Here is a 288358-nt window from a genome sequence, read left to right on the forward strand (position 1 = left end):
TTATCTCCACGCACCTAGTGTGCTCCGGGGAACAAAACAAATGCACCCACTTGCACGTGACCACGCCACTCCCATGCGTCCCCTATATTACGCCGGAAGTGGTCACGCCTCACCCTTCCCCGTTCGATTTCCATAAGCGGAACATCCAAGGGACCTCAGGGCGCTAAGAGCGAGACGCTCAGCCAGTATCATATAACTAGGGTTATAGGATAACCTTACGTTATATATCAACTAGCTATCGCGTCTCGCTCTGCCAACTGAGATAAGGGCAGAGTGGACGAGTGGCCCCGACAAATGCACCCCCTGAGGGCCCGTAAGCCCCAGCCAGGGAGGAGGGGAATCCCTCCTCCCTGTCTGTCGATATACGACGCTGACGTCGTGTTGTCCGTCCTGATCAAAACATGCTTGCCCACCACAAGGTGGCAGAGCCGTTTGAGGACCAGAATGACTGCCTTCAATTCCAACACATTGAAATGTAGTGCAGACCGGGCAGCATGGTCCTGCCAGCTGCCCCCTACTGCGTTGGCCCGACACGTCCCCCCTCATCCCGTGAGGGAGGCGTCGGTGAAGACCGTGATGTATGACAGCCTGCTGCCCATGGGGACCCCGCTGGTGAGGGCCCCAGCCCCTCCCCAGAGGGCGAGGTCCCCCAGTACTGACATGGGAACCTTCAGCCGCTTCCACTTGTCTCTCACCGGGTCTATTTCCATACTGGAAAACCACCTCTATATCCTCCTCATGAAGAGGAGGCCAAGAGGGACCACATAGTGAGCAGATGCCATCATACCGAGCAGGCGCATCACGGACAGCGCCATAACCATCCTAGGACGGAACCTCCCGAGTGCGCCGAAAGCCGTTCTGAGAGGGATGTCCATACCTCGAGCTTAAAAATAAGCCCAAGTACTCCACCCGTTGACTGGGAAGAGGAGTACTCTTGTTCCAGTCTACAGCAAAACCCAGGCTGGTGAGGTATGTCATAGGAGGGCAGATCGGGATGCGAATACGCATCCTTCAGGTCTATGGAGGTGAACCAGTCCCCCACCTGACAGCGCTTAACAGGTGGGTGACGGTCAACATTCTGAACTTTCCATGGGACAGGTCCAGTATGGGTCTGACACCCCCCCCCCCCCCCCCCCCCCCCCCCGCCCCCGATTTCTCGGGCACCAGAGAATATCGGGAGGAAACGCCGCTCATCGCGTCCTCCCATGGGACCACGACGACGGCCTGTTTCGCCGCCAGAGAACAAATCTCCTCGGCCAGGGCTGTCACTGCCGCGGACTCTGATAATAGAGTCTGTACCAAACCCAAAAACGGAGGGCGGGGGTATGTAAACTGTAACACAAGCGCTGCCCTCAGCGTTCTCTCCATCCACACCGACATATGGCTACCACTGCAGCCATACATGGTAAAAATTCCAAAGCCAACTGCCGCTGGTCCGCTAGGAATCGTAGATAGGTGACGTCGGCTGGCCCTAAGGCCCCACCACCCGACACAATTTTTTACCGAAAAGCAGCCAATTGAGCAATGTTGTCAGTTGCTGCTAAATTCTGTACTACGGCGGTATAAGCCAGCCACCAGCCACCTGCCGGGCCGACTCGCTTCATGGCGTCGGCCGGGCGGGACACCGTTTCACCATGTCAGGGCAAAGGACTGATGCCACCTGCTTCACTAAGCACGGAACACCAGTGGTGGCTGCTGACCAAAGTCTACTACTAGTGAAGCACTGCTCCACTAGTAGTCATGTAACAACCTCCACTGCGGTGTGCACCCGTGAAGGGATAAATGAATGAATGAACAAAAACTCTATTAACATATTGCAGAATGGGCTAGCCCAATACACACAATTGTTAAGGGGATGCAGACTAGAGAAAACGTTAGTCCTGTCTACATCAGGGTCCCCCATTTTCAATTCATATTCACAAAAAGCACACCTGCCCTGAGCCCTGTCGTCAGCCCATCCACCCATGTAAAGGGTAAATAAGCCTCCGCTAAACCCCCAACATTACACACCGATTGACCGTCAGCATGCATGGTTAAGAGGAGGGAAGACAGTAAAGACAGCCCTCGGCGGGGTACATGGGAAACGGCACCCCAACACTGTAGCATTAGCATTAGCTGCGCGCTAGGATACTTGGAAAAACATCCAAAAGAGAGTCATGACGACCATGTTTTCTCAAATATCCCGCCCCCTGCGCCAATACATCACTCGGTCGTCTCACGAGACAACAAGCAGTATCACACATGCCATTACCAATGCCTGCTAGCGCAGGCCCTACCTGTGCACGACTTAGCTCGACTGCTAACCGTCGCGCGACGTCCCTCGGTCCGCTGTCACGAGATGAGGAAAACACAGGACAGGACCGCCGCGCTGTTAGGACGTGCCGAGAAGGTTCCGGGGGCCGGAGAACTTCTGGCGAATTCCCAACATTGTGTAATTTCTCCTTACGCTTCATAACAATCTCCAGTTCAAAAGTGCACATGAGCTGCTTTCGCTTTGGAAACGAATGAGGAAGGGTGAGGCGTGACCACTTCCGGCGTAATATAGGGGACGCATGGGAGTGGCGTGGTCACGTGCAAGTGGGTGCATTTGTTTTGTTCCCCGGAGCAAACTAGGTGCGTGGAGATAAGGGGTTATCTCAGTTGGCAGAGCGAGACGCGATAGCCAGTTGATATATAACAAAGAAACATAGAACCACAGGGAAACGGAGAACAATAAGAATACACAGGAACATAAAACCATGAGTAACGGATAACAGATACGGGAGTGAGCAGGGGAGACAGTCGGGAAGAGAGTAAGGGAAAACCAAGGGGGGTGGGGGGGCAGGAGAGGAGAGAACGTAGGGCAGGGGAAAATGGTGGTGGGTTGGAGGAGGGTGGTTATGGGTAAGGAAGGTTGAATGCTCTTTTATGTCTGTATATATGTCATGACAAGATATAAAAATACATTATGGTGTTTATAATCATTTGTAGCTCACAGATGTTTTCTTTTTCTTGTCTTTCTTAAAGTCTAAAGCCCTCCTTCGATAATTAATCAAATTACCTGAAACTAATATGGTAAACGAATAGCCTAATCATTCTTTGGTGTCAGAATTCACCATGCTGTATCTGCTTGACCATGTTTTCAGGGGTCACACAGGTTGTCTATAGAGACATACGATTAATAACCACAGAACAGTAGCTGATGCACCTGTTGCCCACCTGATGGCATCTGTTGGAATGTGGCAGTGACAGAGATAGTCACGGTAGTCAAGTCCTCATATTTACACCATGGTAGAAGTCCCCTATCCTGCATTAGCACTGTTTACACCATGGTGAATGAATGAATGAATGAATTAATGAATGAATGAATGAATGAATGAATGAATGAATGAATGAATGAATGAATGAATGAATGAATGAATGAATGAATGAATGAAAACTTTATTTAACAGATTGCAGAATGGGTACAATACAGTACGGCTCAATACACACAATTGTTAAGGGGATGCAGACCAGAGAAAGACGTTTGTTTTGTTTACATCAGGGTCCCCCATTTTCAATTCATTGTGAAGTAGAAGTCCCCCATCCTGCATTAGCACTGTTTACACCGTGGTAGAAGTCCCCCATCCTGCATTAGCACTGTTTACACCGTGGTAAGTGTTGAACCAGGAGTGTTCAATTGCCATTGGTATCTAAAAGGTACTGGAGCACACAGATCATCTTTATAAACACATTTAATAGAGTGCAAAGAATCACTAACGTTTCAACACAAGTGTCTTCTTCAGACACTTCTTCACTCTTAGTGATTTCTTGGACCCTATTAAATACGTTTCTTATGAAATACGTTTGAACCAACCTATCTCGATGTGATTTATCTAGAGATATCTACTGCACGAATTTTAGGTGTTAATGAAGCCAGCATATCAGTCTGGGTAGCTGTGGTGGAGAAGATAAAGGGTAGCATATAAACTTGTAATTTTCTGATGTTAAATGAAATAGTGGATGTATAGTCCAAGTGGGGGTCCTGGGGGGGGGGGTGGAGGGGGAGGGAAGGGGAAGGAAAGAGCGAGGAAGAGCGAGCAAGAGCACATGTATTGTATTTATTATTTTTATGTCTTTTAATCTACATTTATTTTGATTTAATTACTGGACTGTCATTATTGTTATTATTATTTCTGTCATTGTCCTGTGATTTATCATTGATTATTACTGTTACTGTATTGTTTGTCTAGTTTCATGTTAAAAAAGGGAAAATAAAAAACATTTGTTAAAAAAAAAGAAATAGGTTTGAACCATTGGCATCCGTTTATCTTTAAGGCCATTGATGGGAAATTGCCACCATATCTCACAATGACGCTAGATGATTGGAATCATTCTGTATCTGACCCGTTCAAAGGACGGCTTACACTTAATTAAGGTCCCGCAAGTTCAGTCTGAACTTGGTATGTCTGCCTTTTGGTTTGATGCACCAGTTTCCTGGAATGGTCTTCAGCTCACACTACAAATCGATCCCCCGATATCCTATGGACAGTTTAAAAACACAATCACAAACCTTCCTACCACATTATGTAACCGTTTTTAATTTAATCTGTTTTTTTCCCTTTCTATAAACAGTTTGCTCCAATGTTTTATATGACTAAGAATATAACTGAAGTGGATTTGAAGACCCCTGGTGTGTGTGCTGGATTACTCTGATCTTGAACATTGTATTGGCCCTGCTCTGGCTGCACCCTGGATGAGTAGCATGGCTGTGCACACGTGGCGGCATGGCCCCAGCCCCACACAACTCTTTATTGTATTATCTGTCTGTTAATGTCTGTCCGCTAATGTCGCACCGATAACGTCCAAAGCAAATTCCTCGTATGTGAAAACTAATTGGCAATAAAGACCTTTCTGATTCCGATTCACAGGGCACCCGTAGATTCTCGAATCAGAAAGCACCTTTACCTATTTTCACCATTAAAAAAAGGAAATACTTTTATAAAAGATTTTTTTTTAAATGATCACTCTACATAAAAGGGTTGTCTATTCTATAGCACATTTAATGTAGTTGATCAAATGAAAAATAATAAGCCAGAGGTTATATTACAAAACAGATTTTTATTATAATGTTCAAAGACATGTAAAGAGAAACATACAGAATAGCTACAATCATCCCAACGTATGTACATTCCATTCTCAGGACTATATCAGATATCAGTGCTTGTTTTGTTTTTTTAAACACTATAAAACATCAAAATCTCATCGCCGGTCAACTTCAATACAAAAAAAGAAACCAAGCAGTTCCAATACCATGTCGATTCCATTAATCAACGATAAAAACATAAATACACAGAAAAATATATAACAAAAATGCCTCACTGACAAAACAGGTCATTACATTTTTTTTTAATCATATTTCTTACTGCAACGAGAGATTACTTAACAGTACAGTCCTGACATGAAGGTATCCCAAGGTATTTTCTGATTCACGACTTTTAAGGACAAGACGAGACCTAGGGATGAACCGATACCAATATCGTTTTGGGATATCAAGCTGATAGCAAGCCGATATGAGGCTAAAACAAACCGAATCGATACAAACATTAGCATTTTGATGCCAAGTGTGTTTCAGAAATCCAAGCAGTCACACAATTTTCAACCTTTTTTCCACGCAGAAGCGCGTTAGATGATCTCTCCCAATAGAATAACAATGATTGTACATCGTTATATCGTTATAATCTTAATCATCGTCAAATTACCCCAGAGTAATCATCTGGGTCTATATTGTTCAGTAAAAGTCCTGCCTCAGATCGGATGATGATAGTAGTCTGATTTAGTAGTCTGAATCGGTATCGACAATGAAAGCGTGGTATCAGGGCAGATCCCTGGTGAGACCTGTTCCATCAGGTAGGGGTGGAGGGTAGACTGGGATTGATCAGCAATGGCTACATCAATGTCAAAGTGGGAGTTTTAGATATTATTTCCTATACAACATAAAAAGCAAAATAATTCAAAAAATTAAAAAGGAGCATGATTACCCTTGTTACAAGGGAGGCACTAAGAACCTTTACAAGTTATCTAAAAATGAACCTTTACAAGTTATCTAAAATGGCCAAATGTCCTGCAATGGCTAAAGCAGTAGAGCGGTCGCCTGACCGCTTTGATCAAGCATTATGGAGGGAAAACAAGCAGCTTATTATTATTATTACTAGACTATATTATGGCTAGCTGACTGTGCAACTTTAAGACTTTTCTACTCCCGAAAGGTTTGTGACGGAAGGGTCTCGTCATTTCACCTGACGGGCATGACAACCATGAAGGGGAAAATAACACCAGACACCTGAAAAAAAACACGGGTCAATCTCTGCCTGTGGTTCTTAACGGCTAGGGACGTGTCGGAGGAATCAAACAATTATTCAAAACCGACTTACAAATTTGGAGGTTGATTTGGCATTTTATTTTATTATAATATTTTTTACTTTATATCTTCAAACTTTGCTGCTAACAAATAACATACATTTTCCGCGTTCCAAAATTGGGACTCGCTTATGAACCAAAATAAATCGTATTTAAAATTGTAGCTTTTGCCTAATTAGGCCTGTAACACCTGATTACTAGAATCATTCTATTCAATAATAAGTTATTCAATTGTACCAAGTACAATAATTTGAGTCAAGCACAACTAGAATGCGGAACGCCCATCGTTTGATGGTCAAACAAAGCCAAACTGGTAAAGTGAGCAAAATGTGTGATGGAACTTAAAAGCTCCCCAAGTGCTTCCTGCCCTTTTAACCACCACAACCCAGCGGGAATGAGCAACAAGCAGATAAAGAGCCGAGCAAGTCTCCGCCCATAGGACGTCACGTTACCATGTTCTAGTGCTGGGGCGGCGCTCATTTACGGCAATAATTTATACTTCCAAGTAATCGATTTTGAGATTGCGTCTCATCGGTGCCGTGAAGAAATTTGAAGGTTTTCAACACTACCTTTTTAGTGAGAATCCAGTGTCTGGGCAGAATGTGAAGAAAAATAGAATCACAATACTGCACTCGGCAGTATCTTCTGTGAAGGCCTAACCGTTTATTACAGTAGGTAGCGATGCCTCGACGTGGTCCACGACTTCATCCCTGGAACAGGCTCATCACGACAAAGTGCTCAGAGAACCAGTAGTACGTCAGAACATGACGAGTCAGGGTAGAGCCTGATCGCTCATTATTGTTCCCTTCGTCCCAGTGGACCTATAGCACCGATGAGAATAACAGCTCCACCCTGCTAATCTAGTATAACCCGTGTCCATTGGTTCCCATACATAAGATTAATTTGTGGCAACCCACATCAGACATGCCCACCACAAACAGATTTCCCAAAGTGATACAATAACATATTAAGAGTGCACGCACAGACTCCGGTCTACCGTGTGACTCTGTACGTCGTCCTATCCCAGCGTGCCACAGACAGAAACAACCCAAGGACATGTAGAAAACACCAGCTTCCTCGCTTCCCTCCTACATCTCGTCCGAGCGATGCTGTTGTTGTAATATAACGGACGTGGGTTTGGGATCGATCCAGTTGTCGTTGGCGCCCGGGACGTCGTAGGCCGTGGCGGCGGACCCTGCTGCCGTGTCCATGGACGCCTCCGGCAACGATCCCCCGCCGGCCGCGCCCATGTTGAGCTCGGCGCCGCCCTGGGCCAGGTTGGGGAAATCCGCAGAGGAGTTGCCGCTGATGGCCGTCTCCGAGTCGGGCTGCTCCACCCGCTGGTAGTCGGGCGTGTGGTTCTTTTGACCGCCGGCGAAGATGGCTTTGACGTTCTCCACCTCGGCCGGGGGCACCAGGAGGAGCTCCTCCTCCTCTGAGTCCACGTAGGTGACAGCGTCCGGGCTCTCTGGCGGCACGGAGCGCAGGGTCCTGGACATGACTGGGGCGGGAGAAGAGGCACGTGTTAGCATGCGGGTTGACTTCATGTGGCGTCTGAAGCCTTGAACCTACATCCTAGGACAGGGCTATTCAACTGGCGGCCCGCGGGCCAGATCCGGCCCGCGGGATGATTCTGACCGGCCCGCCAAAGATTACATGATAATAAAAAAAAATAAAAAAAAATAAAAAAAAATAAATTTTTTTAATATTTTTTTTTTTTTGTACTTTTTTCTTTTCATGTCAACGTTAACACGCACAATTGAGCCAAAAGTCACTCAATTAATGACAGATTTCATTGATAAATTGAGGGAAAACTTTGCAAGTCGATTTGATGAATTTGACATATCCAGAGAATTGATGCATTTTGTGAGCAACCCATTTGCCAATGTAGCTGCTATTTCCACAAAAGGACAAGAGTTCCTTGCATCACTTCACATTGATGAAGGTCTCATGCAACTTGAAATAATTGACATGCAAGCATCATCTGCTCTGAAGCAGGCACTTGAGAATGAATCCACCACAACATTTTGGATAAAGCGTATTCATGTCAAGACATTCCCCAAAATAAAAACGCTGGCAATATCTGTGCTAACAATGTTTGGCTCAACATACACCTGTGAATCCAGTTTCTCTCACATGAATGCCATTAAAACAAGCAACGTGCCTCCTTGACAAATTAGCATTTGCATCACTGTTTGCGGGTAGCCCTCACTTCCTATGAACCCTCTTTCTCTGCCATTGCCCAGTCAAAGAAGTGCAATCGCTCTCATTAGATGTGTGTATGTAGGCTAGGCCTGTCTGCCCCCCACCCCCCTGATGTTTGAGAGTTAAGAGTGGACAATAAGTGCTAATAAGATGCTGTGATTTGCTGTTGTTGCACAGACATGAAGCACTTTTTCATAAGCTCAGCTGCACTATAAATGTGTTTTTTTGTTCAAGTGTTGATGTTAGAATGTTCAGATGCACATCATGCACTTGTTTGTTTTTTATTTTATTTTTATATTGAAATGTTGAAGAGGAGATGTTGCAGTTGTTGCACAGTCATAAATGAAGCACTTTCTGCAGGAGATGTTGCAGATGTGGCACATAAATGAAGCACTTTTTTTGAAAAGTATACTACTTTTGCAATGTAGTTAAATAAAAGTTGTGAAAATGTGGTTGCGTGTTGTGTCAAGTGTACATATATTCATAGCACGGGGAGGCGCCGTGGCAGTCCGGCCCCTGGCCCCTTGGGTTTCTGACAATGTGGCCCCCTGAACAATTTAGTTGAATAGCCCTGTCCTAGGATGTGATCCAGACCAAGCAGCAAAGGGCAAGAGAACAGGAATGTTCATTCAAAATAAGTGTGAGTTGTGTATCCACAAATAAACAAGGTGTAGTACTTCGTAGAAGACTACTAGAGTGTAGTACTTACTAGAGGAGGGAGTGTAGTACTTACTAGAGGACTACTAGAGTGTAGTACTTACTAGAGGAGGGAGTGTAGTACTTACTAGAGGAGGGAGTGTAGTACTTACTAGAGGAGGGAGTGTAGTACTTCCTAGAGAACTACTAGAGTGTAGTACTTACTAGAGGGAGTGTAGTACTTCCTAGAGGACTACTAGAGTGTAGTACTTACTAGAGGAGGGAGTGTAGTATTTACTAGAGGACTACTAGAGTGTAGTACTTACTAGAGGAGGGAGTGTAGTACTTACTAGAGGAGGGAGTGTAGTACTTACTAGAGGAGGGAGTGTAGTACTTACTAGAGGACTACTAGAGTGTAGTACTTACTAGAGGAGGGAGTGTAGTACTTACTAGAGGACTACTAGAATAGAATAGAATAGAATATAGAATAGAATAGATCTTTGTCATTGTTACAGTTGTTACAACGAAATTAGTAAGCGTAGTACTTACTAGAGGAGGGAGTGTACAGCCCCTTCTGGCTGCTGTTGTTGCTGCTGCCGAACGGATTGACTGAAGGGAAGATGATCAGGCAGAAAGACAGCAGGAACACCTGAGAGACACACACACACAGAGAAAAAAAACTGTGTCATGAAGGAATGCTTCCACAAGTATTTCTATTGACATTTTATTGCAAAGTACCTTATAGACTGGCAATGGTCTGACTGTTAGCCACTCTGCCCCCTAGTGGAACTCTGTGTAAGACAAGTTCAGCATCTATACAGCTAACGATCTATGTCCTCGTTTATCTTTTACGATTTTACGAGAGATGGAGTAAAACTGCATTTGTAAAACGGTGAGTATTTTTGACAGATGGGGAAGATTACTCGATGGGTCCTTCTATTCTGATATAGTGTGTGTGCGTGTGTGTTTGGTGTGAGAGGCTCCGTTTGTATCTTTGTAGTGGCGTTTTCACAGAGGAATTACATTGATGTGGTTTTATCAAACATAAGCCGTGGAGCACAACAAAGAAGAACCCGACGTGTCTTCCGCTTCAGAGAGAAGGCAGCATTTATTTCCAGAACCGTCGTCACGTCGGAAGGGAAACGAGGCCGCGCAGGAATCTAATTTGATGACCCTCCGGGAGTTCAGTAGTGGTCAACATTTCGTGAGCAATAAACTAGTGGACTTTCCTAGGTCTTTTGGCTGTATTGAAAAGGAATGGACTCCTGGTGGCTAGTTGACCGGGTGTCTTCGGCCTTACCATGACACAGGTGCTGGTGGTGCTGGTCTTCATGGTGGACATCTTCATCATGGACTGCAGCTTCCTCAGCTGTTCTATCAGAGACCTGTGGGACGGACATAATGAGATTCATCTTCCTACATCAAGCTGCCAGATAGACCACTAGCATTAGGGATCTGTCCAAATAGTCAATTGGCAAACGAGGCAAAAGTGTGAAAAAGTAAGCCATGCTCAGGAAGCTGGTGTAGACCAGTCTGGTCCTGGTCTGAGATTCTGCCAGTGTCTTACATGTTCTGTTTCTGTAGCATCTGGACCTTCTTCTGAAGCTCCTGGTTGTGCGCCGTGCAGATTGCCACCCTGGAGAGGAGACACAATGTGTTAGAGCCCTGGTCCCGTTTTATTCATCCATTCAAACAGTTCATCCAAATCTCCATAGATCAGTGAGTGAATTAAATTACTTTAAAATAAAAACTATAAAATTGAAAAGAAAATGTAAGAAGAGGGGGGTTGCTGTAGCTCAGGCTACAGCAAAATGTGCCGTCGTCATCTCACCTGTTCTCCAGTCCGTCCACGTACACCTTCTTCTTCTTGCGGCTCTCCTGGGCCGACTGCTTGTTACGGATCTTCCTCCTCACCCTCTTCAGGGTACGCTCCTCTGCCTAACACAAGAGAGACGGGAACGCTTGTCAAAACTCTGATACGACCGAAGCGCATATTACATGACCCCAGAGCGACCCGAGGCTGTACACACGGCGATTCATGTTCAAACTGACACACGTAGCTTTACCCAGAGCGACCCGAGGCTGTACACACGGCGATTCATGTTCAAACTGACACACGTAGCTTTACCCAGAGCGACCCGAGGCTGTACACACGGCGATTCATGTTCAAACTGACACACGTGGCTCTTAAAATATCAGCATACGCATGTGATCCCAACAAATAAACATTTACAATGACAAAAGTATATTGTATTTAAATGTATCTTTCAAAATACTCTTAACAAATAAACAAAAATAACGATTTTACTAAGAAATAGAAATGCATAATGGGTAGACAGAATGGCACAGATCAAAGTGAAATGCATACATTTTAAGCAGCTCTAAAAGGGGTTGAGGATTGAGGGATTTTGTGAAGGACTTTAAAAAAAAAAGGGCATTTCAAGGCCGATTTATTTTGCACATAATCTCACACACATTCACACTGCACACATTAATTTAGTTTTATAGCTATTGAGAGTAAATTAGTTTGAATATGGCCACCAGTGATGTCATCGAGGCCATTGAATCATTGTGTTGTGTTTAGGGATGGGAATTGATAAGATTTTATCGATACGATTCCATTATCGATTCTGCTTATCGTCCGATTCTTTATCGATTCCCTTATCGATACCTGCTACATTTATAATTTTTATAAATAAATTGGAAATGCAACAGAACTAAGCTGGTTAGAATAACAACATGCAACTTGACATTTCTGATTGTCATTTATTGTTGAGCCCCCCATGTCAGAAAAATACAAAAACTGTAAAAAAAAGAAAATAATTAACTATAGCCTACACACACATATATCCCCGGTCCCCGCTCGCCCCTGTAAGGTATTGGCTCGTGTTGCTACACAGACATGTTTGTATGTTGCACGGTACTTCCTGACTTACCTACTATGACCAAAACCCAGGCAATTTCGAGCCCTTAACACTTTAAGGACCAGCCACGAGTTTATACGGGTTTCGGTGCCATGCGTTGTGGACCAGAGGCACGTATATAGCCGTGGCATTTGTTATTGCTGTTATTCCATTTTAATAACAAGGTCCCCGACCGGCTCTGCAGATCTACCCTCGTCTGTGAAATCGAGAACATGCAATACCGGCCAGCTCCTCTTAGGGGCGCCATCGCTCCACTGCAGTATGCCTTGTGGGCGAATGGAAAACCTTTTTTTCCCCATTCAGTTTCAGTTTCATTGTAGCCGGATCCTGAACCAACACAATGCACCGTGGATTACGTTTCGAATCGCAGATTTCACCATGGAATAATGGGATTTATCATCAGCCAATGGACATATTGATCTACCAGATGCCGATCGATAACGGGGAAATGCTGGGGGGTATCCCACGGGCTCACGGTAAGACCTTTTTCACCTAAATTACAGCCGGATCGGAGCTTGCTGTGAAACGCAAGCAGCCGATCAGTGAATGTGGCTAGTTACACGGACACTGTTATTGGTAATCAATAATACTAAATAGGGATGCACCGATATGAAAATTGGCCACCGATACCGATTGTTCAACTAACACAATCGGCCGATACCGATACTTGTGGCTAAAAATAAGTATTTGTAATTTATTCTTAATTTTTTATTATTATTATTTTTTTAATGAAACTACAGTATATTTGTATGTGTATGTTTGTATTTGTAGGCCTCTTTACTTACTTAAAAAAAGGAAACATCAAGAAATATGTTTATGGTATTAATTCCACCATGCCATGTAGCACTATCCCTCTCCCAGTATCGTCTGGCGGCCTGCAGATGGATATTATTCTCTCAACCAGAGCTCTCAGCTAGAGCTGCCGCGGTATTGATGTTTTCCTTACCGCACAAATTTGCGAAATATTTCCTACCGCCGCGGTTATTACCGCACGCACAAAAAAAAAAAAAAAAAAAAAGTTTGAATGCATTTTTTTTAGTAGTCTACTCTTTATAGCATATAGCCTGCCTCTAGTCTAAATGTCTATCTTTAGAGGATGACTTTGCAGCATGAATATTGTTTGGGATTCGGCAAGCACGCATTAGTTATTGAAAGTGAAACACGGATTCGAAGTTTCCCCTCTGGTCGTGCGCCGTTCACTCTGTGTCGCGGGCAGGGGTGGTTACCCCCCCGACCCTTTCTTATTATTATTATTATAAAGTTACTTACTTTATAATAAAGGCATTCGTTTTGTGGCATTAACGTTATATAGTTACACGTTCAATAACATCAGCGTATTTACCGGACCATAGCAAGGGCAAGCAATACTCAATTCATATCTCAGTTCCTTTCTTTGCTCAGAGCGTGCTGAGTTGTCCCATTCTGTTAATAAAGTTTTCAATCAGACAAGTGTATAGAACGAAGGGCTTTTATTATAACATTCGTTGCAGACAGTAAAATCATTATGTCTCGTTTAGTACTCCTGAGGAGCGATGGTAGTCCACTCCGGCGGGGAGCTAAAGCTAACGTTATTAGCCGTGTTGTGATGAGCTCTGATCAATTGGTGACATTCAGGACGTAAAAACGTGTGACGCGTCTCTCTTCTGACCAATCAGTGGTCTGCAATGTTTCACGTGACTTTTCTGGTACCCAATAGGGTCGCTTGGAACCTCGATAGAGGAGTAGGGTATATCTGCAGAGCCGCAAGCCCAACGAGAGGAGGGTACTTTATTATTATTATTATAAAAAAACAGCTGTGATGCGGTATTCAGCCTACTCTTGCGGTGGGCGTGATGTAACCGCGATACCGCGGTAATGCGGTAATCGCGGCAGCTCTACTCTCAGCCAATGCAATAGAACCATTTTGATTGACAGTCGATTCGGCCAATTACGCCACACCGCTAGCAGCCACCTCCTGCTGTTCTTACCACCAATCGGCAAGCGTTTATTCATTTTCTACTTTCGGTCATGCCGCCATTGATCTGCTTGCGACTCGAGAGCACAACAAACTTAACGTAGCTAATACGTTAGCTGCCCGGCCCGCCGACCAGCGCTCCACAGCATGACCAAATGAGACATAATGATTTTACTGCAACAAATGTTATAATAAAACAAAGCCTTTCTATACATTTGTCTGGTTGAAAACTTTATTAACAGATTGCAGAATGGGTAGTTGGGTACGGAATGAGCAACGGAATGGAACTGAGCTATGAACGGAGTAATGCCTTGCTTACTTGCTGTGTTCGGGTAAATAATATGCTGATGTTATATTGAACGTGTAACACTAACTATATAACGTTATTAACTAACTAGCTACCGTCCCGGGAGCTCACGTTGATGCCTGGATGGTGCTAACTAACTAGCTACCGTCCCGGGAGCTCACGTTGATGCCTGGATGGTGCTAGCTAAATAGCTACCGTCCCGGGAGCTCACGTTGATGCCTGGATGGTGCTAGCTAACTAGCTACCGTCCCGGGAGCTCACGTTGATGCCTGGATGGTGCTAGCTAACTAGCTACCGTCCCGGGAGCTCACGTTGATGCCTGGATGGTGCTAACTAACTAGCTACCGTCCCGGGAGCTCACGTTGATGCCTGGATGGTGCTAGCTAAATAGCTACCGTCCCGGGAGCTCACGTTGATGCCTGGATGGTGCTAGCTAACTAGCTACCGTCCCGGGAGCTCACGTTGATGCCTGGATGGTGCTAGCTAACTAGCTACCGTCCCGGGAGCTCACGTTGATGCCTGGATGGTGCTAGCTAACTAGCTACCGTCCCGGGAGCTCACGTTGATGCCTGGATGGTGCTAGCTAACTAGCTACCGTCCCGGGAGCTCACGTTGATGCCTGGATGGTGCTAGCTAACTAGCTACCGTCCCGGGAGCTCACGTTGATGCCTGGATGGTGCTAGCTAACTAGCTACCGTCCCGGGAGCTCACGTTGATGCCTGGATGGTGCTAACTAACTAGCTACCGTCCCGGGAGCTCACGTTGATGCCTGGATGGTGCTAGCTAACTAGCTACCGTCCCGGGAGCTCACGTTGATGCCTGGATGGTGCTAGCTAACTAGCTACCGTCCTGGGAGCTCACGTTGATGCCTGGATGGTGCTAGCTAACTAGCTACCGTCCCGGGAGCTCACGTTGATACCTACTAACTGGCTACCGTTCTGTGATTTGTTTACTTCGAGGTTGAAGAAAGTGCACTTTTAGGTTGAAAGAACGGGGGCCGGGGGCGGCGTTGTGCAGGTCGCGACGCGTTTTGCCTTTTGACGCGACACAAATTGATGGATATTTATCGGCTACTGCCATCGGCACATTCGAGCTTATCGGCCGATAGGCCGATTGCAGTCAACAAGGCACTTATCGGCCGATACCGATACCCGACCGATACATCCCTAATACTAAACGACGTCCCCCGCCACCCCCCTTTCATGCATACATGCTCTGGGACAGCCCGGATCATATGCAGTTTGAGTTATTTCTTTAGCATATATAAAACGGAAATGCCGTTGAATATAACGTTAGCAGTTATTAGCTCCATAACTAGCTTTCCAGAAAATATATGAGACAAAATCCGCGATAAATGCATCTTTTCTTTTCTTTAAGCCATTTTGAAGGGACGGTTTATGAACTCAATTGACAATGAGAATGGACAGATAGCAATAATATAAAGTATAGATATAGCTGTACAAAAAGACACCGTCTGTTGACAAACCCTGGTCCTCAACCACTATATTAGACGGGTCCCATCGGTCGCCAAAGTGTTAAGGAATCAAATAGTCTGCTCTATGGCTACATGCGTGGCGCTAACATTATTGTTTTGAAATGCGCAACAGTCAGAAAAACATGGCAGCGATAAGAGGAATCGATAGTCACGGAGGCATGCGATTCCAGGAATCGGACAATTAGGAACTGGCTCCCAACGGGAACCGGTTTTCGATTCACATCCCTAGTTGTGTTAATTACAGGTCAATAAAATGATCAGGCAGCAGTCCTGAAAGACGCCGTTCATCTACATCATTTTATGGTGCTGTAATTAACACAACACAAGGACTCAATGTCCCCGATGACATCACTGGTGGCCATATTCAAACTAATTTACTCTAAATAACTGTCACTGGGGTGACAGTGGCTCGGGAGGTAGAGCAGTCGTCTGGCAATCCGGAGGTTCCCGGTTCGATTCCCGCTCCTCCCGGGCAGCGTGTCGATGTGTCCTTGAGCAAGATACTAAACCCCTAATTGCTCCCGATGAGCAGGTTGGCACCTTCCATGGTTGCCTCTGCCGTCGGTGTGTGAATGGGTAAAATGTGAATAACAAATTAAGCGCTTTGGATAAAAGTGCTATATAAAAAAGCAGCCATTTACCATTCAAACTGAATGTGTGCACAACTGTTTATAGTTTTTATATGTGTGTGAGATTATAGTTTTTATATGTGTGTGAGATTATATGCTAAATAAATCAGCATTGTTTTTTGGTGAAATGCCCCTTTAATAATTACACTGAATTCCAGTCATAATCATCAGTACCTTGGTGAGGGGCATGTGAGCAGGAATGCTGGCTCCCTCCTTGGCTAGAAGCCTCTTCTCTTCCTCTGTGAGAACAATGTCCTTGAACATGAACTGAATGGATAGAGAATTAAAGTCAACCATTAGGGACACATACGGCATAGCGCTGCTAGATGGCGCCACACTCACAGCTATTGTGTACTTTTTTTCTTTTGTTTCAGTTTAAAAAGGTGCTATATAGATAACCTTCAGCCACTAGATCATTGGACTGGATCATTTATCCAATCGGGCACATTCAACGTGGGGGAATGGGAAGTAGGCAGGGGATACTTGCCTGTAACATGTAAACAACATTATTAATTTTGGACCGGCAAATAATTTTTTAACCGATATTCATTAATGAATACTTTTTTTGGGGGGGGGGAAGCAATACTTTTATTCCACACCTTTCTAAAAGCTCTGTGGACGTATTGTAAAAAAAATATATATATATACATAATACTGTTATCTATAGCAACTTAACAGAGCGGAATATAGGGGGGAAAACGCTCAGGGTCTAAACAAAGACTTATTAGGGTACTTTTCAGGTTAAGAATCTCAAGAAACATAGAAAGCACAAAAACAATCAAATGTGTTCCACCTGGAAGGCTTCTTTAATTGAAAGAAACAACCAATCACTGGCCTTGTATCTTGGAAGAAACATGCTTATTGGTCCGACACTGATGAGATTCTCGAATTCAATATAAAAATTACAGCGTTCTTGTGATACTCGATGGTACTGAATAGGTCAGTATAAATACTGAATAAAATGTATTGAACTTCCAATACCTTCCTCACTCTCAGCCTCAGTTCTCGAACCCTAACCTGGTCATGTGACCCCTGGATGTTTAAATAACTCACCTGTTCCGTTTGGCTCTCCTGTGCCGACTCCCCTGCAGTGGTCTCTTCTATGGATAGAGTACAGGGCAGCTCATTGGTCAGGTCCATCTCCATGTCCTCGCTGTCCAGGTCATCTGGAAGGAAACGGGAGGACAAGAGGAATAGAAAGTTCAAGTTACTTTAATGACACAACCCTAGGGGGCGACAGTGGCTCAAGAGGTAGAGCAGTCATCTGGCAATCCGGAGGTTCCCGGTTCGATTCCCGCTCCTCCCGGGCAGCATGTCGATGTGTCCTTGAGCAAGACACTTAACCCCTAATTGCTCCCGATGAGCAGGTTGACACCTTGCATGGTTGCCTCCGCCGTCGGTGTGTGAATGTGTGAGATCAATGGATTCTACTTTTTTTTAGTACAGCATGGTAGACAAGCTCAGTTCAGTTAACGTCATTGGCATGAGACAAACTCCATCGTCACAAATATCCTCATCAAAAGTAGCCGATATTGAGAGCTTGATCATTGAATATTTATCTTTTCTATACTTTCCATCTCTTCAAAATGTTCCACAGGCTTTAAAATATCAGTAGAATATTTACGAAATCTGTACTCTGCGTTTAACGATTCATTCAATCTTTATTTAATCCAGAAGGATCATTGAGAGAAAGCTCTCATTTACAATGGCATAGACAAATACAACACATAATAAATACAGCAGCTGTAAGGCCAGAGCCTAGTGAGCAGCCACAGCCCACAGCGCCTGGGGACCCACAGCTGCTGTAAGGCCAGAGCCTCGGTCAAGGCCAAATAGCAGGAGTCTGTTGGTGTGGGAGGAACCCACGCAAACACAGGGGGAACATGCACACTCCGCCCAGAAAGGCCCCCTGCTGGGGTTTGAACCTAGGACCTTCTCACTGTGAGGCAACAGTGCAAACCACTGCACCGCCCACAGTGAAACAAGGAAATTAATATTATTCTGGGGGGGTACTACATGTCACAATAAAGCTCACAATGTCCTCATGCCTGCAAATTCATCAAAAACGTGACTGAAAGCCTCTTGGAGGGGGAATTACAACTACCGGTAAATTAAAACATAAAATACATACTCAGTAATAGGCAGAGTAGTGTTTTCTGGAACTTCTGACATTTGTGTGTTTGTTTGTGGTATTTTGGTGAAGGTAACTACATCTACCAGCAGACAAGCTTCACATTAAAGACTTGAAGAAAGAAATCTAACGGATTATGAACAAATGTTTGTGACATTCCCTTTACTTTTAGCATTTCATTTTCTGTGACTTTTCCCATGTTTATAGGTTCCCATAATATAGGTTTCCGTAGCACTTTGCACAGTACTATAAAGAAATGCCCTAAAAATAAGTGACCAAAAATCATAGAATCACCGACATCCTTGCCTGGCTGTGACGACTGAGCCTCCCCCTTTTCTTTTATTTATTTATTTGTCCAGTTATTATTTCAATTATTATCGTTGTTTTCCTGTCACATCTGCATTTATGTTAAACTATTTTTATTTATGTGTATTCTGTACGGTTGCATAATGTATGTTTGTTGTCGCTCTCCTTGGGTGGGATGGGGTGGGGTTAGGGGATAGAAATGGGGAATAGAAAAATGGAAGATCTCTCTCAATTGCACTATGATACTTTTGTACCTGCACAACTCTTGCAATAAAGAAAGTTATAAAAACATTTAAATAATAAGTGACCAAACAGAAGAATTCTGTCCCCCAGCGTTACACACGTACCCAGATCAATAAAGACGTCCATGTCGGGCTTCTCCGCCCTGACGCTCTGCAGCACGTCCAGGTCGCTGCCTCCGCCCTGCAGCAGGGAGTAGCTGTGATCCGTCTGCACCGCCAGCGCCTCCGGGCTCTCCGCCTGGGCCTCCCCCGCGCCCGGGGCGGGGTCCGAGTACACCGGACTCGGCTGGGAGTAGTAGGGGCTGGGCGCTGGGTCGGTGTCGCTCCCCTGCGGGCTGGGGCAGGAGGGGAGGTTGCCGGTTCCGATCCCACCGCCGGTGCTGCTGTCGTCGGAGATGCCGCTGTCGCTGCCCGGGGGGGAGTGGGAGGGGCACGGGGCGGCCATGTTGTTGTCCTCGCCCTCCAAAAGGCTGCACAGGAAGTCGTCCGTCAACATCTGGGGGAGTGGAGACAACGTCGGGGTCAGGGATGTGTACAACTGGGAGATACTTACAGTCTGCTATTCTATAGTCGCTATGAACAAATAATCCATTATTTGTTTTCCGTTTGGGGGTTTTGTTGACGTGAAAAAAGGTTATTGATTTGGGGGCAGTGAGATGTCTGGCTAGCAAGCCAGCCAGCCTTTTTGTCAAACATATTGTCAGATCATATTCACTGTTTGTTTACCATAGGCAAAATTATTGACAGAAAGGCTCACTAGCATAAAGTTAGCTTTCTGGGTCATTATCAATGACACACAGGAGAAGTGTAAGAAAGCCAAACAAACACATTCATTTTGAACTGTGATTACGCTCTAGCCATGCAGTATATGGAAAAATAATCAACAGCCCTCCAGACAATCAGAATCAAGTATTCACCCAGGCCATGGTATAAAAGTAGTACAAGTCCATGCTCATTACCGTTGTTTATTGATTGAATATGGTAAACTAAGTAGGAAAGTCTGATCAGTGACACTGTGTGTATTTATGATTTATTTATTGATGATTTATTTATTTATGATCGCATAATATGGGAATAGCTTGTCTTTCTTTCCGGCAAAAGACTGTTTAACAGTCCAGTGGAAAGGTTTTGGATCTGGAAGTCTGAAAAGGACCAATCAATCAACTTCCAAGTCAATTATGAAGCTCAAGATCAAATAACAAATCCATTACTGAGACACATCTACCAGCGGGCATCCGGGGGCCGTACCTCCTGCTCAGAGAGCCAGTCTTCTATCAGACCTTTTCCGTCCGAGAAGAAGGAGTCAGCGGTTACACTCTCTCCGTCCTGGAACAAGAGTCCCAACAGGTCTGCTCCGTCCAGCTCCTCCATCACCGACATCTGAGGGACAGAGAGAGGGACACACAGTCAGTCAGCTAGCTCCAATGTCACAGAGATCTGGGAGACACACAGTCAGACAGAGATCTGGGAGACACACAGTCAGACAGAGATCTGGGAGACACACAGTCAGACAGAGATCTGGGAGACACACAGTCAGACAGAGATCTGGGAGACACACAGTCAGACAGAGATCTGGGAGACACACAGTCAGACAGAGATCTGGGAGACACACAGTCAGACAGAGATCTGGGAGACACACAGTCAGACAGAGATCTGGGAGACACACAGTCAGACAGAGATCTGGGAGACACACAGGCAGCTAGCTCCAACTTCTTGGTTGGGAATTAAATTGAAGAGAATGAGGATAACACAGATATAAATTTTTATCGACTACAACCCATGCTTTTCATTTAACTGGGAAATGGCCATCACAACATTGTTGCGTTTCTTACTAATATGAGGGCCGACGGTCCACTCTACTGGTTAAAGTTGCTTAGTCGTGAGTAGGGCCTAACAAAAATAATGGTTGGTTTCAGGTTGCCGACCGACCCTGCCGATTTAGGTGCGACCCAATATATTTTATGAGTTTAAAAAAAAAATTATATATTAAAAAAAAAAAAAAAATCATTTTTTTTTTTTTTTTTTTTTTTTTAGAATAAAGTTTCATAGAAATCTTAGTCAAACATTTAGTATTATGGATATTAAACATGCTGGCAGAGTACATGCATCCATGTTGTTGTGAACATTTTAACCCTTTCACTGCCACACGACAGCCGGTTAACCCTTTCACTGTGACAATACAGAAGGTTAGCCCTTTATCCGCGGAGCTAATGATGCTAATGATGGAGCATCGCCGTCGGTTGTGTGATAGTAAAGGGCTAACCTTCTGTCGTGTGGCAGTGAAAGGGTTAATTAAATAAAGAGATTCCCTATCCATAGTCGCCGTGGGAAAGAATATTAAAAAAAAAAAAAAAAAAAAAAAAAAAAATTCCCTACCAAACTCCCATGGCCAAACTGACAACCAACCTGAAACCAACTATTATTTTTGTTAGGCCTTAGTCGTGAGTAGTACATTCATTGATAAAGAAAAATAATGTTCACAGCCGCTCGGGTGTAAAACAAAGATATTGAAATGGTTTATTTCTCTTCCACAGCGAAGTCTTTCTTTACAGAAGTGATCGGCAAATGTCCGACTCACATCAAGGAACCCGGATCATCAACAAATCAATCTTAACTATATTCACAGGACATACTTGACTCCTATAAGACTGTGCCGAATGGGGCTCAAACAAGATTCCAAATGCACCCAATGTACAAATGGGGACGAAGGGACATTTATGCACATGTATTGGGACTGCCCACCAGTTAAGGCATTCTGGAAAGATGTGACCCAACAAATATCAAAACTCGTATCTTGGAATATACCTGTACACCCCTCGGTATTGCTGTTGAATGATGTTTTTGAGTTTGCAGTGAATCCACAGCTAAAGAGATTGGTTTTATCGGGTATCACAGTAGCCAAAAAGCTGATCGCATCACGCTGGTTTCAACCGGAAAAAATGTGCCGTAAAGTTTGGTTTCTTACATATCTCGATGTAATTTACCATGAAATATCTACAGCAAGAATTCTGGGTCTCAATGAATCCAAAATGTCAATGTGGTTAGAAGTGGTGGAGAGAATAAAAGCTAGCTTATAATGGTAGTGTCTGGTTAGGTGCGAGGGATAGTGGAGGTACTTCCCAAGGTGGGGTCCGGGAGGGGGGGGTTCGAGCTGAGCATATGTGTGTAGGTTTTTTTTTTTAGATAACAGGTATTATGGGTATATCTTATATAAGACAACTAACTAAAAGGTGATCTCATTGGATGTGCCCTGACAATTAATGCTTGTATATCTTATCGTGTGTTGTCATGTTTGTTTATATGTTTGTTTAAAAAATAATAAAAAAATAAAAAAACAAAAAGAAGTGATCCTAAATTTTCCGAACCTACGAAATATTCACGTCACTACTACAAGGTAAGAAAACTGTATTTTCCCAGTCTCCAAAATCACCGCCGACTCGACACATGACAAAATTCCTCCACACCTGAAAGCCGTAAAACTCAACTTGCCGGCTCTTTCCACAGCAAAACGAGGCAAGGCACCCTGGTCTAGAAATGCATGCTTCAATCTATGTCGTTTAGTCTATCTGTTCAGTACTGCTCAGCACTGTTTCAAGATGCACAATGAGCTCTTCTTCTTCTTCTTTATATTTTCCGGCAGTGTAAACGCAACATGGCGTATTACTGCCCTCCTCAGTTCTTATACTATGCCCACAATTCTGCCTCTGATCCTCTTCTTCTTCTCCTTCTCGTGAATTTCCGGCAGTCTAGACACCTTTCTGCGTATTGCTGCCTAACTACAATCTAGTTTACTCTTCTTCTTCTTCTCATCTTCAAAACACATTACTATCGCCCGTCTCCTTCTTCTCTGCTCCGCTTGTCATACAATCACAATCCAAACATCATCTCATCTCTCGAAGTGCCCCCCCAAGGGGGGGAACCCCAATTCTTCTCTCAAACAATGAGATCATGAGAGAATTGTTGAATATATATCCACAATGAGCTCTTCTTCTTCTTCTTATTTGAATTTCCGGCAGAGTAGACGCATCGTGGCGTATTACTGCCCTCCGCAATTCTTTTTATGGGCTCTTCTTCTTCTCCTTCTTCTCCTTCGTTTTCTTCTTCTACTGGACCCCGTCATCAACTACATTGTCCATATATATACACAAATGTTCTAGAATGTTTGATTATGACATCATACTGTGACGTCACAAATGTTCTAGAATGTTTGATTATGACATTATACTGTGACATCACAAATGTTCTAGAATGTTCTATTATGACATCATACTGTGACAACACAAATGTTCTAGAATGTACTATTATGACAAATAAGACTGTTCAATGACTTTATCTAAATCCAATCAATATTCCTAATGCGGTTTCAATGTAAGGTTATAAAAATAAACAAACATTCATATAATACAATAAATATACAGCTATGCCCCATTGTATTCTGAAATGTAGACTTTAACAGTGTAGGCAACTAAGCCAATAGAAATAAGGTATAACTCATGAGTGCTTTGGCTCCTATAGTTAGTCTATATTAATCAACACGCCCACTCACTCGCCGTGTGAATACTGCAAACAATGATCTGCTTGCGTTCGGACATGGGGGCAGGTTGTAATTACACGGATTTGGGACTAGAGAGCTGGAAGGGTAAACTATAATTTGCATGTTTGTGTTCGGACTTCGGACATATAGCCCCTTTGATTAATCTGCGGCTTAGACCAGGGCCCTCATGCATCAACGTGTTCTACGCACAGATCTGTGCTTACCCTGTGCGTACGATCATTTCTAAGCAAAGAGTGGGATTCATCAATTTCAACTTGAACTTGACTTCGTGCGTACATCTACGCACAGTTCAGACCTGGCGTACCTAGCGCCCAGTGGTAGAATATATTATTACAACAAGGAAATGAGCTTCTGTGCATAATAACACTGGCACGTTCTGTACGAACCGTAGTTCATTATAGTTCATTGTAAAATAGCAACAGTAGTGTAATTATGGTCAAAACCCTATAAATAGCATTTGGAATAATAGATCTTTCTCTCAGAATGAATGCAGCATGGTTTATATAGCGTTATCGGAATATACGGGGTGTAGGCTACTGACTGACTGCGCTCCGCGTAGCTTGATTGATTGATTGATTGAAAAGTTTATTAACAGATTGCAGAATGGGTACAGTACAGTACAGCTCAGTACATACAATTGTTAATTGGGGATGCAGACCAACTTTCGTCTTGTTTACATCAGGGTCCCCCATTTTCAATTCATCATAAATCATAAAGCTCAACTCGTTATTATTCTGCGCAGACCGCAGAAACACGGGAACGTTTTGATTATATTTAAAAGGCTTTACGTTAAACGAAACAAGTGGAACTTCGAAGCTGTAAGCAGAATACAAATCATATGAATATAGTGTTCTTCCCCCTTTTTACTGTATAAGAAAGAATAGAAAACGCATTGCAATGACACTATAGTGGACAGACTATGTATATGATGGGATTCAAGTTCATGTATTGAAAGGCAGGCTATCTATCATACATGCAGTGAGATTCATTGTTCTTGTATATGCTCTCGTATTATATTGTTTATATAGGCTACCGAATACTGACATCAAAATAGATTGTAGTATGCCTCTAGAAATCATATGCAGCAGGTAGAAAATTGACGGGAGATCCATCGCGATTTGGAATAAAATTGAGGAGAACTTTAATCCCTGGGGTATTAATCAAACAACACGGGAAAAGGCAGTCATATTCCAGCGCGGTCTTTATTAGCCGACAACAAAATAGATGCATCTAAAAATCATATAGCCAATCGAACACAACTAATAAAGGCATTCATATTACAGCACGGTTATAATGACACACAACCAACGCCAAACAGTGGTCAACGAACGGTCTTTATTAGTATTTTGAGCTGTCCAGGCAGAATTGCAGCAATGGTCTTAGGGAGCCGTTGATATCTGACATCACCGTTTACGAGTCCGCCTTTTATTTATCCCACAATACGCGATAGTGTCTTCTTGGTTCGACAGCAGTGAATTCTCCGTGGAGTTTCTCAGGGTTCCGCTCGGGTCCGTCCATTATTTCACATCCCATGGGGGGTGTTTCCTCATTTTCATGACCATATATGGATAATCATGCACGAGCATTGACGGTAGAACAAAGTGGTATTCATCAACACAGAGGACCATAGAGCCTGCGTACGCACGTGTGATGAATGCCGACTTCCCTGTGCGTACGCTAGTTCTACATTCCGTGCTTACGTGTGGAAGTAGGTCAAGTTCTACGTCCACGTTGATGAATGAGGGCCCAGGAGTCCTGTGCAGGGTACAAAATAGTTACACGCCCAGCGCCATTGGCTTGTAGATTTATTATTTGGCGATTAGAATTTAAGGTCTGCCCGCCACCTGGCGGCTAACAAAATACACTGCATCTACCGCGGCCGGCAGGTAATGGGTCGTCTGTGCTCGGTGTCAATATGATGCGGCGGTGGTGAGTTGAAACTGTGTGTGTGTGTGTGTGTGTGTGTGTGTGTGTCACGTGTCCGTTCTAATGTTTACAAACAATGAACCTTTAAATGTAAATGAGATGCGCTCTGCTCACGAGGTCAAGTTTGTAACATGAGACGCACATGAGGTACATCACCCGTTCTTTAGCCTACAAGAAAACCCTGCAATCGCGTTTTTGATTGTGCTCTGATATTTTACTATTTCGCATTTGATTTGACCAAATATGTGGAGGCATATTCCCTGCAACATGTTCAAAGACAACTTCACATTTATTGGCAATTCGTTTCCTTATATCGCTTCCTCCAGGGTTCCAACTTGTGTTGACAAAATGCAACCCTGCTCAGCTACGGGGAATCAGCGCTCTCTCTCTAGACTAGAAAGGTGCACTCAGTAGAGCACAGATGTCCGCCAGGGCGACAGCCACACATAATAATAATAATAGATTGGATTTGTAATGCACTTTTTGTTCACTGGGATCCCAAAGTGCTACACTACATGGTTAAAACAGTTAAAAAAATTTAAATAAAAGTTATTAGTAAAACAAATAAAATACAGAATAAAAATAAGATAAAAATAGAACATAGTTAATTAAAAACATAGTATAAACAGACTATTTAAAAACAAAAGCGCAATAAAATTTAAATAAAAAGCTAACAGTCAAAGGCCTTTTTGAACAGGTAGGTTTTCAGGCCTGCCTTCTATTAGAGCCATATGAAATCCGCGTTCACGGAATCGCGGACGGAATCGCGGAATTAACCAATAAAAATGGAATAAACTGCAAAACGTGGAATATTGCAGAATTTGGCCTAATCTGGACTGAAATTTCGTTTTTGGGTGGAACGTTTGGTGCACACGCGACCGGGGAGGCGGGGACTCTACAGCGTGTTACACACAACACAGCCGCGGTGCTCAAGCGTCTGGCTGCTTCAGCGTTAACATCGTCAAGAAGCTAAACAATTCCACAATAAGCCCTCAATTCAGAGCAGAACAGTATCCTAATGACTTTTATGCCTCCGGTGATAAGGTGTTTTGCTAATTCTGTCAACGTTCCGTGGACTGGAACCGCAAAAACACTTGCGACACTATTGTGATTAAATAGCTATAACGTTAGGACGTTTAGCTTCTAGCTAAATCTAGTGCACCCATCCATTTGTTTAATGCAAACGATTGTCATTATACACTGCCCTTTATAAACTAAATACACTTAAATAGCTATGTAACGTTATAAGACTATCTATGGAAATGATAGCTTCTAGAAGTTCTAGCTAAATCTGGTGCACCCATCCATTTGTTTAATGCAAACGGTCATTATACACTGCCCTTTATAATCTAAATAAACTTAAATAGCTATGAAACGTTACAGTACATAGGACTATAGATGGAAATGATAGCTTCTAGAAGTTCTAGCTAAATCTAGTGCACCCATCCATTTGTTTAATGCAAACGATTGCCATTATACACTGTCCTTTATAAACGAAATAAACTAAACTAAAGGTGCCTAAATTATGCATTACTATATTTCATCACAATATAATAGATATAGCTAGGTTACTGACATTGTCATTGTGATAATGTCAGTAGTAGCTAGCTGTATCTATTGTTTACACTTGAAATATGTATTTTTATTTTGTCACAATATTAATTGAAAAATATTGTGTAAAATTGAAATGTATTTCTGAGTTGCAGCACTTAAAAACATTAAATGGACTGTTATATCTTATTCAATTGTGGACATTTATTCATTCCCACTTATTAGACACTATTTCTGATGGTAAAATGAGCATAAAAGGCAAAATACAGAATTCTGAAATATTAAAACGGAAAAAATGGAATTTGGGAAAAAATAAAATGGAATTTGGAAAATAATAAAACGGATTTCATATGGCTCTACCTTCTATCTATCTATCTATCTATCTATCTACCTATCTACCTCTCTCTCTCTCTGTTCAATGATTTAAAGTGGCCAAACGTTACAATATAAATACTCATTGGATTTTTGGCTGGTAAAAAATCTGCCCGGCTGGTAGTTTTTAAAATCTACCAGCCAAATGGCTGGTAAGTTAAAAAGTTAAGTTTGTTCCCTGGTCCTGTGCATGAGAGACACACAGTGAGCACTGCAGCTAGCATGTAGCTAGGCTGTATGTAGCATCAGTTAGCCAGTGTTTGAGAGACACACAGTGAGCACTGCAGCTAGCATGGAGCTAGGCTGTATGTAGCATCAGTTAGCCAGTGTTTGAGAGACACACAGTGAGCACTGCAGCAAGCATGTAGGTAGGCTGTAGCATCAGTTAGCCAGTGTTTGCGACCACAATATCTGACAGGCCCACCATAAACCATGGAGATTCCTCAAACTAGGTAGTATCTTTTCAAAAGTCCATAACACAGTGGTATACAGTCAGATCTAGCCATACAAAGGACTAGACTCAGACAGGACAGTGGTATACCATAGCCTACACCAGTTAGGCCCATTCGTCATAGAATAATACTTTCTCAAATACAATGTATTTCAATGACATTGCTGTAGGCTAAATATTTCATAGCAGTTTGAGTATCCTAAATGTTAAAGCATCCCATCATGTCTTAATATTCATTAGGTCTAAATATGGACCTATACTGAGTGAGTAGTAGTATTTTACTGAACAACGCAGACAAAAACAGTGTGATTGCATTGCAGGTAGGGCTGGGCGATATGGCCTAAATATGATATCACGATATTTTCTGACCTCACAATGTTTTTCTTTTTTCCCCCAAACAATTCATTATGAGGCTTACCAAGACAGTATTTGAGTTTGCAAGCTAACATTAAAGACAAAATAAAATACCCATGCATTTAGCATTTTTATATTATATATTAGATTTAGATTATTGGATTATTAGATTATATATTGCATATATTTAGCAATGAGATATTATATGATTTAGATATGAAATATGATTAATTGAAAATGGGGGACCCTTTCTCTGGTCTGCATCCCCTTAACAATTGTATGTATTGAGCTGTACTGTACCCATTCTGCAATGTTAATAAAGTTTTAAATCAATCAATCAATAGCATTTTAGCATTTTAATGAAACGACTGTATTTAGGGATGCCCCGATCACGTTTTTTGCCACCGATACCGATCGTCGTGAGCCATATCGGCCGATACCGATCCGATCGTTTTTGATTAAAAGAAATTTAAAAAAAGTATATAAAATATATATATTATATAATTAGACTTGTACTTGTATTATCTGCGAGACATCGCCACCACGCAACAAGCTCCACTGTCTGTGTGTACTCTAGTAGCCTCGAGCTACGGCCAGGATTCTCCGGTGCTGCACCTGGACCCTATTGGTATAACGTTACTTAACTGTGCTCAGCAAGCCCTCAGCTCGAATACGCATCGAATCAGTGTTATAAGACATTGATATCAGGAGCCATCTGTAGCTACTGCTAGCCGGATATATAACGTTAATACAGCGCCTCGGTGAATTATTTAGTTCAATGGGATGGGACATTTAGTTTTGAACAGTGAACTAACTTGCGCTAACGTGAGCTAACAGCTAACAGCTAACAGGTATCATACACATCTCTACTATACTTGCTGGAGCGTTTGTTGATATCAGGAGCTATCGGTAGCTGGCCGGCTAGATACCGTTCGGTTAGACAATGCCTCATCATGTATTAAACTAAAAGTGAATAGTTGACTGGGTCATTTTGTAACAGTAGCTAAGCTAACGTTAGCTCAGGGAGACGCCGTCCTCCCGTGTCCCGTCCCACTAGACTAGAGTAGACCCGTGTTTACATGCGTGCGGGAGGAGCTGGAGGGATGAGCAGACGCCGCACAGCTCCCGGTGTCTGAGACAGAACTCAGCGACAGCGAGTGAGATCGGGTTTGACGATCGGCGAAAATAAAGCATTATCACCGATCGCATATTTATACTGATTATCGGCCGATAACGATCGGTGGCCGATCGATCGGGGCATCCCTAACTGTATATTTGTATGTCTCTAAATGTTTTGATGAATTGCAAATGGAGGACCCTTATGTAAAAAAGCCGAAAGTCTTTTTCTGGTCTCCATCCTCCAGTCCACTGTTGTTGTATTGAGCTGTACTGTATTGTACCCATTCTGCAATCGTTAATAACGTTTTCATTCATTCAATCATTCAGCCGGCAACAGAATAATTTTGATTGAGTCGAGTCTGCCAATTACGTCACACCGCTTGCACCCGCCCTACTGTTCTTAGCACCAATCGGCAAGCGCTATGCGTTTTTTACTTTCCTGAAAGTCCTCCATTGATTTTGACAAGAGCTCAGCTCAACGACAACAACAACAGCTCCCCGCGGCCGACGAGTGATTACCAGCGCACCGCAGCATGACTAAACGAGGCATAATGATTTTACTGCAACGAATGTTATAATAAAAGCCTTTCCATACATCTGTCTGATTGAAAACTTTATTAACAGACCGCAGAATGGGCACGCACAACTCAGCACGGGCTGAGATATGAACAGTAATGCTTGCTATCTATTAGGCTTTGGCGGTATAATTTTTTTCACACCGTCATACATTGATGACATAATACCCCGGTATACGGTATATCAGTGGCGGCTCGCCACTAGGGGCGCAAGGGCGCCGACCCACCTGCTGGCCAGCTGCTGTTAAATCAGAGAAGAAGACAATAAAACTTTTTCGTTTTTGTGTTTTATAGCCCTATAAATAATATAAACATGTTTAAAATGAATAATATTTACTCATTTTAAGTATGTTTGTATTTCCAATGCACAATATAACGTTATTATCTAAATAAAAAAAACATCGTTTTCATGAGCAGGAAGTGACGTTTTTTTTTATTTTTTCGTATTTCTCGCCCGGGCTAGAAGCGATAGCGCTCTGAGTGCGCGTCACAGTTTGATCGCTGTCTCCGTCACAGCCAATCAGTGCATACGGCGTTGTGCGTTGAAATATGACTATTATGTTGGAATCCGAGCGCGATTTGAAGCGGTCTAGGCAGCAGCGTGAACTTCCGTGAAGAATTTCCATAGCCGCATTTCGCGGAGACGCTCTCTGATTGGCCGACGCCAGTATTTTTTTCCATGGCAGAATTTCACAGAGACGATCTCTGATTGGCCGAATCCAATTTCTAATGTTCCAATTCTAGCTTCTAGCTTGGTTCCTAGGTTGGGCTAGGTTGTTTGTCTTAGCGTGCCGTGACTGCAAGTTCTTTAGACTGTTAAGCTTAGGCACTCTTTCAAAGTTGGTTAAGGTTAGAGTTTGTCTTAGAGCATGGCGATAGAACGCCAGGTAGTTTGCAGTCTGTTCGAGCGGAAATGGACAAAGGAATGTACTTGTTGAGTGTTGTGCTAACGAGCTCAGCTAACACTTGGCTAACAAGCTATATGGCGGATTATACACGTTTATCAAGCTCTCCTGCCCTGGACGTTTCAACTAAACAGTGAGTCTCTCTCTCTCTCTCTCTCTCTCTCTCTGCTTAACGTTAACGTTTGTAAATAGTTTTTTTTAGGAGCAGTACTACTGCTGGCCATTCATGAAGCGAGACATTGCTGATTGTTTATTTATTTTATAACACAAGACTATGACTACCAACTGCCTAGCCAGCCGTGTATCAATCTTGGATGCAATAATAACGTTACTTACCACACTGACTATGTCGATGGCTCATTGATTTAACTACTGCAGCTCTCTCGGATTGAAAATACGTGGATTATGGCTTGTTCAATATCGTCTATGTTTGAATGAATGAATGAATGAGAACTTTATTAACAGATTGCAGAATGGGTACAATACAGTACGGCTCAATACACACAATTGTTAAGGGGATGCAGACCAGAGAAAGACGTTTGTCTTGTTTACATCAGGGTCCCAGATTTTCGATTCATATCGATAGTTTAATAGCTAGCCTTGGCTCGTTTAACAATATGCAAAATATGTGTACAGCCCTGTACTCATACTGAAGTTATTCTTGGTATATAATAGGTCTGATTGTGTAACGAATCGATTCCACGTCGCGCTGTGTGTGAGAGAGAGAAGGAGAGAGGGAGAGATCTGCCTGTGTTTGGAGACGGGCGAGTTTTGTTTCTAACTTTTCTATTTATATTGTGTTTCAAGTTGTGAATTAGAGTCTAGACTATACTTTATTTGACTGGTTGTGTGTTGTTGTAGTAACAGCTGAGCGACTCGTTCATAAGAGCCGATTCATTGCCGTGAGCGTGAGTCGAATCGCTCACGTCTTGCCATGAGTCTTGCGTGGTACAGTACTGTACTGTACATGTTTGCAACATATTTGGTATAGCGCCCCTAGTGGCGAAGTACCCACCGGCCGCCACTGCAATATATGACGGTATGACTTTCATTTTCATCAGCGGGGGGGGGGGGGGGGGGGGGGGAGCGGAGCTATGTTAAGTTAACAATATACTCGTTATCACCATACATAACGCTTATATTGAAACACGTTGACATTAGGGCCGTTCTTTCAACCTAAAAATGCACTCTCTTCAACCTCGAGCCTAAATTCCATAGCGACCCGTGTTACCAAGTGTAAACAAACGCGCTGTAAACAAACCAGCGCGCACATTCGATACACGCAGATATGAAACGAGTCATACGGAGCGTATAACGGAGGCTGACATTAGAGCAATATGACTCACAAACTCACGACAGTAGTACACAACTACACAGACGCACAAAATGTATTCTGCATTAATAATAATCAAAACCCAGCTTAAGCCATTAAACCAATGTAGTGAATCACGAAGCCAATACGCACACACAGTCGAACTGGAACGCTTTACCAAACATACACTACCACCAGCATTCATATCTCATACGTTCATCTTCCAATCGCTTAACCATAACATAACTTACTTACCGGTAGCGAAACAACGTGTCCCTGAGTCCACATTCATGCACGAATCAATTTCAAAACGTTAGAAAAACACTCCCGTTTCCCGATTCCTCAATCATCCATTGTCTGGAACAGCGTTTCCGTTAGCCGGTAATTACCGGTATTTGACCGGCAAAATCTGTTGAAGTCCGACATATTTAATCTCTCCGGTCTTAATGTCCGGTGAAAATAATTCCCTGAGTCTAAGCACAATTTGATTATTTGAATTGTATTAAAATAGGCTAAAATTAAATAGCCTATGCGATGAACGAAACAATCATTACATTTGTTTCATCGTTGCTTCTAATAATGACAACGACGTTGTCAGCGAGAGCTTAGTGCTGGGTGTGCGAGTGCATGTGAAGCTGCAGAGCCGGAGCAGCAGCGGCACAGTGCAGTACTCCAATTCAGCCATTGGCAATTCAGCTGTTGGGTGGGGGGCGCTGCTGTGCGGTCCCCAGATAGAGCCAGAAAAGAGCCAGAAAACAGCTGAATCTGCTGCTCTGCATCGACATACTCTCGCAAATAAGTCGTTGGGAGGTGGAGAGAGAGAGAGTCGTCACGCAAACCCACGATAATGTTGCCGTCTCTCTCTGCCAAATTTCTCAGTTCTTCGCTTGATATAATTAATACAAATGTCCAATATAACGGAATTCGTTAGCTCATAAAAATGCGATTATAACAGACTGCTGTTTATTAATGTCGGGCGACTGCCCACAGACAGGGAGCGAAATTAACTTTTTGACTCACCGGCCAGTGGCGGGTAGATGGGAAGAGTCTACCCGCCAAGCATATTTCTTACCTGCCAAATTTTTTTTGATTAAAAAAATATATATATATATTTTATATAAAACATTTTTTTTTAATAAAATATATATTATATACTCATACTTGTAGTTGTATTATCTGCGAGACATCGCCACCACGCAATAAGTCAAAATGCTTGCTATCTGCAAACAGCTCCACTGTCTGTGTGTATACTTGAGTAGCCTCCAGCTCCAGCAAGGATTCTCCGGCCCTGCAGCTAGACCCTATATTCAGCTAGACCCTACATTCAGCATGCAAGGATTCTCCGGCGATGCAGCTGGACCTATTTATAACGTTACCGTTCTTTTGTCAAATCACATTCAACATGCCCTCAGCTAGAATACGCATTCAATCAATGTTATAAGACATTGATATCAGGAGCTATCTGTAGCTACTGCTAGCCCGGTAGATAACGTTAAGACAATTTAGTTTACTGGGACAGATGGATCAACGTGAGCTAGCTAAGCTAGCTAACGAGGGACCGGAGGTATTATGCACTCGAGTAGACTATTGCTGGAGCATTTGTTGATATCAGCAGCTATCAGTAGATACCAGCTAGACAATGCCTCGTCATGTATTAAACTAAAAGTGAATAGTTGACTGGGTCATTGTTTAAACAGTAACGTTAGCTCTTGGAGGTCCGATATAGACTAGAGCAGATGGAAGTAAACAAGCCAAATGATAGCTTCCGATTGGTCATTTGCTTTTTTTCTCATGAAACCAGTCACGTCACTCTACTGTGATTGGACCTAGTGCGATGTGGGACTTGTAGTTTTTTAACGATCTCCCGGCGGAGAAAAAAAAGACGAGCGGCTATAATCTGTACTCGCACAAGAGTATCGTTATGAAGTTATGAACTACACGCCACACGGCGGGCAGCCCTCTAAGTGTCATGCGCCAAAGGTAAAAACAGCCCGCCCCTGGCGGGCGGCGGGCTTTAGTTTTCGGTCCCTGCCCACAGACACCTATTTGATTTAAAGTCGGCAGCAGCACGGAGTCTCGGGACTTATTTTATTTGGAATATAATGACTTTATACGCAAAAGTAGCCTAGTTTTAAGTAAAAATATTATAAATCTACATGCCTTGATGATGTCATTCTTTTGTTTTGTTGTCATTCTTTTGCCTATCAATTGTTTTTAAGCTCAATAAACTCTAACCGGAATTTCTCTCATTTGACCGGTAGATTGAAATCTACCGGACACTGAGGCCGGCAACAATTTTTTCTAACGGAAACCCTGGTCTGGAAGTGGGCCCATGGTTAATAAACGGTCCATAACTGCATTCTATAGAAGAATAAGTATTTATTTATCGTGCAGATTAACACATGCAAGATGAAAGACCCAACGGAACATGCGCGTTGCGTCACCTGCTCAGCTGTGCTCTGCTCTGACTGAGAGAGGGAAAGACAGACTGCCCTGCCCTCTGCTGGCGCGTGCTGTGCACTACAGAGTCGGCGCACAGTCTGTGACGTCACGGTATTGAAAATCATACCGTCGGTATTTCGAAATACCCTGGTATACCGTAATACCGTCATACCGCCCAAGCCTACTATCTATGTCGTCATCGGACGTTGCTATGTTTGGGTAAATATATGGTGATGTTATTGAACGTGTAACTATATAACGTTAATGCCCAAAAACGAATGCCTTTGTTAATAATAAGTAGTAACTTTGATGCAGTAGTGTGCGTGTGGGGGCGGCGTTGTTCAAAAGTTTGAACGGGTGTGGACCAGATTGACGCGACACAATCCTCTTGGGCAAAACATCACGATATCCACGATACGTTAAAAAAGTGTATCGTTAATGAACTGTACCCGATATTTATATAATATCGTCATATCGCCCAGCCCTAATTGCAGGTGTATAAGGATCTGCCATGAGAGCCACTCACTCACTACCAGTGTGGTGTTTTGTGTGGGACTAGGGGTTCACTGCTGTGGGTCATTTAATTTGCAAGAGGACGGTGATAAGATATTCCTTTATGATCCCCTTGGGGAAATTCGGGAAATGTGTTCAGATGATCCAGTCAAATGTACACAAATGCGTCCTTTTAAACACTGAAATGCTCAGTCTTGCAGTAATGGAATAGATTATATTCATTAGATACAGCTTATTTTGTAATTATATATATATAAATAAAACTAAAATAAATTATTGATTCTGTTCTGCATTGCTTTCATACCTTATTGACTGTTCTGCATTGTTTTCACACCTTATTCATTCTGTTCTGCATTGTTTTCATACCATATTGATTCTGTTCTGCATTGTTTTCATACCTTATTCTTATTCATTCTGTTCTGCATTGTTTTCACTTGCCATCTATCTCTGCATTATCCTCTCACATGTGTGTTATTGACAGTTAACCTTATGGAAGCCTGAGCAATGCTTGAAACCTGCAGAGGGTGTTCCTAAGTATTGGGGCTATGGTGGTCACTGAAACTCTCAAAACCTGGAATTGATCTCAGACCATCGTGTTTGCTTGAAGAGTTTGACTGACGGCTTCCTCAACCCATCATAACTCATAAACAACCCTTACAGCCCACAACTAAATTGTATAAGTAGAGCTGGGGCATATGACCTGACATTAATATCATGGTATATTATCACATTTACCCCAGTAATGATACATTTAATTAAATTGCTTCTTTAAAAAATAAAAACACCAGCGTACAAATACCACATTCTCCATGGTGTTGTTGGCCCTCTGCCAACATGTTTGTCTGTCAACGTGTGATTGGTTGTTGTACACTCAGATAAATGAAGGGGCAAAGATCAAACAGCTTCTTATGCAATATAGAGGAATGCATTCTCTTAACATACTGTACCGATATAGGTTTATTGCCCAGCCCCTATATCAAAGGCTCAGACAATACATTTCAGAATGACAAGTCCTCGGTCTAATAAATGACAGATGTCAACAAATAATGATTACAGTCACCACACACTGCCGTGAAAGCACTGATTGTGCCTTTAACATCAGGCACAGCCTCAGAACAGGTGTGGAACCCTATTGGAACCCATTCAAAAGCACTGAGAAATCAGAGAGAGAGAGAGAGAGACAGTGTGTGTGTGTGTATGTGGGGGGGGGGGGGCTGCCTTTGGGGAAACCCGTCTGCTGGGTAACATTCCTAAGTAAGATTGAAGAGTCTGAAATCATCAAAGGGAGCAAGTGAGAGTGAGTTTAATAACGACCAGCGCTGACTGCTGCTTTCATGAGAGCCAGCTGACACACGTTAGGAAGAAACTTACTACAGTATGTAAACAGCTGGATGTCACATTAGTCAAGACTCATATCCAGCGTGATGTCATCCGTCTCTAGCCCCCCCCCCCCTCTCTCAATCAATATTGTATTGTTATTGCATTGCTATTTTTATGCTCATTGTGTCTAATTTACTGATGTGAAGCACTTTGGGCTGCAAATCGTGTATGAAAGGTGCTATACAAATAAAGATGATTATTATCATTAATAAGAGGATTGAGAAGTGTTCCAGCCAATATAATTATTTAACAGTCAGCGTAGGTTTGAATGAATGAATGAATGAAAACTTTATTTAACAGATTGCAGAATGGGTACAATACAGTACAGCTCAATAAATACACACAATTGTTAAGGGGATGCAGACCAGAGAAAGACTTTAGTCTTGTTTACATCAGGGTCCCCCATTTCAGAGAAAGTATTTATACTTTTGCATCAGGAAATATTTACTCTTAAGCGACTGAGTGTAATGACCACCAGGGCTAACAAGACTATAATATAAGATTATAATGTTATGTTGCATCATCGCCAGACCCACTTGTTATGATCTCATCTCGTATTAGGACCCGCCCACACGTCACACGTGATTTGACTGAAAGCAAAACACAACACTATCAAATGTCACAACAAATAATAATTTACACATACCAGGTGGGGCAATGGTGTTTTTATTTATTGTCTATAATGAAAATGTGAAAAGCACGGCCCACGTTGTCTTCTTGCACAGAGACCTCCACTGTCATTACTGAGGCACATGACCTGCTTTCATAACATAACGTCAAAACGCATGCAATTATATCACTACGAAATTGACTAAATATCTGCATTACTCTCACCTACCTACACCATAATTATGTTGTGTGACGAGCCAAGACATACGGCAGGGAAGCAAATCAACTAAAATGTCACAAGGCTTTTGTTGCTGGGGGAGGGCGTGGTCGTCAATGAAGGAAAACACACACAAAAGCAAAACAGAGACAAATGTCTACATGGTTATTCGTACCTGAGTATGTGTAACTGTCAGATGAGGTAGGATACCATGCGGGTGAGTAGATCTGGCAGGGTTTGTATGTCTCTGCTGTTGAGTCCTGTCACGCGGCCCTTCTTCTGTGAAACCCTCGAGGAAATCACCTTCCAACAAGACAAAAAGTGCGTCATCACGTAGAAATGCGTGGGCATGCGCGTAGCGTAGATCCGACGGATGTCCCGGGAAGTGTAGTCTTCTTCGGTTGTTAGTTTTCAGTTCTATGGTTTTCTAATTCTATGGTTAGCGCCGAATCAGATTATATCATATTATATTGAAATAATATAAACCGAATCAGAAGAACTAATTTAGTTCTTAGTCCCGTCCTCGTGGCGGGTCCGTGTACGTTTTGATAGTTCGTTTTTCGTTTCAAACGGAAATACGAAAAAACGAGGAAAAAAATACCGGAAATACGAGGTGTTTTCCTATTTCCGTTTGAAACCAAAATCGAAAAAACGGGGGGAACTGAAATACGGAGCTGTTTTTCGTATTTTGGTGTCAGAATCAAATGAAAAAAGGAGTAAATAATGGGGCGATTTTGGTCCGTGTACGTTTTGATAGTTCCGTTTTTCGTTTTTGATGTGAAGAATGGAGAACGGAACCACGTGACAAGTAATTTTTTCAATGTAAAAGCCATGCACGATCTAACGTAAACGAATATGTATAATGTTATGAATAAATACATAAATACATCCATACAGATCTATACCAGGGTAACGTTATGATACATACATGTTTTGTGCATTTCATTTAGACATGCTATTTTATGTGAAGTAATAGCCTAATAATATGGAAATAGCATGTGTGGTCTGTCCCAAATAGTGTTGTCTAAACGCACGTTATACATACGTGGTCGGCAATAGGCCAAGTGGTGGCAGTGGTAAACCTAAACCCGCGTTTACTCAAGGCTGATGATAATTTCCCACACTGACATGCTGGAATTCCTAAAGACCACTCAAACCACCTGCATCAAGAAAGAACGGTTTAATAATAATGTACTACTTTGCACCTGAGTGATTGGTCCTGACTTTACCATCTAACTAGCGCAACCCGAACGCTATCACCTCGTATTTGCCATGCCTAACATTTTGGTCGCATGATTCATTTCCTACTTGACCGAACGCACCATCAGCAATGGGAAGCTTGACACCTCGCGAGATTAGCAACGATATGCAAGCGACTGATATCGTGCTGCAGAGTAAAAAAGCCAAAGAAGTGAGAAAAAAATACATGATTGAAAAGTGTAAAGAAAATGTATGTATGTAGTTGTCATGTCAATGACGTAATGGTCGTTTGCATTGGATAAACTGTATTTTCCATAACTGATCATAGCCGTGAGGTAAACATTGTAGACGCTCACTGGTTACCATGGTAACGGTTACAGCCATCAACACGTTCAGAGTTGTAGTGATGACAGTTTAGACGTCAGTTAGCACAAGTTAGCTTGATAACTTTTAAAGTAATATTTTGTTGAATGACAAAAATCGATACAAGGTAAGTAAATTATAAAGCAAGCTGTTATGGCCACAATATATAGCTGGATGCGGTTTAATATTAGACAGATACTGTGTGTGGAAGTCGTGCAGTTTGGCTAACGATTTGTTAGTTTGTTTCACATTAGCAACGAGATCCACTGCCCTGAAAGGCCCAGTAGGAACGTTATATCTGTAGTTATCACTCTTTGTATGTATACCACACTATATTTGTACATCTTGTGTGTAATGTATTTATTATATCAGTCTATATCAGTGTTACTACCCTAAAAAGGCAACTTAAGTTATTGTTGGTTCAAGGCTATATGTACTGCTACACTTTGCTTGTTTCATATCACAGCCGGGCAAATTAACATAGACTGAAATTAACTTTAGATCTCCTGGGTGTATGTCATGTAATTTTATTTTACTTTCACAGAAGTATTTTATATTACCTAAAGATAAAATCCGGGCCACTTATCTGTCAAACAGTTATCCTGAAGTTGTCGAAATGGTCCACCTTCTTAAAAGTTCAGTGGAGAGTGTCTGTTTACTGGGCGCCGCCATGATGAATCGAATGCGACTTGGAATGAACATTTTTACAAATGTTGCATTCTAATCAAGATGTCTCCAAGACGCCTCCAGTAACCAGACAGACTCTCCATTGAAATGTTGAGAAGTTGAACCATTTCAACAATTTTGGGGTAAGTGTTTGACAAATAAGTGGATTTTGGATAATATAAAATGCTTCTGAGTAAAGTCAAATTAAATTACATGACATACCGTCGCCTGGGACATCAAAAGTTAATTTCAGTCTATGTTAATTCTCCTGGCTGTGATATGAAGCCAGCAAAGCATAGTGGTACATGCCTACAGCCAGGAACCAGCAACCTACGTTTGCCTAAACCTATTTGTAGGGATGCTCGATATTGGCTTTTTTACCGATACCGATATTCCGATATTGTCCAACTCTTAATTTCGATACCGATACCGATACCGATATCAACCGATACCGATATATGCAGGGTTTCCCCCCAAAAAAACTGAATAATTTCAGGTAATTAATCATTTCACTGGATGCATTCAAAAGGCTTTCTAAATGTAAGCATTATCTGTGCAAAATATGATAATTAAAAAAGTAAAAATTAACATTACATATCTCTTGTTGTTGAATTAAACCAACATGCATACTTTTGACAATAAATAAAATAAGAATTGGTTCTTACTTGCTTGCCTGGGTAAATAAAGGTTAAATAAATGTAAAAAAAAAAAAAAAAAAAAAATTTTTTACCGATACCGATATTTTCCGATATCACATTTTACTGCCGATATCGGCCGATAATATCGGTCGGCCGATAATATCGGACATCCCTACCTATTTGCCTTTGTAGGACAGAGTTAGCCTGGCAGCGTCTATGCTTTTACCAATGCGTTTGTGTTTCCGGGTTCCCGTTTTTTGCGCTCTGATTGGCCAGGTCATGTGACATGTGCGCCAATCGTTATATCGGGACGGCAAGTTCTGCGCCTATTTCCGGGTCGAACAGCCTGCAAACTACCTAACGCCTAGTTTATCACTGGTTAAGCTTAGGCGACTCTTTCGCAGTTGGTTAGGCCTAACAAAAATAATGGTTGGTTTCAGGTTGCCGACCGACCCTGCCGATTTAGGTGCGACCCAATATATTTTATGAGTTTAAAAAAAAAATTATATATTAAAAAAAAAAAAATCATTTTTTTTTTTTTTTTTTTTTTTTTTTTTAGAATAAAGTTTCATAGAAATCTTAGTCAAACATTTAGTATTATGGATATTAAACATGCTGGCAGAGTACATGCATCCGTGTTGTTGTGAACATTTTAACCCTTTCACTGCCACACGACAGCCGGTTAACCCTTTCACTGTGACAATACAGAAGGTTAGCCCTTTACTATCACACAACCGACGGCGATGCTCCATCATTAGCATCATTAGCTCCGCATCCGCGGAGCTAATGATGCTAATGATGGAGCATCGCCGTCGGTTGTGTGATAGTAAAGGGCTAACCTTCTGTCGTGTGGCAGTGAAAGGGTTAATTAAATAAAGAAATTCCCTATCCATAGTCGCCGTGGGAAAGAATAAATAAAAAATAAAATAAATTCCCTACCTACCCATGGCCAAACTGACAACCAACCTGAAACCAACTATTATTTTTGTTAGGCCTTAAGGTTAGGGTATGGAATCAGGGCAGGCGTTCTATCGCCCGCTGCTCTAAGACAAACTCTAACCTTAACCAACTTCGAAAGAGTCGCCTAAGCTTAACCAGTGTAGAAACTTGCGGTCCCACGATTGGGGGCGTACATGTCACATGACCTGGCCAATCAGACACACGGAAAAAACACGAACGCGTTGGTAAAAGCAATCAGGCAGCCTGGCAAGCAAGATAATTGTTTTGTATTGAATTATTATTATTAGGGATGTCCGATATTGGCTTTTTTACCGATACCGATATTCCGATATTGTCCAACTCTTAATTTCCGATACCGATACCGATACCGATATCAACCGATACCGATATATGCAGGGTTTCCCCCCAAAAAAACTGAATAATTTCAGGTAATTAATAATTTCACTGGATGCATTCAAAAGGGCTTTCTAAATGTAAGCATTATCTGTGCAAAATATGATAATTAAAAAAGTAAAAATTAACATTACATATCTCTTGTTGTTGAATTAAACCAACATGCATACTTTTGACAATAAATAAAATAAGAATTGGTTCTTACTTGCTTGCCTGGGTAAATAAAGGTTAAATAAATGTAAATTTTTTTTTTTTTATTTTTTTTTTTTGATACCGATATTTTCCGATATCACATTTTACTGCCGATATCGGCCGATAATATCGGACATCCCTAATTATTATATAATTTTTAGTGCCTCTTTCACTTTGTGTCCATAATGTACCCTCAGACTGTAAACCCTGTGCCCTCAGACTGTAAACCCTGTGCCCTCAGACTGTAAACCCTGTGCCCTCAGACTGTAAACCCTGTACCCTCAGACTGTAAACCCTGTGCCCTCAGACTGTAAACCCTGTGCCCTCAGACTGTAAACCCTGTACCCTCAGACTGTAAACCCTGTACCCTCAGACTGTAAACCCTGTACCCTCAGACTGTAAACCCTGTACCCTCAGACTGTAAACCCTGTGCCCTCAGACTGTAAACCTGTGCCCTCAGACTGTAAACCCTGTGCCCTCAGACTGTAAACCCTGTGCCCTCAGACTGTAAACCCTGTGCCCTCAGAATGAGCACTTATGTTGACAACCTGGTAGACGATGAAGCTGAGAGAGAGATGCTTCTGGCCAAACCAGTCTGCTTCATCGTTGTTGGGAAGCCGGTGATGTTAACTCTCTCTCTCTCTCTCTCTCTCTCTCTCTCTCTCTCTCTCTCTCTCTCTCTCTCTCTCTCTCTCTCTCTCTCTCTCTCTCTCTCTCTCTCTCTTCTCTCTCTCTCTCACTCACTCACTCACTCTCTCTCTCTCTCTCTCTCTCTCTCTCTCTCTCTCTCTCTCTCTCTCTCTCTTCTCTCTCTGCCTCTCTCTCTCACCCTCACTCTCTCTCTCTCTCTCTCTCTCTCTCTCTCTCTCTCTCTCTCTCTCTCTCCTCTCTCTCTCTCTCTCTTTCTCTCTCTCTCTCTCTCTCTCTCTCTCTCTCTCTCTCTCTCTCTCTCTCCTCTCTCTCTCCTCTCTCACACTCACACTCACACTCACACTCACACTCACACTCACACTCACACTCACACACACACTCACACACACATGTGTGTTTGTGTAGCCCTATGGTCACAACATTTACAACAAGCGGTGCAAGGGGAAGGCTAAGAGAATTATTAAGGACTCGAGCCACCCGAACAACTGCCTCTTTGAACTGCTGCGGTCAGGCAAGCGATACCGGAGTCTTAAGGCGAGCACAGAAAGACTCAGAAGAAGCTTCTATCCCCAGGCCATCAGGCTGCTAAACGAACAATAAACACTATGCAACAACCATCAAATGCACACAGCACACACACCCACACGCACACACTCACTCAAACAAACAACACACTGCAGCACCCACTCTCCACACTTTAGATCACACAAACACACTTACACTTTATATTTATTGATAAAGGATTTGCACTACAACTCGTACACCTACTGTGAATTGTACCTAAACTGCACCTCGTCCATTTATGCCTTGCACTATATAGTATTGTATATAGTATTGTATATTAGTACACTGCACAGTATTGTATATTGTATGGTAACTACGTCTACGAACATTGTACATATGTCTAAACTGAACACTGTGACCTCTTTTTTTACTTCTAATTTTTACTATGTTTTTATTTCATACTTATCTTGTCATGCACAGTCTCTGGAGCGCAACAGTAAGAAGCATTTTGTACAAAAGTATTCTGTACTTCTGTATGACAACTATTAAAGAAACTTGAAACTTGAAACTTGAACAGGTTCATTCAGATCCACATGGCTGAAGTACAGCTCATTCACTCTTGTCCCCCACTCTTGTCCCCATGTCACAGGGTGTTGGGAAGTCAACCTTGGCCCGAAAACTAGCAGAGTCCTTGAGGTGTATCCTGATTGATGGTACTGAAGTATTTTCCTATGTATTCTTATATCTTTTATTGCAGCAGACTGTCTTATCTAAAACCTTCTAGAAGTGTCTGGGACATATTTTCTGTACTATTTCAGACACAGAATTACTCAACACACGCATCAATGATCAAACAAAGCAAGGCAAAACGGTGAGTACTATTGATCCATAACTACAGTACTGGGTTGGGTGATGTACAGTCAAAACTCTTATCGTTTAGACTTTTAAAGGTAGAATCTGTAATGCTGTCAAATTGTGATCCTTAGGCTAAAGAACCTCGCTTGGTGGTGCACTTTGTTTACATTTTTTGTTTTGGTCTCATGGGGATTGGAGATAGGGGGAGGGCTTGCTATTGCTGGCCACACCTCAGGCTCTGAGTACATAGTAGTATAGAGACATATTTAGCATAGTAGGTAGTAGTATAGGCATAGTAGCATACATAGTAGATAGTAGTAAACATAGTACCATAGTAAATGGTAAATAAATGGCTGCATTTATATAGTGCTTTTATCCAAAGCGCTTTACAATTTGTTCCTCACATTTTTACCCATTCACACACCGAGGGCCAACCTGCAAGGTGCCAACCTGCTCATCAGGAGCAATTAGGGGTTAAGTGTCTTGCTCAAGGACACTTCGACACGCTGCCTGGGAGGAGCGGGAATCAAACCGGGAACCTCCGGATTACCAGACGACTGCTCTACCTCCCGAGCCACTGTTGCATAGTACATAGTAGATAATAGTATAGTTCAAGTTCAAGTTCAAGTTTCAAGTTTCAAGTTTCTTTAATAGTTGTCATACAGAAGTACAGAATACTTTTATACAAAATGCTTCTTACTGTATAAACATAGTAGCATAGTAGATAGTAGTAGACATACAGTAGGGGCAAAGTACATTAGCAAAGTGGGTTCCACCATCATGGAGCCAGTGTTGTAGTCAAGTCACAAAATCCCAGTGTTCGAGTCCAAGTCCGGGTCACCAAAGAAGAGCCAGAGTCGAGTCCGAGTCCAAGTCATCAAGGTTGAGTCCACTCTGAGCTGACATACAAATGAAAAAAGGTCTACATTAAACATAAATGACACAGCGGTCACCATTTCAAAGGGAGTTTATTTACTTCGTTTTATGTTTTATTTACATTTGCCAAACAAATGCCAAATGATTAGGGCCTATTACAAAAATAAATCAATCAATAGATAACTATCAATTAACAAGTCTTGAGTCCTCGTCTGCACCTTCCAAGTCCGAATGCAGTCAATGCTCGAGTCCAAGTTATCAGTGCTCAAGTCCAAGTCGAGTCATGAAAATCAGTCCTGGGCTCAAGTACTACAACACTGCATGGAGTGAGGTCAGAGAACCGCCTGTTACACTTTGATGACCCCCCAGGAGTCTGAGCAGGAGTGGGTCTCAGGTGGCCAGAAGATGCAGAGCTTAGGGGGGTCTTGAAGGTTCATCTCTGAGGCACCCAGTGTGGTTCATGGTAGTGTAATTGAGCTGACTGGTGTTACTATTTCAGCTCCTGGACGTCCTGACTGAGGGGGGCTGTGTTCCGGAGGAGACTGTCTTCCAGATGGTTACTGCCAGGCTGAACGCTCCAGATGTTCAACACTATGGTAAAACAACAAGCCACATGAATGTGGAAATCCAATAGCTTCTATCAGTATGACTAATCACCTAAATTAATGTGTTTCTAATGTCTATTCAATACATTTGGAAATATAATACTATGTATTAATACCTTGGAATATATTCACTTATTTCTGACTGATTCATTTATGTCTTTTAGACTTTTAAGTTAAGTTAAATTAAAGGGTCACTTCACCAAAAAACAATGCTGATTTATTTATCATCTCATACACATCCAACAACTCTAAACAGTTTGGACATTGAATCTTTGTTAATTATAGCAACATGAAAGGATGTAGGTGGGAAAAAAAGAACAATACATTGTCTTATACATATTGCTACCTTATTATTTAATTTGAGATGTCATTCAAACTAATTTACAGACTCAATAACTAAAAAAACGAAATGAATGCAAAACAATTCCATTTGGATGTGTGTGAGATTATGTGCAAAATAAATCAGCATTTAGCATTTTTTTGGTGAAGTGCCCCTTATCATCACGGGGAAATTATTTTGACCTGCATCCTAACTGCGTGAGCAGTGGGCAGCCACAGACATGCGCCCCAGGACCAACTGCAGTTGTAACACCAGCACTTTGGTCAGGGGCAGTGTAGGGCTGCACGATTTTGGGAAATAATCTAATTGCGATTATTCTGACAGATATTGCGATTGCGATTTGCGATGCGATTATAACGTATTTAAAAAAAAATTACAAGAAGAATGTTGCTGCTTTCTGTAGTCGGGTCCCAACTGCAAAATTACTGTATTACCCTGTATTATACACCTTTACTATCATGTAGACTATTCTGCTTTGTGTTTACATGTGATGTATTGTATACATGCACATTTATTATGTTCTTGTGTGATGTATCGCACATTTTATTGCTGTGTGATGTATTGCAAATGTTATTGCTGTCATCTTGGCCAGGTCTACCTTGCAAAGGAGATCTTGTATCTCAATGGGACTTCCTGGTTAAAAAAAAATAATAATAAAAAAAAAAAAAAAAAAAAAAAATTTAATTGCAGGCTTGGCGATTTGATAATTGCATCATTCCAAATCGCGATTTCGATTAAAAAACGATTAATCGTGCAGCCCTAGGGCAGTGTCAGTTGCCAAGCATACATATTATTTATACATAGGCCTACATGTAGATAGATAACAGCTATAGATAACAATTGCATGTGGAGTAATAATTTAAAGGGGACATGCATTGCGATTCCTTGTACTATTTGGGCAACTTTACACAATTCCTGTGAGTCTATGGAACACATCTGTAAGGTGTCTTTCAAAAAAATTCATTGTTTTATATTTCTAATCAAGTACTCAAAAGCATAATTTTTCTCCCTTTGGATTTCAGGCTGTTATTGGATGGGCTCCGCCCAGGCATGCATTGGTGATTTCAACTCTGGTTGCACGCGTTTTATTGACGCCACGCGCGCACGCACGCGCATAAATGTTCCCTCTCGTGTGCACAGAATGTAGCCTTCAATATATAAAGAAATTATATTGTCAACAGATATGGTGGAAAAACAAACAATGTTTTAAATGTAATTGTAGTTACATTGTTCATTTAGTTTGTATTTACTTTTCTAGATTAAGTTAATTCAATTAAATAAATTGTTTTACACACAAACACAAAAGCAAACTTAAAATAATCAGACAACTTGTGTTTACTTGAAAATGATTGGTGATAATTTGATTCATGGCGCTGAATCCCCTTTCACATTCTGCAGTGCTGCATGGAATGACTTTTGTGCATAAGTATTTTACTGTAGTGTAGTGGTTGGATAGGATAGGATGGAATAGACACAGAGCTCCCTGCCCCCTCCCTCTCAGGTTTGGTGTGAACGATGTCTGAGGCAGAGCACCATTCACACCAAACTGTGAATGTGAATACCATGAAATGGGATGCATTCCATGCGCTATTATGTTTATGCAAGGTAGCCAAGTACAGGCGCGCGCACATCCGTCCCATGAGCACCCCGTCCCATGAGCAATGCACCTCTGGCTCTGCCCATAAGCGCTTTGAGTGACAGTCACCCACACAGTCTGCGACTGACACAGAGAGAGATAGAGAGAGATTGAGGGGGATACTAATGAATTTCGCCGCGGGGAGGGGGGGGGGGGGGGCATAATCCCACGGGACAATGCATTGGTAACTTGTTTCAAATGACAATATGTGATTATTATTGCACGGATTGGAATACGGGCGTGCACGTGGGAGCATGCACAAAGATATTTTGACAGTGATAAGATAGTGCTCCCGACTGCGAGAGAGAGAGAGAGAGAGAGAGAGGGAGAGGGACACACAGAGCATTTACACACAACCTCCCGACCGCGCGCGGGGCAGGAGCTTCTCTCACACACACGCATGAGAGAGAAGCTCCTGCCCCGCGCGCTGGGTCGGGAGGTTGTGTGTAAATGCTCCGTGTGTGTGTGTGTGAGAGAAGACCCATCCCCGCGGTGCACACAAATTTTTACACACACTCCTGTGCGCGGTCCCTCTCTCTCTCTCTCTCTCTCTCTCTCTCTCTCTCTCTCTCTCTCTCTCTCTCTCTCTCTCTCTCTCTCTCTCTCTCTCGTTCTCTGCTGTCTGTCGGACTCTGCACCCTGTTTGAGGAAGTAATCCACTCGCTCTGTTGAGCGAATTGTGGGCGGTGACTACAACCACAGAGCCAATCAGTAACAATCAGCTCAATCAGCTCCTTGCTACGTCACATTGCGAGTCAAATCAGAATGGCTTAGTTGAGTGAGGGAAGATCTCGTGAACTCGAGACTAGACTGTCAAGTCAAGTCAAGAGTTTTAATTGTCACGGCATACAGGTATACAATGAAATGCGGGTGGTCTTGCCCGCAACGATGTGCAATACAGTGGTACATATAATAGAATCAAAAGAAGGAAACAACATTGTGCAGTAACAGGTAACAGGTAACATGGAGTGACATCTCGGTATCTGTACATAGTTATTTACAGAGCATGTGGGACATGCTAGTTAGCTTTGGTAGTGCAATACACTGTTCCTGTTATTCTAATTTAAAGTGTCCTTTCCTTTGGCCATAAGTGTGCGTGTGTGCGACATGAGTGTGTGCCCGCTCATGTTAAAGTGTTAAGTGGCTGCTCGTGTGTGAGCGTGCACAGTGTGCATGTCGTGTGTGTGTTCATGTGTGCTTGTGTGTGGACAGTTCAATGTTCTGAGCACTCAATGTTCATTGTTCATGGCTCTGATGGCCTGGGGGAAAAAGCTGAGCCTAAGCCGCTCTGTCCTAGTAGCTGGGGTTCGCAGGCGTCTGCCTGACCTCAGCAGCTGAAACAGGCTGTTATTGGGGTGGTGAGGGTCTTTCATTATCCTGCAGGCTCTGGATTTGCACATCTTGTTGTATAGAACCTGCAGGGGGGGTAGTGCAATACCCGTGGTACGCTCGGCTGAGCGCACCACTCTCTGTAGGGCCTTCTTGTCCTGTGCCGTGCTGTTTCCATACTGATGAGTCAATATGATAATTAACGACACAGACCACATTGATATAATCCCCCATTGCTAGGAAACAATGCTAAACACTGGAAAAGGCCATTTATAATGCATGGGACCTTTAAAACATTTGAAATAGAAAGATGTGCAGAATAAAAGTAATGCTTTTCCCCCAAAAAAGTATTGGTATATGAATTTATCATAAAAAATTTTGCGGGTCCAAAATGTATGTTGTGTTGTTTACATGTTGTGTGCATGTATCCCCTCCCTACTTCCCATTTCCCCACGTGGAATGCACCTGATTGGATAAATGACATGCTGGTGCTCTAGTGCAACATCTAGTGGCTGAATCTATAGCACCTTTAAAAATAATAAGGGGACACGTGATGCAAGGCTTCTGTCCACACTACAGCCTACCAGTGGGAGGCATAGTCTAGCAACGTTCAAGACAGGGGAGGGATGAATTGGAATTACAAAATTGGGATGGGAGAAAAATAAGGAGAAAAAGTGGATAAAAAAAAAAGAATCAGAATTATTCAATCATTAATTAAAGGAATTGTTTGACCAGCAGTAACTGAACTTAATGAGACAACATGGTGTGTTTGGTAGGCTGCTACACTAGTATAGCTGTTGCTAGTGGTGCCTGTAGGCTGCTGTATGTTGTGGTACAGGCTGTGTGCTGAGCTGTTGTCTGTGTGTGATGGTACTATGTTGTGTTGTGGTACGTACAGGCTATGTGCTGAGCTGCATGCCCTTCATCTCAGAAGTGTGTCTGAAGATACATGAGCAGATTGAGATGATCAAAAACCTCAAGCTGACGCCCGACATCATCATTCACATCAAGGTTACTCACACCCTCCTCATACTGTGCTGCATGTTGCTGCTTCTCATATCCCATCCTTCTATATAATAGAGACATTGCATTGGCTCGTTGACCAACATCAAAGGTACCTTTCCTCTTTATGCCCTCAAGTTACATTGCTCTTGACTCTTTGTTTATAATTCCCTTTTTTTTTTTAATGTTTTTTTAATTTTCAAAAAATGTTGTTATGATTGTTCTGTTTGACGGAGCTAGATAGCGTGATTTGTTTGGAGGAAGATGGAGAATACATGTTCAAAAATAAACGTTTTCATTCATTCATTCATTCAAGTTCAAAAGTTTAGGTTCTACTGTTGAATTACTAGTTTTATTAACACTTTCAGAGCCGGCCGTGTTTTCCTTTTTACCCCCTTGAATGCCCATCATCCACTTCAATGTTAGCGTTAATATCGCCTAATCTATGTTTTAAATGATGGCTATGTGTCTAATCTGCCCGTCGCTTATCAATGACTCATTTTCCAGTCAACATTGTCGAAGCGGATTGTTTTTTTATCGGTTCATTTCCGTTTTATAGCATCTTGAAAAGCCCTAGTTTTCAAGGAAAATATAAATATTCCATAATAAACGGAATATTCTAGAATACACAAAAAAGTTCTCATTTTTCGGCCTATTTATGAATAGTTTTCAAATAAACGCTAGATTATCGATAGTATATGTGTACGTATGCACGCTATATAGGCGATCTGATATCTGATCTGATATATTTCCTGATCGCTCGCACAGCCATATCACATATAGGGGAAAAGCTTATATCTCCGTGAAAACAGGTCTGATTATCCTAAAACTGGTCAAATAGATTCCTTACCTGAGATCAGATGGTATCCAAAAAGATGATTCCAATTCCTGATCGCCATTCCAAAAATCGATCCTTTTATTGATCCAATGCTACATACTGTAAACACATTATTCCACGCTGTTCTGATGCTCCACAATGAATCCGATCGGCTCGGGGTACATGCGTGAGAAGTAAAATGTGGATTCCGGATTTATTTTTTCTCATCCATTTTCATTGAGTCCATTCCAAAATGGTGCATTACCATCTGGGAGACGATAGGGGGCGCTTTTTCACATCTGAGCTCCTGATGGGGCTGGTTTCCCAACGGTAGACTCGGTTGATGAAATATGAATTCAGATCGCTAATAAAAAAATAAAACGATATTTGTCGTCGTGGGCATTCAGGGGGCGGGCTGATAACACGTGTTATGTCGTCCAAAGTGGTCGCTGTGAGTGGTATTTTTCTGTTTGTTAAAATAAGCGGTCTATAATAATCTAAAAAACAATAGGTTTGAGGCGATAAAATCTCAGACCGATTTCTCTATCCTGATTCGCTCTGAGGGGGAGGAGTTCCTGCAGACGCTCCCCACACTAAAGTGGCCCCACACTAAACTATCCCAGACAGGGAGGTCCGCGCGAGTGTATAGAATGGGGATCAAAGGAAAAATATCAAAGGATCTAAACCCAAGAAATCTCGGGTATGGCGCTCAACCGTTGGCGACGAAACCCCAAAGATTTCGGGTATGGCGCAGAAAGAGTTAAGAGTCAGTAACAGAATTTTTTTTTTCCGGCATCCTGTTCCCACTTTATCCATTCAGGAGAGAGAACTCCACTGCAAGAATGTCCCGACAAAAATAAGAAATAAAATGCAAGACGCTTTACCAGTAATCATATAACTATGGTTATAGGATAACCGTTGCTATATTTCATACTGGCTGTGCGTCTTGCTTCGCCTATCGGACTAATGGGCGGAAAGCAAGTGCGTAGCCCTGATAAATGTACCCCCTGAGGTCCCTTCAAGACCATCGAAAGCGGGCAGGGTCCTAGCCCCACACTCGTCCTTACAAGGAGCATATGGTTAGAACACAGACACTTTGCGTAACAGGGTGCAGCTCCCTAAAATGCACAAAATGTGAGTAACCCGTGCATAAAATCACAGTCTACATCACACATCCCAGCTATTACACTAACAGCGGGATGATGATAAGGTCCCAGCACTAAGGACCACATGAGAGACAGAACTCTCAGCCGTGTCCATCAGATAGAACCTGATGAAAGGCCCCAGGAAGGACCAAGATGCCGCAGCACAACTGTCCTCCACAAGACCCTCTGAGCAGGGCAGAAGAAGCCCCTCTGATAAAAAAACTGATTTAATTCAATAAGACTAATATGATTCACTGATTAAAAGAGATGGGTGCCATAAAGTGCTACGGTGCAGTGTGCAGAAGATTAAAAGAGATAGGTGTCATAAAGCAGGGCAGAAGAAGCCGCCACTCCACAAGTAGAGTGCACTCTGATCCCTGTGGGGGGGAACCTGTCCAGCCGAGGTATAGCGGGCGATGCCCTCGCACAACCAATGTGACAGGCGTTTGTATCGACAGCGCTTTACCCTTGTTAGGGCCACGTGACAAACAAAAAAATCACCGGTAGCCCTGAGGTCCTGTGTGCGCCTAAGAAAAATCTAAAAGCGCACAAATAGGACACAACAGATGAAGGCTATTCTCCACCTCACCAGCATGAGGGGGAGGGTGGAAAGCCCTGTGTACCACATCCCTGGAGTGAGCTCTTGGTTGTTTTGGGGCACAACGGGTGGATTGGGTCTCAGAGTAGCACTGCTATTATCCCCTGAATAAGACAGGCACTCTGGTTGAACCGAAAGAGCGCTTAACTCACTTACATGTTTAGCATTAGTGATAGTCATGAGAAACAAAGTCTTAAAAAAGACAGCTGATTGAATAGCTCGAGTGGTTTCAAAAGGGGCACCCAAAAGTCTGACTAAGACCAATGGGAGGTCCCAACTTGGGGACGTACTGAGAAGGCATCCACTCCAGAGGAGGGTTATCCTTCTGACTGACTGAGAGCCACAGAGGGCCTGCGGCCTCCACAAACTGATTCCAGATCAGTTTGACTGTCCGAGTCCAGTCCCCACTCGTCTGGGAGGGGACCCCCTACACATTGCACAAACACATAGTCAAGACACACTACCTGCCAGCCATTACACATAGTATAGATACACATCGCAGAAACACATAGTCAAGACACACTACCTGCCAGCCATTACACATAGTATAGATACACATCGTAGAAACACATAGTCAAGACACACTACCTGCCAGCCATTACACATAGTATAGATACACATCGCACAAACACATAGTCAAGACACACTACCTGCCAGCCATTACACATAGTATAGATACACATCGCACAAACACATAGTCAAGACACACTACCTGCCAGCCATTACACATAGTATAGATACACATCGCACAAACACATAGTCAAGACACACTACCTGCCAGCCATTACACATAGTATAGATACACATCGCACAAACACATAGTCAAGACACACTACCTGCCAGCCATTACACATAGTATAGATACACATCGCACAAACACATAGTCAAGACACACTACCTGCCAGCCATTACACATAGTATAGATACACATCGCACAAACACATAGTCAAGACACACTACCTGCCAGCCATTACACATAGTATAGATACACATCGCACAAACACATAGTCAAGACACACTACCTGCCAGCCATTACACATAGTATAGATACACATCGCACAAACACATAGTCAAGACACACTACCTGCCAGCCATTACACATAGTATAGATACACATCGTAGAAACACATAGTCAAGACACACTACCTGCCAGCCATTACAGATAGTATAGATACACATCGCACAAACACATAGTCAAGACACACTACCTGCCAGCCATTACACATAGTATAGATACACATCGCACAAACACATAGTCAAGACACACTACCTGCCAGCCATTACAGATAGTATAGATACACATCGTAGAAACACATAGTCAAGACACACTACCTGCCAGCCATTACAGATAGTATAGATACACATCGTAGAAACACATAGTCAAGACACACTACCTGCCAGCCATTACAGATAGTATAGATACACATCGCACAAACACATAGTCAAGACACACTACCTGCCAGCCATTACACATAGTATAGATACACATCGCAGAAACACATAGTCAAGACACACTACCTGCCAGCCATTACACATAGTATAGATACACATCGTAGAAACACATAGTCAAGACACACTACCTGCCAGCCATTACACATAGTATAGATACACATCGCAGAAACACATAGTCAAGACACACTACCTGCCAGCCATTACACATAGTATAGATACACATCGTAGAAACACATAGTCAAGACACACTACCTGCCAGCCATTACACATAGTATAGATACACATCGCACAAACACATAGTCAAGACACACTACCTGCCAGCCATTACATATAGTATATAGACAAACATCCCACAAACATTCCCCACATTTCCTCCTGTTTTAACTTTTGTTTATTCCCCTGCTTTGCTTTGATTAAATATGCTGTTATGCTAAAGCATTCCCTGTCTCTGGGCGCCTCACTAGTTCCACCCGGTGATTGATAACACATTGCATTTAATTGAAGATCTATAATACTACTACTAATACAATATACATTGGGAAGTTCTGCATTGTACTCTGGCATTTCACAGTTTAAAGACATGCATACTCTGGCAATATTAAATATGGTAGTTGATGGTTTTAGTATTATTCAGTTCCCTCAATGCCAGATATATGTAGTTAGGTAGTTGCTATTGTAGCATGTTATACATGTTACCACTGGATTCCTCACCCTTGTAAATGTAGGATTAGCCTCCAGAATCAAGATCCTAGGAGTCTAGAACCTGAGTTACTGGTGAAATAACAGCAGGTGGCAGTGGTTTTGGGAAATGGTTGCCATGGTTATCAGGGGACAAATCTGCGAGTGTGCCAAATGTCGTGCTATTATCGTAAACTGCATGATTTTTCACATATCTTCTGGACCAGGAGGGCTTTAGACTAAAAACAAAAAAACAAAAGAAAAACATTTTAGTTTACTGAAATAAAAATAGACTAGAAATAAAAATAAAAATAGACGATATTGTGTACTTACAAAAACGAACAAAAGAAACTACAGATGACCTACTCTGAATTTCTTAAATCCTGACTCTGACAAATACCAAATACCACTCATGGGGGGGGGGGGGGGGGGGGAAGAGCAGTCGTCTGGTAATCCAGAGTTTCGATTCCCGGTCAGCGTGTCGAAGTGTCCTTGGGCAAGACACTTGCATGGTTGCCTCCCCCATCGGTGTGTGAATGTGTGAGTGAATGGGTAAAATATGAGGAACAAATTGTAAGACGCTTTGGATAAAAGCGCTATATAATTGCAGCCATTTACCTTTACCATTTAGTTTAGTTTATTTATTTTTTACCCAGGGACAGTGCACATTAATCAACATCTTCAGTTTACACATCAATGTAAATGTGCCAGAATTAGCTAATGAGCTAGTTTTCATCTTTACTACAAAAGAAAAAAAAATACAGAAACTGAATACTATAACAAAAGATTTTAAACAATACAAACTAAACTAACTAAACTGAATAGAAAACAAAAATAAAAATGAATGAAAAATACAAAACTATAATAACTCTGATCACCAACCTTGGCTGATGGAGTTATTGACCCTCCGATCCTCCACCAGTGTCCAGACCAGGACCTGGTCCAGAGGCTGTCAGGCCTGCGGCAGGACCCAGAGACGGGCAGGGTGTACCCCAGAGAGGAGTGGGACCCTGACCTGCATGACACCAGGAGAAAGAAGGAGAACAATGACAGCGAGGAGGACGACAATGATCAGGTGGAGACTGACCAGGTACTACTCTATGGACAAAATCATTATTCCATTTCAATTCTGCACTACAACATGTCTGACTGTGTATATAAAAAAAAATATATATATATATATGCTATATAAATATATTATATAGCATTCATAACCTTTGATGTCGAACCTTCCTCGCTTAACTCTTTTTAACTCTGTTTTGTTTCGTTCGTTATGTGGTGGAGAAGGAGTTCCAGAAGCACATGGCCGGTCAGCTGGTGAAGATGCCAGAGAATTCTGCTGAGAATGTCTCTCTCAGGATCGGCGCGTACAAAGACACCGTGCTCAGAGCCTTGGAGGTCAGCTCCTCACTCACCCTCTCATTCTGCTGAGAATTAAGGCTGAGACGATATGCCATTTGGAAGAATCGATAAATTGGGACCAAATTATCGATAAATATCAGTGACAGTGATCCTTCTCATTTTATAGTCTGTGGTCTCTGGATGTGATGGAGGAGTGCGCTGCATATTGAATGCACAGTGCAGAGTTGCAATTCAACTGAATTTACATGAAATGGGGATGTTTGAACTAAAACATGCCACAAGACCTAGTATTTTAGTATAGTATAAAGTATTACAAAATATATATATATGCATTTTTACATATGCAAATATATCGATATGTGACGCCACTTATCGATATCACGCAGTTATTAGATATATCGATAAGTGGTCTCTCAGCCTTACTGAGAATGTCTCTCAGGATCGGCATGTATACAAAGACACCATGCTCAGAGCCCTGGAGGTCAGCTCCTCGGTCACCCTCTCATTCTGCTGAGAATGTCTCTCAGGATCAGCATGTATACAAAGACACCATGCTCAGATCCCTGGAGGTCAGCTCCTCAGCCACCCTCTCATTTACAACTGAAATTAAATTAAACGATATTTAGTCAATTCATTAATAGGGTTAGGGTAGTCAATAACAATTAATAGATAACACATCTGCTAAATATGAAGTCAAGTCAAGTAAATTGTTCCTTTATTATTAATCCCCCTTGGGGAAATTCAGGTGTCATAGCAGCAATTTACAATATAAATTGTAATAATAATAATAGAGTAGAGCATACTAATAATAATAATAATAATAATAATAATAATAATAATAATAATAATAATAATAATAATAATAATAATAATAATAATAATAATAATAATAATAATAATAATAATAATAATAATAATAATAATAATAATAATAATAATAATAATAAAATAATAATAATAATAATAATAATAATAATAATAATAATAATAATAATAATAATAATAATAATAATAATAATAGTGGAATGGCAGTATATTCTATTAAGTACTGATGACAGAGTGTAGTCACCATCAATCTTTCACTTCTACCCCCTGCTTCACTTCTTGTCTTCTCCTGCCAGAGTTGAAATTCCCTCAAACATTCACTAGGTGGTGACAAGGTACAACATTTCAAATAGGCTGGGTGGATGTGTAACATATCCAGGACCAGTATTCTGGGAACTCTCTTATGTAAGTGTACATCTCAAAATGTCCTTGTGTTTGATCCAAAATCACTATATAAATAATACAAACAAATAAAGGGCCAGGATTACCAGCGAGACAGTTAGCAAAAAATTATACCAAATTATCAAGTTTCAAGTTTGTTTATTAAATATCACAATAAAATACAGGTACTTTACGGTGAAATGCTTGGTTCTGTATGAGCCCCTGAGAGTGTGCTTCATACATAAAGAAAAAGTAAGTAAAAATAAAAAATAAAAAAGTAAGTAAAGAGGAATATACAAAATATGGGCCATTCTACCGAATTGGTTGAAAGTCAGGTTGGAAATATTTTGAAATTTGTTATGTTTTATTCCCAAAACTTTGTCAGAATATATTGTACCATATCCAAAGTACATATATCTAGTGAGCGTGCCGTTAATTTTTATATTGTATTTTCAGAATCTTTTGGAATGTTTTTCCTCTCCCAAAAATTGTCACTACCGAAACATAGTAATACACTCTAGTAAAAAAGTTTTTTTTAAATGTTCTTGAAGGTTTTCACAATTAAATCAATAAAAATGAAAATCTTACCAAATTTCTAAGTTCAATTGATACAATTAATCAAAATCTAAAAGCAATCTTTGTCTGTAAAATGCATAACACTGATCATATTGATTTCAGAGTTAATGATTGATGAAATTGAACGTACATTTAACCAGTAATAGTATCATAACATTTTAGTTTATAACTCAGTATACCCAGTGTTTCGGTAGTGAGTGACTGCATAATACATAAAACATAATATTTAGCATAAAACCCTTACCTTATTGAAGAGAATATGTGTTCCATTCTTAAAGTTACACACTGATTTTTTGACTTTGGAACACATTTATTTCAAAATGATGGGATTTATCTACTTATCATTCCATTTGGTCACTACCGAAATGATCACATCACAACAAAACTTTACCATATGTTTAGGTAGTGACAATTCTAGCTAACTTTGAGCATAACTAAAGAATGCTAGCAAGCACATGGCTAGCATACACATCTTTGAAGAGGTGTACACACATAAAAACTAGTGCTGTTGTAACTGAGGGGTACAATTCCCTGACTGTATTAATAAGTATGGTATCATTAAACCACTACTGTCTTATGTACATTACTACTGGCCATACAGTACACAGGTATATGAGATGAACACATCCACAATAACACGGTTTCACACAAGTACTCGTTTAGAAGAATATGTATTATCAACAATAAGATTATCTTACATTACTTTACTTAGAGTCGCGCTTGTAAGGCGAAGAATGTGCATGAATAGGTCAAGAGCGTAAGTCCATTTGAATATTACGCAGGAGATAATGAATACCACCTGTATCATAGGAATTATATTTATGGTACACTAGTAGGGCAGCGGGAGATACTAGTAGGGTCCCTCCGGTTGTAGGCCAGCAGGGGGGAGGAAAGTTTGAATGCAAACTCTGGATCAACGGGGAATCAATAAGCTCCAGCTACGGGAGGCGGTACATTACTCCCTTGATCGGCAGACGAAAGCAGCAGCTATAATCCAAGTATGCGTGCAGCATAGGTGAAAGCCAGCCAGCCTCTCCTAGAGACGGGCTCGAGTGATGTTCCTCACGGGTAAATCCCACACAGTAGTGGGTGTAGACGATTCTCCTCCGCTCCAACAGCCACAGGACCAAAGCAATAATCCAGCCGGAAAGGGCTCTGCATTCATCGGGTAGGTTATCCAGTGTACATATCCACACGGTCCTCGTCTAGGGCTCCTCGGATGACGGCACCAGGTTAAGCCGCCCAGCCTGGATAAGCACACTAGCTAGGTACGAGGAAGCGTTGGTAATGCTGGTCACTGTAGAACGGTAGCCGCACGATACACTATACATAAATAGACTATTACTGAATAATAGAATAGGTCGAACTCGACGGTACAGCGTTAAACTCTGATACTTCAGTTATCAATTCGCACGCGGTCTCAAGGCTCTATTTCGGGGCAAAACGGGCCCACTTCACAGCACGTTGTATCGTGGTGTGAGGCTTCAACTTATTGGGTAACAGTACTTCTGTATTCACCTGCGCCGTATTTATACGTTAGGTGAACAAACTAGTACCAGCCTTATTTCTGTCTCGTATTCTTGCGCAGAGCCGGTCATGTCCAGGCATGTCTTTGGCGGTGACTTTGAACTAGACCTTGGGGGTATGGCAGTGGCGCCTAGTGGATCGCTATCCAATAGGAGAACGAAATATTATGGTCTGTACTAGGTAAAAGGGATATTCCGTGTATATGTACAAAGAATACACAAGGGATATCAGACGATATACAAATACTATGCAATATATATCAAGTAATAAATATATATATTCGGTTTAATCTGATCCTTCATAACAGCTGTCAATCGATAAAAATATTTAACTCGATTAATCGCATGATTGTCCATAGTTAACTCGCAATCGCGAGTTAACTATGGACAATCATGCGATTAATCGAGTTAAATATTTTTATCGCAAATTAATCACATTTTTTCTTCTTTTTTCCTACCTTAAACGGATCTTTTTCAAGTTCCAAGTTTTAATACTCTTATCAACATGCGAGTCAACAAATGCTTGCTTTATGCAGCCATTTAACACAAAAGGATGACCCTCATGCATTGCAAATTTGCATCAAATTCAAAACAGAGTGATGCACAAAATAACTTAAAAGAAAATAATAATTTAAAACAATGAATAAAGTGTGCATGAAATAATAGGGGAAAGAAAACGTTAGGAACTTGTTACATTCACCCACACAAGGGCTGAGTAATCACACACCACCCCTCTCTCTCACACACACACACACTCTCCCAGCTCTCTTTCTCTCTTGCCCCTTCCTCATCTCTCTCACCCCCCTCTCTCTCTCTATATCTCTCACACACACACACACACACACTTCAGAAACAAACATAGAGCATAGAATGAGAGCATCAATAATGCACCTGAGTGAAGTCTAGTAGTTAACACATTCCCTGCCACGCTTCTATCCATCAATGTATGATCACTGCCACCAGTCTAAGCCTATGGAGATGTTCACCTTCTTTGCAGGGCTATAACTTTTTAAATTGTATTGCTAAATTGACATTACTATGGCCCATTCAACATCGATTATCTATCGTTCAGGATGTACGAACGTTATACTTTTTCATTCATAGATTCATACGAAAATACCATCTAGAATATAAATATGTTTTTATCGTTTTCTGCAGTAATTCCTAGAACGTGAGGTATAGGCATAAACGCATATATAGATTATCAACTGCCGTTTGTTGCCGATACACGTTATATAAAAAATGTCAACTGTACATGATCCTAAACGTTATGACTGATCATGCGCGGATGAACGGGGGGGGGGGGGGGGGGGGGGGGGGCGGGGGGCGTTTATAATTCCGTGATCGTCAGTAAATGCTTTATGTAGTATGGGTGATATTGATCAGAGCAGTTTGCATGAATAATAATAAACACTCACGCTGAAAATGACGTCAGCGTCCTCTTACCGTTCGCCAATGAGACTGGAGGAAAAATATCCCACTTATTTGACGTGATCTCCTAGATCCTTTTCCGGTTTGTATAATCATAATAAACGCCCAAATCATATAGATTATTGCGTTATGGCAGCGATCGCTTCACACGGACGTGTGTCTAGAGTCCTGCAACAATATGTGAGTGGCGGACGCATTTGCCAGATGCACAGAGATCTCCAGAGATCCATTTCCGGTTGCAACTCGCCGATCATCCACCAGGCGGCAGTATTGAAGCGTTGCAGAGTTGTGCAGGCTCCCACTGTATCAGACCAGGCTCCGTGAGGGAATAATGAATACCATGGCGAAAAAATGAAATATGATCTCAATAACGTCGTACGCCGTGGAATGGCAGAATTAGCATGACCTTGAAACACGTTGTACAACGTTTATGGCGCAGGATGTGTTAATCGTGAGTTAAAAATAATAGTGGCGTTAATAGAATCGGGCGATAACGCGTTAATACCGCGTTAACTTTGACAGCCTTAATAAAAAAGTTTACTTAATTGAAGAGAATTATGTGTTCGGTGGTGACAATTCTTAAAGTTACACACCGATTTTCAGACTTTGGAACACATTTATTTAAATAGAACAAGAAATTTAACATACATTTAACCAATCATTAGTTTATAACTCAATATACTTCATTTTTTTACAAAACACCCAGTGTTTCGGTAGTGACTGCATAATACATAAACACATAATATTTAGCATAATACCCCCAAAAGTTTACTTTATTGAAGAGAATATGTGTTCCATTCTTAAAGTTACACACTGATTTTCAGACTTTGGAACACATTTATTTCAAAATGATGGGATTTATTCCTACTTACCATTCCATTTTGTCACTACCGAAATGATCACATCACTACCGAAACTTTACCATAATGTTTCGGTAGTGACTGTTTTGGTAGTGACAATTCTGGCTAACTTTGAGCATAACTAAAGAATGCTAGCAAGCACATGACTAGTATACACATCTTTGAAGAGGTGTGCACACATAAAAACATAATATTCTGCATGAAACCCCAAAAAAGTTTACTTAATTGAAGAAAATTTGTGTTCAGTGGTGACAATTATTATGGTTACACACCGATTTTCAGACTTTGGAACACATTTATTTCAAAAGTATGGGATTTAGCTACTTACCATGCAGCCATGAGGGACAGGGAGGCAGTGTCAATGCCTGGTCAAAAATGCAGGGGTGTGGCTAAAAACCAGGCTCAGCCAATGGACTAAAACTCCTGTGTTTCGGTAGTGACATGAAAACTAGGGACATGGTTTTTTGAGTATAGTTCTTTAATTAAAAAATTAAACCCACAATAAATCTAAATCGTTCAACTTCTGTTTAAACTTAATCATGAAGATCTTTGAAATTACACCATTGAACTAAATCTAAAAAAAAATTAAGTGTTATTTACATACATTGAAATTTACATGTCAGGGTTTGGGACAGCTACTTCCCAATAGAAAGTACCCTATAAATGATGATTTTGTATATATTTAGCTCATCACAATATAATTGAATGCCTTGGGTTTAAATAGATCATAACATATTCTTAGTAAATATCTATGTCTGAATACTTAAGTTAATTGTTTTGTTAAATAGTTTTTCTTGTTGTGGGACTGCACTTTGAACTAATTCGGTAGAATGCCCCATATACATATACAGTGCAATATACAATCTAACATGCATGTCTTTGCTAAAATTCCGTTTTCTATTGGTAAACATTTGTTTATGAGGGAACATGCTACAACCTTGGGTAACAAGGTTGTTACAACATGTAACCAGTAACAACAGGGACAACGATGGAAATAAGTCCTGGACTTTTCGTTTTATCCCTGACAAGCCAAGGCAAATACAAATGTTGATCTGTCAATGTTGTTATGTTTGTTGTTGTCAATAAATAAATCCTAAATCCTAACCTTGGGTCCAGGTTTACTGCCTAATAAAGGTCATAGAGGGCTGGCTGCTAGCCCATATTCACCAAGATTCCCAGAGTAGGAGCACGTGTCCTCATGACCTCATTCAAACCAACAGACTGAAGCTGACTCTACATCATACTCTCACTTTGAGACGCTTTGTGAATACGGACGCAGGCCTCCACTCGACATGAAGGATCACTAACTGAAGTCTGCTACATGACCCTAGTATAAGTCTAAGTCCAATGTTGCAAGGTTTGACGTTTTTTCATCTTAATTACTTATATCTACACTACAGTATACACATGTAGACACATGCCTTCTCTATTTGAACAACCACATCAAACAAGAGGTGGACGTGGGCAAATACTGCGGCATGGTCATGCTGGACCTACAAAAGGCCTTTGACACTGTCAATCACTCCATTCTGATTGACAAGCTAAAAGCAATTGGTTTTGATAGTTATCAGTGAGCTGGATGCAATCCTACCAGGAGGGGAGAGAACAGATGGTGGAGGTAAATGGTACTTTACCCCCCCCCCCCCCCCCCCCCCCTCCCAGTGAGCTGTGGTGTTCCACAAGGAAGCATACTAGGACCGCTACTGTTCCTAATTTATGCAAATGACATGTCATCAGCTTGTGACTGCAACTTGTTCTTATTTGCGGATGACTCAGCCCTGCTGGTCTCTGACAAGAACAAGTTACAGGCACCTGGCTCGCTGATAACAAACTATCATTACACCTGGGTAAAACAGAGTCCATTCTCTTCTGATCAAATAACAAACTCAGCAAGACCGACGGCTTCTCAGTTACAGTGGGTGACAATATTGTCAGAAGGAAAGATGAAATTACATACCTGGGTTCCATCCTAGAGGCAAATCTTTCCTGTGACAAATTGTCATCCAATGTAATCAAAAAAGTCAACCAACGAACTAGATTTTTGTACCGGATCTCCTCTCTGGTAAACAAGAATACCCTGAAGACTCTGGCAGGAGCACTCATTCAAGGGTACTACGACTATGCTTGCACCTCATGGTACCAAAGCACCTCAAAGGCACTAAAAACAAGATTACAAACATCACAAAACAAACTGGTCAGACTACTACTTGACCTTACTCCTAGAACCCACCTCACCCCTGCCGACTTTGACTACCTAGGAGGGCTTAGAGTAGACGACAGAGTACAGCAACTTGCAATGGGCCTGGTCTACAAGATACACTATACGACTAAGGTACCCATGTACATGTCAAAATACTTCCCAAAGGTCAGTGAATACCACGACCACAACACCAGAGGAAGCTCAACAAATCATGTTAAACCCAGATTCGGCTCAAACAAGGGACTAAACACGTTTCGCAATTATGCCACATCAATGTGGAACAGCCTACCCAAAGCTGTAAAGGAATGTGAATCCCTACCCACATTCAAAACCGCTCTTAAAGAGCACCTACGGGAGGCTGCAATTCGAAACTGGCCACTGTAAATGTCCAAAACCCCCCCACCCCCTCCTAATAGACAGTCTCCTCCCCACCGTATGTCTATATTCTCTCCCCACTGTATGTATATTTCCCCCCCCACCCCTTCCTAATGTACAGTCTCCTCCCCACCATATGTATATATTCTCTCCCCACCGTGTGTATATTTTTTTGGGTAACAGTACTGTATATTTGCATATCGTATATATCACAAATGTAACAGTACTATGTCGTGATCTCATGTATGTTGTGTATGTCATAAATGTCACTATGAATTGAAAATGGGGGACCCTGATGTAAACAAGACAAACGTCTTTCTCTGGTCTGCATCCCCTTAACAATTGTGTGTATTGAGCCGTACTGTATTGTACCCATTCTGTAATCTGTTAAATAAAGTTTTCATTCATTCATTCATACAGTATATAATATACTGTAGTCATAAGTCATTATTCTATATCTATGGTTGGATTAGATTAGATCTAGTGGTTATTTTGCTCACTCGCCCGCTGTTCTCTCAGGACTACATGGCGGACCAGGACCCCCCCTTCCTGTTCAAGTTAGACGGCAACAACACGCCCGAGGATCTGCACACGGTACACTCTGCTGCTGAGGCATAAAGGCACATTCCAACAACACTGGAATCAAAGGAACACACCAACATTATGGAGAAATGCGCTTTGAGCACTCATTTCTCTTTCATGGGCTGGTGGTGGAGGAAATACTGTACATCATGTAGGGAATACAGGATCATATTGTTTCATATTGTCGTGGATGTACCTGGAGGAATAATTCGCCGGTCGATAGTTGATAGTTACAAATGTATTCAATTAAAACACAGGATATTGGCTTCAGAAGACCAGACCGGAAGTCCTGGCCTGGCCTCTGGCCTGAGACCCTGGAAGTGGTTCCCAGTTCATCATAGTACGTCGATATTTATACATGACCGAAAGTGGTGGGGTTAACCAGGTAGTAGCTGGGAATGAGACAGGAGGGCGGGGGGCTGGAGAAAGGTGAAGGATAAGACATGGGGGGTGGAAGAGAGAAATTGATTCAGAGGGGGCCTGGGGAAGGGGGATCGGATGGTTGCTTGCACCTCATGGTACCAAAGCACCTCAAAGGCGCTATAAACAAAATTACAAACATCTCAAAACAAACTGGTCAGACTACTGCTTGACCTTACTCCAAGAACCCACCTCACCCCTGCCCACTTTGACAACCTGGGATGGCTTAGAGTCGACGACGGAGTACAGCAACTTGCAATGGGCCTGGTCTACAAGATACACTACACGACCAAGGTACCCATGTACATGTCAAAATACTTCTCAAAGGTCAGTGAATGCCACGATCACAACACCAGAGGGAGCTCCACAAATCATGTTAAACCCAGATTCCGCTCAAACAAGGGACTAAACACGTTTCGCAATTATGCCACATCAATGTGGAACGCCCTACCCAAAGCTGTAAAGGAATATGAATCACTACCCACTTTCAAAAACACTCTCAAAAAACACCTACGGGAGACTGCAATTCGAAACTGGCCCCTGCAAATGTCCTAACCCAACCCCCTCAAATGTACAGTAAATTACCAAGTATGGTCTTGTCAATATTCCAATGTACAGTTTTGCTTGTACAGTTGTACAGTGTCCCCCACCCACCCCTCCTACCCAACCTCCCCCCCCCCGCTCACCCACCCAACCACCTCCAATGTACAGTCCATCCCACCCCACCCCCCCACCTACCCAACCTCCTCCAATGTACAGTTTCTACGTCAAATGTATATACTCTTTTTTCTGGACACTTTTCGTATCACAAACAGTACTGTATTTGCAAATCTGGTATGTCATAAATGTATAGATGTAGCAGTACTGTCTATCTGTATGTCATGTATGTCATATATGTTATGATGAATTGAAAATGGGGGACCCTGATGTAAACAAGACGAAAGTCTTTCTCTGGTCTGCATCCCCTTAACAATTGTATGTATTGAGCTGTACTGTACTGTACCCATTCTGCACTCTGTTAATAAAGTTTTCAATCAATCAATCATGGAGGGAGGAGGGGTGAGACACAAAGGAATGGCTATAGGGTGACTAGGAGATGGTGGGTGTTAGGTAGACACAAAAGGTACAGTGTATTGGAGGGGGAAGGCCAGACGGATGTCTACCACAATAATACATTACACTCATTGTATAATGAATCAATTGCTTTGTTTCCAGTCAGTGGTGTCGTGTCTGACGTCCATGGCGCTGAGAAGAGTCTGTGTTCCCCTTCGTCTATGCCCAGATGATGAAGAATACCCGCCTGATTCTACTGACACGGTCTGTCACCTCCACAACATATGACAACATGATCACTACCCACCTTCAAAACCACTCTAAAAGAGCACCTACGGGATACTGCAATTAGAAAACTGGCCCCTGTAAATGTCCAAACCCAACCTCCTCCAATGTACAGTTTCCCCACCCCACCTATCCAACCCCCCCACCCACCCAACCACCTCCAATGTACAGTTCCCCCCCACCCCACCAACCCAACCTCCTCCAATGTACAGTTTCTTCCCCCTCAAATGTATATACTCTCTTTTTAGAAATTTTTTGTACTCATAAACAGTACTGTATATTTTTAGATCTGGTATGTCATAAATGTCTAGAAGTAACAGTACTGTCTATTGTAATGGGAAATATTAAAGGACAAAACGATGAGCCGTTTATTAATCATTCTGAGTCATTATTAATAATAATAGAAACTTTTATTTCACCGTGGCCACAATGAAAGGACAGTTTACAGACAGATACATCATGTTCACACATAATCGTCTGGCCATAAAGTGACAAAGAGCTCTGGTCAGACGTACATTAAATACACAGTTTCAAGACGTAACATTATACATCAGATATGATGATGAAAGTAAATAAAAATGGTTCCCAGTCACGGGAAGCAACAATAACCTTGCTATGGCTGGGGAGATGTTGGTATCTTGGAGTCTCTTAAAGAGACACACACACATTACATAGCTGGTCACAGTGAACCAGTCAAGCTGTCTATAATGACATGATAATATATTCCACGACACTATCTGTATGTCATGTACAGTATGTCATATATGTTATGATGAATTGAAAATGGGGGACCCTGATGTAAACAAGACGAAAGTATTTCTCTGGTCTGCATCCCCTTAACAATTGTGTGTATTGAGCTGTACTGTATTGTACCCATTCTGCAATCTGTTAATAACATTTTCAATCAATCAAACCAATGTGCCCAAAGTGAAGTCCAACGCACTTCAGCCAAATTTGGGATAGGACAGCAGAGGACAGTACATACAGTATAAGCAGACTAGACCCTAAGCAAGACGCTGGAGCACTAATACCGTCTACACGTTTATTGCATGGGGTGACTGACATTTCCACAAGGGTTTTCCGTGCACATTGACGCTTGTCAAAACATCAGTCACCCCCTGCAATAAACATGTAGATGGTTAGAGTGCCCCAGTATCTTGCTTTGGGTAGTCTATTTTGAAGTGCCCGGGTAAAAGTTTGCTTTTAAGATCACCCACATCACACAATTTAGACCGATTAGATAGATTGATTGACGGACAGACGGACGGACGGACGGACGGACGGACGGATGGACGGACAGAGGGATGGATGGATGGATGAGATGGAAGGATGGACGGACTGACAGATAGATAGATAGATAGATAGATAGATAGATAGATAGATAGATAGATAGATAGATAGATAGATAGATAGATAGATAGATAGATAGATAGATAGATAGATAGATAGATAGATATGATAATCATGTATGTACAGTACAGAGTATACAGTTGCATACGTTCTTTGTACATGCAGTATACAAATGTGAGGCGTTTGCAGGAGAACCTGTTCCGGGCCGTGTCCTCCTCTAAGATGGTGGCTCCTGGATGGAGGTGGAGGAGGAGTCGCTGGGGCAGGAGATGTCCTGTAGCCCTGAAGGAGGGCAGGGTCATCCAGGGGAAAGCTCTCTTCTCTGTGGGGTGAGTGGTCCAGACATCTCATCTTATCTTCTCTGTGGGGTGAGTGGTGCAGACATCTCATCTTCTCTTGCTCTTCTCTGTGGGGTGAGTGGTCCAAACATCTCATCTTATCTTCTCTGTGGGGTGAGTGGTCCAGACATCTCATCTTCTCTTCTCTGTGGTGTGAGTGGTCCAGACATCTCATCTTATCTCTCTGTGGTGTGAGTGGTCCAGACATCTCATCTTATCTTCTCTGTGGTGTGAGTGGTCCAAACATCTCATCTTATCTTCTCTGTGGTGTGAGTGGTCCAAACATCTCATCTTCTCTTCTCTGTGGTGTGAGTGGTCCAGACATCTCATCTTCTCTTCTCTGTGGGTTGAGTGGTCCAGGCATCTCATCTTATCTTCTCTGTGGGTTGAGTGTTCCAGACATCTCATCTTCTCTTCTCTGTGGGGTGAGTGGTCCAGACATCTCATCTTCCAGTGATGTTCATGAACTCGTTCATATTTTGGGCGAACGTGAACTGAACATACTGTATTTCCGCTAGATGAACGTAATTGTGAACGTGTTCATTCTCTGCACTCTGTTACCTGTTACCTATCCACTTCGTGCCTAGTGGCACATAAGGCCTTCACAGAGCGTTTCCACTTCTCTCGGTCAGCTGCCATTGTTCTTGCTTTAGGCCATGAGCTCCATCGTGCCTCTTTTCTTTCTTTCTCTACTGTGCGTCTCCAGGTAGTCTTTGGTCTTCATTTTCTTCTTTTCCCTTCTGGTGCCCAAGTCATTGATATGTTGCAGTCGTCGTTGTGGTCTTGCCTCAGTATGTGTCCTATCATCTTCCATCTTCGCCACTTCACTTCCTTGCTCAGCGGCTTCATGTCGGCTCTTTCTAGTAGCTCTACGGTGCTGATGCGGTCTTGCCACTGGATTTTGAGGATTCTTCTGAGGCATCTGTTATGGAACACGTCGACTGATTTGTTGTCTCCCTTGTTCATCTTCCATGTTTCACATCCATACAGTAGGACTGGCACAACCAGTGTTTTATACAATCTCAGCTTTGTTCTTCTTGAGATGCTGTTGGAGTGCCAGATCTTTTTGAGTTTGATGAATGCACCTCTTGCTTTGGATAGTCTGTTCTTTAGGTCTTTCATACCCCCTCCCTCTTTACAGATGGTGGCTCCCAAGTATGTGAATTGGTCTACAATACATCCTCAATCTCTTCGTCGTTGATGTTGATTTTGTCATGGTTTCTTGCATTAATTCTCATGGTTTTTGTCTTTCTGGTGTTAATCTTGAGTCCCACTCGTCTGGCTTCTCTCTCCATTCTTGTTGTTTTTTCCTGGATTTGGTGTTTGGTAGAGGAGAGTAATGCTACATCATCTGCAAAATCCAGATCGTCGAGTTTTGATGTCAACTTCCATCTGATTCCATTCTCACCTTGTCCAACTGTTCTTCTCATTATCCAATCCATGATCATTAAGAATAAAAAACCTGACATGTTGCATCCTTGTTTGACACCGCTGTTGATGTTAAACCACTCGCATATTTCTCCTTGGTCTTCTACTGCACACGGGAAGTCTTCATAGAATATTTTCACTATCTGGACAATCTTCTCTGGGATTCCATATTTCTTCATAATTAGCCATAGGCTTTCATGGTGGACTGAGTCGAAAGCCTTTTCAAAATCCACAAAGTTCAGGTGGAGTGTTGCTTGCCACTCGTTTACTTGCTCAATGATGTTCCGCAGTATGAAGACTTGTTCTGTTGTTCCTCTTCCTCTTCTGTAACCGGCTTGTTCTTTTCTTAGCCGTGAGTCGATTCCAATTCTGATTCGGTCAATGATGATCCTGACAAGTATCTTGCCTACAACTGGAAGTAGGGTGATGCCTCTTGAGTTCTTGCATTCTTTGAGGTTTCCTTTCTTTGCTAGTTTGATGATAAGCCCCCTCTTCCAGTTCTTTGGGATCTTCTCCTGCCTCCATATTTTTTCCAACAATTGATGTACCTTCTTTGCTGAAAACTCAATGTCTGCTTTTAATAACTCGGCTGTGATGTTGTCGATTCCTGGTGCTTTCCCATTCTGAAGTCCTTTAGGGTGCTTTCTCACTCACCATCGGGGTCGAATCAGCTCCCTACCGTCTCGTTCCGTCTTTGGGTGCGAACTCCCCCCCCCCCCCCCCCTCTCCCCCCTCTAGTTTGTGTACACACTTCAGTCTTGGTTCGCTCCGGGTTCTGTTTACGGTTTGCGTTTTGAGCGTGTACGCTTGCCGTAGGCAATGATGTCACGCTCGAAAATGTAAACACAGGAAGTGTTAACACGGCGGTGGAGACTGGATGCTGATATAAAATAAACAAATAACCAATAAATATGAAGTTATATTTGAACCTCTGTTGTCAAGCCTTGTCAATATGACCCACCCCCTTTTCTCACGAATGGAACTGGTGTTGTAGAGTCCGCTTTTGAACGTTTTCCAGGGCTAATGTGGTTTTATCTGCCCAAAATTCAAGCAAGCATGAACGCATTACAGTAACAACGTTGTGTGTGTCACGCCCCCCGCTCCCACTAGCGCGCACCCGAGACCACCTATTTCACCGGTCCAGTCACGCTCCACCTCTTTGTTGTCTTGTATTCCTCGCCCTTCATCTTCCAGCACCTGAAACCTGTTTCTCAGGTTGATGGTAAAAGACTTCAGGATGGCTTCATCTTTCAGCTTTGTTGTGTTGTACTTGACTCTGGTGCTTGTCTTTTCCTTCTGCTTTGTCTTCAGTCTTAACTTGACCGTTGTGCACACAAGGTAGTGGTCGCTTCCAATGTCTGCAGATCTGCATACAGTGGGTGACAACATTGTCACAAGGAAAGATGAAATTACCTACCTGGGTTCCATCCTAGAGGCCAATCTTTCCTGTGACAAAATGGCATCCAGTGTAATAAAAAAAGTCAACCAACGAACTCGATTCTTGTACCGGATCTCCTCTCTGGTAAACAAGAATACCCTGAAGACTCTAGCAGGAGCACTCATTCAAGGGTACTACGACTATGCTTGCACCTCATGGTACCAAAGCACCTCAAAGGCACTAAAAAACAAATTACAAACATCTCAAAACAAGCTGGTCAGACTACTACTTGACCTTACTCCTAGAACCCACCTCACCCCTGCCCACTTTGACAACCTAGGATGGCTTAGAGTAGACGACAGAGTACAGCAACTTGCAATGGGCCTGGTCTACAAGATACACTACGCGACCATGGTACCCATGTACATGTCAAAATACTTCCCAAAGGTCAGTGAATACCACGATCACAACACCAGAGGGAGCTCCACAAATCATGTTAAACCCAGATTCCGCTCAAACAAGGGACTAAACACGTTTCGCAATTATGCCACATCAATGTGGAACGCCCTACCCAAAGCTGTAAAGGAATGTGAATCACTACCCACTTTCAAAAACACTCTCAAAAAACACCTACGGGAGACTGCAATTCGAAACTGGCCCCTACAAATGTCCTAACCTAGTTGTACAGTAAATGACCAAGTATGGCTTTGTCAGTATTCCAATGTACAGAGTACAATGTGTGTGTGTCCCCTACCCAACCCCCCCCCCCTCCCCCCACCTCCAATGTACAGCCCCCACCCACCCACCCACCCACCCAACCCCACCCAACCTCCTCCAATGTACAGTTTCTACGTCAAATGTATATACACTCTTTTTCTGGACACTTTTGTATCACAAACAGTACTGTATTTGCAAATCTGATATGTCATAAATGTATAGATGTAGCAGTACTGTCTATCTGTATGTCATGTATGTCATATATGTTATGATGAATTGAAAATGGGGGACCCTGATGTAAACAAGACGAAAGTCTTTCTCTGGTCTGCATCCCCTTAACAATTGTATGTATTGAGCTGTACTGTACCCATTCTGCAATCTGTTAATAAACTTTTCAATCAATCAATCAAAACTCTTGTGTCTTTCACTGAGTTCCTGAATCGTTTGTTAATTATCACATGGTCTATCTGGTTCTTGGTCTTCCCGTCCGGAGATACCCACGTGGCCTTGTGTATATTCTTATGTGGGAATAGTGTTCCAGTAATGACTAGCTCGTTCATGTCAGACATTTCACACAGTCTTTCTCCCACTTTGGCGTTCATATCCCCGGTGATGATCAGCATGTCGTGTATGTTCCTGCTGTCTAGGACGTCTTGCAGTCTCCTGTAGAACTAATTTTTTACTTGATCCTCTGCATCTTCTGTGGGTGCATAGATGTGGACAAGCTTGATGTGTTGGGAATGGTACCTAGCTTGAATGATCCTTTCACTGACTGGTGTCCAGTCTATCAGTGCTCTTGCTGCTTTTTTAGACATCACTATGCCCACCCCTTGTTTGTGGTTGTCATCATCTCTTCCTGAGTATATTATGGATTCTCCGGTTGCAAGCTCCACTTTTCCTTGCCCCGTCCAGTGTGTTTAGCTGATTCCTATGATGTCGATTCCTCTGGTTGTCATCTCTCTTGCTACTATGGCAATATTGCCGCTCCTGTACAGTGTTCGTACGTTCCAATTCCCAATTTTCATGGTTTCCTTCGGATGCACTAGTGGCCTATTCGGCCCAAAGGCGTCCTCGCGGCTTTGGCCCTTGGGTGTCATGGTGTCTCTCCTGTTACAAGAAGGACTGGCTATGGCGTCTCGAAGATTGTGTGAATTTGCTCTGTTTCTGGTTTCTGTAATAACGTTTTTTTCCGGGAGCGGGTTATCGGCCCTCAGCCCAACCCCCAACCTGGAGGACCAGTTGGATCACTCTTCGTCTGGTCTCTCTCCTTCGACCTGTTCGGCTTGGGTGACCCTGCTAGGAGTACAAGACTCCTGCCGACATAGCTCTAGGGGTCATTGAGACGCACAAACTGCCCCACCGCGTTAAGGTGGTGACCCGTTGGAGCAGTCTCTGCACTCTATCACAGTATAACTTCGTTCAAAAGTGTGCCCGATTTCTAAGAGCCTTCCAGGCGAAAACCCAGCTAAAACACACCGTAAACAGGCCTTAATATGATGCGGAAAACCACCCAATCTTGCAACAGCGAGCTGCCTGTCATGAATGAATGAATGAATGAATGAATGAATGAATGAAAACTTTATTTAACAGATTGCAGAATGGGTACAATACAGTACGGCTCAATACATACAATTGTTAAGGGGATGCAGACCTGAGAAAGACGTTTGTCTTGTTTCCATCAGGGTCCCCCATTTTCAATTCATATAGACATTTATGACATACACAACATACATGACATTTATGGCATAGGGACATATAGGTATTTAGTACTGATACATTTGTGACATAGGCGGTATTCAAATATACAGTACTGTTACCCCTAGATCCTGACAGAGTATATACATATGATGGGGAGGGGACTGTACATTAGGAGGGGGTGGGTGGGTGGGAGGGAAATATACATACGGCGGGGAGGGAATATATACATGCGGTGGGGAGGAGACTGTCTATTAGGAGGTGGTGGGGGTTTTGGGCATTTACGGTGGCCAGTTTCGAATTGCAGCCTCCCGTAGGTGCTCTTTAAGGGCGGTTTTGAATGTGGGCAGGGATTCACATTCCTTTACAGCTTTGGGTAGGGCGTTCCACATTGTTGTGGCATAATTGCGAAACGTGTTTAGTCCCTTGTTTGAGCCGAATCTGGGTTTAACATGATTTGTTGAGCTTCCTCTGGTGTAGTGGTTGTGGTATTCACTGACCTTTGGGACGTATTTTGACATGTACATGGGCACCCCGGTCGTATAGTGTATCTTGTAGACCAGGCCCATTGCAAGTTGCTGTACTCTGTCGTCTACTCTAAGCCATCCTAGGTTGGCAAAGTGGGCAGGGGTGAGGTGGGTTCTGGGGTTCAGGTCAAGTAGTAGTCTGACCAGTTTGTTTTGTGATGTTTGTAATTTTGTTTTAAGCGCCTTTGAGGTGCTTTGGTACCATGAGGTGCACGCATAGTCATAGTACCCTTGAATGAGTGCTTCTGCCAGAGTCTTCAGGGTATTCTTGTTTACCAGAGAGGAGATCCGGTACAAGAATCTAGTTCGTTGGTTGACTTTTTTTATTACATTGGATGCCATTTTGTCACAGGAAAGATTTGCCTCTAGGATGGAACCCAGGTAGGTAATTTCGTCTTTCCTTGTGACAATATTGTCACCCACTGTAACTGAGAAGCCGTCGGTCTTGCTGAGTTTGTTATTTGAACCGAAGAGAATGGACTCTGTTTTGCCCATGTGTAATGATAGTTTGTTATCAGCGAGCCATATGCAGATTTTGCCTAGTTCCGTGCTGAGGGTTTTTTCAACCTGCAATTTGTTCTTGTCAGAGACCAGCAGGGCTGAGTCGTCCGCAAACAGGAACAAGTTGCAGTCACAGGCTGACGACATGTCATTTGCATAAATTAGGAAGAGTAGCGGTCCTAGTATGCTTCCTTGTGGAACACCACAGCTCACTGTGAGGGGGGGGGATAGAGTACCGTTTACCTCTACCATCTGTTCTCTCCCCTCCAGGTAGGATTGCATCCAGCTCACTGATAGGCTATCAAAACCAATTGCTTTTAGCTTGTCCATTAGAATGGAGTGATTGACAGTGTCGAAGGCCTTTTGTAGGTCCAGCATGACCATGCCGCAGTATTTGCCACGTACGCGCCTGTCACCTCTGGCTGTCGCACTAACAAATACGTCATCACAACAATGTGGAGCCGGCGATTAAAGGAGCACATACACATGATGTATTGGCAAAATTATTGTCAGATGTTAACAAAGAATTTAAAATCCACAACAAGGTTAACAGACAACACTTCAAATTTTATACCAGCGGCCATCAGGCTCCACAACAGTGGGCAGGGACTGCTGCCAGACATCCAACTACAACTACTAGGAACCTAAAAAGGACAATAATACTACCTTATGCATACTGCACCTCATGTGAATACTGTATATTTCAGTTAGTTAGTTAGTTAGTTAATTATATTGATTTGTTATATTGTTTACACTGCTTGTTTTTACTACCTGTACCTCCCCTCCCCCTCCCCCATGCTGCTATGATGCCTGCATTTCCCCAAGGGGATCAATAAAGGAATATCTTATCTTATCTTATAATAGCTCGCAGCAAGGTATTGAAAAAAGAACTATAAACTAGTTCATTTATTGAACTTTAATTAAACATTTAAAATGTTGAACTATGAACTGAACTAGTTAATTTTAAAATGTGTGAACTGTGAACTGAACTAGTTCATGTAGAAAGTGAACTTTCCCAACACTGTCATCTTCTCTTCTCTGTGGAGTGAGTGGTCCAAGTTTCAAGTTAAATTACAACAAAATACAGAATACTTTATGATGAAATGTTTGTTTTTGTATGAGCCCCTGAGAGTGTGCTACATACAGTAAAAAAAGTAAGTAAGTACAAAAATTAAATTAAATTAAGAAGTAAGTCAAAAGTATGTAAAGGATGTTCAGTCAATATATATAATATACATATATACAATACAGAGTAAAATGAGTAACAGTGAGGTACAATGCAGAAATGAGATGAGGTACAAAAACTTAGGATAGGGTGCAAATCTCTTTAATAATAGTGGTAAGGTGTTTGTTTAAAGTGAGTAAAGTGTTGTGTACATGTGGATGTGTGTGCAGTGAGTGTAGATGATGGGTTGTTACATAGTGTCATTGAGCATCCTGATGGCCTGGGGATAGAAGCTCCTTCTGAGTCTCTCTGTACTGGCCATGAGACTCCGGTAGCGCTTGCCTGACCGCAGCAGTTCAAATAGGCAGTTGTTTGGGTGACTAGAGTCTTTGCTTATTCTCTTAGCCATGGCCCTGCAACGTTTGTTATAAACGTCCTGGAGAGTGGGAATCAATCATCTCATCTTCTCTTGCTCTTCTCTGTGGGGTGAGTTGTCCAATCATCTAATCTATTCCCCTGCTCTTCTCTGGGGGATGAGTGGTCCAGACATCTCATCGTCTCTCGCTCTTCTCTGTGGGGTGAGTGGTCCAGACATCTCATCATCTCTCGCTCTTCTCTGTGGGGTGAGTGGTCCAGACATCTCATATTATCCTGCTCTTCTCTGTGGGGTGAGTGGAGACATCTCATATTCTCCTGCTCTTCTCTGTGGGGTGAGTGGTCCAGACATCTCATCGTCTCTCGCTCTTCTCTGTGGGGTGAGTGGTCCAGACATCTCATCATCTCTCGCTCTTCTCTGTGGGGTGAGTGGTCCAGACATCTCATCATCTCTCGCTCTTCTCTGTGGGGTGAGTGGTCCAGACATCTCATATTCTCCTGCTCTTCTCTGTGGGGTGAGTGGAGACATCTCATATTCTCCTGCTCTTCTCTGTCGGATGAGTGGTCCAGACATCTCATATTCTCACACTCTTCTCTGTGGGATCAAATCATTCATTCATTCATTCACCACATTTCAATCAGTCAGTAAGTCAGTCAGTCATTCTGTCTGTCCATCTATCTATCTCCCTGTCTACCTTTAGATTGGACTAACTGTTGAACGATCTGTTGAAGGGTGTGGTTAAAACTGTAAATAGGCTGTTAATAATTTGGTTTCGCATTAGGAATATGATAGAAAGTTCACCAGTTGTTTCCAGGTTTGGTGTAGTTTCTTCACTAACCAGCCTCTGTTTGGTCCCTGACCAGGTTCCTGGACAAGATGTACTTCCTCTCATCCGAGGAGGCCGTTCAGAAATTCCTCGTGAACCCCCGGTGGTTCCTGCTCCCTCCCATGCCCAGGGCACCGTGCAGGGTGTCCGTCATCGGGCCCCCGTGGTCGGGGAAGAGCCTTCTCTGTGGCCTCCTGGCCCGGCACTATGGAGTCCCGGTGCTGGACGTGGAGGCGCTGACGCGGACGGTCTGGGCCGGGCTCCAGTGCAATAGCTATACACAAAGTGATTCAACTGGTATATATATATAAATTAGTAATAATGCTAATTTGATGTATGTATAGTGTTACAGTATTATTATGTACAGTGATACAGGCATAAATACACTATGGTAGTAAGTAGGGATGTCCGATATTATCGGCCGACCGATATTATCGGCCGATATCGGCAGTAAAATGTGATATCGGAAAATATCGGTATCGGTAAATTTTTTTTTTTTTTTTTTTTTTTTACATTTATTTAACCTTTATTTACCCAGGCAAGCAAGTAAGAACCAATTCTTATTTTATTTATTGTCAAAAGTATGCATGTTGGTTTAATTCAACAACAAGAGATATGTAATGTTAATTTTTACTTTTTTAATTATCATATTTTGCACAGATAATGCTTACATTTAGAAAGCCTTTTGAATGCATCCAGTGAAATTATTAATTACCTGAAATTATTCAGTTTTTTTGGGGGGAAACCCTGCATATATCGGTATCGGTTGATATCGGTATCGGTATCGGTATCGAAATTAAGAGTTGGACAATATCGGAATATCGGTATCGGTAAAAAAGCCAATATCGAGCATCCCTAGTAGTAAGTCATACTGGCCAGTGGTATAACTAGTAAGATTAGGTAAGGGATATATACACATATAGATATAGTATATACAGGTATGTAAACAGGAATATATGCAGGCATATTCAGACAAAATATATATATGGTAAATATGAATATCTATGCAGTATATACAATATTATTGGCAATCATACTGTTATATGAGTAGTCTATCTATAGCAGGGGTTCTCAAACTTTTTTATACTACGACCCCATTTTATTTAGATTTCTTTTTGGCGACCCCACACTTAATTTCAATGTGGAGATAAGGAATATCAAAATAAAAGCATGTTGTTTAGAAAATGAAATTACAGCACTATGTTATCAATTAAATTAATGAATATTATCAATAAAAGCAATGGAACTGTTTCTGTATACACATTTATAAAACGAGGCATATTTAGCCAAAATATGTTGCCAACACATGAAAAAAAAATGCGCTCACGTGCGCTTTGGCAGAGATCCGCTTCTACTCTGAAAATCCACCCTCACAGAGGTATGTTGATGCGAAGGGGACACGCTTTATCAACGCAGCATTACACAACACTTGGTACTTGTTCCGGACTGATATCCAGAACTTTGCGAGGGCCTGTCCAGTGTCCAGTGAACTTGACTTTCAGTAGCTCGTCACACGAAAGATCATTGAGCGCCTCCTGGCTGCATTCTGTTCCTACAAAAAGCCATCAAGCTGAGTAAATACCCCCAAATCTCTGCTGATTATCCTGGAGGCCTGATTGCTTTTACCAACGCGTTCGTGTTTCCGCGTCTCTGATTGGCCAGGTCATGTGACATGTACGCCCAATCGTGGGACCGCAAGTTTCTACACTGGTTAAGCTTAGGCACTCTTTTGAATTTGGTTAAGGTTAGAGTTTGTCTTAGAGCATGGCGATAGAACGCCTGCCCTGATTCCAAACTCTAACCTTAACCAACTTCGAAAGAGTCGCCTAAGCTTAACCAGTGATAAACTAGGCGTTAGGTAGTTTGCAGGCTGTTCGACCCGGAAATAGGCGCAGAACTTGCCGTCCCACGATTGGCGCACATGTCACATGACCTGGCCAATCAGAGTGCAAAACGGGAACCCGGAAACACGAACGCGTTGGTAAAAGCATAGACGCATCCTGGAGTGCCAATAACGGAGTTTCCAGCACATTATCAGCACATTTCTCTGCCAATGTGTTGTTTTTGTCTGCAAGGAAAATCCGCGCTTCTTCTCCGAGTTAACAAAGGCGAATACTCTGCATCGAGATCAGAGGCAGAGCCCATTTCATCACGGCCAACCAGCACCGCTTCTGACAACAAACCTATCAATTGCGAGTCTAGGTTACACACAAAAGACCCCCCTCCCACGATTATAAATGCGCAGGGTGTAGTGAGATGTGTATTGGAATACGTGTGTCGGCCTCCATTGATGAAGGGGCGAGAGTCGCGAGACAATACACACAGCTGCCGGGTGGAAAACTCTATCTGAGTTTTTTTTAGTTGCCAATGCGCGACCGACCCCACTGTCACCTACCCGCGACCCCACTTTGGGTCGCGACCCGTAGTTTGAGAACCGCTGGTCTATAGCCTAGTTAGAGCTACGGTAGTTATGATTACAGTGCAAGGAAGTTGTAGAGAGTGAACGCAGTAGATATATAGTAGGTATAGTAGGTATAAATGACTATTAATTCATATTAATCACTATCATGCTAAACATGTGCTGTGAATTAGTACATGACAGCACATACAAAGTACCAAAGATACATTGCAAGTGTACTCTCATAAAAGTACATATGGGTAGAAATATGCCTTTAACACACTTAATCCGTGTCTGGTTGTTCGGGTTTGTGGGACCCGTTTCACTATTTACTAAAAGAGAAATTATACAATGAATTATTATTTTAACCTGAGACTCATCTGGTAAGTATTTTTACATAAATTGTTATAATAATAATAATAATAATAATAATAATAATAATAATAATAATAATAATAATAATAATAATAATAATAATAATAATAATAATAATAATAATAATAATAATAATAATAATAACTAGACAATTCCGCGCGGGGGAAATTGTGAAAGTGTGGGTGACGCCTGTGCACCGCCGGCCAACGGGGGAGAGGGTCTCTCGCGAGTCTCTATGACAAACGGTTCAAAGGATACAAAAAGGGGGCGCGGCCTAAGGATCGGGGGAGTGGTCAACATAGACCAATCAAAGAGGATATCCCTACTGAGTGCAATGACACAACCCGCAACACTATTACACTATTACACTATTACACAATATTACACTATTACACACTATTACACACTATTACACACTATTACACACTATTACACTATTACACACTATTACACTATTACACACTATTACACACTATTACACTATTACACACTATTACACTATTACACTATTACACACTATAACACTATTACACTATTACACACTATTACACTATTACACACTATTGCACTATTACACTATTACACTATTGCACACTATTACACTATTACACTATTACACACTATTACACTATTACACTATTACACACTATTACACTATTACACACTATTACACTATTACACACTATTACACTATTACACTATTACACACTATTACACTATTACACTATTACACACTATTACACTATTACACTATTACACACTATTACACTATTACACTATTACACACTACACTATTACACACTATTACACTATTACACTATTACACACTATTACACTATTACACTATTACACACTATTACACTATTACACACTATTACACTATTACACTATTACACACTATTACACTATTACACTATTACACACTATTACACTATTACACACTATTACACTATTACACACTATTACACACTATTACACACTATTACACACTATTACACTATTACACACTATTACACACTATTACACTATTACACTATTACACACTATTACACTATTACACACTATTACACACTATTACACTATTACACACTATTACACTATTACACTATTACACACTATTACACACTATTACACTATTACATACTATTACACTATTACACTATTACACACTATTACACTATTACACTATTACACACTATCACACTATTACACTATTACACACTATTACACTATTACACACTATTACACACTATTACACACTATTACACTATTACACACTATTACACTATTACACACTATTACACACTATTACACTATTACACTATTACACACTATTACACTATTACACTATTACACACTATTACACTATTACACACTATTACACTATTACACACTATTACACTATTACACACTATTACACACTATTACACTATTACACACTATTACACACTATTACACTATTACACACTATTACACTATTACACTATTACACACTATTACACTATTACACCGAGTACAATGGCACAATCCGCAAGTCTCTACGACAAACGGTTCAAGAGATACACTGAGGGGGTGTGGCCTAAGGGGGCGTGGTCTAAGGATCGGGGGAGTGGTCAACATCGACCAATGAAAGGTGGTCAACATCGACCAATGGCACAATCCGCAAGTCTCTACGACAAAGGGTTCAAGAGATACACTGAGGGGGTGTGGCCTAAGGGGGCGTGGTCTAAGGATCGGGGGAGTGGTCAACATCGACCAATGAAAGGTGGTCAACATCGACCAATGAAAAATGAAAGAGGATATCCCTACTGAGTACAATGACACAACCCGCAAGACAGAGGGCGCTGTCCAGCAATTCAGTACTGCAACACAGTGATGGGCAATGATGGGTTAAGTGGATGATGTCATTGGCAGGTCAGCTGAGCCATGAGCCCTGAGCCTCACAGCTGTTAAGCCTGAACCAATCAGCCATGAGCACAATGACTTGCATATTCTGAATTTTCTTTACATGACTGCATTGTCACGTTGATTAAAAGAAAACTATAAGAGATGAAGCGTTGTGACTCACACAAGAGCACTACAACGAGTAGGCGAAGGGTTGTGCGCGATATTGTGGCATTCGTGCGATATTGTGGCACTCCTTCGGCGATCGGAACAGAAGGCTAAAAAAGAGTTGGAAAAAAGAGATTCCTAGAGTGGATTTGCATGGCGGTCAATGGAGAGGAGAACCTTCAAACAAATGGTCGTCAGTTGAGATAGAAATGTCCAATTCCATTTATTTTTCTTTTGTGAGCGGGCTGACAGCCGTGTCATCGTTTTGATGTGTTTGTTTTATTTCTACGTCCAAAATTGAGATCACACTCGCAATTCACCCAAGGTAGGGGAAAAAAGATTATTTCAGCTGCTACACTCTAAGTTGCAATGCATTTCCAATGGGACCGAAATTTTACCGTTTAAAGTCGATTCGTAGCCAGACGGTGCGGTGAAACTTTACGAGTTCGAATACCGGAGTTGACATAGGCAAGCCGCTCGTTTTGATACCTTTCACGTGTATGGGGCGCGAACGCTCTGGCACGAGTGGTGTTTGCAAAATCGGTGGAATAAAGAAGAAGAATAAAAAGAGTGACAAGAACTATAGTATAATAATAATAATAATAATAATAATAATAATAATAATAATAATAATAATAATAATAATAATAATAATAATAATAATAATAATAATAATAATAATAATAATAATAATAATAATAATAATAATATTATAATAATAATAATAATAATAATAATAATAATAATACACTTTATTTGTATAGCACCTTTTATACAGAAATTGCAGCTCAAAGTGCTTCACAACAGAAAAAAGACAAACATAAAATGAGCACATAAAGTGCAGACATATAAAATCACAGTTTTTCACATTAGGATCTAACATCCCAATAGGCCACCTTGTTTATTGTTTGATTCTATTGCACTTTTAAAAATAGACAATAATAAAAAGAGTAAAATAGTATAGAAAGAGTAAATGCAATAACATGTAGAATAGACAGAGTAAAATGATGCAACAGTGCAGTGCAATAAAATAGTTCTGGATTACTGTTTAACAGTTTAAAGTCATCTTTACCCTGTTTGATAGATACCCTGTTTGGTATCTATAGTGTAAAACCTGACAGTATTCCCTCCTGTTTGATACCCACTTTGACCCTTCGAGCCTCCCTCTCAGGGCACAGTTCTAGGCCTGGGTCCCCTACACAGTTTTTCTTATGGCTTCATTCACAGTCTTAAAATCTCCAAAATGTTGTGGGTCCAAACACTGGTTGAGTAACAAAAACATGGACACCACACAAGGGTTGATATACTCAAATATACTTTCATTATGGAAATACATACACATTTTTTACTTGGGTCAGTTTGTAAATAGTTTGCGTGGGTTATTGTCAACGACAGATATTGTCAACCCAGAGCCAGAGGTGAAGAGCATGGCGTCGGGACGGGTCGAGCAGAGCAGCCTGGCGCCTCCCTCTGACCTGTACGCTGAAGTCCTGGAGCAGAGGAGCAAAGAGGTGAGACAGAAACACTGTGGCGCTCTGACCTGTACGCTGAGGTCCTGGAGCAGAGGAGCAAAGAGGTGAGACAGAAACACTGTGGAGCTCTGACCTGTACGCCGAGGTCCTGGAGCAGAGGAGCAAAGGGGTGAGACAGAAACACTGTGGAGCTCTGACCTGTACGCTGAGGTCCTGGAGCAGAGGAGCAAAGAGGTGAGACAGAAACACTGTGGAGCTCTGACCTGTACGCTGAGGTCCTGGAGCAGAGGAGCAAAGAGGTGAGACAGAAACACTGTGGCGCTCTGACCTGTACGCTGAGGTCCTGGAGCAGAGGAGAAAAGAGGTGAGACAGAAACACTGTGGCGCTCTGACCTGCTCGGCTCCTCGGCTTCAGGGAGGCTTTTATCTATGCTCAGTTATTTCAGATCCCCACACCTATGTTAAAGCAACACGCCAACATTTTGGGAATTTATGTTCTCCAGAGAGAGAGACAAGAAGATAGATACCAGTTTCCTCTCTGTGCGTTCAGTAGAAAGCTATCTGGCTGCACGTTAGCCTAGCTTAGCACAATGAATGGAAGCGGACAGTTAGCCTAGACATTGTCCAACTAACACCTCTCCCGAAGGCTAACAACCGGCACTGTATGCTTCCATTCATTGTGCTAAGCTAGGCTAACGTGTCGTGCAGCCACATAACTTTCTACTGAACGCACAGAGAGGAAACTGGTATCTATCTTCTTCAGATCTATCTACTGTACATTCAGATTGTTATAGACAGTGATGTTGATGTTCAGATTGATATACACAGATATGTTGATGTTCAGATTGATACACACAGTGATGTTCACATTCAGATTGTTATAGACAGTGATGTTGATGTTCAGATTGATATAGACAGTGATGTTGATGTTCAGATTGATACACACAGTGATGTTGATGTTCAGATTGATATACACAGTGATGTTGATGTTCAGATTGATACACACAGTGATGTTGATGTTCAGATTGATATACACAGTGATGTTGATGTTCAGATTGATACACACAGTGATGTTTGATGTTCCAGATTGAAGAGGCTGATTGCGAGGCAGGGGGGAGATCATGCTGGGTACTGGACAACTTCCCCAGAACTCATTCCCAGCTGGCCGCCTTACAGTTATCTCCCACAGTAGACTCCGACATCCTGCCAGACATGGTCTTCTGCCTGCAGGACAGCCATGGAGAGGGTATGGAGAGCTGGAACACAATACAGACCATTCACACAGAATACAGACATGGTCTTCTGCCTGCAGGACAGCCATGGAGTAACCTACAGCCCGTATCTGCCATGCTCTTGTATATTGCTCTTGTATAATATCCTTTGGTGGATGGTACCAGCAGCTCTCTGTAGTTTGCAGGGCAGCCAGTCGTCTCTTGTAGGGCCATGATGTCTGTGTTTGAAATTTCTGTGGTAAAGTCCGGGGTTCTGCTCTTAATGCCAAGGGCGACCTCAGACCTTGTATATTCCAGCTTGAAATGGTGAAAGATTAGTATTCCATTAGTACAGTGTTATATTCCAGGGGTTTTGACCAGGACCATCATTGAGTAGAGCTTGCTAATCATCTGATGTGCGGCCAGCGCACAGGGTGGAGATCTGTCAGGTGTGGGGTTGGCCTGTGCATTTGTGTGGTATGGGGTTGGCGGGGCTGGGGGGTGGGCTGTGTGTATGTGTGGCATGGGGTTGGCAGGATGTGTGTGTTCGGTCTGCCGTTGAGTTTAACATCTTTCAGGGTCTTTGCAAATGTAGGGACTTCTTTGAATATGTGAACAGTGTCATACAGGCTGAGCTGGTCCAGGATGAGGTGGGATGCCAAATAAATGTTTGGCTTCATTGCAAAATCTGGAGATTTGTGCATTGATTCTTTGCGTGAAGTCGGGTTGGTAATCCCATCTGGGTAGCAGTGCAGAGATGACTACCTTTACACTGGGGAATGTAGAGGTGGCTTTTTCTATTACTCCCTTGACAGACTTGGCCACATCCTCTCCTGTCTGCGTTCTCAGGTTATTAGTGTGTATGATGATGTGGCTGGGGGACCCCAGATGGTCCTCTGTCAGCAGGTCTATAATACCGATTGGTATTCTGGCACTTTAGTTTTTGAACTCTGTGATTTGGGAAGATTTTTTCCCCTTCTACATATCTCCCATTTGAGTCCATGGGGAGTACAATTTGTGGACTTTCTTAAGATCATGTGGGTCGTGTTGGAGGTGGGGTGTCTTGGGTTTGTGGCTCTTGGCTTTGGGGTGCTGCTAATTGGTTGTCGTCTGGATCTTGTTGTGTTGTCTCCGTTCTCTCAGGCTGTTCGTTGGTGAGCATTCTTGTCTCCTCCTGTTTGCTGGTTAATGTTTTCACCTCATCTTTGAGCTTTTGTATCTCTTCCCTGATTTGAATGGTCTCCTGTTTTGACACCTCTTCGTTGTCTTTGAGTTTTTTCTTTAAGGCCTCCTCGCTTTTCTTGAGTGTTTACACCATAGCCCAGAGAGCAGACAGCCATCCCTCTTCCTCTGTGACTCTGGTTCTAGGTGGGGGGAGGATTTCTTAATTATCTCATCTTCCTGAGCCAGTAGGGTTCCGTACTGAGGTGATCTTCTGTGTTATCTAATTGTTCTCTAGCGGGGTGTTTTCACTTTTCGCTGGAGAGTATTTTCTTTTGTGCTCTCTCTGATTCTGAAGTATTTCTCAAAGGGACTTATCTTGCCCTGGAGTATTACTGTTCCTATATTGTATAAGTGTACACTAATTTGGCTCTCATCTGTGTTTATTTCCAATGTATGTGAAACCTTATTCCCCTTTTTAATAGCAGAGGGATAGTTCTCTAGTGTGGCAGCGTGCCATGCCATGGGGTCCTCAGTGTGGAAAATGAGGTTTGGTTTGCGACCGGTACTTTCAAAATCCTCAAATAGTGTATTCCGCATGTCCCTCAAGTAGTGTTGTGGAATATTTTAAATGAGCCAAACAGTGAACTGTAGAAATTCAGATAGTAGTTTATTTTCTGTGGCCACAGAAAGTATCCTCAGTTTACAATCAGAGACAAATGTAACACAAGCGTCTGACCAGAAAGTGAGAGCGAGGTCTGGTCAGACTTACATTAAATACACAAACTTGGAATGACAAATGAAAACAAAGATGACAAATGTAAAACAAATATGGGTTTAGGGGTTTTGTCGTATCTGACACAAGATTGATATGAAACAAAAGACAAGATGACATTCTGAAAATACGACATATCTAAGACAAACTGTCCCGGGCCTTGGTCGTTGTTTTAAGACTGTCACTCTCTCTCTCTCTCTCTCTCTCTCTCTCTCTCTCTCTCTAGATGGTAGTGGGTTGGGTTATCCACCAGGCCCCGAGATGAGCAGCTACAAGCTGCAGGTGAATCAGTTCATGACAGAATGGGAGAAGATGGAGCCGTTTATAACCTGCCCCTCCTCTGTACTGGAGATCAGAGACAAGACTCCTGAAGACCTGCTGGCAGAGATGCTCCAACAGATGGAGAGTGAGTGTGTGTATGTTTGTGCCAGTGTGTGTTTGTGTGCGTGTGTGTGTGTGCGGTGTGTGTGTGTGTTTGTATCTATGTGCATGTGTGTGGCTGTGTGCATGTACAGTGTGGCTGTGTGTGAGTGTGTGTGTGTCTGTGTATGTACTGTGTGTGTGTCTGTGTGTATGTACTGTGTGTGTAGTGTGTGTAGTGTACTGTGATACTGGTAAGCCAGGTAAACATATAGGAAAAAAAGAGCTGTTTCATTTAAACAATCCCACATTGATTTTTTAAATCCTGTGATCAATCTTTTAATCCCTGCCTTTTTTCCCAAGGATGTGTGAAGACTTTCGCTTAACGTTATTTCTCCTGCACGTCTCTAGTTTGCCTTGCACCAAGTTTTTTCTCAACTACTGCGGACGCTCACTTTACTAAATTACATCTTTTGACAATGATGGCAGGTGCTGCCGGCCTCACTGAATCAATATTAGATTAGGGAAATAAGTATTGAACACATCAGCATTTTGTCCGGTAAATATATTTCCAATGTGGCCATTCAAGTGACATTTTCACCAGACTTTGGTATTAACTCAGGGAATCCAGACAAAAAAATCTAAACATTAAAGTCCATACATAAATAAAGTTATGTGTAATAAAGTGGAATGACATAGGAAAAAAGTATTGAACACACTAACTGAAATTAATTCAATACTTAGTGGAGAAGCCTTTGTTTGTAATGACAGCTCCAAGGACGCTTTCTGTATGATGTAACTAATCACCCGCAGTATTCAGGTGTGATTTTGGCCCATTCCTCTACACAGATTGTCTTTAAATCTTGAAGATTGCGGAGGGGCCTCTTGTGAATCTGGATCTTCAGATGCTTCCACAAATGTTCAATTGGGTTTAAGTCAAGTGATTGACTGGGCCATTCCAACAATTTGATTTTATTTCTCTGAAATCAACTGCAAGTTTCCTTTGCTGTATGCTTTGTGTTGTGAAGGGCCAGATTAAACTGAGAATCTACCTTTATTGTTTGATATACTTTGTTGTTTGATATACCAGACAAAGACTGCGGTTTGGGACTAGATATTCACTTAAGTATAAATACAGCACAAGGTGCGCACACCAGTAGTTCATTTCAGTTCAATTCGAGAACGTTCAGTACCTTACCCACCTTCACCACAAGTCAACGTGCAGTGAAGTGAGCAACCTTGCGTCTAACAGAGCATTGAGAACCACGTGCGAATAGTTTAGTAAAGTAACGTCGAGTTCGACCTAATCTAATGTGAAGTAAATAGTCGTTCATTTATTGTATATCGTGCGGCCACAGTTCGTTCGTGTGTAGCATTACCCAGCGGTTCGTTGTGTCTTTAGCTAGTGTACTTAGCCAGGGTGTGTGGCCTAGATACGTCGCCCACACCCGAGGAGTCCTAGGCGGAGAACCGTTGGACATGTACACAGGAGAATCGGCGTCGGCGATTGCAGAACCATTACTGGTTGGATTATATTGATTTGGAACGTGGTACCCGGAGAAGAGCATCGTTGATTTCCACTGTCGTTTGGGATTCAACCTCGTGAGGATTACAACTCGGGCCGGCCTCGTGGACGGAGGCTGACTAGCTGTCATCAATGCTATCTAGCATTTGGATTACAATTATTACTTTGCTGCTGATCAAGGGAGTTTACAAGGACCGACTCCTGTACCTGGAGTCTCTTTATTCCTCATTGAATCAGACGGAGTACCCGAACATTCCTCTACCCTCCAGGCCTTACACCCCCGGAGGGAACCCATTGTCTCCAGGCGGTACCAGTGTTGCCCTATCTAGTTGCTACTATACGACAGGTGGTGTCAACTTAGACCCATCGTAGGATTCCTGCTATTCTTAGTGACTCATGCTATTGACTGACTTTACGTATATTCTTCGCCATACAAGCGCGACCCTAATTCTCATTCTGTAACCTAATGTTGCCTAATAATAATAAATTACCCTCAAATACTATTTCTTTGTCAATGCCGTGTTCTTGTGGGTGTTCACCATTTATATTTGATGTACTGTCTGGCCAGTAATTAAAGTACATAACTAGCAGTGGTTTAATCTATCACAATCTTTAATACAGTCAGGGTTTTGTAACCCCTCAGTTACAATTGGTCCTTCGAGCCGGAGGGTATCAGTGTAATATTTAATATAATATTAATATTGACACGGCCAGCGGTGAACACTCTCCAAGCGGCTCCCCTAAGCTAGAACGCCCGCAGCGCGAACGTCAGCTACCTCCATATCTGGAGGAATTCGCTTTCGTTCTACCCCCTAGCTTATCTAAACAGACGTTAAATACGGATAAATCGGATAGTTTAAGCATGTCCAATCCTATCGACTTGGCGACCCTGCCAGTAGAGACCCCAGTGGGTTCAAACAAAACTGACTTAGCTCACGGGGGGGACCAAGTGGGACATGACGTGACTATACCTCCAGACAGCGTCACCGGGATAGACCCCGGAGCGCTCCAGGATAAAGAAAGCACTCCAGGGATAGAACCCGACACACAACCAAGAGAAGAGAACCACGCCCAGGAGATAGACCTCGGAGCGCGCCAGGAGAACAGATCTCCAACAAGCCCTGTCAGCACCCGATCACCTCCGTCAGTGTCATCCCCCAGCGAGGCGGACCAGAGACTGGCGCAAGCCTTGATCACCACGCTGACAGCCTCAACCGAAAGAGACCGACTTCAGGGTGAGCGCGACCGGCTTCAAGCAAAGACGCTTAGTGAGCGCGAACACTCTGCCGCGGAACGAGAGCGCCTCCGGGCGCAACAATTAAGTGAGCGCGAACACTCTGCCGTGGAACGAGAGCGCCTCCAGGCTCAACAGATGAGCGAGCGCGAACAACGAGAGCGCCTCCAGGCGCAACAATTAAGCGAACGCGAACACTCTGCAGCGGAACGAGAGCGCCTTCACGCGCAACTCCAAGCGCAAGCCCTTAGTGAGCGCGAACACTCTGCAACTGAACGAGAGCGCCTCCAGGCGCAACAAAGGAGTGAGGACGACCGCATAAGACTGGAGGAGAGGCGCCTTCAGACGGAAGAGAACATCGAACGAGACCGCGCCAATGCACAGCGCGACGCCGCCAATGCACAGCGCGAAGCAGAGCGCGACCGGCTGCAGGCGCAGATGATAGAACAATTGATCGCCAGGGCGACACCCCCTCTCTCCGCACGGAGCTCCCGGAGATCATCACGACAAGGGTCTAGGGCACCTTCCCCTACCCGACAAAGCGACCCGGGACCCGGCCAACAGGAGGAACCTGTCTACGTCTCCGAGCCCCCTCCCCGACCGGTCCATACGAGACCCAGCCAACGGGAAGAACCGGCCTACGTCGCCGAGAGACTAACTAGAAGACTCCAGGACCTAGAAGAGGAAGAGGAGGAATATCAAGCCCACCAGCACGAACGTACTCTGGACCAGGAGGCCCAGTACAGCCCCGACTTCAGCCCCGAGTCACTGCACTACAAACCCCCGACCCAACTCACGGGTGAGTTTGACGTACAGTCAGCACCGAGGAACAGCACCTGGGGACCTGGCCTCTGGTACCCACCAAGTACTAACCCACGACCACACGTACGGGGAGACTCGCCCAGGAGGCCTCTTCCCCTACGCTCACCAATGTACCAGCCATCCATGGCATCGTACCTTGGCACACCGACGTTCCCAGACTTTACGCGCGAGGACAGAGCACAGTACACGGAATTACGCATGTGTTTGGAGACTATGATGTCCGATGTCCCCGACGAGTCGTATAAATATGCCATCCTCCTCAAGCATCTCAAGGTGCCCAGAGCGCATAACATAGCACTGGCATATTCCAACTCAAGCACCCCATACTCCGCGGCTCTGGTGGCCCTCGACCAGCGTTATGGACGCATATGGGATTACATGATCCAAGAAATACGGGATATCGACGCCTCCCCCCAGCCAAAGACAATAGAGCACTGGATGACCTCTCTATCAAGGTACAATCCCTCGTGGGGATGCTGGGGTCCCAAAAGGAGAAGGGGAGATATGAACTGTATGCAAATTCTAATGTGGAGCGAATACTGGAGAAGCTCCCTCCAGCCCGCCAAGAGCGTTTTCGGCGGCAGAGAGACCACCGTGATCCCAACGGCCCAGAGCCATCCCTCCTAGACCTGGCCGCTTTCCTCGCAAGGGAAGTTAGTAGCCTACGACTGGACACATTCGTGTGGAGTGGATCTAACCCAAGAGATGGACCTCGGAGGTCCAACGATAACCGCCGGTCAGTGACAGTTATGCACCAGGCCGAGTCAGTGCCGCAGCACAAGAACCACAGCACCCCCCAGACCAAGGGGAAGTGGAAGATTGTATGCCAGTACTGTGAAAATGAACATTGGCTGTCTCAATGTGACACCTTCAAGAAGCTGACCGCTGACGAGGTGAGTCAGTGGATCAAAGCCAACCGCCGCTGCTTCCGCTGCGCGCGCAGCCATATGGCAGCTGAGTGCCGCCTAAAGAAAAGATGCAGCAAGTGCGACGGCGCCCACTTGGAGGTCCTACACGACAGCAACAAGAAGAAACCCGTACCCCCAAGCAGCTCGAGAGTGAACGTCATGTACATAGACCCTGCGAAGAGCGGGAGCTCCTGAGTGCTCTTGAAGGTGGTCCGAGTGATCTTAAGCTACGAGGACAAGGTCATGGACACTTACGCCGTCCTAGACGATGGGTCAGAAAAGACTCTCCTCCTCGCATACGCCGCAGCCCGGCTGGGTCTGCGGGGGAGCGAAGAAACAATGACAATCCGTACCATTAGAAGAGACCTGAAGACCATAAGGGTGAAAATGTCTCCTTCACGATAGCAGCGGTCGGGCAGCCCGAGAAGCAGTATAGCATCACTAACGCCTTCACCAGCCACGACATAGGCCTGTCACAGTACACCTACCCCATCCCAAAGCTGATGGAGAAATACGTGCACCTACGTCAACTACCTATACCGCTCATCGACGACGCCACCCCGACCCTGCTCATAGGATCCGACCACGCACACCTCATCGTCCCAACGGACCGGGTCCACATCGGGCCCAGAGGCTGTCCAGCAGCGGTCGAGACCCGCCTGGGTTGGACACTACAAGGCCCCCTCTCCGGGTCTTCCAACCGACCGACAGCCACTCGCTGTCTCTACACGAGGATAAATGAAGAAGACACCACCCTCTTGCAGCACGTCGAGAGGCTATGGACATTAGACGCGATGCCCTTTAAGAATGAAAAGAAACTCGTTCGCTCAAAGGAAGACACTTATGCCATAGCCCTCCTCGAGCAGAAGACAAAGAGAGTCGAGGTCAACGGAGTGATGAGATACGCAACTCCACTCCTGAGGCGAGAGGGTATGCCCACCCTCCACGCCTCAAGAGAAGTGACAGAGCGATATCTACTGAACACCGAGCGGCGTCTAGCCAAAGACCCCACTCAAGCCACTGTGTACCGCGCTGAGATCGACAAGCTGATCACAGCGGGACACATAAAGAAAATTGACATTCAAGAGGCCGACCAGACGATTGAATCCTGGTACGTGCCACACCACAAGGTCCACCACAACGGCAAGGATCGCATTGTATTCAACTGCAGCTACCAGATCGGACTACAGAATCTGAATAAAGAACTCTTGCCCGGCCCGACACTCGGCCCCTCTCTCCTCGGCGTACTACTACGTTTCCGCCAAGACAAGGTGGCCATCAGCGGCGACATCAAAGGGATGTTCCTGCAGGTGCGACTAATGGAGGAGGACAAGCCCTTGCTGCGGTTCCTATGGAGAGAGAGGATCAAAGATGAGCAACCATCCATCTACCAATGGGAGGTCCTCCCCTTCGGAACCACATGCAGCCCATGCTGTACTACGTTCGCACTGCAAAAACATGTGACAGAAGACCCTGAAGCTGACGAGGAGGTCAGACAAAGTGTAGAGAGGAGTTTCTACGTGGACAACTGTCTGCAAAGCGTCTCGACGCCAGAAGAAGCCGAAGCTCGTCTGCTCAAGCTCCGCGCCTCACTGATCAAAGGCGGCTTTGATCTCCGGCAGTGGGCCAGCAGTGACCCTCAAGTACTTCGCAGCCTCTCCCCAGAGACAAAGGCAGCAAGCAGCGAGACCTGGATGGCGACCACCCCAGGTGAAGCACAGGAAATGACATTGGGCCTAGTCTGGCGCTTCAAAACAGACTCGCTCCATTACAAATACACACCCCTGACCACAGAGCAGGGAAGGTCGACCCCTCTACCGACCACCAGACGGAGCGTATACAGAACACTTGCAAGTCAATACGACCCGCTGGGGTGTATCCTACCTTACACCACTCGGGCGAAAATGATTGTACGAGAGCTGTGGGACAAGGAACAGGGCTGGGACGACCCCATACCCGACCACCTAGCTTCCACCTGGAGAGAGTGGGAGAGAGAACTCAGCTCGCTCCAAAATGTGAACATACGCCGAAGCTACTTCCCACCCACAGTGCGGCTGGAGACGTGCCAGATGGACCTGCACGTCTTCAGCGACGCCTCGGAAGTGGCCTACGGTTCGGTGGCTTACTTGCGGGCCCGAGAGGAGGGAGGAGAAATACACACAGCCTTCATCCTGGCTCGCTCAAGGATAGCCCCCCACAAGCAACAATCGATCCCGCGTCTAGAGCTCTGCGCAGCTCTGGTAGGCGCGCAACTCGCCACGTTAATCCAACGTGAACTCACCATCCCGGTGCAAAGAACAATCTTGTGGTCAGACTCCATGACCGTACTCACATGGATCCAGTCCGATTCTTGTAGATACAAGGTCTTCGTGGGAGTCAGAATCACAGAGATTCAAGACCTGGTAGGATCAGCATGCTGGAGGTACGTGGACACGAAACAGAACCCAGCTGATGTCATCACACGGGGGATGTCCCTAGATTACCTCACACGTCACAATATCTACAGTGACGGTCCTGAGTTCCTCAAGCTCCCGGAGGAAGAGTGGCCTACCCCCACCCCTCGGGAGGCTAGTCAAGAGGAGGCAGAGATCAAGAAATCTATGTTCTGTGGGTTGACGCACACCCCAGTCCCCACTGACCCTAACATAGACGACTGCCTCACCTTTGAGAGTGCGCAGCTAAAGACATTCCTGTGGCACCACCCTGAGGTTCCCCCCACTACCGACATTGACGCATCGAACTACGCAGAGGCAGAACTCCTTCTGCTACAGCGAGCCCAAAGAGACTCGTTCCCCGACGAGCTAGACTGCCTGCAGGGAACAAAGCCAATCCCGTCAGACAGCAGACTGCTCCACTTGGCCCCCGAGCGCGACACCCATGGCCTCATCAGGGTGAGTGGTCGTCTGAGACGGGCCCCGGACTTAACGGATGACGTCAAGTTTCCGATAGTCCTCAACAGCCGACACAAGGTCACTGAGCTCATCATAAAGAAATACGACGAGGATGTGCACCACGCTGGGGCAGAGAGAGTCTTCGCTGAGATCTGACGTCGCTATTGGATACTGAACGGAAGAGAAGCAGTACGTCGCTTCCAGCGGACTCGTCTAGACTGTCGCAAGTGGCGAGCACAGCCCAGTATACCCAGGATGGCCGACCTGCCTCACTGTTACACCCGACCCGTGGCGAGGCTGATAGAGTTGCAGAGGCTCCCTGACTCCCCTGATGACGATCATGACCCACTGACTTTGTAGATTGCCCTACTCCCCACAACAGACATTGAGCAGTTGACTGGACTATTAATCTGTCTCCTTTAACTAATTAGGTGCGGACTAATTAGGAGGCGGCTGTTGTGAAGGGCCAGATTAAACTGAGAATCTACCTTTATTGTTTGATATACTTTGTATATTATTTATATATATACACGGAATGTCCCTTTACCTGCGTTCAAACCAGAGTAATATTCGCTCTCCTATTGGACAGCGCCCCCAGGCGCCAGCGCGCAAGCCCCCAACGGCAGGTTCAAAGACAAGTTCAGGCATGTCAGAACATGCCCGGAGTCAGCGTATTGATACCAGACAAAGACTGCGGTTTGGGACTAGATATTCACTTAAGTATAAATACAGCACAAGGTGCGCACACCAGTAGTTCAGTTCAGTTCAGTTCAATTCGAGAACGTTCAGTACCTTACCCACCTTCACCACGAGTCAATGTGCAGTGAAGTGAGCAACCTTGCGTCTAACAGAGCATTGAGAACCACGTGCAAATAGTTTAGTAAAGTAACGTCGAGTTCGACCTAATCTAATGTGAAGTAAATAGTCGTTCATTTATTGTATATCGTGCGGCCACAGTTCGTTCGTGTGTAGCATTACCCAGCGGTTCGTTGTGTCTTTAGCTAGTGTACTTAGCCAGGGTGTGTGGCCTAGATACGTCGCCCACACCCGAGGAGTCCTAGGCGGAGAACCGTTGGACATGTACACAGGAGAATCGGCGTCGGCGATTGCAGAACCATTACTGGTTGGATTATATTGATTTGGAACGTGGTACCCGGAGAAGAGCATCGTTGATTTCCACTGTCGTTTGGGATTCAACCTCGTGAGGATTACAACTCGGGCTGGCCTCGTGGACGGAGGCTGGCTAGCTGTCATCAATGCTATCTAGCATTTGGATTACAATTATTACTTTGCTGCTGATCAAGGGAGTTTACAAGGACCGACTCCTGTACCTGGAGTCTCTTTATTCCTCATTGAATCAGACGGAGTACCCGAACATTCCTCTACCCTCCAGGCCTTACACCCCCGGAGGGAACCCATTGTCTCCAGGCGGTACCAGTGTTGCCCTATCTAGTTGCTACTATACAACAGGTGGTGTCAACTTAGACCCATCGTAGGATTCCTGCTATTCTTAGTGACTCATGCTATTGACTGACTTTACGTATATTCTTCGCCATACAAGCGCGACCCTAATTCTCATTCTGTAACCTAATGTTGCCTAATAATAATAAATTACCCTCAAATACTATTTCTTTGTCAATGCCGTGTTCTTGTGGGTGTTCACCATTTATATTTGATGTACTGTCTGGCCAGTAATTAAAGTACATAACTAGCAGTGGTTTAATCTATCACAATCTTTAATTCAGTCAGGGTTTTGTAACCCCTCAGTTACACTTTGGATTGTTGTCATGGTGGAAGGTCCACCCACGTGTCATCCTCAGCATCCTGGTGGATGGCAGCAGGTTCATCTCAAGAATCTCTCTGTACATGGCTCCATTCATTGTTCCTTCAATGATATGAAGTCTGCCAGTACCAGGAGAGGAGAAGCAGCCCCACACCATGATACTTCCACCTCCAAACTTCACTGTTGGTAGTGTTATTCGGGTAATGTGCACTGCCATTTCTCCTCCAAACATGGTGTGTTGTGTGACAGCCAGAAAGTAACATTTTGGTCTCATCTGACCAGAGTACATGCTCCCAGTAATTCACTGGCTTGTCCAAATGTTGTTAGGCAAACTTTAAACAAGCTTCAACATGTTTTTTTTCAGTAGTGGAGTCTTGCGGGCTGAGCGCGCACAGAGGCCATGGCGGTGGAGTGCATTGCCTATGGTCCTTTCTGTCACAGTTGTACCTGCTGCCTCCAAGTCTTTCTGGAGCTCTTTCCTAGTGGTCCATGGCTCTCTGGCTACTCTTCTAAGTATCCTTCTGACTCCCTGATCAGAAATGTTGCGAGGAGCACCTGTGCATGGCCGGTTGATGATACAGTGATGTTGCTTCCACTTATGGATAATGCCCCCAATGGTGCTTACTGGAAGATTCTGAAGTTGTGAAATACGTCTTTAGCCAATTCTATTTTCATGATTTGCTACAATCTGTTTGTGAAGGTCTTGAGAGCTCTTTGCTTTTACCCATCATTTGATGTTTCTTGTGTGGCACCTTGGTAACAAAAAAAACATTTTATAGTCCATCAATATATTCTAACCCAGTTGACATTATTAGCACAGATAGGAGGTAGAGTTGCCTCCTAATTAGTTTTGGTTCTCAGCTAGTTCCTTGCCTTTCCTTGCTGTGGTGTACTGCTTTTTCTTAGTGTGTCCAATACTTTTTTCCTGTTTCATTCCACTTTATTACACATAACTTTATTTACATATGTTAGTATGAACGACCAGCCAAGCTGGTAGCAACGCCGAGAGCTGGGCTCGAACCCAGCATCTCCTGCGTTAGTGGCGAGCGCCTTGCCCACTGCGCTCCTGCGTTAGTGGCGAGCGCCTTGCCCACTGCGCCACTTAGCCGCCCCTTTATTTACATATGGACTTTAATGTTCAGATTTCTTGTCTGGATTTCTTGAGTTAATACAAACATCTGGTGCAAATCTAGCTTGAATACGCTCATTGGAAATACATTTACTGAACAAAATGTTGATGTGTTCAATACTTATTTCCCCCATTGTATGTTACATACTGTGTCAGATTGATTTCATTTCATAGGTATATCATGTTACACCCTTATTGTGACTTATCTACGAGTGTAGAGCATAGCGTAGTGAATGCTAACAAAGTGCACCTCCTCCAGAGCCTTTCAGTCATGTGTCCTGGGAGGTATCGAGAGCAGAGCTGGAGGAGGAGGAGGCGCTGGCACAGCAGGAGGCGGAGGAGGAGGGCGATGAGGCCGACGCAGCAGCAAAGAGCCAAGTCAGTCCAAACCCCTCTGTCTAAACCCTGCCTTGGTGTCCTTCACTTTAGAGCATGCAGTATTAATCACTGTGATTAGGTATTCATTTTAGAGCATCCAGTGGTCATATTAAACACTGTGATTAGGTATTCATTTTAGAGCATGCAGTGGTCATATTAAACACTGTGATTAGGTATTCATTTTAGAGCATCCAGTGGTCATATTAAACACTGTGATTAGGTATTCATTTTAGAGCATCCAGTGGTCATATTAAACACTGTGATTAGGTATTCATTTTAGAGCATCCAGTGGTCATATTAAACACTGTGATTAGGTATTCATTTTAGAGCATCCAGTGGTCATATTAAACACTGTGATTAGGTATTATTTTAGTTGTATTTTTAAGTAATCTTGTTCACCTGTCTCGTATTCCCCTGACATCAGGAGTATCAGACAGCAAAAGCGTCACTGGGAGACAGCCAGCACTTCTGTCCTGTGTCTCTGAAGGAGCAGGACGTCCTGTGGCCCTGCTCCAACGACACTGCAGCCAAGTACCACGACAAGACATACTACCTGTCCAGCCCAGAGGCCATGGGGGAATTCCTGTTGAACCCCGATAAATATGTAGCACACACCAAGCCTCTAAAGGTATGGACAGAGAGAGAGAGAGAGAGAGAGAGAGAGAGAGAGAGAGAGAGAGAGGGAGAGAGAGAGAGAGAGAGAGAGAGAGAGAGAGAGAGAGAGAGAGAGAGAGAGAGAAACTGTCATTGCGATCTGCAGGAGGTAGAGACTATCCTCTCCAAAATATCAGACAATTAAAACTGTATTTTAATGAAATATAATTTTTTATTTAATTAAATAATCCCCACGTTTTGTGTTATCATTTGTTCTTGGATACTTTGCCTCTAGTAGCAAAGTGTGTGTTAGAATGACTAGAATAATAAGATAGGGATACAGATTAAATGACTGTGTATGAGATCGAGGCAGAGAGAGAGAGGTGACACTCTCCGTCTGTCCCTCCATCATAGGTCCCTGCCCTGAGAGTGTTCCTGCTTTGCTCCTGGGGGTCAGGGAAGATGGGCCAGTGGGTGGCTCAGCAGCTGGGCATCTTCCACATCCAGTTCAGGGAGAGGCTCCAGGAGCTGATCCTGCCCAAGACGCAGAGCCGCGTGACCCACAACGATGAGCTGGATCTGGACTACCAGGCCTCGTGGGAGGAGGAGAAGAGAGGCTTCCCCGACGGTGACCTCGAGAAGGAGGTCAGCTTCTAAAGCCCTTCAGAATAGGATGCATCATTTCAGGTCAGGTCGGGATTACATTTGAAGGGACCCTGTTCTCAGTGAGTACCAGCAGCAGCCTGGTGTGGAAGAAAATAGCCGGAGCCAAGTATGTACCTCAGTCAAAATATAGACTTAGTTAACACAGATTTATTTAACTCAAACACATACATAGTATCGAAGTATAAATAAGTCAAGAGTTATGCTGGATGACTCCATGAAGATACTGGCCTTGTATCCCCAGAGAGGAAATCATGTTTAACGTAGACCTTTATACCAGGATAAAAGGGCTGTGGCGAGGTGAGAGATAGGAGGATTGGGGTTGGGGAGGGATTGGAGGAGGGGTGAGCTAGGAGGGGGGATGGTTTAGGTGTTGGAGGTGAGTTGGGGAGGGCTGGAGAGGGGTGAAGGAGGGAGAAGGTGAGAGACAAAGGGTGGTGACTGATTGATCAGGGGAGACAAAGGGATTGACTGGAAAACAGGATATTTGGTATTGGGGATTAATCAAGGGAATCTGGGATGGTAGTATGTTTGGGGGGGACCATTTAATTCCACACTGGCCCTAACCAGAGTACAGATGTGTGCGTTCAGTAGAAGGTTAGCCTGGCTTAGCACGAATTAATGGAAACGGATACGGACCAGCTAGCCTAGCTGCCAAAAACACCTCTCCCAGAGTTTTAAACTACACTAGGGCTGTCACGATTCGTCGACGAGTAAATTTAGTCGATTTGCATATTCATGATCGACACGTCGTATTGTTAATTGTATGTGCCTTTTCCGTTGGAAATGCTCAACGTGTAATATAACTAATGCGCAGTGAATCACGTTCTAAATAGAATTAACTTCTCTTAACTATTCGTGATTCTGCCTAGAGCCAGGACTCGACAGTCACGTTTCGCAATTATGCCACATCAATGTGGAACGCCCTACCCACGGCTGTAAAGGAATGTGAATCACTACCCACTTTTAAAACCACTCTCAAGGAGCACCTACGGGAGACTGCAATTCGAAACTGGCCCCTGTAAATGTCCTAACCCAACCCCCTCCAATGTACAGTAAATGTCCTAACCCAATAATACACAAGACCCTCTTCTTGGGACCAAGTAAGGTTTTGTCAATAATCCAATGTACAGTTACCACCCCCCCTCCCACCCCATCCACCCAACCACCTCCAATGTACAGTTCCCCCACCCCACCCCACCTCCTCCAATGTACAGTTTCTTCGTCAAATGTATATACTCTCTTTTTTAGACTATTTTTGTATCACAAACAGTACTGTATTTGTAAATCTGGTATGTCATAAATGTATAGATGTAGCAGTACTGTCTATCTGTATGTCATGTATGTCATATATGTTATGATGAATTGAAAATGGGGGACCCTGATGTAAACAAGAGTCAAGAGTTTTTATTTGTCACATACAAGTATACAATGAAATGCGGGGGGTCTTGCTCGCAACGATTGTGCATAATACAATAATAATAATAATATAATAAGAATCCAATAGAACGACATTGTGCAATAATACAAGTAATCAAAGTAGGGCATATCGGTATATGTACATGCGTTTTTACAGAGCATGGTAGGACATGCTAGGTCCTGTGATAGTGCAATACACTGTTAGCTACGGATGAGGCACTGGGTCTTTATGTACACTGCTATACAATGCTATATTATACAATCTCAAGTTATACTATACTATTCTTAAAGTGACCTTTCCTTTTGTAAAGTGGCCATAAGTGTGAGTGTGTGCAGCATGAGTGTGTGTATGCTCATGTTAAAGTGGCTGCTAGTGTGTGAGCGTGTACAGTGTGTGTGTTGTGTGTGTGCTCATGTGTGCTTGTGTGTGGAGAGTTCAGTGTTCAAGGCTCTGATGGCCTGGGGGAAGAAGCTGAGCCGAAGTCTCTCTGTCCTAGTTGCTGGTGTTCACAGGCGTTTGCCTGACCGCAGCAGCTTGAACAGGCTGTCTTTGTGGTGGTGAGGGTCTTTCATTATTCTGCAGGCTCTGGATTTGCACCTCTTGTTATATAGGCCCTGCAGGGGTGGTAGTGCAATACCCGTGGTACACTCGGCTGAGCGTACCACTCTCTGTAGGGCCTTCTTGTCCTGTGCCGTGCTGTTTCCATACCAGGCAGTGATGTTTCCAGTCAAGATGCTCTCTACAGCTCCGGAGTAGAAGGACTGGAGTATCTTTCCAGATACTCTGAACTTCCTTAACTGTCTCAGGTGGTAGAGGCGTTGCTTCGCCTTTTTTACTACTGAGTCTATGTGTGTTGTCCATGTCAGATCCTCTGAGATGTGGACCCCCAGGTACTTGAAGCTGCTCACCCTGTCCACGGTAGCCCCGTTTATCCTCAGTGGTGTGTGTGTCCTCTGCTGTCTTCTCCTAAAATCCACGATCAGCTCCTTGGTTTTACCAATGTTCAGGAGCAGGCTGTTGTCCTGGCACCAGCGTTCCAGTACCTCAACCTCCTCCCGGTAGGCCTTCTTGTCGTTGTCCGAGATCAGCCCCACTACCACTGTGTCGTCCGCAAACTTCACTATGGAGTTGGAGCTGAACTTGGCCACACAGTCATGTGTGTATAGTGAGTACAGCAGGGGGCTCAGAACACAGCCCTGGGGGGACCCGATGCTCAGGGTGATGGTGTTGGAGGTCTGACCCCCCACCCTGACCGCCTGGGGCCTTTCACTCAGAAAGTCCAGGATCCAGGCTCTTAGGGCAGAGCTCAGACCCAGCTCGATCAGCTTGTCCACCAGTCTGGTGGGGACTATGGTGTTGAACGCTGAGCTGTAGTCAATGAACAACAGTCTCACATAGCCCCCCTTCTGGCGGTCTAGGTGAGAGAGGGTGCTGTGCAGTACTTGGGAGAACGCATCATCAGTGGACCTGTTTGGCCTGTATGCAAATTGCATAGGGTCCATATCACTGGGGAGGGAGGCACAAATGTGATCCTTCACCAGCCTCTCGAAACATTTCATGGCCACAGGTGAGTGCCACCGGTCTGTAGTCATTGAGACCTGTTGGGGAGGATTTCTTTGGTACCGGGATAATGGTAGACATCTTGAAGCAGGCAGGGACCACTGACTCCGCCAGGGATAGATTAAATATGGTGGTGAACACAGGGGCTAGCTGGTTAGCACAGGACTTAAGTATGCGTCCTATTATTCCATCTGGGCCAGCAGCCTTCCTGGTGTTCACCCGCATAAATGCTCTTCTCACACTGTGTTCAATGAGAGAGCGTCCCCGCCCCAATGTGGATGCCCCCCCCCTCCACAACAGCCGGCGCGCCAGTGACGTCACTAGCCGGTGAGCTAGCGTCGCCACTGTTTGCCCCAAACCGAGCGTAGAAGGAGTTGAGTTTGTCCGCGAGAGAGGCATCGTCGCTCCCCATTGAGGGGGCGCTGACTTTGTAGTCAGTTATCGGCCGGAATCCCGATCTGTGCCATTTGTGCCTCCATTTTGTCAGCATACATCCTCTTAGCAAGTTTAACAGCCTTGCACAGAGTATAGACTGTTGTCTTGTACTCTTCCATGTTTCCTGTCTCTCTGCCCAGGTTGTAAGCAGTGGTGCAAGTTTTCAGAGCTGCTCTGATAGTACTGTCCACCCACGGTTTCTGGTTCGGGAACACCCTCGCCTTTTTTGTGGGGACGATACTATCAGCTAAGGTTGCTATGAAGCTAACAACAGTATCTGCGAACTCGCTGACATCACTGGCGCTTCCTTGAAACATTCCCCAGTCTACATCCTCGAGAGCGTCCTGAAGCGTCCTGAAGCGTGGCCTCTGATTGGTCGGACCATCTCTTTACCTCACGTGACACGACGGCGTCACATGATCTCTGCCTGTAAGCAGGATAGAGAAAGATGGAGTCATGGTCCGATGTGCTTGTAGCCCCGGCTAATGGCGGAGCCGGTACTGCCTTGTAGCCGGCTCTGAACGGGGTGTAGCAATGATCCAGCGTGTTTCCTCCCCTGGTGGAGCAGGCGATGTGCTGAAAAAAGGATGGCATCACTTTCTTCAGATCCGGAGTCGCTGGTTTCAGCCAAGTCTTCGTGAAGCACATAATGTTACAGTCCCTCACCTCTCGCTGGAATCGGACCCTTGCCCGTAAATCATCCATCCTGCTCTCCAGCGAATGTGCATTTGCCAGAAAGATGGATGGGATCGCCGGACGGTAAGCAGATCTTTTTAGCCTTATTCTGATTCCGCTTCTCCTGCCCCTGTGTTTCTTCCTGCCGCCACCGCCTTTGTCCCCTCCTTTGTCTCTGTCCCGCCTGATCTCCGATGGCCAATCTTGGCATAAAGTGTCTCTAAACTCCTCTTTAAGTCCGGAGTTTAGGTCTATAAGTGACTGGCGGTCGTATGACGTCCCCGCCAGTGTGGTTTCCATAAAAAAAGTTGTAAAAATAAACATAATAGCTAAAAGTATGCACAATCTTTGCGGAGCTAAAACCGACGGCGACTGACCTGAGCTGCGCCATCATGTTAAAAAGACGAAAGTCTTTCTCTGGTCTGCATCCCCTTAACAATTCTGTGTATTGAGCTGTACTGTATTGTACCCATTCTGCAATCTGTTAATACAATTTTCAATCAATCAATATCAGGCTCAGCCCCTCCCTTCCAGCTGGAGCGAAACACAGAAGTTATGTGATTGATTGATTGATTGATTGAAAATTGTATTAACAGATTGCAGAATGGGTACAATACAGTACAGCTCAATACACACAATTGTTAAGGGGATGCAGACCAGAGAAAGACTTTCGTCTTCGTCTTTTTAACATGATGGCGCAGCTCAGGTCAGTCGCCGTCGGTTTTAGCTCCGCAAAGATTGTGCATACTTTTAGCTATTATGTTTATTTTTACAACTTTTTTTATGGAAACCACACTGGCGGGGACGTCATAAGACCGCCAGTCACTTATAGACTTTATATAAACTTATAAACTTTATTAACAGATTGCAGAATGGGTACAGTACAGTACAGCTCAATACATACAATTGTTAAGGGGATGCAGACCAGAGAAAGACTTTCGTCTTGTTTACATCAGGGTCCCCCATTTTCAATTCATCATAACATATATGACATACACGACATACAGATAGACAGTACTGCTACATCTATACATTTATGACATATCAGATTTGCAAATACAGACCCCAGGTGGTGAGAGCAGGCAACTGCACCTCCTCATCCATCACCCTCAACATAGGGGCCCCCCAGGGCTGTGTTCTAAGTCCCCTCCTCTACTCCCTGTACACACACGACTGTGTGGCTCAGCGGAGTAGCAATACAATCATCAAATTTGCTGACGACACAGTGGTGGTGGGCCTGATCTCTGCCAACGACGAGAGGGCCTACCTGGAAGAGGTCAAGGTCCTGGCGGGATGGTGCCAGGAAAACAGCCTCTCCCTGAACGTCAGCAAAACAAAGGAGATGATTGTGGACTTCAGGAGGTCGGGGGTCAAGGACTACAGCCCCCTCAGCATCGACGGGGCACCGGTTGAGAGAGTCAACAGCTTTAAGTACCTCGGAGCCTACATATCCGAGGACTTGACATGGACCACACACATTGACAGTGTTGTGAAGAAGGCACGACAACGCCTCTACTTCCTCAGGCGCCTAAGGAAGTTCCAAGTCAGTCAGAAGATCCTTAAGAACTTCTACTCATGTACAATAGAGAGCATCTTGACCGGCAACATCACCTCCTGGTTTGGGAATAGCACTGCACAAGACCGAAGCAGACTACAAAGAGTGACACGTTCAGCCGAACGCACAATTGGAGGGGGGCTCCCCACCCTCCAGAACATTTACAACAAGCGTTGCAAGGGCAAGGCTAAGAGAATCATTAAAGACTCCAGTCACCCGAACAACTGCCTCTTTGAACTGCTGCGGTCAGGCAAGCGATACCGGAGTCTCAAGGCGAGCACAGAAAGACTCAGAAGAAGCTTCTATCCCCAGGCCATCAGGCTGCTAAACGAACAATGAATGAACACTACACAACAACCACCAAACGCACATAGCACACACATCCACACGCACACACTCACTTTAAACAAACACACTGTAGCACCCACTCCACACACTTTATAGCACACACCCACTTTAAACAAACACACTGTAGCACCCACTCCCCACACTTTATATTTATTGATGAAGGATTGCACTACAACTCGTACACCTTACTGTAAAGTGTACCTAAAATTGTACCTCATCCCATTTCTGCTTTGCACTAGATAGTACTGTACATTAGTACACTGCATAGTATTGTATATTATATGGTAACTCAGAACATTGTACATATGTCTATACCGAACACTGTGACCTCATTTTTCTTCTTCTAAATTACATGCTATATTATGTTATTTGATACTATCTTGTCTAGCACAGTCTCTGGAGCGTAACAGTAAGAAGCATTTTATATGAAAGTATTCTGTACTTCTGTATGACAACTATTAAAGAACTTGAACTTGAGTACTGTTTGTGATACAAAAAGAGTCCAGAAAAGAGAGTATATACATTTGACGTAGAAACTGTACATTGGAGGGTAGGTGGGGGGGACGGGGGTGGGGGACTATACATTGGAGGTGGTTGGGTGGGTGGGGTGGGGGGGGGGGGGGACACTGTACAACTGTACAAGCAAAACTGTACATTGGAATATTGACAAAACCATACTTGGTCATTTACTGTACATTGGGTTGGGTTAGGACATTTACAGGGGCCAGTTTCAAATTGCAGTCTCCCGTAGGTGTTTTTTGAGAGTGTTTTTGAAAGTGGGTAGTGATTCACATTCCTTTACAGCTTTGGGTAGGGCGTTCCACATTGATGTGGCATAATTGCGAAACAGTTTAGAAGCAGCTTGGCAGCTCTTCAGCCCTGCATTCTACAGCCTGTGATAACTCCTCTTGGGAGTCGCGCTGTTTCTATGTAAACTCCGAGAGCAACAGGTCCAATAAATGCGTCTTTAACACATTCGGGGCCATTGGGATTAGACGGGGCCCACTCTATACGGCCAGCATTTCAAAACAACCTTTCATTGTGCGTGAGGCTGTTTGTAGAGCTAAATCTATACTTTATATTATTGCTGTCCATTATCTGTCCATTCTCATTGTCAATTGACACTATAAACCGTCCCTTCAATATGCCTTAAATAAATAATTTTTCATCAATACGTTCCCATTTTTATAGCGTCTTGAATATGAACTTTATAGCAGAATGTTCTGGGGTATTTCCTGGAATGCGAGATATAGGGTGCTAAGCTAATAACGTTAAATCGAATGGCGTTTCGGCTATAGACAAGCTAGAGCTAAAACTCAAAATGCATATTGTCGGTATCATGGTCCACCATGAATGCATGAAAGGGGGGGGGGGCGGGGACGTTGTTTCTGATTATTGATTACCAATAACGGCATTAGCCTCAGTAGCCCCATTCGCTGACCGGGTGGATGGCTATGAGAGCAAGGCCCGATCGGGCTGTAATTGACGTCAAATCGCTCTTACCTGTGGCCGGTTGGACTGCAAAGAGGATTTCCCAGTTATCGATCGCCATCTGGTAGATCCATATGTCCATTGGCTGATGATATATTCCTTTACTGCATACTGAATTCAGCGTCCCAAAAACGGCTACACGCATAGCTTTAGGCTAACAGAAAAGTCCATTCATAATAATAATAAAAAAAAGAACACCGGCCTGTAACAGGGAACACTGCATTATCGAGACAGCGCCCCTACTAGGATCTGGCCGGTAATGCACTTTTCCGAATTCCAAGAGTAGGGTAAATCTGCAGTGCCGCTCGGTGACATTGATATTACAATGGAATAAAAGCCAAAACAACCTTGCCACGTATATATACGTGGTTGGCCCTGAATGTGTTAACATGCTTAACATCCTATTCACCATCTATCTCCTTCCCCTGGGCACAATCCTCCGTCACCATGGGGTCCACTTCCACTGCTATGCAGACGACACACAGGTCTACATCTCCTCCAAACCCACCACTGCCCTTTCCCCCACCTCCCTCACCACCTGCCTTGAGGACATCAGGAGCTGGATGAGCAGAAACTTCCTGAAGTTAAATGGCAGCAAAACTGAGGCCCTGCTCATCGGCTCCAAATCCACCCTCACCAAATCACAAAACACCCCAGTTCCAAACATCACCATCGACGGCTTCCCTGTACCCTTCTCCCCCCAAGTTAAAAGCCTCTGTGTCATCCTGGACGGCTCCCTCTCCTTTGCACCACACATCAAAAACATCACCCGGTCTGCCTTTTTTCTCCTCCGTAATATCTCCAGACTCCGCCCATCCCTGTCCCAATCAAACACGGAAACCCTGGTCCACTCATTCGTCACATCCCGGATCGACTATTGTAACGCTTTCCTCACCGGCCTTCCCACCAAACTCCTCAACAGACTACAAATCATCCAAAACTCTGCTGCCAGGATCATCACCCGCACCAACTCATCTGACCACCGTCCGCATTCAATTACACTGGCTCCCTGTGCACTACCGGATCAATTTCAAAAACCTCCTACTCACCTTCAAAGCCCTCCACAATCTAGCCCCCATCTACATCACTGACCTCCAGGAATACACCCCCTCCGCTCATCATCTACTGGACTCCTCTCCATCCCCAGCTCACGCCTTAGCCCCATGGGTGCCCGAGCTTTCAGCTGCTCGGCTCCCAGACTTTGGAACTCCCTGCCCCCACATATCTGACAGTCTGACTCACTATCAACATTCAAATCTCAACTGAAAACCCATCAGTTCAAACTAGCTTATTCTCTGTAACCTCTGCCACTGTCCTATACCCCCCTGCTGTTTGTTTGTTTTGTTATTTTAACTTAACTGTTTTTATATTTGTTGTTGCTTGTTTTATTGTTAACGTTAGCTGCTAAGCTAAGCTAGCTCACAGGCACAGGAGAAATCAGTTTCATGGAGTTCTAATAGTGAGGAAAGGGGGGGGGGGGTCTCTCTCTCCCTCTCTCTTTCTCTCTGTATGTTCAATGATTATGATCAATGAAGTAGCCAAAATGTACACTATAAAAACAAACTTGATATTTGATGATAATAAATATTTCACTTCATTAGCAAAAATATAACATCATTAAGTCTGCTATAAGCTATTCTCCCTCTTGTGTATGTGTGTGTGTGTGTGTGTGTGTGTGTGTGTGTGTGTGTGTGTGTGTGTGTGTGTGTGTGTGTGTGTGTGTGTGTGTGTGTGTGTGTGTGTGTGTGTGTGTGTGTGTGTGTGTGTGTGTGTGTGTGTGTGTGCATACATTTACATGCTACTCTTTTTCACATGGATTAGGCTAATTAGTTTTAACAATCCTGATTCCTGAGCCCATTTTATTCAAAAGGAAGATATTGATTTAAATATGTATATAGCCTATAAAAAATACATTTGAATCGTATCTCCTGTGCTGGCACAAGCACTACCATAGCGTGGAGTGGAGAGAGAGACACACAATACATATAATAATTCATGGAAATATACTAAAAAGCTATTTATGGCCGGTAATAATCTCTCTGGTTGGTAGTTATTTTTGATCTAAAGCTAAAAAGGTTGAGGATACTCATTAAACATTTTGAAATATTCAATTGAAATAGATTTTCCTGGTAAATTAATGGTTAATGATTAATTGACTAATCAATAAAATAATCAACTGATTAATCAATAACAAAATAGTCGTTAGTGACAGCCCTAAACTACATTAGTGTTCCGTATACGCTTCCATTAATTTGCACTAAGCTAGGCTAGCTTGCAGCCGGGTAGCTTTCTACTGAACGCACAGAGGAGATTGGTATCTATGTTCATGTCTGACTCTGGAGAAGACGTTAACTGTATTTCCCACAATGTTGGCGTGTGTGTGTGTGCGTGTGTGTGTGTTCGTGTGTGCGTGTGTGTGTGTGGCAGGAGGCAGAGCTGACAGATGAGGAGCAGGCTATTAAAGACTACCTGTCTCATGGAGAGCCGTTGCCCCCTGAGGTCCTGGATGTTGTGCTGGCCCCCTACTGGGAACACGAACCATTCAAGTACTGACCTGAAGGATTCAATTTAATTCAAACCTTTATTTATTCTCGAAAAGACAATTTAGGTCACCCTCATTTCCAATGCCGTCGAGACATACAGATGATCAACAAATGAATAATAATAAACATATAATCAAATAATCAATTTACATGGTAAACACAAGACATAATAAAATATAAAGACATAGATAAAGTGCAGGATAATGGGTAAAAATGGATAATCTTCAGCTTAATCTTCATCATCAAGAGATCAAATAAGATCCAAACAGATACGACGAGGAGATAAGTTAAGATCCTAACATATAGGAGAATAATATAAGATTCTAACAGATACAAGTAAAAATCCTGAACGATAAGATACAACCCTAACAGATAAGAAGATAAGATACAATCATAACATATAGGGTAAGATGATAAGATACTAACAGATAAGATACAATCCTAACAGATAAGATAAAATCCTAACATATAGGGTAAGATGATAAGATACTAACAGATAAGATCAGAAGATAAGATCCTAAAAGATAAGATACAATTAGGGATGCCCCGATCACGTTTTTTTGCCACCGATACCGATCACCGATCGTCTTGAGCCATATCGTCCGATACCGATCCGATACGATCGCTTTTGGTTTTATATAATTTTTTTTTTAATATATAGGCCTACTTTTATTTAATTTAATTTTTTTATAAATATATATATATATTATATAATTATACTTGTAGTTGTATTATCTGCAAGACATCGCCACCACGCAACAAGTCAAAATGCTCGCTAGCTCCACTGTCTGTGTGTATACTCTGCTTTGTGTATACTCGAGTAGCCTCCAGCTCCAGCAAGGATTCTCCGGCGCTGCAGCTGGACCCTATACTCTGCCCTCATGCGATGGAAGCCAGGGGCTCGAATACACATCGAATCAATGTTATAAAACATTGATATCAGGAGCTATCTGTAGCTACTGCTAGCCGGCTAGATAACGTTAAGACAACGCCTCAGTGAACTATTTAGTTTAATGGGATATTTCGTTTTGAACAGTGAGCTAACATGAGCTAACGTGAGCTAACGGAGGTATCAACATGCACTACTAGACTATTGCTGGAGCATTTGTTGATATCAGGAGCTATCAGTAGCTAGCCGGCTAGATACCGTTAGACAATGCCTCATGTACTAAAAGTGAATAGTTGATTGGGTCATTCTGTTTAAACAGTAATGATATAGCTAGGTAGCTAACGTTAGCTCACGGTCCCATGCACTATAGACTAGAGCAGAGGACCCTCCTCTGTGTTTACACGGGTGCGGGAGGGGCAGGAGGAGGAGGAGCGGCAGTTTGCAGCTCCGTGTGTCTGAGAGCGAGTGAGATCTCAGCTAAGAATTGGATCATGTTTTTCGATCGGTTTTCACGATCGGCGAAAATAAAGCATTATCGGAATTCACCGATCTCATATTTATACTGAATACCGATCGCTGGCCGATTGATCGGGGTATCCCTAGATACAATCCTAACAGATAAGATCAAATTCTAACATATAGGGTAAGATGATAAGATATTAACAGATAAGATCAGAAGATAAGATCCTAAAGGATAAGATACGATCCTATCAGATACGATAAGAAGATAAGTTCAGATAAGATGATATACTTTCCTAAGCAGGTCTGAACAGTATTATTTTGACAATGTCCAGGGGCCCTCATTTATCAATAATGCGTAGAAAGTGTTCTATTTTCGTTCCTAAGCACGGAATTTAGAATGTCTTTACGCACAGAAAAATCGGTATTTATCAACCGTGCGTGCACAGGTCGTACGCACACTGTTGATAAATACCAATGTTCTTACCATCTATGCTCGTGTACGATTTTAAGTATTTGCATGTACAGAACCGCCTCTAATTAACCATATGGTAATGAAACACCCCCATGGAATGTAGAATAATGGACTAAGCGGACTTGAAACTTCGAGTCCTCCGTGATCAATCTCGCTCTCAGTGAAGTTTCAACAGATGTCATCTATTCTTCTAACCAACAAATTGAAGCTAGAGAGCATTTCGTTTTGACCAATCTTATTTGGAAACATGACACAAAATAATAGTATTTAGCTTTTTATTTTAAACAATATTTAATCCCGTTTGGAGGTGGGTGTTCTGCGTCTGTCCCTCGTGCCAAACAAGCAGGCCAACTGCGCGCTAAAGGGCTCTTGTTCGCGCGTGAGCATTGCACTCCTGTTGGGTCGTTCGTTGGGTTGGTCAGAGTCATACTATGGCTTCAGTGGATAACCCTGATCACCTGCATTTAAGCGATATTTTAATTACAGATACCCCAGTAATAACATTACAATTTAATTCAATACGATGCGTGCCTTCCTCCCGGTCACCAGCAACGACATGTATCAGCCAAATGCGTATCGCAACATTGACTGAGTGGAATCCCTTTCTATTCACATTTAGTCATTCTACAGAAACGCACACTTTTGGAATAGCAACATGTCTTAAAATGTAGTTAATTTTCCTACATTTAAACTTAAGTTACAATATTGGTTAACCCTTTGACTTTATGAATCCACATAAATGAGAGCTTAATGATTAAAAAAATATATATTTACTTTGACTTAAAGAATGCTTGTGCCATCTTTTTGTCACTGGTGTTACCTCATGCCTTTAACAATATTAAAGTCTTTTTAGAAATGTTTTTTTCACAATCTATTCTGCACTTATAGTCAGAGGCACAGTAGGATAATGATAATGCAAAACATTTGGAGATTATGTATTTATTTATTTTAATCAGGTTTGTGAAAAGTGTGATTGTGTGACGTTTGCTTATTAACACCATCATATCTTTGCTATAATAATAACAATATTTGAAGGACAGACATACAAATTTAATGATAGTATCCTTAACATCCTAACTCTTGAATGAAGCAAAGGTCAATTGATATAAAATCATTTACATGTCAACTGTGACACTTTTGATTTCATATGACCCAAAAAAACACAGTAACACCAGTGACACAATAAAACACCAGTGACACAAAGAACACTAACGATTGTTTTATTCAATATCAATTACTTATTTGAGATGGAAAATGGTGTATTTAGTACAAAACCAAAGATTATCACTGACATTAAGTCAAATAACTTTAGTTATTTATATATTTATTTTATATACCGGTATATATTATATATATATTTATTTATATAGTTTATATTTAGTTGTGATCATGAAATGGGTACTAATGAGTTATATTGTATGCATAACAACTTCTTTAAAAGCTTTTACTAAAGCTTATTTACACAAGATAGTCACTGGTGTTACTGGTCGTCACTGGTGTTAATTGAAGAGCAGTAACACCAGTGACGGTAACACCAGTGACCATTTTCATGAAATCTGTATTTTACAAAATGGCAGCTACAGTACCTTAATGATGTTGCTAATCATGCTAAACTCACTAAAATATGTAATTTAATCAATTTGTATTGATTATTGAGTATTGATATCTTCTTTAAAAATAGGCCATACCAGTGACTCTAGCTAAATGTCTCGTATGAAATTATGAGATAAATGAGAACATTTCAAACATTTGAAAAAAGACAGCAGACTGACAATGTACCTTTCTTCACAGTTCTTCAGGAAGTAGGACATAGGAAGTAGGAAGTGATGTCACAAATGATGTGGCAAATAAAAACTCTGAACAAGTCTTTGGATTTTTTCAGAATAGGGATTTTTGTTAAGCGGTAACACCAGTGACATGACACCAGGGGACAGCTATTTCCATTATATTATTTATAATATTTAGTTGTATTTAAAAAAAATTATGTTAGCCACTTCATACATGTGATAGTGGTGTATACATTCTTGCATTTAAAATTGGAGAGAAATATATTTGTAAACTCTAAATATGCCCCTAAACCTCAATACATGACATTGGGGACAAGCACTTTTCTTGTACTTGGAATTTCATATAATTGATTAAAAACAAATATTGCCCAATTCTTGCCTCAAATAGGTATAATTGTTCAAAGAACATTTTATATTATTCAAATATATAAATTAAATGTGACTACAAAGTCTGTTTAAAGTGTATGCTTTCTGCAAAGGCTGGGGACAGAAAAGTGTGCGTTTCTGTAGAATAACTCGTAACTGAATTTGTGATGGAGCTTTGACAGCTACATGGGTGGTACAGTAACAGTCTATTGCTCGATATCACGATGGACCGTGCCGGTGGCCAAAGACCCGAGGGTGGAGAGGACTTGAATGTGCATGGGGATGGCATTTGTGCGTTTTGTTCCACGCTCCAATTTGGGGCCCAAATTGCGGTACAAATTAAGGAGAATGTGTCTCAGGTAGCGGACTCTAGTTAATATTATGTTCTCTCTGCAAATATACTGCCCTATCTGAAAACGGCTCCCCGGCGGAGCGCAGTCAGCGCACCCCTTAGTATTCCGATAACGCTATTATAGATAAACCATGCTGCATTCTTTCGAAAAGAAAGACCTATTCCAAATGCTATTCATGGGTTTGACAATAATTATACTACTGTCGCTATTTTACAATTAACTATAATGAATTACGGGTCATACAGAACACGTCAATGTTGAAACTAATGCATGAAAGTCTGTCTCATGTTGCAGTCTTCATATTCTACCGCTGGGTGCCATGTACGCACGGTCTGAGCTGTGCGTAGATATATGCACAATCTCAAGCACACCTTCAAATTGATAAGTCCCACACTTTGCTTAGAGATTATCGTACGCAAGGTTTACGCACATATCTGTGCGTACGCACCATTGATAAATGAGGGCCCAGGGCAACTGTGAGTACCTTTGAAACGTCTCTGTGATTCTTGTATAACGAACGGTTCGGCCAGAACCAGTCCTTCATGGTAAATCTAGGTTGGTTTCCCATTGAGGAGCAAGTGACTGTGGATTCACTCGGTGCAAGAAAAAAGACTGTCTTTTACTGTTAGTGTCTCAGTGAAGTTTCAACGGAGCGAGGTAGTCTATTCTAACCAACAAATTGAAGTAGAAAGCATTTCGTTGTGGCCAATCTTATTTGGAAACATGACACAAAACAATAATATGTCGCTTTTTATTTGAAACAATATTTAATCGCGTTTGGAGGTCGGTGTTCTGCGTCTGCCCCCGTGCCAAACAAGCAAGCCAACCTATTGTTCGCGCATGAGCCCGTTATAATTACACTACTGTCGCTATTTCACAATGAACTATAATGAATTACGGTTCATACAGAACACACGCCAGTGTCGGGAGTAATGCACGGAAGCTCATTTCCGCGTTGAAACTAATGCATGCAACTGATGAGAGCTATGCCGTCCGTCTGCAGTCCCCATATTCTACCACAGGGCGTCAGCTACGCATGCTCTGGGCTATGCGTAGACATAAGCACAAAGTCAAGTTCACGTTCAAATTGATAAATCCCACACTTTGCTTAGAAATGGTTGTGTGCACGGGTTAAGAACATATCTGTGCGTACGCAACGTTGATGAATGAGGGCCCAGGTCTTTGAAAGACACAAATCTTTCACAAAAAAAAAGAATTCGTAAAAAGCTATTGACAAAGGTGTAAAACAAAAAGTGATACATCTGCAATATCTACACGTTGACATTTGGAGAAAGTACGGCATCTCAACACGGAGTAAACAATGTGTACAAATGCCTCAGGTCCACAGGTTTCCTCCTGGAGGGCTTCCCGCGGAGCGACGACGAGGTGAGCTACATGGTGCAGCGCCGGCTGTTCCCCGACGCCGCCGTCGTCATGACAGCGGAGGTGACGGACACCCTGAGTCGCCTCCTGCCTCTGTGCGTCCAGGCCTGGAGGGAGCGACGTGACCGCCGCAGGGCTCACCTGCAACACACCAGGGTAATGGTACAACACAGTGATTACCTGTGTAGTGTTGTTGTCACCCCTCTGCTTCATGAACCTGTTCGCTGTGTATGTCAGACTTTGTGTGTGCGTGCGCATCAAGTGGGCAAAAGGAACGTAATCCTGGTTGGAACAACGGGGCAGACTACAATATATTTGCATTTGTTAGCCATGCTAGCGATCTAAACAATTTGATTTGATTTGATTTGATTTTTATTTGTCTCGAACATAGAAACATAAAACAAGTTTAAAAAACAAAAAGGTAAATAGCCAACGACTATTTCCATACAATAAGTGTTCGAGAAGGAACAGGGGGAAGTAAAACAACTTATCAAGCCCTGCCCCTTCCGTACAATATTTTACATTATAATTTAATAAAAATAACAATAATATAACAAATAATATTTTTTTTTATAAAAGTACAGTTTTTTATATTTCCAAATATCCAAATGAGAAAAATATAGGCAATCAATCCATGCCAAAGCTAGATGTAAAAGGTGAAATACTCACACTCACAGCCATGCTGATTTGGCAAAATGACATCCAGCCGTTTTTGTTTGAAACAACTTTTAGTCAGGGGAGTGTCATGGTTTCTCTATAGTGCCCCGTCATACTTTTTTAGCGCAGCAGCTCACGCAGGTAATGGGCAACTTAGTCACGTGACTCAGTTGGTGTTGCTGATTGGCTCAAACGCTGTATGTTTGTACAATGCTTCCTGTTCCCCATTGACTTGTAACAGTAACTAATGGACTCAAGAACAATCTGACTCAGCAAATTATGACAAAAAATAGAATTGCCTACTAATATAATTTCCCCAACAACATCTTTAACCCCCCCCCTTTCCATTTAATCTTCAGATACTGTAATGTTACATCAAATGCTTGTCTCTCTTCCATTCTCTTGGGTAGAACATATTTTTCAGTGTCAGAACACCTGTGTCACCAATTCTAGAGGAGGTAGTGACATCTGACCAGATTTGATTTGTGGATGGTTGTGTCAATCATTAAATACTGTATGTAACAGCTCTGTCCCTCCTTGTGGTGCAGGAGGAGGCCATTGCCAAGAGAAGATCTGAGCTCCTTGAAGAGCAAGCCAACAATCCATCAAGAACTAAGGTAAGCATGCATCCCTTGAGCAAGGCACCTTACTCCCAACTGCTCCAGTCGAGCTGCACAGTGTCAGACTGTGGTTGTACTGGGCAGCTCCTAGTGGTCAACAGTGTCAGACTGTGGTTGTACTGGGCAGCTCCTAGTGGTCAACAGTGTCAGACTGTGGTTGTACTGGGCAGCTCCTAGTGGTCAACAGTGTCAGACTGTTGTTGTACTGGGCAGCTCCTAGTGGCCAACAGTGTTAGACTGTTGTTGTACTGGGCAGCTCCTAGTGGCCAACAGTATCAGACTGTGGTTGTACTGGGCAGCTCCTAGTGGTCAACAGTGTTAGACTGTTGTTGTACTGGGCAGCTCCTAGTGGTCAACAATGTCAGACTGTTGTTGTACTGGGCAGCTCCTAGTGGCCAACAGTATCAGACTGTGGTTGTACTGGGCAGCTCCTAGTGGTCAACAGTGTCAGACTGTTGTTGTACTGGGCAGCTCCTAGTGGTCAACAGTGTCAGACTGTTGTTGTACTGGGCAGCTCCTAGTGGTCAACAGTGTCAGACTGTGGTTGTACTGGGCAGCTCCTAGTGGTCAACAGTGTCAGACTGGGGTTGTATTGGGCAGCTCTTAGTGGCCAACAGTGTCAGACTGTGGTTGTACTGGGCAGCTCCTAGTGGTCAACGGTGTCAGACTGTGGTTGTACTGGGCAGCTCCTAGTGGTCAACGGTGTCAGACTGTGGTTGTACTGGGCAGCTCCTAGTGGTCAACAGTGTCAGACTGGGGTTGTACTGGGCAGCTCCTAGTGGTCAACAGTGTCAGACTGGGGTTGTACTGGGCAGCTCCTAGTGGTCAACAGTGTCAGACTGTGGTTGTACTGGGCAGCTCCTAGTGGTCAACAGTGTCAGACTGTGGTTGTACTGGGCAGCTCCTAGTGGTCAACAGTGTCAGACTGTGGTTGTACTGGGCAGCTCTAGTGGTCAACAGTGTCAGACTGTGGTTGTACTGAGCAGCTCCTAGTGGTCAACAGTGTCAGACTGTGGTTGTACTGGGCAGCTCCTAGTGGTCAACAGTGTCAGACTGGGGTTGTATTGGGCAGCTCTTAGTGGCCAACAGTGTCAGACTGTGGTTGTACTGGGCAGCTCCTAGTGGTCAACAGTGTCAGACTGGGGTTGTACTGGGCAGCTCCTAGTGGTCAACAGTGTCAGACTGTGGTCGTACTGGGCAGCTCCTAGTGGTCAACAGTGTCAGACTGTGGTTGTACTGGGCAGCTCCTAGTGGTCAACAGTGTCAGACTGTGGTTGTACTGGGCAGCTCCTAGTGGTCAACAGTGTCAGACTGTGGTTGTACTGGGCAGCTCTAGTGGTCAACAGTGTCAGACTGTGGTTGTACTGAGCAGCTCCTAGTGGTCAACAGTGTCAGACTGTGGTTGTACTGGGCAGCTCCTAGTGGTCAACAGTGTCAGACTGGGGTTGTATTGGGCAGCTCTTAGTGGCCAACAGTGTCAGACTGTGGTTGTACTGGGCAGCTCCTAGTGGTCAACAGTGTCAGACTGGTTGTACTGGGCAGCTCCTAGTGGTCAACAGTGTCAGACTGGGGTTGTACTGGGCAGCTCCTAGTGGTCAACAGTGTCAGACTGTGGTTGTACTGGGCAGCTCCTAGTGGTCAACAGTGTCACTGTGCTTGTACTGGGCAGCTCCTAGTGGTCAACAGTGTCAGACTGTGGTTGTACTGAGCAGCTCCTAGTGGTCAACAGTGTCAGACTGTGGTTGTACTGGGCAGCTCCTAGTGGTCAACAGTGTCAGACTGTGGTTGTACTGAGCAGCTCCTAGTGGTCAACAGTGTCAGACTGTTGTTGTACTGGGCAGCTCCTAGTGGTCAACAGTGTCAGACTGTTGTTGTACTGGGCAGCTCCTAGTGGTCAACAGTGTAAGACATGTGGTTGTACTGGGCAGCTCCTAGTGGTCAACAGTGTAAGACATGTGGTTGTACTGGGCAGCTCCTAGTGGTCAACAGTGTCACTGTGCTTGTACTGGGCAGCTCCTAGTGGTCAACAGTGTCAGACTGTGGTTGTACTGAGCAGCTCCTAGTGGTCAACAGTGTCAGACTGTGGTTGTACTGGGCAGCTCCTAGTGGTCAACAGTGTCAGACTGTGGTTGTACTGAGCAGCTCCTAGTGGTCAACAGTGTCAGACTGTTGTTGTACTGGGCAGCTCCTAGTGGTCAACAGTGTCAGACTGTTGTTGTACTGGGCAGCTCCTAGTGGTCAACAGTGTAAGACATGTGGTTGTACTGGGCAGCTCCTAGTGGTCAACAGTGTAAGACATGTGGTTGTACTGGGCAGCTCCTAGTGGTCAACAGTGTAAGACATGTGGTTGTACTGGGCAGCTCTTAGTGGTCAACAGTGTCAGACTGGGGTTGTACTGGGCAGCTCCTAGTGGTCAACAGTGTAAGACATGTGGTTGTACTGGGCAGCTCCTAGTGGTCAACAGTGTAAGACATGTGGTTGTACTGGGCAGCTCCCAGGTGTGAATGTGTGTTACTGTGTGTGAAGCAGGGTGCTGCAGAAAAAGAACATCTGTGTTCTACCCTGGTAAATAAAGGTTATAAAGAACATACCATGGTAAATAAAGGATATAAACAGAACCTACCCATGTAAATAAAGACTATGAATAACCTACCCTGGGTAAATAAATGTTATAAAGAACCTACCCTGAGTAAATAAAGGTAATAAAGAACATACCCTGGTAAATAAAGGTTATACAGAACCTACCCTGGTAAATAAAGGTTATACAGAACCTACCCTGGTAAATAAAGGTTATACAGAACCTACCCTGGTAAATAAAGGTTATAAAGAACCTACCCTGGTAAATAAAGGTTATACAGAACCTACCCTGGTAAATAAAGGTTATAAAGAACCTACCCTGGTAAATAAAGGTTATACAGAACCTACCCTGGTAAATAAAGGTAAAAAGAAATCATCATGGTCCTGATCATTAACATTGTTATGTTCTAACCCAGCAGATGAGGGATGATGAAGATGACGATGATGATGATGATGACGGGGAGAACACAGAGGTGGAGGCCATACTTCAGGCCGAGTTCCCCCCTCAGGAAGAGGAGGAGGAAGACGAGGAGACAGAGGAGGCAGCTGTGAAAAGGCTGGAGAAGGAGATCGGAGAGCGCTTTGAGACAGATGAGAACGACGTCGCCAGCGTGACGGTATGAACACACTGAGATAGGAGAGCGCTTTGAGATGGATGAGAACGGCCTCGTCCGCGTGACGGTATGAACACACTGAGATCGGAGAGCGCTTTGAGATGGATGAGAACGGCCTCGTCCGCATGACGTATGAACACACTGAGATACTGTAGGAGAGTGCTTTGAGACGGATGAGAACGGCCTCGCCAGTGTGACGCTGTCTTGCAGACACTCCCCACACTAAAGTGGCCCTACACTAAACTATCCCAGTTCAAACGGTAGGCGATACTGCCACCTCGCGGGATTTGATCGTCATTGCAATTCCAACATAGGCAGCTGTGCCAGGGAGACCCAGGAAGCTCAGAGCGAGTGTTTAGAACGGGGATCAAAGGGAAAATATCAAAGGATCAAAACCCGAGAAAAGTCGGGGTTTGGCACTCAACGGTTGGCAACGAAACCCGACTTCTCTTGGGTTTGGCGGGCAAAGAGTTAACGTGGACACACTGTCCCACAGTCTGCAGTCTATCGACCAGTGCAGCAGCAGTGCAGAAACATCCTATTCCCAAGTGTCACAACATCGCTCTCCCTTCTGACCAATCAGACCAGCTCAAAGCGAGTATGCTCAATAACAATATAATGTAATGGTTTAAATGGTCCTCACTTTATCTGACGGGTGACATTTAATTACACTCTTTATTGAACTGAATTGCCTGTGGTTGAGTTTACACGGTCCTCATTCAGGTGTTTCATTATTCCACCCATCAGGCATGTGGGTGTGAGGAGGCGGCTAATCTAATCCACAGGTGTGATTGATTGATTGATTGATTGAAAACTTTATTAACAGATTGCAGAATGGGTACAATACAGTACAGCTCAATACAATCAACTGCTAAGAGGATGAAGACCAGAAAAATACTTTCGTCTTGTTTATGATGATGTTCTGTTACTTCATTAACCAGACGTATTGTTATTTCCTGCATTACCCTTTTCTTAAAAATAATTTCAAATGGTGCAAATATAACAGGCAGTGTTTCCCATTAATTACCTAGACTGTAGCGGCCCGCCACAGTTTTTTTATTAACCGAAAATATATTTTTTATATAAAGTTTGCCAATAGGGATGTATCAGTAGTATTGGCAGTGGTAGCAGTCGTAATAGTAATCCAGTATATATTTTTTTATTTTCTAAAAAATAAACCCGTTCAACACAGGTAACCACTTTTGCTTCATTTCTTTGATGGCTCAAATGTATGCTCTAGTCTAGTCGATTTTCTGTTTTGAGCACAAAGTTCATCATAGATCTGGCCTCTTTATTTTGCTATCAAAGTGCACCAGATTGATGCATTTAACTTTAAAATGTACAAAAAACAACAATTACGGGGGAGCATGCCCCCGGACCCTCCTAGTCTAAGGTTCACCCACCACAGTCTCACAAAATCCTGTGGGAAACACTGAACAGCTTTTATCCAAAGCGTTTGACTATTTGTTCCTCACATTTTACGCATTTGCTCACACGTTCACACACCGACGGCGGAGGCAACCATGCAAGGTGCCAACCTACTCATCGGGAGCAGTTAGGGGTTAAGTGTCTTTCTCAAGGACACTTCGATATGCTGCCCGGGAGGACTGCTCTACCTCCCGAGCCACTGTCGCCCATTATCTATATCTATTTACGTCTTACCCCCGAAAATACGATCGTTACAAAACGCTTGGTTTATGTCCGGTAAAGTAATACACTGTGATCGTTACATAAACATGTTTCAGGTTCGGTAAAACCTTACCTTAGCCAGAAGGTAATCCAAAAAGAATAATTCCAATGATCCCATTGGCGATCGCGATTACTTGTTTATATGTAATTACACATGCTTACGGGACACACTATAGGTTTTGAGGCGAGCAGATCTGCTAGCGATTGCTTTGGAAGAGCTCCTCCCACCCAGAGCGAGTCCCGATAGTCCGGTTCATTCATTGACTCTCCTGTTCCCTTTCTATCCGAGTTCAAAAGGTAGGCGATACTGCCACCAATAGCATCAAATGAACATAGGCCTACAATGAGCATACAGTCAACAGAATAAAAGCAATGCATAAAGTGCAGACATAAGAATAGACCATAAAAGTAGTGCAATGTAGAAAGTGCAGACATAGGAATAGGCATAAAATAAGTACAATAAGTACAGTGTTGCTCGAAAGCATGTGAGCCCCCCCCCCCCGCCCCCCCCCCCCCCCCCCCCCCCCCCCCCGAACAGCCAGTCCCCCAAACCACACGTATGTTTCATCTGTGTGTCCTATATTTCATCTGATTTTGTCCCGTTCTGTTCAGGAACTCCTGTCCCAGAAGAACATCCCTACGCCGTCTGTCGCCGCCGGCCGTAAGCCACACATTGTACGCCAGCAGCTGCTGCGCAAGATCCAACCCTTACTGACCAACAGGGAATCACTCTTCCAGAGCTGCCAGCCAGTCAGCTACGGCCTGGCATGTACTCTCCTGGACGCCTCCTACAAGTTCCACAGTGGTCTGGGCTGCTGGGACCCTGTCAAGGTCAGAGGTCATGTTCACGTGCTTATTTTACGCCCTATAATGTCTGCACTTTCTACATTGCACTACTTGTATGGTCTTTTTTATATGAGGGGTGGAAGTAACAAACATTTATAAATTAATGTGTAACCGATTAAAATGCAATCACATCAAATAGTCACTTGATGAATTAGCAAAATGATTTAATTAATTCAGAACCAAACCGAATAAAACATCGTCAATAAAATTAAATAACAATCAAACACATAATTTAAATAAACTAGACTGGTTTGATCTAATCACCTTGAAATTCAATTCAGTGCACCGCAATTCCATTCGCCCAACACTTTCGCCACCACTTTCATCGATTTTTGTTACTTCCACCCCTCATAGTGGGCGGGGTGATTTGATTGACACGTGGAGCACAAACCGTTAACAAACCGTTCAACAACGAAAGTCTCCTCAATTTGATGAAAGTGGTGGTGAAAGTGGTGGCGAATGGAATTGCAGTGCACTGAATTTAATTCACCTCTAGGATGGCAGAACCTATAGAGAACATGAACCTAAATTAACCTAAAGAAATCCATTGTTTTCTCCTCCTGGGAAAAGGACCTGATCCACAAGTTGTCCACTCTGCACTTGAGGGCGAACACCAAAGAAAATGTCCAATGCAATACATTTTGAACATTTTGAAGAAGAAAAAAAAAAGAATTGAACAGCCAAACAAAATGATCTGATCTGTGCAATACATCTGAATTGAGCACTAAAGCTTGCAGTGCCTTTTTGATGCATGTACTCCAGTATAAAACTGTATTGAGTGAAACCAGTGTGTGTCTCTCCAGTACGCAGAGGGAGCGGTGACACAGCCGGCGCAGGGCCCGGCCCACAGTACGTACCCTCTGATCCTGCGCCAGCACGTCTACTTCTTCTGCTCCAATGAGACGCGCCGCTCCTTCATGCTCCACCCCCTGAAGTACCTGAGGCAGAGCAAGCCCCGCCTCTCCCTGCCCATCCAGCTGGCCATCGTCGGACCACCCAAGTCCGGAAAGACCACCGGTCAGACTCATGCGGATCCCATTGAATATGGAAAACGTTTTTTCCTCCGTTTTACCTCCTTTGTCTGCATCTAGTTTTCTCATCTACTGTATTTAAATCCAAAGTGCCAAAAAAAATCACACAAAGGTCAGACGGCTCTCTGTGAACCTAGAGAACATTACGTTGCAGGGTGACAGAATCTGGGGAACGTTAAGCTCTAGGATGACAGAACATAGAGAACATTAACCTCTAGGTAAGAAGCATTTTGTATAAAAGTATTCTGTACTTCTGTATGACAAATATTAAAGAAACTTGAAACTTGAACTTAGGATGACAGAACATAGAGGACATTAACGTTTAAATAAACAAATAAACATGAACCTAAAATGCCTCTTTGTGGGGAAAAGGACCTGATCCACGAGTTGTGTCACTCTGCACTTGAGGGCGAACGCCAAAGAAAATGTCCAATGCAATACATTTTGAACTCCACCCTCCAGTGTGTGCAGGCACTTTAGGATTTCAATCAAATGTCAATCAAAGCGGCCTCCTGCCCCCCTCCCCCATGGGTCTGCTAGTGTTCAGAAATACATACAACCAGGGTGCCAGGATGGCGCACCACGTAACTGCGCTGCAGTGCAACGCAGCCGTCCCGGGTTCGACTCCCGGACCCGGAGACCTTTGCTGCAAGTCTTCCCCCCATATCGGCTCCCAGCCTTCCTCTCTGCCGGGCCTGTCCGAAATTAAGCAAAAAATAATTAAATTAATAAAAAATAATAATAAAAAAAAGACATCAAATCACAGAAGCTCATGACGCTGTAACCACCATTTCCACGGATCTTTATATTCTACTATCTGTCAATATACCAATTTATTTACTACCCCCCCCCCTCTCCCTCTCTCTCTCTCTCTCTCTCTCTCTCTCTCTCTCTCTCTCTTTGTCCTCTCTCTGTCCAGTGGCCCAGAGGTTTGTCCAGGAGTATGGCATGGCGCGTCTGTCCATCGGCGGTGTCATGAGGACGGTGCTGAGCTCCCAGGGACACACAGAGCTGGCCTCCCTGATGAAGCAGCATCTGTCCCTGGGCCTGGCCGTGCCTGACGAACTGGCTATCCGGTGCCTGGAGGTGGCGCTCATGAGCCCGGTCTGCAGCACCAGAGGGTGAGACCCCGAAGAGGTTAAAACTAGAGTGCGCATTGCCACTCCACACAGGACAGACAAAGAGTATAGCTACCGCGCCGTTAGTAGGGACGTTCTTCTGCCATCACCGAAAATATTTTTTCTAATATTTTTAGAGCCAATATTCATTTAAATTGCATATTCCACCTCTGTGAGATGGTCTACGACACAAACAAATCAAAATGTATGTTTTTACTGGCGAAATAAAGAATAATAATTTTGTTACCACAACTTCCTGTAATCACATGACCCGGCTATAATCTATTATAATCAATCGTGGAAAATGAGAGGATTGTAAACCGCAGCAGAGCGCAGCTCGCACTGCTTTGGCCGCATTTAATTGCTAATAGGTGATGGCGGCGCACCCATCGTCTTTTGGTTAGAAACTCCAAAAAGTTTCTAACCACAGCACCGAAACTGCACTGGTAAAGGTCATCAACGACCTCCTCATCTCCGCTGACTCCGGTGCCCTCAACATCCTGATCCTACTCGATCTCAGTGCAGCCTTTGACACAGTGTGTCACTCCATCCTCCTCCAAAGGCTGCACCAACTGGGTGTTGAGGGCACAGCACTTGACTGGTTCTCCTCCTACCTCACTGACAGACACCAATTCATCTCCCTCTCCGGCCACACCTCCCCCCCCTCCCCAGTCACACAGGGGGTCCCCCAAGGCTCAGTCCTTGGCCCCCTGCTCTTCATCTGCTACATTCTCCCCCTTGGTCACATCATCCGCAAATACCACCTCAACTTCCACTGTTACGCTGACGACACCCAAATATACATCAGTACACAATCCCCCCACAGCCCACCCCTCAGTCACATTGAATCATGCATCACCGAACTCCAAACTTGGATGACCCACAACTTCCTCAAACTCAACAGTGACAAGACTGAACTCCTCATCATTGGCACCAAAACCACCCTCACCAGATCCGGACCCATCACACTCACCATCAACGACTCCACCATCACCCCCTCCCCCCTAGTCCGCAACCTTGGTGTCCTCCTTGACCCCACCCTCTCATTTGACCCCCACGTCCGCTCCATCGTCAAAACATCCTACTTTCACCTCCGCAACATCGCAAAAATCCGTCACTGCCTCTCCCCCCCCGCTGCTGAATCCCTCATTCACGCCTTCATCTCCTCCCGCCTGGACTACTGCAACTCCCTCCTCACTGGTATCACCTCCCGCTCCCTCCATAAACTGCAAATGGTCCAAAATTCAGCCGCCCGCCTCCTCACTAACACCCGGTCCCGCGAACACATCACTCCTGTCCTCCACTCCCTCCACTGGCTCCCGATCAAACACCGCATTAACTTTAAAACACTACTCCTCACCTTCAAAGCCCTCCACAGCCTGGCCCCCCCCTACCTGACTGATCTCCTTCTCCCCTACCGCCCAACCCGTTCCCTCCGGTCCTCCTCCACTGCCTCCCTCACTGTCCCGACATCCAAGCTCAAAAACTTCGGAGATCGGGCCTTCTCTCGCACTGCACCCCGACTCTGGAACTCCCTCCCCCAGTCCATCAGAGACTCCCCTACACTCTCCACCTTCAAAGCTCGCCTCAAAACCCACCTGTTCTCCCTTGCCTTCAACCCCCCCCACCCCTAAACCCCCCCCTCCCCTCCAACCTGATCGATATGTCTCTAGTCTTTTTTTTTTTTTTGTGCCATCAGGCTGTCTCCCCCGTTCCCCCCATGGTCTCATGTTCCTTTGTTTTTGTTTCTTTGTTGTTTTGTTTTGTTTCTTTGCTTTCGCCTCTTTGTTTGTACCCCTGCTCCCGACTACTGTCAGCGACTTCGGGTTATTGAGAAGCGCTATATAAATTAAATGAATTATTATTATTATTATTATTAAAAAGGCACAAACGGAAATAATAATCGGATTTCACACGGTTGTAGTCGAGACTAAAAACGCATTATGAACCGACAAACGCCATTGTGTGCACACAGGGTTTGAGTGGTTGTTTGTTCTACCAATTTAGAGTATTGTCTTGGACTTTGGCTTTTTGTGAGGCAAGTGGCCAGAAGATGTAAGGAGTCGAAACTGTGTTCTGAATAGCATTGTGGGCGGAGCTCCCATTTGATGACATTACGGCAGAACGTTTGACCTGCCTGACATTAGAGACGAGTTCAGGAACCAAAACACCTGACTGCCAGTGGTGGAAGAAGTTCAGGAACCAAAACACCTGACTGCCAGTGGTGACCTGCCTAACATTAGAGACGAGTTCAGGAACCAAAACACCTCACTGCCAGTGGTGGAAGAAGTTCAGGAACCAAAACACCTCACTGCCAGTGGTGGAAGAAGTTCAGGAACCAAAACACCTCACTGCCAGTGGTGGAAGAAGGACACAGTTAACTAATGTTCAGGAACCAAAACACCTCACTGCCAGTGGTGGGAGAAGTTCAGGAACCAAAACACCTGACTGCCAGTGGTGGAAGAAGTTCAGGAACCAAAACACCTGACTGCCAGTGGTGGAAGAAGTTCAGGAACCAAAACACCTCACTGCCAGTGGTGGAAGAAGTACACAGTTAACTAATGTTCAGGAACCAAAACACCTCACTGCCAGTGGTGGGAGAAGGACACAGTTAACTAATGTTCAGGAACCAAAACACCTCACTGCCAGTGGTGGAAGAAGGACACAGTTAATAACATTAGAGACAAGTTCAGGAACCAAAACACCTCACTGCCAGTGGTGGGAGAAGGACACAGTTAATTTACTGAAGTAAACATTTAAAAACCCAGATAAATAAGTACTCTGGTCAAAGTAAAAGTCCTCCATTCAAATTCTATTTAAGTAAAAGTAGAGAAATATTTGTTATTGAATTTACTTAAGTATCTAAAGTAAAAGTATGCATTCTACATGACGTTTTGTGTATTCCAGTGCTTGGGAGGGGTCCTACTAATCACCCCAAAGTACCAGAAAATACCAGAAAATACCCCAAAGTATACCCCAAAATACCAGAAAATACCAGAAAATACCCCAAAAGACCCCCAAAATACCCTAAAATACCCAAAAGTATACCCCAAAATACCAGAAAATACTCCAAAATACCCCAAAGTATACCCCAAAATACCCCAAAATACCAGAAAATACTCCAAAATACCCCAAAGTATACCCCAAAATACCAGAAAATACCAGAAAATACTCCAAAATACCCCAAAGTATACCCCAAAGTACGAGAAAATACCAGAAAATACCCCAATATACCCCAAAATACCCTAAAATAACCCAAAGTATACCCCAAAATACCAGAAAATACCCCCAAATACCCCAAGATATACCCCAAAGTACCAGAAAATACCAGAAAATACCAGAAAATACCCCCAAATACCCCAAGATATACCCCAAAGTACCAGAAAATACCAGAAAATACCCCAAAATACCCCAAAGTACCCCAAAGTATACCCCAAAATACCAGAGAATACCAGAAAATACCCCAAAATACACTAAAATACCCCAAAGTATACCCCAAAGTACCAGAAAATACCCCAAAATACCCCAAAATACCCCAAAGTACCCCAAAGTACCCCAAAGTACCCCAAAGTATACCCCAAAATACCAGAAAATACCCCAAAGTACCCAAAAGTACCCCAAAGTATACCCCAAAATACCCCACAGTACCCCAAAATACCCCAATGTACCTCAACATATCCCAAAATGAAAAACAAAAATGTGCACATTTTGTGTAATAGTGTAATAGTGTGTAATAGTGTGTAATAGTGTAATACTGTAATAGTGTGTAATAGTGTGTAATAGTGTAATACTGTAATACTGTAATAGTGTGTAATAGTGTGTAATGGTGTAATAGTGTGTAATAGTGTAATAATGTGTAATAGTGTAATAGTGTAATAGTGTGTAATAGTGTGCTAGTGTAATAGTGTGTAATAGTGTAATAGTGTGTAATAGTGTAATAGTGTGTAATAGTGTAATAGTGTAATAGTGTGTAAAAGTGTAATAGTGTGCTAGTGTAATAGTGTGTAATAGTGTAATAGTGTGTAATAGTGTAATTTTGTGTAATTTTGTGTAATAGTGTGTAATAGTGTGTAATAGTGTATTAGTGTAATAGTGTGATAGTGTGTAATAGTGTAATAGTGTAATAGTGTAATAGTGTGTAATCGTGTAATAGTGTAATAGTGTGTAATAGTGTGCTAGTGTAATAGTGTGTAATAGTGTGTAATAGTGTAATAGTGTAATAGTGTGCTAGTGTAATAGTGTAATAGTGTGCTAGTGTGTAATAGTGTAATTGTTACAAAGGATCAGATTAAACCGAATATATATATTTATTGATTGATATATATTGCATAGTATTTGTATATCGTCTGATATCCCTTGTATATTCCTTGTACATACATCCTTTAGCCTATTACAGACCATAATATTTCATTCTCCTATTGGACAGCGGTCCACAGGCGCCGGGGCCGTGCCTCCAGAGTCAGGTTCAAAGTCACCGTCAAGACATGTCTGTACATGCCCGGCCTTGCCCAGGGATACGAGACAGAAATGAGGTTGGCACTAGATTGTTCACCGTGCATATAAATATGGCGCAGGTGAATACAGAAGTAGAGTTACCCAATAAGTTGAAGCCTCACCCACGATACTCCGTGCGGTGAAGTATGGCCTGTTTGGCCCCAAAATAGAGCATTGAGACCGCGTGCGAATTAATAACTGAATTGTCAGAGTTTGGCGCTATACCGTCGAGTGCGACATATTTCTATTAAGTCAGTAATAGTCTATTTGTGTATAGTGTATTGTGCGGCTAAAGTTCTACAGTGACCAGCATCACCAACGCTTCCTCGTACCAGCTAGAGTGCTTATCCAGGCTGGGCTGCTTTCATGGCGCTTTCACCCGAGGAGACCTAGACGAGAACCGTGTGGACATGTACACTGGATTAATCTACCCGACGACTACATAGCCCTTTGCGGCTGGATTATATTTGTTTTGGTCCTGTGATTTATGGAGCGGAGAATCGCAGACGCCTACACGTGTGGGATTTACCCTGTGAGGAGCCAAGTCGAGTCCGCGCCTCAGAGAGCCTGAGGCCGGCTAGCTTTCTTCACTGTGGAGCTACAGTCTACGGAGAACAGCTGTATTCGTCTGTGGATCAAGAGACTATTGCACCGTCTCCTGTACTTGGAGTCTCCTTAGTCATCGTTGACCAGACTCTCTACTACCGACAGATCCTCTACCCCTGCTGGCTTACAACCGGGGGGACCCTTCCAGTATCTCCCGCTATATATTACTAGTGTACCATAGATATAATTCCCTAAGATTCAGGTTGTATAATTACCTCCTGCGTAACCAGAGAATGGACATTCATTATTGATTTGCCTACGCACATTCCTTTGCCTTATAAGCGCATCCAAAGTAAAATACAGATAAGTATATTATGTACCTTTTGCTGCAATAAATACTTGATTACACCTTTGTGTGGAACCGATTCATTGTGGGAAGTGTTCATCATATTTATATATCATGTACTGTATGGCCAGTAATTAAAGTACATAAAGCGGTAGTGGTTTAATGATACCATACTTATCAATACAGTCAGGGAATTGTACCCCTCAGTTACAGTAATAGTGTGTAATAGTGTAATAGTGTGCTAGTGTAATAGTGTAATAGTGTAATAGTGTGTAATAGTGTAATAGTGTGTAATAGTGTAATAGTGTAATAGTGTAATAGTGTGGTAGTGTGTAATAGTGTAATAGTGTAATAGTGTGTAATAGTGTAATAGTGTGTAATAGTGTAATAGTGTGTAATAGTGTAATAGTGTGCTAGTGTGTAATAGTGTAATAGTGTAATAGTGTGTAATAGTGTAATAGTGTGTAATAGTGTGTAATAGTGTAATAGTGTGCTAGTGTAATAGTGTAATAGTGTGTAATAGTGTAATAGTGTAATAGTGTGTAATAGTGTGTAATAGTGTGTAATAGTGTAATAGTGTGCTAGTGTAATAATGTAATAGTGTGTAATAGTGTAATAGTGTGTAATAGTGTAATAGTGTGTAATAGTGTAATAGTGTGCTAGTGTAATAGTGTAATAGTGTGTAATTTTGTGTAATATTATATATTATAGGCTTCCGGTTTAACGATAGAATGGAGTAAGTCGCATGTGACACAGCTGCTCACCCGTTATTTTTTTTTCGTTTTAAAAACATACTTATAAACCATCAATGCGTTTAAAACTTGACGCATATATCAACTGAGATTATCAACTAACTATATTGACCAAAAGAATCGAGATGTCACCAAAGAGAGACAAAGCGAGTGCAAAATCAGTCGCAGAGGACCCGCCTAAGGAAGCAGGATACGTGCGGCAAACAGCAGAGAATATAGACGTGATAGTGGCCGCTTCAAGTTCAACCCCTACAAATACCTCCGCAGACACCGAATATATCATCCGGGAAATGAAAAAAATGGAGAAGACAATAACCCAAAAAGTAGATGATATCAAAGAATCTATCGAATGCAAAATAGAAGCGCTAAGAGTAGACGCCGAAGCACATATTAAACGCACTGAGACACTGGAAACAGATATGGAAGTCCACCAACAAAATTTCGTTCGGATCTATAAAGACGTAGATGATATCAACGTTAACCTAACTGCTGAGATGAAGGGAAACTACAACGAACTCAAGACGGAGCTCAAAGATATAACGATGGAGCTTAAAGTGGAAATGAAGCAGTGCGATAAATACATATTCATAGCATCACATTAGTATTTAGATAAGCCACAGAAGAAATCACGTTATAAAAATAAGCAGTTTCTAAGAAAAAACGATTTGTTGTGTGCATTTCTGAAGCATTTAGCATTATGGGCGCGGCCATTTTGTTGCTGACGTCATGACGCTGGTTTGGTGTATACACTGCTGGTTAGCTGCCTATAGTGAATGGGTCAGTCGGTAAATAAAATGTTGCCTACAAAACAACGGGACCGCGGTGGTTCTGTTTGTATTGCTCCTGGCTGTTCAAACTAATTTTACCATGTGAGAGAGAGGAAAGTTGGTTAATTTCCACAAACTACCAGTGAAAAAAACAGTGTTGTTGGCATGTTGGCTCAGGCTGGCTGCACTCAGGCGGCGCGACCAGCCTGTTGGACAGGGAAGGAGGATCTGCAGAGAACACTTCATTGCCTCGGATTATGTTGTTGGGGGTGGAAGGTTTGTCCAGAAGACCACTAATCAGCTGAAGCCTGATGCGGTTCCCTCGGTCTTCGACAGACAGACCGGCGTTAGCTCTCAGGAGCGATCGCTAGCTAGTTAGCACCAGCCGGGGACCGGCGTTAGCAACCGGGAGCGTCGCGGAGCATTCAGCCTGCTGGCTACCTAGATCCACTTCAACCAGCGTCGCGGAGCATTCAGCCTGCTGGCTACACAGCTTGTCAGTGTGCTAATAGCCTCTGCAAGCTAACGGTAGCTGGCTAAACAGCTTGTCGGTGTGCTGGAGCCTCTGCAAGCTAACGGTAGCTGGCTACACAGCTTGTCGGTGTGCTGGAGCCTCTGCAAGCTAACGGTAGCTGGCTACACAGCTTGTCGGTGTGCTGGAGCCTCTGCAAGCTAACGGTAGCTGGCTACACAGCTTGTCGGTGTGCTGGAGCCTCTGCAAGCTAACGGTAGCTGGCTCCAGGCTATTAGCACATCGACAAGCTGCTGGAGCTCCCGACGCTTGGCTGGTTGAAGTGGATCTAGGTAGCCAGCAGGCTGAATGCTCCGCGACGCTCCCGGTTGCTAACGCCGGTCCCCGGCTGGTGCTAACTAGCTAGCGATCGCTCCCGGTTGCTAACGCTGGTCCCCGGCTGGTGCCAACTAGCTAGCGATCGCTCCCGAGAGCTAACGCCGGTCTGTCTGTCGAAGACCGAGGGAACCGCATCAGGCTTCAGCTGATTAGTGGTCTTCTGGACAAACATCCCACCCCAACAACATAATCCGAGGCAATGAAGTGTTCTCTGCAGATCCTCCTTCCCTGTCCAACAGTCTGGTCGCGCCGCCTGAGTGCAGCCAGCCTGAGCCAACATGCCAACAACACTGTTTTTTTCACTGGTAGTTTGTGGAAATTAACCAACTTTCCTCTCTCTCACATGGTAAAATTAGTTTGAACAGCCAGGAGCAATACAAACAGAACCACCGCGGTCCCGTTGTTTTGTAGGCAACATTTTATTTACTGACTGACCCATTCACTATAGGCAGCTAACCAGCAGTGTATACACCAAACCAGCGTCATGACGTCAGCCATGACGTCAGCAACAAAATGGCGGCGCCCATGTTGAAAACAGGGATATTATATTTGATTTTTCAGACAAATAAGATAGATTTCACATTTGATTATAGAACCCTGTCTTACACAAGGTACACAACAAACAAACTAGGATCACATTGCTCACTGCTTCATTTCCACTTTAAGCGAATCATTGAAGAACAGAAAGCCAAAATATTCGAGATGGAATATCAAAGACGCAAGCTGAATATTCGTATAGTCGGTCTGGATGAGTCGGTGAGCTGCGAGCACCCTGAAGAGTTTGCGACAGAATTACAGAAAATCTTGGGACCAGCGATCCTTCCTAAAGTACCCGAGGTGGAGCAGTGCTACAGATTGGGGACCCGATCCGGTGACAATAACGTCAGACCCAGAGTGATATTGGTTACCCTGCGCCAAGTCAGAATAAAAGAAATGATTATTCGTGAAACTCGCAGGATGAAAGACAATCTGAAATACAAGGATATATCAATACACTGTTTTGAAGATTATTGTCGTGAGGTAGTGGACCTGCGAGCCAAGTTCAAGACGGTGATGTCTCAACTCTATCTGGAGAAATACAGACCCCTATTAATATACCCTGCAATACTTCACATCGTCGATAAACAAGGAGCAAGGGTTTTCCTCAACTCGCCTGAAGATGCAGTCAAATATATGGCAGCACAACACGCAGGATAGTGTATAAATGGCCTTTTAATCTCTGTTATGCATGGACACCATATAGTATAAACTTTAATGAACCGATGATTTGGGACAGTGAGACCTACGAGCTCAGAGTTATTGAATGTTTTCCCCGTTGGGCTTCTATTATAGCGGACGGCGTTGAAGCGATCCTTATTTTAAGAGTATGAAATTCTAACAACACTCCAGAACATACTGGAACATTCGAACATTGTAAAAACGACATATTGGAATAATCTAGAACATCTAAAACACTCTTTGACATAGGGAACATTCTGGAATAACAGCAATACGTGGCCAGACATACTACCAGAAGCCCTTCGGGGGAATAACCAACAGCATCTAGCTGCAGAACCACAGAACCATCACAGCAGCGGCCGGCTGGAATAACATTCTTCACAACGGATCATCGCCCACCCCTGGCCAGGGGAGATGCTGCATATACGTATTTAAAAACTGCTTTTTATTAATTGGAAATATTTCCACTACTTCTCCAATTTATACTTTAGATGTTTAAGCATAGCAAAGCTCTTTTAAGATCTAAGTTAATGTTCTCTTCCTTTTACTTGTATATTTTTCTTCTGTTTTCTCTGATTTATTGAGGTTCTCTTTTCAGTTCAATACCTCCATATTATTCATGGATTATTATAAATTACACAAGTACATATAAAATGTAAGTGATTAGGGCATGATAATTGAAGCTTATTTTTGGTCTTTATTTTTAGTTTTATCTTATTTTAATTTTTATTTAACAGGAAAGTGGCCAAGCCACAGTTGACATTCTACTTATGGTAGAATTTAGAGTGTTAGATCCTATGGTATACATAGGAATGTTAAGGATACTTGGATCATTCTGGGATATCCGGTGGTTTAAGGGAGGGAGTCATACGCAAAGGTTGTGTTCATGGAACACAATCCTGTACGACTCTCGGTGGGAGGGGAGGGAAGGGGATTTTTATTTGTATATATGTATGTTTTTAAGCTCGGCTCTCAACGGGACCTCACTAGTTGGATGTATATCTATTATTGCCTCGCACTCCAGAAGCATTACCAAAAACTACACTACAACATGTATAGATTATGGCTAGTTTGAATATAATGATTTGGAACACCGGGGGAATAAATAAATAAATAAGCGTGCTCACACTGATGAAAAAAGAACAGGTGGACATTGCTCTGCTAAGCGAAACGCACATTCTAGAGAAAGACATAGATAAGTTAGTCTTACCTCGCCTTTTCCAGCGAACAAAAGAATTCATCTAATGCATTAAAGGATTGGTCGAAGATTACAGGTGTAAATGACTTATGGCGATCACTTAATCCCACGACCCGAAAGTACTCTTGTCGATCTGCGAGACATAACACATTATCCAGAGTAGATTATGTCTTTGCATCCCCGAGACTATTTGATAATTATGAAGTGGAAATGATACCCAACGCACTATCAGATCACTGTTATTTACTCCTAAAAGGAACATTTGGTATACTATCTTCCCGAGCCCCAAGATGGCGATTTAACTCGATGCTGCTTAATAACAAGGAATTCATTACACAACTCAAAGAAGCTCTTATAGTATTCCTACGGGAGAATGCAAACTCGGTGCAAGACCCCAGAATAATATGGATGTCGGTAAAGGGAATGATCAAAGATTTCACTGATAGCTTTTCCTTCAAAATGCGCAAGAATCAATGCACAAAACTGGCTGAGCTGGAAACGCTTTACTCAACGTTATTTAATTCTTTAAAATACAACAACTCAACTCGACTAGAAAATCAAGTTAACGTACTAAAAATAGAGATCAATGCCATATACAGACAACAATCGGAAATACAAATACGCAGCACAAGATAACAGCAGTACTCCCAAGGTTCTAAACCTAGTCACCTATTAGCCATGCGATTAAGAATTAATGCAAAATTTGCAGATATAACTACCATTAGAGCACAACAAGTACTTGAAACAGACCCTGTAAAAATAAACGATACATTCAAAGAATTCTACTCCGACTTATATAAATCAGAAACGACCTTCGATCAAAACAAAATGGACACATATCTTAATCAAATTATTCTCCCTAAACTTTCAGAGGATGACGCTAAACAGTTAGAAACACCGATCACACTAGAGGAACTCAAGAAGGCCATATCCGAAATGCAAAGTGGTAAGGCTCCTGGAAGAGACGGTATCCCACCAGAAATGTACCTTTCTTGTTGGGACATAATTGGACCCTTATTACTAAATATGATCTTATACTCAGTCAAGGAGGGGAACTTCCATAAGAATGACAATATTGCACTCATAACAGTCCTCCTTAAAAAAGACAAAGACCCCAACGAGTGCGGTAGTTATAGACCTTTAAGCCTCCTCGGAACCGATATCAAACTGTACTCTAAGGTATTAGCCATCAGATTACAAAAGCATATGACGTCTTTAGTTCATCTGGACCAAACTGGCTTCATAAGAGGCCGCCTGATCACTGATAACATAAGACGAATACTGCACGTACTAGATGCCGACAAGGACGACACCATACCTAAGGCGATGCTGTCCCTGGATGCTATGAAAGCCTTTGACAGGCTGGAATGGTCATATCTATGGGCAGTATTAGAAAGGATGGGGTTAGGAAAAGGATTCATTGATATGATTAAAGTATTATACAAAGACCCATCGGCCATGATTACAACAGGTACAATCATCTCCAAAATCGTTCCGGTATCACGCTCAGCCAGACAGGGTTGCCCTCTTAGTCCCGGACTATTCGATCTATCATTAGAGCCTTTAGCACAATATATAAGACAATCCCAATCCATAGAACCAATCGTAATCAAGGGCACACAACATAAAATTTGTTTATATGCGGACAACGTAATATTATTCATGCAAAACCCCAACACCACATTGCCTCATCTGCTCAAGTTGATTGAGAACTTTGGTGATTTATCGGGATTTAAGATAAATCATCTGCTCAAGTTGATTGAGAACTTTGGTGATTTATCGGGATTTAAGATAAATTGGCCGAAGTCGGCTTTCCTTCCACTTAACACCCCTGCAAAAAAAGATATAACCCTCCCAGGAGAGATACCTATGGTAAAACATTTTAGATGCTTGGGTGTGGAAATATTCCCCACCATAAGACAAACGGTGAAGCACAATTACACAAAAATCCAAAACAAAATCAAAGACGACCTTGATAGGTGGGCAAAACTTTACACTTTACACAAAAGATTACACTCCTCCACATACAAATTTACTTGGAATAACAAACCACCACGTATAAAAAGATCCACCGCACAGAGAAATAAAGCAGACGGTGGCATGGCATTTCCAGATTTTTTCCACTATTTTAAGGCGTACACATTAAGACCATTGACAACATGGTTTGATCCCCAAGCATTAGTATCCTGGAGAAAATTAGAAGAAAACATAGTAGCCCCACATAGACTGAAGGACATAGCATACACTAAACTACCAATCAAGCACTGTGAACGGAAATTTGGCCCCATAATTACCCATGCGATCCGGATATGGCGTGAAACACAAAAAAAATATCCTAACCCACATAAATGGCACAATCATACTCCCTTATTCAATAACAAGGCACTCTTAATTGAAAAACGACCTATAAGATTCCTATATTTTGGTCCGCCAAAGGGGGGCCTGACAGAAAAAGTTTGAGAAGCACTGCATTAGGGGATGTTTTTAACAAACAGGGTTTTTGTAGTTATGGAGAAATATGCAAAACATTTTATCTCACCAAGTCCACATGGCTTTTTTACATACAGTTACGGCTATGTTTGAAGTCTCACGGTGTTCCATTAGACATACCAATTGAACACCACAGATACCACAAATTCTTCTATGAAAGAGAGACATCGAGAGGTTTTGTTTCAGATTTTTATCATCAATTACTAACGTCCTCGTATGAAACCCTCCAACTAGACTCTGCCTGGAGGAGGGATATAACAGACCTGGAAAGTGACTTTGATTGGCAAGGAGCCTGGGCAAATGTCCGACTTACATCAAGGAACCCGGACCATCAACAAATCAATCTTAACTATATTCACAGGACATACTTGACTCCTATAAGACTGAACAGAATGGGTCTTAAACAAGACTCCAAATGCTCCCAATGTACAAATGGGGACGAAGGGACATTTATGCACATGTATTGGGACTGCCCACCAGTTAAGACATTCTGGAAAGATGTGACCCAACAATTATCAAAACTCGTATCTTGGAATATACCTGTACACTCCTCTGTATTACTATTGAATGATGTTTTTGAGTTTGCAGTAAATCCACAGCTAAAGAGATTGGTTTTATCGGGTATCACAGTAGCTAAAAAGCTGATCGCATCACGCTGGTTTCAACTGGAAAAAATGTGCCGGAAAGTTTGGTTTCTTACATATCTCGATGTGATTTATCAAGAAATATCTACAGCAAGAATTCTGGGTCTCAATGAATCCAAAATGTCAATGTGGTTAGAAGTGGTGGAGAGAATAAAAGCTAGCTTATAATGGTAGTGTCTGGTTAGGAGCGAGGGATAATGGAGGTACTATCCAAGGAGGGGTCCGGGAGGGGGGGGTTCGAGCTGGAGCATATGTGTGTAGGTTTTTAGATAACAGGTATTAGGGGTATGTCCTATATAAGACAATTAACTAAAATGTGATTTCATTGGATGTGCACTGACAACTAATGCTTGTATATCTTATCGTGTGTTGTCATGTTTGTATATGTGTTTGTTTAAAAAATTATAAAAAAAAATATATAAAAAAAAAATTGTGTAATATTGTGTAATAGTGTAATAGTGTGTAATAGTGTAATAGTGTGTAATAGTTTAATAGTGTGTAATAGTGTCTATTACACTATTACACACTATTACACTATTACACTATTACACACTATTACACACTATTACACACTATTACACTATTACACTAGCACACTATTACACTATTACACACTATTACACTATTATATTATTACACACTATTACACTATTACACACTTATACACTATTACACTATTACACTATTGCACACTATTACACTATTACACTATTACACTAGCACACTATTATACAATATCACACTATTACACACTATTACACTATTACACTATTACACACTAGCACACTAGCACACTATTACACACTATTACACACTATTACACCATTAGCACACTATTACACTATTACACACTAGCACACTATTACACTATTACACTATTACACACTATTACACTATTACACACTATTACACTATAACACTAGCACACTATTACACTATTACACACTATTACTGTTGTGAAGGGCCAGATTAAACTGAGAATCTACCTTTATTGTTTGATATACTTTGTATATTATTTATATATATACACGGAATATCCCTTTACCTGCGTTCAAACCAGAGTAATATTCGCTCTCCTATTGGACAGCGCCCCCAGGCACCAGCGCGCAAGCCCGCAAAGGCAAGTTCAAAGACAAGTGCAGGCATGTCGGAACATGCCCGGAGTCAGCGTAGTGATACCAGACAAGGACTGAGGTTGGGACTAGATATTCACTTAAGTATAAATACGGCGCAGGTGCGAACAGCAGCAGTTCGGTAAAACAGTGAAGTGAGCAACCTTGCGTCTAACAGAGCATTGAGAACCGCGTGCGAATAGAATGGTAAAAGTGTCAGAGTTTAATGAAGTAACGTTGAGTTCGACTTAATCTAATGTGAAGTAAATAGTCGTTCATTTATTGTATATCGTGCGGCCACAGTTCGTTCGTGTGTAGCATTACCCAGCGGTTCGTCGTGTCTTTAGCTAGTGTACTTAGCCAGGGTGTGTGGCCTAAATACGTCGCCCACACCCGAGGAGTCCTAGGCGGAGAACCGTTGGACATGTACACAGGAGAATCGGCGTCGGCGATTGCAGAACCATTACTGGTTGGATTATATTGATTTGGAACGTGGTACCCGGAGAAGAGCATCGTTGATTTCCACTATCGTTTGGGATTCAACCTCGTGAGGATTACAACTCGGGCCGGCCTCGTGGACGGAGGCTGGCTAGCTGTCATCAATGCTGTCGAGCATTTGGATTACAATTATTACTTTGCTGCTGATCGAGGGATTTACACGGACCGACTCCTGTACCTGGAGTCTCTTTATTCCTCATTGAATCAGACGGAGTACCCGAACATTCCTCTACCCTCCAGGCCTTACACCCCCGGAGGGAACCCATTGTCTCCGGCGGTACCAGTGTTGCCCTATATAGTTGCTACTATACGACAGGTGGTGTCAACTTAGACCTATCGTAGGATTCCTGCTATTCTTAGTGACTCATGCTATTGACTGACTTTACGTATATTCTTCGCCATACAAGCGCAACCCTAATTCTCATTCTGTAACCTAACGTTGCCTAATAATAATAAATTACCCTCAAATACTATTTCTTTGTCAATGCCGTGTTCTTGTGGGTGTTCACCATCTATATTTGATGTACTGTCTGGCCAGTAATTAAAGTACATAACTAGCAGTGGTGTAATCTATCACAATCTTTAATACAGTCAGGGTTTTGTAACCCCTCAGTTACAATTGGTCCTTCGAGCCGGAGGGTATCAGTGTAATATTTAATATAATATTAATTTTGACATGGCCAGCGGTGAACACTCCCCAAGCGGCTCCCCTAAGCTAGAACGCCCGCAGCGCAAACGTCAGCTACCTCCATATCTGGAGGAATTCGCTTTCGTTCTACCCCCTAGCTTATCTAAACAGACGTTAAATACGGATAAATCGGATAGTCTAAGCATGTCCAATCCTATCGACTTGGCGACCCTGCCAGTAGAGACCCCAGTGGGTTCAAACGAAACTGACTCAGCTCACGGGGGGGACCAGGTGGGACATGACGTGACTATACCTCCAGACAGCGTCACCGGGATAGACCCCGGAGCGCTCCAGGATAAAGAACGCGCTCCAGGGATAGAACCCGACACACAACCAAGAGAAGAGAACCGCGCCCAGGAGATAGACCTCGGAGCGCGCCAGGAGAACAGATCTCCAACAAGCCCTGTCAGCACCCGATCACCTCCGTCAGTGTCATCCCCCAGCGAGGCGGACCAAAGACTGGCGCAAGCCTTGATCGCCACACTGACAGCCTCAACCGAAAGAGACCGACTCCAGGGTGAGCGCGACCGGCTTCAAGCAAAGACGCTTAGTGAGCGCGAACACTCTGCCACGGAAAGAGAGCGCCTCCACGTGCAACTCCAAGCGCAAGCCCTTAGTGAGCGCGAACACTCTGCCGTGGAACGAGAGCGCCTCCGGGCGCAACAATTAAGTGAGCGCGAACACTCTGCCGTGGAACGAGAGCGCCTCCAGGCTCAACAGATGAGCGAGCGCGAACAACGAGAGCGCCTCCAGGCGCAACAATTAAGCGAGCGCGAACACTCTGCAGCGGAACGAGAGCGCCTTCACGCGCAACTCCAAGCGCAAGCCCTTAGTGAGCGTGAACACTCTGCAACTGAACGAGAGCGCCTCCAGGCGCAACAAAGGAGTGAGGACGACCGCATAAGACTGGAGGAGAGGCGCCTTCAGACGGAAGAGAACATCGAACGAGACTGCGCCAATGCACAGCGCGACGCCGCCAATGCCCAGCGCGAAGCAGAGCGCGACCGGCTGCAGGCGCAGATGATAGAACAATTGATCGCCAGGGCGACACCCCCTCTCTCCGCACGGAGCTCCCGGAGATCATCACGACAAGGGTCTAGGGCACCTTCCCCTACCCGACAAAGCGACCCGGGACCCGGCCAACAGGAGGAACCTGTCTACGTCTCCGAGCCCCCTCCCCGACCGGTCCATACGAGACCCAGCCAACGGGAAGAACCGGCCTACGTCGCCGAGAGACTAACTAGAAGACTCCAGGACCTAGAAGAGGAAGAGGAGGAATATCAAGCCCACCAGCACGAACGTACTCTGGACCAGGAGGCCCAGTACAGCCCCGACTTCAGCCCTGAGTCACTGCACTACAAACCCCCGACCCAACTCACGGGTGAGTTTGACGTACAGTCAGCACCGAGGAACAGCACCTGGGGACCCGGCCTCTGGTACCCACCAAGTACTAACCCACGACCACACGTACGGGGAGACTCGCCCAGGAGGCCTCTTCCCCTACGCTCACCAATGTACCAGCCATCCATGGCATCGTACCTTGGCACACCGAAGTTCCCAGACTTTACGCGCGAGGACAGAGCACAGTACACGGAATTACGCATGTGTTTGGAGACTATGATGTCCGATGTCCCCGACGAGTCGTACAAATATGCCATCCTCCTCAAGCATCTCAAGGTGCCCAGAGCGCATAACATAGCGCTGGCATATTCCAACTCAAGCACCCCATACTCCGCGGCTCTGGTGGCCCTCGACCAGCGTTATGGACGCATATGGGATTACGTGATCCAAGAAATACGGGATATCGACCGTCTCCCCCCAGCCAAAGACAATAGAGCACTGGATGACCTCTCTATCAAGGTACAATCCCTCGTGGGGATGCTGGGGTCCCAAAAGGAGAAGGGGAGATATGAACTGTATGCAAATTCTAATGTGGAGCGAATACTGGAGAAGCTCCCTCCAGCCCGCCAAGAGCGTTTTCGGCGGCAGAGAGACCACCGTGATCCCAACGGCCCAGAGCCATCCCTCCTAGACCTGGCCGCTTTCCTCGCAAGGGAAGTTAGCAGCCTACGACTGGACACATTCGTGTGGAGTGGATCTAGCCCAAGAGATGGACCTCGGAGGTCCAACGATAACCGCCGGTCAGTGACCGTTATGCACCAGGCCGAGTCAGTGCCGCAGCACAAGAACCACCGCACCCCCCAGACCAAGGGGAAGTGGAAGATTGTATGCCAGTACTGTGAAAATGAACATTGGCTGTCTCAATGTGACACCTTCAAGAAGCTGACCGCTGACGAGGTGAGTCAGTGGATCAAAGCCAACCGCCACTGCTTCCGCTGCGCGCGCAGCCATATGGCAGCTGAGTGCCGCCTAAAGAAAAGATGCAGCAAGTGCGACGGCGCCCACTTGGAGGTCCTACACGACAGCAACAAGAAGAAACCCGTACCCCCAAGCAGCTCGAGAGTGAACGTCATGTACATAGACCCTGCGAAGAGCGGGAGCTCCCGAGTGCTCTTGAAGGTGGTCAGAGTGATCTTAAGCTACGAGGACAAGGTCATGGACACTTACGCCGTCCTAGACGATGGGTCAGAAAAGACTCCTCCTCGCATCCGCCGCAGCCCGGCTGGGTCTGCGGGGGAGCGAAGAAACAATGACAATCCGTACCATTAGAAGAGACCTGAAGACCATAAAGGGTGAAAATGTCTCCTTCATGATAGCAGCGGTCGGGCAGCCCGAGAAGCAGTATAGCATCACTAACGCCTTCACCAGCCACGACATAGGCCTGTCACAGTACACCTACCCCATCCCAAAGCTGATGGAGAAATACGTGCACCTACGTCAACTACCTATACCGCTCATCGACGACGCCACCCCGACCCTGCTCATAGATAAAGGGATAGTTCCAATAGAGCAGAGCGCTCGCTATACTCATATAACTAGGGTTATATAATAACCTTACGTTTCAGATACATGTAGTGGAGTAAAAAGTACAATATTTATTTTAAAATGTAGTGGAGTAAAAGTATAAAGTTCCCTAAAATGAAAATACTCACATAAAGTAGCTACAAGTAGCTAGACATTTTACTTAAGTACAGTACTTGAGTAAAAATACTCCACCACTGCTTACTGCCACACACACATGAGAAGCACTGCTGTTCTATGCATTATTATATACTATGTCATTCACCTACCCATCTACGAATTCTGATCATCATATATAATGAATGAAATACATATTTCTCCCGGAAGTTAGTTTATAATAGAACACTATATGGTGAGCTCTGATTGGAAGGTTTCCAATCTCCAAAATGTAGATAATTTAGTATAAGAATAGATAGTTTGTGTATAATTGTATGATTGGAGGATTAGATTCGATTACATTAGATTAAAATAAAAAGTCATTATACAGCATAAGTACAGTACAATGAAAATAAGTTTGGCATCCAACCAGAGTGCAAATGTAACAGTAAAGTAATATACAATGTACAGGTTATTAAACTGGATATAATATATATATGCAATATACTTAACCCCTAATTGCTCCCAAAGTGCAGGTTGGCTCCTTGCATGGTTGTCTCCACCATCGATGTGTGCATGAATGGGTGAATGTGAGGAACAAAAATCGTAAAGCGCTTTGGATATAGGTGATTCAACTGGATATCAAATATGTAAATTAGGACTACTGAGTAATAGTGGTAATCAAATGTATGTAGAAAGATAAAGACACTGGTCCTCATTCTCGAACGTGTTCGTAAGTACCTTTGTAACTGTCTTGGTAAAAAGTTTGTACTAACAAATGTACAAATATCGCCCTCTGGATTCCTGAACGTGTGAAGCGGTCTTCGTAGGTGGCCAAAATCAATGCAGCTGGTTTCCTATGAATGAAAAACGTCACTCATTCTTAAACTGGAAGCGCTTTCTCGTACACCTGAATTTGCATACAGACACGCCCCGTGGGTCGTGTGCAAAACAGAGAGAGGCTCAACATTGCATCTGCTCCGTGCTGACCCCTGTATTCAACAGGTAGAGCGGAAGCGATTTGCGACTGATCGAAATGAGATTAGATTCAAATGTATTGTCATCATAGCACAAGTACAATACACCATCCAACCAGAGTGCAAATGTAACAGTAGAGTGCAATAGTAACATACAATGCACAGGTGATGAAACTGCTAAAAGGCTTCATTTGGGATAAATAGTTGGTGATTGCGTTACAAGTTGATTCTACAGACATCCTCGGAATTAAATAATTATAATAAAGATAAATACGACAATATTTGTATAATTAACAATTACACTTTGCATTTATAGTCATGACTCAATGAGGCATCGTGAGCATTACACACAAACACTGCAAACGAAATAAATAAGAAGTAACCCAAATGCCATAGATATACATTTACATTTTGTCACTGTATTAATATGCCATATACTGTCTTGTTCTCTATGATATTATTTATTGTCGGTTTGATTTATTTCTATTGATTAGAAATAAATAAATGTGTGGAGAAACGGCTTGGTGAGGCGGGCTCAGCGCACGCACACACACCGCACACTTGGCTCTCAAGGCACCTCCTGCCCCATATGTGGTCATGAACCAGGGGGCCAGTGCTATCCGTGATATCCTAATAAAACAAGTCATTAGGATAATATAAGCCTACTTTACTGGAACAATTCATTACACACGTATACAGTATGTGTGTGTGTCTGTGTGTGTGTGTGTGTATGTGCGCATGCTGAGCCTGCCTCACCAAGCCACTTCTCCACGCATTTCTTTCTTTCTAAGCAATAGAATTCAATCAAACCAACAATAAATAATATCATAGAGAAGAAGACGGTATATGGCATATTAATACAGTATATTCCACTATACAATAGCTATATCTGCTATATGATACAAATATTGTTATTTATTTATTATCATTATAATTATTTAATTCCGTGGATGTCTGTAGAATCTAAGTGACAGCAATCCCCAAGGACTACTCCCAAAGAAAGCTGTTAAAAACACGGGCGCACACCGGTCTGTCCGACTTACGACTGCCTTTTCAAGTTGTAAATCCTACAATGAATTTACAATACGAAGCCATTCAAAAATGCAGAAGAAGTTCGTAAATCGAGTTACGAAGGAATTCCTTGGTAACTTCCATGTATGTCTGTTCGAGAATGAGGACCACTATTAGGTCTTCATACTACTACTACTACTACTACTCAGGGGTGTAGCTCCAGATTCTGGGCCCCATGAAAGAATGTATTTGTCGGCCCCCAGTGAATGCGAGCGCGCGCAAGGTAAAAACGCATAATATGGTTTTTACCTATACATTCGGATCAGCAGTTCAGCACCTGCACTGTTGGTGGGTGAGCCTAGTAAAGGATGTCGCATTGCGTTCATCTTCAATGAATGGACCAATGCAATAGTCTACCAAAGCCCCCCCTCTCTCTCTATATATCACACACACACACACACACACACACACACACACACACACACACACACACACACACACACACACACACACACACACACACACACACACTTCAGAAACAAACATAGTATCAATGAGAGCATCAATAATACACCTGAGTGATGTCTAGTAAAAAAAAAAAAAAAAAAAAAATTTTTTGGGCCCCCCCCCCCCCAGTGCTGGGCCCTTGGAATCATCCTAAGCTACCCCCCCCCAGCTACGCCCCTGCTACTACTACTACTACTACTACTACTACTACTACTACTACTACTACTACTACTACTACTACTACTACTACTTTTACTACTACTACTACTACAGTAGACTACTAAACTAGAGTACTACTACTACTACTACACTACACACTGTGCATTCAATTCACCATGGGAGCATATTAGACAGTGTGCGGATATCTTTCTTTTATGTTCTGAACATTCTGACACTAGACTGAAATGTCTCTGACCTGTAGGTCCGGCATAAAGCAGGTTTGTGTGAGGCTTGTCCTGCTCCCTGTCGGCGATGCACCTTATTTGCACCTTGCACCTTTTTTGTGTTTGCAGGTACGTGTTGGATGGCTTCCCTGTGACTCGCAGACAGGCAGAGCTGATGGAGGCTCGTAGCATCTTCCCTATAAGAGTCCTGGAGCTGCAACTGGACACCAGAGAGGTGCTGCGGAGAAGCCTGAGAGACAAGAGGACACCCAACAAGTCAGGACACACACACATATATACACACACACACACACACACACACACACACACACACACACACACACACACACACACACACACACACACACACACACACACATATATATACACACACACACACAAATATATATATATATATATACACACATATACACACACACACACATATATACACACACACATACATACACACACACATATACACACACACACACACATATATATATATATATATATATATCCAGGGTGTCCTCCCCCAGAGACAGTCGCATTTCTCTCTTCTCCCCAGGCTCCTCAAGGTCGTTCCTACCACCGCCTCTACTGCTCCATGGAGCCCGACGCTGCTATGCTCTGCTTCGTGCCGGTTGCCGGACTATACTCAAATCAACTCTAAATGGATCTAATCAGTGGATTGCATATTTTCTTCAAGAAGCAGAATAAGGCTAACCCTCTCTGCCTATTGGGACATCATAATCGGGCTACCAACTTGAAGACGTGGTCATTTTTGGATTATCGAAGCTTTTGGACTGCAATAAGAAGATTTTAGATCTGTTTACCGCGCACAGGACCTACCAAAATGAACTGATTAAGAAACTTGGACACTTGGACTAATAATGCATTCAGTCATTTGGACGGAGTTGTTAAAACTCACTCCACTCAAATCAATAGAGTTATATTTCACTCTATTCAAATCAAATTTAAAGTGACGTGGCTGGGATAAATCAGTCAGCCAAAACAAATTCCTGGACCAAGGTCGAAACAGGGAGCTGCTGGAGTCGAAGGCCCTCTGGGAGATAAGAGTGGCAAGCGGCTTCCCCACCGCCAGCCCCCTCCCCCCCCACCCCCCCTCCTACGTGTATGGCCCAGCGCCTCACGCTGGTGATGGCAGCTAACTCGTATGCGTGCTGGAGGGGGAGCCAAGGCTGTCTCGTCAACCCCCAGCCCCCCCCAGTCTGTCTCAAAGAGTCCTGCATGTATAACAAATGCGCATGTTGGTGAATTTATGACTGTGTGCCATGTGAACCGCTCCCTTCCTGTTCCAGGTCTCACCTGCAGCCTGACGGTCCAGAGAGCCTCCACCTCCGGACCTCCCACTACCACCGTGAGGTGGAGGCCGTGAGGAGACACTTCCAGCAGCAGCACGACAACTGGGTCCTGCTGGACGCACTCAGGAGCAAGTGGTGGGTCTGGGAACACAGTCTGGAGGAGGTTCTGCTCAGCGTAAAGAACATCAACCACTACCTGGAGAACACCCACAGAGGTGAGCTCTAGAGAACACTAGGACCTAGAGAACATCCACCACTACCTTGAGAACACCCGCAGAGAACACTACAACCTAGAGAACACCCACCACTACCTGGAGAACACCCGCAGAGAACACTACAACCTAGAGAACATCCACCACTACATGGAGAACACCCGCAGAGAACACTAGAACCTAGAGAACATCCACCACTACCTTGAGAACACCTGCAGAGGTGAGCTGTAGAGAACACTACAACCTAGGGAACACTAAGCTCTTGGATGACGGAGCATAGATAACACTAGAACATAGGGAACACTAAGCTGTAGGATGACAGAACCTAGAGAACAATAAGCTCTAGGATGACAGAACCTAGAGAACACTACGTTGTAGGATGACATAACCTAGAGAACACTAAGCTGTAGGATGACAGAACCTAGATAACACTAAGCTGTAGGATGACAGAACCTAGAGAACACTGCTCTAGGATGACAGAACTTATACCAGACCTGAGGCCACGCTACCAGACCACGCTACGAGGCCACGCTACGAGGCCACGCTACCAGACCACGCTACCAGACCACGCTACCAGGCCACGCTACCAGACTACGCTACCAGGCCACGCTAGCAGGCCACGCTACCAGACCACGCTACCAGACCACACTACCAGGCCACGCTACCAGGCCACGCTACCAGACCACGCTACCAGGCCACGCTACCAGGCCACGCTACCAGGCCACGCTACCAGACCACGCTACCAGACCACGCTACCAGGCACCGCTACCAGGCCACGTTACCAGACCACGCTACCAGACCATGCTACCAGGCACCGCTACCAGGCCACGTTACCAGACCATGACACCAATCCTTTCCTGTGTTATCTTTGCAGGCAAAGCTGCGTGCATCAACAGGCTGTGCGTTACTCCCACGGAGCTGCGCTGTCGGTTGGGGGAGTTTGACCAGTACTGCCCCGTCTGCCTGGCTCTGCACCACCACCTAGTGGACTGCTCCCACACTACATCCCTAGAGCTGGTAGCTTGGTACAGAGATCACTACTACAAGATGTGTTGTAGAGAACACTTGGAGGTCAGCGCCCTAGCCTCTGGACTACACTGTGTGTGTGTGTGTGTGTGTGTGTGTGTGTGTGTGTGTGTGTGTGTGTGTGTGTGTGTGTGTGTGTGTGTGTGTGTGTGTGTGTGTGTGTGTGTGTGTGTGCAGATAATGTACTCTGTACATGTAATATGAAAGTTAATATTTCACCATTTTATTTTGGTAGCATCTGTGTGTGGGTGAGTGTGTGTGCGTGGGTGTGTGAATCCGTGCAAACTATGGTTTATGTGCTTTGGAGCAGAAGGTTAAAGAGGCACAAGGATGAGTGTGTGGGAATATGTTTCACATCTGGCAACAAGAAGTATTTTTGGGGAATTAATTTCCAGAATTCTCTATTGACTTTCATGTAGTCCTTTGTGTAGTGAGTATTTTTCTAATCCACCTATTTAACCAGGGTAATCACATTGGTATTTCCACCTCTTTTTCAAGTGTAGAACAACATTAGATCAAACACAAATAAAAACAATTTAGTAAGAGCACACAAATTAAAAACATAGACAATATTAAAAACACGAGCACTCCATGGCAAGAAGGCATCCATTTTTCTTTAAAATTCCAAAGAGCGACTCTAGCTTCTCTATTCCAGGAGAATGGAGCAGCATAGCTGAACGCATGTTTCCAAAATTCAGTTCAGAGAACATGATATGAGATATAATTTTGTGATCTCAGATTGTAATGTCCGCCTCTTGGTTGAATGAGTAAAGTGCTTATGTAAGTTGGTAGCTGCCCCAGGATGGCTTTGTACTCAAACAAATAGTGTTTGTTATAGGGCTGACCCCCGATTAGTCGAATAGTCGACTAATTGATTGAAAGGAGCCGTAGTCGACTGCCAACCTCTTAGTTGAATGCAAACATATATATATAATTTATAAGGTCTGACATTGACCAAATTTGATATGCATGATCTTGGTGGGCTCTAGGTCAACTCCTGAAAAGGGGGTCAATGTCAGACCTTGCAATCAAAAGTTAGGGGGCGCACTGAAATTATGGCAAGGGTTATTAGCCCCCTAACTTTTGATTGCAAAGTCTGACATTGACCCCCTTTTCAGGAGTTGACCTAGAGCCCACCAAGGTCATGCATATCAAGTTTGGTCAATGTCAGACCTTGCAATACACTGTAAGGCACTGTAAGGCTACGGATCTGCCTCACTTCCAGTGATGAAGCTAAGCTATGCTAACGGAGCGTCTATTCCCAAAGCTAAATGCACGCACAGAGACAAAAAAGGTATGTATCTTCTTGGCTAACTCCAGGGAAGATGTTAAATAAGCTAATTTCCCAAAATGTTGGAGTTCCCCTTTAATCCCCATCTCTGCCGCTAGAAAGCCAGTTTAAAATGGTAATTTCCGCTGTGTTTCACGAAGTTTGCAGGGCTGTGTGTGTTCTGTAGCTGTGGAGAAAATGGTGTGGCTCATTGGACAGACACTACATGTAGTCCAACATGGAAAAAATAGTTTGTTTCTTTCTACACACTGTAGTTTGTAGTTTATTAAATGCTAAACATCGTGCATTTCCAAGATGATCCGGTCTTTTTCCATAGATCGCGAGATAAAACGCTGTTAGGGTAGCGATAACTGGAGCCCAAGAGCAGAACACAGGGAGAGGAGAATGAGGCGGTTTAGGTTGTTTAATACCAAGGTACCATGCAGACAGGGTTTTTAGAATGAAATAGGAATGTGCGACAGGTGCGAGCAGGAGCACTCCTCGTGATCCACGGGAACGTTCAGGTGGGTGGTGTCTCGGGAGACAGCGTAGACCGAACGGCAGGCGTTTTAACTCAAAACTGTGATCATTAGAAAAACACGTTTCAGGTTCGGTAAAATAGACATCGAATATACCTTACCTTACCCAGAAGGTATTCCAAAAAGAATAATTCCAAGTGATCGCATCGCCATCGCAATTACCAGTGTATATGTCTATACACGTTTCAATGGTAAATACGCTCAGGCAACGGAATTTCGAGGCGATCAATGTGAATCTCTGTTCAAGCAGGAGGACGAGCCCTTACCAAAAAAAAAAAAAGGAAGACGTGTATTCACGCCAATGTAATTCCAGTTCAGACACAGACGATACTGCCACCTGGTGATATTCGATCGGCATTGCAATTCCAATGTATACAAACTAGGGCTGACCCCTATTAGTCGAATAGTCGACTAATCGATCGAAAGGAGCCGTAGTCGACTGCCAACCTCTTAGTCTAATACAAAAAAATATATATATATTATAATACATTTTTATTTATATTTTTTTATCATTCTTTCCAAAAGAAAAGAGGCCTAGAAGCGTGGCTAACGCTAATGGCACGCCTACCAGAGGCTAACTGCCTAAGAAAACAGGCACAGAGGCACTGAAAGAGGATTTCACCCATCTAATGAACACACTAGACTAGACAAATATCATGATGTATCCATCAGTGGACCAATTGCATGCTTTTGCAGAGGACAAGAAGCCTTCCGTCGCCTCCTTCAGACATTAAGCACCCCCCACAGCCCAAATGGAATGATAAAAAATAAAATGTAAACAAAATTTAAAAGAAAAAAAATCTACTATTAGTCGACTATCGGCTAATTTCGGCCAATCATAGTCGTCTATCCAAATCCTTAGTCGGGGACAGCCCTAATACAAACAAGCCAGGGATAGCTAGAATGATCCGGATGATGATTTAGAACAGGGATCAGAGGAAAAAGATCAAAGGATCTTTAAATTAGTTTACTCGTTATTGGCGCTCAACGCTTGTCGGCCAATAACGAGTGTACTCGTTATTGGCGCTGAATGTGTTAACACATTGGTTGCCAACAACGAGATTTCTCATTATTTGCCGCCATGCGTTGGTTGCCAATAACGAGATTTCTCGTTCGTTATTTCTTTTATTAGCGATATCCATTCATTTTTCATCCATCCAGCCTGACGTTATCATTGGAAATGGATCTGAGCTCGAAAAGGGCAAATACCGCCCCCTATCGTCTCCCGGATGGTAATGCACATCATTGGATTGGATTGAGTGAAAAAGTGCATCAGAGAAAAACTCCGGTCCAGGGTTTCCCCATCTCTGGCAAGCAGTGTCTGTTACCAGATTCACTGGGGAGGCTCGGAGCAGCTTTCGATTATGCGTTTCGGACTATAACGTTGGATCAATAAACGCGATCAATATTTGGAATGGCGATCAGGAATTGGATTCATCTTTTTGCAGAACATCTGATCTGAGTTGTTTTTCCACAGCGTTCACAACGTGTGTGTGGCGTTAGGCGCTGAGCGCAGCACGAATAAATTATTTTCAGCCCGCTTTTGTACCGTCCATAAGAACACAAATACTCTCGATAATCGAGCGTTTATTTGAAAACTATTCATAAATCAGCCGGAAAATGACAACATGTTTTGTGTATTCCAGTAAATGGCTATTATCGCGGAATCTTTTTTTCTTTCTAGAAATCTCCAAAACCATACTCTTATTCAAAACGGTATAAAACGGAAATGTACTGATGAGAAAACAATCCGTTTAGTACATGTTGACTGCAAGCAAGTCATTGATAAGCAACGGGTGTATTAAGATATAGTTTAATCGCTCGCAAATGTGCTCGTCCTCCCATTGATTAACGTGCTGGCATCCAAGCGATAAATCGTCATATCCGGCTAGCACACAATGTGTTAATGGTCTGGCACCGTCCTACCTCTGGGACTGCCTACATAGATATGTTCCAAACCACCCCCTCAGGTCCTCTAGTGGTCCTCTTTCAATTCTGTGCCGTCCGTTCCACCTCCCCCGTGAGTTTACCGCGGTCATCATGACCGCTGTATATATCCCTCCACAAGCGAACACCGGCAGGGCGCTAGCGGAGCTACACGTTCATCTCAACAAACATCAGATCAAACATCCAGACGCTGCAATGATCGTAGCTGGTGATTTCAATCAGGCCAATTTGAAAAAAGTGATGCCGTCCTTTTTCCAACACATCGCCTGCTCCACAAGGGGAGGAAACACACTCGACCACTGTTACACCCCGTTCAGAGCCGGCTACAAGGCTGTAGCGGCTCCACCATTGACGGGGGCTACAAGCTCATCCGACCATGAATCCATCTTGTTATTCCCCGCTTACAAACAAAGATCACGTGACGCCGTCGTGTCACATGAGACAAAAAAATTTACCGACCAATCAGAGGCCACGCTTCAGGACGCGCTCGAGAACACGGACTAGAATATGTTTCAAGGAAGCGCCAGTGACGTCAGCGAGTTCGCGGACAGCGTTGTATGCTTCATAACAACACTCGCTGACAGTATTGTCCCCACAAAGAAGGTGCGGGTGTTCCCAAACCAGAAACCGTGGGTGGACAGTACTATCAGAGCAGCTCTGAACTCTCGCACCACTGCTTACAACCTGGGCAGAGAGTCAGGAAACATGGAGGAGTACAAGGCTACAGTCTATACTCTGCGCAAGGCTGTAAAACTTGCAAAACGGACATATGCTGATAAACTGGAGACACAAATGGCACAAAACGACACAAGAGGCTTATGGCGGGGACTGAGGACAATAACTGACTACAAAGTCAGCGCCCCCTCAATGGGGAGCGACGACGCCTCTCTCGCGGACAAACTCAACTCTTTCTACGCTCGGTTTGGTGTAGACAGTGGCGCCGCTAGCTCAACGGCGGGGACGCTCTCTCGTTGTCGGAACACAGTGTGAGAAGAGCATTTATGCAGGTGAACACCAGGAAAGCGGCTGGCCCAGATGGTATAACAGGACGCATACTTAAGTCCTGTGCCAACCAGCTAGCCCCTGTGTTCACCGCCATATTTAATCAATCCCTGGTGGAGTCAGTGGTCCTTGCCTGCTTCAAGATGTCTACCATCATCCCGGTACCGAAGAAACCCTCCCCAACATGTCTCAATGACTACAGACCGGTGGCACTCACCTCTGTGGCCATGAAATGTTTCGAGAGGCTGGTCAAGGATCACATTTGTGCCTCCCTCTCCAGTGATATGGACCCTATGCAATTTGCATACAGGACAAACAGGTCCACTGACGACGCGGTCTCCCAAGTACTGCACAGCACCCTCTCTCACCTTGACCGCCAGAAGGGGGGCTATGTGAGACTGTTGTTTATTGACTACAGCTCAGCGTTCAACACCATAGTCCCCACCAGACTGGTGGACAAGCTGATCGAGCTGGGTCTGAGCTCCGCTCTGAGCGCCTGGGTACTGGACTTTCTGAGTGAAAGACCCCAGGCGGTCAGGGTGGGGGGTCAGACCTCCAACACCATCACCCTGAGCATCGGGTCCCCCCAGGGCTGTGTTCTGAGCCCTCTGCTGTACTCACTCTACACACGATTGTGTGGCCAAGTTCAGCTCCAACTCCATAGTGAAGTTTGCAGACGACACGGTGGTGGTGGGGCTGATCTCGGACAACGACGAAAAGGCCTACCGGGAGGAGGTTGAGGTACTGGAACGCTGGTGCCAGGACAACAGCCTGCTCCTGAACATTGGTAAAACCAAGGAGCTGATCGTGGATTATAGGAGAGGACAGCAGGAGACACACACACAACTGAGGATAAACGGGGCTACCGTGGACAGGGTGAGCAGCTTTAAGTACCTGGGGGTCCACATCTCAGAGGATCTGACATGGTCAACACACATAGACTCAGTCGTAAAAAAGGCGAAGCAGCGCCTCTACCACCTGAGACAGTTAAGGAAGTTCAGAGTATCTGGGAAGATACTCCAGTCCTTCTACTCCGGAGCTGTAGAGAGCATATTGACTGGAAACATCACTGCCTGGTATGGAAACAGCACAGCACAGGACAAGAAGGCCCTACAGAGAGTGGTGCGCTCAGCCGAGCGTACCACGGGTATTGCACTACCTCCCCTGCAGGTTCTATACAACAAGAGGTGCAAATCCAGAGCCTGCAGAATAATGAAAGACCCTCACCACCCCAACAACAGCCTGTTCCAGCTGCTGAGGTCAGGCAGACGCCTGCGAACCCCAGCTACTAGGACAGAGAGGCTTCGGCTCAGCTTCTTCCCCCAGGCCATCAGAGCCTTGAACACTGAGTGCCACAGAACACTGAACTCTCCACACACAAGCACACATGAGCACACACACGCACACGCTCGCACACTAGCAGCCACTCTAACATGAGCAAGCACACACTCATGCTGCACACGCCCACACTTATGGCCACAAAGGAAAGGTCACTTTAAAAATAGTATAGCAACAGTAACAGTGTATTGCACTACCAAAGGACCTAGCATGTCCTCCATGCTCTGTAAATAACTATGTACAAATACCGATATGCCCTACTATGTTACCTGTTTATTGCACAATGTTGTTTTATTGGATTCTATTATATGTTGTACTACTGTATTGCACATCGTTGCGGGCAAGACCACCCGCATTTCATTGTATGCCGTGACAAATAAAACTCTTGACTTGACTTGACTAGTGCGGACCTGCTTGAGGTGCCTACAATGAAATATAAAAAATACGGCGAAGCAGCTTTTTGTTTCTATGGGCTTGGAATAATCTCCCACTACATCTAAAACAGGCAGCCTCTAGGGCGGCTGGGTGGCGCAGCGGACATTGAGCTTGTCACCAACGCAAGAGACACCAGGTTCAAATCCGGCTGTCGGCGTTGCCTCCGGCTTGGGCCGGCCGTCATACTGGCTCAATTGGCAGAGTCAGCGGGTGGAAGTCGATGGGTGGTAATCTGGACCTTGTGGACAGCGACTCCTACAGGTCGGTTGGGGGACGCCTGCACAGCAGAGACAGGAAATAGCGGGGGTAGTGTGAGCCTCCCACACGTTAGACCTCGCCGATGAGAGTCCGTGCTGGCAGGTGAAAAGATGTGACAGGCTGCCTCCTCGTGTACCGGAGGGGACACGTGATGCAAGGCTTCTATCCTTGGGGGACATATGCGAGCAACGTTCAAAACAGGGGAGGGGAGAATTGGAAACAGCGAAATTGGGATGGGAGAAAAATAGAAAATAAGGAGAAAAAAGTGGATACAAAAAATAATAAAACAGGCAGCCTCTGTGGATAGCTTTAAAGCACAGCTCAAGACCTATTTTTATACTCTTGCTTTTAGCTGATTTAAAAATCCTTTGTCATTTATGCTTTTTATGCTATTTTCTTAATCATGTTTTGCTATATTTTCTTATGGTTTTAAACTCCTGCTTTTCTTTTCTTAACTTTTCTTTTGCTGTATTGTAAAAAAAAATATTTTAAATTTGTTTGCTCTGTTAACTCTTTGCCCGCCAAACCAGAGAAAAGTCGGGTTTCGTCGCCAACTGTTGAGTGCCAAACCCGACTTTTCTCTGGTTTTGATCCTTTGATCTTTTTCCTTTGTTCCCCGTTCTAAACACTCGCTCAGAGCTGTCTGGGTCTCCCTGGCACAGCTACCTACCTTGGAATTGCAATGACGACCAAATACCGCCAGGTGGCAGTATCACCTACCTTTTGAACTGGGATAGTTTAGTGTGGGGCCACTTTAGTGTGGGGAGTGTCTGCAAGAACTCCTCCCCCTCAGAGGGAATCAGCACAGAGCAATCGCACTGAGATTTTATCGCCTCAAACCTATTGTTTCCCGTATACACGAGTATACACATATACACAAGTAATTGCGATCGCGATGGGATCACCGGGATTATTCTTTTTGGAGTACCTTCTGGCTAAGGTAAGGTCTATTCTATGTCTATTTTACCAAACCTAAAACATGTTTTTGTACCGATCACAGTGTCGTATTTTACCGGACCTAAAACATGCTTTTGGTAACGATCGCAGTTTCGGGGTAAGACAACCCCCCCCCCCCTTGATGATTTTGTGAAGACACATATGTATATGGTATATACCTTTGATTTGGAAGTATTTGGGGTTTCAGGCGAGCAATCCGAACAATTTGGGCATAATGCATATAACGCGCCATATCTCGCGATCTATGAAAAAAGACTGGATTATTTTGCAAAGGGGCGATGTTTAGCATGTAATAGCGCACAAACTAAAGTATGTCGAAATGAACTGGTTTGTCAATGTTGGACTATAAACAATGCCTGTCAAATGAGCCATACTATTGTCTCCATAGCTATAATACAGAACACATGATGGGTCCGCAAACATTGCGAAAATGGTCAATAATGCTGGCGCCATTGAGTAAAGATGGGAAAACATCGTAGCAGTCAGCTGCATTCTATGTATGAAAGGTGTTATGGTTTGTAACCGACCCCAATCGCACAACACAAGACAGGTATGAGAGTAAGCCAAGAACTGGGCATTTATTGAAACAACAGAAAAGCGGCACTGTCCCTTTAAGGGAGAACACAAAATACTGGAAAAACAAGAACTAGGGAAAAAGGGCAATGTGCCTTTAAGAGGCGAGCTGGCTAAGGGGAAGGCTAAGGGAAGGCTAACGGACAGGGCCAGGGCAAGGGAACAGGGCAGGAACAGGGAGGACTAGGAGGACTGGACAGGGATGACTAGGAGGACTAGGAGGACTGGACAGGGAGGACTAGGAGGACTGGACAGGGAGGACTAGGATGACTAGGAGGACTGGACAGGGAGGACTAGGAGGACTAGGAGGACTGGACATGGAGGACTAGGAGGACTAGAAGGACTGGACCGGGAGGACTAGGAGGACTAGAATGACTGGACAGGGAGGACTAGGAGGACTAGAAGGACTGGACAGGGAGGACTAGGAGGACTAGAAGGACTGGACCGGGAGGACTAGGAGGACTAGAAGGACTGGACAGGGAGGACTAGGAGGACTAGAAGGACTGGACAGGGAGGACTAGGAGGACTAGAAGGACTGGACCGGGAGGACTAGGAGGACTAGAAGGACTGGACAGGGAGGACTAGGAGGACTAGGGAGGGGAAACAGGGACAGAGGCCCGCGGAGGCGGGCTGGGGACAGGGACAGAGAAAACAGGGTTCGGGCCTTGGAACAGGGCGAGGGTCAGAGCTGCTTACAGGGATGGAGTAGGAGCGCGCAGGCTAGACGTCTGGAGGAGAGCGCGCCGGCTCGGAGAGCGCATCTGGCGCGGGGTCTGGAGAGGTGTGCGTCTGCTTGGAGAACGCGCTGGTTCGGAGAGCGCATCTGGCGCGGGGTCTGAGTGGTGCGCGTCTGCTTGGAGAACGCGCCGGTTCGGAGAGCGCATCTGGCGCGGAGGTCTGAGTGGTGCGCGTCTGCTTGGAGAACGCGCCGGTTCGGAGAGCGCATCTGGCGCGGAGGTCTGAGTGGTGCGCGTCTGCTTGGAGAACGCGCCGGTTCGGAGAGCGCATCTGGCGCGGAGGTCTGAGTGGTGCGCGTCTGCTTGGAGAACGCGCCGGTTCGGAGAGCGCATCTGGCGCGGAGGTCTGAGTGGTGCGCGTCTGCTTGGAGAACGCGCCGGTTCGGAGAGCGCATCTGGCGCGGGGTCTGAGTGGTGCGCGTCTGCTTGGAGAACGCGCCGGTTCGGAGAGCGCATCTGGCGCGGAGGTCTGAGTGGTGCGCGTCTGCTTGGAGAACGCGCCGGTTCGGAGAGCGCATCTGGCGCGGAGGTCTGAGTGGTGCGCGTCTGCTTGGAGAACGCGCCGGTTCGGAGAGCGCATCTGGCGCGGAGGTCTGAGTGGTGCGCGTCTGCTTGGAGAACGCGCCGGTTCGGAGAGCGCATCTGGCGCGGAGGTCTGGAGTGGAACACTGGAATACCTCCCGTAGAGGATTAGAGAGCGCAGTACTGTGTCCCACTCCAGGCAAACGGCGACAGGTGGCGAAGGCTTGCACCTCGTCTCACGCCGGAGATGAAACAGCATACAGACAGAAACAGAAACTCCCGTAGGAGCCTACAGATAGAGAACCTCCCGTAGGAGTTTGCTGATAGAGATATGATACGGAACGACCCGACGAGGACTGGGGGGAAGAGCGAGGTATTTAAAACCCACTGGGGCGCTAATTAGAACACACAACAGGTGTGTGATTAGGGCTGGGCGATATGACGATATTATATAAATATCGGGTACAGTTCATTAACGATACACTTTTTTAACGTATCGTGGATATCGTCATGTTTTGCCCAAGAGGATTGTGTCGCGTCAATCTGGTCCACCCCGTTCAAACTTTTGAACAACGCCGCTCCCACACACACACTACTGCATCAAAGTTAGTACGTATGATTAACAAAGGCATTCGTTTTGTGGCATCAACATTATATAGTTACACGTTATATAGTTACACATCAGCGTATTTACCCAAACATAGCAACGTCCAATGACGACATAGATAGCAAGCGTTACTGTTCATATCTCAGTCCGTGCCGAGTTGTGCGTGCCCATTCTGCGGTCTGTTAATAAAGTTTTCAATCAGACAGATGTATGGAAAGGCTTTTATTATAACATTTGTTGCAGTAAAATCATTATGCCTCGTTGTCATGCTGCGGTGCGCTAGTAATCACTCGTCGGCTGCGGTGAGCTGTTGTTGTTGTCGTTGAGCTGAGCTCTCGTTAAAATCAAGGAGGGCATTCAGGAAGTAAAAAAAGAATAGCGCTGCTTGCCGATTGGTGCTAAGAACAGCAGGGCGGGTACAAGCGGTGTGACGTAATTGGCAGACTCGACTGTCAATCAAAATTATTATGTTGCCGGCTGAATGATTGAACGAATGAACGTTATTAACGATTGCAGAATGGGTACAATACAGTACAGCTCAATACAACAACAGTGGACTGACTGGAGGATGAAGACCAGAAAAAGACTTTCGGCTTTTTTACATAAGGGTCCTCCATTTTCAATTCATCAAAACATTTAGAGACATACAAATATACAGTAGTTTCATAAAAATGCTAAAATCCTATTGATTGATTGATTGATTGATTGATTGATTGATTGATTGATTGATTTAAAACTTTATTAACATATTGCAGAATGGGTACAGTACAGCTCAATACATACAATTGTTAAGGGGATGCAGACCAGCGAAAGACTTTCGTCTTGTTTACATCAGGGTCCCCCATTTTAGATTCATCATATTTCATATCTAAATTATATAATATCTCATTGCTAAATATATGCAATATATAATCTAATAATCCAATAATCTAAATCTAATATATAATATAAAAATGCTAAATGCATGGGTATTTTATTTTGTCTTTAATGTTAGCTTGCAAACTCAAATACTGTCTTGGTAAGCCTCATAATGAATTGTTTGGGGAAAAAAAGAAAAACATCGTGATGCGTATCGTGTATCGCCGAAAGGTCAGAAAATATCGTGATATCATATTTAGGCCATATCGCCCAGCCCTATGTGTGATGGTAATTGATACTTGAACTAGAAGTGTGTGTTCGGCACGGACCAATCAAACAGATAATGAAAGATAGTCCAAGGGTGTGGGCTGCTGAAGAGCAGACGAGACTAAACGAACGCGAGGGTGGGGGCTGGAGAGGTGAGGAGACAGGGAATTAAAGGTCCAGGGAAAAGGCGAACCTCACAAAAGGGCTATATCTATATTCTATATAATAGCTATGGATAGAATACTATGGCCCATTTGACATCAACTATCTATCGTTCAATATGTGTTAAAGAAATATTTCTTTCCTCCATACGTGTTATACCGTGGTGAATATAAGTATAGTTTTAGAGTGATCCTATCTAATCCCAGAAAACTATGATATGCAGCAATACGTGAATTTCACTAAAAGCGTTGGCGTTTCTCGCCTGGACACGCTACTATTTCGAAATCACATCTATATTATCGGTATTATGTTTCATCATGAATGCATGAAAGGGTGGGGGGTGGGGAGGTCGTTTTTTGATGCTTTTATCGTCACCAACGGCATATGCTGTGAAGTAACGTTACAGACACATGTTGTGATCGAGGTGAAGTCATGATTGGATCACAGCAGGATTGATATCATATAGCCATTACCTTCACTAGGATGTACCCCAAAAAGAATATTCCAATTATCTGATCGCGAGCCCCAGTATTGGTGTCGATCGTGTCGCCAACATAATCCGCCACACATCATGCACCGGGAGCAATTCACGCTTCTCAATCCGACCATTATAACTGCCCCCCCTTGCCCGACCAATAGAAATCTGACTTTTGATCAACGGACAGGCCAAGATATAATATTTCAAAGGGTGCTCGATACTGCCACCTGGGTGGATGCGGCCGGTATTGCACTTTGGCATTCTCAGGATGATTCCCCATGTTAACCCAGATGTCCGTGTGCCTGTAATGAATGGAAATATCGAATGAAAGAAATAACGATGAAAACCCGACTATACTTGGGTCTGGCGCTGAGACCTTGTATTGTATTCTTTTCCTATTTTTGTCGCCTCCACTACAGCACTTCCTGTTGTCTCCAGACCCGTTTTTGGTCCCCGACTGCCCCCGCCCTCTCCCCCCTCCCGACCTGCTGCCCAGGAGGCTGACCGAGGCTCAGCTGAAGGACAAGTTCCCCCGGCAGCTGGAGATGAAGGGCTTCTGTCCCGTCTCCTTCCTGGACGGAAAGCAGAGGTACACTGTCCTGGAAACACACAACACCGACCACAGCAGGATTTCCAAAACACTCCACTTCTGATGCCAAAGTGGTCACTTGTTGCGTTTAGATTTCGGTCAAATTGAAATGTGAGAAGTGGCGATGTCCCACTTGAATTTTCCCAATGGTCATTTGGTACCTTTCCAAAAGCACACACACAAGTTCGGCCAAACAACATTCTATCATGCGCTCTGAAGCAGTGTTGTAGTCGAGTCACTAAATCTCGAGTCCGAGTCGAGTCCCCAGTGTTCGAGTCCGAGTCCAAGTCATCAAGGTTGAGTCCACTCTACTCTGGCAGTCAAAGAGCTGACATACAAATAAAACAAGGTCTACATTAAATATAAATGACACAGCGGTCACCATTTCAAAGGGAGTTTATTTACTTTGTGACACAATAGCCAAACAAATGCACTAGACTTCAATATCTTATGCCAAATGATTAGGGCCTATTACAAAATAATAATAAAAAAAAAAAAAAAAAATTTATCAATTAACAAGTCTGAGTCCTCATAATGCAGTCAATGCTCAAGTCCAAGTCCGAGTCATCAGTGCTCAAGTCCAAGTCGAGTCACGAGTCCTGAAAATCAGTCCTGGACTCGAGTACTACAACACTGCTCTGAAGAGCATCGCTAGGTGACGGTGCTGAAATGCTGGTAGCTAGGTGACTGAGGGAGTGGTCTACGGCTGAACCTGCTCCTCATCTTAGCTAGCTCCTCATAGAGGGGATGTGAAATAGAATGAGTTGCCTCTCATGGATACTAGAGAGCTAATATTTTGTAATCAAACAGTATATATGTATCTAGTGATTTGGGCTCTATTCTATTCTTGATCTCTGAAAATGTTCTTAAATCAAATATATGTGTATGGCCCGACAACACACGTTAATGTCCCCATGGGCCGGACACATCTTCTTTAAACAAGTCAAGAAGAAACATCACAATAAATCAAGAACAAAACATAAAACACCATGAAATCCAAAATTAAATATAAAATAAATAAATGCAACACTCCCAGACATACCCCATGTGAAGGTAAGGAAAAACGAACTAAAAACCTAGCAATAGGAAAAAAAAGCACCACAGGCAATGTGGAGGGGAGAAACCTTAGAAGGGCCGTTCAAGGAGGGATCTCCCTTCTTAGATGCTGTGATAGTAGTGTTGCTATGGATGATCAATGGGTGGAGAATAAAACAGGCGAAACAGTTGGCATGTATGTACATATACGTGTAATAAAACCAGTGTTGGGACTAACACGTTACAAAGTAACGCATTACAGTAACGCAATTACTTTTGGCAGTAACTAGTACGCTAACGCATTACTTTTTAAATTCAGTAACTCAATTACCGTTACTAAATGGGTCGTTACTGCATTGTATTGTTAAAATGTTACCTTTTCCTGTATTAATCTGAACCGTAGTAGAGTACAGGGGAGCATTCTCCTAACCCTCCAGGGCCGAAGTGCCGGTTATGTAACGTGCTTGGTACAGCTAGCCGGACATCGGGGTAATTCCCTCTGCAAGGTGGTGACAGTAAACCAGGACACTGTTCTCTCAAGGACTGGGCATTTATTCCCATTTGCAGGGTTGACACCAGCTCTCTATTCTTAATGTTATTGACTAACGTTACTCACAAATTAAATGCTACCTTTCTCTACCGTTCCCGCATACACTGACTATGACTATTCGCTGCTTGCGTAGACCACCTATATTAGGGTGACCATATTTTGATTTCCAAAAAAGAGGACATGCTGGCCCCAGCCTCGAGATACTTAATGATACTCAGTTTACTCAAAGATGCCTTATTGTTTTAACCTCTTAACATGCACCCAGAAAAGCGACCTTTTTGTTTTTTACTTGAACTTGAGGACTGCATACTTTATTTGCAAAGCTTATCTTTATACTTTATGCTTATAGTACATGCATACGCCTGGTCTCTTTTGAAAGATAACATTCTGAAGTTACTAATGCAAAAAAGGAAAATCACTTTTAGTGCTAATGAAATGGAGTATCATAGGTCTGAACTTGAGTTGAACTTGAACTTGTGTACTCACATTTTTTTGTAGTGGTTGCAATATCCCAAATGTAACCTCTTAACACTTTGAGTGCCAGCCACGAGAAATCTGGTTAGTTCATGCCATGCATTGAGTGCCAAGGATGAGAAATCTCGTTATTTAATCGTTATTTCTTTTATTAGCGATTTCCATTCATTTTTCATCAATCTAGCCTCACGTTACCACTGGGACTCTCTCTGAGCTCGAACAGGGAAAATACCGCCCCCTATCGTCTCCCGGATGGTAATGCACCCTTTGGATTGGACTGAATGAAAACGCATGGGGAAAAGAAAATCCGGAATCCACATTTTACTTTTCAGGCATGTAATCTGAGCCGATTGCAGTCTTTGTGGTCCCTCAGAACAGCGTGGAATATGTGTTTCAGGCACCCAGCGTTGGATCAATAAACGCAATCGATATTTGGAATGGTGATCAGGAATTGGAATAATCTTCTTGGAGAACATCTGATCTGAGGTAAGGAATCTATTTTACCAGTCTTGGGATAATCAGAGCTTTTTTCACAGATATATCAACGTGTCCCATATGTGTGTATGTGTGTGTGTGCTGATCAGGAAATAAGATAATCGATTTTTCAGCCCGCTTCTCTAGCGTGCATAAGTACACATATACTATCGATAATCTAGCGTTTATTTGAAAACTATTCATAAATAGGCCGAAAAATTACAACATTTCTTGTGTATTCCAGTAAATGGCGATTCCTGCAGAATCACCTTTTTTTCTGGGAATTTCCAAAAACGATCGTTTTTCAAAATGGTATAAAACGGAAATGTACCGATTAAAAAAACAATCTGTTTCGACAATGTTGACTGCAAGCAAGTCATTGATAAGCGACGGGCGTATTAGACACATAGCCATAATTTAAGATATAGTTTATGCGTTCGCAAATGTGCTCGCCCTCTCATTGAATAGAGCGTTGGCACTCAAGCGCTAAATCGTGCGCCCCTGCTGGCACTCAAAGTGTTAACATGCACCCAGAAAAGCAGCAATTTATTTTACTTGAACTTGAGGACTGCATACTTTCTTTGCAAAGCTTATCTTTATACTTTATGCTTATAGCACATGCATAAGCCTGGTCTCTTTTGAAAGATAACATTCTGAGGTTTCTTAGACAATAAAGAAAAATCACTTTTAGTGCAAATGTAATAGAGTAACATTGAGTTGAACTTGAGTTGAACTTGAACTTGTGTACTCATGTTTGTCTGTAGTAGTTGCAATATTCCAAAATAATATATATTTTTTGTAAAAGCCGGAAAAGACCACAAATCCATAGCCTTATGTCTTATCTAGTACAGGTCCAAATTCTATACAAATCCGTTCAGAAATGAGTCTTCTAGAGACATCCGGGTAAACCGTGTGCCAAGAAAAAAGATCTCCATTTCCTCATCCAAGTAAATTCATTCTGAATTTTTATCACTTCCTGTCTTCGCTTGTCAATTTTCACCTAGATCCCTGATTCACACACCCCCACATGGGATATCACTGGAAAGCTACACTCATTGTTGGCTACAAGTTACAACATTGACCAATCATTTTCGCAATCGGCGGATGATTGACAGTTCTGGAGCCTCGGGAGTCCGGGGTGATAATCTGACGCGCACGCATAAAAAGTTGCACGCCTGACATATCGGCATGTAACTCGAGAACCGAGGCACGGATCTTGTGTGGAGTGTGGGGGCATTCGAACGGCAACAAATAGAGCTTTAATCCGGTCATTTATATGTTCTGTGAAAAATGCAGCCCGAGCCTTCAGATGCTCGCAAAGTGCCGTGAAAAACAATGAAACGCGGACATTTTCATGAATTTATAACCCCCCCCCCCCCCGGACAGGGCGTGAAAAGAGGACATGTCCGGGCAAAAGAGGACATTTGGTCACCCTACTATATATCCCACAACGCATCACTCTTAAAGGAGCAGGCAACACCCTAATCCTACAACACTACCCCCACTCTATTCTACACTTGCACAACATGAAGTAGGCATTTCCGGTAGGACTTCCGGGTTTGATTTTATTTGATTTTATTAGGGATCCCCATTAGCTGGTGCGATAGCAACCAGCTAGTCTTCCTGGGGTCCACACACACAAAAACATACAAAAACAATCACTATTGCAAGAACAAAATTATTAAAAGTCAGTACACACAATGCATAATGAAACTACTGTAACAATTAAGATAGCTAAAATTACATTAGTGGAAAATGGTTCTTCCGGTCCCATCCAGATACATTGTTTTTAGCAACTTTTCTCCTGTTATTTAAACAACTTTGTCGTCACAGAGAGGTAATGAAACGTTTGTATTATTATATTATAGAATGTATTTAATAAGCAAATGTTTTTCAGCAGGGTTTTTGGGCTGTATTTCATGTAAAAACGTTTACTTGCTCACGCTAATTAAGGCTAATGCTGGCTAACAAAAGTTAGCGCAAGAAACGACGCCGCAAAGTAGTGTTTATAGTGCATTTCTTGCCACCTTATAGCATTTGTACATTTGTATGACAGTCTATAATGCTCCTGTGAGGTTTTTCTGGACGTTTTGGTAATGATTTTCACTATCTTTAGACACATGTCGACTACAGAATGCCTGGGGTGTCGTTGCGCCAGGCGGGAGGGAGGGAGGAAAGATTGTCCAGCAACGGGAGGGGCAGGGACAGGGGGATAGGACTTTGGTGATGAGACAGTCTTAGGCTCCCCCCTCCAGCACGCGTACTAGTCGGCTACTGCCGTCATAGGGAGGGGGGATTGGGATTGGGGGTGGGGGGCACTTGCCACTCTTATCTTCCAGAGGGCCTTTGACTCCAGTAGCTCCCTGGTTCGACCTTGGTCCAGGAATTTGTTTTGGCTGAACTGACTGGCAACAATTTCTCCCAGCCACGTCACTTTAAATTTGATTTGAGTAGAGTGAGTTTTAACAACTCCGTTCAAATGACTGAATGCATTAGTCCAAGTGTCCAAGTGTCTTAATCAGTTCATTTTGGTAGGTCCTGTGCGCGGTAAACAGATCCAAAATCTTCTTATTGCAGTCCAAAAGCTTTGATAATCCAAAAATGACCACTTCTTCAAGTTGATTATGATGTCCCAAGAGGCAGAGAGGGTTAGCCTTATTCTGCTTCTTGACGAAAGTATGCAATCCACTGATTAGATCCATTTCGAGTTGATTTGAGTATAGTCCGGCAACCGGCACGAAACACAGAGCATAGCTTCATGGAGCAGTAGAGGCGGCGGTAGGAACGGCCTTGAGGAGCCTGGGGAGAAGAGAGAAATGCGACTGTCTCTGGGAAGGGCTGGGAAGGGTGTCTACGTACACCAGCAGGTACATTTGATGTTTAGACCATTTTATAAATGTAGCCTGTCTATGTACATCAGCAGGTACATTTGATGTTTAGACCATTCTATAAATGTAGCCTGTCTATGTGCACCAGCAGGTACATTTGATGTTTAGACCGTTCTATAAATGTAGCCTGTCAACATGCACCAGCAGGTACATTTGATGTTTAGACCATTCTATAAATGTAGCCTGTCAACATGCACCAGCAGGTACATTTGATGTTTAGACCATTCTATAAATGTAGCCTGTCAACGTGCACCAGCAGGTACATTTGATGTTGAGACCATTCTATAAATGAAGCCCCTGACCTAGGACAGGTCTGGGTCTGGTCTTCAATGGAAGGTTTTCTGTGTCCCCCCAGGTATGAGGCCCTGGTCCGTGGGAACACAAGGTTTGTGGTGGAGTACAGAGAGAAGATCTACATCTTCCACACAGAGGAGAAACAGAACACATTTCTGAGGTATGGAACAGAACAGTCAATTTACAGGATGAATTTGAGATTTGAATTTGCAGTCTATGGGAGTTATACAAAGTTAGCGGGCTCCAACTACTGTATGAAAGCTGTTAAAAATGTTACACGGTCAGCTGTCAAAGCACGTGTTAAGGATAGTTCAGATGTTTTTACATAATGTGGTATGAAATACTTGCGTTGTAATCGATGCATAGCAACTAGCAGGCTCCCTGTGGTCGACGTGGCCTGCGAGGCGAGAGCGATTGCCGGTTAATCAGAAGGTTCCTGGTTCGATTCCGGCTCAGCAGCGTGACAAAGTGTCCTTGAGCAAGACACTTCACCTCCTAACTTTACATGCTGCAGGCATGTATCCCCTCCCTACTTCTCATTGGATAAACCTGGTTTGATAAATGACATGCTGGTGCTCTAGTGCAGGGGTGGCCAACCAGTCAGAGACTAAGAGCCACAAAAATTACTGTGGTACCACAAAGACCACACCATATATACTAGCATTTCTCAACCTTTTTTTCAGTCACGGCACCCTTCATGTATTTATAGGTCCCACCCTCTGAAGTTGCTAACGTCTTTTTTATGTGGGCCTCACAGGGTTAACCTCTTAAGCCCGAGCGGTCCGGTACTGGACTGCAAATGACATCACGCCATAAATCCATCTCTACAGAATGTATGAATTAATGTTGCGTTTTCTTTTCAAATATAGCCAAGAGTCAGCGCTCCACATTGCTTTCAGTTTAGCTGGTCGTCCGCACTAATACACATTGGCAGTATTAGGGGGAGGGAAAACTGATGGGTGGGGATCGGGCGTTGTGGACAGCGACTCCTACAGGTCGGTTGGTGCGCCTGCGCAGTAGAGTCAGGAAGCGACGGGGGCGGGGCCCCTCCAAAGCCCAGACCCCCGACGCTGAAAGATCGAGCCGCGTAGGTGGAAAGATACGACTGCTGTTACCTCGAGTATCGGAGGGGACTCGTGCTATGTATGACTTAGTCCACATTGCAGCCGGCTTGTGGGAGGCATGAAACAGCGTTCAAAGACAGGGGAGGGTTGAATTGGACGATATGAAAATTGGGATGGGAGAAAAATAGAAAATGGGAGAAAAAGTGGATCAAAAAAAATATAGCCAAGAGTAAAGACCCTAACCCTGTCAAAAGAGCAGTCAAAGTGTATATTTTCAGCATTACGTTTGTTTACCAATGATTTTAACTGTTATTAGTGAAATATAAGATTATAGAAATCACAGGGCATTGAGTCAGAAACCGGTGCATATTGACGGGAGGAAGTGGCGCAGCCAAAAGTGAGTGTAGTCTATTGAAGGAAGAGACCCAGGGCTTTCGATGGGCTTTCGAATTTCGAAAAACTACACTATCCAGCTCACGCCAGCCCCTGTCAATCATCTGACTTCTGGATTAACTTTTTTATTTTTCGAGATTATCTCCCACAAACCTGAACATTATTGCCATAAAACAGAATGCAGTTAGTTTCCCTACCTTTCTGTGAACGTCTAGCAAAACGGCGTTGCAATCTGATGAAAATGGTGGAGAAATTTACATTATAAAAAAGTGTACTTACAGTAGATTTAATATACGGTTTGTGAATCATGCCTGGTGATACTAAATCCAGATTGAACTCTGCCATTGGAAAGGGGAGATTTGGCCCGATCCATAGATGTGCGACTTGGCCATAATAAGGTAATTTATAGGCCTGATATTCTATATTCTATAATCATATTTCAAATTGCATGTGTCCGGATGGCAGAATTCAGTACTGTATCTACAAATCCTTCTGTTTAATCATCTTCCCTTTATTCATTTGTTTAGATTTTTCAGGTCTGGTCAATTTTAGCATGGTGTTATTCACAGTCAAAGATAATTTTTTTTATAGAATTGATATATTACAATTTACTCAAGCCTAGTAACAGCCACAATATTTCTGACACTGGGAATACATTCCCTGAGATCCATAGATGTCCCTAGAATCAGATACCAAGAACATGCAAATGGACAATTAAAAAAAATAAAAGTCTGTAAATGTTTATTCTAATCTACGTTCTTATGGAATGAATGAGATAAAAAAAATATATATATATATTTTTATTATTATTTTTATTTATTTATTATTATCCAATGGACCTGCCCATTGACGGGCAAAGAGCCGCATGCAGCTCGCGAGCCGCGGGTTGGCCACCCCTGCTCTAGTGCAACATCTAGTGGCTGAATGTTATCTATAGCACCTTTAAGGTAGTATTCCTGCTTTATTTAAAAAAAATTTTAGCCTTACATGGCTGGGTAAACCGCATTATGCTACCTTTCTGCTGAAAATGTGCAGGCATGCCAATAGTTATCATCATTATAGGGGGGGGGGGGTATTCTGCACCATTCTAAAAGCTCTGTGGATGTATTATTATTATTATTATTATTATTATTATTATTATTATTATTATTATTATTATTATTATTATTATTATTATTATTATTATTATTATTATTATTAATTTTTTATGATTGCTCTACATAAATATTGTATCTATAGCACCTTTAATAACATGTAAGAGGGTCTATGTTCTACCAAAGTGAAATATGGTATTAAGTGTGACCAGAATCCTTTCATGACCTGTAACCCTGAAGGCTGCCTGAGACCTACTGGGACCTGAAGCTGCCTAATAAGCTGCCTCCCATCAGTGAGCCTGTCCTGCTGACCTCTCTCCCCATGCTAGGCTACCTGGAGCAGGTCAGACAAACCAGAGAGAAGCATCATTATTTTATTTCTAGAAAAAATATTTTACAAATCATTCTCTTCTTAGAAATTATTATATATTGGTGCGGCCGGGTAGCGCAGTGGACTAAGCAGCTGCCTACCACCGCAGAGGCACTGGTATCGAATCCAGCTGTCAGCGGTACCTCCGGCTTGGTCGGTCGTCCATACTGAAACAATTGGCAGTGTCGGCGGGGTGTATCCTGGTCGTTGTAAACAGCGACTCCTACAGGTCGGTCAGGGCGCCTGCACAGCGAGGGAGGGGGAGGTAGTGTGATCCTCCCATGCGTTACACTTCCCCAGTGAGAGTCCTCGCTGTCAGGTGAAAAGAAGCGGCTGGCTGACTCTGCATGTATCGGAGGAAGCATGTGATAGTCTTCAACCCTCCCTAGACCGGCAAGTGGGGGGCAAATGCGTGCAACTACCAGGAAGGGGAGGGGGGAGTTGGCATAACGACTAAATTGGGATGGGAGAAAAATACAAAAAAGGGAGGAGAAAAAGTAGATCAAAAAAAGAAATTATTATATATTTTTTTAGATGCGAAGCACCTCATGAACTATTGGCTGCGTTCACACTGCAAATGGGCAAGGATTCCCACCAGCGCAGAATTGTGATGAATGTCACTCTAGACTAGAGTGATGTAAAGGTTGCATGAATTTTAATAGGACTGTTCAAACTGTGGTTGCATTGCAAAAAATCTGATCACCTATATCTGATTTAGGACCACATTATGAAAGTAGACCTAATCAGAATTGAAAAGATCAGATTCCATGTGATTTGTGCTGTTCACACTGTCGTGAAAAAACATATCTGAGTCACATAATGGGAAAAGCAATCAGATTCTGACCACTTTTGTCTGCAGTCTGAACGTAGCCAATGTCATTACGTTCTCACTCACTGTAAGCTACTCTGCCACTAGTGGCGACTCATACATGGCACTTTTTGTAAGACGAACGATGAATGCTTCACATCTACAACACTTTGTGTCCTTGCTAATCTAATTGTAGCAAAGTAATAGTAAGACTCTCTACTGTCTTTTTACCTCATGTCCAAAACATGTGTAAAATAGAGGACCGTGCAGGTCTAATTTGAACGTATCGCCATTATTGAAGATTTTCCTCCGTCTTCAAATCCGCACATAAATCGGTAAAAGTTTGATGTGCAGGATTGAACGGCTCAAAGTGGAAAATACGGTAACGCTAGCGAAAATAAATGACATTGTGGTTTTCAAAAGGGTGAATTACTTACTCCTCGTGACTTTCAAACAACTTTGGAGTATTTTTCACCCCTTTTCGACATCAACAACAAGTGTGAATGGTGTTTAGTAAGGTAGGCTGAGATATGGTAAAACACACCATATGAACACAACACAAGTTAAACATGGGGACAATCACAATAATGACGAAAAGTCCAAATTAGACTGGTATGCTGCTGTACGTCTCTGAGACGTTGTGACTTCAACCCGCTCTCTCTCCGCCAGGGCGCCGCACAAGCAATAATCAAGGCCATGACAGCTGTTGGGTGTCTCAGACCAAAGTTCCCCTTCCTCAGCATGAAGAGGTCAGCCCTCCTCTACATGGCCTATTATATGAAAGGTAAACAAGCCATCAGACAAACTACTGATATTCACCACAGTGGGATTATGAGGTAAACATTGTTTTCATTCACTGAGGTGTGCAGCATATGGTGTTAAAACGGGTATAAGCCCCCCCCCCCCCCCCCCTCTGGTTCCCTTCTCAAATATTCAAGTACAATTGAACATACTGTAAATGTATATAGAGTAGGACAATATATCCATTACTATAGATACTGTAAATGTATATAGAGTAGGACAATATATCCATTACTATAAGTGAACACAACACTTACCATCTTTAGATAATAAAGTACTCAACCTCTACTGTCTTTAACTATGAATTAACACAATGCTCTAACTTACCACCATTGGATAATAAAGTACTCAACCCCTACTCTACATCCCATTCCACTGACACATGCCTTCTCTATTTGAACGACCACATCAAACACGAGGTGGACGCGGGCAAATACTGCGGCATGGTCATGCTGGACCTCCAAAAGGCTTTCAACACTGTCAATCACTCCATTCTGATTGATAAGCTAAAAGCAATTGGTTTTGATAGTTCATCAGTGAGCTGGATGCAATCATACCTGAAGGGGAGATAACAGATGGTGGAGGTGAACGGTACACTGTACCCCCCCTCCCAGTGAGCTGCGGTGTTCCACAAGGAAGCATACTAGGACCGTTACTGTTCCTAATTTATGCAAATTACATGTCATCAGCTTGTGACTGCAACTTGTTCCTGTTCGCGGACGACTCAGCCCTGCTGGTCTCTGACAGGGACATGTTGCAGGTTGAAAAAGCCCTCAGCTCTGAACTCGGCAGAATCTGCACCTGGCTTGTTGATAACAAACTATCATTACACCTGGGTAAAACAGAATCCATTCTCTTTGGATCAAATAAACTCAGCAAGGCCAACGGCTTCTCTGTTACAGTGGGTGACAATATTGTCACAAGGAAAGATGAAATTACATACCTGGGTTCCATCCTAGAGGGAAATCTTTCCTGTGACAAAATGGCATCCAATGTAATAAAAAAAAGTCAACCAACGAACAAGATTCTTGTACCGGATCTCCTCTCTGGTAAACAAGAATACCCTGAAGACTCTTAACAGGAGCACTCATTCAAGGGTACTACGACTATGCTTGCACCTCATGGTACCAAAGCACCTCAATGGCACTAAAAACAAGATTACAAACATCACAAAACAAACTGGTCAGACTACTGCTTGACCTTACTCCTAAAACCCACCTCACCCCTGCCCATTTTGACAACCTAGGAAGGCTTAGAGTAGACAACAGAGTACAGCAACTTGCAATGGGCCTTGTCTACAAGATACACTACACCACTAAGGTTCCTATGTACATGTCGAAATACTTCCCAAAGGTCAGTGAATACCACAACCACAACACCAGACGGAGTTCCACAAATCATGTTCAACCCAGATTCGGCTCAAACAAGGGACTAAACACGTTTCGCAATTATGCCACAACAATGTGGAATTCCCTACCCACAGCCGTAAAATAATGTGAATCCCTACCCACCTTCAAAACCGCTCTCAAAGAGTACCTACGGGAGGCTGCAATTCGAAACTGGCCCCGGGAAATGTCCACCCCCCCCCCCAATGTACAGTTTATTCCCCCTAAAATGTATATATTCTTCTCTTAAAGAAACAGTACTGTATATCTGTATGTCGTGTATGTCATAAATGTTATGATTAATTGAAAATGGGGGACCCTGATGTAAACAAGATGAAAGTATTTCTCTGGTCTGCATCCCCTTAACAATTGTGTGTATTGAGCCGTACTGTATTGCAGGGGTTCCCAAACTTTTCAGGCCAAGGCCCAGAAAATAAGGCATCAGAGAGCCGCGGCCCAATGCACATCGTCGGGCTTTTTTTTTTTTTTTTTTTGCCATGCGACCGATTTTTTAAGCCAAATATCACTTCAATCCTATTAAGTTAGTTCAAGTTAGTTATTCATTTATATGTGCTATTTATGAGAGGGCTAACTTGTTGCAAAATAATAATGATAATAATAATAGCCTCATTAAAATACTATTGTTGCTTCGGTTGTTTTCAGCGTTTTATGTGCATAATCTGTTATTTAGTTTGAAATGTTCGTTGAAATAAGTAGATTTTTCGTTTTTATTTATTTATTAAGTTAATATAAAACCATATAGTCACATTTTAGAATACAATAGAATAGAATTTTAGAATACAACTAGAAACACTGTCCTGGTCTGCTTCTAAGTTCAGTGGCATGACAAAAAAATAATAATAAAAAAATAATTTTTTTTTTTTTTTTTTTTAAATCATCTCGCGGCCCACCCGTGGCTACTCGCGGCCCACCTTTGGGAACCACTGCTGTATTGTACCCATTCTGCAATCTGTTAATACAAATTTCAATCAATCAATCAATCAAACACTTTTCCTGTTTCTGAAGTGGGATTTTGATTGTGCTTCACTGCATGTAGGCTCCTTTCTGGTTCCAGTCAAGTTGTTGTCCTCATATTAAAACAATGATAATACATTAAATAAACGGAACGCCCCCTGGGGGGTTCTACTGCCCCTGGTAAGAAACCATATTCTAGAGTCTGAGAGCCCTCTCTTTCTTTCTCTCTGTTCCTCACTGCCACTTAGCTTTCAACCCCAGCAGCTCAGAGTATGTTCGCCAGAAGTACAAGAGGAAGCTGGCCTGCTTTGAGGAGGACTGTGAGCTCATTCCCTACCTGGGTGCCAATATTACCAGGAGATATAGGCCTCCCAGCGAGAGGCCCCTCGACTTCGAGTTCAAACTCTGCAGGTTCCAGTTCTTGGGAGAGCACCCTGATGTGCTGCTGCTGTAGCATGTTAAACCTGTGTTCTATTTTATTGATCGGTTGTATTTTACAATATGTTATATCCTATATGTTGAAAAGATTATATTAAATATGACTGTGTATTTCAAACAAATGTGGTGTTTCAATGCGTTGGTCCTTTGTTTAGTTTATTTGTTCCCTTTGCATCTGCTAGCGAAATGGCATGTCCTGTTCAAGGAAACTATAAAAGAAGGAAGGGTCACCGTGAACGCACATTGGTGCCAAGTGTGGACATTTTCAGTTCAACAGACATTGAATTGAATGGGGTCAGCCAGGGGTGCAGTGCTCATGCCACGCGGTACCACGCCGTTCCACCACCTTTCTGAGCAGAAGCACGCGCACACACATGAATTAATGAATGAATGAATGAAAACTTTATTTAACAGATTGCAGAATGGGTACAATACAGTACGGCTCAATACATACAATTGTTAAGGGGATGCAGACCTGAGAAAGACGTTTGTCTTGTTTCCATCAGGGTCCCCCATTTTCAATTCATATAGACATTTATGACATACACAACATACATGACATTTATGGCATAGGGACATATAGGTATTTGGTACTGATACATTTGTGACATAAGCGGTATTCAAATATACAGTACTGTTACCCCTAGATCCTGACAGAGTATATACATATGATGGGGAGGGGACTGTACATTAGGAGGGGGTGGGTGGGTGGGAGGGAAATATACATGCGGTGGGGAGGAGACTGTCTATTAGGAGGTGGTGGGGGTTTTGGGCATTTACGGTGGCCAGTTTCGAATTGCAGCCTCCCGTAGGTGCTCTTTAAGAGCGGTTTTGAATGTGGGCAGGGATTCACATTCCTTTACAGCTTTGGGTAAGGCGTTCCACATTGTTGTGGCATAATTGCGAAACGTGTTTAGTCCCTTGTTTGAGCCGAATCTGGGTTTAACATGATTTGTTGAGCTTCCTCTGGTGTAGTGGTTGTGGTATTCACTGACCTTTGGGAAGTATTTTGACATGTACATGGGCACCCCGGTCGTATAGTGTATCTTGTAGACCAGGCCCATTGCAAGTTGCTGTACTCTGTCGTCTACTCTAAGCCATCCTAGGTTGTCAAAGTGGGCAGGGGTGAGGTGGGTTCTGGGGTTCAGGTCAAGTAGTAGTCTGACCAGTTTGTTTTGTGATGTTTGTAATTTTGTTTTAAGCGCCTTTGAGGTGCTTTGGTACCATGAGGTGCACGCATAGTCATAGTACCCTTGAATGAGTGCTCCTGCCAGAGTCTTCAGGGTATTCTTGTTTACCAGAGAGGAGATCCGGTACAAGAATCTAGTTCGTTGGTTGACTTTTTTTTATTACATTGGATGCCATTTTGTCACAGGAAAGATTTGCCTCTAGGATGGAACCCAGGTATGTAATTTCGTCTTTCCTTGTGACAATATTGTCACCCACTGTAACTGAGAAGCCGTCGGTCTTGCTGAGTTTGTTATTTGAACCGAAGAGAATGGACTCTGTTTTGCCCATGTGTAATGATAGTTTGTTATCAGCGAGCCATATGCAGATTTTGCCTAGTTCCGTGCTGAGGGTTTTTTCAACCTGCAACTTGTTCTTGTCAGAGACCAGCAGGGCTGAGTCGTCCGCAAACAGATGCACGCGTGTGCACACAAAAATGCGTTCACAACTTTCACTCGACTCGTCGTGCCGTGCGCCAAGTACCGGTACTCAACTGGCTACTTGTCTTTGCATAACAATAGCATAACAAAGAACGAGAAGAGCAAAACCAAAATACAAGCCCTGTATTGTACCAATTGGTGGGGGGTTGCTTGAGCTGTGGTTTGATTGATTGAAAAGTTTATTAACAGATTGCAGAATGGGTACAGTACAGCTCAATACATACAATTGTTAAGGGGATGCAGACCAGAGAAAGACTTTCGTCTTGTTTACATCAGGGTCCCCCATTTTCAATTCATCATAACATATATGACATACATGACATACAGATAGACAGTACTGCTACATCTATACATTTATGACATACCAGATTTGCAAATGCAGTACTGTTTGTGATACAAAAAATTTCCAGAAAAAGAGTGTATATACATTTGACGTAGAAACTGTACATTGGAGGAGGTTGGGTGGGTGGGGTGGGGTTGGTGGGTGGGGGCTGTACATTGGGGGGGGGGGGGGGGTTGGGGTAGGGGGGGGGGGACACTGTACACTGTACATTGGAATACTGACAAAGCCATACTTGGTAATTTATTGTACAACTGGGTTAATACATTTGTAGGGGCCAGTTTCGAATTGCAGTCTCCCGTAGGTGTTCTTTGAGAGTGTTTTTGAAAGTGGGTAGTGATTCACATTCCTTTACAGCTTTGGGTAGGGCGTTCCACATTGATGTGGCATAATTGCGAAACATGTTTAGTCCCTTGTTTGAGCCGAATCTGGGTTTAACATGATTTGTGGAGCTCCCTCTGGTGTTGTGATCGTGGTATTCACTGACCTTTGGGAAGTATTTTGACATGTACATGGGTACCTTGGTCGCGTAGTGTATCTTGTAGACCAGGCCCATTGCAAGTTGCTGTACTCTGTCGTCTACTCTAAGCCATCCTAGGTTGGCAAAGTGTGCAGGGGTGAGGTGGGTTCTAGGAGTCAGGTAAAGCAGTAGTCTAACTAGCTTGTTTTGAGATGTTTGTAATTTGTTTTTTAGTGCCTTTGAGGTGCTTTGGTACCATGAGGTGCAAGCATAGTCGTAGTACCCTTGAATGAGTGCTCCTGCCAGAGTCCTCAGGGTATTCTTGTTTACCAGAGAGGAGATCCGGTACGCCTGTACGTTAATGCCAAGCAAGCAGTGCAAAAATGCTTCCGCATTCGTCACCGCACGCTAGTGCGGTAAAGCGCCCTTCTTTTCAGACAAATGCTACCGTGCGTGCACCGGCGGCGGCGTGCTCGCTCAGGTGCGTGCGTGCGCCGGCGTGCGGTGCCCGCGCATGCGACACGAGCGGAGCTCAATATATATAAGTCACCGCCCCTTATTCAGCATCTAGCAAATAGCTCAATTGGCAAGGACACATGGCTGTGGATCCTATGGCTTGTTTGCTGGCGAGTTCGAATCCCATCGAAAATATTTTTTAACGTGATTTTTTTTTAACGTGTATTCTTTCGCCGATTAAGGTTAGGCATTGTTTCGGAGTTGGTTAAGGTTAGAACGGTTAAGTTTAGGCGCTGTTAAGGAGCTGGTTAAGGTTAGAGTTTGTCAAAGAGAATGGCAATATAATTTCTAAGGTTAAGGTTAAGGTTAGGCATTGTTTCGGAGTTGGTTAAGGTTAGAACGGTTAAGTTTAGGCGTTGTTAAGGAGCTGGTTAAGGTTAGAGTTTGTCAAAGAGAATGGCAATAGACAGCCTATTTCCGCGCGACCTGGGCGCTGGGCGGCGGAAAATGAAAGGCGCATTACTGCATGCCACTACGGTAAATTTTTGCACTGCTTGCTTGGCATAAAGCTACACGCATCCGGTACAAGAATCGAGTTTGTTGGTTGACTTTTTTTATTACATTGGATGCCATTTTGTCACAGGAAAGATTAGCCTCTAGGATGGAACCTAGGTAGGTAATTTCATCTTTCCCTGTGACAATATTGTCACCCACTGTAACCAAGAAGCCGTCGGTCTTGCTGAGTTTGTTATTTGAACCGAAGAGTATGGACTCTGTTTTGCCCATGTGTAATGATAGTTTGTTGTCGGCGAGCGGTTGGAACCTCACTATGTGACAAATGGTCCCGACTGGAAGGATGAGACATTTCTTAAGTTGTGCTTCAGAAGGAAACTGTCCTTCTGTAAACTGTAAGTTACATTGTTAATTTGGTTTGTATTTACTTTTCTAGTTTAAGTTAATTCAATTAAAGAGTCACGCCGCTCATAAAAAAACCAACCCTGAACCCCACCGTCATAGGCAACTATCATCCTCTCTCTTCTCTCCTTCCTTTCTAAAACACTTGAATGTGCTGTATCCAACCAACTTACTGCTTATCTCTTACAGAATGACCTCCGGACCTAGACCCTAATCAGTCTGGCTTCCGGACTGGCCACTCCACAGAAACGGCCCTCATTGCGGTCACAGAGGCACTTCACTTAGCAAAAGGCCTCTCCTGTCCTGATTCTCCTAGATCTATCTGCAGCCTTCGACACAGTCAACCATCAGATCCTCCTCGCGGCCCTCACAGGAATGGGAGTGGCTGGCTCTGCGCTGACATGGCTGACATCATACCTCAATGACCGCTCCTACCAAGTGTCATGGAGAGGGACCCTGTCGGCCACCCGCCCCCTGCGGACGGGTGTCCCCCAGGGCTCGGTCCTAGGACCCCTTCTCTTCTCCCTTTACACTAAATCACTGGGTAACATTATCACGTCTCATGGCTTCTCGTATCATTATGTCGATGATACTCAACTCTTCCTCTCCTTCCCTCCCTCAGATATCCATTTCGCTGAGCGGATCTCGGCCTGTCTGTCCGCCATCTCCGCCTGGATGACGACCAACCACCTCAAACTGAACCTAAGCAAAATAGAATTGCTCCACCTGCCAGCCAAATCCTCCCCCCTGACCGACCTTTCCATCACAGTCGAGAATGCAGCTGTGACCGCGTCCCCGACCGCCAAGAACCTTGGTGTTGTCCTCGATGACCAGTTGAACTTCTCTGCTCACATCGCAGCGACAACCAGAACCTGCAGATTCCTCCTGAGCAACATCAGAAGGATCCGCCCCTTCCTGACAAAAGAAGCCACACAACTCCTCGTCCAATCAACAGTCATCTCCCGCCTCGACTACTGCAACGCACTGCTCGCTGGCCTCCCGGGCACTGCCACCAAGCCTCTTCAACTCATTCAGAACGCAGCAGCCCGCCTGATCTCAAACCTACCGAAGTCGGCCCATGTCACCCCACTTCTTAGGGACCTGCACTGGCTCCCAATTGCTGCACGTATCCGCTTCAAGGCCCTCGACCTAGCATACCGTGCAGCAAAGGAAACCGCTTCCGCCTACCTCCGGTCAATGGTCTCTAACTACACACCCTCAAGACCCCTACGCTCTGCATCTTCTGGCCGCCTCAGACCTACTCCTATCCAAGCTCCGGGAGGGTCATCAAATAGAAGTCGCCTATTCTCAGTCCTTGCCCCACAATGGTGGAATGAACTACCCACCCCAGTTAGGACAGCCGAAACCCGTCCAATCTTTCGCCGTCGACTAAAGACGCACTTCTTCAACCATTATCTGAAATAATAAAAAATAAAATAAATAAATCTAACCCTAACTAACCTTACTTGTCCTAATAAACTAACCTACACTGTAACACGCAACACTTTGATGAACATTGTTACTCAGCTGATAGAGTTGTACCCTTCCTGATGACTTGTCGTACAGAACTTGTAAGTCGCTTTGGATAAAAGCGTCAGCTAAATGACTAAATGTAAAGAAATTGTAACTACAATGTAATGTATCTACAATTACATTTAAAACATTGTTTGTTTTTCAACCATATCTGATGACAATATAATTTCTTTATATATTGAAGGCTACATCCTGCTACCTTTTTCAGCTTCTCTATTTCAAGGCAATATTTACAAAAACTAAACTAAAACTAGTAATTTCCTATACAAACATGTTTCCTACTATTTATGCATAATAATCATTCTAATCATAATGCTGGTCGGAGCTGTTCTGTGCGCACGCGAGGGAACATTTATGCGCATTGATTGATTGAAAACTTTATTAACAGATTGCAGAATGGGTACAGTACAGTTCAATACATACAATTGTTAAGGGGATGCAGACCAGAGAAAGACTTTCGTCTTGTTTACATCAGGGTCCCCCATTTTCAATTCATCGTAACATATATGACATACATGACATACAGACAGACAGTACTGCTACATCTATACATTTATGACATACCAGCATGCGCGCGTGATGTCATTAAAACACAGTGCAACCACTTATGAAATCACCACTGCACCACTGGGATCAGCCATCTCCTCATGCAATTCAAATGCCCAGGTTATTACTTCGGGTGTCAGAGTCATTGGCAATCGGTTGCATTGTTAACTAGCTAACGTTTGAATTTGAATACAGGCTTCAATAGAACTGGCATCAAGCAGAGCATTGCACGCTGGTATTCTGACGTGTGACCTTTCCTTCTTTTATAGTTCCCTTGGTTCTGTTCCATTTGGCTACTTCAACAATCATTGCCTTTACTCTAGCATTGCTAACAGGAGGGCGCTGCTTTCTGGTCTTCACTACCAGGCACTTATTCACATCCCTCCTTAGCACCAACATACTGTACCCCACCCCACACTTGTGTAGCCCCTTTTACCCCGGTTGAATTAGAGGGCAGGGCCCTAGGTTCTTTATGAAATATAGCTCTTACTAATCTAATAATATGAATATACGAATATCTGTTTGGGTTATAACTCAATACATTTAAAATAGAAATGATCAAGCCAGACACTTAACTTTAAATATAAAAATAATCTGTATTGAAAATATAGGGTTATATATTACATACACCGTATGTATATAAATATATACATTACAGAATAAAGAAAATGTTAATAAATAAAGTATTGTCTCAAAGGCACCATGTGCTCAATATCAAAAAAGGAAATGTAAACAAAAACCTATATCCAAAATGGCATTAATGATACAGCTAATCACAAATGAAATATCATGTACAATAATACTAGTATATACCTAAGCCGGCATCTAATAAACAAAAACAAACAAAAAAAACCATTGCAGGCCTGATTGATGGGAAACTCACAATCCCATTTAATATCCCATATTATACACTACTGTATTTTTTTTCAAACTTTTGTTGAGAAGAGCACCTTGGATTACTTCCCTTCTAATGTCTGGTATGGTGGTCTCAGCGTGTCTGTTGCATCAGAGTAGTTTCAGTTGCGCAGTGACATCAGTTACATCATTGACCACATGATTAATCAATAAACTGGTTATGTTCTAACTTTGAAATTCTAACTAACTATACTATTTGACCACTAAGTTGTTTAAAATTGCAATGACCGTCAAACATAAACGGTCAACCTACTTGGAACGTTATTTTTTGTTTTGTTTGAATTACGACGGTTAGGCCGTTTCTGACGAGATGAAATACCGAGTCTGATACCGCCTAGCAAACTATGACCTATATGTGTGTATGTATATATCAGGAGCCGTAGAAAAGACATCTCAGATCACCGGATTTATTGTCTAATCATTTCGGTGATAATATTCCGATCATATAAGGAAAAAATGACAGGATCATTAGCGAGAGGTCTTTTCAAACTGCTTCCCTGAATCCCTGCATGTGGTGTGCGGCGTTTGTAATACGGTTTTTCTTTTTCAAAGTAAAAGCTTGCTCACATTGGTTCCATGACACACCGTGGGTTTTATCACTGCATCGATGAAAAATAAAATAAACGTGTATAATTAATGTCTGTGAAGCATAGTTTCGATTAAGTCGTTTCCCCTCCGACACCATTTATTATTTTCAACTCTGTTTATTGATTTTTTTAGGGTTTTCCTTTGATCAATACAGTAGGTAAAACATGTCCATAATAATTTTAAACCCTCACCCCCAACCCACCACCCTCACCGACTCGGGTCTTCTTAATCTTAACTCACAGAAAATTAAAACATCCAAAAACAATAACGTAAATACATGAATAAATACATAAAATAAAACGATTACAAAAATTAAAAACACAAATAGGCTACAAGCAGCAGAGAGAGAGAGAGAGAGAGAGAGAGAGAGATTGCTCAATACACATAATGCAGACCGTCACCAGAGAAAAGACGTTTGTCTTGTTTACATCAGGGTCCCCCGTTTTCAATTATAGTGATGACATACACAACATACATGACATCATGACATTTATGGCATAGGGACATACACATGACATACAGGCTACAGCAGGTATATAGTACTGTGTGTGTGTGTGCGCGCGCGTGCATGGGTGCGGCCCGTGCGGGTGTATGTGTGAGAGAAAGAGGGAAGCAAAAATGGGCAAGGTTTCAATGTTATCGTGTTTGGTATTGTGTTAATAGTTCTGTGAATACATTGAATAAATGTCAAAATTTACTGACAACTTTGAAGGCTTTTTTCTCCACAGTACGTTTAGGTGACATCCGATATAGTAGGGCATAACTTGCTTGATATTTGGAGTAGAAAGATGATATTTGTGTAATTGGAAAGCTAACATTCTCATCTCTCCATTGGTGTATATACATCTCAAAATTTCTTTTCGGGTCAATGTGAGTGATTTTGTAAGAGCAAGTCACATATGAGAAAATGAAGACAGAGGGGGTTGTTCTCACAGAACATTTACGTGCAATCCTCAAACACAAGTATAGCTTTAATTCCCCTCGCGGAACGGCAAGGCTCCCCGCGGACAACGATGCCAGACGGTCGAAGATAACCGGAACACTTCCTGTGTGTCACCGTTATTAGTGTTCGGTGTCCAAATCTGGGTTCTAGAGAAGATGAGGGAGAAGATGCAGAAATGGAGTTGAATTAATAGAAACCAACGTAGCGGACGGAGTTGGAGACAAAGGGAGGGGTTTTCTTCTCGCCCGTCGCGATTTCAAATCGAAGAAAACAGCGTTTAGTACTTTGGGAGATAAAGTCAAACGGCTTGTTTGCGATGAAGCTGCTCAAGCCGAGTTGGGTCAGTCACAATGGTAAGTTGAGGAAGGCGGGCTGGAAGCTGCTGCCGTTGTGCAGGAATCTGTTGTTGGGACCAAGTTGTGCTTTTGTTGTCGGGGGTGGTGTTGATTAGATTCGATTCGATTCGATTAAAATGTATTGACATGACATTATACAGGCAAGTACACTACAACGAAAATAAGTTTGGCATCTAACTAACTAGAGTGCAAATGTAACAGTAAAATGCAATAGAAATGTACAATGCACAGGTGATTAACTGGATATAAAATATATAAATGAGTACTACTGCGTAATAGTGCTAATAAGATGTATGTACAGTGTTATAGAATCAGGTACAGTGATACAGATGGTAGTAAGTCATACTGGCCAGCAGTGTAACTAGTAAGAGTAGGTACAGTATCTACAGTGGTCCTATGTAAAAAGGATTATATTCAGGCATGTACAGACAGATGTATATATATATATATATATATATATATATATATATATATATATATACAGTATCTACAGCATTATCGTGCATGCCATCATACAAAGTTATGATGAAGCGGATGCGTTTGTCATTTGAAGGCCACACGCTGGCTTAATGTAATAAACGTAGATAGTATTATTATCAATGCGTTCAAAACAACATTTTGTATCAGTTTGTATAAACGCATTGTGATGCTAACTGTGTTAGCTGCTCGGCTAGCCTCCATAGCTCCCCCCGTCAAACGCTCCTGACAGCCCGGTTCACCAGAGAGACGTTACAGTTTAGCCAGCAGCACTTTGCTAACCTTAGCAGCAGTAGTTAAGTTAACAACACAGTTTGAAAAGTCAACATTGTAGATACTATATATATAGTTATATATATTATATACCTTACCTACTCTTTTATACTGCTGGCCAGTATGACTTACTACCATAGTGTCTTTATACCATTATCACTGTACATAATAATAATAATATAACGCCGTACATGCATCTGATTAGAACTATTACTCAGTAGTACTCTTTATATATTTTATATCCAGTTTAATCACCTGTATGTTATTACTATTGTCCTTTACTGTTTGCACTCTGGTTGGATGCCAAACTTATTGTCATTGTAATGTACTTGTGCAGTACAATGAAAATAATAAACATTTGGAGATAAGCTAATGTTATGTTGCTGGTATGTTTAGTCATTAATGTTTGTATTGTGCAGCACTTCAAGGTAATGCAGTTCGTAATGTTATAGCTATGCTCAGTCTAAGTTCATGTCTGCAGTTGTTTTGATAGTGACACAATATGTGTTTACTAGTCAACCATTTATTTAGTACAACAAGATACAGCCTCCGGAGTAATGTTATCAGCACCTGTGTGATGAAAGCAGTGTTTTCTCTCTCCCTTTTAAAACGGTTGTCTTGTATCGAGAAGTACTATTTGTCGGGATGGGAATCAAGAACCGGAACCGGTTGGGAACCGGTTCCTAATTGTCCGATTCCTGGAATTGCATGCCTCCGTGACTATCGATTCCTCTTATCGATGCCATGTTTTTTCGGACAGTTGCGCATTTTAAAACAATAACGTTAGCGCTACGCATGCAGCCATAGCAGACTATTTGATTCCTTGACTAGGAAAACCTAAATGAAAACGAATGCTTTCACTGTATAAATATTCTCCCATTGCATCCATTTTAGATGATCACAATAGACTGAGGCTGCACCTAGTGGTTCTCGCGCACCTCAGGAAAATCCTTTCACGCTAGCACAGCGGGGTAAACTGACTCAGGAAAAGGTGAACGAGTGTCACAGAGCGGTCGCTAAATTTGTAAGTGCTCGGAATTGCGACCATTTTGGTGGGGGCTCAACAATAAATGACAATCAGAAATGTCAAGTTGCATGTTGTTATTCTAACCAGCTTAGTTCTGTTGCATTTCCAATTTATTTATTTAAATTACACATTTATCAGGAATCGATAAGGGAATTGATAAAGAATCGGATCGATAAGCAGAATCTATAATGGAATCGGATCGATAAAATCTTATCAATTCCCATCCCTAACTGCCTCAGCTTGGTGATTTATCTACCTCAAACACTACTGAGCCGATATAGTGAGGTGAAACGTACACACTAGTCAGTGTCTCAACATACATAGACATATTTGTGTCCCTCCGCAATATAAGACAGATCACCACATTTCCCCAAAAATGCCAATTTCTCAAAATAACATAAACAGTGCTCTTGGATTGATGCACACAGCTCTCTCTATTATTTGGTACGGTACGGCATCCCTTAACTTGCCAATCACCAAAACCAGTAACCTCCCCCCCGGCCTGTCACCAAAACCACTTAAACCAGTAACCTGCCCGGGGTTGCCACCATAAGTCAGTATAACTTGCCATGCCAACTAAAACCGTAACCTGCCACCAAAACCAGTAACCTGCCATGGCCTGCCAACAAAACCAGTAACCTGCCCCCGCCGTACTGCCACCAAAACCAGTAACTTACCACAAAACCAGTAACCTGCCCTGGCCTGCCACCAAAACCATTAACCTTCCTGTCACCAAAACCAGTAACCTGCCCCAGCCTGCCACCAAAACCATTAACCTTCCTGGAAGTTCCTGCCACCAAAACCATTAACCTGCCCCAGCCTGCCACCAAAACCATTAACCTTCCTGCCACCAAAACTGTAACTGAGGGGTACAATTCCCTGACTGTATTGATAAGTATGGTATCATTAAACCACTACCGCTTTATGTACTTTAACTACTGGCCATACAGTACACAATATCTAAATATGATGAACACTTTCCCACCATGAAACCAGGTCCACACAAAGGTAATAATCAAATATTTAATAGATAGCAAAAGGTACATATAATATTCACCATTACATTTATGATTTGAATGCTCTTGTAAGGCAAATGAGTACTCGTAGGCAAATCAACACTGAATGTCCATTGTCCAATCTCTGGTTACGCAGGAAGCAAGTATACAACCTGGCTCTTAGGGCATTATATCTATGGTCACTTAATGATTATAGCTGGATATACTGTAGGGGTCCTCCCGGTCGTAGGCCGGTAGGGGGGGTAGGAGAGCCGTCGGCAGTATCCCGTCTGGTCAACGATTTCTAGGGAGACTTCACGTACAGAAGACAGTGCAGTAGAATCTTGATCCACAGATGAATACACCTTGGCTCTCTCGTAGGCTGTAGCTGTAGCTGTAGCTCCACAGTGAAGAAGAAGCGAGGCGACCTCAGTCTGGTCTGAGCGCCGTCTCACCTTGACTCCTCTCGGGGTAGATCCAACACTCACCGGTGTTGGCGATTATCCGCTCCACAAATCAAAGTACCAAAGCAAATATATATTCCATGCCGCATAGGGCTCAGCAGTCGTCGGGTAGGTAATCCAATGTACAGGTCCACTCGGTCCTCGCCTAGAACTCCTCGGATGAAAGCACCACGTGTGGTCTGCCCAACCTGGTTAAGACTCTAGATAACACGAGGAAGCGATGGGGGTGCTGCTCACTTTAGAACTCTAACCGCACGATGCACCATACATAATAGACTATTATTGCTTAATAGAAATACGGTGCCAAACTCTGGCAATTCAGCTATTAATTCGCACGAGGTCTCAATGCTACTCTAAGGCCAAACAGGCCATACTACACCGCACGCGGTATCGTGGGGTGAGGCTTCACGTTCTGTTACTTAGTTGGGTAGAAGGGTAAAGGACTAAGAGGAATTCTACATTTCTTGCGCCATATTTATATGCACAGTGGACAAATAGTGCCACTCTGCTTTCGGTAGCCGTATTCCTGCGCGGAGGAATAGGGGCTAGTAAGGGCATGTCTCGTCGGTACCTTTGAACTTGGCTCCAAGGGGCTTGTCCCTGGCGCCAGGTCCTTGTCCAATAAGAGAATGAACTATTATGGGCTGTAGTAGAATAAAGGAATATTCCGTGTATATGTACAAGGAATATACAAGGGATATCAAACGATATACAAATACTATTCAATATATATCCATAAATAAATATATATATTCGGTTTAATCTGATCCTTCACAACAAAAACCATTAACCTTCCTGTCACCAAAACCAGTAACCTGCCCCAGCCTGTCACCAAAACCATTAACCTTCCTGCCACCAAAACCAGTAACCTTCCACAAAACCAGTAACCTGCCCCAGCCTGCCACCAAAACCAGTAACCAGCTCCGGCCTGCCACCAAAACCAGTAACCTACCCCAGCCTGCCACCAAAACCAGTAACCAGCTCCGGCCTGCCACCAAAAACCAGTAACCTGCCCCAGCCTACCACCAAAACCAGTAACCTTCCTGCCACCAAAACCAGTAACCTGCCCTGGTCTGCCACCAAAACCAGTAACCTGCCCTGGTCTGCCACCAAAACCAGTAACCTGCCTGCCACCAAAACCAGTAACCTGCCCCGGCCTTCCGTCAAAACTAGTAACCTGCCTGCCACCAAAACCAGCAACCTGCCCCTCACTGCGACCAAAACCAGTAACCTGGGAATCTGTGGGAAACAATAGCTATGCAGATAATTTATTTTAGTTTTAATTGCATTTTTTTATGTGTTAGTCTGTAACTATACATGTGCTTATTTCACAGGGAAACCAATATTTTCAGTGGATATCCACCCAGATGGAACCAAGTTTGCCACCGGTGGTCAAGGTAAGACTTAGTCAGATTGTTTATGTGTATATGGTTCAGTGTGGATTGGGTTCACTCCTGTAACACTGACATTGTGTCGCTCACATTTAGGCTGTGTGAAGTGTAAGTGCGTTAGACATGTGCCTGCACTGTGAACAGTCTCTGTACAAGAGCATATCAAACAACAGCTATTAATATATGGTTGCGTACATGAAGAAACGGTTACTTCTCTGTGTGTCTGCTGGTGTTTGCTGCCGACAGGTTGCCAACAGAATTACGCCAATATATCTGCCACTATTTTGCAAGCTTGCATTTTACAACCAGTTCAGCGTTTAAGCTGTTGCAGCATTTTTCAGACCCCCCCCCCCCCCGCTCAACTCTTCTGTGAAATGTGACTTTCAAGAGAAGCCAACTCCTCGTCCATAGCAACCACATTGTGGTGACAATGTGTAGAGATATTTAATCGTGACTGTGTGTGTCTGTCTGTAGGAGAGGATTCTGGGAAGGTGATGATTTGGAACATGGCGCCGGTCCTCAGAGACGAGGACGAGAAGAACGAGAACATTCCCAAGATGCTTTGCCAGATGGACAATCACCTAGGTAACCAACAACCAACCATCCTGCCTGCAGCTTCTCTCATGAGCACTGTTGTTTTCACAGTGTGTGTGGTTAAGTGATTGGTTTATTCAGCGTTTTCACACAAGCACAGCATACAATATTCCAGATATCAGCTAATATCCTGGTTAAGGCATCACCAGTGTCCCCATACTGGAGTAGATGGAATATTGCTAGTATTTTAATAGAAATAGGATCTAACCATGAACGAGAAAGTGTTTACACAGGTGTAAATGGAATATTGCTAGTATTATATCTATCCATACTTCAATATCCCAGTCATGATAGAGGGGTTTCTCATTGACTGAATATAAGCTTATCCTGGATATTGTAAACGGGATATGGCTTTTTGCATGCACCAAGTCGACCACAGAACATTGGACTTTCCTGAATAATATTGGAATATTAAAGGTAGAATCTGTAACGACATCAAACGGCGACCTCTAGGCAAAATGGTTGGGTTGGAGTTTAGTAAATTATGATTATTATGTGAATTTCTCCAGACCTCAATTGGCCGAGCCTGAGGTATGGTCAGCAATAGCAACCCCTCCTCTCAACTTTGAACCCACACATCGGATCAAAACAAAAAAATGTAAACCAAGTGCAACACCAAGCGGGGCTCTTTTGCCTAGAGCATTACAGATTCTACCTTTTTTAAACACACACACACTGATTAGTTGTGTTATTGTGGTTGTTTCCCACAGCGTGTGTGAACTGCGTGCGCTGGTCCAACAACGGGCTGTACCTGGCCTCAGGAGGAGACGACAAGCTGGTCATGGTCTGGAAGAGAGCTGCGTATGTCTCACACACGCACGCACACGCACGCACACTCACTCTCACTCTCTCGCACACATGCACACACCTTCCAAATGACAATTGGACCAAGTACGGAGACTTTAAACAATACTTTTTAATATGCACATGTCTTTGCACATTCAAATATGTTTTGGCTTACTGTGTCAGTATCTTTCAACATTCTGAATATATTCATGAAACAAAGCTCAGAGAACAACACCGATACAGATTTTAACCACTGAGATACTTTCAAAATGTTGTTGTTCTAAAACCAAGAGGGACTGATAAATACAGTGCCTCTGCAAAAACAAACCAACAACATAATCATAGAACACTGATTTGCCCTGTACAGTGCTTTCATGTGACTCACTGTCCCAGATGGACGGAGCTAATTGGTTGCTTGGATGCCAGCTAGTGTTGCCTGGATGTTGAAAACAGAATAAAATGTAGCTAGCTGATATTGTGTTGAGATGTTTTGCCCTTCGACATGCATTGTCATGTTTTTGTATTGCAATATATCTAATCTTCCTATATTGTCCCATCCTTATTGATGCTTGATGGTGTGTGTCGCCCCTACTTAGCTTCATTGGGCCCAGTACTGTGTTTGGATCCAGCAGTAAACTAGCCAACGTGGAGCAGTGGAGATGTGTTACCATACTGAGGAACCACACAGGAGGTAGGACACACACACACACACCCCCCCCCCTGACACACGTTCAGCCATATACTTCCACCACCCCATTCAGACTCTTAGGGGTCATCAAAGCAGTTTGACAAGCTATTGTGTTAAGGTTAGGGTTAGTTTCATAATGAGTGAAGTCTATGCAATGTCCCCATATTTTACATAAGTGTGTGTGTGTGTGTGTGTGTGTGTGTGTAGATGTGATGGATGTCGCCTGGTCTCCTCACGATGTGTGGCTAGCCTCCTGCAGTGTCGACAACACCATTGTCATCTGGAATGCCCGCAAGTTCCCAGGTAGGAAACGGAAACAAAACAAATGCACCCTATCTCTCCCCCACTCTGTAGAAACCAACTAGGGCCAGTATACGCGTAGACGCTCTTCCTAAAGGCTCCCAAATAGTCGGACGGAACGTACGCGGAACGGACTCCGCGTTGCTCACTTGGTGTCACACAAAAGGCTGCTTGGCGTGTTGGTTGACATCGACCTGCATTAAATGTGACACCGATCTGAACAACTCTGTGCCAAGAGAAAGTAGGGCAGGATCATGGTTCTATGGGTAAGATTGGTCCGGTAAAACTTTAACAGGTAGATGGCGCTAAATTTTGTTTAACTATCGCTAATCGTTATACATTCCAATTCATATACATTTGGACCATGTCTTTTTTTCATCATCTGAAGAAATGTGAGAAGTTTGAATGGCTTTTCTAAATGAAGTGTGTAAAACTGCCAGTTTTAATTCGAAATCTTGGAAACGGAGATGACCTAGACTCTTTATTTTGACATCGGTGGACGACGGATTGTGGGAAATGTAATAAACTGGCACGAGAAATGTAGGAAATTGGTACGCTCAATAGGGATGCCCCGATCGTTCGGCCACCGATCGTTATCGGCCGATAATCAGTATAAATATGCGATCGGTGATCGGTGATAATGCTTTATTTTCGCAGATCGTCAAAACAGATCTCACTCGCTGAGTTCTGTCTCAGACACCGGGAGCTGCACACAGTGCTGCGCGTCTGCTCCTCCTCCAGCTCCTCCCGCACGCATGTAAACACGGGTCTAGTCTAGTCTAGTGGGACGGGACCTCCATGAGCTAACGTTAGCTACCGTTACAAAATGACCCAGTCAACTATTCACTTTTACTTTAACTGAACGGTATCTAGCCGGCTAGCTACTGATAGCTCCTGATATCAACAAATGTTCCAGCAATAGTCTAGTTATCTAGTACTACACTAGTGTATGATACCTCTGTTAGCTCACGTTAGCTTAGCTCACTGTTCAAAACGAAATGTCCCATTCAACTAAATAGTTCACTGAGGCGTTGTCTTAACGTTATATTTCCGGCTAGCAGTAGCTACAGACAGCTCCTGATATCAATGTCTTATAACACTCATTCGATGCATATTCGAAGCCCGGCTTGCGTCGCAGTCACTAACGGGGATAGCTGAGGGAGTAGGGTATATCTGCAGAGCCTAGGGTAAATCTGCAGAGCCGAATGTGATTTGATCAAAGCAGAGTATACACACAGACAGTGGAGATAGCGAGCATTTTGACTTGTTGCGTGGTGGCGTTGTCTCGCAGATAATACAACTACAAGTACAAGTCTAATTATATAATATATATATTTTATAAAAAAAAAAAAAAAAAAAATTATATATATATTTTTTTTTTTATTAATCAAAAATGATCGGTATCGGATCGGTATCGGCCGATATGGCTCAAGACGATCGGTGATCGGTATCGGTGGCAAAAAACGTGATCGGGGCATCCCTAACGCTCAACTATGAAACCTCAAACGACTGCGAGCACGGAGTCCGGTCCGCTCACGGTACGGCCGACTCTGTGGGAGCCTTAAGGCCCTCCCCACTCTTCCGCTTGCTTAGCCTGACACATCAGACCCATTGGAATGCTATGCCAAGCTAGTGCTCTCCACTGGGTCTGAAAGCAGCAGCACAGTGAGAGATAAACAAACGGCCTCCCGTCGCCAATGAAGTCACGTCGACGTACCGTGGTGGTGAGTTGTGGTCTCGTCTCACCCTGCAATTAAATTCCTGGCGATGCCATCTCATTTAAGTACAGGAAAAATACATTTTCTCCTTGTTACCAAGGCAACAGGCTGTCAATGTCCGCACAGGGGCTATTTCGTTTAAGTTTAGCTCCACGCGCACTGGGCTGATTTACAGTAGGGAGAACCGTCGGCCAGCACAGGAAAAACGGAGGCGCCGTCCTTTTGCTATACTTTATAGAGATGACATCACCAGGAATTAATTGCGGGGTCAGAGACGGGACCACAACTCACCGCCACAGTAAGTCAAAGTAACCACTGGCATATTTACAGTGGTGGTACTCTGTCATTACTGTTGAATAATGTGCACTGTCCCTATTCAAATAAATGTAATAAGCTAAACTAAACTAAATGTGAGCTGTCGATAGCATCGTTCCGATTCCCAGTTGCAGCCGTGATGGTTCCATGTCTGTCGCTAAGTTACCTGTGAGTCTTCTCCTCTCCTCTGCTTTGTTGTTCCAGAGATGGTAGCCTGTCTGAGAGGTCACACAGGGCTGGTTAAAGGTCTGACGTGGGACCCGGTGGGGAAGTACATTGCCTCCCAGGCAGATGACCACAGCCTCAAAGTCTGGAGGACCATGGACTGGCAGCTAGAAACCAACATCACCAAGCCTTTCAATGAGGTAGGTTAGATAAATACACATCCAAACATCACCAAGCCTTTCAATGAGGTAGGTTAGATAAATACACATCCAAACATCACCAAGCCTTTCAATGAGGTAGGTTAGATAAATACACCTCCAAACATCACCAAGCCTTTCAATGAGGTAGGTTAGATAAATACACATCCAAACATCACCAAGCCTTTCAATGAGGTAGGTTAGATAAATACACCTCCAAACATCACCAAGCCTTTCAATGAGGTAGGTTAGATAAATACACATCCAAACATCACCAAGCCTTTCAATGAGGTAGGTTAGATAAATACACCTCCCAACATCACCAAGCCTTTCAATGAGGTAGGTTAGATAAATACACATCCAAACATCACCAAGCCTTTCAATGAGGTAGGTTAGATAAATACACCTCCCAACATCACCAAGCCTTTCAATGAGGTAGGTTAGATAAATACACCTCCCAACATCACCAAGCCTTTCAATGAGGTAGGTTAGATAAATACACATCCAAACATCACCAAGCCTTTCAATGAGGTGGGTTAGATTAATACACCTCCAAACATCACCAAGCCTTTCAATGAGGTGGGTTAGATTAATACACCTCCAAACATCACCAAGCCTTTCAATGAGGTGGGTTAGATTAATACACCTCCCAACATCACCAAGCCTTTCAATGAGGTAGGTTAGATAAATACACCTCCCAACATCACCAAGCCTTTCAATGAGGTGGGTTAGATTAATACACCTCCAAACATCACCAAGCCTTTCAATGAGGTGGGTTAGATTAATACACCTCCAAACATCACCAAGCCTTTCAATGAGGTGGGTTAGATTAATACACCTCCCAACATCACCAAGCCTTTCAATGAGGTAGGGTAACATCACCAAGCCTTAGGGCAGGAGTGTCTAACTCAATTACCAAGGGGGCCGGAATGAAAAATACAGATGATTTTGCAGTCTGGACACATGCTAATACCTAAAAAATATGCATTTTCCTGAGGTAATTGGTCATTCTGTTTATCTATTCAGTTTGCGCACCAGCTCAATATGTTAGTCATATGTGTAAATTAGGGCTGACCCCTATTAGTCGAATAGTCGACTAATCGATCGAAAGGAGCCGTAGTCGACTGCCAACCTCTTAGTTGAATAAAAAAATATTATAATTTCTTTTTTGAAATATATTTTTTTATCATTCTCTCCAAAAGAACAGAGGCCTAGAAGCGTGGCTAACGCTAATGGCACGCATACCAGCGAGGCTAACTGCCTAAGGCTGCGGTTACATTAGGGCAATTTCATTTCGTTTTCATTTCGCTTTTCAGAACGCTGCGTATTGGCAGGCAAGTTAGAGTTAAGTTAGACGTTGTTTTGTCTCGTCTACTATATACATGTAGTACAATGCCAAAGCAGTAGGTGGCGATGTAGTTAAAACATGAAGGCCATTTTCAACCAATCAGAAAGGTTGAACGAGTCACTCCACATCCTGCTCAAAATCTCTGAAAGCCACCATCTTTATACCTCGCATGAGCCATTTAGCAACATAGCATTTATTTTTCAGCAAGAAATAAAGTGCAATAAACAAAAACTGATACATTCACTGTGTGTTCTGCCTCATTTGTTGATGATTTGTTGATGAAACAAAACTAACATCAACACAATTGACCACCAAGAGCGGAGTTTAGTCTCACAAAAATATCGCCGATTTTGTTAGCTTATGTGCTAACGTGATTGGGATATGCCATTATAACAGTATAGCATTGTGACTAGCAGCGTAGTAACGTTAACACTTTCACTGCCCAAGCTTAATTCCTTTTTACCTCCTTGAATGCCCAGCACCACTTCAATGTTAACGTTAATATCGCCTAATCTATGTTTTAAATTATGGCTATGTGTCCAATCTGCCCGTCGCTTATCAAAGACTCATTTTCCAGTCAACATTGTCGTAGCAGATTGTTTTTTTATCGCTTCATTTCCGTTTTCTAGCATTTTGAAAAGCACTCGTTTCCATGGAAAAATGAAGACATTCCATGATAATCGCCCTTTACTGGAATATTCTAGAACGTTGTCATTTTTCGGCCTATTTATGAATCGCCCTCAAATAAACGCTAGATTAGCGATAGTACATGTGCACGCACGCACGCTCTGGCCGCTCGCACAGTCAATCAGCCATATCACATAATCACATAAAAGCTTATATCTCAGTGAAAACGAGTCTGATTATCCTAAGACTGGTAACATAGATTCCTTACCTGAGATCAGATGGTATCCAAATGGATTATTCCAATTCCTGATCGCCATTCGAAAAAATCTATCCTTTTATTGATTCACTGTGTATACTGTAAAAACACATAATCCCCGCTGCTCTGAGGCTCACTAGTGGAGCTGATTGACCCCGGCTGCGTGAGTGAGAAGTAAAATGTGGAGTCAGGGATTTTTTTTCTCGTTCATTTTCATTGAGTTCAATCCAAAAGGGTGAATTACCATCTGGGAGACGATAGGGGGCGCTTTTTTCACATCTGAGCGCCTGGAGTGGCTGAATTTCCAACGGTAGACTCGGTTGATGAAATATGATTTCAGATCGCTAATAAATAAAAAAAAAATACGCGAAAATACGAGAATTCTCGTGAGTGGGGATTCAACCCGCGGGGGGTAAACCCGAGAAAACTCGGGTTGGGCAATCAAAGTGTTAATGCTAGCAGAGTGAATGGATGTAAACGTTATTTAACAGATTGCAGAATGGGTACAATACAATACGGCTCAATACAAACAATTGTTAAGGGAATGCAGACTGTTGTAGTTTGGAGTACTGGGTTTCTTATAACAATAACTTGACAACACATGAGCTTAGTTTAGCCGCAGCTACAGGCAATCTGAGGAGGACGCAGCTGATATCCTGTATAGGTCCAGCCAGGGGAGAATTTGGCGTTGGTGTTTACTACTGTGCATGTGCGTTGGGCAAGAACGGCTCCGTATCCGGCTCGCGCAAATTACATGGCACCATTGTCGGCGAGTTTCCAAAACGAAAACACCCTTTCAGCGTTGCCAACAGCGTTTCTTTTTAACTTGGACATGCAAACGTAATCATTCGAAAATACAATGTTGCTGTTTTACCCCAGTGTAACCATGGCCTAAGAAAACAGGCACAGAGGCACTGAAAGAGGATTTCACCCATCTAATGAACACACTAGACTAGACAAATATCAAGATGTATCCATCAGTGGACCAATTGCAGAGGACAAGAAGCCTTCCGTCGACTCCTTCAGACATTAAGCACCCCCACAGCCCAAATGGAATGATAAAAAATAAATACAAATTATACTTTTTTTCAATCATAGTCTACTATCGAAATCCTTAGTCGGGGACAGCCCTAGTGTAAATACACTTCTGTTCATTCTCTGGTGCCTCAATGAATACAATGAGGGCTGTTTAAAAGGTGGGTAAGGAGGCCTCATTTATGGATAATTGGCTTATTATAGATACATTTTTTATAGATTGAAATTATATACACATTATATATACATATATTAGGATATATATATATAGGATTTAATATTTCATTAAAATAGTTTGTAAGATTAGCAATTGTAGGCTAAAATGGTCCTGGACTATTGGAGACGAAGAACAGCACCTCACTTTCACTGGTCTCACACAAAACTATTATTTCCACAGAGGGTAGGTAAATGTATTAAAATAATGATGCATTTGCACTTGCAAGCTTATAATAGCTATTAAGTTTCAATTAGTTATTCACCCACACTAGTTTGTGTGATAAGCGATTCTAGGTTAAACTGGCTGGAGAACTAAGTGGAATGTGCATGCACACACACACACACAAGCAACACACAAAACACATCTTACACTCTTCTCTCTCTCTCTGCTTCTCGGTGTGGAGGCACCACCCACGTCCTGCGTCTCTTCTTTCTGTGTGTCTTACAATCTCCTTCTCTCTCTGCTCCTCAGTGTGGAGGCACCACCCACGTCCTGCGTCTCTCCTGGTCTCCCGACGGTCAGTACCTGGTGTCGGCTCACGCCATGAACAACTCTGGTCCCACAGCTCAGATCGTGGAGCGGGACGGGTGGAAGACCAACATGGATTTTGTGGGCCACCGTAAGGCTGTCACCGTGGTGGTGAGTACAGTGGGAACCACGCCCCAATTTCGACTCTCTCCCAAATCCAAAAAACCCAACCTCAAACTTGTGACGTCATCAAGTCTCAAGCTGCTCCATAGACGATGCATTTGGAGAGATGCTAGAGATGACACTGAGAGAACCCGGGGGAATGTTCTGAGTATATAGGTACCTTTTCTGTTTCAGAACTGAGAAGAGCATGATGGAATAAAGCCATTTTAGGGCGTTAGGTTAGTGTAGAGGTCTAAGCACTCGCCTGCCACCACCCGTTCTCGGCAGCAGTATTTCCGGCGTGGTCACATGTCCCTACGAACACAATCTGTACCACTGTGATTATTAACACTTGTTAATCTGTACCACTGTGACTAAAACACTTGTTCATCTGTACCACTGTGACTAAAACACTTGTTCATCTGTACCACTGTGACTAAAACACTTGTTCATCTGTACCACTGTGACTAAAACACTTGTTAATCTGTACCACTGTGACTAAAACACTTGTTCATCTGTACCACTGTGACTAAAACACTTGTTAATCTGTACCACTGTGACTAAAACACTTGTTCATCTGTACCACTGTGACTAAAACACTTGTTAATCTGTACCACTGTGACTAAAACACATCTTAATCTGTACCACTGTGACTATAAAACACTTGTTAATCTGTACCACTGTGACTAAAACACTTGTTAATCTGTACCACTGTGACTAAAACACATCTTAATCTGTACCACTGTGACTAAAACACTTGTTAATCTGTACCACTGTGACTAAAACACTTGTTAATCTGTACCACTGTGACTAAAACACATCTTAATCTGTACCACTGTGACTAAAACACATGTTAATCTGTACCACTGTGACTAAAACACATGTTAATCTGTACCACTGTGACTAAAACACTTGTTAATCTGTCTCCCTCTCTGCAGAAATTCAACCCAAAGATCTTTAAGAAGAAACAGAAGAATGGAAGCTCTCCTAAACCTAGCTGTCCATACTGCTGCTGTGCTGTAGGCAGCAAAGACCGGTCTCTCTCAGTATGGGTAAGAGTGTATATATATATATATTCTACTAATACAATTTGGCCCTAGTAGCCTAAAGGTTATTGAAGCGGGCTTGTGACTGGAAGGTCACAATTTGTGGATTTGATTGCCGGACCAGATGGAATACAAATCTTGTTGAGGGAAGTGATGCCCTACCCTCTCTAACAACTATCGCTTAAAGAGGCTATATTATGCTTTTTTATATTTTCCCCTTACATTTAGTGTGTTATATAGCCTCATTTTAGTGTGTTATAGAGCTGGAGGTGCATGTACAACGTCTGCAGCAGGGTTTCCGTTAGAAAAAATTGTTGCCGGCCTCAGTGTCCGGTAGATTTCAATCTACCGGTCAAATGAGAGAAATTCCGGTCAGAGTTTATTGAGCTTAAAAACAATTGATAGGCAAAAGAATGACAACAAAACAAAAGAATGACATCATCAAGGCATGTAGATTTATAATATTTTTACTTAAAACTAGGCTACTTTTGCGTATAAAGTCATTATATTCCAAATAAAATAAGTCCCGAGACTCCGTGCTGCTGCCGACTTTAAATCAAATAGGTGTCTGTGGGCAGTCGCCCGACATTAATAAACAGCAGTCTGTTATAATCACATTTTTATGAGCTAACGAATTCCGTTATATTGGACATTTGTATTAATTATATCAAGCGAAGAACTGAGAAATTTGGCAGAGAGAGACGGCAACATTATCGTGGGTTTGCGTGACGACTCTCTCTCCACCTCCAAACGACTTATTTGCGAGAGTATGTCGATGCAGAGCAGCAGATTCAGCTGTTATTGGCTCTTTTCTGGCTCTATCTGGGGACCGCACAGCAGCGCCCCCCACCCAACAGCTGAATTGCCAATGGCTGAATTGGAGTACTGCACTGTGCCGCTGCTGCTCCGGCTCTGCAGCTTCACATGCACTCGCACACCCAGCACTAAGCTCTCGCTGACAACGTCGTTGTCATTATTAGAAGCAACGATGAAACAAATGTAATGATTGTTTCGTTCATCGCATAGGCTATTTAATTTTAGCCTATTTTAATACAATTCAAATAATCAAATTGTGCTTAGACTCAGGGAATTATTTTCACCGGACATTAAGACCGGAGAGATTAAATATGTCGGACTTCAACAGATTTTGCCGGTCAAATACCGGTAATTACCAGCTAACGGAAACGCTGGTCTGCAGAGTTACAAAAGTCAAAGTCATGGTGCGGCTGGGTAGCACAGTGGACTAAGCATTCACCTACCACGCAGAGACTCTGGGATCGAATCCAGCTGTCAGCAGTACCTCCGGCTTGGTCAGTCGTCCCTACTAACACAATTGGCAGTGTTAGCGGGTGGGAAGCCAGTGGGGTATGTGTCCTGGTCGTTGTAAACTGCGACTCCTACTGGTCGGCCTGTTCAGCAGGGAGGGGATCTGGGGGAAATAGCGTGAACCTCTGCACGCGTTACGTTCCCCCAGTGAAACTCCTTGCTGTCAGGTGAAAAGAAGTGGCTGGCGACTCCACATGTATCGGAGGAGCCATGTGGTAGTTCTACACCCTCCCCAGGCCGACAGTGGGGCAATGCGCACAACGACCAGGAAGGGAATTGGCATAACGACCAAAAATTGGGATGGGTAAAAAATACAGAAAGCCCAGAAATAATTATAATTCTTTTTAAATACTTTTTAAGCCAAACTCAATGCTAAAGGGAGTTATTCTATTATATTAGGGGCGACAGTGGCTCAGGAGGTAGATGAGTCATCTGTTAATCCGTTCCAGGTTCGATTCTTGCTCCTCCCGGGCGGCGTGACCCGAGTACTTGCTGTTTCAACTGACATCGAGTGGTTTTTGAGGGTGCTTGATAATTTTTTTAAATTTTTATCACAAAGTGCTTATTTTTGCCACTGAAACTGAAATCTCATTCTGAAATCTCACAAGGCGTGAGTTGTTCCCGGAAGAAAACACTGGTCAGCTGTGGTGCATGAGAAGCGCACAGCAAAAACGTCGATGCGTTGAAAACTGGCTTAGCTTTATCTGAAAGATTAAAAACAGTGGTTTGTTTGTGCATTTCCAAACAACATATCGCCCACTTTGTGTAGCGTTCATATACTATTGTTATGGACATGGCATTCCATGAGTGGAGAGACCTGCTGCAGACAGTGGAGGTAATGTAATTATTACAACTTGTCAAATGTTTTGACTGACGATACGCATTAACACATTCCCTGCCACGCACTTTCAGCATCTTATACCATTCTCTGCCAGTACTGTAAGTCTATGGAGATGTTCACCTTCTTTGCAGGGCTATAACTTTTTTAATTGTATTGCTAAATTGACTTGGCCCATTCAACATCGATTATCTATTGTTCAGGATGTAGGAACGGTTTACTTTTTCATTCACACATTCATACGAAAATACCGTCTAGAATATAAATATGTTTTTATTGTTTTCTGCAGTAATTCCTAGAACGTGAGATATAGGCATAAATGCATATATAGATTATCAAATGCCGTTTGTTGCCGATCCACGCTATATAAAAAATTCCAACTGAACATGGTCCTAAACGTTATGACTGATCATGCGTGGATGAACGGAGGGGGGGGGGGGTTGTTTATAATTCCGTGATCGTCGTTAAATGCTTTATGTAGTATGGGTGATATATAGATCAGAGCAGTTTGCATGGATAATAATAAACAAACAGGCTGAAAGTAACGTCAGCCTCCTCTTACCGTTGGGCGATGAGACTGGAGCAAAAAGATCCCAGTTATTTGATGGGGATCGAGTCGATCCATTTCCGGTTTGTATAATACTAATACACGCCCAAATCATGAATAGAATAGACTGCATGTCATGTCGATTGTTGAGTTATGGCAGCGATCCATATCCACGGTGTGTGGCTAGAGTCCTGCGACGATATGCGAGTGGCCGGACGCATTTAGGAGACGCACCGAGATCCTACCGGCCATTTCCGGTTTGGCAACTCGCCGATCATCCACCAGGGGGCAGTATTGAAGCGTTGCAGAGTTGTGCCGGCTCACACAGCATCAGACCAGGCTCCATGAGGGAAATATGAATACCATGGTGAAAAAATGAAATATGATCAAAATAACGTTGTACGCCGTGGATTGGCAGGATTAGCATGAACTTGAAACACGAATGGCGCAGGATGTGTTAAGCATCGGGTACATTGCTGTGCATTGTTATGTCCGCGGAGCAAGACATAATATAATCGGTAGTGTGTTGTTTGTGACTATGTAAAATATCTCATCATTATCTATATTTTTAAAAGACAAGTTCGCCCATCTCCACGGCTGAAATCTCAAACATTAGCAGTGGCTCAGGAGGTAGAGTGGTCGTCTGGTAATCAGAAGGTTCCCCATTCGATTGCGACCCCTCCCGACCGTGTGTCGAAGCGTCCTTAACACCTTGAGTGCTAGCAGGGGGCGCACGATTTAGAGCTTGAGTGCCGGTGCTGTAGTCAATGAGAGGGCGAGCACATTTGCGAACGCATAAACTATATCTTAAATTATGGCTATGTGTCTAATACGCCCGTCGCTTATCAATGACTGGTTTGCAGTCAACATTGTCGAAACGGATTGTTTTTTAATCGGTACATTTCCGTTTTATACCATTTTGAAAAACTTTCGTTTTTGGAAACTTCCAGAAAAAAAATTACTGGAATACACAAAACACGTTGTCATTTTTCGGCCTATTTATGAATCGTTTTCAAATAAACGCTAGATTATCGATAGTATATGTGTACTTATGCACGCTAGAGAAGCGGGCTGAAAATCGATTATCTTATTTTCTGATCAGCACACACACACACATACACACATATGGGACACGCTGAGATATAGGTGAAAAAAAACTCTGATTATCCCAAGACTGGTAAAATAGATTCCTTACCTCAGATCAGATGTTCTCCAAAAAGATTATTCCAATTCCTGATCGCCATTCCAAATATCGATCACGTTTATTGATCCAACGCTGGGTACTGGAAACACATATTCCACGCGGTTCTGCGGCTCTGCAATGAATGGGATCGTCTCCGGTTACATGCCTGACAAGTAAAATGTGGATTCCGGACTCTTTTTTTCCCATCCATTTCATTCAGTCCAATCCAATGGGTGCAATACCATCCGGAGAGATGATAGGGGGCGGTATTTTCCCTGTTCGAGCTCAGATAGATCCCCAATGGTAACGTGAGTCTAGATTGATGAAAAATGAATGGAAATCGCTAATAAAAAAAATAACGATTAAATAACGAGATTTCTCGTCGTTGGCACTCAACGCATGGCATGAAATAACGAGATTTCTCGTGGCTGGCACTCAATGTGTTAAGCAAGACACTTAACCCCTAACTGCTCCCGATGAGCAGGTTGGCACCTTGCATGGTCGCCGTCGGTGTGTGAATGAATGTGAGGAACAAAATTGTAAAGCGCTTTGGATAAAAGCACTATATAAATGCAGTCCATTTACCATATATAAATGTAGTCCATTTATAAATGTAGTCAATTTACCATATATATATATATATATATATATATATATATATGCAGTCCATTTACCATATATAAATGCACCATTTACCATGTATAAATGCAGTCCAGGCATTTACCATATATAAATGCACCATTTACCATAATATAAATGCACCATTTACCATATATAAATGCAGTCCATTTATTCTCTTCATCAGGAATAACTTCCTGAACTGCTTGAAATTCCTCATTTATAGTCCAGCCTTTTCTTCCGTTAATAACTACGTCACTATGTAACATAATAGTTTACTCTTGGCATATATATTGGTCTAAACACTATTGATATTTATTTTTGTTCACTCTTGTACAAACTTTTAAAATGATGCTGTCTAGTCTGACTCCTAATTGATGGTATATAATCTAGAGAGAGAGAGAGAGAGAGAGAGAGAGAGAGAGAGAGAGAGAGAGAGAGAGAGAGAGAGAGAGAGAGAGAGAGAGAGAGAGAGAGAGAGAGAGAGAGAGAGAGAGAGAGAGAGAGAGAGAGAGAGAGAGAGAGAGAGAGAGAGAGAGAGAGAGAGAGAGAGAGAGAGAAGAGAGAGAGAGAGAGAGAGAGAGAGAAGAGAGAGAGAGAGAGAGAGAGAGAGAGAGAGAGAGAGAGAGAGAGAGAGAGAGAGAGAGAGAGAGAGAGAGAGAGAGAGAGAGAGAGAGAGAGAGAGAAAAGAGATCCTGCAATTGATTGTTGATTAATTGTTTTGTAATCTGTAACAATCTCTCCCTCCCCTCTCCTTCTGTCTCTACAGTTAACATCTCTTAAGCGCCCTCTGGTGGTGATACACGACCTGTTCGATAAATCCATCATGGACATCTCCTGGTGAGGACCAGTACTACACAGCCTTAATATGTGTGTGTGTGTCTTTGTGTCTGTATATATTAGAACATTGTATGGCCTTGGCATATTTCCATGTGTATATTAATATTATATTATTAACTGTATGTGTTAGGACACTAAATGGACTGGGTATACTGGTCTGTTCTATGGACGGGACTGTGGCCTATCTGGACTTCTCACTGGATGAACTGGGAGACCCCCTGAATGAGGAGGAGAAGGTTAGTCATTGCTCCCGACTAACTTCTCCAGTGCTATCAACGACTCAGTTGGTTGCACCTTTTTTTTGTTTTTATTATTATTTTGTTCCCCTCTAGGATACATGTAAGCCTACAAGTAACATTAATGGATTCAGTGGCTCAGTAATAGTAATTTAGTTGAGAAAGCTGAAGTTATTAAAATTTTCTAGTAGTGTTATATCCTCATACTCATTGTCAAGGAGCAATATATATATAAAAAAAATAAAAAAGCTTATTGATAAATAAAAAAGCTTATTGATATATATATATATATATATATATATATATATATCAATAAGCTTTTTTGACATTTCAGTGTTGGAAAAAAGGCACTTCCCTTGGTGGCATTTTGAAACGGATGCCGCCATCATATTCACTGTTGAAAATGACCCAAAATATTTGTTCTAGGTTAAATGAGTCACATGTTTCTAAGGGCAAACAGACAGAAACACAGATATTCACAAATCAAAACTGAGTTGTATTTGTATATGTATGTATATAGAAATAACCAACGTCAGTTCTATTTTAGGGTTAGTTTCCCTTTAACTCAACTCAACTTTAATACATTTTTTTTTACCTCGTCTCTTTCTTCCCCCCTCTCTCTCTCCCTCTCCCCCTTCTCTCTCTCTCCCTCCCTTCCTCTCTCCCCCCTATCTCCCTCACCCTCTCTCTCTTTCTCTCTCTCACTCTCTCCAGAACACCATTCATCAGAATATCTATGGTAAAAGCCTGGCTATCACCAGCACAGAGGCCCAGCTGTCCACCACCATCATAGAGAACCCAGAGATGCTTCAGTACCAACAGGAGAGACAGAACTCAGCTCAGCCCAACCCTGGACTGGGTCGACCCGAGGCCACAGCACCCAAACTCACCAACGTAGTCAACGGAGAGTCACTGGAAGACATTAGGAAGGTAGGACAGACAACTATGTAACTATAAAAACAAGGTCACTGGAAGACATTAGGAAGGTAGGACAGACAACTATGTAACTATAAAAACAAGGTCACTGGAAGACATTAGGAAGGTAGGACAGACAACTATGTAACTATAAAAACATAAGGTCACTGGAAGACATTAGGAAGGTAGGACAGACAACTATGTAACTATAAAAACACAAGGTCACTGGAAGACATTAGGAAGGTAGGACAGACAACTATGTAACTATAAAAACATTCACTGGAAGACATTAGGAAGGTAGGACTGACAACTATGTAACTATAAAAACATAAGGTCACTGGAAGACATTAGGAAGGTAGGACTGACAACTATGTAACTATAAAAACACAAGGTCACTGGAAGACATTAGGAAGGTAGGACAGACAACTATGTAACTATAAAAACACAAGGTCACTGGAAGACATTAGGAAGGTAGGACAGACAACTATGTAACTATAAAACATTCACTGGAAGACATTAGGAAGGTAGGACAGACAACTATGTAACTATAAAAACATAAGGTCACTGGAAGACATTAGGAAGGTAGGACCGACAACTATGTAACTATAAAAACATAAGGTCACTGGAAGACATTAGGAAGGTAGGACAGACAACTATGTAACTATAAAAACATAAGGTCACTGGAAGACATTAGGAAGGTAGGACAGACAACTATGTAACTATAAAAACATAAGGTCACTGGAAGACATTAGGAAGGTAGGACAGACAACTATGTAACTATAAAAACATAAGGTCACTGGAAGACATTAGGAAGGTAGGACAGACAACTATGTAACTATAAAAACATAAGGTCACTGGAAGACATTAGGAAGGTAGGACAGACAACTATGTAACTATAAAAACATTCACTGGAAGACATTAGGAAGGTAGGACAGACAACTATGTAACTATAAAAACATAAGGTCACTGGAAGACATTAGGAAAGTAGGACAGACAACTATGTAACTATAAAAACATAAGGTCACTGGAAGACATTAGGAAGGTAGGACCGACAACTATGTAACTATAAAAACATAAGGTCACTGGAAGACATTAGGAAGGTAGGACCGACAACTATGTAACTATAAAAACATAAGGTCACTGGAAGACATTAGGAAGGTAGGACAGACAACTATGTAACTATAAAAACATAAGGTCACTGGAAGACATTAGGAAGGTAGGACCGACAACTATGTAACTATAAAAACATAAGGTCACTGGAAGACATTAGGAAGGTAGGACAGACAACTATGTAACTATAAAAACATAGTCACTGGAAGACATTAGGAAGGTAGGACAGACAACTATGTAACTATAAAAACATAAGGTCACTGGAAGACATTAGGAAGGTAGGACAGACAACTATGTAACTATAAAAACACAAGGTCACTGGAAGACATTAGGAAGGTAGGACAGACAACTATGTAACTATAAAAACATAGTCACTGGAAGACATTAGGAAGGTAGGACAGACAACTATGTAACTATAAAAACATAAGGTCACTGGAAGACATTAGGAAGGTAGGACTGACAACTATGTAACTATAAAAACATTCACTGGAAGACATTAGGAAGGTAGGACAGACAACTATGTAACTATAAAAACATAAGGTCACTGGAAGACATTAGGAAGGTAGGACTGACAACTATGTAACTATAAAACATAAGGTCACTGGAAGACATTAGGAAGGTAGGACAGACAACTATGTAACTATAAAAACATAAGGTCACTGGAAGACATTAGGAAGGTAGGACAGACAACTATGTAACTATAAAAACATTCACTGGAAGACATTAGGAAGGTAGAACAGACAACTATGTAACTATAAAAACATAAGGTCACTGGAAGACATTAGGAAGGTAGGACAGACAACTATGTAACTATAAAAACATAAGGTCACTGGAAGACATTAGGAAGGTAGGACAGACAACTATGTAACTATAAAAACATAGTCACTGGAAGACATTAGGAAGGTAGGACAGAAAACCATAAGCTAAGATAACCATGTTAAATCCATAAGCTAACATATTTTCTTTTCTTTTGTTTCCAGAACCTTCTGAAGAAGCAGGTGGAGACAAGGACCGCTGATGGCAGAAGACGCATCACACCGCTGTGTATCGCACAGCTAGATACAGGGTTAGACTACATTACTTTACCATGGCACAGCTAGACACAGGGTTAGACTACATTACTTTACCATGGCACAGCTAGACACAGGGTTAGACTACATTACTTTACCATGGCACAGCTAGACACAGGGTTAGACTACATTACTTTACCATGGCACAGCTAGACACAGGGTTAGACTACATTACTTTACCATGGCACAGCTAGACACAGGGTAGACTACATTACTTTACCATGGCACAGCTAGACACAGGGTTAGACTACATTACTTTACCATGGCACAGCTAGACACAGGGTTAGACTACATTACTTTACCATGGCACAGCTAGACACAGGGTTAGACTACATTACTTTACCATGGCACAGCTAGACACAGGGTTAGACTACATTACTTTACCATGGCACAGCTAGACACAGGGTTAGACTACATTACTTTACCATGGCACAGCTAGACACAGGGTTAGACTACATTACTTTACCATGGCACAGCTAGACACAGGGTTAGACTACATTACTTTACCATCACACAGCTAGACACAGGGTTAGACTATGTTACTTTACCATCACACAGCTAGACACAGGGTTAGAAAACTAGACTTTACTTACATCATTCTGCCAAATTTCACATTTTAGTTTCTGTGTGGAGTTTACACGTTCTCCCCGTGTTTGCCTGGATTTCCTCCAGGTACTCTGGTTTTTTCCCACACAGCGACTTATCATAAATTTTTATAATTTAAAGACCATTTGAATATTTGAAAATCAATGCCCATCTCTAGTTAAATGCAGAGAACACATTTCCCCAGGGTTAATAAAGTATACTGTAACTTAGAGATGTTTCATCAAAATTCTCTCTCTCTCTCTCTCTCTCTCTCTCTCTCTCTCTCTCTCTCTCTCTCTCTCTCTCTCTCTCTCTCTCTCTCTCTCTCTCTCTCTCTCTCTCTCTCTCTCTCTCTCTCTCTCTCTCTCTCTCTCTCTCTCTCTCTCTCTCTCTCTCTCTCTCTCTCTCTCTATCTCTCTCTCTCTATCTCTCTCTCTCTCTAGTGACTTCTCTCCAGCGTTGTTCAACAGTGTTCCCATCCTCCCCGGCTCCTCCATGCCCAGCCAGCTGACACCCCAGCTCAGCTCCGACTCTAGCCAGGGACAGGCAACCTCTCTGGGCCTGAGGCCGGCCCACGACGGCCTTCTCACCTCCCCACCCCCCGGTGGTGCTGCCAAGTCTGCAGACGACAAGGAGGGGTGAGGCCTCAACATCAGAATCACATCCTCCTCGAAGGAAAAAGCATTGGATGATTTTAAACGTCATCCCAGAAATATCTTTGGGTTGAAATTATCGATGCATCTAGCGTATATTGAATCCTCATGAAAGAAAACAAAGTGTTTTATTTGGGTATTCGAGAGGGAATGGGCAATATGATTATTTCATTTAATTTCAAAGCTTTATTTCAACTCGTGAGACAATGAGGTTCCCCTTATTTACAGTGGCGGCAAGCTTACAAAACAAGACGGTTATCAGCAGTGGTGGAAAGTATTTTTACTCAAGTACTGTACTTAAGTACAATTTCGAGCTACTTGAGTATTTTCATTTTAGGGAACTTTATACTTTTACTCCACTACATTTCAAAGGAAATATTGTACTTTTTACTCTACATATTTTTTTTAAACCATCAGTTAAAAAAAAATTGCATAGAAAACATGTTTAAAATGTTTGAAGATTGGACGTCTGGGTAGCACAGCGGACTAAGCGCCTGCCTACCACCGCAGAGACTCTGGGATCGAATCCAGCTGTCAGCGGTACCTCCGGCTTGGTCAGGCGTCCATACTAACACAATTGGCAGTGTTAGCGGGTGGGAAGCCGGTGGGGTGTGTAATCCTGGTCGTTGTAAACAGCGACTCCTACTGGTCGGTCGGGGCGCCTGTTCAGCAGGGAAAATATCTGGGGGAGATAGTGTGATTTCATCCTGTCGGGTGAAAAGAAGCAGCTGGCTGACTCCACATGTATCGGAGGAGACATGTGATAGTCTTCAACCCTCCCTAGGCCGGCACGTGGGGGGAAAATGCGCGCAACGACCAGGAAGGGAATTGGCATAACGACTAAATTGGGATGGGAGAAAAATACGGGAAAAAGGGGGGAGGAAAAAATAGATTAAAAAAGAAGTTTGAAGATTATATACTTTCACAGATGACATACTGGTAATCATGAATGGAGGACTTTTACTTTTACCAGAGTACTTATTTATCTGGGTTTTTCTACTTTTACTTAAGTAAATTAACTGTGTACTTCTTCCACCACTGGTCGGTATATTCATACACATAGGCTCAACAAAATAAGATAATAATAAATAATTTAATTTGCTAAAGACAGTTACAAGTCGACACAGTGGTCGAAGGTCATACTTTTTAAATACAGGAAGAGAAGGAAGTACCTTCAGCTTCAGAGTCAGTTGGAGGGCATTCCAGGTGTTGGAAGCATCAAAGGAAAATGGCTTTAAAGATATACAAATACCAATGATAATTGCACCTTTAAACCAGAGAAGGCCATCCAACCATGTCATCCCACAACACGATTCCATACATGATATGGGGTTCACAAATCCATACAACCGCGATACAAGCAAATGTATGGCATACCAAGTGGTGATTGGAACCTCTGCTGTACAAACTGTGATGGGCGAGGGAGAACTTAATTATTATTTTTTTATCTACTTTTTCTCCCATTTTCTATTTTTCTCCCATCCCAATTTCGTATCGTCCAATTCTACCCTCCCCTGTCTCGAACGCTGTTAGGCCATGCCTCCCACAAGCCGGCTGCAATGTGGACGAAGCCTTACATCACGTGTCCCCTCCGGTACCCGAGGAAGCAGCCGTCGCATCTTTTCACCTGCACAGCGTGATCTCTCAGCGTCGGGGGTCTGCGTGGGAGGGACATGCTGCCCCCGTCGCTTCCTGATTCTGCTGCGCAGGCGCACCAACCGACCTGTAGGAGTCGCTGTCCACAACGTCCGATCCCCACCCATCAGCTTCCCACCCCCTAATACTGCCAATTGTATTAGTATGAACGACCAGCCAAGCTGATAGCAATGCGGAGAGCTGGGCTCGAACCCAGCGTCTCCTGCATTGGTGGCGAGCGCCTTGCCCACTACACCACCTAGCCGCCCCTGAGGGAGAACTTCATTAAAAGTCATTTAATTTGTGATTACTACCACAAGTAAAATGTAGCTGATATTGCGATATGTTTTCTTGCCCCACAATAACGTATTATCACATTTTTCTATTGCGATATATTGTATTTGATATATTGTCCCATCTCTTAGTATTCAAAACATTAATCACACGGTTTGTTTCTTATCCTGTTCTATCTGGCGTGTTCTGCAGTATTATGGTGAAATGTAGATAAGAAAATATGGTCATTAAATTGTATTTTAAATTAAGTCACCTCTGTAGTTAGTCAAGTTAGTTAACTTTAGCATAGTACTAACCAGCTAACATTAGCATACTCCATTCAGCCTCGAACGTCACGTTTTCAGCCATGTTTGCTAGTTTAGATCTCTCACGTGCTTCTATGATATTCGGTCATAGTAATATAATATTTTTGACATTTCTCAATATCTTTCTGCAATTTTTTGATAAGCAGTTGATCTCTCGACAGGAGTTGCTGTTGATTCATCTTTAAAAACATCCCCAATGTGGGCGGCCACGTGGCGCAGTGGGCAAGGCGCTCGCAACGAATGCTGGAGACTGGGCTCGAACAGGATGCCTCCTGTTCGAGCCCCGCTCTCCACATTGCTTTCAGTTTAGCTGGTCGTCCGCAGTAATACACATTGGCCGTATTACGGGGAGGGAAACTGAAGGGTGGGGATCGGGCCTTGTGGACAGCGACTCCTACAGGTCGGTTGGTGCGCCTGCGCAGTAGAATCAGGAAGCGACGGGGGCGGGGCCCCTCCAAAGCCCAGACCCCGACGCTGAAAGATCGAGCCGCGCAGGTGAAAAGATGCGACGGCTTTTACCTCGAGTATCGGAGGGGACTCGTGCTATGTATGACTTAGTCCACATTACAGCCGGCTTGTGGGAGGCAAGAAACAACGTTCGAAGACAGGGGAGGGTTGAATTGGACGATATGAAAATTGGGATGGGAGAAAAATAGAAAATGGGAGAAAAAGTGGATAAAAAAAAAAAAAACATCCCCAATGTATTAATAATCAGCACCAACCTGATCCCCATCTAGCCCTGCATGCTAATGGTTTACTACTAATAGTCAAAATGGAATACATAGAATCACCTTTACATTAGCTGATGATGTTAATCACTGAGGGGATCAATTACTTTTTGAACATGCCAACATTATGCGAAATGCGCTTACCGTCTTCTCCGGCTGCAAGCTAGCCTAGCTCAGCACAAATTAATGGGAATGGATACGGACCACTAGCCTAGCTTAAAACTCTGGGAGAGGTGTTTTTGGCCATCCGCTAGGGCTAACTGGTCCATATCCACTTCCTTTCATTTGTGCTAAGGTAGGCTAGCTTTCAGCCGAATAGCTTTCTACAGAGAGGACATTGGAAATTGGACATTTTCTTTTCGGACTCTGGAGAAGACTGTAAGCGCATTTCCCGTAATGTTGGCGTGTTCCTATACATTTATTAGTTTAGCCTAATAAGCATTTAGTATCTGACCAGATCCAGGTAGGTAATTTAAAACGTACCACAATGTCGTGTCGTGTTGCTGCTTAGTTCCTCCTCTCACACGGTCTCACCTTCTCTCTGTCCGTTTCAGAGTGAAGTCCAGTCTACTGTTGACCTCTGCTTCTAAGATGGAGCCAATGAAAGCTCTGGACTCCAGGTTTACGGAGAGGTCGAAGGCCACTCCGGGGGTTACTGCTGCTATCTCTTCCTGCACTACGGGACTGACGCCACTGGAAAGGTGATTGGCTGGGAGGAAGGGGGGGGGGGCAACTTTGGCAGGTTCAAGATGACACATTGTGGAGAATATAAGTTCTGCGTTGGCAGTGTGACCTGCTTTCTAGCTGAACTAGTCAGATGGAAATGTGTGGTCATCTATGCTGAGCTTTCATCCTGCTGTCTTCAACGTATCACTCACCCTACAAACACCAGAGCCGTCATATACTGCTGTCTGTCACAAAAACACATTCTTCCACCTCAAAAACATCTCCAGACTCCGGCCTTCACTCACAGACTCTGTGGCAGAAACCCTCATCCATGCCTTCATCACCTCCCGCCTTGGCTACTGTAATGGGGTCATGTCTGGTTACCCAGCAACACCCTGGACAGACTCCTTGACTACTGTAATGGAGTCCTGTCTGGTTACCCAGCAACACCCTGGACAGACTCCTTGACTACTGTAATGGAGTCCTGTCTGGTTACCCAGCAACACCCTGGACAGACTCCTTGACTACTGTAATGGAGTCCTGTCTGGTTACCCAGCAACACCCTGGACAGACTCCTTGACTACTGTAATGGAGTCCTGTCTGGTTACCCAGCAACACCCTGGACAGACTCCTTGACTACTGTAATGGAGTCCTGTCTGGTTACCCAGCAACACCCTGGACAGACTCCTTGACTACTGTAATGGAGTCCTGTCTGGTTACCCAGCAACACCCTGGACAGACTCCTTGACTACTGTAATGGAGTCCTGTCTGGTTACCCAGCAACACCCTGGACAGACTCCTTGACTACTGTAATGGAGTCCTGTCTGGTTACCCAGCAACACCCTGGACAGACTCCTTGACTACTGTAATGGAGTCCTGTCTGGTTACCCAGCAACACCCTGGACAGACTCCAGTATGTGCAGAACTCAGCTGCCAGGGTTCTCACCCGCACCAAGCCCTGGCAGCACATCACCCTCATCCACCTCCACTGGCTCCCGGTCAAGTCCTGTATCTCTTATATATATAATAATATAATATCCTTGTCCTTACATACATCCTTCCATGCCCTTATACGTATCAGACCTCCTCCATCCCTACACCCCCCCCCCCTTCCCCACCACATCCTTGGACTCCTTCAAGACAGCCCTGAAAACACACCTGTTCACAAAGACCTACGGCCTCTAGTCGTCTCCCTGTCCTTTTTATTGTTATTACTATTTATGTTGTTTGTGTCTTTGTTGCCTTGTAAAGCATCCTTGACTTTCCCGAAAGGTGCTATATAAATCCAAGCTATTATTATTATTATTATTATTATTATTCAACATATCGCTCACCGTAGAAAAAACCACTTGCATGTCAGAAACACACTTCGTCCCAGTTATACTACTGTGATCGCTGGAAACCACTTCCCGCTATCCTCTTAGAATGTTCAGTAAGTTAATGTTGCTACGCAACAAATACCATATCAGCCAGTAGAAGAGTTGTGGCAAATGTTGCTTAGCAACCAAATTCAGTTCCAGGAAAGTAGGAACCCTAATCGCTGGAATCTTGACCTCTGGGATGCGAATGTTTTAGTGTTATTTTAGATCCTCTGTAGTAGGACTAGTTTGTAGCGTTTCCATCCTTTGTTCCTTGTGTTGTAATGGACACTTCTATCCTACCGCTTTTCCTCATAGTATTCCATGTTTTCTTTTCATTGTCCTGATCTCATCCCTCCCGCTCTGCCTCCCAGGCCTAAAGACAGCAGCTCTGTCCTCCGAGACATGAAGAACAAGGAGGACACCAGCAGCGACAGCGAGGACAAGATGGTCGCCATCAACAAGAACCTGTCGTCCTTCGCCAAGAGGAAAGCGGACATGATGATGGAGGGAGGAGAGGTGGTGGAGAAGAGGAAGAAGGGACGGCCGAGGAAAGACAAGATGGTCACGTCCAACTCACAGCCCTTCTCTCAGGTAGAGGGAGGGAGGGAGGAGAGGACTCAGTATTTTCCACACTAGTTGGGGAAAAATGTTGTTTTTGTATTTAGGTGTGAGGTCTCCAGTGTGGTTAGGGTTAAGATAAGGGTTAGGTTTATAAACTAATTATGTCACGGGAGTTTAAAGCGGTGTGTCTCAAACTCTGGTCCGGGGACCAGTGGCAGTCCCTGAGATGGCGCAGAGCGGTCCCCGGCCTGGTTCCCTGAGACACCTTCCCCTCCCGTTGCTCTCTCATCTCAGCTGCTTGTGAATATTGTCCAGTTATGGCCGTCAGTTGATTTCGATTATGGTGATGTCACAGGCTTAACCCTTTCACGGCCATGCTTACCGCTCATCTCTACCGCTAGATGGCCAGCTTAAAATAGTAGTTTCCGCTGTGTTTCACTATGTTTGCAGGGCTGTGTGTGTGTTCTGTATTATAGCTGTGGAGACAATGGTGTGGCTCATTTGACAGACGCTACTTGTAGTGCAACATGAAACAAATTGTTTGTTTCTACACACTGTAGTTTGTAGTTTATTACACGCTAAACACTGCACATTTCCAAGATAATCCAGTCTTTTTTCATAGATTGCGCGATAAAACACGTTATGCGCAATAAGCCGAATCATTCTGGTTCATTCCCTGAACCCCCAAATACTCCCAAATCAAATGTGTATAACACGTACATTCATAAATCATCATGGGGGGGGGGGTCGTTTTAACTCAAAACTGTGATTGTGTTTGCCGAGCATGTTTTACGTCTGGTGAAACACAGAACTGTGATAGAAAAACATATTTCAGGTTCGGTAAAATAGACATAGAATATACCTTACCTTAGCCAGAAGGTATTCCAAAAAGAATAATTCCAAGTGATCGCATCGCCATCGCAATTACCAGTGTATATGTCTATACACGTTTCGGTGGTAAAAATACGCTTAGGCAATGGAATTTCGAGGCGATCAATGTGAATCTCTGTTCAAGCAGGAGGAGGAGCCCCTACAAAAAAAAAAAAAAGGTAACCGTGTATCCAGGCCAATGCAATTCCAGTTCAGACACAGACTATACTGCCACCTGGTGATATTTGATCGGCATTGCAATTCCAATTTATACAAACGACCCAGGGACGGTTAGAATGACCCGGATGATGATTTAGAACGGAGGAAAAAGGTCAAAGGATCTAAACACGTAATATTACGTGTTTGGCGCCCAACGGTTGGCGAGCAAACACGTAATATTACGTGATTGGCCGTGAATGAGTTAATAGAAAGATGGATAGGCATACAGACGTGCGTGTGCGCGCACACACACACACACACACACACACACATACAGACAGGACGTTGTCGGTATAAATGGAGATGTTGTGTGATGTTTATATTTGTGTGTTTCTGTCCAGGTGACTCCTCCGTCAGAGAGAGATCCCAGCAGAGCGGTAGTCGCTGCACCATCTGTCCCTCTGACTGTTCTCAAACTACCCACACCCAGCACCCAGAAGGCATTCAGTTTACAGGTGTGCACACTGCTTAGAAAACGAAAATGTCTAATTATCTTTTTTTTTTCTCTCTCTCTCTCTCTCCACGTGGTAAATACACAGGTCACAACATATTTACAGGAACGTTTTGGAGTTGTATTTGGAGTGTATTTTGTGACTGTTGGGGAACTAGGCTACACTGGCACACCTACTTCCAGTGAATGACGCTAAGCTAGGCTAACGGTGTGACTGTTCCCTAAGCCTAATGCATGCACAGAGAAGAAAGGGGTGTGTATCTGCTTGTCTCCAGGGTAGATGGCAAATAAGCTAATTTTCCAATAAAAAAAATATATATACTCTAGTCCTATAAGTATCTCGGTGTCCACCTGGACAACAAGCTGGACTGGAAGAAGAACACAGATTCTGTGTTCAAGGAAGCCCAGTCTCGACTTTTTCATTTGAGGAAGCTTACCGGTAGATCTTTTGAGATCAGCAGGTCACTTCTTCATGTGTTCTACCAAGGTATCCTTGCTAGTGTCCTCTTTTATGCCGTACCCTGCTGGGGGGGGGGGGGGGGGCAGCCTCACAGTCATACCTCGATGCTCTACTGAGCGACTGAGAAGGTTCTTGCTGCTGTTAAATTATTTAACGAACACCGCTAGCTCTGTATTGTGAGACTTTTTTTTTTTTTCCTTTCTTCTTTTTACTGTGTATGTTATTGTTTCTTGTTTGTGTATTTGTACTCGCTCTGGTGGCAAACCATGTTTCCCCTCTGGGATTAAGAATAAACCATACCATTAACCATACCATACAGTCAGCCAGTATGACTGAGAAGGTAGATGGATAGATATTAAACTATAATATTGAAATACTAGGCAGGTGTGATTTGACGTGTGTGTGTGTGTCTGTGTGTGTTGCAGGTGAGCATGGAGCCCTCTGTGTTCCTGGAGGTGGAGAACGAGGTGTCGGTGGTGTCGGGGTCCAAACTCAGCCGGCTACGCTGCTCCAGAGAGGGGCGGGACTGGGACACGCTGCTACCTAGTACCATCATCACCGCTGCAGGCAGCAGGTCCGTCTCTGTCTGTCTCTCTCTCTGTCCATCTGTTTATCTGCCTGTCTGTCTCTGTGTCTGTCTTGTTTTTATATAACAGCTGTTTGCTGTTTTGCTGCTGTGGGACTGGGGTGTGAATGTGGAGAAGGGACAACATGTGTTGCTAGGGGCAGTTGTATCCTTGTGATTGAACAAATCAACATTATCAACAGGATGTAAGTGAAGCAAGGCTGCCTATTAGAGGACAGGTAGTCTGACAGGAAATGTTGGTAGAGGGAGGTGATGAACATAGGGATACATGGAGCCTTCCTCATGGCCCGACACCAATTTATTACGTCTTCAAGTTCAATCTTTTAGGCCAGTGTCTAGTAAGTGTCCACATAACAGTCACTGGTAATTTCAAGACGTAATGTAAGGGCCTGTGGAATCTGTTATTATTGACCTTTTATCAACGCTCAATTCCATGATTTTGTTTGTGATTTCTCATCACAGAAACGATATTGGCCTACATTAGTACTGCATCGGGCATAACACCTTTCTGGGGAAACCGTGTATTGTGTAGATAGGGAACGCACATTCTACCTCTTTGATGATCCGGGCCCAGGATCTTATGATTTTATGGTACGCGCACAGATGTATGTTGCACATTAAGTGTTATATTTCACTAGTCGGGGGAAGATTACATTCCACATTTCCTCATCGTTCTTTGATTGACCGGTCCATTTGTCTCTCTCTCCCCACCTCTTAGTGATGTCATTGCGTTGGCGTGCGAGGACAGGATGTTGTCGGTGTTCTCATCCTGTGGGCGTCGGCTTCTACCAGCCATCCAGTTGGCCACGCCCATATCGGCTGTCCACTGCTCCGGTTTCTATGTCATGGCCTTAACCGCTGGGGCAGTGCTCTCCGTGTGGTGAGTACACACTGACACTAACACTGGCACATAGACACATACAGGTATACACACTAACACAGTGCTCTCCGTGTGGTTAGTACACACTGACACTAACACTGGCACATAGACATATACACATATACACACTAACACAGTGGTCTGTGTATGGTGAGTACACACTGACACTAACACACTGCTCTCTGTATGGTGAGTAACACTGACATACTAACACACACACACACACACACACACACACACACACACACACACACACACACACACACACACACACACACACACACACACACACACACACATTGACACAAGCTGCCTTTCCATTTCCAACATCTTCACTCTACTGTCTTTGCTGTCCTCTGCAGGGACGTCCAGAAGCAGGTGGCCTTGGTGAAGAACGAATCACTTCTAACCATACTAGCAGGTGAGCAACATCCTGGCTTCTGATTGGTTACTGCTGGATTCATACGGATCTGGCTGCACTGAGCTTGTCTCACTGAGCAGTGGCTCAAACCTATATATATATATATATATATATATATATATATATATATATATTATAGCTTTATATTAATTAACCTATATATTGAACCTTTATATTAACTATTATATTAATATACCGGTATATATATATTGGTTAGGCTTGAAGCAGTAGTCTGTGATACGGTTCAGGTATCCACCGAGTACATTTTATATATATATATATATTCTTTTTAATAAATCCCATGTAGTAAATCTTTGCGTATCAGTGCCCACATTCATATAAAAAAAACGCTAATTTGTAATGTACTGTGATGGAGCGGCTGCGGCTCTGATACCGAGTGCGGGCAGCGCACACTACACAAACTACACATTCCCTGCTCCCTACACATTTTTGGGTTTCACTTTCACATTTTAACTTCACGTGAAGCAGAGAAAGAAGCTCTAGAGGCCACACGGCATGTTACACAGCGATGGTGAGAGTGTATTTCTCTGTGTGTATATTTCTGGATTCAGAGATATTTAATTAGGATTAAACCCCACAGCAGCAAAAGCGCTAAATAAGGCTGCAGCTACATTGACCCGTCGCGGAAAAGTGACTGATGGCTTATTTTTAACGTCAACTCTGTCTGTCCAACAAATGGATACTAGTCATTGAAAATGAATGAATAACGGATGTAGACGGACAGAGACAGTGGATCAATGTAGCCGCATAATGCTAAAGATCAAAGTAAGCGCTCTACAGATATTGAGCGTCATTTGTCAGGTCACCGGTAATACCGGTGTTGTCATGGGAAATGTCACATCACCATGGCAACCCTAATATTGGTATGATATATATTATATACTACCGGTATATATAATAATAATTCATTGTATTTGTAAAGCGCTTCTCAGGAACCCGAAGTCACTGACATTAGGTGGGAAAACACAGAAAACAAAGAAACAAAAGAAACATAAGACCACGGGGAAACAGGGAGAACAGCATGATACACAGAAAACATAAAGCCACAGTAACAAAGATCACAACAGGTTGGAGGGGGGGGGGGTTAAGGTTGGGGAAGGTTGAAGGCTAAGGCGAACAGGTGGGTTTTGAGGCGGGATTTGAAGGTGGAGAGTGTGGGGGAGTGTCTGATGGTCTGAGGGAGGGAGTTCCATATATATTTTCTCTCTAGGGTCAGATACTACAATCTTTAAACTATGTTCTCTGTCTAAGGTCAGACACCACAGTCTTTAAACTACCGTATATATTTACTCTCTAGGGTCAGACACCACAGTCTTTAAACTATATTTTCTCTCTCTAGGGTCAGATACTACAGTCTTTAAACTAGATGTTCTCTATCTAGGGTCAGATACTACAGTCTTTAAACTATATATTCTCTTTTTAGGGTCAGATACTACAGTCTTTAAACTATATGTTCTCTATCTAGGGTCAGATACTACAGTCTTTAAACTATATATTCTCTTTTTAGGGTCAGATACTACAGTCTTTAAACTATATGTTCTCTATCTAGGGTCAGATACTACAGTCTTTAAACTATATATTCTTTCTCTAGTCTCAGATACTACAGTCTTTAAACTATATGTTCTCTTTTTAGGGTCAGATACTACAGTCTTTAAACTATATATTCTCTCTCTAGGGTCAGACACCACAGTCTTTAAACTATGTTCTCTTTTTAAGGTCAGATACTACAGTCTTTAAACTATATGTTCTCTTTTTAGGGTCAGATACTACAGTCTTTAAACTATATGTTCTCTTTTTAGGGTCAGATACTACAGTCTTTAAACTATTTTTTCTTTTTAGGGTCAGATACTACAGCCTTTAAACTGTATGTTCTTTTTTTAGGGTCAGACACCACAGTCTCCCAGTCTTTACTGACTCAGCAGGGGGTTCCAGTTATCGGTCTGACCAACGGAAAGTCCTACTGCTTCAACTCCTCGTTAGAGACATGGTAAGATCACACAACTGTCACTGCTTCAACTCCTTGTTAGAGACATGGTAAGACCACACAACTGTTACTGCGTCAACTCCTCGTTAGAGACATGGTAAGACCACACAACTGTTACTGCGTCAACTCCTCGTTAGAGACATGGTAAGACCACACAACTGTTACTACTTCAACTCCTCATTAGAGACTTGGTAAGACCACACAACTGTTACTGCTTCAACTCCTCGTTAGAGACTTGGTAAGACCACACAACTGTTACTGCTTCAACTCCTCATTAGAGACTTGGTAAGACTCCAACAATGTTACTGCTTCAACTCCCCGTTAGAGACATGGTAAGACTCCAACAATGTTACTGCTTCAACTCCCCGTTAGAGACATGGTAAGACTCCAACAATGTTACTGCTTCAACTCCCTGTTAGAGACATTGTAAGACTGAGGCCAGTAGCTGTTATTTGTTCATGAGCCTGACTGTCTGGCTGAAAAACTGTCCTGGAGTCTGATGGTCCGGGTCTTGAGGCTGCTGGTCTGGAGTTTGTTGATCCGAGCCTGGAGGAAAAGACTGTTCTGGAGTCTGCGGGTCCGGGCCTTGAGGCTGCTGGTTTGGCGTCTGCTGGTCCGGACCCTGAGGCTGCTGGTCTGGAGTCTGCTGGTCCGGGCCTTGAGGCTGATGGTCTGGAGTCTGCTGGTCCGGGCCTTGAGGCTGCTGGTCTGGAGTCTGCTGGTCCAGGCCTTGAGGCTGCTGGTCTGGAGTCTGCTGGTCCGGGCCTTGAGGCTGCTGGTCTGGAGTCTGCTGGTCCGTGCCTTGAGGCTGCTGGTCTGGAGTCTGCTGGTCCGTGCCTTGAGGCTGCTGGTCTGGAGTCTGCTGGTCCGGGCCTTGAGGCTGCTGGTCTGGAGTCTGCTGGTCCGTGCCTTGAGGCTGTGGTACCACTTGCTGGACAGCAACAGCTGAAACTTTGTGGTTGGGGTGGCTGGGGTGCGTAATAGCCCTGCAGGCTTTGCTGACACACTGTTCATATACATCCTGGATGGAGAAAGCTCACAACCAGGGAGCGAAATTAACTTTTTGACTCACCGGCCAGTGGCGGGTAGATGGGAAGAATCTACCCGCCAAGCATATTTCTTACCTGCCAACTTTTTTTTGATAAAAAAAAAATTATTATTATTTTATATAATTTTTTTTTAATAAAATATATATATTAATCATACTTGTGATTGTGTTATCTGCGAGACATCGCCACCTCGCTGTCTGCAAACAGCTCCACTATCTGTTAGGGTTGAGCACCGAAAACCGGTTCTAATTAGGAACCGGTTCCTAACTTCCGGTTCTGGAACCGGAAGTAACATACCTGCATTTCGATTCTTAATTTTTTAAAAAATTTTTAAATTTTTTTTATATAACTTTGTTAATTAACACTTTGGCTGCCTAAGGTTAAATTCATGATATACCATAGATTGCCAGCGCTATTTGTCTATGGAGAAAGTCCCCTTCTTTGCAGGGCTATAACTTTTTAAATTCTATTGCTACATTGCCATTATTAGGGCCCATTCAAAGTCCTATATGTATTGTTCATTGTGTAGCAACGTAAAACTTTTTCATTCACATATTCATAGTAAAGTATGGTCTAATGCAGGGGTGGCCAACCAGTCAGAGACTAAGAGCCACAAAAAAATTACTGTGGTACCACAAAGAGCCACACCATATACCAGCGTTTCTCAACCTTTTTTTTCAGTCACGGCACCCTTCATGTGTTTATAGGTCTCACCCTCTGGCCTCTGAAGTTGCTAATGTCTTTTTTATTTGGGCCTCACAGGGTTAAAAGTACCCTGTGAGACCCACGGTTGCAAAATTACAAAATCACTTTTAGCCATTTAAAAAAATAATGTTTATTTAAAAAATGTTAAAGGGGAACTATTTTACTATTTCTTTCACTATTTGGGCACTTTTACACAATTCCTGTGAGTTTATGGAACACCTAGGTTTTTTTCAAAAAAAATGCATTGTTTTGTATTTCTAATCAAGTACTAAAAACCGCATTTTTCTACCTCAAGATCTTAAGCCGTTTTGAGGCTGGGCTCCAACCACTGTGTGGCCTGGTGCCAACTGCCACATCAACTGCCACATTATTATGCAGCTGAGAAATCTCTGACATCACAGATATGCACATTTTCAGATGACTCAGTTCAGTGAGGGTGAATATTGTGAGAGGAGAATTGGAAGAATTCGCCAATATGAGAATTAGAGACATATATCCTATTAATATAAGTCCACATAGCTAAGAAACAATGGTAAACACTGAAAAAAGCCATTTATAAGATAGTTCCCCTTTAAGCACATGTATAGTCAATTGGTCCTGTTGTTCAGCCTCACAATGCTATTTGATAGTAAATGTGTTTATATGTCCCACCCTCTGGCCTCTGAAGTTGCTAATTTCTTTTTAATTTGGGCCTCACAGGGTTAACCTCTTAAGCCCGAGATATACAGTAAAAGTGTATATTTTCAGCATTATGTTTGTTTACCAATTATTTTAACTGTTATTAGTGAAATATAAGATTATAGAAATCTCAGGGCATTGAGTCGGAAACCGGCGCATATTGACAGGAGGAAGTGGCACAGCCAAAAGTGAGTGTAGTCTTTTGAAGGAAGAGACTCAGGGCTTTCAAATTTCAAAAAACTAACCTACCCAGCTCACACCAGCCCCTGTCAATCATCTGACTTCTGGATTTACTTTTTAATTTCTCTTATTTTTTGGGATTATCTCCCACAAACCTGAACGTTATTGCCATAAAACAGAACGCAGTTAGTTTCTCTACCTTTCTGTGAACGTCTTGCAAAAAACTGTGTTGCAATATGATGAAAAATGGTGGAGAAATGTACATTATAAAAAAGATGGCAGAATTCAGTACTGTATCTACAAAACCTTCTGTTTAATCATCTTCCCTTTATTCATTTGCTTAGATTTTTCAGGTTTGGTCAATTTTAGCATGGTGTTATTTACAGTCAAAGATAATTTTTTTTTTAAATAGAATTGATATTCTCCTTTGGTTCATTACAATTTACTCAAGCCTAGTAACAGACACACTATTTCTGACACTGATCCATATATGTCCCTAGATTCAGATACCAAGAACATGCAAATGGACCATTTAAAAAAAAAGTGTAAATGTTTATTCTACGTCCTTATGGAATGAGTGACATAAAAAAAAAAAAAGTAAAAAAAAAAAAAAAAAAATATTTTTTTTTTATTTTTTTTTATTTTTTTTTATGGATGGAAGAGCCGCACATTGACAGGCAAAGAGCCGCATGCGGCTCGCGAGCCGCGGGTTGGCCACCCCTGGTCTAATGTATAAGTATGTTTTCATCTCTTTCTGCAGCTTTCTCCAGAACGTGATATATAGCCCCAAATGCATTATATTGATGATGAAATACAGTTTGATGGCAATCAGCGCGATATAAAAAATTCCAACTAGACGTACTTCTAGAAGTTACTACACGTCATCTGATGTTGACCGGATGGGCGAGGGGGCGTTTATAATTCCGTGGGCAGCGTTATACCAATCATCTAATGTGGGTCAAATGTTGATAATAGCAGTTAGTATCGAAGACGGTAACGTTACACGCTGAAACTCACCCCAGTCTCCGTGCGCCGTTGGGCGATCATCGTCGAGTAGAAATCTTATCATTATGGGATATATTTTTACCCGGTCCATCTCCAGCTTGTATAATGGTATATACGTCCAAATCATGTTGTTTATCGAGTTATTGCCAATCGATCACCGTGTAGCGTGACGAGCCAGAGTCCCATGAACTATAGCGAGCGCCCGGAAGTACTACGGTCGTCATGACAACCTCTATTCAACATCCTGTTTGGCGATTGCGCCGATCGGCCACCAGATGGCGCTCCTGAACCGCCAGAGAGCTCAGTGGGTCCTGCTGGTGGATCTCAGGCCAGCGGAGGGGACATATGAATCCGATCGCAGATTTTTGAAATATTGATATAAGGACGACGTAACGCGTCCTCCGGCAACTTTAGCATGGCCAGCAAAGACGTCTAAAGACGGGTCCCGGCACTCAAAGTGTTAATACCCTAGTTACAGTACAGCAACCAAATTAAACTGTATCAAGTCAACTGAAAATGTGAATAGTATGAAATTTTTTTTAAATCTTCAAAAAAAAAAAAATTCTCCTGCGAAATAAGCTGTGACCTGCACCTCAAAGAATCGGAATCGAGAATCGTTCAGAACAGGAATCGATATGGAGAATCGGAATCGGACCCGGAATCGTTCAAATCCAAACGATGCCCAACCCTACTGTCTGTGTGTATACTCGAGTGGCCTCCAGCTCCAGCAAGGATTCTCCGGCGCTGCAGCTGGACCCTAAACGCTACCTTCAGCATGCAAAAGGATTCTCCTGAGCTACAGCTGGACCCTATTCAGCAGCGATGTAAGCCAGGGACTCGAATACGCATGTTGTTGTACGACATTGATGTCAGGAGCTTTCTGTAGCTACTGCTGGATGGCGTTGGGACAACGCCTCAGTGAACTATTTAGTTTACTGCGACATTTCGTAGTGACTAGCTATCTATCTAGGTCGTCCTCGGACGGGCCCTCCATCGGTGCTTCCAGTCATCCCGATCCTCCATGCATCTGGCTAGCTCGCCGGTGCTTTCTGTTCCCACATCTCTCCTGAGTACGTCCACATAGGTTAACGTGGGACGTCCTCGTGATCGATGCCCGTGTGTTGGTTCCCACAGTACAAGTTTGCTGGTTGGCATCTCATGGTGTCTCTGGCAGTGACCTGCCAGCCTCATTCTCCTGACTGCCACTTTATCGCTCACCTTTAGCACCCCCCCATACAAGTTTGCATTAGTGACATGCTCATCCCTGTTGATGTTGAGCACCACACGCATCATTCTGGTGTAGCACCCATCCAAGGATTTCTGCAGGCCAACGGAGGTATTATGCACTGGACTATTGCTGGAGCATTTGTTGATGTCGGTAGCTATCCGTAGCTAGCCGGCTGGATAACGTTACACAATGCCTCATGTATTAAACTAAGTGAATAGTTGACTGGGTCATTTTGTAACGGTAGCTAACGTTATCGCCACCACGCAACAAGTCAAAATGCTCGCTATCTGCAAACAGCTCCACTGTCTGTGTGTATACTCGAGTAGCCTCCAGCTCCAGCAAGGATTCTCCGGCGCTGCAGCTGGACCCTACTGGAGCTAACGTGTACTAGGTAGCTACCTATCCAACGGAGGTATTATGCACTACTAGACTTGCTGGAGCATTTGTTGATATCGGGAGCTATCAGTAGCTAGCCGGCTAGATAACGGACAATGCCTCAGTATTAAACTAAAAGTGAATAGTTGACTGGGTCATTTTGTAACGGTAGCTAACGTTAGAGCAGTCAGCAGACTGCCCGGCCCGACTCTAGCCTCTCTGTTTACATGGGGTTGGGAGGGGCTGGAGGAGGGAGGAGCAGCGCGTTGCATGTCTGTGTGCTTGAGACAGCGAGTGAGAACTCCGCTAAGAATTGGATCATGTTATTCGATCGGTTTTCACATGACTATTTCGTTGGCCGCCACATGGCGGACAGACCTCTCAGGCCCACCCGCCAAACGTAAAATCTGCCCGCAAATGGCGCTTGGCGGGCTTTAATTTCGCTCCCTGCTCACAACCACAGATGTTCTAGCCTGTTCACACTTTGTCCACTTTGAGGTTGAGGGCAGAGCAGTTTCCATATACCACACAACTAAACTCCTTGTTAGAGGCATGATAAGACCACCACACTGTTAGTCCTACTTCTTCAACTATTCACTAGAGACATGGTAAGACCACAAATGTTGTTAGTCCTGCTGGTACTGGCAACATACGTTTCAACATGAGTCTTACTTTATTGACTAACTTCACTGATTATCTGTGTTTTCTCTCTCTCTCTCAGGAGTCTAATAGCTGATAAGGGTGATTCTCTCGTCCAGTGTGCCGACTTCAGGAGCTGCCTTCCTTCCCATGATGCACCCGCGTCCTCGGGCCCACTGGCCATCATGCAGGGGCGCAACCTTAAGTATGACACACACACACATAACTATCAATCCATGTATTTCTCCCTCTCCCTCTATTACACTAACTATGTAATAGGGGTGGACGGTATGGTCTAAAATGTATATCACGGTATAATTTGAAGCATAGACTGTAACGGTATATATCACGGTATCAGTGTTTCCGTTAGAATAAATTTTTTTGCCTGATAGGCAGGCTATATAAAGAATGACATCCTCAAGGCATGTAGATTTATAATATTTTAACTTAAAACTAGGTTACTTTTGCGTATAAAGTCATTATATTCCAAATAAAATAAGTCCTGAGTCCGTGCTGCTCCCATTGCAAACAGCGGGCTGGATGCTGGATTTTGCTAGAAGCATATGTAGCTGCAGAGCCGCAGAGCCAGCGGCGCTTTCAGGTCTGGTCACAGCTTTCAGCCGTTGGGTGGGGGGGCGCTGTTGAGCGGGCCTGTGAGACCTGAAAGCGCCGCTGGCTCTGCGGCTCTGCAGCTGCATGCTATTCGCAAATCCACTGCTGCAGCCGTCCTCCCGTCCTCTCGTTATCATAACACTACACGCATATCATAATGTTTACAGCAAACTGTAGTTGATCACCAGGTATGTTTTATTAACGTAGAATAATTCATATAAGAAAAACGATAGGGACATCTCTTACCTTTCTCCACTGGTTAAAAATGCCAGGAACTGAAATTGAAACTTGCTGTGCGCCGCGGTGAGGTGATATGTGTTTATTATGAAATGACAATTGCGTGTTGACACGCCCACTGCGCGAAGCCTCCTAAATAACTTTTTCCAGTTTGCACACATCTATTATCTATGACTAATTCTATCTATTTTTAGGGGCAAATGCGATTGAAATAGTCGCGCTGTGGTTACATGACGTCATTGCTATTTTAGAGCTGCACTACCGGTTACACAGTATAGTCAAAATCCATACCGTAGAGCAAATTAATACCGTTTATACCGTATACCGTTTATACCGTCCACCCCTACTATGTAATGTACATTTGACTCTGTCTTTCTCTCTTGTCTGTCTCTCTCTGTGTCTCTCTCTGTCTCTCTTCCTCTATCTCTCTTCCTCTTTCTATGGTCTCTCTCTCTTTCTCTCCCTGTCTCTCTCCCTCTATCTGTCTCTTTCTGTGGTGTCTCCCTCTCTCTTCCTCTCTCTGTCTCTTTCTGTGGTGTCTCTCTCACTCTCTCTTCCTCTCTCTGTATCTCTTTCTGTGGTGTCTCTCCCTCTCTCTCTGTCTCCCTTTCTGTGGTCTCTCTCTCTCTCTCTCTCTCTCTCTCTCTCTCTCTCTCTCTCTCCTCTCTCTCTCTCTCTCTCTCTCTCTCTCTCTCTCTCTCTCTCTCTCTCTCTCTCTCTCTCTCTCTCCAGTGCTGGTCGACTAGCATCTCGCCTGTCCTCCACTCCTCACCACTTTCAGCAGAGTATGACTCTGTCCTTCCTGGAGAACCAGCTGGCCTCGGCCATGACTCTGCAGTCTGCTCAGGAGTACCGCTACTGGCTGCTCATCTACGCTCGTTTCCTGGTCAACGAAGGTAAGACCTGTTCGTGCCAACCGGTTCCTTTCCTTTATAGCAAGGGTTCTCAAACTTTTTTATACCACAACCCCATTTTATTTAGGAATTTTTTTGGCGAGCCCACACTTAACACATTGGACGCCAGACCCGACATAAGTCGGGTTAACTCGCCGAACGTTGGGCGCCAAACCCGAGAAAAGTCGGGTTTTCATCGTTATTTCTTTTATTCGATATTTCCCTTCATAATTCATCCATCCAGCCTGATGTTATCATTGGGAATGGGTCTGAGATTGCAAACATCCAATACCGCCGCCTAACACCTTGCGGATGCTATTGCACTCCATTTGAAACGATGTGGCTTGGTGTCTGGGCCGAGCTGCGGCGTGCGGGCAGGGTCTAAATACTCGGGCAGGGTAAGCGGTTATAATGGATGTATCGACGAGGGTCACCCCCCCCGTTCATGTTCAATGCTGGACTACGTTGGAAACACGATCGCGATCAGTACTTGGAATGGCGATCAGATAATTGGATTATTCTTTTTGCAGTACATCATAGACAAGGTAAGGGCTATATGTTATTAATCTTGCGTTGATCCGATAATTATTTCCCCGCGATCGGAGCGTGTGTCTGTAATGTACTGTGTAACATATTCCGTTGGTGGCGATCGAAGCATAGAACCCCCCCCCCCCCCCCCCCACCCTTTCATGCATGCATGATGAAACATAATACCGATAATCTAGCGTTGATTTCAGATTGATTGTTGATCCAGGCGAGGAATGGCACGATTTATAATGAAATGCAGTAAAACGCTGTTTGGCGGCGTTTCCTGGGATTACACAGAATTACTCTAAAACTATACTCATATTCACCACGGTATAAAACGGAAATGTATGGATGAAAAAATTATCTGTTGCATCTTGACTGGAATAAACTCACTGACAATCGACTATGTTATTAGATCCATAGCTATAATATTTAATATAATTTTAGCACTGCAAACACCGGCATGTATCCCCATTGAACAAAGCGCTGGCACACACGGCCATAAGCCCACAGCGACCTCTGGCTCTGAACCTGTTAATGTATCACGTAATTTCAACGTGGAATTAAGGAATATCAAAGTAAAAGCACACGTTGTTGAACTTGATCATGCATATTTATTAGAACATTTAATTACAGCACTGTTATCAATACACATTTATTAAATGAGGCATATTTAGCCATTACAATTTCTTTTTTTTAATGCTACTTGCCAATGCGCTGTCACCTACCCACGACCCCATTTTGGGTCGCGACCCATAGTTTGAAAACCGCTGCTTTAAAGCAACCATACCTGAGAGGAAGATGTTAGAACTGCTTAAAGCTAGAATATGTAATGGCCTCAAACCACAACCTCTAGGGAAAAGAGCAGTGGAGGTAATGTAATAATTACAACAAGTTCGCCGATTTCCATGGCTGAAAACTCAAAACATTAGAGAGTGTCGTCTCGTAATCAGAAGGTTCTCCGTTCGATTACGTCTCCTCCCGGCCATGTGTCGAAGTGTCCTTGAGCAAGACACTTAACCCCTATCTGCCCTCGATGAGCAGGTCGCCACCTTGCATGGTCAGTGTGTGAGTGAATGAGGCACAAGTTGCAAAGGGCTTTGGATAAAAGTGTTAAAAATGCAGTCCATTTACCATTTATCATTTACCATTGGTGTGTGTTTTATCCTCTAGGTTCAGAGTACCGTCTAAGAGAGCTGTGTAAAGACCTGCTGGGGCCAGTTCACAAGTCTGCTACTACAGCTTGGGAGCCTTCCACTCTGGTACTGTTACTACTACTATACACTATAATATACCAGTTCACAAGTCTGCTGCTACAGCTCAGATTGCACGCTGCTAAGCCACACCCCCTCCATGCCTGCATTGTGCTGCTAAGCCACGCCCCCTGCACGTCAGCATTGTGCTGATAAGCCACGCCCCCTACACATCTGCATCATGCTGCTAAGCCATGCCCCCTACACGTCTGCATTGTGCTGCTAAGCCACGCCCCCTACACATCTGCATCATGCTGCTAAGCCACACCTCATCCACGCCTGCATCATGCTGCTAAGCCACGCCCCCTCCATGCCTGCATCGTGCTGCTAAGCCACACCCCCTACATGTCTGCACCATGCTGCTAAGCCACACCTCCATGCCTGCATCGTGCTGCTAAGCCATGCCCCCTACACATCTGCATCATGCTGCTAAGCCACACCTCCTCCTGCTCCATCCAGCAGGCAGTTCACACCAGCTATTCAACAGGTCTCTTTTCGTCCTTGTGTTTGTGTGCAGGGTCTGCGCAAGCGGGAGTTACTGCGGGAGGTCCTGCCTGTGATTGGTCAGAACCTGCGCTTCCAGAGACTCTTCACAGAATACCAGGACCAGCTGGAGCTGTTACGCAACAAATAGCACTACACACACACACACACACACAGATACACACACCGGCCCTGGACTTACTATAATACTACCACATGGGGGACTGACCGTACTTACTTTTGTTTAGATTTATTCGTCCCTCAGTTGTTTTCCCCCCGGACTTAGTGTGAGTGTGGAGACAGGGTGGGTGGAGCCACAGGAAGAGCAGGTTCAGGATTGGATCCCAGGCCAGCAGGGGGGGCGGGGGCTCCTCCTCTCTTCGCCTCCTCGTCTCCTCGTCTCCAGACACAAGTGATGTTTGGTTTATTGTGAAAACGTCATCTTTTTATTTCCCAGACACAGTTCTCTCATTTATACCTAAAGGGAACTCGGGTCACTCCCTCCCTGTGATGTCATCACTCCCTCCCACTTGGGACTTGACCCGAGACCGTGATGATGTCATCACATTAACTGAACAGAGGTCTGGTTTGTTTGTTAGTGACATCATGTAAACTAACGCACTCTTTGTACAGCATATTGATCAATAGCCATTACTAATCACTGGTTACCTGATTATGTTCATGATAGTAATAATAAGCTGATGATGCAATGACATCAGGAAATGGGGGGGAGCTATTGGTTGCCAGGGTAAAAAAAAAAGTATGGGTGCGGTTGTTAGGTGAGAGTTTGGGCAGAGAGGTTCAGAGTGTAAATCCAGTGTGGTGCCAGTCTGGTTCTGGGGGTAAAATCCATTCCTACCCTTGAACCTTGATAATTTAACAATATATAAAGTTCATGTTTGCATTTAAACAAGGTAATGTTAATCTGTCATCGTATGTACAATCAGTTCATGACATACACAAACATTTCACTTTGTAAGCTTGATATGACGTTAGCTTAGCATTGTACACGTCGTCTAGTTTTCCAAGGTCGCGGATGCTAACGGGTAGACAGTCCTCTATCAAGGTGGCCCATTTTGTATTGTATGAATCATGAAAGAACAAAAGAATATATTCAAACAATGAGCTTTATGATAAATGTACCTGTTATTATTTCTTGTGTTGGTAGTTGGTGGCATATGGAACATAACAACTAGTCTTTCTGGACATTTAGAACATCCTTTGTCCTCACATAATGTCACAATACGCCGGTCTACAGCCACCGTGTGGCAGCCATTTTGTGTCATTACGTTTAGGGCACAAAATGGCAGACGTGAGAACAACCTATCAGCGTAATTACCAGACAAGATCATGGGGTCACAGTACGGCCATGTCTTTCTCTGGGTATTTAGATGACATCCACTTACCAGCCTAATTTCCAGTGAGATGTACAGGATGCTCGGGTCAGTGCATCTGCCACGTCAGCTAACCAGTGCACTGCTAATAATTTGTTCAAATACAATGCAAAATGGAATTTAGAGGGTTGCGGTTTCGCTCCAGGCGGCATGGACAGCATTGGCTAGAGTTGAATATATTAAATGGAACTCTGAATGCTCTGTAGCCGATTGGAATATGTTCTATTTAGAACTCTTTTTTCTAAATGTCAACGTTTGCTACTTTTGAGACTAAAGGCACTAGCATGTCCTCGTCTCAGTTTTGCTGGTGTCCAACTGTCAAACTGACGCAAGTACAGCGAGACGACACGTCCCTTTGCGTTGCATCTCAGCGTCCCGTTAGGACCAGGCTTTTTGACGTGAGCGACTGAGGCAGTGGAGCGTTCAGAGTTTCATTCTAAATCTCTATTCCAGATATCCATATTGGGAATGTCTTTTCCTCATAAGTGTAGCATTCTTGCATTTCTTTTTTAAATTGTGAATAACTGATCCTGAAGTGGAAAACGATTTGTCCAGCACATGTTTTATAAATGGAATGTTATCGGTGCTAAGCTTGGAGTCTGACCTGGCTGCGAGTTTGACCTCGTTCCCTCTCTCCCCCCTTCCTCTCACGACCCTCCCCTCCTCTCCCCATCCCCCTACTGTGTATAAGGCTGAAGAGTCTGGGACTGTTGTAAACCATATTTCTCGCTGTAACGCGCTGTATGATAAGGGAAGCGAGCGCTGAGACGAAAAGACGGACAGACAAAAGGTCAAGGCAGACCAGAGGGAGAGGGACTGCTTTCCGTCTTAACCGAGTTTCATTCCTCCTCCTACTACGACTAATCCGAAGCTTTTCATTTCTCAGACAGTCGGAGTGATGACAGTTATTTCACTTTACTCACATTCCTGCCATATTGCTTGAGTGATGTCACAAGGTGCTAATAATAACATGCAGGAAGCTCCCGCAGTCGCCTGCAGCGTTAAGACGTCACTATAGAAATACTTTAAGAAGTCGTATTGGTCGGAACAATAGACACCCTATTGTAATGACAAACCCGTAATTACCTGACTCCAGATTTTTTATTTTTATTTTTTTAGATTTTTATTTTTTTTTGCGTTTTATCGCTTTATTGCTACTGGGCAGTCCAGTAGAGAGAGACAGAGGAGGAATGGGAGACAGAGTGGGGGGAAGACATTCGGCAAATAACGACGGGTTCGGGAGTCGAACCCGGGTCGGCCGTGTCGCGGCTGAGCGCGCTATGTGGTTCGCCACTGGGGCGCCCCGACTCCAGATTATTTTAAACCATTTTTCTTCTTTTTTTTTTATGTACGACGGGGTGAAATTATTCATCTGTGCATAGCTAATCGTAACCAAAGTTATTCAGTTATATGAGTCGTGTGTTTTTAGTTAAATGATATCCACCTGTACCTTTTTTTTTTTATCATATTGATGACTGAATTGAATGAACAGTCGAGGTGAGTCAGTCTGGTCGTCGGGAGAACTTCCTGCTTTATAAGAAGATGACGGGTCAGTGATGTCATAGAGATGTTCGAAAATGGCTTCCCTCGTTACCACTGAGGAAACTGGCCACGTTCACACTGCAGACAAAGTCTGATTTCTTTGCTCATATGTGACAACGCATTTTAAGAACTAGCGTTGTCTCCCCGGTGCTGAATAACTCCTGTGAGAACTCCCGGAGGATGTGACCCGTCCTCTCATTATTATTCCAGGTGTTCTCAGCCTAGGTTTGCATTGAAGATGGAATAAATGGTGAATTAAGTGAACATGACACATCCAGACAGACAAACATAGCAACGTCCACAGGCATGGTTTTGACGTGTGTCGCCTGCAATCTTAAAGGAACACTCTCAACGTCTTCCCCATAGTCAGACGAGAAGATTCAGCTCTGTGCATCAGTTTTGGAGTTGTAGGAAGTTGTATTTCTTCACTTTTGACAGAGCTAAGCTAGCTGCTCTCTACTGCTTCCCGTCCTTGTGCTAAGCTAGGCTAGCATGCACCTGGACCTCTCTCTAGGGCTACTGGACACATGGATATGAGACTTATATTAACATTCTGGTCTGACACTGGGGAATTTGGCAAATAAGTGTGTTCCTTTAAAACATGTAATTTTCAACAAATGTGTAAAGAAATGATGAACAACACAAAGTATCTTCGTCACAACAGCAGCACGTGGTGCGTCGCCGTCACCACGTCTGAAAACGTGTGGAAAGCAACGCGCTGAGAGACGTAACAAACCACAGGTTGAATTCCTTACTAATGTGTACAGCTTTTCATGTGTTTCTTTCCCCCCTTGGTTGTTTATACATGTTTGTAAAAGCTATTTGTTTTCCATTTTCTATATATATATAAAAAAGAAAAAAAAGATTGATGGTCAGCCGAGAATTGTGTTTTGGAGAAAAACAGAATAAAAGAATGGAGGAATTGTCCGATTCTTTTGGTAAACTCGTATGGTCTGACGTGTGTACTGTATGGTCGTGTGTGTGTGTGTGTTCGTATATGGTCTTGTGTGGTGTGCTCGTATGGACTGGTGTGTGTGTGTGTTAGTATAGTCGTGTGTGTGTTAGTATGGTCTGGTGTGTGTATGGTCGTGTGTGTTAGTGTGACCGATCGTATGTTAAATGTCGATCTGCGTTGTGTTAAATGTTGATTCCCCGAGGGAGTTTCAAACCCAGGTTGGCCACACCGCGGGCGACAGCATAGACCGCTATACCAAGAGGTGAATTCACTTCTTGGTAACGTGTATTCTCCCCTTGGCCCTACGGCTCCGTTTTGCGCGCTCCCGCGACGTGTAGGGTTGTCCCATTTCACTTTGGATCAAGGTGTAGTGACGTTTCAGCTTTCCAAATGGCCCTACAAATGCAGTGCCAAGATGCAGGCTCGATTTCAAGGGAGAGATGGTATGGGCGCCCGGGTAGCGCAGCGGACTAAGCGTCTGTCTACCACCGCAGAGACACTGGTATCGAATCCAGCTGTTAGCGGTGCCTCCGGCTTGGCCGGTCGTCATACAGACACAATTGGCAGTGTCAGCGGGAGGGAAGCCGGTGGGTGGTAATCTGGTCGTTGTAAACAGCGACTCCTACAGGTCGGTCAGGGCGCCTGCACAGCGAGGAAGGGATCTGGGTGAGGTAGTGTGCCCTCCCACACGTTACACTCACCCAATGAGAGTCCTCGCTGCCAGGTGAAAAGAGGCTGCTGGCTGTCTCCTATGTATCGGAGGAAGCATGTGATAGACTTCAGGGCTCCCTAGACCGGCAAGTAGGGGGCAAATGTGCACAATGACCAGGAAGGGGAGGGGGGAATTGGCATAATGACTAAATTGGGATGGGAGGAAAATATAAGATAAATAGGAGGAGAAAAAGTGGATAAAAAAAAAGGGAGAGATGGTATTTCCCAGAATGCACTGCAAACCTTTCGCAAATCTAAAGAAAATGGCGGAGCGGTACCAGTAATTTAGACAAATGGAAGTATTAATTAATTCGCAACTAATCATTAAAAAAATATACAGTAAACTGGAATAATGTTAGTTTTTTACACATATGTTGGATTATGTAATTGGTTTGTCATGACAAACCAATAAAAAATCGCGAATTAACCGGTGGTTATCCTATAACCCTAGTTATATGATTACTGGCGAAGCGTCTCGCTATGGGATTGATTGATTGGAAATTTTATTAACAGATTGCAGAATGGGTACAATACAGTACAGTTCAATACACACAATTGTTAAGGGGATGCAGACCAGAGAAAGACTTTCGTCTTGTTTACATCAGGGTCCCCCATTTTCAATTCATCATAACATTTATGACATACAGATAAACAGTACTGTTACATCCAGATATTTATGACATACAAGATATACACATTTACAGTAAGCCTACTGTTTAAGAGACAGTTTCTAAAAGAGTATATACATTTGAGGGTGAGGAAAACAAATCACTTCTTGGCCCTGTTTCAACGCATGGTTGACAAATTGCCAGAACAATAGTGTGGGTGATTGATTGATTGATTGAAAACTTTATTAACAGATTGCAGAATGGGTACAGTACAGCTCAATACATACAATTGTTAAGGGGATGCAGACCAGAGAAAGACTTTCGTCTTGTTTACATCAGGGTCCCCCATTTTCAATTCATCATAACATATATGACATACATGACATACAGATAGACAGTACTGCTACATCTATACATTTATGACATACCAGATTTGCAAATACAGTACTGTTTGTGATACGAAAAGAGTCCAGAAAAGAGAGTATACATTTGACGTAGAAACTGTACATTGGAGGATGTTGGGTAGGTGGGGGGGACTGTACATTGGAGGTGGTTGGGTGGGTGGGGGACACTGTAAAACTGTACATTGGAATATTGACAAGACCATACTTGGTCATTTATCTACATTGGAGGGGGTTGTGTTAGAACATTTACAGGGGCCAGTTTCGAATTGCAGTCTCCCGTAGGTGTTTTTTTAGAGTGTTTTTGAAAGTGGGTAGTGATTCACATTCCTTTACAGTTTTGGCTAGGGCGTTCCACATTGATGTGGCATAATTGCGAAACGTGTTTAGTCCCTTGTTTGAGCCGAATCTGGGTTTAACATGATTTGTGGAGCTCCCTCTGGTGTTGTGATCGTGGCATTCACTGACCTTTGGGAAGTATTTTGACATGTACATGGGTACCTTGGTCATGTAGTGTATCTTGTAGACCAGGCCCATTGCAAGTTGCTGTACTCTGTCGTCTACTCTAAGCCATCCTAGGTTGTCAAAGTGGGCAGGGGTGAGGTGGGTTCTAGGAGTAAGGTGAAGCAGTAGTCTGACCAGTTAGTTTTGAGATGTTTGTAATTTAGTTTTTAGCGCCTTTGAGGTGCTTTGGTACCATGAGGTGCAAGCATAGTCGTAGTACCCTTGAATGAGTGCTCCTGCCAGAGTCTTCAGGGTATTCTTGTTTACCAGTGAGGAGATCCGGTACAAGAATCGAGTTTGTTGGTTGACTTTTTTTATTACATTGGATGCCATTTTGTCACAGGAAAGATTTGCCTCTAGGATGGAACCCAGGTAGGTAATATCTTCTTTCCTTGTGACAATATTGTCACCCACTGTAACTGAGAATTGATTGATTGATTGAAAAGTTTATTAACAGATTGCAGAATGGGTACAGTACAGTACAGCTCAATACATACAATTGTTAAGAGGATGCAGACCTGAGAAAGACTTTCGTCTTGTTTCCATCAGGGTCCCCCATTTTCAATTCATCATTCATCAGAAGCCGTCGGTCTTGCTGAGTTTGTTATTTGAACCGAAGAGAATGGACTCTGTTTTGCCCATGTGTAATGATAGTTTGTTATCAGCGAGCCATATGCAGATTTTGCCTAGTTCTGAGCTGAGGGTTTTTTCAACCTGTAACTTGTTCTTGTCAGAGACCAGTAGGGCTGAGTCGTCCGCAAACAGGAACAAGGGGGTAAATTAATTTATTAAAATGTATTTTCTACAATTGTTCATATTTGCAGTGGATTTGTATTCTCTTTACATATACATGCGAATTACTAGAATTTATATCAAGAGAACCTAGAAGTAAAAAGTTAATATGTTAAGTTAATATTTTCTATTTGACTGACATACTGTATGAATATAAAGAACCTGACTAACATTTGATTAAACTTGTGCTGCAAAATAACAACACAAAATGTCAAGAGTTTGTTACCAAAAACCTTTTTATATACAAGCATAAACACTGAAGACATTCGTTATAGTTTACATGGTATGCAGAGCAAGCTTCATGGTCCTTCTGATGTGGGCTGCCTGTAATGTAAACAGTCGGCATGTGGGTGAGTTGCGTCATTACGCTGTCGGCAACTGAGTGCTAGTGCTGTCCCATTTCGTAATGCAATTCACCCCTTGTGGCTCCGCTCTGAAGAGTTTGATTGATTGATTGAAAATGTTATTAACAGATTGCAGAATCTGGTACAATACAGTACAGCTCAATACACACAATTGTTAACACATTCGGGGCCATCCACGTATATAAACGTGTTTTTCGGCGCCATGCTTAACACTTTCAGTGCCGGCCGTGTTTCCCTTTTTACCCCCTTGAATGCCGCCACCCACTTCAATGATAGCGTTAAAAACGAATAATCTATGTTTTAAATTATGGCTATGCGTCTAATCTGCCCGTCGCTTATCAATGACTTGTTTGCAGTCAACATTGTCGAAACGGATTGTTTTTTAATCGGTTCATATCCTTTTTATAGCATTTAGAAAAGCTATCGTTTTCTCGAAAACTTCAGGAAAATAGAAAGATTCCGTCATGAACGGCATTTATTGGAATATTCTCGAATACACTAGACTAGTGTAGGCTAAGGAGTCAACATCAGGGAGATCAAATCTACATCCCGCACCTAGATGTGCACTCGTGCACAGTGCACACACACACACACACGCATATATACCGTTACTTCCTGTCATTGGCATACGTTTTCTTTTTTTTACTAACATCTTAGTGCCTCATTAGCCTAGGGATTAAGGATACATGAAGTATTAACTACACCATAATAATATTGAGGTTTTGATCCATAGAGGTCTGTGCTTCACAATTTCAGTTAGATTCGATTTATTGTCCTTTCATTTTGCACATGACATTAGTTGCTTGCCATTTAATCAACATCGAAAGACCCCCCACTTCCTCCCAGACACCCATTCCAAGAGCCTGTTCGCTTTCCAGGTCTCTCTCTCTCTCTCTCTCTCTCTCTCTCTCTCTCTCTCTCTCTCTCTCTCTCTCTCTCTCTCTCTCTCTCTCTCTCTCTCTCTCTCTCTCTCTCTCTGTGTGTCTCTCTCTGTGTGTGTCTCTTTCTCTCTCTCTGTGTGTGTGTGTCTCTTTGTGCGTGTGTGTCTCTCTCTCTGTGTGCGTGTCTCTCTCTCTGTGTGTCTCTCTCTCTCTCTCTCTCTCTGTGTGTCTCTCTCTCTGTGTCTCTCTCTCTCTCTCTGTGTGTCTCTCTCTATGTGTGTGTCTCTCTCTCTCTGTGTGTGTCTCTCTCTGTGTGTGTGTATCTCTCTCTGTGTGTCTCTCTCTCTCTCTGTGTATCTCTCTGCGTGTCTCTCTCTGTGTATGTGTGTCTCTCTCTCTCTCTCTCTCTCTCTCTCTCTCTCTCTCTGTGTCTGTCTCTGTGTCTGTCTGTCTGTCTGTCTGTCTGTCTGTTTGTCACTCTCTCTGTCTCTCCCCCAATTAAACTGTCCTACTCTACATCACCAGCAGCATGTTTCACAGCAAGTCACTTGTTCCTTCCTCTACTAAACAGGTCTGTAATTTTCAAATATTGTTCTGCGTATTTTACTAGCAATTTTTGTTTTTTAATTCTAGCTTTTTAAGCTCCACCATTTCTTTTTTTTTACAAGGGCCAATTTCGAATTGCATATCATTCTTGGTTGACACTGAAGTTAGTAAAATGCTATCCGAATTATGAAAAAAGCTTTCTTGATGGAGAAACAGTGTATCAAAAATCTGAAAGAAGGAAAGATAGCCTACTGTTTGAAATGCTCACAGTTGTTAGATTACTGCTTCCCTCTGCTGATCAGCTCTTCCACCTTAGATCTAGCTATATCTCCAGGCAGCCTCACGTTGTTCACTAAGCACAACATTTGACGACACAAGCAAATCTTCATTCAAACAGCAATGGCAGGCAGCTCGCACAGTAGAAGCAATAGTCCGTGTTATCTGATTTGGAGAGTATTCCTTCATTAAAAGGACAACAAAAAACGTCTCTGAAGGCTTATATTGTCAGAGAATAGGCTACGGTGTCAGATAATTAGGAGAATTAGGCTACACTACGGTATGCTCCAAATGGCATTGAGTTTCTCTCGTTCGATGTCACGGATAGGCTAGGGGACACAAATTCAGCCTGAGACGTTCAGAGTCACTCCGGCCCGCGCGCACACACACTATTGTCACCTATGTGTGTCGTTGCGCTCTGGGTAGTGTATCTGTAGTAGAGTGCTGTGTATGCTACATCATCTGGACGGACTGTTTCTGTGCGAGCGAGCATGCGTACTGTGGAATTTAATCCTGCCGGCGCTACTGCCGGCCCACACACCGGCCCACACACTGGCCCACATTAGTGGCCCACACATCGACTCACACACTGGCCCACACACTGGCCCACACACCGACTCACACACTAGCCTGGGAGATGACTAGAGCTAGCAGGCTATTTTTAAGCATCTTTCTGTGGCAATTTTCATTTTTACATCTAACTTTTTCAGCCCTACCCTACCAAAGTGGGCCGATCGGAGTGGACTAAATGGGCCAGTCGAACCCTCTCACCAAAAGAAAAAGAAAAATAATAATAATTTTTTTTTTGGACCAGCCCACTTTACTTCCGTCCCGAACTCGTCCCGAACGTCCCGATGGCCAGTCCGGGCCTGGCCAAGGGGAGGAATGGGACACAGCATATGTGGAATGGGACGCAGCATACGCAGGGGAAGTGAGTTTAACTCGCAGTACCGCTTACTGCCACAGTCACTTCACAACACACGTCCATTGTGACTGGATATTACTTGCGGACCTCCGTTACATTAGTATGGTCTGGTGTGTGTGTTAGTATGGTCTGGTGTGTGTGTTGCTATAGTCTGGTGTGTGTGTCTGTATGATCTGATGTGTGTGTGTGTTAGTCTGGTGTGTGTGTTCAGCATTGTTATGCCAAGATGAAGAGGACGGTCATTCGGCAGATGAACTTCGTCAACTCCACGCGGTTGTCTCCATCCTCTTGGACGTTTGGTGAGTTTTTAATGCACTCTATTCTATTCCCGCCGTGGATATATCTCTCTCTCTCTCTCGGGAGCCAAACGGGCCGGCTAGCTGTTGTAGTAGCTAACGGTGTGTGGCCTGGTGTCAGCACCTGGTGCGAGGGAGGTGAGCTTGGTGTTTCATTATGAGAATATCTCCATGCTCAAGTCGGCTATAGTCCGTGAGGGACTTGTTGCCGGCACCGCTATGGTAAACACCACTCTGTAGTGGGACGTGTATTGCCTTCTTTTTCCCTTCTCTCTTTGGATGAGAAGAGGAAAACACAGCGGCTGTCTGAAGTGTTGGCCTGTATTGCTTTTCTCACGTTGTACAGTTTTTCAGTGGTAGCCGCATAGCTTGCTTCTGCGTTAGCTAGTGGTTAGCGATAGCCGGGTTGAGCTAACTGTTAGCCAGTTAGCTGTTTAGCTACGACGTTAGCTGCTCGTTTTTGCTCGGCTGGGAACGTTAGCTTGATGCTATCAGTTAGCCTAGAGTTAGCTGTTAGCTTGTGCTACGACCATTGACATTAGCCGTGAGAATAGCAGGCCCTGGCACTCTGACTACGACATCATCTTTGACAGAAGATGTAGTTGGGCCTGCACCATGACAAGGCTCCGGCCATAGCTTCTTTTTGTCCCGCCAGCGAGAGGCCTTTCGTCAACGTGGAGACCTGTGTTGCGGCCTTTCGCCCTGCGTTCCTCGGTGCAGGTAAGATGTCCATTGGACATTACCCCACTCTTCCTTCCTTCCCCTCCCGAATGTTTTGTTAATAACAATGTTTTTTTCCAGGCAAAACATATGTTACTTCACAACATTTGGAGATACGACATGTGCTGTGTGTGAATTGTCTTGGTCGTTTGTGTAGCTTGGGTAGCGTTGGCCAAAGCTGTGTGTGGCATGGTGTCAGTACCTGGCTACTCTATTTGCAGTTAGCCTATTTAGCTGATGTCGGCCATTGGCTCCTTGCTACTTTGTTTTCTCTGGTATAGACCCTCTTCTCTTTGGATTTAAGTGTTGATCTTTGTCCTTTTGGATCTATGTATATTCATGTTGCCTTTGTGAAGTTATCTTTTCCTTCTGTTTTGTTCTTCCATTAAAAGTTGAATATCCTTTAGGGGCTCATCTTTGCTTATCTCTCTCATACATGCTCTCTCTCTAACACACACACACAGACATGCTCTCTCTCTCTAACACACAAACACACATGCTCTCTCTCTCTCTCTCTCTTTCTAACACACACAGTCTGCCTATGGCGGCCTTTCTCGATGGCTAAGCTGTGCTCGCTGAGTCTGTACCTAGTCAAGGATCTTCAGTCACAGTGCTCCGGTATTCTGCCACTGTGTACTCTCTGTTTAGGGCCAAATAGCATTTCAATTTGCTCTGGTTTGTTTTGGGTTGTTTCTTTCCAATGTGTCTCTCTCTCTCTCTCTCTCTCTCTCTCTCTCTCTGACCTTGCTCTGGTGGAGGGTCAGGGGCATTGCCGGGTCTGTGCAGCGATAACACTGTATATTGACTGTAGAACGGGAGCTCTCTCTCGCTCTCTCTCTTGCTATATGTTGACTGTATCATGCCCAGCCTCGGGCAGCGCTATTTTTTTTTGTTTTTTTTTTGTTTTACCTTTTAGGGTAAAATGCACAAGTCCTCGCATTTCTCCCAGGCGGCCCTGTGTGTGTTAGTATGGTCTGGTCTGTGTTAGTATGGTCTGCTGTGTGTGTTTGTATGGGCTGGTGTGTGTGTTTAGTATAGTCTGGTGTGTGTGTTTAGTATAGTCTGGTGTGTGTGTGTGTGTGTGTGTGTGTGTGTGTGTGTGTGTGTGTGTGTGTGTGTTTTAGTATAGTCTAGTGTGTTATTATGGTCTGGTGTGTGTGTTTGTATGGTCTGGTGTGTGTGTTAGTATGGTCTGGTGTGTGTTAGTCTGGTGTGTTTGTTAGTATGGTCTGGTGTGTGTGTGTGTGTGTGTTAGTATGGTATGTGTGTGTGAGTATTGTCTGGTGTGTGTTTGTATGGTCTGATGTGTGTGTGTGTTAGTATGGTCTGGTGTGTGTGTGTTAGTATGGTGTGTGTGTCCAAGTATGCATCACATACTCTGACATTCCTGACATAGCTTTTCTCCACGGGACCTGTCAAAACGCGGACCTGTGTGTAAAAGTCTCAGAAAATACGCCAACAGTTGTCACTTGCAAGAAGATGCAAGGAAACTGAAAATACTGAAGCAGAAGATGAAATGCCTTCACAAAGTGCATTGCGTAAGCTGTCGCTTGGAAAGCAGGAGTGTTTGGACAGCGGGGCAATGGCTGATAGTTCATGTAGCATGTTTTGATAACATTGATAACATAGTGGTGTAATTTCATTTTCGAATAAATATGCATGATCAAATTCAACAACGTGCACTTTTATTGTGTAAGAGCATATTTACACAACTGAAAAAGGTATACATACACATTTTTGCATTTAGGCTGGGACAACTTGTAGCCTAAAATAAAATTCATGAAAAGTTCAAACTTTCTTTCTTTTTTGTGATCTATTTATTTTACATGAAACAGTAACAATAATAATAATAACGAGAAGATAACAGAGTAAGACAATAAGAAGACAATTACTGTAACTGAGGGGTACAATTCCCTGACTGTATTGATAAGTATGGTATCATTAAACCACTACCGCTTTATGTACTTTAATTACTGGCCATACAGTACATGATATATAAATATGATGAACACTTCCCACAATGAATCGGTTCCACACAAAGGTGTAATCAAGTATTTATTGCAGCAAAAGGTACATAATATACTTCTCTATTTTACTTTGGATGCGCTTATAAGGCAAAGGAATGTGCGTAGGCAAATCAATAATGAATGTCCATTCTCTGGTTACGCAGGAGGTAATTATACAACCTGAATCTTAGGGAATTATATCTATGGTACACTAGTAATATATAGCGGGAGATACTGGAAGGGTCCCCCCGGTTGTAAGCCAGCAGGGGTAGAGGATCTGTCGGTAGTAGAGAGTCTGGTCAACGATGACTAAGGAGACTCCAAGTACAGGAGACGGTGCAATAGTCTCTTGATCCACAGACGAATACAGCTGTTCTCCGTAGACTGTAGCTCCACAGTGAAGAAAGCTAGCCGGCCTCAGGCTCTCTGAGGCGCAGACTCGACGTGGCTCCTCAGGGTAAATCCCACACGTGTAGGCGTCGGCGATTCTCCGCTTCATAAATCACAGGACCAAAACAAATATAATCCAGCCGCAAAGGGCTATGTAGTCGTCGGGTAGATTAATCCAGTGTACATGTCCACACGGTTCTCGTCTAGGTCTCCTCGGGTGAAAGCGCCATGAAAGCAGCCCAGCCTGGATAAGCACTCTAGCTGGTACGAGGAAGCGTTGGTGATGCTGGTCACTGTAGAACTTTAGCCGCACGATACACTATACACAAATAGACTATTACTGACTTAATAGAAATATGTCGCACTCGACGGTATAGCGCCAAACTCTAACAATTCAGTTATTAATTCGCACGCGGTCTCAATGCTCTATTTGGGGCCAAACAGGCCATACTTCACCGCACGGAGTATCGTGGGTGAGGCTTCAACTTATTGGGTAACTCTACTTCTGTATTCACCTGCGCCATATTTATATGCACGGCGAACAATCTAGTGCCAACCTCATTTCTGTCTCGTATCCCTGGGCAAGGCCGGGCATGCACAGACATGTCTTGACGGTGGCTTTGAACCTGACTCTGGAGGCACGGCTCTGGCGCCTGTGGACCGCTGTCCAATAGGAGAATGAAATATTATGGTCTGGTCTAAAGGGATATTCCGTGTATATGTACAAGGAATATACAAGGGATATCAAACGATATACAAATACTATGCAATATATATCAATCAATAAATATATATATTCGGTTTAATCTGATCCTTTGTAACAATTACAGACAATACATTTCTCCATCACCGCAAACCCGCCCTCAATTAATATTGCCGGGACAATGCATTGGGAACTTGTGTCCCACGACGAAATGTATCCCTGTGAATATTATTGCGCGGATCGTAATACGTGGGGGCTTGTGCAAAATCTGCTTGATTTTTCCACGTTACACCCCAACCTTTTCCCGACATTTTTGTTGATGGAAGTTCATTGAGAAGTCGTGCCCCACACCGAGATCTACTCCCGGGAGAGATCTCGAGTCGATCCGCGCATGGGCGCACGTGTGGGAGCGTGCGCAAAATCACCCACATTTTTCCACGTCGCGCAAAACTTTTCCCCCGACGTTTTCACTGATGGAAGTTCATTGGGAAGTTGTAGAAGCGACCTAGATCTACCCCGTGAATATTTACGCGCCGATCCGTGCACAGGCGTGCCCGTGGGAGCCCACCCCAAAAAATCACACAGGCTTTTGTCGTGAATTATCAAAACAAAACATATGTCTTCTCCCAAGAAATGTACAATGATACCGGACGAAATGCTGGTTGTAAGTGGTAAGTTGTAAGGAGATGTGCAATCAACAGGGGCGACAGTGGCTCAGGTGGTAAATTGGGTGTCAGCTCTGGCACAATGTCTAAAGCCCTGTTGTAAATTAACTTCCCCCGCCCAAGCAGCACATTCTGAAGGAGAAGGACACAAGTCTGTTATTAGCTTTAGAACAGATGGGTCTTGTCAGATAGGTTAGTTATAAACCATAGAGAAACGGAACTGAACGCAGCTATGAGGAAGGTCAGTAGATTTCCTCCAAGGATACGGCCTTAGGTTAAACGTTGCAACACACATGGCCAACAGTCAGATTTATGGTATTAGAACAGCTGAAACAATCATTGATCCTGAGAAAAGGGCCTGTGAGAAAACAGATCTGGGTTCAGCAAAGACCAGAGAATAATAACTTAGAATGTACTAGAACAAGATACAGATTGATCCGTTAAAAGCTTAGTTATATTGTAAACATTATAGAATCACATTAGACTATTGTTTAAGAAAGCATGAGTAGTAAAACAGTGATAAACAAAAGTTAGAACTACCAAGTTAACTAAGTTGATCAGATCCATAAAAACAGGTTAAAAGATATACCAGGCTATAGAAATCGGGAGAAATAATGGTATTACTTTAGGTTACTAGACAGAAAGTAATCAGTAAAGTTTAATCCACATAAAACAAAGTAACAGATAGGAATAGTGAGTTTAGCAAACTGCTGATAGATAAAAATGGTGATCAAAGTAACTGCCTTCAAGGGACGGCCGAACTTAGCCTAACCACTCAGTACTACCTTAAATGGATAGGTTTCTCAGAAATAGGATGACGTGGGCAACAATGGCTACCCTCTATAAATAATTCAGCCAATTAGAGAAGCCCGGTCCCATGACGTAGCAGGGAACAGGGAGGTGCCTTCTCTTCTTAAACTGCAGGAAAGTGGAATGGAGACACACACAGACGGAGACAGAGGCGAATCGCAGCAGGGATCCAGAGAGAGAAGACGAAACGAGCGCTCCCCCCAGTTCTGAGATCACGGAAGACCAAGGTTACCTTGCCAACCAGCAGCAACCAAGGGCCTCGTGTCGCCGGGACGACCTGAGCACAGGAGAAGACGATTCTGAGCGGCATCAGCCGATCAGACATGGACCGACTGCCAAAACCGAAGACAATGATTAGATATAGAAAGAAGATCCAGTACTTATTTGATTCATCTAGTGTGTTTATTGAAATGGAATAAACACAGCTTTACTTTATTCAAAAACATCTCGTCCGTGTTTCCTTCCTGCAACCGAACAATTGAAATGCAACTAATGCAGAGAGAAGGGTAAATACCACTATACGATCACAAGAGATGATAGATATTAATGAATAATACTTCACTTTACTTCCACCTGCCGGTCTAACTGGTGACGTTGAGCGGTAACTTCCGTAATGGGGTGACTTTATTGAAACGCTCTCACACTCACTACTGAAATGTTCTCACATATACTACTGAAACGCTCTTACATACATACACATTTGAAACCTTTCAATAGTGAATGTAAGAGCGTTTCAGTAGTATAAGTGAGAGCATTTCAGTAGTGAGTGTGAGAGCGTTTCAGTATTATACGTGAGAGCATTTCAGTAGTGAGTGGGAGTGTTTCAATAGTGAATGTAAGAGCGTTTCAGTAGTATATGTGCGCGCGAGAGCGTTTCAATAGTGAATGTAAGAGCGTTTCAGTAGTGAATGTAAGAGAATTTCAGTAGTATACGTGAGAGTGTGAGCGTTTCACTGTTTACAACGACCAGGACCCACCCTCGCCGGGTTTCCCACCCGCTAACACCGCCAATTGTGTTAGTATGGACGGTCGGCCAACCCGGAAGCACCACAGCTGGATTCGATCCCACTGTCTCTGTGGTGGTAGGCAGACGCTTAGTCCGCTGCACTACTCGGCCGCTCCTATATGCTGATTTTATGCCTATGTTAATTTTATACTAATTTCTGTGGGGCACTGGACTGCAGTCCATGTGTGAAAGGTGCTATATAGACAGAGTTATTCATATTTATTTGTATTATATTGTAAAAAATGTATGCATTGAAATGTCTAAGTCTCGACGACATTGAAAATGAGGGTGACCTCAATTGTCCTTTCGAGAATAAATACAGGTTTGAATGAATGAAGTAGTACTTTATTTACATTTTCTGATGAGACCATGTTGGTGCGTGACACCCTTCACTGAAATTCTAAATGGGATTGGAGTTCTCACACCAGTACCTTGGTCAAGAACAACGGCAGGAGCATGTAACCAGCATGCGTGTCTTTTGGTAAAAGGAGACACGGTCAATGCGTTCCACAATGGATGCCTGAGGAAAACCGGCCACATCTTCTGGCCCAACAAGGTATCAAATAAGGAGCTGTACCACAAAACCGTTTGCAATAGTGTGGTTGAAATAAAATGCTGGTGGCTCAGATGGTTATACACACTCAGAATGGACCAGGACACCAGAGGTAGCATTAAGATGGACACCGCCTGGTAAGAGAGAGCCTGGACGGCCAAAGAATGCCTGGTGTAGAACAGTTGAAGGTGAGCTGAGATAAATTAATCTTAGAGCAGGAAGACACAGGGAGTAGCTAAAAACCGGGCTGAATGGCATCGAATCGTCAAAGCCTTATGTCCCAATCAGGAAGCAGAGGACTGAGCGTGCGTGTCTTTTATGATGACTAAGCCAGAATGCCAGGAGGAAAACAAGGCAAACATGAGGACAATATGCACCTCAGGACAATATTCACCTCAGGACAATATGCACCTGAGGACAATATGCACCTCAGGACAATATACAGCTCAGGACAATATACAGCTCATGACTATTATGCACCTCAGGACAATATGCGCCTCAGGACAATATGCACATCAGGACAATATGCACCTCAGGACTATATGCACACTCACCAGCGCCCGACCGGGAAAATCCTTCAGTCTGGGAAATATAGCCCCAGTCAGGCCACTTTTTACCTGGGTAAGAACGTATTTTTTTTCTGCTGGGCCATTTAGCAGACCAGGTCACCTGCCTAATGGCTAGTCCAACTTTATCTCAATTACAAGCAATCTAGACAGCATATATGGTTATTATTTGACATTTACCTCTGCTAGATCACATAACTGGAGGTTAGATCGGTGTGGTGCTAGTCAGCTCCGGTATGGAGGGTATTGCTGTCTAATTTCGCATAAGGAGAATTTTAAGACACCAATGTCATGTTCTGAAGTGACAAAGGGTGAGAGACGTAATTACATTTCTCAATACTATAATTTTGCCTTGCTATTATTTTACTTTTATTCTTTTTATTTCTACGCCCCACTATCCGCTGGGTGCATTTTTATCTGATCTGTTTTATTTGATGTAGCTCTCCCATGCTTTATTGACAAACCATCTGCACCGGCCCACTGATGCCGTATGTTTAACCCTTCCACTGCTGTACCTTTCTCGTCTGCTTTTACTAGCACTACTGTAACTAGCTCAGCTAGCCCCGTGTGTGTTAACACGGAGGAATTAACCAGGTTTGACTCCACCTGTTTAGAAATCCTTGATACCGTCGCTCCTCTAAAAACCAGGCGCTCCAAACCTAAACCTGAGCCCTGGTTGAACGACAGCACACATGAAGCCAGACGAGAGTGCAGGAGGGCTGAACGACAGTGGAAAAAGGACAAGCTGCAGGTGTCTCTTGACATTCTGAGGGATAGCTGGTGTAGATATCAGCAAACTGTTAAAGTTGAAAAAAACGAAAAAGAAATTCTGATATCATTTTAAACAACTGTCACAAGCCTTGTGTTCTTTTTTAAACGATTAATTATATTCTTGATGTCCCCCAGCCTGTTTGTCTTGAAGCTTCCACTGAAACATGTGAGCTTTTTATTCAGTTTTTTATTGACAAAGTTGCCAACAGTAGAGCTAGCACGTCCACCCCTACATGTGACCATTCTACTACTGCCACCTGCCCTGCCACCTTTAGCCAGTTTGAGCCTGTGTCCCTTACTCAGCTAGAAGACATTATTGCCCATATGAAGCCCTCAGGCTCTCCCTTAGATGTCCTTCCCCCTCACCTTGTCAAAGAGGTCAGCAGGGTTATAGGACCAAATGCCCTAACGATCATGAACAACAGCCTTGCAGGTGATGTACCTGTACTTTTTAAACATGCTGTGGTGCAACCGCTGATTAAAAAGCCTAACCTGGACGCCTCTGTCCTCTCTAATTTCAGGCCTATCTCCAAGCTCCCGTTTTTATAAAGAAAATTGGAAAAATGTTTACTTGTCCAATTAATGTCTTTCCTTGACACACATGGCATTCTGGAGGTTTTCCAATCTGGTTTTAGAGCACTGCACAGTACAGAGACTGTACTCTTAAGGGTTTTTAATGATATCCTTCTGGCCACTGACTCTGGTGACTCCCTTATCCTCGTACTTTTGGATCTCACTGCTGCCTTCGACACAGTGGATCACAATATTCTGCTCTCCCGTTTGGAGCACTGGGTTGTGTGGGATATTGTGGGTATCCTGAAGAACATTCTCAGTCAACCGAGATCAAGATAATAAGGTTTAATTGCCAGACAGATAAAAATATACACATAGTATTTAGAGAGAATGGCTGAGGCTCTCACCCAAGGTGATCAGCTGAAAATGACCCAGGTAGAGACCCCGAATGCTGTCGGGAGGAGTCCTATATAGTGAAAAGGAGGAGGAGGGGGTCCCATTTGATAGGTCAAATGGGTGGGGGGGGGGACACAGGATAGGGGACAAAGGGGAGGGGGGTGTCTTTACATGAGAGTTGGGGAATCAATATATTATTCCACAGTTGGCATTAACACTATCAGTGCCACTGGTTAACATGGTAAAACATGGTTGAATGCCAGCACCCACTTCAATGATAGCGTTGTGAATCTATGTCTTAAATTATGGCTATGTGTCTAATCTGCTTATCAATGACTTGTTTGCAGTCAACATTGTCAAAACGGATTGTTTTTTAATCGGTTCATTTCCATTTTATAGCATTTTGAAAAGCCCTCGTTTTCTTGAAAGTTTCAGGAAAATATAAAGATTCCGTGATAAACAGGATTTACTGGAATATTCTGGAATACACAAAAAACATTGTAATTTCTCGGCCTATTTATGAATCGTTTTCAAATAAACGCTAGATTATCGATAGTATATGTGTACTTATGCACGCTAGAGAAGCGAGCTGAAAAATCTATTCTCTCATTTCCTGATCAGCGCGCGCACACACACACACACACATGGGGCAAACGCTGATATCTTTGTGAAAACAGATCCGATTACCCCAAGATTGGTAAAATACATTCCTTACCTCAGATCAGATGTTCTCCAAAAAGAGTATTCCAATTCCTGATCGCCATTCCAAATATCGATTGCGTTTATTGATTTAGCGCTGGGTACTGTAAATATGTATTCCACGCTGTTTTCCGGCTCGGCAATCACTTCGATCCTTCAGATGGCTTGCCGGAAAAGTTAAATAAGGAAACTGGACCCCCCCCCCCCCCCCACCAGTCTAATCCAATGGGGTGCAGTTACACAGGGAGAGACGATAGGGGGCAGTATTTTCCCAATGGTGCTCCGAGAGAGGTTGATGCACTAGCGTGGGGCTCGATTGATGAAATATGAATTCAAATCGCAAAAATTTTAAAACGACAAACAAACGCTATATAGCATTGCTGGTGTCGTATATTTTAAGAGTGTCTCTGGTTGTGTGGTTGGCCACCGGCCGAAGATGCAAGTGTAGGTCTGTATATTGAAGAGTCACAACGATGGTCTTGGAGCACTCAATTGCGAGAAGTTGTTTATTTCAAAGCGGCCCACACGGTCACCTTCAAACAACGTTTTCTTCTCAAAACTGCACTCTGTGAGAACTTCAGCATACCGGCTATGACATGGTATACTTAGTCTCTTTCTAATAAAAAGTATTGGTTTTACAAGTTCTGATATTCGTCTAACAAAAAGTTCTTAAGCAGGCCTCAGCAGTAGTAGAGCAGGAATCTTCATCTCGATTGGGAAGTCGCGCTGTTAAATCTTCTTCATCCTCTCTCGTTCGTCTGTTCTTCTTCTCCATCCTCCTGTATCGATCTTTTAAAACCAACTCAGCCCGCCTCTTGCCCACGTCATTTTGCATGACGCTTGCAAGTTGCTCAGCCAATCACAGTTTTGTGGCCAGTTTGGTAACTGGGGGAGTCGTTCTAGACACTCCCCTTCCCCGTATTTAGAGGAGATTAGTTTTATCCTGATTAAAACAGTACACTTCAAATAGACACATATATATTGTTTGGTAGCTTTCATAAACAAACACATTGCTTCTTTTGTTATCATTGGTACCTTCTGTATAACTGAAAATACTTTATCAGAGTAGTTCCAATCATTTCAGTAGTTCTGCTTACAACCACAGCTGGTAATTATTAACCCAGTTCCTCTATTCCATGGCTCTCGTAATTTCCTCCAATGCTTATTTTAAACAGTCCTAGTCATTGTTGACCTCATCCGTCTTCTGCTTGTCTTAAAAGCTATTTCCTTGGGGCCGTTTGGTGGTCAACCGTCCTGATTCAGTAAATCTATGATTATGACACTGGCGTTCAACGGGGGGAATGAACTAACGACATAAAGCGTCCGTGGCACTCAAAGTGTTAAAGGCTCAGCCCTGGAGTTTTTCAGATCATACTTGTCTGAGAGAAGCTTTTGTGTTAGCCTGGGCGACGCTGTATCCTCCACAGCAACTCTCCCCTGCGGGGTGACCCAGGGCTCAATTCTCGGGCCAATTTTATTTGTGATATATCTGCTCCCCTTAGGGCCTATACTCCGAAAGCATGGTGTCTCCTTTCACTGCTACGCAGATGACAGTCAGATCTACATGCCATTAAAAAGAAACAAGAGCAACCCGGTGAAACCATTGTTAGCATGCCTTGATGATGTTAAGGCATGGCTGGCATTAAATTGTCTATGTCTCAATGACAGTAAAACAGAGGTCATGGTGTTTGGTCCCGTTCTGTTTTCGAAACTGTAATCCACGCTTTTATGACCTCTCGCCTTGATTACTGTAATGCCCTATACGTTGGCGTCAGTCAGGCCTCCCTCTCTCGTGTGCAGCTAGTTCAGAACACCGCTGCCCGTCTGCTAATTGGAACACGAAAGCGGGAGCACATTTCCCCTGTGCTGGCTGCCCTCCACTGGCTTCCTGTGCGTTTTAGAATTGATTTTAAGGTTTTACTGTTTGCTTTTAAATGTTTGAACGGCTTGGCACCGGGTTACCTCTCGGACCTGCTGGAAACGTATGTTCCCCCAAGGTCCCTCAGGTCCTCTGACCAGCTCCTCTTGGCTGTTCCAAAGTATTTCGCTGTGGCAACCCCAAAACTCTGGAATGAGCTGCCACTGCATGTTAGGCAGGCCCCCACTCTGCAGGTGTTCAAATCACACCTCAAGACACATCTATTTGCTCTGGCTTTTGGTGTTTTAAACCCTTTTTGAGAGACCTGCTGTTACGTGTTTGTGCCCTGATCAGGCGTTCCTAGTGTGATGTGTTATGTCTATCTGTAGTTCCCTGTCCTGGTTTTGTAGTCCTTATCGTTTCCCTCCCAGGTGTACCCATTTGTAATCAACCCAGGTGTGTCTTGTCTCGTCATTCCCTCATGTATAACTGTTCTGTCTTCCCCTGTGTCTGATGCTGATCCTGTCTGTGCAGTTCTGTGTTTTTGTTTGTCATTATTTTATATTTCTTTCTGTTCACAAACCATGGTAATTATTAATTAAATATCTTTTGTTGGTTACTTTGGCTACCGTTTCCTTATTATGTTACATTGACCAGATAACGAGCCTTCTTTCAGTCAATGGTAACGTAATACCTGCCTTTTTATGTGACATATTGTACTTGTTTTTATTGTGTGCTTTTATAAAAAAAATATGTTTTATCTTATGTTGTGGACTTGTACAGCACTTTGGTCAACTTTGTTGTTTTTAAATGTGCTTTATAAATAAAGTGGATTGAATTGGATGCATACTATGACTTTTATCATGTTTTGTAACAGATTACAGAAATTCAAGAAGCCTATTGGAACATTAGGTTCTGATATGATGATGTTGATTAATATATCTGCATTATTTTATCCCACTTTATGATTTGCTCTTGCTGCTTGACTGATTGTATGTCTTATTTCTTACTGATGTAAAGCACATTGAACTGCAATCCCCTGTATGAAAGGTGCTATACAAATACAGTTTATTATTATTATTTATCAATAAAAGTGCTATTCGTATTTTGTGATAAAATATGACACCTGCAAAAAAAAAATGTCTCCCCATTTTCTATTTTTATCCCATCCCAATTTCGTATGATCCAATTCTTCCCTCCCCTGTCTTGAACGTTGCTAGACTATGCCTCCCACTGGTCGTTGTAGTGAGGACAGAAGCCTTGCATCACGTGTCCCCTCCGGTAAACGAGGAGGCAGCCTGTCGCATCTTTTCACCGCAGCAGCTTGAACTCTCAGTGGCGAGGAGTAACGCGTGGGAGGCCCATGCTGCCTTTCCCACCCTCTAACACTTGCCAATTGTGTTAGTATGAACGACCGGCCAGCCGGTAGCAACGCCGAGAGCTGGGCTCGAACCCAGCGTCTCCTGCATTAGTGGCGAGCGCCTTGCCCACTGCGCCAATCAGCCGCCCACCTGTGTTGAAGTCAGAGGTTCTGTGTAGGATTGTTAGTAACTGTATATATGGCTGTTTACACTAGTAACTGTTTACCTGCATATATAACTGTTCCCACCAGTAACTGTCTAGCTGCATATATATCTGTTCCCACTAGAGCGCGCTCTAGGCGGAGCCACCCAGGTACACCACAATGTGGCAAGTATAAAAGTAGATGTCTCCTCCCACTTCTTTCTCTCCCCCATGTTTCTCAGTGAGAGAAGACCTGTGTTACTGCTCTTTCCATGTGAATAAAAGAAACCACGGCAGTTCAGGCTCAAGATAGAAACCATGCCTCTTGACCACATTATTGTCGCCCTATAGCCGAATTCTGTTAACAACCTGCAACATTTTTTATAATAATAATCCATTATAATCAAGACATGAATGGAATAAAGCATGTTTTATCTTGAAAAATATATATGAAACAAAGTGGTACAGTGTGCATTCAATGAACGTTTTTTATTTGATATGTTCTTCATATAAAATGAGCTAAGACCAATGAGTCTCAGGTTATCATTGTATACCTTTTAGTCAACATTTAAAAAACGGGTCCCACAGATACCCGAGAGATTGTTTAATGACTAATCCGATCATAGGGTTTCACTCTCTCCACTGTGTTTTGGGGTGGGTTGTAGTTCCACCAGTGGCCACATGGTGTCAGGAGAGGTCCATGGAGGCACAGCAGTCATTGGCAGGCTCCACGCAGTGTCTCATATGACAAGGGCGGTCGACACTGAGTCATCTGTCAATACTGGAGGGAGAAGGGTGTGAAAGTGCATGAGAGAGAGAGAGAGAATGTCGGGGAGAGATTGTGTGTGTCCAAATGCTAAGGAAAATCCAGAAAGGAAAGTGTGTGTGCGTGTGTGTGTGAGTGTGCGTGCGTGTGTGTGCGTGTGTGTGTGTGTGTGTGCGCGCGCGCGCGCGTGTGTGTGTGTGTGTGTCCAAATGCTAAGGAAAATCCAGAAAGGAAAGTGTGTGTGTGTGTGTGTGTCCAAATGCTAAGGAAAATCCAGAAAGGAAAGTGTGTGTGTGCGTGTGTGTGTGTGTGTGTGTGTGTGTGTGTGTGTGTGTGTGTGTGTGTGTGTGTGCGTGTGTGTGTGTGTGTGTGTGTGTGCGTGTGTGTGTGTGCGTGTGTGTGTGTGTGTGTGTGTGTGTGTGTGTGTGTGTGTGAGTGAGTGAGAGATAGAGTAAATAATTTATTTAATGAGCCATGGTGCCAGAGAAACCGTTTGGCTATTAGCTAAACGCTTCTGGTCTCCCTCCAGACCAGCATCTATCCCACCCTCTCAGATAAAACTCTTACTATCTCTCTCTCTCTCTCTCTCTCTCTCTCTCTCTCTCTCTCTCTCTCTCTCTCTCTCTCTCTCTCTCTCTCTCTCTCTCTCTCTCTCTCTCTCTCTCTCTCTCTCTCTCTAACGTATCAACTCGATCCAATAATAAATCGATTTCCGTGATAATTCTAAGCTGGTATAGTGGTGTTCCTTTTTCTGCGTTGTATCAAAACAGGTCTAGTATGCGCAGGGGTGCAGTGGTGCACACACGCGGTTACACGCCGTGTTATTAGATCACTGAGGCAGAACTAAGTACGCGCGATCGCGCACGGATGTGTACTCACGTGTACGCGCAGTCGCGCACACAAAAATGCGCTGTATCCATTCGTTGTGACTAAGTACCCGGCCGGCGGCCACCGTTTTACATAACAAAAAGCGCAGGTAGACTAGGTGTCTGGGTGTTGGCTATCTGAATGCATCTCCCCCTTCATTCTGTGTGACGGCAGTGGAGGTGAATACTAATGTGGCTCGGAATTCGTGATGGGGGTCTACCTGCTTATGATTGAATCAAGTGTCTGCCGTGCTGCGCGCCAGCTTTCCAATTGCTCTCGCGCGCGCACATTCACACAAATAGAGAGCAAGAAGAGCATGTATGATAGAAAGATTGCACTTGCATATATGCGCTTGTGTGTGTGTGTGCGTGTGTGTGTGTGTGTGTGTGTGCGTGTGTGTGTGTATAACTGCGCGCGCGGGTGGGTGTGAGCGCACCACAAGGTTCATCACCAAACCTCCCTTGCTGTGCACTAGGAGTCATGCACACACAAACTTCAAGTAAACACAAGTTGTCTGATTATTTTAAGTTTGCTTTTGTGTTTGTGTGTAAAACAATTTCTTTAATTGAATTAACTTAAACTAAAAGTAAATACAAACTAAATTAACAATGTAACTTACATTGTTAATTTAGTTTGTATTTACTTTTCTAGTTTAAGTTGATTCAATTAAAGAAATTGTAACTACTATTACATTTAAAACATTGTTTGTTTTTCAACCATATCTGTTGACAATATAATTTCTTTATATATTGAAGGCTACATCCTGCTACCTTTTTCAGCTTCTCTATTTAAAAAAAAAAAAAAAAAAAATCTGTTCTGTGCGCATGGCGTGGCGTGTTACCAGTTCCCATATTACGACTGCCAGGGGTGTAGCTCCAGATTCTGGGCCCCATGAAAGAATGTATTCGTATTTCGTTCGAAAGAATGTATTTCGCGCGAGCGAAAAATGTTTTGGCCATTTTTTTATTGATGAAAACGCATAATATGGTTTTTACCTATACATTCGGATCAGCAGTTCAGCACCTGCACTGTTGGTGGGTGAGCCTAGTAAAGGATGTCGCATTGCGTTCATCTTCAATGAATGGACCAATGCAATAGTCTACCAAAGCCCCCCCCCTCTCTCTATATATCTCACACACACACACATACACACACACACACACACACACTTCAGAAACAAACATCGTATCAATGAGAGCATCAATAATACACCTGAGTGATGTCTAGTAAAAAAAACAAAAAGATTTTTTTTTTGGGCCCCCCCCCAGTGCTGGGCCCTTGGAATCATCCTAAACGACCCCCTCCCAGCTACGCCCCTGACGACTGCACCACTGAGTAAGCGTCACCCAAATGCTGCTTGAATGAAGGAAACGAGACTGACGACGTTCTAAAGTTTTAAAAACAGAGTTTGTGTTTTGTTATTCAATCAAAAACACAAACTAATGATGAACAGGTATTTGAATTATATCTATAATAATCTGCGTCTTCTCGTTGTTGTGATGATGAGGTTTGTTGATGCGTTGTCCTGGCAACACGGTCGTTTCTTTTCTCGTACAATCGTCTGGAGGATGGAGTTCAGCTGTGTTCCGTTTTTCGTCTCTTCCCCTTAAAAACCCAAAGGCCCGCCCCTGCGCGCGTCGTCCAGTGACGATCGCTAGGAGGCTGGACCTGTTTCCTGATTGGCTGTTCTAGACGTCTGCCATTTTGGATAGGCCCGACGCCATCTTGGAGTTTCCCATAGCCCCCTATAAGGCGATATTCTGGAAACTACGGGCAAGCTTTTAAATCTTGAGCAAGACTTTACCGTTCTTGCTGGTAGCGTTTACATGTATACACTATACAGTATCTGATTTTACTATCTTAAGAATTAGAGATTAGTCAATTATTTCAACCGGAAAAAATGTGCCGGAAAGTTTGGTTTCTTACATATCTCAATGTGATTTATCAAGAAATATCTACAGCAAGAATTCTGGGTCTCAATGAATCCAAAATGTCAATGTGGTTAGAAGTGGTGGAGAAAATAAAAGCTAGCTTATAATGGTAGTGTCTGGTTAGGAGCGAGGGATAATGGAGGTACTATCCAAAGAGGGGTCCGGGAGGGGGAGGTTCGAGCTGGAGCATATGTGTGTAGGTTTTTAGATTAGGGGTATATCCTGTATAAGACATTGGTATAAATGGTAATTTCGTTGGATATACACTGTATATTAATGCTTGTGTATCTTATCGTGTGTTGTCATGTTTGTTTATATGTGTAAAATTAGAGATTAGTTATTAATTTCTTTAGACACTTAGTTAAAGTCTTTTTCCCGAATTCTGGGGCCTTCTAAATATATATTTAAACTAGTGTTGCTCATAGGACTCCTACCCAATTATCTATTTCAGTCTATATTCGTTTTATTTAAGTTTATTTATTGTCCTCTAACCACTTGTAAATATTTAGCCAGGTTACTTTAGTCTATAACATGTTTACTGTGTAAGTTAACTTTTCAAATGGTCAACAGCGTCCTACATAGTTTTAAACTGACGGGATTAAAAAGATCTCTACTTTATTGTTATTTTCCTGTATGGTATAAATGTCTAATTACATTATAACAACGTTTTAAACCAAAGCTATTTTCATCTACCTAGCAAGGACAGGAGGAGCCTTTTACAGGCATTTTGATATGTGCCTTCAGAGACACAGGAAACTCTTTGAAGTGATGTAGCAAATGGTCACAGGGCCGTTTTTATCAAACAGTCCTGTATTTACAGCTGGGACTGTTAGCCACCATAAATTACAATTCTACTGACAACCTATTGTTCCGTTCTATTTTAGTAAACAGACGATCTATTCACGTGGTAAATTATCTAGCCTCAGGGCCTAGATAATTTCTATAGCTTTGACTGTTAAGGAGAGGGGGGAGAGGAGTAATCTTTACAGCCTTAAGACTGTATGTTAATGTAGGTTGGTAAATTTCCCCCACCTCCTGTTGACAGAGGAGCAAGGGACACATAGTCTTATGACCATATTATCATGATTGGTCATGTTCTAGAAGAAATTTATTGAAAATATAGCAGAGTACTACTGGTAGTATTGGTTTACTCTATATGTTTTGCAAGATTAATAATACCAGTTATATTATCGTACTTGGCCATCGCGTCCCGCTCTTAAGCCTATCGAGATATACCTCATCTCATGTACCTATTGTACTCTATCAACGAAAAAACAAGTACACCTACACCTGCCGGGTCCCGCCCCTATGGAGGCGTAGCCTATAAGACAGTAGGCATGGTCACCAAACACTCTTCCTCTATTTTCGTTTCCATCATAACGGTTGCAGTGCACCTTATGTAAACTAGTTGTTATGAAAAGATTATGAGAAATTGCGTAATGTTGAAAGTTACCGGAGGTTTGCTTACCCCTGGAATCTTCGGGGCATGTTTCAGCGACACGTCAGGCCTATTCTGATGTTTCTTCGTCTGGTGACAGCAGATCCTGGAGCAGCGTGCAAGGTTGGCTATCGAGCCGGCTTGTACACAGGTAGGCCCTGTGTCATCAGGCATGGGTATTAGTGTTAGTAATGCTGGGTTGTTTTGTTACACAACCATGTTGTGTGTCGGCGCCAGGGGCGGGATGGTTTGGTGGACGTTTCACTGCAGTGAACGGGTTCCAAGCGGTCCTGGAAGGGTGCTGTTAAACAACTAATGAAGCTACATGCTAATGATACATGCTAACACTACTGCTACGCTGTTCTAATGTCTCCGCCGTGGGATGTTGTCGCTTTTCCCTCCTCTTGCCCGGTTCATCAATGAAGGTCAGTCGGTAGCTGATGTGGGGGTTTTGCTGAGTCCTATTTACCTTTTTTTACGGGTAAATGGGTTGACAACAGGGTAGGCCGTGGCTAGGTAGCCTAGCCAGGTAGCGTTACTCCTGTGTCCCGGCGGGGTTTGTTGAACGGTGTTCCCACCTGGGAGCCGATGCTTGAGGCTCAGCGGGTAGCAGTAGAGCTATACTACTGCAGGATGGGACTTAGCGGCGGCCCGTGTTGTGGCTCAGCTGACTGTTTCTGTCCATAGTAGCGTTGAACGCTATGCTATAGTAGTGTAGTGGGCTACTGTTTTGTTCTGTCTCTCTGCTATGAGAAGGTCTGTCTATGCTACAGCTTTCTCTTCTCTCAACCATTCATGCTGACGGTCAATCGGTGTCTATTGGGGGAGTAGTGCGGGGGGGGCTTTGTTTACCTTTTTGGTAAATGGGGCTGGTGTGCTGTTGTGAATATTTTGAATGAATGCGGGACTGGTTCTCTCTGGTCCGCCTCCCCTTAACGTTGTGTATATGGGCTTGCTCATTCTACAGTATTTTGTGGTGTTAGTTCTTTTATTCATTTAACCCCTTCATGGTGCACACCACAGTGGAGGTTGCTGTTTGCAACCACCAATGGTGCTCCGTGTTAACATCAGTCCTTTGCTTTTGACATATTGAAACAGTGCCCCGCCCGGCCGACGCCATGGGTGGGTCGGCCTAGCGAGTGGCTGGTGGGCTGCTAAAGCCTGTACCGCCACGGTATGGAATTGGCAGCGATTAGAACTGTGTTCGAATTGCTGTTTTTTCTATAAAAAAAATTGTGTCTGGTGGCGGGGCCTTGAGGGCCAGCCGACGTCGACACATCGCGCAAGGTTGTTGACGTTATTAGCTTTGACCTAGCCGCAAGCTATAACCGCTCAGGGTTCCCCTCTCCGCAGGGGATTTTGGTCTTCTGCTGGAGCGCGGGCGGTATTGTCCTAGGCCCCACACCGCCTCACACCACGCAGCCAGAACAAAAAGAGAGAGCATGGCCTCGTCAGCGGCGATGGCGAGGTCCTCGACAGGCGGCCATGTTTTTCCCCCGCCAGAGGTATCCTGGGCGTTGAATCGACAGGTGTCCACAAGGCCGACAGCCTTGGCGGCCGAGGGATCGGCCATGTTGGATGGGCTCGGTTTGAACAACAAGCCGTCACCGTCCTGCCGCGAGCAGCCCGCTCTCCGATCACTCCCTCCCCCAACACCAGCGGAAAAAGGGGGCTCTGATTGTTTCCTTTGGCTGCGGGCTGCGTGCCTTCGTTGAAGCGCGGGCGGCCCCACTTTTCGCTTCTCATGGGGACAGGGGCTGACACCCAGTTGATGGCTGACCCTGGGTCTGTCCGTGAGAATGTTGTGCTGTCAAGCGGCTCCCACACCGTAAGCTGTGTTGGTTGAGTCTGGTGTTACGTCTGTCAACTATAAGTGTTGTCAGCAGGGGGGCTCGAAACCTTTTAAGGCACACAGTGCAGGCTTCCCCGGCCTCGCCTTTGCCAGGCCAGGTATCATGTTGGTACCTCCCACTCCCGCGAGATCGGCAGTGGTCTGAAATGAAGAGGTGCGCGTGATTTAGGTGGTAGTAATATCACTGCAGGGCTACGGTGTGTAAGCCCATGGGGTCCTCACGCCTTGCATGTCCGGCTGCAGAACAACTCCTCAGCATGTTCTGGAGGGGTGTTCAGTGGGGGGGTTTTTGTCACCTGGATTGATGTCAGCTTCCCCCGTATCAAACCGGCCCTTTCTGTCGGGGTCCCCCCTTGGGTGCGATTGCCTCATGGGTAGTGTCGGGTTCCGACCCGACTCCACGGAACGCTCTGCTCGCAAAGGTCTGGGGTTGGCTACGCACAGCGGGTGGGACCAGGCTGACTATCTACAGTTCCTGGTGGACCTGCGCCACATGGCGGCGGGTGCGTTGGGAGTGTCATCACATATGACTACGGCAGTACCATATGTCGAGATGGATGGAGAGAACGCTGAGGCGGGGACTTGTGTTTACACAACCCCGCCCGTTTTCGGGTTTGGTACAGACCCTATTGTCAGGGTCACAAGCAGTGACAGCTCTGGTCAACGAGATCCAATCTCTGTGGACGAAGCAAGCCATCGTCGTGGCGTTCTCCTCCCGGTGTTCTCTGGCCTGAGAAATCGGGAGGGGGGGGGGTGTCAGACCCATGCTGGACCTGTCCCATGGGAAGGTTCAGCATTTTTTGGATCGTCTCCTACCTGTTGAACACTGTCAGGTGGGGGTCTGGTTCTCCTCCATAGACCTGTAGGATGCGTATTCGCATCTCCGATCTTCCATCCTAGGGCTTACCTACGCTTCCTTTGCAGGGTTAGCGTATGAGTACCAGAGGCTGCCGTTCGGTTTTTTCTCTGGCTCCCCGCATCTTCACCAAGTGCGTGGAGGCCGCACTGGGGCCTCTGCGTCGTCAGGGGTTACGAAGTGTATTCTGCCCTGACGACGTTCTGGTCCTTCGCGGTCAAGGTGGATCGTCGGGTCTCGTACCAGGCAGGTCCCTACCAGCCTGGGGTTTGCTGTAGACTGGAAGTAGAGTACTCCTCTTCCCAGTCAACGGTTGGAGGGCTATGGGCATCCCTCTCAGAGCATGTTGTCGACACGCTCGGGAGGTTCCGTCCTGGGACGGTTACAGCGCTGTCTCACGTCACGTTTTTCACCGACGCCTCCCTCGCTGGTGACGCGTCGGGCCAACGCAGTAGGGGGCAGCTGGCAAACCATGCTGCCCAGTCTGCGCTACGTTCAATGTGTTGGTTTTGAAAGCGGTCCTTCTGGTCCTCAATCTGTGTTGATCAGGACGGACAATACGACGTCAGTGTCGTATATCGACAGACAGGGAGGAGTACGCTCCCCCCGTCTGCACCAGGCGGCGGGCGGCTGGCTATGGGCGTCCTCCATCTGCGCGGCCTGAGGGCTCCCCACATCCCCGGCAGGGTGAATGTGGGTACAGGTGTACTGTCGCGGGGCGGTCCTCATCCTGACGGGTGGGGATTACGTCCGGCCATAGGCAGGCAGGTCTGGGACCGATGCCGTGCCGCCTAGGATTCTTTCCCCCATACATCTGTTAGGCAGTTGTTGGGGCGGGTACGCCACTGTCGCACTTACGCGGGCAGATGGCGTATGTTCCAAGAGTGGTGTAAGGCGGGGGGCCGGGACCCAGTCTCCTGCCCCCTGGATGCTGTCCTTAGTTACCTCCAGTCTCTCCTTGATAGACTGTCGGCTTCAACGGTGAGGGTATATGCAGCAGCTATATCCTCCTATCATGAGGGATTTGAGGGGGATGTCTTGTTCAGTCAACCTCTTGTGAAGCGTTTCCTGCTTGGCGCTCGACGTGTTAAGCCGGTGCAACGCTCTTTGGCTCCGAGTTGGGATCTTCAATTGGTCCTCGGTCGGTTGTCCTTGGCCCCATTTGAGCCTCTTGAGCAAGCGCCGTTGGAACAGCTGTCGTTCAAGACCGCGTTCTTGCTGGCCGTCACCTCCGCTGAACGCGTGGGTGTGCTTTGTGCTCTCTCGGTACGACCAGAGTGCCTGTCTTTCGTTCCGATTGCGGTGCCACTCTGCGGCCTAATCCTGCCTTCGTGCCTGTAAATATCCGGAGTTCTTCCGCTCCAGGGATATTGTGGTTCAGGCGTTTTATCCGCCTCCTCACGCTAGTGAGTTACATGCGGGCCTTCACCTGTCATGTCCGGTCCGTGCTTTGGGAATTACCTCAGCCGTACTCAGGACCTTGGGGTCACCGATCAGCTTTTTGTCTGTCACGGTGGTTCTCATGCCGGTAAGGCACTATCGAACAACGCCTGTCCCATTGGTTGTGCGAGGGCATTGCCCTCTGCTACACGTTGGCCGGGCTGGATCCCCCTGGGGGCGTCAGGGCGCACTCCACTCGTGGGGTGGCTGCCTCTGCCGCTCTGCTGGGTGGGGCCTCGGTGGAGGACATCTGTGCTGCAGCTTCATGATCCTCCCCGGGCCCCTATGTAAGGTTTTACCTCATGGACATGACCGGGGGTTTTGTCTCCCAGGCGGTTCTGGGGTCTGTGGCCTTTCCTGCTTCCCGTCTTTTGGTAGGGTAGCAGGAGTGTGTGGGTATGGTCCACAGTGTGTTAGGTCACACGTGGTTCCGCCTGTGCTGTGTGTTCAAGGGGTTCTAGTTCCCTCTTGCTCGCACTCAGGTGGAGTTGACTGCGTCCCCCCTTCATTAGGAAGGATGGGGTGACGGGGCTCCCCAACCCCTTGATGTGGGCTTACGGGTCCTCAGGGGGTGCATCTGTCGGGCCTCGCGTCCGCTCTAACCCATATCTCGATAGGCTTAAGAGCGGGACGCGATGGCCAAGTACGATAATATAACGTAAGGTTATGTATATAACCTAGTTATATGAGTACTGGCTAAGCGTCCCGCTCTTAAGCGGCCCTGAGTTCCCTTTTGAGGGATCTTTTACTGGAAACGGGATTTTTGGCGAGGAAGAGTGTTTGGTGACCATGCCTACTGTCTTATAGGCTACGCCTCCATAGGGGCGGGACCCGGCAGGTGTAGGTGTACTTGTTTTTTCGTTGATGGAGTACAATAGGTACATGAGATGAGGTATATCTCGATAGGCTTAAGAGCGGGACGCTTAGCCAGTACTCATATAACTAGGTTATATACATAACCTTACGTTAACTGTTCTCCTAATACCAATTTACACACAGAATTCCGACCCGTAGCTGAAGATTCTTTGGGAATTAAATCATGTTTCGATTCAGAAATATACCACAAAGTCACAAGTGAAAACAGGAAGAGAAAAAAACGCAGAATGAATTGAAGTCAATGTGGAAAAGGAAACCTGGAAATTAGGGATGTCCGATATTATCGGCCGATATCGGCAGTAAAATGTGATATCGGAAAATATCGGTATCGGTTAAAAAAAAAAAAAACAATAACAACAATATTTGTTATATATATATCCAGTGAAATGATTAGTTACCTGAAATTATTCAGTTTTTTGGGGGGGGAAACCCTGCATATATCGGTATCGGTTGATATCGGTATCGGAAATTAAGAGTTGGACAATATCGGAATATCGGTATCGGTAAAAAAGCCAATATCGAGCATCCCTACTGGAAATATTTTTTTTTAACACAGTTTACCAGAATCGCTCCTAATCACTCATTTCTGAATGGATTTTTCACATGAAATTAGGACATGTACTACATACGACTTCAGGCTATGGATCCAGAGTGTTTTCCAGTGGATATACTGCTTCTGGATATTGCAACTACTACAGAAAAACGTGAGTAACAAGTTTTTCTACAATGCAAGTTCAGATGTTACTCTATTTCATTAGCGCTAAAAGTGATATTTCTTTATTGTATCAGAAACTTCAGAATGTAATATTTCAAAAGACACCAGGCTTATGTATGTGCTATAACTATAAAGTATAGTATTTTGGTTTGCAAAAAAAGTATGCAGTCCACAAAAACAAAACTTGCCACTTTTTGGGGCACCTGTTAACATTATTTGGCAAACAAGAAAAAGATGAACATGTTCAGCCTATTGTAATGACCTGGCTGTGTTACAGTCTTGTCATTAATCTGTGGATTTTGTTATGGGATGTGGTGGTTGTGGGACCCAAATTGTGCAGACAGAGTGCGAGGAAGTAGATGGGAGATGAACGTTAAAAAATAATAGGTCTTTACTGGGGTAGACAAAACATGACGCACGACTGTTACAAGGACACAAGAAAAACAAAAGACTAAACTAGACCTAACCAGAAAACACGGACTCTGTTAACAGAATCCGGCTATAGGGCGACGATAATGTGGTCAAGAGGCATGGTTTCCAGTCTTTGGCCTTTAACTGGCTTGATGTGTTTATTCACATGGTGGGAGCATTTACACATGAGTCCTCTCTCTTACTGAGAGACTGGGGGTGAGAGAAAAAAGGGGGAGGAGACACAGATACTTATACTTGTCATTTGTGAGCCAGGCAGAGACTACGATAAGATGGAATAATCGACACAAGGTGTAGTACCGCTGATAAGCACACGATGGTGCCAGAGGATTGTTCAAAATGTTCAAAACGTCCAAAATTTTCAAAACTTCTCCAAAAGGTGGACCACAACAGTACCCCCCTTCCAATGGACGGCTCCCAGACGGCCAAAAAGACCACCCGGGAACGGGTAAGGAGGGGGCCTGGGGCCTGGAAAAACAACGAGAACGGGACGAAGGGTACGAGGACAGGGAGAGAACTGGGTGGGTGTGTGTGTGTTTGCAATGGAGACAGGGAACTGGCGAGGGGGGCCGGGAACGGAGACAGAGGGCCGCTGAGGAGGGTCCGGAAACGGAACAGGACCAGGACGAAGGGGGTGAGGACTGGGAGAGACCTGGGTGGGTGTGTGTGTGTAAGCAACGGGGACAGGGGGCCGATGAGGGGGGCTGGAAACTAAGACAGAGGGCCGCCGAGGGGGGGCCGGAAACGGAATGAGACCAGGACGAAGGGGGCGTGTGTGTGTCTGTTCGAAACGGAGACAGAGGCCCGGAGAGGGGAAATGAAAATGGGGACAGAGGCCCGGTGAGGGGGGCCGGAACAAAGGGGCGAAGGCGATAACCCCGGAGCGGGACCCCGGACGGGGGCCCCTCCAGGTGTAGACCTTGGGACTTGGCGAAGGACCCCAGACGGGGGTCTCTCCCGGTGTAGATCTCGGTGCAGCCCGTGGTGTAGAGAGGTGGGACCAGACGAGGAGCCGGGACCAGTCGAAGAGCCGGGACCAGACGTGGAAGCAGGCCCTGGTGCTGAGCCGGGACCAGACGAGGAGCCGGGACCAGACGAGGAGCCGGGGCCAGTCGAAGAAGCAGGCCCGGGTGCTGAGGTGGGACCAGACGAGGAGCCGGGTCCAGATGAAGAGCCGGGACCAGACGTGGAAGCCGGACCAGATGACGAGGAAGGGCCTGGCGTGAAGGCTTATAGGCTACGCCTCCATAGGGGCGGGACCCGGCAGGTGTAGGTGTACTTGTTTTTTCGTTGATGGAGTACAATAGGTACATGAGATGAGGTATATCTCGATAGGCTTAAGAGCGGGACGCTTAGCCAGTACTCATATAACTAGGTTATATACATAACCTTATTTTAACTGTTCTCCTAATACCAATTTACACACAGAATTCCGACCCGTAGCTGAAGATTCTTTGGGAATTAAATCATGTTTCGATTCAGAAATATACCACAAAGTCACAAGTGAAAACAGGAAGAGAAAAAAACGCAGAATGAATTGAAGTCAATGTGGAAAAGGAAACCTGGAAATTAGGGATGTCCGATATTATCGGCCGACCGATATTATCGGCCGATATCGGCAGTAAAATGTGATATCGGAAAATATCGGTATCGGTTTAAAAAAAAAAAAAACAATAACAACAATATTTGTTATATATATATCCAGTGAAATGATTAGTTACCTGAAATTATTCAGTTTTTTGGGGGGGGGGAAACCCTGCATATATCGGTATCGGTTGATATCGGTATCGGAAATTAAGAGTTGGACAATATCGGAATATCGGTATCGGTAAAAAAGCCAATATCGAGCATCCCTACTGGAAATTTTTTTTAACACAGTTTACCAGAATCGCTCCTAATCACTCATTTCTGAATGGATTTTTCACATGAAATTAGGACATGTACTACATACGACTTCAGGCTATGGATCCAGAGTGTTTTCCAGTGGATATACTGCTTCTGGATATTGCAACTACTACAGAAAAACGTGAGTAACAAGTTTTTCTACAATGCAAGTTCAGATGTTACTCTATTTCATTAGCGCTAAAAGTGATATTTCTTTATTGTATCAGAAACTTCAGAATGTAATATTTCAAAAGACACCAGGCTTATGTATGTGCTATAACTATAAAGTATAGTATTTTGGTTTGCAAAAAAAGTATGCAGTCCACAAAAACAAAAATTGCCACTTTTTGGGGCACCTGTTAACATTATTTGGCAAACAAGAAAAAGATGAACATGTTCAGCCTATTGTAATGACCTGGCTGTGTTACAGTCTTGTCATTAATCTGTGGATTTTGTTATGGGATGTGGTGGTTGTGGGACCCAAATTGTGCAGACAGAGTGCGAGGAAGTAGATGGGAGATGAACGTTAAAAAATAATAGGTCTTTACTGGGGTAGACAAAACATGACGCACGACTGTTACAAGGACACAAGAAAAACAAAAGACTAAACTAGACCTAACCAGAAAACACGGACTCTGTTAACAGAATTCGGCTATAGGGCGACGATAATGTGGTCAAGAGGCATGGTTTCCAGTCTTTGGCCTTTAACTGGCTTGATGTGTTTATTCACATGGTGGGAGCATTTACACATGAGTCCTCTCTCTTACTGAGAGACTGGGGGTGAGAGAAAAAAGGGGGAGGAGACACAGATACTTATACTTGTCATTTGTGAGCCAGGCAGAGACTACGATAAGATGGAATAATCGACACAAGGTGTAGTACCGCTGATAAGCACACGATGGTGCCAGAGGATTGTTCAAAATGTTCAAAACGTCCAAAATGTTCAAAATCTCTCCAAAAGGTGGACCACAACAGTACCCCCCTTCCAATGGACGGCTCCCAGACGGCCAAAAAGACCACCCGGGAACGGGTAAGGAGGGGGCCTGGGGCCTGGAAAAACAACGAGAACGGGACGAAGGGTACGAGGACAGGGAGAGAACTGGGTGGGTGTGTGTGTGTTTGCAATGGAGACAGGGAACTGGCGAGGGGGGCCGGGAACGGAGACAGAGGGCCGCTGAGGAGGGTCCGGAAACGGAACAGGACCAGGACGAAGGGGGTGAGGACTGGGAGAGACCTGGGTGGGTGTGGGTGTGTGTGTAAGCAACGGGGACAGGGGGCCGATGAGGGGGGCTGGAAACTAAGACAGAGGGCCGCCGAGGGGGGGCCGGAAACGGAACGAGACCAGGACGAAGGGGGCGTGTGTGTGTCTGTTCGAAACGGAGACAGAGGCCCGGAGAGGGGAAATGAAAATGGGGACAGAGGCCCGGTGAGGGGGGCCGGAACAAAGGGGCGAAGGCGATAACCCCGGAGCGGGACCCCGGACGGGGGCCCCTCCAGGTGTAGACCTTGGGACTTGGCGAAGGACCCCAGACGGGGGTCTCTCCCGGTGTAGATCTCGGTGCAGCCCGTGGTGTAGAGAGGTGGGACCAGACGAGGAGCCGGGACCAGTCGAAGAGCCGGGACCAGACGTGGAAGCAGGCCCGGGTGCTGAGCCGGGACCAGACGAGGAGCCGGGACCAGACGAGGAGCCGGGGCCAGTCGAAGAAGCAGGCCCGGGTGCTGAGGTGGGACCAGACGAGGAGCCGGGTCCAGATGAAGAGCCGGGACCAGACGTGGAAGCCGGACCAGATGACGAGGAAGGGCCAGGCGTGAAGGCTGGGCCGGACGTAGAGACGAGACCAGACGAGAAGACTGGACCAGACGATGAGGACGGGCCAGGCATGGAGGCCGGGCCGGACGTAGAGACGAGACCAGACGAGAAGACCGGACCAGACGATGAGGAAAGGCCGGGCGTGGAGGCCGGGCCGGACGTAGAGACGAAACCAGACAAGAAGACCGGACCAGACGACGAGGAAGGGCCGGGCGTGGAGGCCGGGCCGGAAGCCAGGAGCTCCCCGGGAGCCGGAGAAACTAAATTGGCATGTGTGCAGCGTGTGTGTGCGCGCGCGTGTGTGAATGGAGTATGCGCGTGTGGTGTGTGTGGTGTGTGTAGCCGGTGACTCCCCGGGGACGGGAGCGGAGGCAGGACCCGGACCAGTAGTCAGGATCTCCCCGGGAGGCGTGTAGTCTTTTACCAACAAACTTGCAATTCCGCGTTCGCGTTCTGCGATCTGATTGGCCACTGATGTACGCTCTCTCTACGCCCAAACAGCGCGTTACGCTAGTTCTGCCTCTACTAGCAGCCTGCTCGCTAGTTCTACCTCTAACCTCTAATAGCCTAACCAATTCATATCAATCGAAATAACGTATTGTTTTCATCGCTCTATATCAGTGGTTCCCAAACTGTGGTGCGCGCACCCCTTGTGGTGCGCGAGCGCCCTCTAGGTGGTGCGTGATTTGATTTGATTTGAAAAGGCTAATGGTGGTAAAAAAAAAAATTATTATTATTATATATTTTTTTCAATAAAATTTCATACAAATCTTAGTCAAACCTTTAGTATTATGGATATTAAACATGCTGGCAGAGTACATGCATCCATGTTGTCGTGAACATTTTAATTAAATAAAGAAATTCCCTATCCATAGTCGCCGTGGGAAGAGATAAAATAAAAAATTAAATCTGTGCACGGAGACCAGCAAAAAAAGATTCTAACAGAAACCCATTGGGGGTGCGTCAGCTAGGTCGGGAGGTGACAGGGGGTGCACGGCCAAAAAAGTTTGGGAACCGCTGCTCTATATTAACGTGATTCCATCAACACAACATAAATGTTCAAAACACGACAAGACAGTTGGCATCACTTCCCACGGTTTTCTGCACTTATTCTATCGGTAGTGCGGTAGTTGTTGCCACGGTATTGGGTCTTTGGGTGAATACTTTATTGGCAGGGAAGAAGAACACTGATAGCAGTGTGTGGACCGTCCCACGAGCCCCAGACCACCATCCCGCGAGCCCCAGACCACCGCCCTGCGAGACTTGTTTCCCGTGCGCCTAAAATTCGACCTGGTCTCGTCCCGTGGGGCTCGCGGGGCGGTGGTCTGGGGCTCGCAGGGCAGTGGTCTGGGGCTCGCGGGGCGGTGGTCTGGGGCTCACGGGGCGGTGGTCTGGGGCTCACGGGACGGTGGTCTGGGGCTCGCGGGATGGTAGTCTGGGGCTCTCAGGACGGTGGTCTGGGGCTCGCAGGGCGGTGGTCTGGGGCTCGAGGGCCGGTGGTCTGGGGCTTGCAAGGCGGTCTACACACCGCTATCAGTGTTCTTTTTCCCCGCCAATGAAGTATTCACCCAAAGACCCAATACTGTGGCAACAACTACCGCACTACCGGTAGAATAAGTGCAGAGAGGTAAAAGACTGAAAGTCTTTGATTTCCGGTTTGAAATGCGAAATAACATGATCTGAAAACGAAAAAAAGTAAGCATTCAATGACAAAAGCGAGGAAGAACAAGTGGACAAATGTGAAAAGAAAAAAGACCCCAGAAGAAAAGGAAATAACGGGACGACGTGAAGAAATGGCCAGATCCCCAGCTGGGCTGTGGAACTCGGAGCTAGTATTCGGGACATACAGGCAAGCATGCAAACTAGCGTGAAGGTAAATGAAGCGAACACGCAAAGCATACAGAAAAGTATAGACAGACTCAGAGAAGAAGTAAAGAAAGGACAAGATGAACTCAAAGAAGAAATAAATAAGAGACTTGAGTCAATTGACGAAAAGTTGTTAAAACAGGAGAAAGACACAGTGGCACAGTTGGAAGAGAGAACGGCCGAGACTGAAGAATGGAGTACAGAAGTACAAAAGATTCTAATGGAGACTCTCGAGGAACAAGGGAAGATGAGAGAGAAGTTAACTGACTTGGAGGGGAGATCAAGAAGAAACAATATAAGAGTGTGGGGTCTGAAAGAAGGGCTAGAAGGAGCCTCGATGTCCAAATATATGGAAAGCCTAATCCAGGAAAAACTGGACATGTCACTGTCAGAACACACCGATATGGGAATACAGAGGGCACATAGGATACAAGCACCGAGACCTCAGACCAGGGGTGGGCAATTATTTTTCCCAGGGGGCCAAATTAGCAACTGAAAATATTTTGGAGGGCCGGGCCAAAATTCCGAACTCAATTATGCATAATATACATTGCCGCGTCGCCTTAGTGACGATCGCTAGGGGCGTCACTTCTTTCTAATTGGCTAAGCTATGCTGCGACCATTTTGAATCTTAAAGGGGGCTGGTAATTTCTATGTACGGACTATTTTACCATTTCTGGAGTTTTAGCGTTCAAAAGTCCTCTATCTTATTTTACTATTTAAGAATTAGAGATTAGTTATTATTTGGTTTAGACAGTTAATTTAAGTCTTTTCCCGAATTCTGGGGCCTTCTAAATAGATATTTAATGATATTTATTGATCTTTAACCATGCTTATTGTATTTTATCTATTCTAAAGTAGTATCTTTGACTTAGTTTTAACCTTTTCAAACACTCAGCCTCTTAATCTAATTTCTAATCTTAGTTAATAATATAGTTTATAGCTTAACTTAACTTTTAAAAGATCAATCCGTATCTTGTTTAGTCTCAAACTGATCCATACAATAATCTAAACCGGTCTAGTCTAATTTCAATACATAATACTTTATAGTTTAGTTTACTGTTGTCCAAACGGAGTTCCTGTGGCTAAAAGGTGACCAGGTGCCCTCTTTTTTGAAGTTGGACCCATAAAGATTGGCTGGTGAGCCAATCACCTATTTTTACAGTTGGTTTCCTGAGTGACACTGTTGAACTGCTAACTTTATCTTGTCTCCAGGCCCCATATATGGCCTAGAGTATTTACAGTTGGCCTAATCAATCACAATGAATCCATTGTGGGGGAAGGTTTGGTCAACAGCCATCTGTTCAACTGTTAAACTTACTGGCAGCCAGAACCTGGTGGTATTTAAATTACATTGTGGTTTCCTATAGAATATATGTGGAGGGGGAAGGGGCCATTTACAGTTGCAGCGAGAGAGACATTTTTTATTCTAACTGAAGTCTATTGAATATTTACCATTGTATAGTCGGTTTGCACTTTTTAACCTATTGTTTTTGGCCAGATTTAAATGCAGATGAACTGTTTCCCTATAACCACTTACAACAGCATTGTCCCGTAGATTTGTAGCCCTTGAGGAACAGTAATGTTTCATTTTGATAATTTACCACAAAAATGTGAAACATTTAACTCATTTTCAGTCACATTAATAACAAAGGGCATTTTGAGTTTCATATACTATTGAAACAAGGATTTTCTTAGCTTTCTGAAGACATCACATCATCTTTGTAGCCAAAATAAACAAGACATGTGACTGAATTGTGTAAAGAAAAGTGTCCCAGTTTTGTAGCCTTTTTGACTTTACATGCCTATATTAAACATTTAATGTTTTCAGAACTGTGCAAAAAAAAAAAAATCATGTGTCCCATTTCACTTGTTATATTTCCACATTTTAGTGTTCTTCAGTTCTTTTTTTTACTGTGCAGAAAAAAAGAAAATTATCAAGTGTCCCATTTCACTTGTTATATTCCCATATTTTAGTGTTCTTCAGTTCTTTTTTTTTCATTCAGTGTGAGAAATTCAGTCTCTTTTGAGCTTTAACAAGTCCATCAAAGTCAGGTTGAATGTCTGAGGTGGAGATGCGAAGCACAGCTGACAGATGTTCATCAGTGAGAGAGGATCTGTACCTGGATTTGGTAAACGTCATGACTGAGAATGTCATGCTAATGCTATGATATGTGTTGTCTGCTAATGAATCTAAAATGTGTGTTTCGCTTAGCAGAGCCACGTCCACCTGTTCTTTTTTCATCAGTGTGAGCACGCTTTTGCGTTTGTGTTGATTATTTATTCCACCAGTGTTCCAGATCATTATATTCAAACTAGCCATAATCTATACATGTTGTTGTGTAGTTGTTGGTAATGCTTCTGGAGTGCGAAGCTACAATAGATGTACATCCAATTATTGAGGTCCCGTTGAGAGCCGAGCTTAAAAACATATATATATACAAATAAAAATCCCCTATTCCCCCCTCCCACCGAGAATCGTACAGGACTGTGTTCCATGAACACAACCTACCCGTATAACTCCCTCCCTTAAACCACCGGATATCCCAGAATGATCCAATTATCCTTAACATTCCTATGTATACCATAGGATCTAACATTCTAAATTCTACCATAAGTAGAATGTCAACTGTGGCTTGGCCACTTTCCCGTTAAATAAAAATAAAAATAATTCATCCGCTTTGTTGATAATTCTTTTCCCCACTTCAAGGGTGGTAAGATCCCTCCACGCCTGATCAGTTTTGGCTAGGTTAACAGATAAGCAATCGAGGAGTGAGTCCAGTACTCGTGTTCCCCACTTCCCCTCGAGTTTTTCGACCTGGCCCGGGGTCAGGGTCGGGACTTCTGTGTACCATAAGGTTCTCCCCCCTGCCAGGGGGAGGCTACGCACCCACGGGAGTGTAGGTGGGTATGGTTTGATTTTTACCCGTCCTGGGTTTGTCACCACCACAGTCCATTTAAACCAGGCGGTGGTGGTCTGAAAAGGGCATCCCCCTGCCTGGTCAGTAGCTGTGAGAGGTATATCCTGTTCAGGCCTTTCCTGGACCTGAACCTCCATCTGAGGGTCCTGTCTGGGAGTCAAGAATCTAAAAAAGGCCTCGTTCCCATGCCGGGGGCCATTTTGTATACAGGATCACCTTGGCCAAGGCTGATTCTCCTGTATTACCACTTGGTTTCCTGCTCAGGTTCACTTCCACTGCTCGGGTTCCATTCAGTCTGGTAGTAGAACAGTTAGATAATTCCTCCCAAGGCCCCCACTCCAGGTCACCCTTATACCTAGAATGTGCTATGACCCTGGTGCAGGGGTATATCCTTGCTTCTCCCTTGGCTAGTTTCATTTTAGTAGATATTTCGCCTTTAGGGTCGGAGGGGTACACTGCCATTACCTCGGCCCCCACTGCACCGAGACATATCTCGTCCCTCTGGGCGGCCAAGTCCCTCCATGTCATGTATTGATTACATCCCTCCTCTGGGTTTAGTAACCAGCATTGCGGGTCCGGATCAGGTAGTGAGCAGTCAGGGATTTCTTCCTTTGCCCGACCTGTTTTACCTAAAGAGGTGGATATATAGCCTGACCAGGCCTCCCATCTCTTTGATGTGTTTCTTGGTTCGCATGGGACCTGGGTGATCATTTTATAGTAGGTCACGGGTATCCCTTTGCATTCCTTAATCGTCGGTTCTTCAAACTCCCATTCGGTACGAGTCCTGGGGTAATTCGGTACGAGTCCTGGGGTAATCAATTGCCCTTATAAATCCCAGGGTCAGTGCGATGGTGAGTGCGACCAGAGTCACTCTCATTATACATTTAACTGCCATAGTTTTGGCTGATGTTTTGGGTCGATTCGCCAGGCTTGGTGATATCTCCTCTATGTCTGGAGTCTCCTTGTCCTCGGATTCATTGTCAGAATCTGATTGCTCCCAGTCCTGATCTATATTTGTTGTCAAGCAGGTCATGCTCTCATTTCAAGCAGCCCTGTCTCCGGGCTTGTCACTTGGGCGGGGCACAGCGTACGCTCCTTTGTTTAGGCAGGCCATGTGCTCATATATAGAGTCCCTGCCCATAGGCGTTGGTTGTCTGACCATGACTGACAGGTTATTGTATGGTGGGTTTGGTGATGCCCAGTATTCTGATATCAGGGTGACGGGTCCTAGTTTGTCATTTGGACGAGGCACATTGTGCATTAGTATGGGTTGCTCCCCGTACTCCGGGGTGACCAGGTCATCGGTGTTTGTGGTTCTTTCCAGATAGGCCATGTTCACCCCTTCTCGCCTTTCCTTTGCTACCTAAGAAGAAAAGGTGAGACGGTTATCGCCTGTGTGCTTCTGAAAAGGGTGGTATCCTGCGCTTCGTTTTGCACTACTTAGTTAGGGGTTTTGGTTTCCGCCCCAGTGTCTACTAGGTATTGGTCGTTTCCCACTTGACACGTTAACTTCCCACCAGTCTCCTGTGTTTTGATTGCAATAGCGTTCAGCAGGGGCCTCTCCTGGGGATCTATATTGAGGGTTAACAGACTCCCTGTCATCCGGCCTTCTTCTCCCCAGGCTCGAGTGTCATGTGTCACGGCCCCAGGAAATAAGGATACTATTGATGTTTTTCCTTCTGGGCTTTGGATTCCTCCCTTTTTGCCCTCACCTCTGTTTGCTGCTCTGGGGTTAGTGCCACCCAATGGTCTGCAGATAGGAATTTGGTGTCGGAAGACTCCGTTTTCCCTGTTCTTTCCTTGGTCGTTTTCGGGGGGAACTCCTGGGAGGCCCCCCTTTTGTCGTTTTTTGAGTAGGTAGGTTTATCTTTAGCCGGTGGCTGTTGCTGGGCTTTGGGAGGCTGAAGTTGAGCCTTCTCATCTCGCGGGTTCTCCCCGTTCCTTTCCCCCTTGTTGTGTTTGTTGTGAGAAAGCATTTTGACTTGGTCATACAGCATACATTCGGTACGTAACTGGTCTTGTGACCATGCTGCGCATTTGGCTGCCAGTAGGCTACCCCCTGGGACACCTATGAATAGCTTTTCAAGCAGTAAGCCTGATCCTTGCATAGGTGCTCCATGTATGACTGATTCTGCTGCAACAGTGAGAGACAGGCTCCCGTCTCGCACCTGTGGGATTAGTTTCTCCACCATGTTTTCCCCTGGAACTTGACCGGGGGTCCTTACTTCTATTTCCATCATTTGGGCCATTGAGGCCCCTTCGGGGATCTCCATTCCTTTGAGGTGTCTCAAAATCTGAGCTAGCGTCTGCTGCGCCAGCATCTTCTGAGATAGCGTCTCCTGCGCCAGCTTCTTCTGAGCTAGCATCTCCTGTGCCAGCTTCTCATGAGCTAGCATCTGCTGCGCCAGCATCTCCTGAGCTAGCATCTGCTGTGCCAGCATCTCCTGAGCTAGCATCTGTTGTGCCAGCATCTCCTGAGCTAGCATCTCCTGCCCTAGCATCTGCTGTGCTAGCATCTCCTGAGCTAGCGTCTCCTGAGCTAGCATCTCCTGAGCTAGCATCTGTTGTGCCAGCATCTCCTGAGCTAGCATCTCCTGAGCTAGCATCTCCTGAGCTAGCGTCTGCTGTGCTAGCATCTCATGAGCTAGCGTCTCCTGAGCTAGCATCTGCTGTGGTTGTTGTTGTTGTAGAGACACGAGGTAGGCCCTCTCCTGTTGAAGTTGTCTCTGCAACCACTCCGCCTGCCGAAAACGCCAGCCTGTATGATTGCGCTGGTGACTCTTTAAGCTGCCAGACACACTGGGGCTGGTTCCACATCCGATATAACATGTCTGGCAAACAATGCCTTCGCATTTCCTCTGGCCTTCTATTGGCCCACCTGTGTAGGTGTCGTCATCGGGGCGACATAGGGGTTTAGGATCCGTACATGTTTTCCGTCCCGGTTCGGGTTGTGTTCCCCTTGCCATAGCGCATTGTAGCGCATTGTAAATGCTCTCTCTCTCAAGTTGCCTAATCTCAACATGCCTGGGGGCATGGTCTGCTCCCCTCGTGGGGAGTTCGGTGTAGGCATTTGGGGCAGTGGGTTCCCCTGTCCCTGAAGTCCCAGACTGTCGGGCCAGAATGCGGGGGCCGTAGCTGTCGTGGCCTTCTGTGTTCCAATTACCGCCTGGGTATAGTGATTCGCTTGGTTCTGTGAATTCTTCACTTCCCGCAAACGTTTCAGGGGACTCCGGGTGTTCTCCCCGATCTCCTAGGTAGTCTAACCCTCTGCTGGGTGTAAAAACTCCCAATCCGTCATCTGAGGGTGAATCCTCGTCCTCGGTGACGTGGGAATGATTGTGAGACATCCTTAGGCTGCTGTTAGCTCTGGCTAGTTAGCCTCCAATTAGCACCTGTTAGCACTGGCTAGTTAGCTTGCTATTAGCTCCTGTTAGCACTGGCTCGTTAGCCTGCTATTAGCTCCTGTTAGCACTGGCTAGTTAGCCTGCTATTAGCTCCTGTTAGCACTGGCCCCCTTAGCCTGCTATTAGCTCCTGTTAGCACTGGCTCGTTAGCCTGCTATTAGCTCCTGTTAGCACTGGCTAGTTAGCCTGCTATTAGCTCCTGTTAGCACTGGCTAGTTAGCCTGCTATTAGCTCCTGTTAGCACTGGCTTGTTAGCCTGCTATTAGCTCCTGTTAGCACTGGCTAGTTAGCCTGCTATTAGCTCCTGTTAGCACTGACTCGTTAGACTGCTATTAGCTCCTGTTAGCACTGGCTAGTTAGCCTGCTATTAGCTCCTGTTAGCACTGGCTAGTTAGCCTGCTATTAGCTCCTGTTAGCACTTGCTCGTTAGCCTGCTATTAGCTCCTGTTAGCACTGGCTAGTTAGCCTGCTATTAGCTCCTGTTAGCACTGGCTCGTTAGCCTCCAGTTGGCTCGGGCCAGTTAGCTCGGGCTAGATAGCCTCCAGTTGGCTCGGGCCAGTTAGCTTCCAGTTAGCTCGGGCTAGATAGCCTCCAGTTGGCTCGGGCCAGTTAGCTCGGGCTAGATAGCCTCCAGTTGGCTCGGGCCAGTTAGCTTCCAGTTAGCTCGGGCTAGATAGCCTCCAGTTGGCTCGGGCCAGTTAGCTTCCAGTTAGCTCGGGCTAGATAGCCTCCAGTTGGCTCTGGCCAGTTAGCTCCCAGTTGGCTCAGGCCAGTTAGCTCGGGCTAGATAGCTTCCTTTCATCTGTGTCTGATCATAAAGTAGAGTTTTCTACTGAAGTGTGAGAGACGGATCCTTCCGTAGCGTGATATTCCAGAGTAGAGCTTTCTACTCAAGTGTGAGAGACTGATCCTTCCGTAGGGTGCTAATCACAAAGTAGAGCTTTCTACTGGAGTGTGAGAGACTGATCCTACCGTAGGGTGATATTCCCGAGTAGAGCTTTCTACTCGACTGTGAGAGACTGATCCTTCCGTAGGGTGCTAATCACAAAGTAGAGCTTTCTAATGGAGTGTGAGAGACTGATCCTTCCGTAGGGTGCTAATCACAAGGTAGAGCTTTCTACTGAAGTGTGATATTCCCAAGTAGAGCTTTCTACTCGAGTGTGAGAGACTGATCCTTCCGTAGGGTGCTAATCACAAAGTAGAGCTTTCTACTGGAGTGTGAGAGACTGATCCTTCCGTAGGGTGCTAATCACAAGGTAGAGCTTTCTACTGAAGTGTGATATTCCCGAGTAGAGCTTTCTACTCGAGTGTGACTTTAAGCCTTTTTTAGGCTGTTTAGTCGCGAGTAAACGTTACTTCAAGTTGTTTTTTATCAACCCTCTCTTGTTCCTGATAGATTTTTTTTACCAATTAACTTTTAGGCTGTCTGCTGCGCTCTGCAGACCATCTACGTCACTCACTGTTCCAGATCTCCCGCATTAGGAGGAGTCTTGGTTGGAGAGGTTTGCTTGCTGATAAGATAAATCTTGAGTAAGGTTTTAACTCAAATCTGTAATTAATTTTACTCCAGAGGTTCCTGACAGCATCTATTCCAGTTCATATTCTCTTGACTGTTACTACCTATTCAACTAGTATAAAAGCCCACCCAGGGACGCCATGATTTAAGCCCCAGAATCTCCGATCAGTTTGACAGACCCATAAACCAGTGATTTGATCGTCCGGCCCTGCAGCGTCCTGCAGGCCGAGACTCTCAGATCCCCACAAATCTGATAAGCCTGTCGGATATAGAGACTCTGATGCTTTCTCTGTCCCCCCGCGTCAAGGTCGCTAAGCTTGATGAGAGTTGCAGAGTTTTTATTTTATTTAGCAAGCATATAGTGATAATCATTTCCTAGTAAATCTATAGTCACTTGGGAGTGTACAAATAGTGTTACCATTAATCAAATAGCTGATGTCAGGAAAACCCCCTTTGCTCTGAGTTAGATCAATTACAAATGTTTGTCCTCTTTGCTTCCACTTTAGAGCAAAACACAGACATTTTTACATAGTATACCTAAGATCTATACATAATGAATGAAGTATTTCTATGTCATGTGTCTCCCCGAATGACAATAATACTATATATTATTCTCCTCGTAAGATGAGCTGAACGTCAAGTGCAGTTTTGTAAATCTAACATTTAGAAAGTGACAGAATACTATCTGAGGAGCTAAAAAAGCTACAAAAGTGACAAGATACCATCAGAGGGAGAAGTATCTTCCAAAATGGGCAAAACCATGGTTCCAATACAACGCTCAACCAGGTTTGGAGCTAAAAGAATAGCTAAAAAAGCTAAAACAGTGACAAGATACCATCAGAGGGAGAAGTATCTTTCCAAAACTGCCAAAACCGTGGTTCCTATACAACGCTCAACCAGGTTTGGAGCTAAAAGAATATTCGCTTGTGGCTTACCAGTATTAGGTAGAATAACGAGAAGAGATGGTCCAGTTTAAAAATGACGTTTTAATTATAAAGAGAAGAGTTACAAAAGAATGCACAATTACACAGGATCTCTAACGCAAAAAAAGGCTGCCAGAAAAAAGAAGAGAGAGTCTTCTCTTTTCACTTTGCAGGGTGTTTTATAATACTGATCTCGTCATAACATTACACACCCCGTTTGTCATAGGACAATACCAATCAGCGTGCATGTCCGGAATTACATGCCTACCCCCAGTTCTGCATCATAGCAAAAACGTCTTACTTATTGGTTTTTGAAAACACTGAGGTCATTATCAACCAAACAGCACACAATCCGTAAAAATAACCACTCCTCCCTCATCCAGTCGTTACTGTAACTAGGAAAGTAACAGATTAATTATGCTGTGGAAAAACCCCTAGTACATACATCACTGTCATGAGTGTGCATTTTGCACTGGTCTGAGTTTTACAGAAAGATAGATTGATATATATATATACATGTACAATATAGTACACATATACTTAATCATTGGTTCATATGTTTATACATCACATATGTAGTTAAAATGTATAAAGGCTTCTCCCTCGGCAGTGTGATAGGAAAGGGTTAACCAGGAGTGGTTCCCTTCTTCTACCAGACGTTCAGGGTCATATGCAGAGGGAGTGAACACTTGCTGAAAATTACACATTCCAACAGCTCCCTGCATTATCAAAAGGTTTTTTTCTATCCATGTTTTAGTGTATATAATATATACTATAGTTATACAGGTTTACACAAGTAGGGAGGAGAAATATATAATAATAAAAAAAATACTCTTCATAATCACTGACTTTCAGCTCGGCGCTTAAATCAGGCCCATACTCATTCTTTTAACAAGCTAATCTAATACACTGATTCAAACAGATATATGTTTAATTTTCAGTGTTTCTGGAGTAGGGCTTCACATGGTGTTGGGACCCTCTCCGTCTTTGCGCGTTGCTTGGTCGTCTAGGATTCTGGTACTCCGACCAGAATCTAGTAGGGGGTGAGATGGAGCGTGTTCCCTCAGGTGTCCAAGAGGTCATCATTCTTTGGTCACGCTGTCTGTGACCTTTGACATTTAGTTTCTAAAAATGTAATCTAATCTCAGTTGTAAAAAAAAAATCCAAACTTCAAATAACCACACTTTCGACCGTTTTCGACTTGCCCCGACTGCTTTGTTGTTGAATCAAGTCAAATCCTAGGTAAGCGTATATTGTGCGTGTGAAAAAAACAAAAAAAAAATATAAAAAAAAAAAAATTACATATTACATATCATGTAATCTTTTGCGGGCCGGTCAGAATCATCGTACAATCGCCGTACAATGCCCAGGTCTGCCTCAGACGAATGGACCACCGAGAGCAGTTATAATTAACTTCCTGAGTTTTGAAGTCAAGGAGAACATTCTTAAGAGAGCCTGGCAGACGAGGATCGATGTGGAAGGACAGAGAATCTCCTTTAACCACGACTATGCAGCGGAGGTGGCTGCAAAGCGCCGAAGGAAACGCGGAAATAAAAAAGATTCTAAAAGAAAAAGGGATTCGGTTCCAATCACCGATGACCGCTCTGAAAGTGTACTGGCAGGAAGGTACCAAAACCTACAGCAGCTTACAAGAGGCAGCGAGGGACATACATCGGGATGGAGAGAGGACGCCGGGACGAAGAGAGGGGGGAAAACCCACATATACACCCACCCCGATGGAGAGATTGGAGAAGACGCGCAGGTGGAACAATGTCGAGAAGAGGAGGACGGAAGAGAGATGGGGATTGGAGATGATTCGAGACAGAGCAGCTGAGGAGAATGATAGAGGGACATCGGAGAGAAGCACAGGAAGAGCGCAAGGGACCACGATGCTTCAAAAGGAAAGATAAGTACAAAACCATTTGACTAAGACCTATGTGAAAGATACATAGAAATACACACAACATAGAATTTGAGTAATTGTAAACATAAAAAAAAGAAAAAGAAAAAGAAAAATACTTAAACAGAGAGAATACATGGGATCATAGCTGTCAACATTTCGATTTGAAAAAACGTGCAGGTTTTAGCCCCGCCCCTTCTCCTGGCCCCGCCCCCCTCAGCCCGCCCCCTCCCACCCGGCCCTGCCCCCTCCCAATGGAGCTGCCTCGACGCTGCTGGTCAAAACCGGTATTATTTTGTTTTCCTACTGTGTAGAGTGTAAATTCTATAAAAATACAGTAAATTACCTTTTATCAAAATATTAACCATTAACTAAAGGTTGTAATCTGTAAATGCATTTGATTTTACTGTAATTTGACAGTATTTGGAAACCATAGATGCCAGACATTTAGTTTTCTTGCAGCTTTTTTTCTTACAGTCTACAGTCAGTGAATCCTAAATCTCCACTGGGCAACCACTTAAAGTTATCAGTCCAACAAGGACTGGGTGAACTAGTTGCTACATTAAATTAATCAGATACCTGGTTGAAAGTGAAATGCTGTGAACATCCCTGCATTAAGTGTAAGACAAATTCAGTATAAATTCAGTTTATGAGTAGCATTAACATGTTCATATTTATTGAAATCTTACAATTCATACATAAATGTTATGATGAATTGAAAATGGGGGAAGAAGTCCTTCTCTGGTCTGCATCCCCTTAACAATTGCTGTGCTGTGACTGCAAGTTCTTTAGACTGTTAAGCTTAGGCACTCTTTCAAAGTTGGTTAAGGTTAGAGTTTGTCTTAGAGCATGGCGATAGAACGCCAGGTAGTTTGCAGTCTGTTCGAGCGGAAATGGACAAAGGAATGTACTTGTTGAGTGTTGTGCTAACGTCGACGAGCTCAGCTGAGCTAACACTTGGCTAACAAGCTATATGGCGGATTATACACGTTTCCTGCCCTGGACGTTTCAACTAAACAGTGAGTCTCTCTCTCTCTCTCTCTCTCTAACGTTAGTAGTACTACTAGGCTGGTGCGGGCTAACTGGCTATCGTTCTGGGAGCTAACGTTAGTAGTACTACTAGGCTGGTGCGGGCTAACTGGCTTAACGTTAACGGTTGTAAATAGTTTTTTTAGGAGCAGTACTACTGCTGGCCATTCATGAAGCGAGACATTGCTGATTGTTTATTTATCGATGGCTCATTGATTTAACTACTGCAGCTCTCTCGGATTGAAAATACGTGGATTATGGCTTGTTCAATATTGTCTATGTTTGAATGAATGAATGAATGAGAACTTTATTAACAGATTGCAGAATGGGTACAATACAGTACGGCTCAATACACACAATTGTTAAGGGGATGCAGACCAGAGAAAGACGTTTGTCTTGTTTACATCAGGGTCCCAGATTTTCGATTCATATCGATAGTTTAATAGCTAGCCTTGGCTCGTTTAACAATATGCAAAATATGTGTACAGCCCTGTACTCATACTGAAGTTATTCTTGGTATATAATAGGTCTGATTGTGTAACGAATCGATTCCACGTCGCGCTGTGTGTGAGAGAGAGAAGGAGAGAGGGAGAGATCTGCCTGTGTTTGGAGACGGGCGAGTTTTGTTTCTAACTTTTCTATTTATATTGTGTTTCAAGTTGTGAATTAGAGTCTAGACTATACTTTATTTGACTGGTTGTGTGTTGTTGTAGTAACAGCTGAGCGACTCGTTCATAAGAGCCGATTCATTGCCGTGAGCGTGAGTCGAATCGCTCACGTCTTGCCATGAGTCTTGCGTGGTACAGTACTGTACTGTACATGTTTGCAAAATATTTGGTATAGCGCCCCTAGTGGCGAAGTACCCAGCGGCCGCCACTGAATGAAGGTGGTAATATGAGGAAAATGTATAGCAAAGGCAACACTACTCAAGAGGGCCAGAATAGAGACATACCAGAACTTAGTAAAGAAACTGAAAGAATTAGAGAAAAAACACCAAAACTCAAAGAACCAAGAGACACTTAGGGAAGTAAAATACGTTAGAGAAAAAATAAACAAAGAATTACTGACAGAAATTGAGAAAAAGGCTAGATATGTGAAACAGACATACTATGAAGGAGGAACAAGAGCAACCAGACTCTTAGCTAGACGAATCAGAATACAACAGAAACTAAATACAATACACACAATAAAAGACACAAACACAAACAGGTTACTAAGAGAACCAGCTGAAAGAGAGAAGACATTTGTAAAATACTATAAGACACTATACACACAACCGAAAGCGGCAGGAGAAGAAGAGATAGAGACATTCTTAGAAAAATTTGATCTACCATCGATAGGAAAGGAACAGAACGAAATATTAAATGCAGAGATAACAGAACAGGAAGTGGGAAATGCGATCAGTAAAGCAAAGAACAATAAGTCACCAGGTAGCGACGAATTCCCTTCGGAATTTTACAAAACATTTAGACAGGAACTGAGGCCCATATTAGAGGCAGCATTTAGACACACAATGAAAAAAGGAACAATGCCACCCTCATGGAAAGAAGCCATAATTACTACGATTCCAAAGGAAGGAAAGGATAAGGAACTATGTAGTAGTTTCAGACCAGTGTCCATACTTAATGTAGATTACAAGATGTACACATCGATAATATCCAAAATATTTGAGACATTTATGCCAGATATTATAGACGAAGACCAGACCCGATTCATTAAAGGAAGAAAAACACAGGACAACATAAGAAAGACAGTGCAGATAGTAGAGGAGATACAAAAAGAAGGAGGAAGTGCAGTACTAGTTAGCCTGGATGCAGAAAAAGCATTCGACAGTGTAAGCTGGATATTCCTATATATATAGCGGCACGGTGGTGTAGTGGTTAACACTGTCGCCTCACAGCAAGAAGGTCCAGGGTTCGATTCCCGCTTGGGGACCAGGTTTCCATGATGCCAGTTACCCAGGTGGGGTATCTCCCAGACCTTTCTGTGTGGAGTTTGCATGTTCTCCCCGTGCTCGCAAGGGTTTCCCCCCCGATAAGATAAACCCAATGGAAAAACATGCACAACAATAGATCGCTAACGCTGTGGCGTCCTTGACCAAGACGGACAGGAGCACTTGGATTGGTCCCCTGGCGCGGCTCACGTTGACGCCTGTCTGCTCCCGGCTGCCCTTGGGGGGGAAGGACGACGGGATGGGTTAATCGCAGATACGAATTGCATGCATGCATCGCATGTGTGCCGATTGATGACCTCGGAGCAGGTCCTAAATTATTATTATTATTATTATTATAAAGTATTAGAGAAATTTGGACTAGACAAAAATGTGATGAAAACAATTAGGGCATTATATCAAGAACCAACGGCAAGGATTAAAGTAAATGGCAACCTGACGGACCGGATACAACTAGAGAGGGCTACAAGACAGGGTTGTTGTCTTTCGCCGACGCTCTTCGATTTATTCATCGAACCACTGGCTCAACTAATTAGACAGACCGAGGACATCAAAGGGGTGGAGATCAGGGGAACAGAACATAAATTAGGACTGTTCGCAGATGATGTGATAGTATATATGAGACAACCAGACACAAGCTTCCCGACACTGATGAATTTACTGACAGAATATGGATATTACTCAGGGTATAGACTTAACGTAACGAAGACACAGACCTTAACATTGAACTACACCCCAACGACAGAGATCAAAGAAAAATACAAGATTAAATGGGATATGGACAGGATCAAATACCTAGGAGTGAATATTACAAGAGGGGTGGAGGGACTATATGATGCAAACTATACACAGATTAATCAGAAAATCAAAAGAGACCTAAAAAGATGCACAGTAATGCCTCTAGACTTTAGCTCAAGGATCGAAATCATAAAGATGAATATATTACCAAGGTTACTATACCTATTTCAGGCCCTACCTATATTAATACCACAGGGCCAGCCCAGTTCAGGGAATGGAATAAACAGATATCAAGATTCATATGGGGGGGGGGGGGGGGGGGGGGACCAAGGATCAGATATGTGACTCTACAATTACCAAAGGAGAGAGGAGGAATGGCAATACCCAGTTTAGAAGATTACTACTACGCAGCACAGCTGATAATTGTAGCTTTTTGGTGCAACGAGAATTATGAAGCCAAATGGAAAGACATAGAAACAAAAAATGAGGGACTCAAAGTGCAGGCACTAATAGGAGACAGGGAGCTATACAGAAGAAAGGAACAATTAATAGACCCAATTACCAAATTCACTATAAATATATATGGAACAAGATAGTAAAGAAATACAAGCTAGAAAAAGAAACCAAGATACTGAGATGGATAACGCATGACAACGGGTTTAAACCAGGGATAGAAGATCAGGGGTTCAAAAGATGGGAGAGGGGGGGCATAACAGCAATATGTACAATGATAGAAGGAGGGGAGATCCAGACTCTACAAAAATTGAAAGAAAGGTTCGGACTGGAGAATAGAGACCATGTTAGATATTTACAGATTAGAGACTACTACAACAAGGAAATACAACTTGACAAAGACAAAGATCAGAATGGGATAATTAGGATAATGGTAAAAGCATATGAAGGGAGGAAGGGGGGAGGTATATCAGCACTATATCAGGCAATAATGGACAGCAAGGACATCACAACCATAAAGGAAAAGTGGGAGAAGGAATTAGAAATGGAGATAACAGAAGAAAATGGTATAACATAAGATACAACACACAACCACAGGGTCAAGGATATGGAGGGAGTTTGGGTGGAAAAACATAATTAGATTCTTTATAACACCAGAAATACAGGGCAACTATACACCAACACAGAAACCATGCTGGAGAAAATGTGGACAGGAAATAGCAAACCACACACACATATTCTGGGGATGTCAGATAATAAAGAACTATTGGGAAGAGATAGGAGAGAAATGAAATAGTAGGATATAAAATACCCCAGACAGGCCAAGTATTGTATTTAGGGAACTTAACACAGGAAGGAATTCAGGGGGAAGACAAATACTTGATTAAGATATTACTAGTAGCAGCCAAGAAAGCATTGACGAAAATGTGGTATAGAGTAGAAGCACCGACGAGGGAACAATGGACAGAGATAGTGGGGGGGATACAGGAAATGGAGAGAATTACACATAGGCTGAGGCTACAAGACGAGAAGTTTGAGTCAAAATGGGAGAAGTGGGAAGAGTATAGGAAGAAAAGAAACAACATCACAGGAGAGTGAAAAGGAGACAAGAAGAGAAATAGAAATCGAAATGAAAATAAACTATGAAGTATGAAGGTACCAAATAACCCATGTCACTTTATTCTTTTATCTATTTTCTTTGTTTTTTGTTTTTTTGTTTCCCCTTTAGTTAATTTATTTTAGGTCAACTCTTCATTTGATTTTGAGATTATTTTCTACTATTAGCTATATATTTTAGCTCTTATCTGTCGAATTGTATTGTACTGTCTTTTATAATTTTGACCGCCAATTGTATTGTTGTATGTGGATGTTTGTTTGTAAATCAAGAAACCGAAAATAAAAATGTAAGTATAAAAAAAAGAAAAAAAGTGCAGAGAACCGTGGGAGGTGATGCAAACTGTCTTGTCGTGTTTTGAACATGTATGTTGTGTTGATGGAATCACGTTAATATAGAGAGATGAAAACAATACGTTATTTCGATTGATATGAATTGGATAGGCTGTTAGAGGTTAGAGAGGCAGAACTAGCGTAACGCGCTGTTTGGGCGTAGAGAGAGCGTACGTCAGTGGCCAATCAGATCGCAGAACGCGAACGCGGAACTGCAAGTTTGTTGGTAAAAGACTACACGCCCCCAGGAGCCGGAGATGGAGGTGACTCCCCGGGGACGGAAGCCGCAGCATGACCCGGACCAGACGTCAGGATCTCCCCGGGAGGCGGAGGTGACTCCCCGGGGACGGGAACGGAGGCACGACCCAGACCAGAAGTCAGGATCTCCCCGGGAGCCGGAGACGGAGGTGACTCCTCGGGGACGGAGGTTGCAGCAAGGATCTCCCCGGGAGCCGGAGGTGGAACGGGGACAGCCAGGGTCGCACTAGCGGGGGCTAAGCTAGCCGCGGAAACTAAGCTAGCAGTAAAACTCTGGTTAGCTGCAGAGGCTAAGCTAGCTTCCTTGGCTGTGCTGGCTGCAGGGGACAAACTAGCTGAAAGATCAGTCCTAGCCGTGGGGAACAAGGTGACCAACCCGATAGTGGCTCGGATAAAGGGAGCGGGGCTGGCAGTAGAGGCTGGGTTGGCTACCTGGGCAGTGCTAGCTGCAGGGCTTGTGCTAGCTACAAGGGCTACACTAGCAGGGGCTAGATTGGTAGTAGAGGCTGGGTTAGCTGCCCAAGCAGTGCTAGCTGCAGGGCATGTGCTAGCTGCAGAGGCTACACTAGCCGAGAGGTTTCGAGTGCTAGCTGGAGGGCCTGTGCTAGCTGCAAGGGCTACACTAGCAGGGGCTAGGTTGGTAGTAGAGGTTGGGTTAGCTGCCCGAGCAGTGCTAGCTGCAGGACCTGTGCTAGCTGCAGAGGCTACACTAGCCGAGAGGTCTCGGGTGCTAGCTGTAGGTGCTACACCCTCAGGAAAACCTGAGGTACTAGCTGCAGGGGTTACACTAGCAGGAAGGCGAAAAAGATTAGCTGTAGTACCTACACTAGCAGGCAGGGCTAAGGTGCTAGCAGTCGGAGTGACTCCAGCAGGATGGACAAGAGCACTAACATACACTTACTGAAAACGAGAAATACAAACGGGTAACGAAACCGAGGGCAGAGCGTAGGCTCACAGGAACAAAAACATAAACTAAGACGAGGAGGGCTGAATAACATACAGAGGCTCAGAAGCGAGCTGAGTTGCCGAAGCATTGATACGAGAGTAGGCTCCACGAGCTGAGAGTTGCCGAAGCACTAATGCGAGAATAAGCTCACAGGAGCTGGGTTGCGAATACAGATACAAGGTACGAAACCGTAACAGGAAACAATGAACGAGCGCCGAATGCAGGTGGGGCGGAATCATAAATACTAACACTGATTACCAAAACAGAAACAGCTGGGACAAGACTAGGATACAGAACCACTAACAAACAAGGAACACATGAGACTAGATTAGAGCAATATACAATAGACAGAATGAATACAAAACATGGACAAGGACACTAGACTAATAGGGCAGGGACATTACAGACACACAGAATTACACGAGACAAGGTTGTGAGCCAGGCAGAGACTACGATAAAATGGAATAATCTACACAAAGTGTAGTACCGCTGATAAGCACACAATGGTGCCAGAGGATTGTTCAAAATGTTCAAAACGTCCAAAATGTTCAAAACGTCTCCAAAAGGTGGACCACAACAGATTTGTTTCGGGACACCTGTAGTAAAGAAGAGAGAAGGAGGGGAGGAACAGCCAGGTTAAAATGAAAATTATATAAAATGATTTGCTTGTCATCGTGCCTTTACAAGCGTCAACGTTTTATTTTTCATCTGATGATGAAATCGAAATATTCTGAAAGCCAAGACGTTGTTTATTTGAATGTGTGTGCACCGACAACCAGCACTAGCCAGCAGTGCTTATGCGTGCACTGGTGTGTAGACTAGGCAACTTGCGAAGCATTAGTGAACGGATAGTGGATAGGACAAAAACAGAATCAGAATTCATATATTTAACCAGTTTTAACCCTTTCACTGCCTCACTACCAAACTGTTAACCCTTTCACTGTGACAATACACAGAAGGTTAACCCTTTCACTGCCACACAACAGCAGGTTAACCCTTTCACTGCCACACTACAGAAGGTTAACCCTTTACTATCACACTACCGTAAAGGGTTAACCTTCTGTAGTGTGGCAGTGAAAGGGTTAATAAGCATTTTATGAGCAAACGAAATTCATTAGATTGGACATTTGATTAATTATATCAAGCGGAGAACGGAGTAATTTAACAACATTGGCACGGGCGGTTTCTCCCCTCCTCCCCTCTCCTTTACTACAAAACCACGGATGAATGACAAGTTTGGATACCTATTTAAGAACCTATTCTATCCATGCTGCGTCTCCATCTTTCTGACTTGGGAGCGCAGCATCACAGCATCCTGTCTGAACGCACACACTTATACTGTCTTCAGTGTGGAAAACCCAAAGCCAGCAGATTGGGGGGGGGGGGGGGGGGGGGATAATCCATATTGCGGTATAATGCTGAAAAGTCTGTGAGAAAAGGGCTTGTGATTATAAAAAGAGCAGCAGAGTAGACTGGCGCAGTGAATCACAGCTCTTTTCATTTAAAATCACTGAGCTGATATGTATGTATGATATGTACAGATCAATTATACAAACAATATTGTATAAATTACAAGATTACATTAAAAGGTAGTTTTGACGGCAGTCCTACAGGTCTTAAAGGTAGTTTTGATGGCAGTCCTACAGGTAGTTTTGACAGCAGTCCTACAGGTCTTAAAGGTAGTTTTGATGACAGTCCTACAGGTAGTTTTTTGACTGCGAACAGATGGTGCACCTAGGCGGAACGTGCTGCTTCAATGGAGCTCATAACATAACATTTATTTTTTCCTGAATAATACAATTTTAATATTAGCATCCATCTCATTATCTGTGCTTTCCCACATTCATATTCGGACTCATCCCTAATATATATATTAAATAGATATATTCTCTCTCTCTCTCTCTCTCTCTCTCTCTCTCTCTCTCTCTCTCTCTCTCTCTCTCTCTCTCTCTCTCTCTCTCTCTCTCTCTCTCTCTCTCTCTCCCCCATATATATATGTCTATCTCTATCACCATGTCTAAGCTAAATCTTATATTTTGTTGCTGTGAGATGACATGAGAAAAGGTTCTTTATTGAAACAGTAGGGAGACTGAGAGGGAGACAGAGTAGGGGACACACAGGAGAGAAGGTTCTTTATTGAGACAGTAGGAAAACTGAGAGCGAAACAGAGTAGGGGACACACAGGAGAGATGGTTCTTTATTGAGACAGTAGGAAGACTGAGAGGGAGACAATGTATTGGACACATGGGAGATAATGTTCTATATTGAGACAGTAGGAAGACTGAGAGGGAGACATAGTAGGGGAGACACATGGGAGAATGTTCTTTATTGAGACAGTAAGAAGGCTGCGCAGGAGACAGATGATAGAAGGTTATTTATTGAGATAGTAGGACATCTGAGTGGGAGACAGAGTTGGGGAGACACAGGAGAGGAGGTTCTTTATTGAGACAGTAGGAAGGCTGAGAGGGAGACAGAGTAGGGAACACACAGGAGAGATGGTTCTTTATTGAGACAGTAGGATGGCTGAGAGGGAGACAGAGTAGGGGAGACACAGAAGAGGACATTATTTATTGAGGCAGTAGGAAGGCTGAGAGGGAAACAGAGTAGGGGAGACACAGGAGAGAAGGTTCTTTATTGAGACAGTAGGATGGCTGAGAGGGAGACAGAGTAGGGGAGACTGTTGTAACTATTACAGCAAAAAAACCGACGCACTTCTAATTGGCACCCCTCACCAGGTTCAGTCTTCATCCATATCACATCTCACCTTTGACAGCCAGGTAATCCCCCTCTCCCCCTCAGTCACAAATCTGGGGGTTCGATTTGACCCCCACCTGACCTTCAACATCCACATAAAACACCTCATTCTATCACCTAAAAAATATATCAAAACTCTGTCCCATTCTAACCCTGTCAGATGCAGAGAAGCTTGTCCATGCCTTTATCTCCTCAACACTGGACTATTGTAACGGACTCTTCATCGGGATTCCTGGCAAGAGCATCCAAAAGCTGCAATATATCCAGAACAGCGCTGCCAGGATCCTGACGAGAGTCCGTAAACACGATCACATAACCCTCATCCTCCACTCACTACACTGGCTCCCCATCTCATCCCGGATCAATTACAAAATCCTGATGCTCACCCATAACTGCATAAACGGACACGCACCCCTCTACCTTCAGGAACTCATCACTCCACAATCCTCTACCCGCACCCTCAGATCCGCAGGTAGCCTGCTCCTTCAGGTCCCCAATACCCGGCTCTGCACCATGGGTGACCGAGCCTTCTGCACGGCTGCACCACGCCTGTGGAACAGCCTCCCCATCCAGCTGAGGGCACCACAGAGCCTGGACTCTTTTAAAGCAGGCCTGAAAAGAAAATCTACCTGTTCAAAAAGACCTTTGACTGTTAGCTTTTTATTTTCTTGTGCTGTTGTTTTTTCATTCTCTGTTTATACTATGT

At 43.9% G+C, this 288358-nt stretch overlaps 3 protein-coding genes across 3 annotated transcripts; 2 read left to right on the forward strand and 1 right to left on the reverse strand.

The window, feature by feature from the left end:
* Positions 1-5076: 5076 nt before the first annotated feature.
* creb3l3l (cAMP responsive element binding protein 3-like 3 like) lies at positions 5077-37786 on the reverse strand. The gene is made up of 10 exons (XM_084307922.1): positions 37664-37786; positions 20456-20587; positions 19313-19703; positions 17582-17694; positions 16703-16795; positions 11051-11157; positions 10787-10855; positions 10520-10604; positions 9769-9868; positions 5077-7879 (listed from the first exon to the last, which is right to left on the reverse strand). The coding sequence occupies exons 2-10, from the start codon at positions 20585-20587 to the stop codon at positions 7467-7469; spliced, it is 1503 nt and encodes a 500-aa protein (XP_084164048.1). The 5' UTR covers positions 37664-37786; the 3' UTR covers positions 5077-7466.
* A 4641-nt stretch (positions 37787-42427) lies between these two features.
* On the forward strand, positions 42428-172847 carry ak9 (adenylate kinase 9; the record flags this gene model as incomplete). Its single annotated transcript, XM_084338143.1, has 30 exons — positions 42428-42520; positions 43705-43776; positions 45286-45382; positions 49595-49707; positions 55311-55478; positions 55676-55786; positions 64444-64518; positions 67804-67943; positions 76603-76850; positions 82786-82901; positions 83949-84108; positions 86263-86415; positions 86733-86737; positions 97464-97667; positions 98048-98278; positions 108208-108326; positions 113993-114191; positions 115241-115309; positions 118309-118506; positions 120805-121023; positions 121842-122055; positions 122989-123190; positions 144816-144962; positions 146009-146226; positions 147098-147294; positions 159619-159788; positions 165565-165663; positions 168295-168397; positions 169902-170016; positions 172642-172847. 30 exons carry the CDS (start codon positions 42428-42430, stop codon positions 172845-172847), a joined length of 4461 nt encoding a protein of 1486 aa, XP_084194269.1.
* Positions 172848-181331: 8484 nt separating this feature from the next.
* Positions 181332-229306, forward strand: hira (histone cell cycle regulator a). The gene is made up of 25 exons (XM_084308981.1): positions 181332-181547; positions 186121-186183; positions 186652-186762; positions 187482-187572; positions 188154-188248; positions 188453-188548; positions 190783-190943; positions 194895-195062; positions 195992-196105; positions 201381-201451; positions 201582-201687; positions 202402-202617; positions 204693-204778; positions 205811-206005; positions 209537-209683; positions 211381-211600; positions 213001-213114; positions 213996-214144; positions 214875-215036; positions 215399-215457; positions 217360-217465; positions 223404-223526; positions 224903-225066; positions 226765-226853; positions 227362-229306. Exons 1-25 carry the CDS (start codon positions 181511-181513, stop codon positions 227476-227478), a joined length of 3060 nt encoding a protein of 1019 aa, XP_084165107.1. The 5' UTR covers positions 181332-181510; the 3' UTR covers positions 227479-229306.
* Positions 229307-288358: the final 59052 nt, after the last annotated feature.

This window comes from Notolepis coatsorum, assembly GCF_963971535.1.
Source record: "Notolepis coatsorum genome assembly, chromosome: 2".
Lineage (NCBI taxonomy): Eukaryota > Metazoa > Chordata > Actinopteri > Aulopiformes > Paralepididae > Notolepis > Notolepis coatsorum.

Bases quoted from the DNA above. Each gene is read 5' to 3' on its own strand.
- creb3l3l (XM_084307922.1), bottom strand. From the start codon at position 20,587: ATGTCGGTGATGGAGGAGCTGGACGGAGCAGACCTGTTGGGACTCTTG. The intron at 19,704-20,455 runs GTACGGCCCCCG...CCACTCCCCCAG, and splicing joins ACTGGCTCTCTGAGCAGGAG to ATGTTGACGGACGACTTCCT. The intron at 10,605-10,786 runs GTAAGACACTGG...TCCGTCCCACAG, and splicing joins ATGCTACAGAAACAGAACAT to GTCTCTGATAGAACAGCTGA.
- hira (XM_084308981.1), top strand. From the start codon at position 181,511: ATGAAGCTGCTCAAGCCGAGTTGGGTCAGTCACAATG. The intron at 202,618-204,692 runs GTAGGACAGACA...TTTTGTTTCCAG, and splicing joins CACTGGAAGACATTAGGAAG to AACCTTCTGAAGAAGCAGGT. The intron at 215,037-215,398 runs GTGAGTACACAC...TGTCCTCTGCAG, and splicing joins GGGGCAGTGCTCTCCGTGTG to GGACGTCCAGAAGCAGGTGG.